Raw genomic sequence first — 288358 nt, forward strand, 5'->3', positions numbered from 1 at the left:
TCACAAGATCACAAGATGAATTCAGAGGTGTCGTTTGTAAAATGGGGTTGCTAATGGGATGTTCAGCTGAGCTGGCACCTCAGTGACACTACCAATTTGACATGACACCCTCAAACCAGTCCAGCAAAATCTGAACTGCAATATGGCGCTTCTTCCCTTCTGACATTTGCACCGTATCTCAAAAGTAGTTTTCGACCACATATGGAGAAATTGCACAACAAATTTTGGAATCAATTTCTCCTGCTATCCTTGTAAAAATGAAAAGATTTGGGGCTAAAACATTTTTGTGGAAAATTTTTATATTTTTTCATTTTCACAGATCAACGTTGTAAAATTCTGTGAAGCACCTAGGGGTTTAAGGTGCTCAGCACATGTCTAGATAAATTCCTAGGGATCTAGTTTCAAAAATGGGGTCACTTGTGGGTGGTTTCCACTGTTTAGACATCAGGGGCTCTCCATATGCGACATGACACCCGCAGACCATTCCATCAAAATCTGCATTCCAAAACATCACTCCTTCCTTTCTGAGCCCTGCCGTGCGCCCAAACAGTTGTTTACCTCCACATATGGGGTATCAGTGTACTTGTGAGAAATTGCACAACAAATTGTATGGTACATATTCTCCTGTAACCCTTGTGAATATAAAAAAATTGTGGCTAAAAGAACATTTTTGTCAGAAAAATTAGATTTTTTTATTTTCACAGCTCAACATTATAAACTTCTGTGAAGCACCTGGGGGTTCAAGGTGCTCACCACACATTTTGATAAGTTCCTCGAGGGGTCTAGTTTCCAAAATAAGGTCACTTGTGGGGGGTTTCTACTCTTTAGGGACATCAAGGATTCTCCAGACGTGACATGACATCCGCTAATGATTTCAGCAAATTTTGCATTCAAAAAGTCAAATGGCGCTCCCTCCTTTCCGAGCCCTGCCGTGCACCCAAACAATAGTTTTCCTCCATGTATTGTGTATCAACGGACTCAGGAGAAATTGTATGACAAATTGTATGGTGCATTTTCTCCTGTTACCTTTGGGTCTAAAGTTAAATTTTTGCGAAAAAAAGTTAATTGTTAATTTTTTACTTCCACATTCAATTAGTTCCTGTGTAGCACCTGAAGTGTTAATAAACTTCTTGAATATGATTTTGAGCACCTTGAGTTTTTAGAATGATGACACTTTTGGGTATTTTCTGTCATATATACCTCTCAAAATCACTTCAAATGTGATGCGTTCCCTAAACAAAATTGTTTTGTAAATTTTGTTGGAAAAATAAAAAATTGCTGGTCAACTTTTAACCCTTTTAACTTCCTAACAAAAAAAAAATATGTTTAAAAATTATGCTGATGTAAAGTAGACATGTGAGAAATGTTATTTATTAACTATTTTGTGTGACATAACTCTCTGATTTAAAGGGCATAAAAATTAAAATTTTGAAAATTTGAAAATTTTATTTTTTTTTGCCAAATTTCAGATTTTTTCACAAATAAACTCAAGTCATATTGAATACATTTTACCACTATCATAAAGTACCATATGTGGCAAAAAAAACAATCTCAGAATCGGCGGGATCCGTTGATGCGTTCCAGAGTTAAGTGACACTGGTCAGAATTGAAAAAATTGGCTGTCAAGAAGGTGAGAACAGGCTTGGGGGGTGAAAGGGTTAAAGAGTAAACGTTGTTTAAATTTTTATTTCATAAATCAATAGTACATATGAAAATAAGAAACTTTGTCATATATCGTATCAGAGAAATCTGCTTCTTTCTCTTCCTGGACTGATGTTTCACTCTCATTTCTGAGGTAAAATATGTATTCAGTCATTGGAAATGTTGAAATCATCTCACTCCACTCGATGACATCTGACTGCTGTCCAATTTCCATGGACTCACAGAATGGAGAAGAAGGAGAAATTTTGTTCTCCATCTTCTCCTTACATGTGCTACGATTCTCCTCATCCGAGAGAATTGGATTACACTAAACTGACACTCTGATCAATCTCTGACAGAGGTTGATCGGAGTGTCATTAACATAATCTATCCGATTCTCTCACATGAGATACTCTATGGTCATAAGACTGTAGCCTTACTGTGGTTTCAGGAGAACTTGCAGCAGAATGTCTGTCTGCTACTAGCTCCTCTCTCCTCCCCTCTTCTTAGAATCTTATGCGGAGTAGCTGCCATCTCCTTTCACAATTATGGGAAAATCTGTCTTCACTGAATACAGATTTTACTGCTTTTACACTTGAATTGATATTGAAAGATCATTCCAGTAGGAGTAAGATTTCTATGATAATGTGCCTTAAAGTACTGCACTTACCACTGTTGACTGTAGACTACATCTATAATATAACCGGGGATGCGTGTCTCTGTCTGAAGCCTTTATAGACTGCGCAAGCGCGACATGCCTGCACAGTCTGGCTCCAGACAGAAGCACGCATGGAGCCGTTACAGGTAAGAGGAGTGTATGGCGCCGGAGATCGGAGTATGCGTAGGCACTGAACGCATACCGCGATCTCCGGCGCCATACTTACATACTTACCTGACCGGGAGGAGCGTTGCCACGGCGCCTCTCTCCTCCCCGGAGTCCGGGGGCGCAGTGAAAGCATCGGAATTGACGCATGCGCATAGCGCTATCCCGCACCATTTTACTGAAGACACATTTGCAGTGTGTCTTCAGCAAAATGGCGCCGGACAGCACGGTATGGGCATGCGCGCACTCCGGCGCCACACTCCTCCCCCGGCCTCATACCAGGATGAGGGATTGGGGGATGGGGGGTGCCATGCATACCAGGATTGGTGGATGAGGGGTGCCATACATACCAGGATTGGGATGAGGGGTGCCATGTATATCAAATTTGGGATGAGGGGTGCCATGCATACCAGGATGAGAGATGGGGTGCCATGCATACCAGGATTGGGATGAGGGGTGCCATGCATTCCAGGATTGGGGATGGGGGTGCCATGCATATCAGGATTGGGGATGAGGGGTGCCATGCATGCCAGGATTGGGGATGAGGGGTGCCATGCTTACCAGGATTGGGGGATGAGGGGTACCATGCATACCAGGATAGGGATCTGGGGGGGATGTGCATACCAGGATTCGGATGAGGGGCCATGCATACCAGGATAGGGATGAGGGGTACCATGTATACCAGGACAGGGATGAGGGGTACCATGCATACCAGGATGAGGGATGGGGTGCCATGTATATCAAATTTGGGATGAGGGGTGCCATGCATACTAGGATGAGAGATGGGGTGCCATGCATACCAGGATTGGGATGAGGGGTGCCATGCATTCCAGAATTGGGGATAGGGGGTGCCATGCATATCAGGATTGGGGATGAGGGGTGCCATGCACGCCAGGATTGGGGATGAGGGGTGCCATGCATACCAGGATTGGGGGATGAGGGGCACCATGCATACCAGGATAGGGATCTGGGGGGGATGTGCATACCAGGATTCGGATGAGGGGCCATGCATACCAGGATAGGGATGAGGGGTACCATGTATACCAGGACAGGGATGAGGGGTACCATGCATACCAGGATGAGGGATGGGGTGCCATGCATACCAGGATAGGGATGAGGGGTACCATACATACCAGGATAGGGGTGAGGGATGGGGTACCATGCATACTAGGATTGGGTATGAGGGAGCCATGAATACCAGGATGAGGGGTGCCATGCATGCCAGGATTGGGGGTGAGGGGTGCCATGCGTACCAATATTGGGGGTGAGGAGTGCCACGCATACCAGGATTGGGGGATGAGGGTGCCATGCATACCGGGATAGAGATGAGGCGTGCCACGCATACCAGGATAGGGATGAGGGGTGCCATGCATACCAGGAATCGGATGAGGGGCCATGCATACCAGGATAGGGATGAAGGGTACCATGTATACCGGGATAGGGATGAGGGGTACCATGTATACCAGGATAGGGATGAGGGGTACCATGCATACCAGGATGAGGGATTGGGTGCCATGCATACCAGGATAGGGATGAGGGGTACCATGCATACCAGGATGAGGGGTACCATACATACCAGGATAGGGATGAGGGGTGCCATGCATACCAGGATTGGGGATGAGGGGTGCCATGCATATCAGGATAGGGATGAGGGGTACCATGTATACCAGGATAGGGATGAGGGGTACCATACATACCAGGATGAGGGATGGGGTGCTATGCATACCAAGATAGGGATGAGGGAGCCATGCATACCAGGATGAGGAGCGTTATGCATGCCAGGATTGGATGAGGGGTGCCATGCATGCCAGGATTGGGATGAAGGGTGCCATGCATGCCAGGATTGGGAGTGAGGGGTGCCATGCATACCAGAATAGGGATGAGGCGTGCCATGCATACCAGGATTAGTGGTGAGAGATGCCATGCATACCAGTATTGGGGGTGAGGGGTACCATGCATACCAGGATTGGGAGTGAGGGGTGCCATGCATACCAGAATAGGGATGAGGCGTGCCATGCATACCAGGATAGGGATGAGGGCAGCACATAACAGGATGGGGGAACAGGATGGGGGCAGCACAAATATCAGGATGGGGGCAGCACAAATACCAGCATGGGAGACCATATACCAATAAAAATGCTCGCCACCCGGGCGGAGAACGGGCTCAATAGCTAGTTGTTTCTATCAATGTTTACGATGCCTAATCCTGTATATGTTGGTGATCCAACTTTCAGCTATTTTCTTTTACTGTATGTTACGCCTGAAAGGTTTAAAATCCTGCAGTGCCCGCAAGGTCCCCCTGCTAAGAAGGCTCATGTGCAGGCTGTCTGAAGTTTGCCAATTTATCACTGCAAAATGCAAAAAAAAAATATCAAATTTATACAATGTGATTTTCTTGATTTTTTTTTTATATTCTATTTCTCAATGTTAAAATTAACCTACCCTTAAAATTATAGACTGTTCATGTCTTTGTCAGTGAGCAAACTTACAAAAACTGCAAGGGATCAAATACTTATTTCCCCCCACTGTATATAACTATAACGTGTCTCATGAAGAAGACAACATTGTTAATGCTAACAATACACAAACTGTCCAGAGAAAGCTGCCAAGCTGGCATCACCTGGCATACACCCATCTGCTTTCTGCTACCTGATTCCACACATTCCATTTCTCAACAACGCAGGTGACTTCTCAGGTCTCACACGTTTATCAAGGAATGCTGAACTGTAGAGGATATGAAGGACTTATCTGTGTCCTGACTAGGTTTTGGAAAGTAAATCAGGAGCAGGTTATACATTGGTAAGGTAAGGGGAGGGAGGACCAATGTGGGATGAGTTTATTATTAACCCCACATCTGAGTCACACACCTAAAGGAAGAATAGGGCACCTGCTGGCAGAGTGCACTGAGACAGTGTCTCTTAGACTGAGACAGGCAACATGTCATCTACCCCAAGTGCCACCACTGGTGGTCCAGCCAAAGACAACACCATCCCCATTAACAACCCAGCGGATATCTCTGTAATTGTGGTATATTTTGTGGTGGTGCTGGCTGTTGGAATATGGGTGAGTATTTTATTTATTTGGAAACTGTATTTTAAGATGATCATAGTAATTGAGGATTTGTGTCTTGGGAAGAACAGTGTAATGAGCTAAATTCTAACCAATGTATTCTATATACGTTTTGGGACCACATGCAATTATTTAGCCTATGTGATGTAGTGGTGCAGGATCTGAACCCCTTGGACTCGTAGAATGGGAATGAAAGCCTTTTGTTATTTTTACATTATGCAAGAAACCAGTGAAGAGTTGTTATCATAGAGTCAAATTAAACATCCTATAAGTATATATCAAGCTTTCCTCCATGGTAGCAAAAATATAGAGCTATGACGCTGACTCTCATATTGGACAAGTCTTGGAGTAGTTGGGCCATTGTCTATCTATTGTGCTCTTACCTATTGTTGATATTCAGTACTTCAAGACTGGTTATTAGAATCAATGCAGATAAAAATCTAATTAATCTTATAAGTAAATGATGATAAGCTATGCAGTTCTACAACTTGTAAAGAACTACATAGTGCAGCATTTCTTTACTTTGTGTCTGTAAATCATTCTGGCAAAATCCAAAGTGTACTTTTCTGTAATATGCATTAGGTTAATTTAAAGTTCTAATCATCTAATAGCTTGAGAAATGGATTTTAGAGCTGTGCATTGAAACGCTTTAAATAACTAAATATATCACAAATTACTCCCCCAAAAGAGCACCTCTCATTTAAAAAGTGTCTTTACTGTAAATGGAACCTTTCAGCATTCCCAAGCCCCCGTAAACGACCCAAGATCCTTTTTTTGACTTATTGCTTTGTCTGTGACAATAAAATCTTTTTTTATTACTTGGCCTGTGATATGCTAATTAGAAAGTGACTACTGGTGGGGCAATATTTTCCCTAGACTAATCACCCCTCTAAACATGTTATCATGGCCCTGTGGGCATGAGTGATATGATTTGCAAGAGCAGTGTCACCACCGACTCTTTGCAAGTTTCTGCCTCCCTACAATGTGCATTGAAGCCAGGTGTACGCTCCCCATCTTCATCCCAGGGAGGCAGCGGTGACGCAGGACTCAGCCATCCTTCACCACCGACTCTGCAAATCACACAGATGAATGTCTTAATACTGCCGCCTCCCTGGGCATGCTCAGTGCACCAATATAACCATTGTACCAATTTTTTTAAAATACATATTCCATTATGTAATGCAAAATATTGCTATATATGTATGCCAGTCATTAAAGGGATGGTCCAAAACTAATATTGTTCAATATTGATTTTTATCCTAAATGTCTATTTAGTTTAATAATATAATAGTTTTTCTAATATGGTCTAGTTAAAATGTCCCTACCCTTCTCTCTCTAATTCACACATGTCAAACTCTGGCCTGACGGCCAAATCTGGCCCCAGGGGGGTTTTATTTGGCCTGCGCCACCAGAACCACTACCTCTATGTGGGGCTATTATTCTGTATGGAGGACTATGTGGGGCCAATTATTCTGTATGGAGGACTATGTGTGACCATTATACTGTTTGGAGCACTATGTGAGGCCCATTATACTGTATACTGGTTGGCCCGTGATTTTGTCCAAGTTTTTTATTTTGACCCTCTGTGTGTTTGAGTTTGACATCACTGCTCTAATTTAACTGCTTAATTTATTCTTTGTTTTTACCTATTTCTGTTTTGATGACACTCCATTTGAGAATCCCAAGTGCATGCTAGGATACTCAAACAGGACGTCATCAGGGGGTAGGGGCTGTGGTCGCTGCCAAAATTTTTGTCCCCACCCTGAAACAAAGCATCATCAGTGAGGTCCGTTTCAGGGGCTGGGCTAGTCCCTGCTGTGCTGAGCATGTGCTGGTTGTCAATTACGATATATGCTCAATACGAGTTCACTGCTCATTGTGCAATATTCTTCTCAGTGCACAGTGACAGTTAGCTTCCACGCCAACTGTTATTAGAAGTGACAAGCCAGCAACAGAGTACACAGTCAGTGCACATTGTAAGAAAGTTATCTGGCAAGCAGGGAGAACAGAGACCAGCCCTGCCCCTGAAAGCTAGGACGGGGCTGGTTTCTGCTCGCCAGGTAATCTCCTTACAATGTGCACTGACAGTGGGCTCTGTTGCCTGCTGGTCACTTCTCATCAGAGCCAGCAAGGGAGCAAATTTTTACTGTTCACTGAGCAGAATATTGTAAAGTTAGCAGTGAGCTTGAACTGAGCATATGTCATAATTGACAACTGACGTATGCTCAGTACAACAGGAACTAGCCCAGCTTCTGAAGCAGACCTCACTGATGACGCTTTGTTTTAGGGTGGGGACAGAGGCTGTGTCAGCACCCTGATGACATCCCGTTTGAGTATCCCAGCATGTACTGGAGATTCTCAAATAATGTTTTATCAAAAAGGAAATAGGTAAAAAAATAAAATAAAGCAATTAGATTAGAGAAGGGTAGATGCTTTTTAATTAAACCAGGTTAGGCAAAGTATTATATTATTAAAATACAGTGCTGTGCAAATTAATTGGGACAAAGCATTTTTTAAGTAAAATCGTAAGCTGGTTACCAGTCAGTGATTCAAACCAGTTTTAACTTTTTTGAACAGGTATGAGTGTACAACCATGAGTAACAAAATGTGATTTGACTGGTTTTAGTCAGAAAATAACAACTAGCTGCCCCCTCAGCTTCAGTTGAGAGCTTGTTTCTGTGAGGAGTGGTTTAGTGTACTTTTTCTCCATGCCACAATTCCTAGTGTGTGAAGAAATTCCTGGAAGAAAATAAAGTAAAAGTGCTGGACTGGCCTGGCAATTCACCAGACTTAAATCCTATAGAAAATTTGTGGAGCATTGTGAAGAGACGTCTTGGCAAAATGGACTGTACAACCAAAGAACGCATGATAAACAGTGCTATACAAGTGTGGTTCCTTGATGAAGAATTGAAGAATTTATGCAAAAACTTGGTAGAATCAATGCCAAAACGCATTGAAAATCTCATATCTGCTAAAGGAGGACATATTTCTTACTAAAATTAGTATGTAACAGTGCATTATAACATTTTATTATTAAATATTCAAAAATATTTTTTTTTGGCTTTGTCCCAATTAATTTGCACAGCACTGTAAACAGATAGACATTTAGGATGAAAATCAATATTAGTTTTGGACTACCCATAAAAGTGTCTAATGTGTCTATGATGAATTTGGAACACTTTCTGCCATTTTATCCTCATTTTCCTCTTGTAAATTAATGCACCCTATGAATAACATTAGTAATAAATGTTGTCAAGATATTATAATGTAGCCGGAATTTATTAGTAGAAGCCTATGTAAGTGAAACATGTCAGAGAAGTGAAAGTTTATATGGCAGATGTTATTAGAACTATAGTATATAGATTATAACCCTGCATCATCATTACTGGTACATTTCTGATACATGGATTAATAACCACTGTTCTACATATTTTCGAAAGTTGTCAGGTTCAGTTATGCAATGAGCCATTTCTTAAGAATTTTCACCTCCTGAATTCAAATCTGACAATGAAAATGAAAATATTTATTTGGCTCTTGTTTCTATGATATCAAAGAGTTTTCCTTTAATGGATCTTCCCATGAACAAAAGTTAATTTTAATCAATGCTTGTGTCTGACCCTGTACGGAACATAGTCTGATCATACCACAGCTCCTGGGAAGGGGAGGAAACAAATGAGTATACAGACATTTCAGCAGGGGATTGAAGCTGATTCTTTCTTCGAAGTGCAGTTGTTTAAAAATAGTGACATTTTTACCTCACAAAATGAATCCTCTGCGATCCCCTGCTGTAATGTCTGTATACTCTTTTGCTTCCTCCCCTGCCCATGAGATGTGGTATGATCAGACCTTGTTCTTGCATAGTCGGACACAGCTATTAATTAAAATGAACTTTTGTTTGTAGAAAAACCCCTTTAATTGCTACATATAATTAATGCATAAAAGCTTCAGTACTTTGAAACATTATTTTTGTAAATATAAAGATGCAGAATATTTTGTTATGCCAATTTTCTGATATTTATTTAGAAGAAACTTAGGAGCAACTCAAATGACTAAAACATGTCTACACACTATTGCGAATTATAAACAGCTACAGAAATTGCACTACAAAATTTGGTCCTCATTCAGTGACATCTCTTTTTTGCTTGTCTCTTGTACTCTTGCATCTGATCATCTCTTACAGTTGTCCAATAGTAATCTACAAGCATTGATTTAGTCCATTTTCCTTGATATCTTTTCTCTTATCTTGGTGAAATCTCTCACCGTTCTCATTGCTCTCTGACCCGCACTTTTGTTGAAAAAAGTCTGCATGCAAATGTAAGAAATTTATCTTTAAGGACATGTCACTGCCAAAGTCTTTGTACGTTTGGAGGAGATTTTCCACCAACTCTTCGGCTACGTGCCCACGTTGCGTATTACAAGCGTATCTGCTGCGGAATTTCCGCAGCGTAAACGCTTGTAAAACGCATGTATTTCCGCACCTCATGGTCCCCAATGGCATTCCGCAATGTCAATGCCCATGCTGCGGATTTTTCCGCAGCGTATATGCTGCGGTCAAAAATCCGCAGCATGTTCATTAATTTTGCGTTTCCGCAAGCGGAATCAATGTGCGGATGGTACCCAAGTCTGGAGGAGAGGAGACTCTCATCCAGACCTGGGTACCAAAGAACCTGTAAAAAAAAGAATAAAATAAAGTTTATACTTATCTTCTGGTGTTTTCCCTCCGTCACGCTTGTTTGTGAAGGACCTGCCACGTCATTGAGTCATGTGACCCATCACATGACTCAATGACGTCACCGCAGGTCCTGCACACAACAGCGTGAGCAGCTCAAGACTCCGGACGGGGCAGATAATGCATCGGAAGGTGAGTATAAACTTTATTTTTTTATTTTTTACCATTCTGATTCTTTTTTTTTAACTATTACTTGGTCACACTATATAAATCCATGCCGGTTGCATGGATTTATATAGTGTGAACAAGTTGTCAAGCACTTTCCAAGTGATGCTAAAATCACTTGGAGAAGTGCTTGATAACCCGCATGCGGAAATGCATGCAAAGACGCCTCACAAACTCTTCTACCTGGCGGGAAAACCGCATGTAAAATCCGCATGCGATTTTCCCGCCAGGGAGAAGCGTAAAAATATGCTTCAGTTCCGCAACGTGGGCACTTACCCTTCATAGTTATCTGCTCTTGAGTATGTGACAGAGTCACTGGTATGAAATATGAGGGGAGGTATGTGTCGCACAGGTTGCTAGCCTGTGTGAACTGAAACCAATGGACTTTCTGCCAGCATGTTATATGTTGGTGGGTTAACTCAATGTTCAGGCCTGTTTTTTTTCTTTGAGTTGTGTTTAGAGAGGCAAGGCCTCCAGACTGGACAGCCATAGCTCAGGAGGGAGCTGAAGGCTGGACATAACCTGTGTGGACGCCCCGCACACACGTATATGGACTGTGCTACAGTTTATCTTTTGTTTTGTTGTTTTGCCAAGTAAGGCTGTATTTATTTTGCTGGAGTGCAGAGCTTTATGCTGTTAATAAAGCCTGCAAAGAAAACCCGGGTTCCTGAGTCTACTTTCGGAAGTGGCCGAGCGAGTCGTCCTACCACAAGTTTAAAAAAAAATTAGTTACCACTAATGCGAATGCTACCCATGTAGCCTTTTCCTTGCCCTGCAACAAACGGAGAAACTCCTCATCTTGAAGAAGCTTACGAATCTGAGGTCTTTGCTTCACTCATTCACTCAATCACTCAACCATGGAAATGTATAAATGAGATACTTGAATGCTTTCGCATTTTTATCCATTTCTTTCGCAAAGTTCTTCATTAAGCCCAACTTGATATGCAATGGTGGTAACAAAATCTTTTGTGGGTAAACAAGTACTGGATGCAGAACATTTTTACTCCCTGGCTGAAGTGAGTGTCGGAGAGGCCAGTGTCTTTTATTGTAGTGATATTCTCTTGCACGACTATCCCATTCACACAGAAAGCAGCAGTACTTTGTGTATCCACCCTGGAGACCAAGTAAGAGAGCAACCACCTTTAAGCCACCACAGAAGGGCTACAAATGTTGGTCATAGTTCAGGCACCTCAACAGCTGTTTCATGTTGTTATAGGTTTCTTTCATGTGGACTGCATAATCAACTGGTATTGAAGGTAGCGCATTGCCTTTATGCTGCAAGACTGTCACGTAAGGTGAGGGAAAGACTAAGTGCACATCGACGGGAGGGGGAGGAAGCCCAAACACTAGGGAAAGGGGGAGTGGAGACCCCTAGGCAGATCTGACAACACCCTGACCCCCCTAACGTCACTAAATAGGTTAAGCACCTATCGCTGAGCAGAAAACCTAATCCCTGACTGCCCCTTGTGATAGGCCCTAGATAGGGAGGGGACGGGGGGAGCACTAGTCAGTCCCCACTGCAACTAAAGATGAACAGGTAAACAGACAAGGGAATACACTTAGCTTGAGAAGACACCAGAGAGATCACGCCAACTATCCTCCTAGGGAACTCCAAGAAGACACTAGCTGACTACTAGTACTTCAAGCCTGGACAGAGGAAAATAGAGCTATCACCGGCGACTCTCTGGAGAGACAGAAGGTATTTAAACATCCAGCAAGGGTGTGTCAATTAGCAGCAGAATGTAGAGGTAACGGCTAGGTTCTAGAGGGTGAAGGATATCACTACACTACAGAGGCGAAAAGATCAAGAAGGTGCCTGCAGAGCCAAGCGCAAAGACCTTCTAAAGCTGGATCCAGAATGACTGTCTGTCACACCTGACACACCCGTGACAAAGACAGCTTTTAGGTTTGTTTTGCACAAATCGATGAAGAGCCTCTATTCCTTTGGATTATGACTTATCTTCAGAACTTCCATTAAGCTGCTGATGTTCCTGCATGCCACAAGATTGCCCTTCATGAAGAAGTATTGGACAAGATCTTTATCATAGTTGCGGAACAAAGAAATCATCACCCGCTAGGAGATTCTACTGCTGTAGCCTGGAACCTAAGAGTTCAGCCTTACTTTTGGGCAGGTCAAAATCTCTAACAAGATCGTTCAGTTCACTTTGTGTTATAAGGTGTGGTTCAGTTGAGGTTGCTGACAGAAAAACTGGATCATGAGAGAAAGATGCTTCATGACACCAAGCGCCCTCTTCTTCACTTGACGCAACTGAAAATGTTTCTGGTGCTTTTGGAACCGGCAGTTCTCCTGTATGTGGTATTGGGCATATTGCCGATGAAATGTTTGGATACTGTAAGGTCCATTTCTTTAAAATGTTTATGTTTCTCCTCTTCTTCGTCTTCCTTTTTGTCTTCTTCCCTTCTCAACCCCCTCCCTTTCCTTTACTTTTTTTCTTTTGAATTGTTTCATCTATTCCTCATTCAGTTACTCCACATCTAGTGGCGCACACGACTAAAACACACTCCTAGTACACTAACCGCAACAGCTAGTTCGATCCTCTCCCTCTCTTTTTGTTATTCTTAACAAAACACCCATATTCACCTCTATTACTGGTCCTTTTTATTTCTAAACACTAGTATTCTTATTCTTCACATATATCATTTGCTTATTTCAAATTTATTTTTCTATTAAATTTCTAAGTTTGTGCAAAGGTGTTATCGTGTATTATGTCGAAAAGATAACGTGATGTGCTGGTTATATTACCATGGAGGACCGTTTTTGTGTGCCTCTTTTTTGAATGTATTGTCTATTTATTCCCCCATTCTTGCAAGTTGTATCCTATCATTGTGGTTTGTCCTGATGAAGAGGTATGATCACCTCGAAACGCGTTGACAAAACCACATCCATACCACATCTGGTCTCCTATTGTATATTGGATCCTCGGCAGTGTGGGTTTTATATCCACTTCCATCTCCAAGTTTGCTTACAATCAGTAAATTAAAGCATCATATTCGTTTTCAGCATCACAAAATGAGTTAAGCTCAACTGTTTTTGTCTCTGAACCAATCTGGCTGTAGAACAGTGTAATTAGAATTTGTCATGTCTTTTGACCTTTTACCCTGTCTCCTGTTTCAGGCTATGGTAAGGACAAGCCGTGGTACAGTAGGAGGTTTTTTCCTGGCAGGACGTAGCATGGTGTGGTGGCCGGTAAGTGTCATTAAGAATAGGGGACTTAATTAAAATTGTTGTCCACTACTTTGATACTGATCCTTAGGATGTCATCAATATCAGATCAATGCTGGTCCAACACCTGGAAACATTTTTGTGCATAGCAGCAAATATCCAACTGGGCATAGCATCAGATTGTTTATCCATATTCCAGATAGCCTCATGAATCACCGTGTTGCAAATTTATCCCATGTAGCAGTCAGTCACTTGTACACATAAAGGTTACAGTAAAACATTTCATGGGTGGGGGAACAGTAATACAAATCAAACGCAATTTGATTCATACTATGGCCCTGATTCATCAAAGAAATTATGTCAGAAATCTGGTGTAAACTGATTTGAAAAGTCGCCAAACTTTTGCTCAGCAAAATGGACTGAGTTGGGGCAGAAGGGGGGTGCGACGCCCGCTCGTCTAATTCCTGACGAGCTATGGAGTACTTTGTCGCTGACTGGAGTAAGATTTGTGGCGAGGTGCTCGCCGTTTTTAAGACCCACCTATTTCATTAAGAGGCATTCACCTCTTAATGAATCGGTACGTCTCATTCCAATATGCCCCTTAATCACGACTGTGTGAACAATGCCGGTCTGCATGAATGTGTCTCGGGTGACTGCTCCAAAAGGCAGGTCTCCAGCGGCTTCTACATGCCTGATCCACATGACTGACAGGTCCCTTCCTATACACACCCATGGGAAGAGAGCTGTCATAGAAACTAGGCGGAAAAAGCTGCAAGGGACCTATTTTGGACTAATCAACCCAGACACAGAATCCCTGACTGGTTTTACAAAATATGTTTTCTCTGAAATGCCGCAGTGATTTAGAGAGAACGTACATAGCTGCAGTAATACAGCCAGTGTCCTTATTCATGCTGCTGGTGGTTTGAGCAACATGAACCAGCTGACAGGTTCCCTTTAAAGTATCTGCTCCGCTTTGCCTAGCATTTATATAAAATGATAAACACGCATCAATAGGTTGCTCTTTTATTTGACAAGTATGAGGATATAGGTAAGTACTGTATGTGCCCATGGATGCATTCAGGAATGACTATGGTATTATGACTAATGCTGGCCTTTACATGAATGTTATATTACAAGTTAGCTCCTCACAACTTTATATAACTAAATGTAAAGTTATTTTAGAAAGGAACCCAGTAAATAACTTGAGCTTAAATCAATAGTAAGAGTGGCGTGGTTATGAATGGTACAAGCAGGCGCAGTGCCAGTTCTCTGTGTGTCGCAATAGCATGCAGAATGAACAACTTGCAAAATCGAGACGTGTTAATGAGCCGGATAAGAATGTTCATTCTTTGGGAGGATTAAATACAACTTCCTTGTGCCCCTGGAAAATCTATGTCTCTGCCATTATGCAAATCCAGTGGTGAGTTCATCACTGAGAATATCCAAAATTACAGGTTATGGTTATACTCAATTATTTTCCTCTAAACTTTCAGATACAATGATGGGTGGAGGTCACAATGTTTCACAAAATCTTTTATTTAAGTAAAGAATTCTCATTCTCCATCTTGTCCATGTATAGCCAAAGTCTTCTCACTCCTCGAGAAATTTTATCTGGGGGGTCCGATTTATCCAAGCTGGCATTGTTCACGCCAGTCTTGATGAGGGGGCGTGCTGGAGTAAGATGCTCCTGATTCATGAAGAGTTGCATTAGTGAGCTTGTTCATAAAAGTTGTAACCGTTATCTGTCTTTTTCTGACCTCCTGGCAGCTGATTTATGACCACAGATCACATCAAACTTGAATGTGCAGAAAACAAAGAGCATATAAAAGCCAAACAATGCAAAATTTGTAATGAAACCCAATTGGAAAAATTATTTTTAGCCCAAAATACATGTAATGTAAGTAAAAAGGTGCCTTTTAATGCTCATCCCCTTTAATTGTTTCTCTAATTTCCTAGCATAGTAATCTATTAAATCATAACATGAGTGTGAGTAAATATCGAATATCATCTGTAAAGGCAGATGAGCACAGTACCCAAAGAGATAGGCAAGGGATTATGAAGTAGTAAGTGATCATTTATGGGTGCCTGCTGTGCTAAAGGTGGGTCATAATAAAGTCAAATATTGGTACAGAATTAGGGGCCAGCTTCCTTGGAAGACCTCCACACACAAGAGGGTGAGCCTCCATCCAACCAGATATATATTTACTAGAAGTAGCAGAATATGGTCCAAGGAAACCAAAGAGAACAGAAATCTGAGTACGTGGTGATTTCTGATGCTATCATATTTTCCTTACACAGGATTCAGTTACTAGAAATGGCGTTCTCATCTTGTACATATTGCATTCACATGATATGTCTTAAACGTATCCTACATGCGGGTTCCACCAATGGGACCTGTATTTATTTTAAGAATGTGACCTTGATGTGCAGCTATCAGAGGAGAGATGGAGGAATTCATTTGAATATGAATTTCAACCATCTTTCCACTGACAGTAGGACATGAAGCGGGCTCTATTCTCAAGACAAAGATAGGTCCCATTGGTGGAACCCGTAAATACTATACATTTATGTCATATCCTGTGACTATGACATAAATGTAAGAGATGGGAATGCCCATTTAACTTTTTAAAAGCATCCCTCTAGCTCTCCCCCTCTTCCTCTCGCTCTTTCTTAGTTTAGCACCGGACCCTACGAACCCCGTACTTTACAGTTCGGGTTCGCTCATCTCTACTGGCCACCAGTCCCCTTCTTGTACACTTTCTAATTTATTTCAAATAAACCTTTATATTTAAAGGGGTTGTCCCATGACAGCAATAGAAAAATAGTTCCCCTCTTAACAAATAGTATATTTACAAGATATATCTACAAATAATCTATTTACAAGACGGTAAACCTTTATTACATTATACCATTAAAACCACTGTGATTTGTCATTGGAAAATTCCTACTTTCTCAGCTACTTCTTCCTTCAATGTGCAATGGCAAACAGGAGACATAGTGGTAGGAATCCAGAGGTGTACGTGATGGCATGAGACCCTGCTGCTTATTACAAGCCCCATAGTGCCTAGCCTGTCCCTGATCCTGAATGGCTCTTCTTGATTGGTTTCATAGTAGCTGATTGAGCTGCCTGATGCATTAGCTGTGCTGTTTTAAAATTAAACATAAATTATCTCCTGGCTACTTCACACAGTGGTAGCTGAGCTCGCACTGCACTCTGGGGCGAGTCTGCTGAAAACACACCACTGCCCACGACTGTGCTTTAAGGACCCCATACACATTAGACTAACATAGGCCAGATATCGATGGGTTCGGCCAACAATGTCATGTGTATAGAGACCACCCCAACAGATAACTGGAGATAAGGATCCAGGGTGTCTAATTTTGGATTGCCAATCTTTTTGTTCTTTTAGAGATAAGCAGTAGCCAAATTAGTCTGCCAGAGGCTCTCTCATAGAAACACAAGAGAGCGCTTGTAACAGCCCACTTTGTGAGATTGCTTTGTACCAGCAATAGACTGACTCTACCCATGATGTCTATTGCTGCTGACAAGCAGACTCCCTGCCCCTGTGTGGGCTGTTACTAGCACTCACTTGAAAAGCAGTAGAACACAGTACATATTTTCACAACAATGGACCTTCCCCATTACTAGAGAAAGACAATTGTTTATGCCCGCTCTCAAAGTGCATGTACTGCAGTGCTTAGACCCTGAGTTGTGTTCAGAGGGGGAAAGCTAATGAATTTATGGCTCCTTCTCTCACTTAGATAGGCAGAGCATGTGGCTACTAAGACATGCTGAAGTGCATCCAACCCCCTTATGGCAGAAGTAAGATAGAATGAATGAAGCGACAAGATTCCCATGATGAGCTTTTGGTCTGTGTTCTAAGGAGCAACGTTTCTCCTTGCTTATAAGCCATGGAATGCTCCTCTGGGGAATTAAATATTGCCTCTTTAGAGAGGAAGAGGACTTGAACTATAGCCCCAGCTATTAAAAGTAGCAATCTCAAAATTCAATATCGACCCTTTAAGGTGCTTTGCCATATGACTTACGATAAAAGTCAAATTAGTCTGTGTGTCACTTCTGTATGAGAATGTAATTAGTCACGGAGGTGATTTTGATACGGTGCAGTATAGTCTATACAGAAACACAGCCCACTTGTTGAATCTTGCACTTTAGGAAAGTTTTATTTATAATTTATATATAAGTTAACCCCTTCACGATATCTGGCGTACATGTACAGCACTGCGGGAAGTGCATTCCCGCAACCACCGTACATTTACGGAATGACAGTCGCGCGGGCTCGCTCCGTACGCGGGCGCAATCAAAAGCGGGTGCTATATGAGAGTTAACACCCTGCAGCAACACCCACAATCAGTGCTGGCGCCGATCGTGGGCGTTTTTAACCCCTCTGACTATAGTGACAGCGACATCGATTGGCATAGCAGAAGGAAGGAGCTCCCTCTTTACTCTGATCGGCACAACGCGATTGCAATCACGTTGTTCCGATGATCTCCATGGTGACCTCGAACCGAAAGAAGGCTGTGGGGTCATCCAGGTACGGTGGCCTGTAAGCTGCTAATCAGAGCAGGAGCTGATAAACCTCCTCTCTGTCTGCGATGCACTGAGCTAATGCTCTTCAATGCAAAAGCATTGCAGAGTATTAGATCAGTGTCCAGGGCAGGTAAAGTTGATGTCCCATCCTGGGAAAAGGTAAAAAAAGTAAAAAAAAAGTTTTAAAAATGTAAAAATCTTTAAAAAAAAATCCCAAATTAAAGAACAAAACAAAAAAATTAATTCAATAAATAAATATTGTGGTAAAGCGCCTTGCTCAGCTCTCACAGAGGCAGACACAGGAAAACAAGTCTTGGGTTAACTTCCTGTGAGGTTTATTGGGATATGGCATAAACCTCAGCAGAGTTCCACAACATAAACGCATCCTCTCCGGAATAACGGAAAACAAAAAGATAAAGTATAGAATAGTCCATAGGTGAGAGTGGTTTCGTCTGCTCCGGGTAGCACAATGAAGTTCCACCAAACACAAGTCCTTCTGTGGAGCTCTCTTTCTTCCACACACACCGCCTGGAGACTTCTTTTTCCAGACCACAACAGAGAAATAAAAACAGTGACTGAGTATTTAACTGCTCCCTGCCACACCCTCGAGGTGGAGATATGGTCAGTAGGCGACCCACCCGTCTCTCACATGCTAAAGAAACCTCTAGGTTCAGTTCACTGAGGCCAGCAGCCTCAGTGAGACATATCTCCCCTCACATACTTCACCAGTGACTCTGTCACAATATATTTATGTATAAACAAAAATAAACAAATAACGTACACATATTTGGTATCACCACATCCTGAAGTACCTGACCTACAAAACTGTTCCACTAGTTAACCCTGTCACTGAACACCGTAAAAAAACAAACAAACTGGCAAGAAACTATACTTTTCCTCATACCGCTGATAAAAAAGTGCAATAAAACGCGATCAAAAAGTCAAATGTAAATAAAAATGTCATATTCTTCTGCAGAAAACAAGCTGCCATACAGCTCCATCAGTAGAAGAATAAAAAAGCTATAGGTCTCAGAATAGAGCAATTCAAAACCAATTATTTTTTCTATAAAATAGTTTTTATTGTGTAAAAGCGCCAAAACATAAAAAAATTATATAAATGTGGTGTCACTGTAATCATACTGACCTAAAGAATAAAGTTGTATTACCACCTTTACAACTCTTCTTGGACCTAGGGGCTCCGTATATGGAGTCCGCAAACTATTCTGCGATAATTTGTTCTCCAAGAGTCTAATAGTGCTCTCTCCTTTCAGAGTCTTGCCATGTATGGGGCATTGTCACGTTCCGCAGAAATGGTGTGACAAATTTTGGTGCCATTTTTACCCATTTCCCAGTGTGACAATGTAAAATCTGGTGCTAAAATTAAGTTTTTGTGGTAAAAATGTAACCACTTTTCCTTCACTGCCCAATGGCATAAAATTGTGTGGACATACCGTGGTGCCAATGTGATCACTGCACCATTAAATTAATTAATTGAGAGGTGTCATTTGTAAAATGAGGTCACTTATGGAGAAGGGGGTTCTGCTGTTCTGGCACCTCAGGGGCTCTGCCATTGTGACATGGCACCTTCAAACCATTCCGAAAAAATGTGCACTACAATATGACGCTCCTTCCCTTTTGAGCTTCGTACTGTGGCAACAAAAGTAGTTTTCGACTACATATGAGGTATTGGTGTACTCAGGAGAAATTGCGTAACATATTTTTATTTTCTCCTGTTATCCCTTTTGAAAATTGAACAATCAGCGCCAAAGTAACACTTTAGTGGAAAAAATGGTAATTTTCCATTGACTCAGCCCAATGTTATACAATTTTGTGAATCATCTGAGGGTTAAAAATGCTCACTACACCACAATCCGAATTCCACAAGAGGTGTAGCTTCTAAAATGGGTCACTTGTCGGAGTTTCTGCTGTTTTCACATCTCAAGGGCTTTTCAAATGTGACATGGCATCCGCAATCTATTCCAGCCAAAATTGTGCTCCAGAATTCAATTGGCGCTCCTTCCATTCTGAGCCCTGCCGTATGCCCAAACAGTAGTTTTCCACCACGTATGGGGCATTAGCATACTCATTTGCATACTCAGGAGAAATTGCACAACAAATTGAATGGTCCATTTTCTTCTGTTACCCTTGTGAAATTGAAAAATTTGGGGCTGAAGCAACATTTTTTCACGAAAAAATTATTTTTTCATTTTCAAGGCTCAAGATTATAAATTTCTGTGAATCACCTGTGAGTTCAAGGCGTTCATTACACCACGAGATAAGTTCCTTGAGGGGTGCAGTTTCCAAAATGGGGTCACTTGTGGGGGTTTCCACTGTATATACACATCAGGGGCTCTACAAACACAACATGGCGTCCGCTATCTATTCTAGCCAATTTTGTGCTCCAAAAGTCAACTGGCGCTCTTTCCTTTCTGAGTTCTGCAGTGCGCCCAACAGTAATTTTGCACCACACAGAAGAAATTGCACAACAAATTTTATGATCCATTTTCTCCTGAAACCCTTGTGAAAATGAAAAATTTGGGGCAAAAGGAACATGTTTGTGGGAAAAAAAAATTTCATTTTCATGGCTCAACTTTGTAAAATTTTGTGAAGAACCTGTAGGTTCAAGGTGCTCACCACACCTCTAGATAAATTCCTTGAGGGATGTAGTTTCCAAAATGGGGTCGCTTGTGGGGGATTTCCACTGTTTAGGAACATCAGTGGCTCTGCAAATGCGACATGGCTTCCGTTGTCCCAGCCAATTTTGCGCTCTAAAAGTCAGCTGGCGCTCCTTATTCCATTCCGAGCCTTGCAGTGTGCCTAAAGAGCTGTTTTCCACCACATATGGGATATCGGCATACTCAGGAGAAATTGCAAAACAAATTGTACGGTCTATTTTCTCCTGTTACCCTTGTGAAAGTGAAAATTTCCGGGCAAAAGGAACATGTTTGTGGGAAAAAAACGTTCCCTCAACGTAATAAAATTCTGTGAAACACCTGTGGGTTTAAGGAGCTCACCACACCTCTAGGTAAATTCCTTGAGAGGTGTCGATTCCAAACTGAGGTCACCTGTGTAGGGGTTTCTACTGTTTACGCACATCAGGGGCTCAGCAAAAGCGACATGGTGACTGCTATCTACTCCAGCTAATTTTGCGCTACAAAAGTAAAAAAAATAGCGATCCTTCTGAGTTCAAACAGTAGTTTTCCTGCACATATCGGTTATCGTCGTACTCAGGAGAAATTGCTCAACAAAATGTATGGTTCATTTTCTCCTGTTATCCTCGTGAAAATGCAAAATTCTGGGGCTAATTGAACATTTTTGTGGTTTTATAAATTTTGTTGGAAAAATGAGAAATTGCTGATAAACGTTTAACCCTTCCTAACAAAAAAATCATTTTGTTTAAAAAAAATATGTTGATGTAAAGTAGACATGTGGAAAATGTTATCTATAAATTATTTTGTACAGCATGACTAACTGGTTTAACCCCTTAATGACCGGAGCATTTTCTGTTTTTGCGTTTTAGTTTTTTGTTCCCCTGGTTCCCAGAGCATTAACTTTTTTATTTTTCAGTCAATATGGCCATGTGAGGGCTTATTTTTTGCAGAACAAGTTGTACTTTTGAATGACATCACTGGTTTTACCATATCGTGTACTGGAAAAATGGAAAAAAAATCCAAGTGCAGTGAAATTGTAAAAAAAGTGCAATTCCACAGTTGATTTTTGGTTTTTATTTTAACCAAGCTAACTGAATGCTAAAACTGACCTGCCATTATTATTCTCCAGGTCATTACGATTTCATAGACACCAAACATGTATAGGTTCTTTTTTATTTAAGTGGTGGGAAAAAAAATCCAAAGTTTGCTAAAAGAAGAAAATAAATGGTGCCATTTTCCAAGACCCGTAACTTCTCAATTTTTCATGATCTGGGGCTGGGTGAGAGCTTAATTTTTGCCTGCCGAGCTGACGTTTTTATTGATACCATTTTGGAGTAGATCCGATGTTTTGATCGTCCGTTATTGCATTTTATTGCAGTGTTGCGGTGACCAGAAAAAAAAAATTCTGGCGTTTAGAATTTTTTTCTCGTTACGCCGTTTACCGATCGGATTAATTATTTTTTTATATTGATAGATCGGGCGATTCAGAACACGGTGATACAAAATATGTGTTTTTTTTATTGTTTTATTTTGAATGGGGCGAAAGGGGAGTGATTTAAACTTTTTTTTAATTTTTTTAATATTTTTAAATATTTTTTTTACACTTTCTGCTTGCTTCAATAGTTTCCATTGGAGACTAGAAGCTGCAGTTACCTGATTGGCTCTGCTACATCGAGGTCGCAGATCTCCTGTATGTAGCAGAATTGCTCACTTGCTATGAGCGCCAACCACTGGGCGGCGTTCATAGCAATCTCGACATGACAACCACAGGGGTCTCCTGCAGACCCCGGGTTGTCATGCCAACTCATCGGTGACCCGTGATCATGTGACGCGGTCACCAATGGGCGGGATAAGTGACGCGCTTCCGGCGCTGTTAAATGCTGCTGTCAGAGATTGACAGCAGCATTTAACTAGTTAACAGCCGTGGGCAGATCGCGATTCCACCTGCGGCTGTTGCAGGTATAAATATAAATCAGCTGACATGTGCCCGGTTCAGAGCGGGCTCAGTGCCAGAGCCCGCGCTGAACCGGGGCTTACGACGTGATGCGTACTATTACGTACCACGTCGTAAAGGGGTTAAGGATATAAAAACTGAAAGTGTGAAAATTGTGAAATTTTCCAAAATGTTTTCTTAAATTATGATATTTTCACAAAGAAACGCAAAAAAAGTAAATTTACCACTAACAGAAAGTATAATGTGTCTTGAAAAAATATTCTCAGAATCATTGAGACTCATTGAAGCGTTCCAGACGTTCCAGAGTTATTACCACATAAAGTGTCAGAATTGTAAAATATGGCCTGGTCAGGAAGGTGAAAATAGGCTTTGGGATGAAGGGGTTAAATGTAGTCAATACATTACTGCAGGGTGTGATTATACTATGGAGTTAAGGCCCCCTCACACTTAGCGACGCTGCAACAATCCCGACAACGATATGACTTGTCAGGGATCGTTGCTGCGTCGTTATGTGGTCGCTGGTGAGCTGTCAAACAGGCAGGCTCACCAACGATCAGGGGAGCAGCGACATCGTGGAAAGAATCTTTCCACGATGTCCTGCTCCTGGTTACCAGCCTGCTGCTGAAGCAGGAGCAGGCTGGTAACCATGGTAAACATTGGGTTACTAGGGGCACACGCGCACCTAGTAACCCGTTGTTTACCATGGTTACCACTCTGCTACAGTGAGCGGGAGGTTACCGCTCACTTTAGCAGGTTCGTAACCATGATAAACAACGGGTTACTAGGTGCGCGTGTGCCCCTAGTAACCCGATGTTTACCATGGTTACCAGCCTGATCGCTGCTCCCGCTGGTCACACACAGCAATGTGTGCTGACCAGCGGCAGGGCAACGACCAAAAAATGGTCCAGGACACTTTGCAGCGATCAGCGACCTCACAGCAGGGGCCTGATCGCTGCAAAGTGTCACACATAGCGACATCGCTGGTGAGGTCGCTGTTGCGTCACCAAAACCGTGACACAGCAGCGATCTCGCTAGCGATCTCGCTTTGTGAGACGGGGGCTTTAGGGGCAATACAATACAAGCGGTTTATGTGCTCATTTGCTAGTGAAGTGGGTGATCCACCATTCTGCTGGGGGCGTACGAGTGACATGTCTCTCCCTGCGTGCATGTATAGAGAGAGATTCGTCAAACATACATCACTGAAATCATGCAGCCAGTGTCTGATGTATGCTGCCCATGGATCGGGCAGCAAGTATCAGCTGTCAGATTCCCTTTAAAATATAATGATCTATACATCTCATTGTCTTGGATGAGAGACATTGATATATCTAATGATTGGAATCCACACTTAAGTGTTTATAACAATGTTATATCAGGCATAAATCAGAAAGATGTCTTCTTCTGATTTTTATTGTCCCTAAGAATTCTAGATAGTAAAGTCACAGCCTTTAGACCTGTGTCTTCAAGTGATCATATGTCATCCTAGAAGTAAGATTAGGAAACATTTTTCACATTCTTGAAGATGAAAGACCAAACACAACCCCAGCAAGCGTGCCATTCATTCTGGAAAAAAAAAACAGCAACTTGTGGCTGTGTGACTTTTTGATTGCAAAATGTCGCCCAGCCAATCACAACTAATGAAAGTGAATGTGGTCATGCAGATATCTAGCAGGGTTAGATTTCTCATATTAGCTGCATTAGATATTACCTAATATTACATATTAGCTGTGACATGACAGCATCAGATTGTCACAAACATCAGTCTTGATCTGAGCCAGCTATAAGGCATTATTCCCCGATGAATGGAATAGATGCAGAGAGGTGTTTGTAATGACACACAGCTCTGACATCTTCTCCCCTCCCCTCCTTACAGTATATTCCGGAAATGAGATTTGTGTGACCTGGAGAGGAGGTTGTACCATTTCACACAGAGAAAAAAGAGAAGTCTAACCTTCTTTGTGGGCGTTTCTTTTTTTTTTCATGCATGATGCTTCCTGCTAATGATTGGTCAACGTCACACAGGGAAAAAAGATTGTCAGGGACGTCAACAGCAGGACCATACAATATCCCAGCGCTGCCACCAATTTGTCAGGGACGACACCGGCAAGATCATACAATATCCCACCGCTACCGTCACTTTGTCAAGATTGTCAGGGATTCGGCACATGCACGATCCCGATTACTCACTACGCAGCTATCGGCAAGCGAGCAGTGAGTGTATGGCGTACACACCTCCGAATTCCAGCGCATGGAATATGTGTATATACGATCACTGCCACCTTCACGATAGCCCAATTACGATTATTCGCTGCCACCACCAATTAGTTTTAAAATATAATACAGGCCTGATCGGGTGCCTGCTTAGCCTGGTAGCGTATGGCTTCAGGGGAGGGACGATTACAGAGCACAAGAAACAGAACTATTAAATTTTATATTTAATCCAAAAGGGAGACAGTGTTTATGAAAAATATACAAATATTTTACAAAGGGGGACAATACAATACAGAATATACAGTTACACAAAATAAATGGGATTAATAGAAGAACTTACTAGACAGATTGCAGTGACGATTTAGTTCAGCTGGAGGGGAGGCGCTCCAATGGACCATTATCGAACGGGACCCCTGCTTATAGATTATATAACTCACGGCATGAGTATAGATCAATCTTCAACTGGATCTTTTATGCTGAAGGGGGGACTTGCCCACACACTCCCCTGTGATGACCTCACGTGGGTTGGTCTCCACCCTTCATGGTTTTATTAAAGTCTCTAATTTCTGCGATAACTTCTCGCTGGTTGATCGCAGAAGTTCGCAAGTGGCACCATATTTTTTATTACGAATTTACTTTTCTTTAGAGACTAGACATGACATAACTGCCGTTGGTTATCTCTGCCCTATGGTGTTACAGCTCACCCGTAGGGCTCTCAGATAAGGAAAAATATGAGTATCGTTCCTTAGCTACCCTTTCTGCTAAAAATGTGGGTCCCATCGTTATCGGAATTATAGAACTTCCAATATTCCATATTTCGTGTCGGTGCCTACGAGACTGGTGAGCAAAAGCAGTTTGCAAATGAGGATGATCCTGCTACTGTAGGGAGTGTGGCAGATCCCCTTTGAAGTTTAATGAGCGGTTTCCTCTTTAGCCAGGTGTCTACTCATCACAGGCCTGTTCTACTAGGGTCTACATTCGTATGGTAATGAGCTTGCCATCTCTGGCCTGTACTGCTATTTGCATAGCAACAGCTCCTTAGATTGTGATCTCTTCTACTCTGACAGATGGTAGATAGGAGAGGGGGGGGGGATGAGAGGGATTCCAGAAGGGGAGAGAAATTCTTAATATTTTACACATATTCTATGACAACCTACATGGAAGAATCTTTGCTAACAGTTCCTTGGTTATAGTGAAAATTAGCTTATTAGGCACCACAAACTTTACTAGCTAATATATCCACAAAGGAGATGAGAAATTAAGAAAAACAATCAACGTTTTATTCAGCTCTTCAGCCTCTATTCCATGTTGTGACCAGTTTAACATAGTAAAATTGGTAAAAGGTCATTTTTAAAGGGTTATTCTCAAGTTGCCTCTTGAGCATCACTGAGCTTTTTAGTCTCTTTCGCTTACTGATTTTTGGTGGGGCGGGCTTTCCTACGTAAGTGACAGTTCTGGTGAGTAGCAGAGCTATAATATTATTGGAACTATTAAGCTCAAACTAAAAACAGCCAAGAGTAAGGTGCATAATTGACTAACTTCTATGAAAATATATATATGTGGAAAAAAATGTGAGAAGTTAAAACTTAACTTTTAACAGTATCAATTAAAATATTAGTCACTAACATATCACTGTGTTAGCAAGCTGATAACACGGCAGCATATCCTTATAGCAGGGACATAGGCAGCAGGGACGTCACCTTATATAAGAACTGAAATTTTCGCTAGTGAACTCCCTTGATCATTTTTAACCGTGGAAACACGTAGGGAGACAAACAGTTACTAAGGGGACACCTAAAATAATACTGTAGATGTCTGACTGATACCTACCTGATATCTACGGCACCTGAATGGAATGACCAGGATTACTATTGATGCCCACAGACTCTTCATGCATCTAATGGGTGACATTGTTCCTTTACCCTTTACTTTCTGTGGTGACAAGTATACATGAGATTACCTTCTCTTTGAGTCATGTAGGATACACAAGTGATATCCAGTGTCTGTGAAATTTACTTCTGTACAATATTTTCAAACTGTGGGACACAATAGAGGTTATGTCTATTTTGCATTAGTGACTAATTGTTCAATTGAACTATAAAGCTCAGGACTAGTTCTGCTATAACACATTAAGTTAACAGTGGTTTGTTCAGGAGTCTACACTATATTTACACACAGAGGTAACAGTGCATTTGAACAAGCACACAGCTAATTAAGAACTGTGATTAGGAGAACTGCACTGAAACCAGTCAATGGTAGGGGCTGATGATTTTGCATGATTTATTAAATGAGCTTGTTAGGAGCTGAGCGGTAGGGAAGTGAGCAGATAAGTACCGTAAAGAAATCAATAGTCTTGAGAAAGGTGGCTGGTATGTTAGGAGTTAACCCCTCTCCTGGTATGTAACCACTTCACACACTCGGTGGTCGAGCTCCATCGAAACCAGCTCTATATTATATTAGATAAAAACTCTCACAGCAGGAGAATGACAGTAGATAGAAATAGCAAGTCAATTGGAAATGTGTTTATTGTCATGCTGTCTAACTAAAGCAATTTAATAAGATGAGACTACTCCTTTAAGTTCTTTATAATATTCTCATTGTTAAGTCTGTTTGACACCAACGTGAAAGAAAGAGCTTTTGTTGTTTTACTTCTGGTTACAAAATAATAAAATTGTCTTAAACATTACAATGTATCTTTCGCAACACATGCACCTGATGAGCAACTGTCTCATTAACCAAACAAAATCATATTCTATTCCTGCAAGCAATGAATGAGATATTATTTAAATTATTGCCTAATAAGTAGTTGAAGTCATAGTTTTCACACACAATGACTTTTATGTTTATTCAAGCATCAGTTTCCTTAATTTAAAAGCATAATCTGTTACTATTTACTTTATTTATAATCCAGAGCTGACACTCTAGAAACACAGCAGTTGATTTGGACCTTGTGGGGGTTCAGTCCAAGACTGCACAGAGTGGCCTTTGGTGCCTGAGAAACATCCAATGGACTCTGTAAAATAGACATGCATGCTAGACTGAGCATAGAATACATGTTTATGGGGGAATTTGTAAAAATTGTTGTCAGCCAACAGCTATTGCATGTGTTTGGTGGTCTATCATTTGTGTTGTGACCTAAAATCCATCCCACACAGAGTACTTGGGTTCTTTATGCAGCATATAAATGGCTTTCTGAAAGCCCCACTCAGATAGAGTAAAACCTCCCAAAAAGTCCACCCCCTTCAAGAATACCCTCTCTATCCAGACTAGATTTTCTGTGACAGATTTTCATTGCCATATATATTAAGCATACTAGACATCTTTTTTAAAAGAATCACATGTAAGGAGATAGGCAAGAGAGAAGATGCATATAGTTAACGCCTAACAGAGTAACTGCAAGTGAACACCCCCATCTGCTGGTCAAAGACTATAAAGAAAGTGAAAGCAGAAAGAATTACAGTAGTAGGAACCCAAGAGTGAAGTGCATGTTCCCTCTGGGAAGAGATTGGAGAAGACACCAGGTCAGGTGATAGTTGTGGCTCAGTTAGTACTTATAAAAGGCCTAGGAGGCAGTGAAGGGAAGGAGTTTGTGCCTGAACCTGTAGCAGGACAGACGTGTGCAACAGCGAGCTGCCTTACAGCCGTGATATTGAGAGATGAGATGCAAGTGAAGAGCTGACCCGAGTAGTCAGATGCGAGTGAAGAACTGAAAGATCAGAACCGGAAGATCCGAGTCAGGGCCAGAGACAAGAGGCCAAATCCAGGAGATCCGAGATGAGTGAGTCAAGCCAAGGCCAAAGCCGAGAGACCAGATTTGGGAGATCCGAGCCAAGTGAGCAGAGCAAGGGTTGAGAAAGAGACTTGGGCGCAGAGGAAGGACGTTCGAGTGAGCCGTTACTATCAGCATAGACATACAGTACAGAGTGGGGACCTGGGCCATGCTTCATGGAACGAAGGCGGCCAGTGTCACGAGCGTACCGTTTACCAAATAACTCACCTATCTGTGACTTGCTACCTAGCAGTATCGTCGATCCCCGTAAGAGCCTGTGTGACAATTTGAGCCACCTTGAGGAAAGACAACAGTGACGGGCCCAGTAGTGAGAGTGACGCCCGTTAGGTTGGGGCTTTAGGGCTAGACAAGACTCACGATACTGTAACCTTTAAGAACAGTGTGCATATATACAGCTCTGGCAAAAATTAAGAGACCACTGCACAGTTTTCTAAAAATCACCATCTCTACATGTCTGACAGCCATTCCATTCCAGTGTCAGTTGAATTCCAACCAAAGTACACCTCATTCTACTTAATGTGCTTCTGATTAGGTGATCACCTGAACCAAATCTTATGTAACGAGGGAAAGTATAAAAAACACTGCTGTGGTCTTCACAATCTTCTTGCAATAGGGCAAGCTGGATGGCAAAACAAGTGCTAGGAATAGCTCAAAAGTAATTTGAATGAAAAAATAACTTTTAGCCATGCCAAAGGAGTTGAAAAGAAAAACCTTGAGTGAGGAAAAGAAGGGCTCAATTCTGACTTTACTAGCAGAGGGATACAGTGAGCATCATGTTGCCTCCATCCTTAAAATTTCGAAGACGACAGTCCATTACAACAAGGTCAAGCAGCAGACATTGGGGACAACAAAGCTACAGACCAGCAGAGGGTGAAAGCGACTCTCCACTGACCGGGATGACCGTCATCTTATTCGAATGTCACTCAGCAACCGCAGGATGACATCAAGTGACCTACAAAAGGAATGGCAAATGGCAGCTGGGGTGAAGTGCATGGCAAGAACAGTTCGTAACAGGCTCGTAGAGGCAGGCCTCAAGTCATGTAAAGCTAGAAAAAAGCCTTTCATCAATGAGAAGCAAAGGAGAGTCAGGCTGAAGTTTGCCAACGACCATAAGGACTGGACCATAGAGGACTGGAGTAAGGTAATCTTCTCTGATGAGTCTAATTTTCAGCTTTGCCCAACACCTGGTCATCTAATGGTTAGACGGAGACCTGGAGAGGCATACAAGTCACAGTGTCTTGCACCCACTGTAAAATTTGGTGGAGGATCGGTGATGATCTGAAGATGCTGCAGCAAGGCTGGAATTGGGCAGGTTAATCTTTGCTAAGGACATATGAATCAAGTCGCATACAAGGTTATCCTTAAAAAACCCTTGCTTCCTTCTGCTCAGGCAATGTTCCCCAACTCTGAGGACTGGTTTTTCCAGCAGGACAATGCCCCATGCCACACAGCTAGGTCAATCAATGTGTGGATGAAGGAGCACTACATCAAGACCCTGTCATGGCCAGCCCAATCTCCCGACCTGAACCCCATTGAAAACTTCTGGAATGTAATCAAGAGGAAGATGGATAGTCACAAGTCATCAAACAAAGAAGAACTGCTTAAATTTTTGTGCCAGGAGTGGAATAAGGTCAAGCAGTGTGAAAGACTGATGAAAAGCATGCCAAGACGCATGAAAGCTGTGATTAAAAATCATGGTTATTCCACCAAATATTAATTTCTGAACTCTTCCTGAGTTAAAACATGAGTATTGTTGTTTCTAAATGAATAAGAACTTGTTTTCTTTGCATTATTTGAGGTCTGAAAGCACTGTTTCTTTTTTATTATTTTGACGATTTCTCATTAGCTTCAAATAAATACAAAATTTTTAGCTTTGAATTTCGGAGACATGTTGTCAGTAGATTATAGAATAAAACAACAATGTACATTTTACTCAAAAATATACCTATAAAGAGAAAATGAAAATTTTGCAGTGGTCTCTTAATTTTTGCCTGAGCTGTATATCGCTGTATAAATATTCTGTTTAATCACCGGCAGACACAGTCAAAAAAGTGCTCCCGGGCAAGAACAATATACGGACCCTTAGCAGACCAAGAGCTCCTAAAAATGCAAAATTGCACCTGCTTTGGAGGTAGAAATAGGCCCCCTTATCTCTTGAGCCCCTGTGCGGCCTCACAGGTTGCACCAATGATATGTCCGCCCCATGTTTAATTGTATTACTGTGTCCTAATTGTGCCATATTTTACTGTACTGTCGTTGTTCACTTTTATCCTTGACACTGAGCCTGTATATTTATTGTGTTAGCTAAATAAATAGTTTTTGTTAAGTACCACTGTCTCCTCATTGTCTGCGCTGTTGCATCCACGTACCAGCTAACACATACCAAAGTGATATTCTAGGGAGCTCAAACTTCAAATTAAAATCAATAGGATTTACTGTCAGGAGCCTGCAACTTGCTCATGAAATGTTTAAAGTCCACGCTGTAGTTGCTATTGTGGATAACAGAGGTGCAATGTACATAGTTAATGATTTTAGATGATAGTGTTTTTAATACCTGTTATTAAGATTAATTATTTATCTAGCCAAAGATGAAATCAGTGCATATCTTCAGTGCCTTTTCTTATTCACATTTCTGGAAATTCTGAACCATTTATTTTGGTGACTGAATGGCAGGAACAAAGGTGACTGATGTGATAATTTACATGCAGTATTAGATGCTGTTCCTTGCACCTATACACCTCAACATTGAAACTGCAACATCAAGAAGGAAAAGTTGAATTATGAAAATCGCTGGATCAATAGACATGTTAATGAATGCAAATGATGACAAATTGTAAACAAAATTTTTAATTAATGCTTGCATTGGGAATGTCCTGCCACACTGGGGCACTTAACTCTTCCACTGCTGGAAGCTCCTTTTGCAGATGCTAATGTAGCACCCTGAGGATTCGGCTGCTACAGGGGTATTGCACCTCAACCCAGAGGTGTGATATTCCACTCCCGGGTAAGGATGGAGTGTGGAACTGAGCTCAGATAGACTGCATGCACTACATACATCCCATTCCAGAGGAGCAGGCCGACGGTACTCCCACTTAGAAATGTGCAGGTACAACCGAGCCTGTTCCTGGCTGGAGTGGGAGGGGGGTGGAACATCCCATGTAGTGTAGGGGCAGATAGGGGGAGCAGTCTGGGTAGTGATAGGAGCTCATTGGGTGCTGGTCACCTGAGCTCACACATAGAGGGTGTATATAAGGTGGGCACCATCAGAGATCAGGGTCAGACGCAGAGAGTCAGTCAGCTGCAGAGGACAAGTCTGATGCAGAGAGCAGGAAACAGCAGCCCTGGAGAGAGAGAGAGTGGAGCAGAGAAAGACCCAGAGGGGGAAGACTGAAGGGACCCAAGAACCCAAATTAGAGCACCGGGTGAGGAGTCAGCATCAGGGTACCGGAACCCAAGCTGGTGGGGGCAAAAACAATCCCCAGCCAGAGACCGGAGACCGTGGGCAGTGTCTGTCACGGTCACCCACCACATTCACCCCGAAGGCACACCACATGCAGGGTCAGGGAACCCAGGGCCAAGGGTGTCCCAAAAGAAGGCCCGAGGGAGCTGGACCTAGGTGAATCACTGGTGGGGACGGCTGAAGAAAGAACAGAGGGAGAGCTCAGGGCCACGCTCCGGACTTGTTTGGGGGTTGGCTGGATCCAGGACCTGGTGGACGCAGCACGGCTCGGGTGGTCACTAGCAGCTGGAGTGACCAGTACAACATCTGCAGTAAGTAAACACCCTTAACTGCACAACCCGAGTCTGTCTTCATTGCCGGCTGCACCGCACCACCACAACCCCCATCCTCTGCGCCTGTCCCCTCTGAGGCTATACCCCTCCCGTTGGGGGTTATCCCACCAAGCTGCGCATCCACCATCAGCCTCAGCGGACCCTGCTGCAGCGGCGGCCACAGTGACCGCATCACAACGGGTGGCGTAGTCGACACAAAAGAACTTTAGTAACATCTGTAAAGCTGCCACATAACACTGAGCTTGACGCCCTGGGCACGGGGCCGGGTCACAGCCGCTCGGAGACTACAACCCCCCATCTGATCCGGTACCGGGTATTCCCCTCAAAAAGGAATATGTCCCAGGGGGCGCGTCAACTTTGGCGTAGTCGGCAGGATTACGTGCCCGCAACACCCGGGTACTGCGTGCCTGAAGAAAAGTGCAAGTTTACCTCAGAAAGAAGACTCCTGCCGGTTCCGGAGGGTCCACGCCATCGGACTCCATCACCAGTCGTTTCCCGCCGATTGTCCGCCATTTCCAACTTGTTCCCGCCATCTGCAGAGTTTCCCGCCACTGGGCGAAGCTTCCCGCCAAAACCGCAGATTTCCCGCCTTGGAAGAGCAGCGGACGCCATTATGGGCGTGCCAAAGGAGGGCAAGAGGCCGCCTCCCATCGTGGGCCGGGACAGAAAATGGCGCCAAAAGTGGAAACCGCCCCCACCAACAGAGACTGTGATGCTGGAGGTGTCTGTCAGCGTGAAAGAACTACCCCTGGAGCTGACAGTCACCGAGTTGTCCCGGGACCGCCCTCGAAGTGGGAGGAGACGAAAGAGAAGAACAAAGATGGGTGTCGCTTGGAGCAGTCTGGAGCGAGCGCACCCGGAGGCAAGAGGTCTAACAAGGAGTAGCGGAGGAGCTCACCCGGAGATGGAGAGAAAGCAGAACAGCACCGGCCCGCTGGCCAGGAGTCTGCTAGAGACCGAGGAAGGAGGGCAGAGCAGCACCGGCCCGCTGGCCAGGAGCCTGCCGGAAGCCGAGCAGAGCAGCACCGACCCGATGGTCAGGAGCCTGCTAGAGTCCACAACCCCGCTAGGTCTAGCGGAGATCCTAGCGCAGCTCCCCCGAGACCGGGAGTGTGCACAAACTGCCCTGGAGGGCCTCGCAAGGAGGATGGCCCGGGTACAGCGCGAGATACTGGCGGAGTGGAGCCGGGAGATGACCCAGCAAGCTGAGACCAGTCAACGGAGCACGCTACCCTGGAAGAGGAAGCAGACCGCCTCTGAGGATGGCGCGGGAGGACCCAAGGCCGGAGACGGCGCCGAGAAGGGAGCCGAACGCATGGAGGCAGGTAAAGGGGACGCCTATACCCCAAGCCGTGACACCGCTTACCTGCCCCAGCTCCCCGTCGCAGAGCCCGAAAGTCCCCCTGCTGTGCCCGTAGCCGCCATGTCACCGCTATGGACTAGGCCCCGACCGGAAGCCGCCGCAGCGACCCCTGTGACGTCACGCGCCTCAACCCGGAGCGTGACAAAGCAGGAAACACCACCAGCCTGGTCGCAAGGCCTAGTACCCCCGGGCGCCGCATCACCAACAGCGCCCCCTACCTCCGCGGAGCCTCCGGCCTGGCCGCAAGGCCAGGTAGCCCAGGGCGCCGCCGTCCTAACGGTGCCCTTCACCTTCCAGGTGCCCCAGGCCTGGCCGCAAGGCCTGGGCAACCCGGGCGCCATCACCACCGCGCCCGCAATACCAAGGGTGCCACACCTGGGGGAGGACCTCTTCAGCCAGCTCACATGGCCGGACGGTCAGCCCTTCATCTGGCCCGAAGGATACCATGAGCTGGGGCGGCAACAGAGACGAGGGCCCTTGTGTGAGCCCCTGATCCCGGCTCCGAAGCCCGTGACTCGGGTCTCGCCTCCTTTGGAAGACGCACAGTTTGAGTGGGACCCCACCGGAGAAGATCTAATGGGGTTCACTCAGGAAACTCGGGCAGTCGCCGCTGAGCGGACTGAGTGTTGTCGTCAGCAGCTAGCAGAGTTTACGAGAGAACGGGAGGAGAGGCGGGCCAGAGAACAACAGGCCCAAATCCGGAGCGCGGAGCAGAAGAGCCGGACTAGGAGGAACCCCCGTGCAGCGCATTGTCCCCGCACCATCGGGACAGTGATAAAGTTCAACCCGCAGCATGGGTGGGGCTTTATTCGGGACCGTAACAACCGCGGTGACGTTTTTGTGACTCGCAGAGACGTCGAGTCCCACCTGCCGGAAGGTCACAAAGGCCGTGACCTCTACGTCGGAGACGAGGTCACTTTCACCCGGCACAAGTGTGCCAAAGGACCTTACGCCCTCCACGTACACCGCTTGACGGAGGAGGAGTTGCGGTACGGAGAGGAGGAGCCAGAGGACCCGGACGGGTCTGAAGCAACACCATATCAAGAAAGAGCAGGAGGAAGACGCCGTTGAGTGTGGCCGAGAAGTGATGTAAATAGTTACCCAATCGGGGTATAAAGGAACTGAAACTGAAACTGGAACTGTTGCTGCTGCTAAAATAGTCCCCGTTGGGACCAGTGAACTGTTTACCCGTTAACCCCTTCATCCTACAGGCTGAGGACTGTGAGCAGCCATTCCCTTTCCTCTAACTGGCCGAGGACTGAGAGCGGCCAACTTCCAACTTCCCTGTATATAGTTGCGCGTCCTAAAGCGCCCCCTACCGGTTTTATAGAAAACCAGATTTTCTAAGAGACTGTCGCACTTTTCCCGGACACACGTTGCACAGTGTCCGGAGGAGGAACCAGAGACAAGAGAAGTCTACGAGAAAGTTTTATCTGATAAGATATGTTATATATATAATGTTTTATATGTTTTATATGTTTATATGAAAAATTTGTATGTTTTGGTGTTTTATGTCTTTACAGCCCGAGGACGTGCTGTGATTTACCAGGGGGGAATGTAGCACCCTGAGGATTCGGCTGCTACAGGGGTATTGCACCTCAACCCAGAGGTGTGATATTCCACTCCCGGGTAAGGATGGAGTGTGGAACTGAGCTCAGATAGACTGCATGCACTACATACATCCCATTCCAGAGGAGCAGGCCGACGGTACTCCCACTTAGAAATGTGCAGGTACAACCGAGCCTGTTCCTGGCTGGAGTGGGAGGGGGGTGGAACATCCCATGTAGTGTAGGGGCAGATAGGGGGAGCAGTCTGGGTAGTGATAGGAGCTCATTGGGTGCTGGTCACCTGAGCTCACACATAGAGGGTGTATATAAGGTGGGCACCATCAGAGATCAGGGTCAGACGCAGAGAGTCAGTCAGCTGCAGAGGACAAGTCTGATGCAGAGAGCAGGAAACAGCAGCCCTGGAGAGAGAGAGAGTGGAGCAGAGAAAGACCCAGAGGGGGAAGACTGAAGGGACCCAAGAACCCAAATTAGAGCACCGGGTGAGGAGTCAGCATCAGGGTACCGGAACCCAAGCTGATGGGGGCAAAAACAATCCCCAGCCAGAGACCGGAGACCGTGGGCAGTGTCTGTCACGGTCACCCACCACATTCACCCCGAAGGCACACCACATGCAGGGTCAGGGAACCCAGGGCCAAGGGTGTCCCAAAAGAAGGCCCGAGGGAGCTGGACCTAGGTGAATCACTGGTGGGGACGGCTGAAGAAAGAACAGAGGGAGAGCTCAGGGCCACGCTCCGGACTTGTTTGGGGGTTGGCTGGATCCAGGACCTGGTGGACGCAGCACGGCTCGGGTGGTCACTAGCAGCTGGAGTGACCAGTACAACATCTGCAGTAAGTAAACACCCTTAACTGCACAACCCGAGTCTGTCTTCATTGCCGGCTGCACCGCACCACCACAACCCCCATCCTCTGCGCCTGTCCCCTCTGAGGCTATACCCCTCCCGTTGGGGGTTATCCCACCAAGCTGCGCATCCACCATCAGCCTCAGCGGACCCTGCTGCAGCGGCGGCCACAGTGACCGCATCACAACGGGTGGCGTAGTCGACACAAAAGAACTTTAGTAACATCTGTAAAGCTGCCACATAACACTGAGCTTGACGCCCTGGGCACGGGGCCGGGTCACAGCCGCTCGGAGACTACAACCCCCCATCTGATCCGGTACCGGGTATTCCCCTCAAAAAGGAATATGTCCCAGGGGGCGCGTCACTAACCAATAACAACCCAGATGTCCACATGTTGCTGGTGCTACTGTGAGCAGCCTGAGTGGCATAAATGTGCTTCCATGGCCTGCTGCGTTTCCGAACTTGTCTTCCATTAAGCACACTGGGATGTCATTGGTCGTCCATTGCAGAGTGAGCTGCCAGCAGTGGATCTGGATGATTGGTGTGCCAAGGTGAACTCAGCATAGCAGATTAATCCTGAAACACCTATTAATAGCCTCACTAATAGCAGCCAAGATGTGTAAGTGTGTGTATTTCTGCGTATTTATTTTGTAAGTAAATAGAGAAGTTTTGAACATTTTATTTCCATTTTTTCATTTGCACATCATTAACTTGTCTATCGATCCTGAGATTTTCATAATTCCACAACTTTTCATTCTTGGTATTGCAATTTCAGTGCTGAGGTGGTATATTACTGTTCTTATTACCATATTTTTTGGACTGTAAGACACACCCAAAATTTAGAGGAGGAAAATAGGAAAAAAATGTAATGTGAAAGTGGAGATCAATCTTATAGTCTGAATTTAGCTTACCTGGAGGGCGGCGGCAATGGTGAAGCGGTGTCACAGGAGGCAGGGTCGCAGATGCAGTAAGCTGGCGGCTGCAGGAAGCCGGCGGCAGCAGGAGCGGGTCAATGCTGTGGGTCCTGGGCTTGGAGTAGAGGGTATCCTGACAGTGTGAGGCAGGAGCCATTGATCTCCTGGTGGTGGGCTTCATGAAAATTTTGGCGGTGCGAGGCAGGAGCGGAGTCCACGGTGCGCAAGTTGAACCCCTAGTGGCGGGCTTTAGGGAAATGGCTGCCGGAGGTGGCGCATGCTTAGATTGAAATCATTGAGCTGAGATCTAAATCTGAGCATGCGCCAACATCTGCGGCCTTTTTCCTGAAGCCCACCGCCGGGGGATCAATGTGCTCAATGGGGAGTCCGCTCCTGCCTTGCACCACTGACATTTTACTTAAGCCCACCGCCAGGAGATCAATGGCTCCTGCCTTGCACCGCCATGATACCCCCTCCTCCCAGCCCAGCGACAGCAGCATCGCCCCACTCCTGCCGCCACCGGCTTCCTACAGCTGCGACACTGCCTCCTGTGACCCCTGCTCCACCACCACTCCCCGTAAGCTACATTGGTATTATAGGACGCATCCCCATTTTCCGCCCATATTTGGGGGGAGAAAAGTGGATCTTATAGTCCGAAAAATACGGTATGTTGTTCAAAGAACAGTCTGTTAGGAGTAGTACAGGGTGATTCACTCACTGCTTTACCAAGAAAAATTGCTGTAACTTCTAAAAGAGACGATCGATCGTACTGAAATTTGGACTGTTCATACCTTGGTTAATAACAAACTGATGTTTTAAAGCAGGTTTTGAAAATGTCCACCATTTGCATCCAAGGACGCCTGTGTAGCACCCTGAGGATTCGGCTGCTACAGGGGTATTACACCTCAAGCCAGAGGTGTGGTATTCCACTCCCGGGTAAGGATGGAGTGTGGAACTGAGCTAGTAGGCTGCATGCACTACACACATCCCATTTCCGGGGGACAGATCGACGGTACTCCCACCAGTTTATGTGCAGGTACGATAGTGTCTGTCCCTGGCTGGAGTGGGAGGGGGGTGGAACATCCCAGTAGTGTAGGGGCAGATAGGGGGAGCAGTCTGGGTAATGCTAGGAGCTCATTGGGTGCTGGTCACCTGAGCTCACACATAGAGGGAGTATATAAGGTGGGCACCATCTTAGATCAGGGTCAGTCTGTCAGAGTTTAGTCAGAGAAGCAGAGCAGAGGAGCTCAGCCAGAAGGGCTGACAGGGAGTTGTGGTTCCGGCTGGGCCCAGCTCCAAGGCCAAGAGAGAGAGAGGAGTCAGAAGGACCCAGAGAAAACAAGCAGGAACCCCAAGACCCCAGAATACAAACAACAGGGTGAAGGGTTGGCACCTAGGGTACCGGATCCCAAGCTGGCAGAGAGAAAAGCACACCTTAGCCAGAGACCGGAGGTCGTGGGCAGGATCTGCCACGACCCTCACCAAATCCACCAGGAAGGCAGACCAAGTATAGGGTCAGGGAACCCAGAGGAGGTGTACCCACCAAGAGACCCGAGGGAGCCGGACATAGGTGGATCCCTGGTGAGAACGGCCAGAAGAGAGGGAAAGTCAGACAGGAGCTCAGGACCACGCTCCAGAACTGCCTGGGGGTTAGCCGAGTCCAGTACCTGGTGGACGCAGCACGGCTCGGGTGGTCGCTTCAGGCCAGAGTGACCATAAGAACACCCGTAAGTAAAAACCCCTGAACTGCACAGCCCGGCTCTGAGTCTTCTTGCTGATTCATCCTGCACCTTCACAACCACCATCCTCTACATCTGACCCCCCTGAGGCTATACCCCTCCCGTTGGGGGTTATACTACCAAAGCTGCACACATACCAACAGCCTCAGCGGACCCTGCTGCAGCGGCGGCCTTTTGACCGCAAATCAACGGGTGGCGTAGTCGACACAAAGAACTCTAATAACATCTGTAGGACTGCCACACACTGAGCTTGACACCCTGGGCACGGACCGGGTCACAGCCACTCGGAGACTACAACCCCCATCTGATCCGGCTCCGGGTATCCCCCAAACAACACTGGCCCAGGGGGCGCGTCACCTGCACGCGCCTTTCCATATTGTTGATTGTATTCCTCAGCATGTCTGGGGTCATAGCCTGAATTTCTCTCTCTATGTTCTCTCAGAGTGCCTGTAATGTTTGTGGCATGTTACTGTACAACTGACCCCAAAGGAAAAAATCTGGCAATAACAAATTATTTTCTCTTGATCGGGCCCTTTCAACTCCTGAACGACAGTGACTGTAAACACGAACACGACTTTTCTTGGCTGCTCGTTGAATACAACATCCCTGTCTCCTGGGAAAGACTGTGCAACGATTTACGTGGAGATGATAGAAGTTGCTGTTTCACATCTTGAATTGTTTCCTCAGACATTTTTGGACGTCCTCCATCATGCCTATCCAGTAATGTTCCTGTACTTTCCGGCTTATTCACCAATGACAGAATACACGGTTTGAACTGTGGATATGAACCTCCAAACTTCTTTAGGAACTCACTTTGGCATCACTTTAAGGACTCAGTTTCACAATAGGTTTTCACAATGAAAACGCGCTCCTCCAAACAGTATCTGTACATTGTTAACAAATGAACAAGGAATTTGGCAGGAGTGAAATGCAAGCACCACACATAAATTCCTGATGCGCAGAAAGGCGTACAGCAAGTCTATCTCGTAGTGGAAAGGAACGGAGTTGCGATAAGTGGGGGGACCACTTGGCGCGAGAATGTTTCTCGACACTGTTTCTGGGACTCATTGTGCGCTCACTTCTCATGAACCAAAGTACGTACAGTCCAAATTTCAGTACAGTCGACCAGCTGTTTTAGAATTTAAAGCAATTATTCCTGATGAAGTAGAGCGTGAATCACCCCATACTATTTCTATTAAAATTAGCCTAAAATAAAATAAAACGACGTGGACTGAACTACCCTAATTAAAGACGGTTATCTTTTTGTCTTTATATTAACTAATATATTGTGGCCATGATTTTGTCGCACTTACTAATATAAAAGTATTACAGGTTCTCATCCTTTGTGACATTGATTGCTTATAGTGAAGGCTTCCTCACAAACTGAACAGCTTTCCTGTTTTCAAAATGGCTGCTGGTGGAGGAGCATGTGACCAGACCTGTCTACCTGCCTCCTCTAATTGAAGTACTCTGCAACATGGGAGAGATGTTTTTTAATTGGAGTAGATAGCTAGACTGGTTTGGTCACATGCCCCTCAATCTAGTAGCATTTGGAGAACAGCAGAACTGGGCAGTGTGTGAAGCCCAATGAAGCGGCATTTCTCAAAGGAGAAAAATCTTAAATGCAGATATTTTTCAGTGCCACAATGTCATGTCTCCAACACATGTGTTGAAATAAACATGAAGTGGGCAACTCTTTAACTTATACAAACCGTTGGGAAAATTCAGCCCCAAAAAGTGATCTTTTAGATTCTGTCATCTAAAGGGCCAATGCTTGTTTACAATTTGCATGTCACTGCAGGTATATGTTCTGTTGGTAAAAGCCCTCCTGTTACTTAGGGCAGAATGCACCCAAACTTCCCATCTCCAAGGTCCTATCCTAATTTTTAGTGGGTGTAATAATAATAATAATATTATTATTATTAATATTAGCAAATCCCTCCAATTAGAAATGTAGTATAGTTTTTCTGAATCTCTATGTCTCTTTCCTCATGTGTAGGCATTGCAGGTGTTAGAACCTTGCTCTTAGGTTTTTTCTATTGCTGGTCACATGACCTTGTTGGCCTATTTAATCCTGCTCCGCCCTTCTGGCTTTGCTGGACTTCATTGTATAACTACTTTCTAGCTAGCCTGTGATCTGTATCTAACTCTGTTAGTTTGCTTGGTCTACGGACCTCAGTGTTCTATATATTTTGTTTGTTTGTCTGTCTGCTACTATTTCTGTTAGGAGGTGTCCCATTTTCCTCCCAGTCCTTAGTACTTGTAGGGATTCCTTCCCGACATCTATAGGTCTCCGTACAGACTAGCTTAGGATTTTAGCAGGTCTGATCGCAGGATCAGGTCCCCTGTTACATCGTAGGGATAAAGCTGAGTTCTATCGTAGGGACAGATCTCCTCTCTTTCCTTAGCTCTGGTAGCAGAACTTAACAGTAAGTCCAGCCTGCAAATCCTCTAAGGAAAGATTTTTCTGTTCCATCATGGTGTCGGTTCAGGATTTGGCTCATCGCCTGCAGGGACTCTCTCTGGAGGTGGCCGAGCTCCGTCAGCACGTGAGTAACTGTCCTGGAGCACATTTCTTGGAGCCTAAGGTATGTTTGCCGGATTTATTTTTTGGTGAACACCGAGAATTTTTTTCATTTAAAAATGCTTGCTTATTGTATTTTCGTTTGAGACCCAAGTCCTCTGGGGATGAATCCCAGCGCATAGGGTTCATAATGTCACTTTTGCGCAAAGAGCCTCAGGAGTGGGCCTTTTCTTTGCAACCTAGTGATACATGCTTCAGATCAGTGGATAGTTTTTTTTTCTGCTTTGGGACTATTATATGATGATCCTGACCGTGTCGCATCAGCTGAGACTGAGTTGAGACGTTTGAAACAGGGATCAGGTAATGTGGAAAAATATTGTACTCATTTCCGTCGTTGGTCTACTCAAACAGGGTGGAACGATTCTGCTCTGAAAAGTCTATTTCTTGCTGGGCTCAATGAAAGGGTTAAAGACCTGCTAATTGCTTATCCTACACCTGAAGATTTGCAACAGGCTATGCAATTAGCTATACGGGTGGATAGGAGACTGCGTGCAAGGGTTAATGAGAGCAAATCCTCTGCTATGTCAGTTTCTGGTTATGAGAATGTGTGTACTAACAGTGGTGAACCGATGGAGATTGGATCGGTGGCACCTCGCTCTCAAGAAAAAGGCCGTAGATTTTTTGAAGGCTTGTGTTTCTATTGCGGAAAATCTGGTCATTTGATTAAAGGCTGTGAGCTTCGTATGAAGAAAGAAAAAAAAATGGTCAGTCATGCCCGTATTGCCTGTTTAAATTCCAAGGGTGTATTTTTAGCTGCTTCCACGATTGCTCAGGAAAAATTAATGGAATTTCGGGTGTTTGTTGATTGTGGGTCTACTCTGAATGTAATTGATGGGGGATTCTTGGAAAGACTCAATTTAAAACCCGAACCTTTATCATCCCCCATTGCTGTGGTTTCTGTGGATAGTTCCCCTTTGAAGAATATTACTCTCAAGGTCTGTGAATTTCCTCTCACTATTAATGGTGTTCACCATGAGAAATTGGATTTGGTAGTTTTGAATAACTTGCCTTCTCCAGTAATATTGGGATTGCCCTGGTTAAAATTTCACAATCCTGTACTGGATTGGTCTACCAGTGAAATTAAATCCTGGAGCCATAAATGTTATGACAAGTGTTGTAACGGGCGTATTGCAGCTTTGGATAGGGGAGAATTGCCTGTTCCTATTCAGGATTTTTGGAGAGTTTTTTCTGAGAAGGAATCGCAGGTTTTGCCTCCCCATAGAGACTATGATTGTTCTATTGAATTTGTCCCTGGAGCGACTCTTCCTAAAAGTCGTTTATTTAACCTTACTATTCCTGAGAGGAAGGCTTTGGAGGAATACATACAGACAAGTTTGGCCGCCGGTCACATTAGGCCCTCTAAGTCTCCAGTGGCGGTTGGATTTTTTTTTTGTAAAAAAAAAGGACGGCGGTTTACGTCCTTGTCTGGATTTTCGTGAGATTAACAAAATTACTGTACGCAATCCTTACCCACTGCCATTGATTCCTGATCTGTTTAACCAGTTAATGGGGGCCAAGTGGTTCTCTAAAATTGACCTTAAGGGGGCATACAATCTGTTGCGCATGAAGGAGGGTGACGAATGGAAGACTGCTTTTAACACTCCTGTGGGTCATTTTGAGAATCTGGTGATGCCTTTTGGTCTTACTAATGCTCCTGCATTTTTTCAGAATCTTATTAATGACATCCTTAGACCTTTGATCGGCAAAAATGTGGTTGTGTATTTGGACGACATTTTGATTTATTCGCCGGATCTGGAGTCTCATTGGCGGAGCGTACGTGAGGTATTACAGTTGTTAATGGACAATTCGCTTTTTGCTAAGCTGGAGAAATGTGAGTTCGCTGTACAGAGAATTAGTTTTTTGGGTTACATTATCTCCAGCGAAGGTTTTGAGATGGACCCGGTTAAAGTTCAAGCTGTACAGGAATGGCCTAGGCCTATTGGTTTGAAATCGATACAGAGGTTTTTAGGTTTCGCCAATTATTACAGAAAATTCATAAAAATTTTTTCTAGTATTGTCAGACCTCTGACCGATCTCACCAGGAAAGGTGCTGATGCGGTTCAGTGGTCTTCTGAGGCTATTGAAGCTTTTGTGTATCTCAAGGAGAGGTTCACCTCTGCTCCCATCCTTATGCAGCCTGATGTGACTAAGCCGTTTTTGGTTGAGGTTGATGCTTCCTCTGTGGGGGTTGGCGCAGTATTGTCTCAGGATAACGGGGATGGATTACATCCCTGTGCCTTTTTTTCAAAAAAATTTTCGGAGACTGAACTGAATTACGATATTGGTAATCGGGAATTATTGGCTATTAAACTCGCATTTGAACACTGGCGCCACTTCTTGGAAGGTGCGGAATTTCCCGTTCAGGTTCTTACGGATCATAAAAATCTGATATATCTTGATGCTGCCAAGCGCCTGAATGCCCGTCAGGCTAGGTGGGCACTGTTTTTCTCGCGGTTTAATTTTTCCGTTACTTACATCCCTGGTACTAAGAATGTTAAGGCGGATGCCTTGTCTCGCAGTTTTTCTCCCATAGTCGGTGCTGAGAAAGAGGAGAACATTTTACAAGAAGGTGTTGTGATAGCTGCTTTGGACTCCGTTTTGGAAGATGAGATTCTTAAAGCACAGGAGAATGCCCCATCTAACACTCCTCATGGGAGGTTGTTTGTGCCTGGGACCTTTAGGAGAGATTTGTTTGTTGAGTGTCACGAATCTCGGTTGGCAGGTCATCCCGGAATCTCTGAGACCAAGAGACTGGTGGGTCGCAGTTTTTGGTGGCCTGGATGGCAGAAGGAAGTCATTAAGTGGGTGCGTCAATGTACTATATGTGCTAGATCTAAGTCCTCACATACTCCTGCTGCGGGGTTGCTTTGTCCTTTGGAGGTTCCCAGTGCTCCTTGGACACATTTGGCTATGGACTTTATAACTGACCTTCCCCCCTCTGAGGGTTTTACTGTCATCTGGGTGGTCGTGGACCGTTTTAGCAAGATGTGTCACTTGGTTCCCTTCGTCAAACTGCCCTGCGCTAAAACTCTCGCTAAGGCCTTTGTCAAGGAAATTGTCAGACTTCATGGCGTTCCTACTGACATTGTTTCTGATAGGGGTCCTCAGTTCGTGGCTCGTTTTTGGCGTGCCTTTTGTGACAGGTTGGGAGTTCATTTGTCGTTCTTGTCCGGATATCATCCTGAATCTAATGGCCAGACAGAAAGGAAAAACCAGGATGTTGAGCAGTTCTTGCGTTGTTTTGTGGCAGACAATCAAGAGGGGTGGTCTGAGTTTCTGCCACTTGCTGAATTTGCTCTGAACAATCATACATCTTCTTCTGCTGGTTGTTCGCCTTTTTTTTGTTGTTCTGGGAGACATCCGTCGTTTGGGTCGTTCTCCAAGTTGGGATCTGCCGTGCCTGAGGAGGAGAATTTTTCCGGTGATTTGGAGAGAGTTTGGACGGATGTGCGTGGTAATCTTCAGGAGGCCAACAGAAAATCTAAAGACTACTTTGATAGGAAACGACAGGAGGTTTTGTTCGCTGTTGGTGACATGGTTTGGTTGTCCTCTAGGAATCTGCGGTTGAGGATTCCTTCTAAGAAATTGGGTCCCAAGTTTGTAGGGCCCTTTAAGGTGCTTCAGGTTGTCAACCAATCTGCTGTTAGGTTGGAGGTTCCTACCTCCTGGAGAATTAATCCGGTATTTCATGTCTCTCTGTTAAAAAAAGCTGTTGTGTCGGATGGTGACGCCTCTGCCTCTGTTCCTCCGGTGGTGGAGGACGGGGAATATGAAATTTCTCGCATCCTTAACTCTAGACGGTATAGAGGTAGTTTGCAGTATCTTGTGGCCTGGAAAGGTTTCGGACCCGAGGATAACTCTTGGGTGAGGTCAGATGATGTTTCCGCGTCCAGACTTATCAGAGCGTTTCACAGGAGATTTCCTGATAAGCCTGGTCCTAGGGGATCCGGAGGATCCTCTTAGAAGGGGGAGTACTGTTAGAACCTTGCTCTTAGGTTTTTTCCTTTGCTGGTCACATGACCTTGTTGGCCTATTTAATCCTGCTCCGCCCTTCTGGCTTTGCTGGACTTCATTGTATAACTACTTTCTAGCTAGCCTGTGCTCTGTATCTAACTCTGTTAGTTTGCTTGGTCTACGGACCTCAGTGTTCTATATATTTTGTTTGTTTGTCTGTCTGCTACTATTTCTGTTAGGAGGTGTCCCATTTTCCTCCCAGTCCTTAGTACTTGTAGGGATTCCTTCCCCACATCTATAGGTCTCCGTACAGACTAGCTTAGGACTTTAGCAGGTCTGATCGCAGGATCAGGTCCCCTGTTACATCGTAGGGATAAAGCTGAGTTCTATCGTAGGGACAGATCTCCTCTCTTTCCTTAGCTCTGGTAGCAGAACTTAACAGCAGGACCTTAGGTATCCATGGTTACGACCACTAGCAACTAGCTAACTGTCACTATATCAGTGGTTGTAACTAGTGATGAGCGAGCATGCTCGTTACTCGAGATTTTCAAGTATCTTCAGCGTGCTCGGGTGTTATGTTTGAGTCACTCCGTGTACATGATTTGCGACTGTTTGACAGCTTTAATACATGTGAGGAATGTCTGTTTCTTAGGCATTCTTCACATGTATGAAAGCTGTCAAACAGTCGCAAATCTTGAGCACGGAGTGACTCAAACATAACACCCGAGCACGCTGAAGATACTCGGCGAGCACCCGATCATGCTCGAAGAAAGGTTTAACAGAACATACTCGCTCATCACTAGTTGTAACCATGGATACCAAAGGTCCTGCAATGCCTGCACAGAAGAACTATACTACATTTCTAATTGGAGGTATTTGCTAATATTATTATTATTATTATTATTATTATTATTATTACACCTACTACATATTGGGATAGGATCTTGGAGATGGGAATACCCCTTTAAGTTTAGCATCAGCCGTTGGATGTTCAGTTGTTCAGCCTACAGCTATCAGTCATGACTTAACAAGTATGATATGGTCCAGAGGCAAACGTGAAGGTTCAGCACAGCGGGAAGAAACACAAGTAGACCCCCAAACCAGGTATTGAATATTTACAATGACGGAGGAACACCCTAATTATAGTGGTCACCTCAGCAGACAACAATACTGATACTGAAAAAAAAAATATTTATTATTATAGCGGCATTTCTTCCATAGTGCTTTAGATATGATAGGGGTATACATAATAAAAAACATGTACAATAATCTTAAACAATACAAGTCACCGACTGGTACAGGAGGAGAGAGAACCCTGCCCATGAAGGCTCACAGTCTACAAGTCTGAGAGGAGAGCTGGTCGTGCAGCGGTATGGTTTGGTGTGAAATTTCTCCCCTTATTAGCTGCATTCTGGAAGCAAAGTTGTTGGCTACATTGGAACTAGCAACCACTGTAACCTACACAATAATCTATAAGACTGCTGCCTACCCTGTTCTTGATTTGATGAAGCTCACTGACTTTTCTCCTTCTCTTATATTCCAAGTGCAAGCGGAGAAAAGCAGTAACATCATTGTTCAGTTTGGGCTGGGATGCTGATGTCCTTTGCTTGTCCTCCCCCTTAATCCAAAAGGCTGAAGACCTAAAGCAATCTGTGGCCTAAAGAGACCTGCAATTGGCTACAGAAAAGAAAATCTAAATGGTGCCCTGACAACAATGGTGCTTTAGGTGGCCAAGTACTCTATCTACCCGTCGTCCAAGCCCTGTCTGTATGGGACAGTGATGTCAAACTCAAACACACAGAGGGCCAAAATGAAAAACTTGGACAAAGTTGCGGGCCAACTAGTATACAGAATAATGGGCCCCACATAGTCCTCCACACAGTATAATAGGCCCCACATAGTCCTCCATACAGAATAATGGCCCCACATAGTCCTCCATGCAGAATAATGGCCCCACATAGTCCTCTATTATTATTATTATTATTATTATTTATTTATTGTTATAGCGCCATTTATTCCATGGCGCTTTACATGTGAAAAGGGGTATTCATAGCAAAAACAAGTACAATAATCTTGAACACAATGTGACAGCGACTGGTACAGGAGGAGCGAGGACCCTGCCCGTGAGGGCTCACAATCTATTAGGGATGGGTGAGGATACATTAGGTGAGGGTAGAGCTGGTCATGCAGCGGTGGTTACTGCAGGTTGTAGGCTTGTCGGAAGAGGTGGGTCTTCAGGCTCCTTTTGAAGGTTTCCATGGTCGACGAGAGTCTGATGTGTTGGGGTAGAGAGTTCCAGAGTAGGGGGGAAGCACGGGAGAAATCTTGTATGCGATTGTGGGAGGAGGAGATAAGTGGGGAGTAGAGAAGGAGATCGTGTGAGGATCGGAGGTTGCGTGCGGGTATGTAACGGGAGACTAGGTCAGAGATATATGGAGGAGACAGGTTGTGAATGGCTTTGTATGCCATGGTTAGGGTTTTGTACTGGAGTCTTTGAGCAATGGGGAGCCAGTGAAGAGATTGACAGAGAGGAGAGGCCGGGGAATAGCGGGGGGACAGGTGGATTAGTCGGGCAGCAGAGTTTAGGATAGATTGGAGGGGTGCAAGAGTGGTAGAAGGGAGGCCACAGAGCAGGAGGTTGCAGTAGTCGAGGCGGGAGATGATGAGGGCATGCACTAGTGTTTTTGCAGATTCATGGTTGAGGAATGTGCGGATCCGGGAGATATTTTTGAGTTGGAGTCGGCAGGAAGTGGAAAGGGCTTGGATATGTGGTTTGAAGGAGAGTCCAGGGTTATCCCAAGGCAGCGAGCTTGGGGGACTGGGGAGAGTGGACAGCCATCGACATTGATAGATAGGTCAGTTGGGGGGGGGGGTGAATGGGATGGCGGAAAGATGATGAATTCTGTTTTGTCCATGTTAAGTTTTAGAAATCTATCAGAGAAGAAGGATGAAATGGCGGACAGACATTGTGGGATATTGGTTAGTAGGGAGGAGATATCGGGTCCAGAGAGGTAGATCTGTGTGTCATCAGCATAGTGGTGATAATGAAAGCGATGGGACTCTATGAGCTGCCCCACGCCTAAGGTGTAGATGGAGAAGAGCAGAGGTCCTAGGGCTGAACCTTGGGGGACACCGACACATAGGGGGCGAGATGAGGAGGTGGTGCGTGAGTGGGAGACACTGAATGTCCTGTCTGTTAGGTATGAGGAGATCCAGGATAGGGCCAAGTCTGTGATGCCGAGAGATGTGAGAGTTTGTAGTAAGAGGGAATGGTCCACTGTGTCGAAGGCAGATGACAGGTCTAGGAGGAGGAGGACAGAGTAGTGTCGCTTGGATTTGGCGGTTAGTAGGTCGTTGGTGACTTTAGTCAGGGCAGTTTCAGTAAAATTGTGCAGTCGGAAACCAGATTGTAGGCGGTCGAAGAGGGAGCAGGAGGAGAGGTGGGAGGACAGTTCAGAATGGACGTGTTGTTCCAGTAGTTTTGAGGCATAGGGGAGAAGTGATATGGGGCGATAGCTAGTCAGAGAGGATGGGTCAAGGGAGGGCTTTTTGAGGATGGGTGTGATTGAGACATGTTTGAAGCATGAGGGGAAGACACCAGTTGTTAGTGACAGGTTGAAGAGGTGGGCTAGGGCTGGGATGAAGATAGTGCTAAGGTTTGGGATGAGGTGGGACGGGATTGGGTCAAGTTTACAGGTCGTGAGGTGTGATTTGGAGAGTAAAGAGGAAAGTTGATCTTCAGAAATGGTGGAGAAAGTGGTTTTGGAGGAAGAGGGTTGAGTAGGTGTGGGGTGGGGCTGTGGGGGCTTTAGCCAAAAGCTTTGTCTGATGGTGTCAATCTTCTGCTTGAAGAATGAAACAAAGTCTTTGGCTGAAATAAGAGGAGAGGGAGGAGGCACTGGGGGACGGAGGAGAGAATTGAAGGTGTTGAATAGTTGTTTGGGGTTGTGAGACAGGGAGGATATGAGGGATGCGAAGTATGTTTGTTTTCCTGCAGTGAGTGTGGACTTACTGCAGGACTATACAGAATAATGGGCCCCACGTAGTCCTCCATACAGTATAATGGGCCCCACATAGTCCTCCATACAGTATAATGGGCCCCACAAAGTCCTCCATACAGAATAATGGGCCCCGCATAGTCCTCCATACAGAATAATGGACCCCACATAGTCCTCCATACAGTATAATGGGCCTCCCATAGTCCTCCATTCAGAATAATGGGCTCACATAGTCCTCCATACAGTATAAAAGGCACCACATAGTCTTCCATATAGAATAATGGGCCCCACATAGTCTTCAATGCTGAATAATGGGCCCCACATAGTCATCCATACAGTATAATGGCCCCACATAGTCCTCTATACAGTATAATGGCCCCACATAGTCCTCCATACAGAATAAAGGGCCTCACATAGTTCTCCATACAGAATAATGGGCCCCACATAGTCTTCAATACAGAATAATAGGCCTCACATAGTTCTCCATACAGAATAATGGCTCCACATAGGGGTGGTGGTTCTGGTGTCGAAGGCCAAATAAAACCACCCTGTGGGCCAGATTTGGCCCACGGGCCGCAGTTTGACACGTGTGGTATAGAGGCACTATTGACTGTACATGAGTGAGGTTCTAACAAAACCCCATTAACAACACATAAAACATCTGCAATAGCTCCTAGACATGCGTCAGATTTCCATATTCGGAGTACACTCTTATCAATTATGAATTTACCTGCGTATTTCACAATTACAATGCGCTTAGTAGGTGAAATCCTTAGTCAAATTTACATCAAAATCAGAATGTGTAGGTAACATGAGTGAATTCTGCCTTATAGTTTGTAATGTGCATGCATAAGCAGTGAGGCCCTATTACATTTATATTTGTTAGAAATAATTTCTATACAAGTAATAAAACAAGTAATAAAACAGGGTTTAATAACAGGTCACTTGTGTAACATGGGCTGTAAAATTGCATAAAAGCTTGTCCTATGACCTCAACTTTTGTTTAAAGTGTCAAGTCAATGCTAAAAGTACAGAAGGAGCAATATCGGACATTCCTGGGGTTACAAGTCTCCTAGGATCTTCTCAGATCCCTCCATCAGTCTGTTTAAAGAGGATTTGTCAACTCTCCTGACATGTAGTAAATTCCTGTGTTCACCATAATATAAAAATTCTGATTTCTGTAAGTTGCAGTCACATGAGACTTGCTTTTAAGTCTATGGCAATTAAGTTGTGTCCAAATGTGTGAAAATTCAACACATTTGGAAATGTCTTCGTTACTGTGTTGCAGTAGGTCGCAATTCTCAATGTGACATTGTAGGAAGTTATTACATAAAGTTGACGCGCCCCCTGGGGCCGCGGGGTACTCGGTAGCCGGGCTGGTCGGTTCTATTTGGGATAGTCACGGCGGCAGTGACCCGGTCCGTGGCCCAGGGCGGTCAATAAAGAACGGTCAATTGGGGGAATAAAGAAAAGAGGAATAAAGTTTGTGACGCCACCCATGGTATGCGGCTATATGTGGCCGCCGCTGCTATTCAGATCCACTGGGGCTGTTGGTGACGCAGCAAAGATGGTTCATTTCTCCACCGGCAGAGCTAAGCCCCAGGGCAGTATATAGGGCTGATTTGAAGAGGTAGATGTTGTTGGCAGGGACAGTGTATTACAGGGCCGGTGACGCAGTAATAATTCAAGGACACAGTAGGGTGCAGTCTTCGGGTTTTACTCACAGTTCTTAAGCAGTTCCAGGTTATCGCTGCAGCTGGTTATAACTGCCCACGTCATCCTGTGTCCTCCGGTGAAGTGATCCAGCCAACTCTCAGATAACTTGGGTGCACTTGAACGGGACCCCTTTCTGTGTACCTCTCCAGGTAGTCTCTCTCTCTGCGCTGGCTCTCACCCTCCTGCCCTGCGCCTCACACACAGTGTCCCGAGCCAGTGGCCACGGGCCTTGTTGGGCGACGTCCGGTGTGTCCCCTTTGTCCTATATGGCCACCTTTTCAGCAATTGTGTGTGGACTGTGGCTACGGCACATGAAGATACCGCAACCTCCGGTTTTCTAGCTGAGCCTTAAAGTACTCCACTAGTCTGGGGCCGGTCCCCTATTGCGGCCTTGATCCCTCCACGGTCAGCGTGAACTCGGGCACACGGGTGGCATCCCTCACTCGCCGTGCCCCTAGGATCCCGTCTCTCTCTGGAGCCCTCCTCACTGCTCCGGTCTTCTCCCCTCACTCTCTAACTCCTCCACGGTCCTCACTCACTGAACCAAACTGAACTCCTGCTCCAAGCACTGGAAAAGAAGAATGGGCCATTCTAGATGTTTCTACCCTTCTTTTATACTCTTCCTTCAGTGCTCCCCTAAACTACTTCCTCCACCCACCTCCTCTATTTAGTTCCACCTCTAAACAGGGACCAGGCCTGTGCTCTCCCTTAGGAGCTATCTGGACCTTCCCTTATGAGTGGTGTAGTGTTGGATGTGAGTATTTGGGTCCCGAGTAGTGCTCTCTCCTTACCTGAGAGTGGGGTACCACACCTCTGGCTGAGATGCAGTTCCTCTGTGGCAACTGGACCCGCAGGGGCGCCACACAATCTAGAAATGAGACAAAATGATCTCAATGTCGCACAACACTTCGCCATGTAGTCTGTATTTGAGGTCTAACTTAGTGTTTGTGTGTGTATTTGGATGCTGCAAAAGAACTGGAAAAAAGCTCACTGTACAGTAGCCAAGCATGTATCTACCACTGTACTGAATACAAATGCAAAATGTATTTATTTTATCATTATTTTATTTTTTATTTATTTTTTATCATACTATTCTCTTCACCAAGGCTTCATTTCCCAGACAAGTGGTAATAGGACATTATTCCATATGCAGTTCTGTTTATAGAATAAATTTATCATATCATTTCTCAAGATGAGTAAACTGGCAAATGCTTATAAGACAATGGAATGATACAAAATGTTCGTGTACCCAGATTTATTCTCCAAAAAAGTATTGACAAATTAATTAAGGCTCTGTGCACACAGCAGTGCCATACTCCTAGAGCTTGGAGTTCCGAAATAATATGCTTAATATCTAAATCTTTCCTGTTTTTAGTGTTGTATTTGGCTACTTGATATTACCAAACACTCTATTTTTCAATATAAGGGTATGTGCATTTTTTGAGTATTTGCAGCACATTTTTCCATTTTTCTGTGCGTTTTTGACATACTGCAGATTTGAAAAAATGCTTTGATGGTTCAATTCTTGAAGGAAAAAAAAGCTGCATGTGCATGAGATTTCAGAACTCTCATGCACTTTGCTTATACTGTAAAAATCTGCATTTTTCCTCAGTAAAAACGTGCGGAAAAAGCGTGGCAAAAACAATGTGTGTGAACAAGCCCCAACTGAGGGGATGTTGGCTGATACACCAATTTGGAATTTCAATGTCAGTTTGTGTTGAAACGCAGTGCCTAGGGCACTATCACCTGTATGTTTTGCCAAGCATTGAAAATAATTCCCAATTCTTATCTGTCAGTCAGTGCCTGGGGTGCGGTTAAAGACTCCGCTCACTATAATCAGTCACTGAAGCAGCAGCGGCCCACCCCTATGTCTGAAAGCCTGAGGCTGACAGGAGGAATAAAGTTAATTTCCTCCTGGCAGCAGGGCTCTCAGTGCGGGCGCCGGGCAGCTTCAGAACGCTATAAACCTGCAGATTAACCCCATATCTTCTGGTTAATAGCATTTTATTACATAACAGGCTCCCTTTTAAGCATTTACATGTATTAAACGTTAGTGTTATCAGGCATAATGTTAGAGCTTTGTGTTTTCTATCAGGCTCTAGCTATTGTTCTTCATAACTTTTCATCAGCGTGCTGTATCTGATTCTTATATATTTTTGGTACATACATGGATGACATCTGAGTGCCTTGGGCAGTTTTAATCCACAAATCCAATGAAAAATGGACATTTCTTTTTTTTTTGAGGACGCATCATGAGAATATGCCCATTAATAGTTAAATGTGGTATACGTGAGAATCACAGATACAACATATACATGTACAGCAGACATATGACTGAGGCCTTATTTGCACACTGATGTTTTAGGAGGTTTTGGAGCAGAAACTGTCAAAATCCTCCTCAAAAATTCAAAACACCTCAAACATGGGAGTTTATGCTTAGTTTTCAACTCCAAAACTCAGCGAAAAGACTCAGTGTGCACATACCCTTAGTCTGAAGCTTTGCCTGTATAAGAAGGTGTAGGCGTTGCCCCATTCCCCCTTGAAGACATGTTTGCAATGTGTTATGACGTTTGAATGCTTAATAAGCTGTATTGGTAGTGATAGGTTGTGTTCTGCCCAGCACTAGGTAGCCTACAGGGTTAATAGGTGGGTCTAGCCCAGGGGAAGGAGCTTAGGGTGGGCACAATGGCGAATTTCCGGGTAGAATAGTAAATAGGGCCTAGCTTGCGGCGAGAGCAGACCTTTGGCCTGATAAGTCAGCAGAGCCGCATAAATTGGGTGTCCCTAAAGTGAGCGGAGACCGAGGCAACGGATAGCGTGATCCAGAATGGAGACAAGGAAAAGTGTTAGGCCACAGCCTTACTATCAGTATTTTGTCAGTATTCGGTCAGTAATTTTTCTCAGGAGTGGAAGCCAAAACCAGGTGAGGAACAATCAGAGAAAAGGTATAATAGAAACAAGTCACCAATTCTGCATTTATCACCCACTCCTGGTTTTTGCTCCCACTCCTGATAAAAATACTGACCAAATACTGATAGTATGGCCGTGGCCTTAGAAGGAGTGATTAAATCTCCAGAGACTAGGTCTGGGGAAGGGAGCCTAGCGGGAAGGTACTGAGTTATCTGACAGTCAAATGACAGAGCAGCGCTGAGAAGGAATGTGGGACAAAGAGAGAGTCCACCGTGCGGTAGCTCCAATGCGTCGGCAGGCAGAGAAGTTTCGCAGTGGCCATAGTGGCACAATTAGCTCCCCTAAGGAGAAAAGGACTCGGAACTGCGGGTTCAAGAATAGGACTCTCGCTTATTGGTTAGTGGTACTGCTGTTGGAGACTAGGGAAGCTCCCGAAGTGTTGTGATGGGTGGTGGTGAAGCTAGAGAGAGAGGCTAATAGACAGAGATAGAGGAGCAAGCTCAGGAAGGTATTGAATGTGTATAAAAATGTCATATGTTAGAAGAGAAACGTCCTTGAAGTTTTGCACTCTCTATCCACTGAACATACTTCCACATATAATATTGTTCTGTAGAAGACAGTTTATTTTTGAGTGGTGGTCTCCCACATTAAACTCTACAATATTTGGTCCTGGCCAACCGAAGTCACCGGCATCATGCGGTCTGCAAGGGCGTAGTGTCCCTATAGCTAAAGTCCACATACTCATCCAGGACCCCCATTCATTGTCACATAGCATGCCGGGGCATGGAAGACGAGTACCCTGCCCGCGGCTACTGCCCCGTGCCATATTACACCTGCATGATCCTAAAAAGATTCTTGTACAAATCCTTCAAAATGGTTAATTTCCTGCTAAACAGTTCCATCTGTGGCTGGTGGCAGACTGAAGCTCTGCCCCTTTAGCCAGAGGGATGGGGCCTAACAATATTGCATCCTGCTATTGACAGGGCATAACAAGGAGGCTTCCGCTGCAGCCAGTTGTTCCACAGTCATACACAATTCAGTGAGAAGCAGGATGGAGACATGGCTAGACTCCTGAGCCACACAGAGATTTCTTTATAGCTTTCTTAGTTTTATTTGTAGTAAGAGGTACAATAGAATCAAAGAAAAGAAGACAATTAAGAGAAGAAGGCTTGGATTTTTTTTAGTTTTATGTGCCTAGTGTTCTGGTAATCCTACCAGAATTGTAGTATTCATCGGGTTCCCCACTGAAGGAGGCCCTCGGGTATAAACAAGCACACCCCTCAACCTATAGCTATGTCCTTAATTCTTTAACAGTGAATCAACTAACCCTCCTTATTTTTGCCTTTTAGATTGGAGCCTCTCTTTTTGCCAGCAACATTGGAAGTGGTCACTTTGTTGGCCTGGCAGGCACAGCATCTGCTGGTGGGATTGTCATTGGGGGCTTCGAATGGAATGTAAGAATTTGCAACACAGTTGTGATACTATTGCCTGTCACATCACACTGTATGGTCATTCATAGAAGCAAATAACAACAAAACCTTGCTGCTGCAACCAGTAAAATACTTTCTTTTTCTAATGAAGCAGAACGGCAATATTTTTCATGTTGATCTTTTGTTACAAAGAATATAATGAATAATTCCACTGTTACTTGTAAACTACTTTACATATATACTTATATATTTTATTATGTAGATTATGCTTATGACTTGTAGGTATTGTGTAGAAATTAGGAACTAGCTATACAGATCTACTGAAACCAGCGCACTAAGTTTTTCTAAATCTTCTCTCCAACACATGACAAGAACATAGGCAGGCCACAGTCTTTATCATATTAATTTTCTCACTCTGATTTAAAGGGGCTGGCTACTTTTTCTTTTTTTTTAAATGCCTACTTAGCGCCGGCCTACTCACATTGGTCACTGCACAGCGTCTCTTCGCATCAGGTCGGTTCGCTGAGGTTTGTTTCCTGCTGCACTACTTTGCACTGCTACTAAAGCATGGTGGTTCCATCTGGCCTTAGGAGGGCGTGGCCGGTATCTGAAGGAATATAACCCTGCTGTGTCCTGCAGAGATTTTTGTCTCCTCGGGCTATCCCATGCGAGCAGGCTCTATTTGAAGCAGCTCCTCTCACCACCCCTCGCTCGAACGTTGTTTCTTCTCTGCTAGTCTATGTGCATGCAACCGCCTGTATCCAGCTTCCCGTTAACGACTCAACCTGTTTACCCGTCCTGCCTGACATCTCCGCACCTGACCTCCGTTACATTTTCCGATCCTGTGCTGCCTGGATGGAACTAAGATCCGGACAGAAAAAAATCATATTCGAGAACGGTAGGCTGAGCACTTCAACACTGTCCTTAATCGCCCTGCTGATTTTAACGATGAGGCCATTGCTCGCCTGCCCCAGATAGAGATCAAGAAGGACCATGATGTTCTTCCCACTGAAGATGAAGTCAGGAAGGCAGTAAAACAACTCTCCTGTGGAAAGCGCCAGGGAACTATGCTATACCTGCTGAGGTACAGTACAGACCAAAAGTTTGGACACACCTTCTCTTTTAAAGATTTTTCTGTATTTTCATGACTATGAAAATTGTACATTCACACTGAAGGCATCAAAACTATGAATTAACACATGTGGAGTTATATACTTAACAAAAAAGTGTGAAACCATTGAAAATATGTCTTATATTCTAGGTTCTTCAAAGTAGCCACCTTTTGCTTTGATGACTGCTTTGCACACTCTTGGCATTCTCTTGATGAGCTTCAAGAGGTAGTCACCGGAAATGGTTTTCACTTCACAGGTGTGTCCCGTCAGGTTTAATAAGAGGGATTTCTTGCCTTATAAATGGGGTTGGGACCATCAGTTGTGTTGTGCAGAAGTCTGGTAGAAACACAGCTGATAGTCCTACTGAATAGACTGCTAGAATTTGTATTATGGCAAGAAAAAAGCAGCTAAGTAATGAAAAACGAGTGGCCATCATTACTTTAAGAAATGAAGGTCAGTAAGTGCGAAAAATTGGGAAAACTTTGAATGTATCCCCAAGTGCAGTTGCAAAAACCATCAAGCGCTACAAAAAACGGGCTCACATGAGGACCACCCCAGGAAAGGAAGACCAAGAGTCACCTCTGCTTCAGAGGATAAGTTTATCCGAGTCACCAGCCTCAGAAATCGCAGGTTAACAGCAGCTCAGATTAGAGACCAGGTCAATGCCACACAGAGTTCTAGCAGCAGACACATCTCTTCAACAACTGTTAAGAGGAGACGTTGTGCAGCAGGCCTTCATGGTAAAATAGCTGCTAGGAAACCACTGCTAAGGACAGGCAAAAAGCAGAAGAGACCTGTTTGGGCTAAAGAACACAAGGAATGGACATTAGACCAGTGGAAATCTGTGCTTTGGTCTGATGAGTCCAAATTTGAGATCTTTGGTTCCAACCACCGTGTCTTTGTGCGACGCAGAAAAGGTGAACGGATGGACTCTACATGCCTGGTTCCCACCGTGAAGCATGGAGGAGGAGGTGTGATGGTGTGGGGGTGCTTTGCTGGTGACGCTGTTGGGGATTTATTCAAAATTGAAGGCATACTGAACCAGCATGGCTACCACAGCATCTTGCAGCGGCATGCTCTTCCATCCGGTTTGCGTTTAGTTGGACCATCATTTATTTCTCAACAGGACAATGACCCCAAACACACCTCCAGGCTGTGTAAGGGCTATTTGACCAAGAAGGAGAGTGATGGGGTGCTACGCCAGATGACCTGGCCTCCACAGTCACCAGACCTGAACCCAATCGAGATGGTTTGGGGTGAGCTGGACCCAGGCTCGGTCTGGCCTGGCGGGGCGCCGGGAAATCTCCCGGTGGGCCCCGGGCCCCTTGCAGAGGGAACAGGAGAATAAAAAAAAATAAAAAAAAAAAGTGGTCGTGGGCCCTTTAAGGGCGCATGCAAGCACTTTCACCGACGCGATGCCCAGGACAGTAGCGGGAAGGGCCTGGGAGCAGGAGAGCAGGGGCTGCACTTCAGCGTCACATTCAGCAGACAGGGCCGTACGTCTGCTAAAAGTGACGTCACAGCGCGCCCTGCACTGCAGTCTCCCGCATTAGGGGCGCGTCTGTACACTGTATGGGCTGGAAACAAGCCAAGGTACTGTAATATTTGTGTGTTTGTATGGATTTTTATGTATATGCTGCCTGCATGTGTGTGTACAGTGTGTGTATATGCCTGTGTGTGTATATGCCTGTGTGTGTACAGTGTGTGTATATGCCTGTGTGTATATGCCTGTGTGTGTACAGTGTGTGTATATGCCTGTGTGTATATGCCTGTGTGTGTACAGTGTGTGTGTACAGTGTGTGTATATGCCTGTGTGTATATGCCTGTGTGTATATGACGCGCCCCTGGGCCTGTGTCGCGCTGCGTTGCGCACGCGGGAGCTTACCCGGAGCCGGATCTGTTGAGGGTTGTAGTCTCGTGGCGGTGATCCGGTCCGTGCCCAGGGAGTCAGACTAAGTGGCGCTGTTTTAGCGGTAGATGTTGGACGACTACGCCACCCGTTGAGTGCAGCCAGGGAGCTGCTGCTGCAGGCCAGACCGCTGAGGCCGGTGGTAGGATTGTGCAGCGTGATAGTATAACCCCCAACGGGAGGGGTATGGCCTCAGGGCAGCCGACGTGGATGATGGGGGTAGCAGGAACCACTCGGAGACGGTACTGTGTAGTTCAGGGTCTTTACTGGTCACAAAGATAGACCCTCCCGGAGTACTGGCTAGCGATTGGGGCCTGGTCAGTCTTTGAGCAGATGGGATCTCCCCTGGCCAGGCGGAGTTGTAGGCCTCCCAAACTAACGATACTCTTCTGGCTACCTTGCTAGAGGCAGGTATAAGTAGCCCATGTCCCTGAGTGTACCGTGTGTTGCTCACCCGTATGGCCGGTGACTCGGGGCCTTCGGGTTTCTGGGCCAGAGGACCTGCAATCCCCTGCCGGTCGGTTTCTGCTGCTGGATAGGAGTTAGTCCCCACAGCCTCGGACTCCGGGTCCGGTGATCACTTCTCAGTCAGGGCGAGCTCTGCAGCTGCCAGCCCCTGACTCCTTGTAACACTGCTCCCACAGAGCTCCTGTTGTTTTGTTCCTATATTTGCTTCTTTCCTTTGCTTCTTCTCTACTCACTCACCCTGCCTCAGCCCTAGGTTTTTATAGGGGAAGTCCTTCCCCTCCCAGGACTGGGCAGGAGGTGTGGCATGCATAGGATCCCTGACCAAGAGACCTCCCACCTGCTCTCAGACTTAATATCTCTATCACTGTGGCAACCAGACCCCTGGGGTGTCACATTCCCCCCTAGTGAAATTTAGTACTCCGGGACTAAACATATTTTTAGAAAAACATAACAAGGTAAAAACAATAATAATACAATAAGAAAAACACATAAAGATGGTTACGGCGTGTCCGCAACCGGGTGCAGTCTTTGAAGAAAAGCAAGGTGTCCATTTCACCAAAACAGGGAGACGTAACCAGGTAGGGGTCTGTCCTGCCCCGAGTCCTTAACAGTCTTTTAGTCCATCCTGGGTTACGCTCCAACTAATTGTACAAGGATTCCCGGTAAATCCACCAAGGACTCCTAAAAATAACTAGAAACACATAATTATTTACAAGTAACAAGAAAAACAGGTAACCACAAATAAAACAATTTATACATTTCAAATCCTCCAACGTGCGGGTAACTGGCCTCTAGTGGCCCTACGGAGCTGACTGTCTAGCCCTGAACTACAGGGTGTAGGAGCTGTCAAGGGTAAACTGGGCAGCTGTCTACCGGCTCTTTGGCTCACTAGGGGTACGGCAGGCTCACTATAAGCAGAGGGTTGATCCTCCTGTTCTGCTTGTGTGGAGTCTTCTGCCTCCTGGACCGGCTGCTCTTCCAGCTCTACCTGTCGCTCCGTAGGTGCTTGGGATGCTGGTTGGAGGAAGGTGAGTACGGGTACCACAACTGCGCCATTGACTTGAGTCCAAGACCGAGGGAAGTCTCCGAGCACAGTACTAACCATGTCTTCCCTTTCCTCTACGGGTCGAGGGTCTTCTTGTTCCTCTTCAGGGTTCCGTAGCTGTTCGGGACACTTCTTCAAGTGATCCCGGGATACAATGGTTGTGGTTTCCCCTCCGTCTTTACTGATGGTACAGACCTTTGGGTTGTCGTGGCTTGAGGGCAGTACGGTGTACGGGTCCTTCTCCCACTGGTCGTCCAACTTGTGGAGCCGTCTTTTTCTCTTCAAGACCTGCTCTCCGGGTACCAGGGGAACAGCGGGAGCATACTGGTTGTAAGTTTTCTCTTGTCTTTCCCTAGCCTGACAGAGACTTCGCTCCACGCTCTCCTGTACTCTCCGGTACTGCTGCTGCCTCTCTGTGTCCCAGTCTGCTTCTGGTGAAGTGTCCTCGGGTGTCAGGACTCCCATTTCCAGGTCAACAGGTAACTTACCAGGTCTCGCCCTCATTAGGTAAGCCGGGGTACAGTTGGTGGAACCTACCGGGATGTGGTTGTATAGGTCCACCAGATCGGGCAGCTTCTCAGGCCACAGACCGCGTTCTTCCAGGGGCAACGTTTTCAGAAGATCCATTACCACCTGGTTCATTTTCTCACAAAGTCCATTAGTTTGCGGATGATAGGGTGTCGTCCTTATCTTCCGGCAGCCATACAGAGTGCAGAATTCTTGGAAGACCTCCGCTTCAAAGGCAGGTCCCTGGTCTGTCAACACTTGGTCCGGGTACCCGTGTGGACGGCAGAAATGCTGCTGGAAGGCTCTCCCTGCTGTTCGAGCTGTTAAGTCCTTGACGGGGACGACAACCAAGAACCGGAGTAGTGATCCACGATGGTTAGTGCGTAGACGTAGCCACTTCTGCTTGGGGTCAGTTTTACATGATCCAAGGCTACCAGTTCCAACGGCTGCCGGGTGACGATGGACTGCAGGGGAGTCTTCTGGCTGGCACGGTCCTTCCTTCTTAGGTTGCACGGGCCACAGTCTCTGCACCACCTCTCGATGGTTCCCCTCATGCCTACCCAGTGGAACCGCTCGCGCAGCAGGAACTCCAGCTTCTTCCATCCGAAGTGTCCAGCCCCGTCGTGGTATGCCTCCATCACCATGGCTGCGTCTCTTCGTGGCACCACTACTTGCCAGATTAGTTCATGCGTCCGGGAGTTAACCATTCTGCGGCACAACTTCCCCTTGTAAAGGAACAGTCGACTCTTCTCAGCCCACAGTTGCTTGGCTTCCTTCGGAGCGTCTGGGTCAAGGCGAGCCTCTGGCCGAGTCAGCATCTCCTTCACCAGCCGGACGGCAGGGTCACTGTCTTGCGTTTCCGCCCAGTTGTAGTGAGGTAAGGGGTTAAGCGTAGCGCCTTGCTTACTCCTTACCCGATGGGAATACCGGATAGTCCCATGACGGTGAAACGCGGGGAGTTCGACTTCTTCCAGTCCCTCTGGATCTTCTCCTACGTCCGGTAGGTTTGGCATCCTGGACAGGGCGTCCGCGTTGGTATTGCAGCGTCCTGCCCGGTATTTGATGGTGAACTCGTAGTTGGACAGGCGGGCCATCCATCTCTGCTCTAGGGCACCGAGTCTTGCCGTGTCCAGGTGTGTCAACGGGTTGTTATCCGTGTACACGACGAACCGGGAAGAAGCGAGGTAGTGCTTAAAGCGTTCGGTGACTGCCCACACCACTGCCAGGAACTCTAGCTTAAATGAGCTGTAATTCTCAGGGTTTCTCTCGGTGGGTCGCAGTTTTCGGCTGGCGTAAGCGATTACTCGTTCTTTCCCCTGCTGGATCTGGGACAGCACGGCTCCTAGCCCGATGTTACTTGCGTCAGTGTAGAGGATAAAGGGCTGGTTGTAATCCGGGTACGCCAGGATTTCATCCCCCGTGAGGGCCATCTTCAGCTGGCGGAAGGACTCTTCTTCCAACTTCTCCCATCTGAAGGGCGGCTTCTGGTTCTTGGCCTTCCGGGACTGGCCTATCAGGAGGTCCTGCATAGGAGCTGCCTTTTTGGTGAAACCGGGGATGAACCTGCGGTAGTAGCCTATCAACCCGAGGAACTGCCGCACTTCCTTTACACTGGAGGGACTTGGCCATTCCTTAATTGCGGTGATCTTATCAGGGTCGGGAGCCACTCCGTCAGCGCTCACCACGTGTCCCAGGTACTGCACCTTTGGTTTCAGGAGGTGACACTTGGAGGGTTTCACCTTTAGGCCGTAGCTTGCCAGAGCTTCGAACACTTCCGCCAGGTGTTTCAGGTGGTCCTCATAAGTCTTAGAATATACGATGACATCGTCCAGGTACAACAGGACCGTTTCGAAGTTTCTGTGGCCCAGACAGCACTCCATTAATCGTTGGAAGGTTCCTGGTGCGTTGCAGAGTCCGAACGGCATGCAGGTAAACTCGCTAAGTCCCATCGGGGTGGTGAATGCGGTCTTCTCCCGGTCCGCCTCTGCTACAGGAACCTGCCAGTACCCACTAGTGAGATCCAAGGTAGAGAAGAAGTTAGCAGATCTTAAAGCAGCCAAAGACTCCTCTATCCTTGGTAAGGGGTACGCATCCTTGTGTGTGATACGGTTGATTTTCCGGTAATCTACACACATCCTCATGGTGTTGTCTTTCTTTTTGACTAAGACTAGTGGAGCTGCCCAGGGGCTACAGCTATCCCTGATCACCCCAGCCTCCTTCATGTCTCTAAGCATCCCCTTGGCGTCTTGGTAGTGTGCAGGGGGTACGGGTCGATACCTCTCTTTTATGGGAGGATGGTCTCCCGTGGGGATGTGGTGTTCTACCCCCTTGACTCGCCCGAAGTCTAACGGGTGTTTACTAAACACTCTCTCGTACTCTTGAACCACCCGATAGACTCCCTGTTTCTGGTGTGAGGGAGTGGAGTCAGTACCCAAATGTAGTTGCTGACACCAGTCCTCCATTGTCTTCTTAGAGCCGTTACCTTCCTCCGGGTGAGATGGAGGCAAGGGTTCCACAGATTGTATAGCATTTTGGTTAATGGTATATAATTTGGCTAGCGTGGCATACCGGGGCAGGTACACTTCCCTCTTCCCGATATTGATTATGCGAACGGGCACCCTCCCATGGCGTACATTAACCACCCCCCGTGCTGTCAAGATGGTGGGCCTACTGTCTGAGTAAACTGGTTCTACCATTGCCTGGTAATCTCTACCTCTCAGACCAATAGCTGCCCGGCACCAAATCATCATTTCACTTTTTGGGGGCATGGCAAAAGGGAAAGGGTCACACATTCTCACGCTACCAATCTCACCGCCGGAGAGTTCCACCTGTTGCCGTCGCATCAGTGCCCGGATCTCTTTTTGGAGCACTCGCTGCTCGCCGGAGCTGGCGTTCTTGGCAACCTGCTGTAAAAGGAAAATCACCTCTGCAAGACAATTTTCAATTACATTAGTTCCTAGAGTTATCTTTGGGTGACTCTCGTGTTTGTCAATGTCTACAATGATCAGTCCCTGTGCTGCCAGTTCAACTCTACCAATTTTAATGGTCACCTCTTTAAATCCGATCTGTGGCATGGGCTGACCATTGCTGGCGATGATACTCAAGTCGTCGTCAGGGTAGCGGGTAATATCCGAGTCATTCCAGTACTGCTTGAAGAGCACGTACGGGATGGTGGTGACCTGTGACCCGGTGTCCAGTAGGGCACTCATAGAAATGCCATCCAGTACCACTGGTAAGACTGGACGTCCTCCCACATATTTGTCGCGCCAGTTCGATGGGCCTGATGATCTTTTTCCTAGGGGTTGGCCCTCTACCCTAGGTTGTGCCAGTTTAAAGGACAGTACCTTGCCATATGTCCGGGTTGATTGCAGCGGCGGCAGATGGGTTGTCCGTCCTCGTTGTATCGGTCGCTGGGTCTTCCTCTGGCCGGTGGGGTCCTCCTTGGTCGACGCCACGGGATGTCCTCCGGTCCGGATGCCAGCTGGATCTTCCCTGGAGTGGAAACCTGTAAAGACTGCACAGTTCGGGTTAGCGCAGCAACGCTTTTAGCTAGCTCTTGGACCTGATGGTGCAGGTCTGGAGCCGAGTCATTGTTCAAAGCCTGCGCATCAGCTCCCACAGGCCCTGCCGACAAGGGCGCCGCCTCCTGGTGGTAGTGGGGTGTCTGTGGGTCACAACGCCACCTGGTGCCGGTTCTCGGAGCACCCGGATGGCTCTGTCCTTGAACTGTGCAAATCCCAGATGAGGGTCCTGTAAGGCCATTGCCCGCAACTGGGTTCGGTGGGCATTGCAATATAAACCCTCTATAAATTGTTCAGTTAACAGCCTGTCCTCGTCTCCCACGCCGTCAGGGTCGGTCTGCTTAATGGCTCTCAGGGCCTCTTGTAGGTTCAGGGCATAGTCCCTTATACTCTCATGTGCCCGCTGTTTGCACCCGTAGAATCTAAGCTTGATCTCGGCTGAGGTGCGGGTATCAAAGGTGTCCCTCAGCCGGGTTAGTATCCCTGCGACAGTTCTCCCCCCAGGTGGCCAGGACTTTACCTCCCTTTGGGCTGCCCCGGTTAATTGGGCCACCAGGATGCTTACTTTTTGCTCTTCTGTGAGGGGGTACACCTGGAAGAGGCTATCCAGTTTTTCTCTAAAGTCATGCAGGGTATGTGACTCCCCTGAGTACTGGGGTAGCCAGGCTGCTCCCGGGATATAGGGCATGGTGAAAGGCATGACCGCAACAGCGGTGGCGCTGGCGGGGGTTGGAGCGGTGAAGCTCTCCTCCGTATCCGACATCCTTCTCCCCCCTAGTGGACCGTGGCCTACCTTGCGATGATCCTCTTCCGTAGGCCGCGGCTCCGCAGTGGATCGTCAGGGTTGAGGACCTTCCGTCGCGCTCCTGTGACGTCGGCGTCTGCTGGGCTCCTTCCAGGACCTTACGCAACGTCCGGACGTGAGGCGGGGCTTCAGTTCTCGCGAGTTTTCGGAGTCCACGCCCCTCTTCTTCCCGCGCGGCGTCCCCAAGATGGCGTCCAACGCGGGAAAACTCCACGGATGGCGGGAAGAAGGCTGAAGATGGCGCCGGATGGCGGGAATCTTCACCGATGGCGGGAAGAAGGCTGAAGATGGCGCCGGATGGCGGAAATCTTCACCACAGGTAAGTTTTAAAAGTCTCTTTTTCAGGCACGCAGTACCCGGTGGTTGCGGGCACGAAATCCTGCCGACTACGCCAAAAGTTGACGCGCCCCTGGGCCTGTGTCGCGCTGCGTTGCGCACGCGGGAGCTTTCCCGGAGCCGGATCTGTTGAGGGTTGTAGTCTCGTGGCGGTGATCCGGTCCGTGCCCAGGGAGTCAGACTAAGTGGCGCTGTTTTAGCGGTAGATGTTGGACGACTACGCCACCCGTTGAGTGCAGCCAGGGAGCTGCTGCTGCAGGGCAGACCGCTGAGGCCGGTGGTAGGATTGTGCAGCGTGATAGTATAACCCCCAACGGGAGGGGTATGGCCTCAGGGCAGCCGACGTGGATGATGGGGGTAGCAGGAACCACTCGGAGACGGTACTGTGTAGTTCAGGGTCTTTACTGGTCACAAAGATAGACCCTCCCGGAGTACTGGCTAGCGATTGGGGCCTGGTCAGTCTTTGAGCAGATGGGATCTCCCCTGGCCAGGCGGAGTTGTAGGCCTCCCAAACTAACGATACTCTTCTGGCTACCTTGCTAGAGGCAGGTATAAGTAGCCCACGTCCCTGAGTGTACCGTGTGTTGCTCACCCGTATGGCCGGTGACTCGGGGCCTTCGGGTTTCTGGGCCAGAGGACCTGCAATCCCCTGCCGGTCGGTTTCTGCTGCTGGATAGGAGTTAGTCCCCACAGCCTCGGACTCCGGGTCCGGTGATCACTTCTCAGTCAGGGCGAGCTCTGCAGCTGCCAGCCCCTGACTCCTTGTAACACTGCTCCCACAGAGCTCCTGTTGTTTCTTCCTATATTTGCTTCTTTTCTCTGCTTCTTCTCTACTCACTCACCCTGCCTCAGCCCTAGGTTTTTATAGGGGAAGTCCTTCCCCTCCCAGGACTGGGCAGGAGGTGTGGCATGCATAGGATCCCTGACCAAGAGACCTCCCACCTGCTCTCAGACGTAATATCTCTATCACTGTGGCAACCAGACCCCTGGGGTGTCACATATATGCCTGTGTGTGTACAGTGTGTGTGTACAGTGTGTGTATATGCCTGTGTGTACAGTGTGTGTATATGCCTGTGTGTGTATATGCCTGCATGTGTGTGTATATGCCTGTGTGTGTACAGTGTGTGTATATGCCTGTGTGTATATGCCTGTGTGTGTACAGTGTGTGTGTACAGTGTGTGTATATGCCTGTGTGTGTACAGTGTGTGTGTACAGTGTGTGTATATGCCTGTGTGTACAGTGTGTGTATATGCCTGTGTGTGTATATGCCTGCATGTGTGTGTATATGCCTGTGTGTGTACAGTGTGTGTATATGCCTGTGTGTGTACAGTGTGTGTATATGCCTGTGTGTGTACAGTGTGTGTATATGCCTGTGTGTGTATATGCCTGCATGTGTGTGTATATGCCTGTGTGTGTACAGTGTGTGTATATGCCTGTTTGTATATGCCTGTGTGTGTACAGTGTGTGTATATGCCTGTGTGTGTACAGTATGTATACAGTGTGTGTATATGCCTGTGTGTGTATATGCCTGTGTGTGTATATGCCTGTGTGTATATGCCTGTGTGTGTACAGTATGTGTACAGTGTGTGTATATGCCTGTGTGTGTATATGCCTGTGTGTACAGTGTGTGTATATGCCTGTGTGTGTACAGTATGTGTACAGTGTGTGTATATGCCTGTGTGTGTACAGTATGTGTACAGTGTGTGTATATGCCTGTGTGTGTATATGCCTGTGTGTATATGCCTGTGTGTGTACAGTGTGTGTATATGCCTGTGTGTACAGTGTGTGTATATGCCTGTGTGTATATGCCTGTGTGTGTACAGTATGTGCCTGTGTGTGTACAGTGTGCATATGCCTGTGTGTGTGTATATGCCTGTGTGTATATGCCTGTGTGTGTACAGTGTGTGTATATGCCTGTGTGTGTACAGTGTGTGTATATGCATGTGTGTGTATATGCCTGTGTGTGTACAGTGTGTGTATATGCTTGTGTGTATATGCCTGTGTGTGTACAGTGTGTGTATATGCCTGTGTGTGTACAGTGTGTGTATATGCCTGTGTGTATATGCCAGTGTGTGTACAGTGTGTGTATATGCCTGTGTGTGTGCCTGTGTGTGTACAGTGTGTATGTGCCTGTGTGTGTGTATATGCCTGTGTGTGTGTACAGTGTGTGTTTATATGCCTGTGTGTGTGTGTTTATATTCCTGTGTGTGTGTATATGCCTGTGTGTGTGTGTGTATATGCCTGTGCGTTTGTGTATATGCCTGTGCGTGCGTGTGTGTGTGTATATGCCTGTGTGTGTGTGTATATGCCTGTGTGTGTATATATGCCTGTATGTGTGTGTGTGTGTGTATATGCCTGTATGTGTGCGTGTGCGTATGTGTGTATATGCCTGTGTGTGTCTATATGCCTGTGTGTGTACATTGTGTATGCCTGTGTGCTTATGTGTCTTCACACGTGTGTGTGTGTGCTTCCCTGCGTGTCTGCATTTTTGTGTGTGTGATTGTCTGAGTGTGTCTGTGCATTTCTGTGTGTGCTTGCCTGCGTGTGTACGTGTCCCCATTTCTGTGAGTATGTGTATCTGTGTGTATATTAGGGCTCTTTCACATGTCCTGATATTTACGGGACTGGAGATATCCTTGTCCACCTGTGTGTCATCCAAGTGACACATACTGGCGCTTGGGAATCAGTATACAGTTAGCGCTGTTCCCAAGAGCCAGGTGCTGAGCGCTGCCCTCATCATAGATCCCTGCAGGCGCTGTGATCAGCAGCAGCGGGGTCAATGATGAGAGTAGTAGTCTACTCCCACTGTGTCCGTGTCCAACTATAAAAATAAGAATAAAATAAAAAAATCCTTATACTCACCTATCCTAAGTGTCACCTGCTGTAATCCGTGTGAGCGCTCACGCCAAGGAGAATGACTCCTGCAGCGAGCTTGCTCCAGAGCTGCGCTTAGTGAATGACAGGGCACCGCTTGTTGAGCGCAGCTTCGGAGCCCACTCGCTGCAGGAGACATTCTCCTCGGCGTGAGCGCTCACACGGATTACAGCGGGTGACACTTAGTAGAAGTTAGTATAAGGATTTTTTTATTTTGTTCTTTTTACAGTTGGACACAGCGGGTATAGATTATTACTCTCATCATTGACCCTGCTGGTGCTGAACGCAGCGCCTGCAGGGATCTATGATGAGGGCAGCGCTCTTCCCAAGCACCGGGTGCTGTCATCAGTGTGTGGGACATTTTGCGGTCTGGACATCAGGTAAAAAACAGACATGTCAGCGTGTTTTGCCCACGGACACCACATGGTCTGTGTAAAGTGGAAACACACTGACATGTGCACATACGCATTCATGTGAATGGGTCTACGTGTGTCAGTGTCTCTGGTACGTGTGGAAACGGTCACCGCATGTACTGACGTGTGAAAGAGCCCTTAGTATGTGTCCGTGTGCGCTTGTTTTCATGTGTGTAAGCGCGCTTCTGCATGTCTGTGTGGTCTTCCGAAGATTTATTATATTTGGAGAGAGATGGGAGAGAAATTCTAGGAGACAGAATGGGGAGATGTGTGAAGAAACAGTATGGTGAACTAGGGGAGGGGTGGGAATGGGTGCGGGAACAGAATGGGGAAGGGATGTATAAGACAGTATGGAGAGTGGGGGAATAGTGTGAGGAGACAGTATGGAGGGAGAAAAGTGTGAGGTGACACAGCACAGATACTAGGTAGTGTGGGGGAAGGTATAGTGATGCGGCAGTATGGGGGGAACAGTGTGAGGGCACAGAAAGGAGGGAACAGTATGCTGAGGAGGGGGAGTGTGATGAAGGGGCACAGTATAGAGACTGGGCAGTATAGGGGGGACACAGTGTGAGAGGACAATGTGAACAGGGGGCCCAGTATGGTAAGGAGAGGACAGTGTGGAGAGCAGGTACCATAAGAGGGGTAGAGTGTATGTCATGTTTTGTGCAGGGAGCATTGTAAGAGTTAGGTTTATTCAGGGGCTCAGTGTAGATATTTTTATTCAGAAGCATTATAATGACACTGCTATCTTTAAGGGCATCGTGTCGGGATGTGCTGCAGAAGACCGGAGAAGATGGAAGTCTGCAGAGACGAGCTGTGGATGAGAAAAGTCATCATGGAGACTGGACAAGAGGAAGAAAAGAAAGAGAACAACTCTAATCAGAGAAACCGTCTCAGGTAAGATACCTGGATGTAAATGTTCATTTGTGATCCTGCCTGCGTCTCATCAGTACTGTGGTTCCTGTATGGTCCGCAGTTTGATGATGACTGATAACAACTCCCAGTATCTCTATTGTTAATTACATACTGGGAGTTGTAGGTTTATGCGATACAAAGATATATGGGGCTGACCTGACATTACAAATGATGGTGGTTCAGATGATGTATTCTTGTACTGATGTGTTTGTGCGCTTCTGTGTGTTTGTATGTGTCTGCGTATCTGGAATAATATGTATTTTTGTAAGATGCGTGTATGTAAGAGTCCATTGTGGTGTGTAATAACATTCATAAGCTTGAGGCACCTTTACTAAATCTATTAGGACTTGCTCACATGTGTTAGGGAATTCCATTTGTCTTTCCACATTTAGGAACAGACAAGTGAAATTTGCTAACCTTGTCATAACCATAGGGTTGTACTTGTATGGAGCGGGTTCAGGAGCTGAGCCTGCTCCATACCGGGCAGATGTCGGCTGTGTTACATAGCCGGCGTCTGCCTGTAACAGCAGTGATCAGAGCTCCCCTTGATTGCTGCTGTTTTGAGTATTTAAGTGCCCTTGTCAATCACTGACAGCGGCATTTAGATAGCACGATGGCCGGGGCATGCAGTCACCTGCTCCCTTCAGCCCCCTGTGACGCAGTTGCAGGTTGCTGATGGGTTGCCAGTAGTGCTGAGTGAGCGTGGTCGGACAAGGTGTTATCTCAGCATGTTCGGGTGTTATCCAGGTATCTTGTAGTGCTCTGCTAATATGCTCGAGTCCCTGCGGTAACATGTTTTGCGGCGGTAGACAGAAGCAACACATGCAGTGATTACCTAACAAACAGGCAATTCTTGCATGTGTTGCGTCTGCCTGCAAAACATGCTACCCTGGGGACTCGAGCATATTAGCAGAACATTACAAGATACCTGGATAACACCTGAGCATGCTGGGATCACACCTTATCCGACCACGCTCTCTCAGCACTAGTTGCCAGATGCTGCTGCCATGTTAGTCGTTCAATGAAGCTCAGCCTGAGGCTGGGCTCCATGGAAGTGTCACAATCAAGGTGCCGGACGTTATTGCAGCACCCTCACTTTGTAGTTCGCGGTGACTGTAATGTCTCCCTCCTTGCACCGACCTTATAACAGGAAGCGAGTTGCGGCAGGGAGAATAAAACGTAATTTTCTCTGTGTAGCCAACGCTTTTCCATTAAGCCATCTAACCAGGTTTTAAACCCTATTTACCTGCAGATTACCCCTATATCTGCAGATAAATAGCGTTTTTCAAGGTGACAAGTTACCATTAAAGGGACTCTGGCAGTACGGAATGACTGTTCGAACAAAGTCCTGCCGCTCAGTGCTTCACAGCGCGGCCAATCATGTAACTATAGTGCATTATAGAAAAACATAACAAGTAGTGTGGGCCCCTAGAGTCAGTTCCCCTGGTGGGCCCTAGGCACCCCAGTCCGACCCTGGCTGGACCGCAGAGTGAAGGCAAAAGGGCCAACAAGTGCTAAGCATCTCTGGGAACTCCTTCAAGATTGTTGGAAGACCATTTCCGGTGACTACCTCTTGAAGCTCATCAAGAGAATGCCAAGAGTGTGCAAAGCAGTCATCAAAGCAAAAGGTGGCTACTTTGAAGAACCTAGAATATAAGACATATTTTCAGTTGTTTCACACTTTTTTGTTAAGTATATAATTCCACATGTGTTAATTCATAGTTTTGATGCCTTCAGTGTGAATGTACAAATTTCATAGTCATGAAAATACAGAAAAATCTTTAAATGTGAAGGTGTGTCCAAACTTTTGGTCTGTACTGTATACAAAGCAGGCGGAACTGTCCCAATGCAAATGATGTCTAAACTATTCCAGTCCATGTGGAAAAAGGAACAGGTTTTGTAAGTGAAATGGCAACTGTCAATCTTGCGACAACCATCGAGGCTTCTCCTTTTTGTCCACTGCTGGGACTTCAGGCTTGCCTCTTGCTCAACCGCCTCCTCCAGCACCTTGAGCAAGATCTATTACCCGATAGCAAGTGCGGCTTCTGTGCTGAACATGGGACGGCAGATATGGTCTTTGTGGCGCGTCAACTCCAGGAATAGTGCCAGCAGCAACGCAGCGACTTTTTCATGACCTTCTTAACTTGACCAAGGCATTCTACACAGTCAGCAGAGACAGCCTGTGGAAAATCATGGGAAAGTTTGGCTGCCCGAGCAACTTTATCACAATTTTCTGGCAGCTCCATGATGGTATAATGATGAAGGTCCTGAAAGATGGAGATGATGGAGATGAATCGGAAGCCTTCCCAGGAACAAATGGCGTAAATCAAGGCTGTGTACTCGTCCTGACGCTGTTCAGTATGCTATTTTCTGCCATGTTGACAGATGCCTATAGCTAGTGTGATGACGGAATCCATGTCAGGTACAGAAATGATGGCAAGCTATTAAACCCCAGATGCCCGGAGACTGTAACAAAGATGCATGAGTCTGTAATCCATGACTTTTTGTTTGCAGATGACTGCACACTCAACGCCAGCACAGAACAGCAGATGCAGCGTGAAATAGACTGTTTATCACAGAACTGCGCCAACTTCAGTCTTTTTATCAATACTAGAAAGACCGAAGTTATGAACCAACCTGCCCCAGGTAAATCATACCACAAGCAATGCATTACGGTGATGGGAGCATAGCCTCAAAGCAGTCGACAACTTCACCTACTTTGGTAGCACACTTTCCCGCATAGTGACCATAGACACTGAGGTCAACAACAGAATTGCCAAAGACGTCGTCACCGTTGGGAGATGCAAGAATGTCTGGGAACGAAGGGGACTCGGCCTTACCACCAAGCTAAAGGTCTAAAGTGCGGTAATCCTTGCCATACTTCTCTATGACAGTGAGACCTGGACTGTCTACAGCCAGAATGCCAAGCAGATCAATCACTTTCACCTGAGTTGCCACAAAATTCTCTACATCAGGTGGCAAGACAATGTCCTCTGCTCGGCAATTCAAAGAAGCTTGGCTCTGCATTGTTTACACTCTCCTGCTGAAAGCCTAAGCCAGGTGGGCTGGACATGTGGTCAGGATGACAGACAGCCGATTGCTTAAACAACTGCTGTACAGAGAACTGTGTCAGGGAAAGGGAACAGTCGGGGGGGCAGAAGAAATGTTACAAAGAAATGTTACAATTCCTGAATTGCTGGTTTTTTTTTTTTCTGCCTCCCAAAAATCGGAATAGAAAGCGATCAAAAAGTGTCACGTACCCCAAAATGGTACCCATAAAAACATCAACTTGTCCCGCAAAAAACAAGCCCTTACATGACTCTTTCAAACGAAATATGGAAAAATTATAGCTCTCAAAATATGGCAATGCAAAAATTTGTTTTTGCAAAAAAAAAGCGTTTTTAATGTGTAACAGCTGTCAATCATAGAAACCCGATATGAATCTGGTATCGCTGTAATCGCACTGACCCGAAGAATAAAGTCGCCTAATCACTTATACTGCACGAGGAACAGCGTAAAAGATAAATAAAACCAATTCTTCACCTGCTGTTGATTTGTTCATTCTGCCTCCTTAAGATCGCAGTAAGGCTCGGCTCACATTTATCTTACGCTCTGCTCTGAGCGCATACACCAGGGTTTCCGTGTAAATCTCTGAAATAAGTGATTCAAACGGAATCCCTGGTGGAAGATACCCTGTAATGAAGCATATGGAGGCACTGTAGACGCCGTCTGACCTATGATCCGGCGGTGTCCATCTTTTTAGGTGTAGATAAAAGCACTGTCAGACACCTCTGAAAAGGACAACGCTGAACAGAGGCCAGACAAAGTCCAGAGTAACTCTGCGGCCTCATCTCATTATAGTGAATGGATCCCTTGGGAGTTTCATCTAAATCACGTCATTCGTAGATTTAGATGGAAACCCCAAAGTAATTGCTCATCGTAGAGCACTGGATAAATGTGATCCAAAATGTTATGTAAAATGTTCCTAATAAAAGCTTGACTTATAAAGCCCCCACTCAGATCTGTCATGTGTTAATGGAAATATAGGGGCATCCATCCACGTTATTGGTAGTATAAAGGCTTTGGAAAAGAGAAATGGCTCCTCGCCCCCCCAAAAGAAATTCAGCAAATTCTGCACTCCCAAATTCAAATCCCACCTCCCTTCTGAGCCCCACAATGTGTCTAAACCACATTTAGCATCCACATGTTTGGCAGGGGTATGATTTCCAAAATGGGGTCACTTAAGGAGGAGGGGGGGTTCTGCTCTTCTAGCACTTGGGGGCTCTGTATATGGAGTCTGCAAACTATTCTAGGAAAATCTGCGCTCCAGCAGGCAAATAGCGCTCCTTCCCTCCCGAGTCTCACCGTGTGGCTAAGCAGTACTGTACAACCACATGTGAGGTATTGCCATGTTCAGCAGAAATTGGGTGACACAATTTGGTGCCATTTCTTTTTACCAATTTACCCATGTGAAAATGTAAAATATGGGGCTAAAACAAAATATTTGTGGTAAAAAATTAATTCTTTTTTCTTCACTGCCCAATGGTATAAAATTCTGTGACACATCTGTGGTGTCAATATAATCACTTCACCCTTAGATGAATTCATTGAGAGGTGTAGTTTGTAAAATGGGGTAATTTATGGGGGATTCTGCTGTTTTGGCACCTCAGTGGGTCTGCCAATGTGACATGGCACACTCAAACCATTCCAGCTAAATTTGAACTCCAATATGGCATTTCTTCCCTTCTGAGCTTTGCACTGTTCCTCAAAAGTAGTTTTCGACCACACATTGTGTATTGGCGTACTCAGGAAAAATTGCACAACAACTTTTGAGATCCATTTTCTCTTGAGGGGTCTAGTTTCCAAAATGGGATCACTTGTGGTATGTTTCCACTGTTTCGGCACATGAGGGGCACTCCAAACGCAACATGGCGTCCGCTCTCGATTCTAGCCAATTCTGCATTCAAAAAGTCAAACAGCGCTCCTTGCCATCCGAGCCCTGCCGTGCGCTCAAACAGTGATTTTCCCTCACATATGGGGTATTGGCATACTCAGGATAAATTGTGCAACAAATTTGGGGGTCCATTTTCTCCTGTTACACTTGTGAAAATAAAAAATTTGGAACTAAAAGATCATTTTTGTGGAAAAAAATAGATTTTTTATTTTCACAGCTCTACGTTATAAACTTCTGTGAAGCACCTGGGGATCAAGGTGTTCACCACACATCTAAATATGTTTCTTGAGGGGTCTAGTTTCCAAAATGAGGTCACTTGTGGTATGTTTCTACTCTTTAGGCACATCAGGGGCACTCCAAACGCAACATGGCATCCCCTCTTGATTCCAGCCAATTTTGCATTCAAAAAGTCAAATGGTGCTCCTTGCCATCCGAGCCCTGCTGTGCGCCCAAACAATGGCTTTCCCTCACATTTGGGGTATTGGCGTACTCAGGATAAATTGCACAACAAATTTTGACATCCATTTTCTCCTGTTACCCTTGTGAAAATAAAAAAATTGGATCATTTTTGTGGAAAAAAAAAAAGATTTTTTATTTTCACAGCTCTACGTTATAAACTTCTGTGAAGCACCTGGGGGTTTGAGATGTTCATGACACATCTAAATATGTTCCTTGAGGGGTCTAGTTTCGAAAATGGGGTCACTTGTGGTATGTTTCCACTGTTTAGGCCAAAAGTAGCAAATGTTTTGTGCAACTTTGTATTACAATAAAATTTTGCAATTTGTCAAAATGTTTTACAACGGTTTCTGGGACTATAGGGACTCTGCATGCATTAGGGTTTAATAAGAAAGATTGTGGAAGATATCACAATAGTGCCTATATAAATATGAAATATATACATTCATAAACGCTTAATGATTAAGGGTAGATCTTCATTACCCTCATTTTTCAAGTAAAGTTGAACCTAGAAATCAATTTTGTATTTGAAACTTGCTATTTTCTAGTGTGGTCTGGACTAATGAGTCATGCTAAATTGCAGTGTTTCCGATTATAGCCATAGTTTCCACCTGGGTAAATAAGAGTCCACTTTTAGAGAGGATTATGTGCATAATGCTTTAAGTATATGATATGGAGTAGGTTATGTGTTTACTGTTTAATTCAGTCTATAAAACCCATTATTTATGCACAGGAAAAAGCAGACGATAATTGGAATTTAATTGACAAGAAAATTACAGTCACGGCTCTCTATAAGTTATGGAAGAAGACAAGACAAATGTAATCAAATTTCTAATAGAAATTATATATGCAATTAAAATGTTTCAAAAAAGTTTATTAGCTAAATGTACAAACTTTCTGCTGTTTCCAATAAACTAATCAAACAAAAACAATGTAAATACCTCAACGCAACTAATATAATAAGTGGCTTGTAAAAAAAAAAATTCAACAAAAAATGCAACATTTAATTAGTACAGTACCATAGTCTCACAAAATTGAACCCCTTCATGACAGGCTTCTTTAGTACTTAGTAGTGCACCCTTTAGCTGACTCACCGCTAGAAACGTGATGCATGGCCAGTCACCAGCTTCTGGCAGCAAATCTTAGTTCATTCCTCATAGACAATTGCCTCCAGTTCACTAATATTCTTGTTTTTCTACGCTGCAACCGCCTCCTTCAAATCCCTCTAAAGATAGTCAAGACCTTGTGTGCTTAACACTTGCCTCAAGCGTCCGATGTGGCAAGGGGCCTGTGGCCCCTTACACTTTGGGGTTTGAATGCAAATGCGACTGCTGTGTTCCCCTCTGGACACTAGCCAATTCCTGTGTAAATTTCCACACCCTTTGGGTGACAAATCTGAAGGCATTACGTAACTATCAAACAACCTCTTATTGTTATTATTTAATGTGATGTTATTGATTTGATGGAGATTAATCACTTGAGAGGTCACTTCTTCAAAGAATTAAAAAGGACCAGTAGCCAAACATTATTGTATGCAAACTGAATAAATGTTGTAAAACTTTTGGAGTTCAAACAGTCTGAACACCAAACTGATTAGTATTATCTAATACTGGAAAGTATTAAAGGGGTTGTCTGGCTTTTCGGTACAAGTCTGCAGTCACTCTATGTGACGGCAGACTTGTGAATCCTCACATCACACGCACTGTGTGCTGTGAGGATTCTCTGTGTTACTCTCACGCCCGGACTGACTGGCGTGAGCGTGATTAGTGATCCCACTGTACCATGAACTGAGGAGTGCCTGGAGGGGCGTAACTAAGTATCAAGCCTCTTGAGGTTGGGAAGAGAAGTATTCCGTGGAGCATAGTCATCCTGTGTGGATTCTGGGTGGGCAGCAGTCTCTTCGGGCTGGAGGACTGGTAGGCTACCTACACACATTACCCATCTGGGCTGCTCCGGGATATTGGGAAGGGAAGCTTTAGCAGAGGCTTCAGGATTAGGGTCATCGAAGACCATTAGAAAGGCCACCAGGAAGGCCTGCAGGTCATAGATGATAGGATCCCATGCTTCCCATAGGGGGGTGATCCATTTCAAGGCATCACCCTCTAGGTAGGACATCATGAATGCTACTTTAACCCGATCAGTAGGCAAATAGTGAGCATAGAACTTGAAATGCAGCATGCATTGCTCCACAAATGCACAGCTTCGTTTTGGATCCCCATAGTACCGTGGTGGATCCGCAGGAACGAGTGCTGATAGATCCATTTAGGCTGGTGCATAAATCGCCTGGGCCATAGCTTGAGAAAAAATTTTTTTCTTCTTGGTGCACGTATATGTGGCACCCCAGGGGTCTGGTTTCCACAGTAACAGCAATGTTATGTCTGAGAGCAGGTGGGAGGTCTCTTGGTCAGAGATCCTGTGCATGCCACACCTCCTGCCCAGTCCTGGGAGGGGAAGAACTTCCCCTATATAAACCTAGGGCTGAGGCAGGGTTAGTGAGTAGAGAAGAAGTAGAGACAGAGAAGAGAAGCAGATCTAGGAAAAGAACATCAGGAGCTCTGTGGGAGCAGTGCTATAAGGAGTCAGGGGCTGGCAGCTGCAGAGCTCGCCCTGACTGAGAAGCTATCACCGGACCCGGAGTCCGAGGCTGTGGGGACTAATCTTTACCCAGCAGCAGAAACCGCCCGGCAGGGGATTTCAGGTCCTCTGGCCAAGAAACCCGAAGGCACGGTCACACGCGTGGGACCAGCACCGCCGTCGTGGAGCGGACGCCACTAGAAGGCCCCGAGTCACCGGCCATACGGGTGAGCACCACACGGTACACTCAGGGACGTGGGCTACTTATACCCGCCTCTAGCAAGGTAGCCAGAAGAGTACAGTCAGTTTGGGAGGCCTACAACTCCGCCTGGCCAGGGGAGATCCCATCTGCTCAAGGACTGACCAGGCCCCGATCGCTAGCCAGTACTCCGGGAGGGTCTATCTTTATCACCAGTAAAGACCCTGAATTACACCGCATCGTCTCTGAGTGATTCCTGCTACCCCCATCATCCACGTCGGCTGCCCTGAGGCCATACCCCTCCCGTTGGGGGTGATACTATCACGCTGCACAATCCTACCACCGGCCTCAGCGGTCTGCCCTGCAGCGGCAGCTCCTTCGCTGCATTCAACGGGTGGCGTAGTCGTCCAACATCTACCGCTAATACATCGCCGCTCAGTTTGACTACCTGGGCACGGACCGGGTCACCGCCACGAGACTACAACCCTCAACAGATCCGGCTCCGGGTAAGCTCCCGTGCGCGCGATGCCGCGCGACGAAGGCCCAGGGGTGCGTCAACTTTTTTTGCGTAGTCGGCAGGATCTCGTGCCCACAACCACCGGGTACTGCGTGCCTGAAAAAGACTGTTCAAACTTACCAGTGGTGAAGATTCCCGCCATCCGGCGCCATCTTCTGTCTTCTTCCTGCCATCCGCGAAGTTTTCCCGCCATCCGGCGCCATCTTCTGCCTTCTTCCCGCCATCCGTGGAGTTTTCCCGCCGTTGGACGCCATCTTGAAGACGCCGCGCGGGAAGAAGAGGGGCGTGGACTCCGAAAGCGCGCGAGAACTGAAGCCCCGCCTCACGTCCGGACGTTGCGTAAGGTCCTGGAAGGAGCCCAGCAGACGCCGACGTCACAGGAGCGCGACGGAAGGTCCTCAACCCTGACGATCCACTGCGGAGCCGCGGCCTACGGAAGAGGATCATCGCAAGGTAGGCCACGGTCCACTAGGGGGGAGGAAGATGTCGGATACGGAGGAGAGCTTCACTGCCTCAACCCCCGCCAGCGCCACCGCTGCTGCAGTCATGCCTTTCACCATGCCCTATATCCCGGGAGCGGCCTGGCTACCCCAGTACTCAGGGGAGTCACATACCCTGCATGACTTTAGAGAAAAGCTGGATAGCCTCTTCCAGGTGTATCCCCTCACAGAAGAGCAAAAAGTGAGCATCCTGGTGGCCCAATTAACCGGGGCAGCCCAAAGGGAGGTAAAGTCCTGGCTACCTGGGGGAAGGACTGTTGCAGGGATACTAACCCGGCTGAGGGACACCTTTGATACCCGCACCTCAGCCGAGATCAAGCTTAGATTCTACGGGTGCAAGCAGCGAGCACACGAGAGTATAAGGGACTATGCCCTGAACCTACAAGAGGCCCTGAGAGCCATTAAGCAGACCGACCCTGACGGCGTGGGAGACGAGGACAGGCTGTTGACTGAACAATTTATAGAGGGTTTATATTGCAATGCCCACTGAACCCAGGACCCTCATCTGGGATTTGCACAGTTCAAGGACAGAGCCATCCGGGTGCTCCGAGAACCGGCACCAGGTGGCGTTGTGACCCACAGACGCCCCACTACCACTTACCACCAGGAGGCGGCACCCTTGTCGGCAGGGCCTGTGGGAGCTGATTTGCAGGCTTTGAACAATGACCCGGCTCCAGACCTGCACCATCAGGTCCAAGAGCTAGCTAAAAGCGTTGCCGCGCTAACCCGAACTGTGCAGTCTTTACAGGTTTCCACTCCAGGGAAGATCCAGCTGGCATCCGGACCGGAGGACATCCCGTGGCGTCGACCAAGGAGGACCCCACCGGCCAGAGGAAGACCCAGCGACCGATACAACGAGGACGGACAACCCATCTGCCGCCGCTGCAATCAACCCGGACATATGGCAAGGTACTGTCCTTTAAACTGGCACAACCTGGGGTAGAGGGCCAAACCCCAGGAAAAAGATCATCAGGCCCATCGAACTGGCGCGACAAATATGTGGGAGGACGTCCAGTCTTGCCCGTGGTACTGGATGGCATCCCCATGAGTGCCCTACTGGACACCGGGTCACAGGTTACCACTATCCCGTACGTGCTCTTCAAGCAGTACTGGAATGACTCGGATATCACCCGCTACCCTGACGACGACTTGAGTATCATCGCCAGCAATGGTCAGCCCGTGCCACAGATTGGATTTAAAGAGGTGACCATTAAAATCGGTAGAGTCGAATTGGCGGCACAGGGACTGATCATTGTAGACATTGACAAGCGCGAGAGCCACCCAAAGATAACTCTAGGAACTAATGTAATTGAAAATTGTCTTGCAGAGGTGATTTTCCTTTTACAGCAGGTTGCCAAGAACGCCAGCTCCGGCCAGCAGCGAGTGCTCCAGAAAGAGATCCGGGCACTGATGCGACGGCAACAGATAGAACTCTCCGGTGGTGAGATTGGTAGCGTAAGAATGTGTGACCCTTTTCCTATTGCCATGCCCCCAAAAAGTGAAATGATGATTTGGTGCCGGGCAGCTATTGGTCTGAGAGGTAGAGATTACCAGGCAATGGTAGAACCAGTTTACTCAGACAGTAGGCCCACCATTTTGACAGCACGGGGGGTGGTCAATGTACGCCATGGGAGGGTGCCCGTTCGCATAATAAATATCGGGAAGAGGGAAGTGTACCTGCCCCGGTATGCCACGCTAGCCAAATTGTATACCATCAATCAAAATTCCATACAGTCCGTAGAACCCTTGCCTCCATCTTCCCCGGAGGAAAGTAACGGCTCTAAGGAAACAATGGAGGACTGGTGTCAGCAACTACATTTGGGTACTGACTCCACTCCCTCACACCAGAGACAGGGAGTCTATCGGGTGGTTCAAGAGTACGAGAGAGTGTTTAGTAAACACCCGTTAGACTTCGGGCGAGTCAAGGGGGTAGAACACCACATCCCCACGGGAGACCATCTTCCCATAAAAGAGAGGTATCGACCCGTACCCCCTGCACACTACCAACACGCCAAGGGGATGCTTAGGGACATGAAGGAGGCTGGGGTGATCAGGGATAGCTGTAGCCCCTGGGCAGCTCCACTAGTCTTAGTCAAAAAGAAAGACAACACCATGAGGATGTGTGTAGATTACCGGAAAATCAACCGTATCACACACAAGGATGCGTACCCCTTACCAAGGATAGAGGAGTCTTTGGCTGCTTTAAGATCTGCTAACTTCTTCTCTACCTTGGATCTCACTAGTGGGTACTGGCAGGTTCCTGTAGCAGAGGCGGACCGGGAGAAGACCGCATTCACCACCCCGATGGGACTTAGCGAGTTTACCTGCATGCCGTTCGGACTCTGTAACGCACCAGGAACCTTTCAACGATTAATGGAGTGCTGTCTGGGCCACAGAAACTTCGAGACGGTCCTGTTGTACCTGGACGATGTCATCGTATATTCCAAGACTTATGAGGACCACCTGAAACACCTGGCGGAAGTGTTCGAAGCTCTGGCAAACTACGGCCTAAAGGTAAAACCCTCCAAGTGTCACCTCCTAAAACCAAAGGTGCAGTACCTGGGACACGTGGTGAGCGCTGACGGAGTGGCTCCCGACCCTGATAAGATCACCGCAATTAAGGAATGGCCAAGTCCCTCCAGTGTAAAGGAAGTGCGGCAGTTCCTCGGGTTGGTAGGCTATTACCGCAGATTCATCCCCGGTTTCACCAAAAAGGCAGCTCCTATGCAGGACCTCCTGATAGGCCAGTCCCGGAAGGCCAAGAACCAGAAGCCGCCCTTCAAATGGGAGAAGTTAGAAGAAGAGTCCTTCCGCCAGCTGAAGATGGCCCTCACGGGGGATGAAATCCTGGCGTACCCTGATTACAGCCAGCCCTTTATCCTCTACACCGACGCAAGTAACATCGGGCTAGGAGCCGTACTGTCCCAGATCCAGCAGGGGAAAGAACGAGTAATCGCTTACGCCAGTCGAAAACTGCGACCCACCGAAAGAAACCCTGAGAATTACAGCTCATTTAAGCTAGAGTTCCTGGCAGTGGTGTGGGCAGTCACCGAACGCTTTAAGCACTACCTCGCTTCTTCCCGGTTCACCGTGTACACGGATAACAACCGGTTGACACACCTGGACACGGCAAGACTCGGTGCCCTAGAGCAGAGATGGATGGCCCGTCTGTCCAACTACGAGTTCACAATCAAATACCGGGCAGGACGCTCCAATACCAACGCGGACGCCCTGTCCAGGATGCCAAACCTACCGGACGTAGGAGAAGATCCAGAGGGATTGGAAGAAGTCGAACTCCCCGCGTTCCACCGTCATGGGACTATCCAGTATTCCCATCGGGTAAGGAGTAAGCAAGCCGCTACGTTTAACCCCTTGCCTCACTACAACTGGGAGGAAACGCAAGACAGTGACCCTGCCGTCCGACTGGTGAAGGAGATGCTCACTCAGCCAGATGCCCGCCTTGACCCAGTGGGCTGAGAAGAGTCGACTGTTCCTTTACAAGGGGAAGTTGTGCCGCAGAATGGTTAACTCCCGGACGCATGAACTAATCTGGCAAGTAGTGGTGCCACGAAGAGACGCAGCCATGGTGATGGAGGCATACCACGACGGGGCTGGACACTTCGGATGGAAGAAGCTGGAGTTCCTGCTGCGCGGGCGGTTCCACTGGGTAGGCATGAGGGGAACCATCGAGAGGTGGTGCAGAGACTGTGGCCCGTGCAACCTAAGAAGGAAGGACCGTGCCAGCCAGAGGACCCCCCTTCAGTCCATTGTCACCAAGCAGCCGTTGGAACTGGTAGCCTTGGATCATGTAAAACTGACCCCAAGCAGAAGTGGCTACGTCTACGCGTTAACCATTGTGGATCATTACTCCCGGTTCTTGGTTGTCGTCCCCGTTAAGGACTTAACAGCTCAAACAGCACCTAGAGCCTTCCAGCAGCACTTCTGCCGTCCACACGGGTACCCGGACCAAGTGCTGACGGACCAGGGACCTGCCTTTGAAGCGGAGGTCTTCCAGGAATTCTGCAATCTGTATGGCTGCCGGAAGATAAGGACGACACCCTATCATCCGCAAACTAATGGACTTTGTGAGAAAATGAACCAGGTGGTAATGGATCTTCTGAAAACGTTGCCCCTGGAAGAACGCAGTCTGTGGCCTGAGAAGCTGCCCGACCTGGTGGACCTATATAACTACATCCCTGTAGGTTCCACCAACTGTACCCCGGCTTACCTAATGAGGGCAAGGCCTGGTAAGCTACCTGTTGACCTGGAGATGGGAGTCCTGACACCCGAGGACACTTCACCGGAAGCAGACTGGGACACAGAGAGGCAGCAGCAGTACCGGAAAGTACAGGAGAGCGTGGAGCGAAGTCTCTGTCTCGCTAGGGAAAGACAAGAGAAAAATTACAACCAGTATGCTCCCGCTGTTCCCCTGGTACCCGGAGAGCAGGTCTTGAAGAGGAAGAGACGGCTCCACAAGTTGGACAACCAGTGGGAGAAGGACCCGTACACCGTACTGCCCTCAAGCCACGACAACCCAAAGGTTTGTACCATCAGTAAAGACGGAGGGGAAACCACAGCCATTGTATCCCGGGATCACCTGAAGAAGTGTCCCGAACAGCTACGGAACCCAGAAGGAGAGCAAGAAGACCCTCGACCCGTAGAGGAAAGGGAAGATATGGTTAGTACTGTGCTCGGAGACTTCCCTCGATCCTGGACTCAAGTCAATGGTGCAGTTGTGGTACCCGTCCTCACGTTCCTCCAACCAGCATCCCAAGTGCCTACGGAGCAACAGGTAGAGCTGGAAGAGCAGCCGGTCCAGGAGGCAGCAGACTCCACACAAGCAGAACAGGAGGATCAACCCTCTGCTCATAGTGAGCCTGCCGTACCCCTAGTGAGCCAAAGAGCCCGTAGACAGCTGCCCAGTTTACCCTTGACAGCTCCTACACCCTGTAGTTCAGGGCCAGACAGTCAACTCCGTAGGTCCACTAGGGCCACTAGAGGCCAGTTACCCGCACGTTGGAGGATTTGAAGTGTTTAAATTGTTTTATTTGTGGTCACCTGTCTGTTACTTGTAAATAATTATGTGTTTCTAGTTATTTTTAGGAGTCCTTGGTGGATTTACCGGGAATCCTTGTACAATTGGTTGGAGCGTAACCCAGGAATGGACTAAAAGACTGTTAAGGACTCGGGGCAGGACAGACCCCTACCTGGTTACGTCTCCCTGTTTTGGTGAAATGGACACCTTTGTTTTCTTCAAAGACTGCACCCGGTTGCGGACACGCCGTAACCATCTTTATGTGTTTTTCTTATTGTATTATTATTGTTTATACCTTGTTATGTTTTTCTAAAAATATGTTTAGTCCCGGAGTACTAAATTTCACTAGGGGGGAATGTGGCACCCCAGGGGTCTGGTTTCCACAGTAACAGCAATGTTATGTCTGAGAGCAGGTGGGAGGTCCCTTGGTCAGGGATCCTGTGCATGCCACACCTCCTGCCCAGTCCTGGGAGGGGAAGAACTTCCCCTATATAAACCTAGGGCTGAGGCAGGGTTAGTGAGTAGAGAAGAAGTAGAGACAGAGAAGAGAAGCAGATCTAGGAAAAGAACATCAGGAGCTCTGTGGGAGCAGTGCTATAAGGAGTCAGGGGCTGGCAGCTGCAGAGCTCGCCCTGACTGAGAAGCTATCACCGGACCCGGAGTCCGAGGCTGTGGGGACTAATCTTTACCCAGCAGCAGAAACCGCCCGGCAGGGGATTTCAGGTCCTCTGGCCAAGAAACCCGAAGGCACGGTCACACGCGTGGGACCAGCACCGCCGTCGTGGAGCGGACGCCACTAGAAGGCCCCGAGTCACCGGCCATACGGGTGAGCACCACACGGTACACTCAGGGACGTGGGCTACTTATACCCGCCTCTAGCAAGGTAGCCAGAAGAGTACAGTCAGTTTGGGAGGCCTACAACTCCGCCTGGCCAGGGGAGATCCCATCTGCTCAAGGACTGACCAGGCCCCGATCGCTAGCCAGTACTCCGGGAGGGTCTATCTTTATCACCAGTAAAGACCCTGAATTACACCGCATCGTCTCTGAGTGATTCCTGCTACCCCCATCATCCACGTCGGCTGCCCTGAGGCCATACCCCTCCCGTTGGGGGTGATACTATCACGCTGCACAATCCTACCACCGGCCTCAGCGGTCTGCCCTGCAGCGGCAGCTCCTTCGCTGCATTCAACGGGTGGCGTAGTTGTCCAACATCTACCGCTAATACATCGCCGCTCAGTTTGACTACCTGGGCACGGACCGGGTCACCGCCACGAGACTACAACCCTCAACAGATCCGGCTCCGGGTAAGCTCCCGTGCGCGCGATGCCGCGCGACGAAGGCCCAGGGGTGCGTCATATACGCCAGACAAGGATTCAAAATGTCTCTCAGAGCGAAAGGCCGTTGGGCTCAGCGGGAACCATGGCCTGAGCAAACTGTTACGCTCATGCCCGGACTGACTGGCGTGAGCGTGATTAGTGATCCCACTGTACCATGAACCGAGGAGTGCCTGGACTGGCGTAACTAAGTATCAACCCGATCCGAATAAAGGTCGCATGGCGGCTTAGTCGACTCCGTGGAACAAGGAGGAACCGAGCAGAGGGACCAGGTGCGACTCCAGGTCAGACCCCGGTCACAGTTGTTGACCCACACCGGGGAATGCAGGAACAGGCAGGTTAGACTGGCATATAGGCAGGTGGGTATTGGCAAGTACGGCTGGTATGCAGACAGGTGGGTACTGGCTAGTACGGCTGGTATGCAGACAGGTGGGCTCTGGCAAGCACGGCTGGTATGCAGACAGGTGGGCACTGGCAAGCATGGCTGGTATGCAGACAGGTGGGCACTGGCAAGCACGGCTGGTATGCGGACAGGTGGGCACTGGCAAGCACGGCTGGTATGCAGACAGGGAGATACTGGCTAGCACGGCTGGAGTGCAGACCGGGAGGTACTAGCAGGTGGGAACACAGGCTGGATAGGGTCCAGTACAGACTGGGAGACAGATACAGAGCCGCAGATGCGGTAGACAAGCAGAGTAAAGCGAAACCGCCGGAGTGGAGGACAAGGCAGAGTAGAGAGGAACTGCTGGTGCGGTGAGCAAGCAGAGCGGAGCGAAAACCGCAGGTGCGGTGGGCAAGGCAGAGCAGAGCGGAACTGCCGGAGCAGTAGACAAGGCAAAGCAGAGAGAAACCGCCGGAGCGGTGGGCAAGTCAGAGCAGAGAGAAACCGCCGGAGTGGTGGGTAAGGCAGAGCAGAGGGAAGCCGCCGGAGCGGTGGGCAAGTCAGAGCAGAGAGAAACCGCTGGAGCGGTGGGTAAGTCAGAGCAGAGAGAAACCGCCTAAACGGTGGGTAAGGCAGAGCAGAGGGAAGCCGCCGGAGCGGTGGGCAAGTCAGAGCAGAGAGAAACCGCCGGAGCGGTGGGTAAGGCAGAGCAGAGGGAAACCGCCGGAGCGGTGGGCAAGTCAGAGCAGAGAGAAACCGCCGGAGCGGTGGGCAAGGCAGAGAGGACAGGGCTCTGTTCACATGGAACAGACTGGAAAATACAGGAAGATACGGAGGAAGGGAAAAAAGACAAGCAGAACCAGATACACACAAGGTACTTACTATGAAGTAGCGAGTGGACACAAAACTCACAAACACAAGAACAGAGCCAACGAGTTGGAGTTAGGTGCAGATTCAGATACTGCAGGAAAAGGGAAGGTACGGACATAGAGATAAACAGGTAACAGGCTAGGATACAGTTCAGACAGAAACTGCTACTGAAATGAGATACAAAAACGAGCCTGGTAATACAGCCCCCAGAGTGGCGGAAACAGACTAGAAGTCACAGGTAACAGGCCTGGGAATACAGCCCCCAGAGTAGCGGAAACAGACTAGAAGTCAGAGATAACAGGTCTGGGAATGCAGCCCCCAGAGTGGCAGAAACAGACAAGAAGTCAGAGATAACAGGACAGGACCTGGCAATACAGTTGCAAAGACAAACTGAGTGAAGGTGTTGCTCAGGCACCTCCTACTGGGTAGAGGGGGTTTAAATATCCAGTGACTCACAGCAATAGGCTGGAGACGCATTAGTGGTGCGCCCACAGCAGCTATTAAATCAGGAAGTAACCGGGCCGCCGCCCTAAGCAGTCAGTCAAGAGGCATGCACACAGCATGAACTGGAGCAAGATTAGCAGGCTGGACTGACAGGTAAGATTGCGGTCTTGCATAGTGGGAGGTGGTGCACTATGCAAGCACGCCGCCAGGGATGTTACACTATGGTCCGGGGAGCGGCGGGCATGCGACTGCAAGTATCTGATTTGCATACATGCTGTCACGTTCTGCATAGATGCAAGCAGCCTCGCTCAATGCAAGTGTATAGAGCAAGGCTGGAAAAGTCTAGTCGAAATGTGGCCGGAAGCATGCAAGTCGCATGCTTGCAGTTACATGACCGGCCACTCCCGCCGCCGCAGTACATGCTCCCATCGCTGCAGTCACATAGAGTGACTCCTAACTTGAAGCCTAAGGTCAGACAACCCCTTTAAGGACTTTAAGGACTCCATACACATTAGACTAATGTCAGCCAAACCCTCCATTATGGTATTGTGTCTCAGGGTTCTTTGGATCACTGAAATCAATCTCAAACAGCTGTGATAATTAGTTTGCCAGCTGAGCCCAATTAAAGGAACACTACTAAGAAGGATGTTCCACATTATTAACCAGGCCACAGGTTTTAAGTGTAATGTCATAAATAACATCACACTTTCCCCTGTACCAGCAATCTGCTGCCTTGGAGTAACCCTTGACTCTGCCATATCCTTCAAACCACACATCCAAGCTCTCACCACCTCCTGTCGCCTCCGACTCAAAAATATTTCAAGAATCCGTCCTTTCTTCAACTCTCAATCTACTAAAATGCTTCTGCATGCCCTCATCATCTCCCTCCTTGACTACGGCAACATCATCCTCTGTGGCCTACCTGCTAACACTCTCTCACCTCTCCGGTCCATCCTTTACTCTCCTGCCTGACTAATTCATCTCTCTCCTCATTACTCCTCCTCTTCCTCTCTTTGCAAATCCCTTCATTAATTCCCAATTCCCCAGCATATCCAGTTCAAACTACTAACACTGACCTACCAAGCCATCCATAACCTTTCTCCTCCGTACATCTCCGAACTAATCTTCCGATATCTTCCCTCACGTAATCTCCGGTCCTCCCAAGACCTCCTTCTCTCTTCCACACTTATTCATTCCATACCCAATCGCCTCCAAGACTTCTCCCAAATATCCCCCATCGGCTGGAATTCCATGTCTCAACACGTCCGATTATCCACCACATTCGGATCCTTCAGACAGAGACTGACAACTCATCTCTTCAAGAAACGTGCAATGACCATATCAACACTTTCAGAGCTACTGCAACCACCCAACCTACTGTCTCCTTCCCCATTCCTGTAGAATGTAAGCCCGCAAGGGCAGGGTCCTCTTCCCTCTGTACCAGTCTATCATTGTTAGTTTGTTTACTGTAAGTGATATCTGTATTTTGTATGTAACCCTTTCTCATGTACAGCACCATGGAATCAATGGTGCTATATAAATTAATAATAATAATAATAGGAAAGAAAAAGGATCTGTCTGCTGCTGAAAAGCAGCAAATAGTGCAACTGCTTGGACAAGGTATGAAAACATTAGTTATTTCATAAAAACTCTGATATGACTGAGCCCTAACATTCGCATGGAGATGAACAAACTAGGGGAGATGTTAAACCTGCACACCACAGGTTAATATACAGACTAGGCAAATCCCTAACCGGCCCCTGATTTGTCCCTGCATGACCTCGGAGGTTGGCACCCTAAAATTATGCAAAGGTAACCCCACTGAATGTCAGCTAACCCTGAGTGTCCTTAACTTCACCCTCAATTATATAGAGAGTGTAACCCAAAACAACAACAACAGAATATAGTGTACACAGACAGTGGGTGGGACACAGGGCTAAAGATGTGTTCACATAGTCATACATGAAAGACGGAAGAATAAGAAAGTAACCCAAAAAGACTTCGGTATACGAGAATACCCCTACACACTGAATGTAACAAAATGAGAAAAGTGCTGAGAGGGGGAAAACGCAAATAAACCGCAGGAGAAGCAACAGAGAAAACCTGAGCAAGATAATCCTTCACTGGGGAGCTGCGACTCCAAACATCCATCTAACTTGGAATATAGCCAGAAAAGGCTGCATGTGCCAGGAGAGTATAAATAGCCCCTCCCAATATGTGATAGGTCAAACAAACGAGGAAATGAAAACACCTGCATAGAAGCAACACAGCAAAGCAAAGACTAGAGCATTATGTGGTTCTGTGCTCCCACCTGAGAATAGAGCAGGTCTGGTGCTGCGCTACTCCGGTCGCAGGCACCGCCACTGTCCTGATCCTGGAGGCAGAGCTACTACGCGCGTATGGAGACTGTCCCAATATTTTCGAGCATCGATTTCTGGTGATGTAGGATGTGTGAGGACGCGGGATGCCGAGTCTGTCACTGATTTCCCCAGTTGCCAGGCAATGCAGGACGCTTCTTTGTCTGGTACTAGGCAATGTTGGAATTGTGTTCATTCTGCTGTGCAGGCTAGCAGGGAGTGGCTGTCTGGGGATGATTGGGAGGTATTCAACACCTGATAATTAGGCGGGCTATATAATCTTGCTCTCTGCTCAGTCAGTGCCTTGCTGTTTATTGCAATTCCATGTGCTGTAGTGGAGAGTGCTGCTAGCATTAGGTTTGCTATCTTTTCAGGGGTTTTCTCATTTTCTCTTCTGGTTTCACTCCCTGGGGTTCTTGTAGAGGTATTCACCAGGTTCTTGACTAGGCATCAGCCACGTCACCAGACCCCAGCTGTCCGGTGACAGTGGTCCTGGGAAGAGCTCTGCCAAAGTCCCCCTTCCATTTACTGGGAGTTGGGTGAAGAGTATTCCCGGCCCTCAAGGGCTCGCCAAGCTGGGCAACTTGCACTAAGTGCGTCTTTGGCTGCGCCTTTGCTGGTTTGGCGCCAGACTTGCTGGGTCCCTCTGCAAAGCGCATAGCACATTATCAGCAGTTGGACAAAAAGAACACAGGCTGCAGTCCAACAGAGAGGGAAACTCATGCACAGCCAGAGGTCACCGGATTGAGCCCAAGAATCGAGCCATGACCACTTAAGTGGTCATCGTACTGTGAAGAGATTTGTGGCTGATACGGAGCACTGTCGGGTTCGTGCAGACAAAGGTATCATGAGGAGGTTTCTGCCAGACAAATTCATCAGATTAAGAGAGAAGCTGCTAAAATACCATTACAAAGCAACAAATAGGTAATTGAATCTCCTAGCGCTTCTGGAGTCCAGAGAACGTCAAGGTGTAAGATCCACCAGCGTCTTGCAGTTGTGCATAAACCTACTATTCAAACAATCCTAAACAGTGCCCACAAGCAGAAATGGTTGTAGTGTGCCCAGACATACTTAAAGACAAATTTTAAAACAGTCTTGTTTACTGGTGAATGCCATGCAACCCTGGATGGTTCAGGTGGGTGGTTGATGGATGGCCTCCATTTCCCAACAAGGCTGCAACGTCAGTAAGGATGTGGTGGAGTCATGTCTTGGGCAATAATCATGGGGAGAGAGTTGGTAGGCCCCTTTAAGGTCCCTAAAGGTGTGAAAATGACATTGTTTAAGTGCAAAGAGTTTCTGACTGACCACTTTCTTCCATGGTACAAAAATAAGAATCGTGCCATCAGTAGCAAAATCATCTTCATGCATGACAATGCACCATCTCATGCTGCAAAGAATACCGCTGAATCATTGGCATCTGTGGGCATAAAAGGAGAGAAACTCATGGTGTGGCCACCATCCTCCCCTCTCCTCAACCCTATTGAGAATTTTTGGAGTATCCTCAAGCAAAAGATCTATGAGGGTGGGAGGAAGTTCACAAAACAGCAGCTCTAGGAGGCTACCCTGACATCCTGCAAAGAAATTCAATAAGAAATTATCCAAAAACTCCAAGTTCGATGGATGCAAGTATTGTGAAGGTCCTATGTTAACATGTAACTTGGCCTATTAAGATGTTTTTGATTGAAAAAGCTTTTGATTTCAGTAATGTGAACCCTTAATGCTGTACATTCAACAAATAACTATTTTCAATTTTTTACAACCTAGAAAATGTTTGAAATCTCTGCTGTGCATCATAATTTTGAACAGAGCATTTTGAGTTTTTTTTAGTTTTGATAAAAACACTGTTATTGGGAGGTTTGTAAAATAAAATGTGATTTATATTCTAACGGTTGATAATTTGAACATTATACTGACTCATTTGCATCGACCATTTAGGAAGATCAGAGAAAAATAGTATGTGTATAATTATTTGGAACGTGGTGCAGTAGTGACTCTCTCATAGAAAACACATGCATGGGAGAATCGGGTGAGGCAGCTGCCAACCGAACCATCAATCGGTCAACAGTTGTCTAAGGTATATTGGAGGCTTTAGGTCTTTACAGGTTTTCAATCCTTAAGTAGAAACAATATTTCCATTTACTGACAGCAAGTAAAAATCATGAAATATTTGGAATTACAAGTGTTACACGCACGCTGCTAGGCTCAGATAGGGGCGAGACAGGTTACATGAATTCTTTGGAATCCTGGGGGAACCGTTACACAGGGCGACCATAGACCATGTGCTGCAGCTTCTCTCAGGCACACAGGGGTATTGACCCTCAGGCACAGACACGTAGGTTGTTTCACTTGCTGACCAGACACACTTGACAAGGGTCCTCATAAATGGTAGAACAGTAGCATTTAATAAGAAGCCGCACAGCCAGTGCAAGTTAAGTCTTATGAGCAACAGGCTTCAGTGACAAACAGTAGAGTTTCCTTAGCAGCACAGCAGTTCACAGTCTTCCCAGTAGTACAGGACAGCACAGTTCTAATGCAAAGGCACATTAATGAACACAGCATTCTTTACAGCACAGTGAGGTGAAGGAGGGGGGGGAATTTTCTGAGGGAGAATGATCCATGTGACCATTTCTTACAGTCCTTATCTTTCTGCTTGACAATACTCTGCACTGCTAGTTCAGGAACTCTACCTGACCTGTGCTTAGCTTCGCTCCTGACTTGAATCCATTTCACTTGCAGGAGCGCTTCTGACAGATGCAGAACACACACCACCTTTCTCTTCGGCTCCAGCCAAACAGTAAACAACTTCCCCACAATCCCCCTGGGGCTCTGCTAAAACACTCCCCTTCTCCTGTGACTGTGTTAACCCCTCTAGTTGCTGGATGCTTCTGGAGCACAACACTTCCAGTCTCATGTGCTTGTGTTACTGGTAATAGTTGCTGAATGCTTTTAAAGCAACAGCACTACTTCTGCATGTCACACAAGGGAAATAATCACTGAGCATTTTTTTCATATTTATGAGACTTTTTTTGTTTGTGTTTTCAGGCTCTGGTCATGGTGGTCATTCTAGGATGGATCTTTGTGCCAATCTACGTGAAAGCAGGGGTGAGTCTTCTTAGTAAACATTTTTCCAAAATGTAAATGGTTGTTCTCATTGTTCTTAAGGAGTGCAACATTCCTCTGTTTCCCAGCTTCCTGCTTGTCCGGGGTGCAGTGCACTCCTGATTTAGGCTGTGTGCCCACTAAGCGTTTTTTAAGCGTTTCTGCAGCGGCAATTCTGCTGCAGAAACGCTTAAAAAATGCTTGGTAGAAGGTCTGCAATGTTCCCCAATAATAATCCGCATGTGCTGTGCACATGCTGCGCAAATTTCTGCTGCGGACTATAATTGCGGAAAAATCCGCAGCACTACCAATTATTTTGCGCAATTGCGGCATTTTCGCCGCCATTGACTTGCATTGAATCACTTAATATTAAGCGATTCAATGTGCGGATGGTACCCGGGTCTGGAGAAGAGGAGACTCTCATCCAGACACGGGTACCATAGTACCTGTAAAAAAAAAAGAATTAAAATAAAAAATATACATTATACTCACCTTCTGATGGCCCCCGGTCTCCATAGCGATGCGTCCTGCCTCCCCGGCAGCTCGCGATGGTCTAAAAGGACCTGCCATGACATCATTTAGTCATGTGACGGGTCGCGCAACCGCTGACGTCGGCGGTCGCGTGACCTGTCACATGACTAAATGACGTCATGGAAGGTCCTTTTACACAACCGCGAAACACCAGGAAGACTGGACGCATCGGATAAGGAGAACGGGGGCCATCGGAAGGTGAGTATATGTTTTTTTTTTTTTTTTTTACCATTTATTTATTTTTTTTAACTAACTTGGTCACACTATATCAAATCCATGCCAGTTGCATGGATTTATATAGTGTGACCAAGTTGTCAAGCACTTTCCAAGTGATGCTAAAATCGCTTGGAAAGCACTTGACAACCCGCATGCGAAATCGCATGATCAAAACGCTTCACTTCCGCTTGTCCCTGGCAGGAAAAATGCATGTAAAATCCGCATGCGTTTTTTCTGCCAGGGAGATACAGAAACGCTTAGGAAAAATCCGGAGCATTTCTGCATCGTGGGCACTTAGCCTTACTGTTCAGACCAGCAGCAGTCATGTCACTGATCTGAACTGTGCACCCTCTGATCCGGCATGCAGAAGCAGCTTAACCTCTGCAGCACCAGAGGAGTGCAAGGACACTGAAGCTGGCCCGACCCAGTGATCAGAACAGCTTTAAAACAGCTCTTTTAAAGGGGTTGTCTGGTACAAACCGATAAGTCTGCAGTCACTCTTGTGGGTCCTGCAGCGATTATACATTTATCACCTGTCATAGGTGATAAATGTTATTCATGTGACAACTCCATACCTACAGACTGGTAACTGTGATGCATGATTATATTAAATAATTATTTTTTCATAGGTAGTCACAATGCCAGAGTACCTGCGGAAACGTTTTGGAGGGGATCGAATTCGAATTTACCTCTCCGTTCTATCTCTACTTCTTTACGTGTTTACCAAGATCTCAGTGAGTTCATTTTACGCTTATTCCCATTAAACATTTGCCCTGCAATTTTTTAAAATTGGCCACCCAACCAGTTTTCATTAAAATTACACTGATATTATGAGAAAGTTTCGGCTTTTCTGGCCCAAGATATTCACATATATACTTCTAATATCTTGTGAATTATATATAAACCTTGTAGTCTCCATGTACAATCAGAAGAGTTTAATTTTGTTGAATGTGATGAGTTCAGTAGGATACTGGTTGTCTACAAAGTAGAGAAGTGGGCATTCACAGTTTTCAGACCCTAGACCACTTTTTTCTGTGAGGTTTTGAATTGTAATGTAATGATATACCTTCACTGACTTTGAGACTTCTTGTAAATAATGCAGGGCAAAAGCACCATGTTAAGCCCCAATATAAACTAGAATGTATGGGGACTTCCTGCCTCTCCACAAAAAAGACTATGGATGAGGCAGTTTCAACTCAAAAGGCATCTCTTTTGCTCTCCTGGATGTTAAGAGATAACTGGCATCCTCCTTCCCCTTTGCGAATTCATGATCACTCAGCCAAGCCCCGTGTTCATATGTAGGGGAGTCAGGGGAAATAGATGTAAGCAAACTCTACTGTTTAAGGGTGCATGTAGACCCAGGGGTGCACTACATTTTTTGGTACAAGGGCCACATTGTCATACTGAACCAATCCCAATTTTTTTAAAAGGGGTACATACATAAATACATCACCAGAACCACTGTCCGTATATTAATATATCTGTGACATGCAGAAGTAGAGCTGTTGCTCCAAAAGCATCCAGCAACTATTTGAGTTAACACAGTCACAAGAGACAGGAAGTGTTGTGCTTCAGAAGCATCCAGCAACTAGAGGGGTTAACACAGTCACAGGAGACAGGGAGTGTTTAGCAGAGCCCCAGGGGGGTTGTGGGGAACTTGTTTTTTAGTCTGGCTGGACCTTAAGAGAAAGGTGGTGTGTGATCTGTATCTCACAGAAGGCAAGTGAACAGAATTCAGATCAGGAGGGAAGCTAAACATGGGTCAGATAGACTCCCTGAACTAACAGTTCAGAGTATTATCGGGCAGAAAGATAAGGACTGGAAGGAATCATCTTCACACAGGGATCCCAGGGATCATCTCCCTCATCAAACCCTCCCCTCTCCGTCTCCATGCAGGATAAAGAATGCTGTGCACTATTGTGTCCTTGTGAAGGAAAAACCTGTGGTTGAGTATGCATAGAAGTGTGCTGCAAAGAGATCTAATCTGTGCTGAATTATGCTACTGAAAAGACTGACGTTACTGTGCCTGGTTTAATAGACTGTATTGTGGTGAAGCCTGTTGCTTCAAAGAGTTAAATGGTTCTGACCGTACTTGATTAAACTGCACTGTTCAACTATTTATGAAGACTTGTCAGATGTGTCAGCAATTGAATCTATCGTGTGCCTGAGAGAAGCTGCAGCCTATGGTCGCTCTGGGTAACGGTTCCCCCAGGATTCCAACGAATTCATGAAACCCGTCTCGCCCTATCTGAACCTAGCGGCATGCGTGTAACACATCACCAGAACCAAGTTTTTAGTATTTGAAAAGGATTTGGAGAGTTTCTGCTCCAAAACTTAGTGTGAACACACTCTACCTTACACTGAGTTTTTGGAGCAGAAATTGATTAGAAACTCGCCAAATCCTCCTCATAATCTCAAAACTCTAAGTTTTGAGGATTTTTCAGTTTTAACATAGCCTTGAAGCATATTATGGATTGCTAAATGTGTACAAGATCAGAACCACCATCACTAGATGATTGCAGTGCCAGAACCACCATTAGTAGATGAATGCAGTGCCAGAATGACTCTCAGTAGATGAATGCAGCACCAGAACCACAATCAGTACATGAATGCAGCGCCAGAACAACTAACAGTACATAAACAGAGAGCCAGAACCACCGGCAATGCATGAATGCAGCACAGAACTACCGTCAATACATGAATGCAGCACCAGAACCACTGTCAGTACATTGATTCAGCACCAGAACCACTGTCAGTACATGAATGCAGAGCCTAAACCACTGTCAGTAAATGAATGCAGCCCAGAACCACTGTCAGCACATTGATGCAGCACCAGAACCACTGTCAGTACATGAATGCAGCACCAAGCTTAGTACAATGATCAATTGCAGTGTCAGGTCAGCTTCATATACATTTGTATCACATGAACATACAATTCCCAATATGTCTTTAACAATGATAAGGAGATGCTGGGAGTTGTTGTTACTAGCCATCATCAAACTGCGGACAATACAGGAACCACAGGACTGATGAGACGCAGGCAGTGTCACAAATATACATTTACATCCAGGTACCGTACAGGTAACATCTTCTTTGATTAGAGTCATTCCCATCTCTTTTATCTCCACATAGTACAGATGCCATGATGAGATTTCATGCCCAGAGCTCATCTCTCCAGATTTCCCTCTTCTCCGTCGTCTGCAGCAAATCCCGACACGGTGCCATGAAAAAACAAAAATATCTCCCATGCTTGCCACTGAATAAATAATTGCCCCTCACTGTGCTTCCTACACAAAATATCCTCCCACAGTGCACCTCCTCATAATATTCCCCCACAGTACCCCTGTCCATAATATCTCCCACACTGCCCCTTTTCTTAATATTACTCCCACAGTACCCCTCTTCATAATATTCCCCACATACTGCCCCTCTCCATGATATCCCACCACAGTGCCCGTCTCCATAATAACCCCCCAGAGTGACCCTCTTCTTAATATTCCCCCCACACTGCCCCTCTTCATTATATTCCCCCCCACATCACGCTGCTGCACTTCGTGGCCAAGGCTGACGGGCGCTCATGTACTCAAATGTATTTGCATCTGAAAGACACAAATACATTTGGATATAACAAGAACCAGAGTATCCTTTCTCTCTGCAGACCACAAGGGAACCTTCAGCTGGGCCCGCATGCGGTCCGTGGGTCATGTGTTGTGCAGCCCTGATGTAGACTATGCACATAGATCGATTGGTAATACTCTCGTTCTGTGCACATAAACTGTGATGGTGATCTGCAGCCTGTTTACACTGGCCGATCGGTAAATAAACTTTCCTAGGAAGACTTAAATAATCTGCTGGTGTAAATGCCCACTCAGGTGTATGACAATCATTACACTTGATTCATGAACATATCCTTTGCGTACTTCAATCTCTGACAACATTATGTAAATCTCTTTTCCCCTTTGAAAATATCCCCTGATATTGTTAGTTTGTTACATTGGATAGATTCAGATCTTTAAAAGGCTTTGTAACTCATTCTAGAATTAAAGGGGTATTCCCATCTCCAAGATCCTATCCCAATATGTAGAATGTGTAATAATAATAATATTAGCAAATATCTCCAATTAGAAATGTAGTGTAGTTTTTCTGATTCGCTATGTCTCTTTCCCCAATGTGCAGGCATTGCAGGACCTTAGATATCCATGGTTATGACCACTAGCAACTAGCTAACTAACTGCCCTATATCAGTGGACGTAATCATGTATACCTAAGGTCCTGCAATGCCTGCACATGAGGAAAGAAACATAGCGAATCAGAAAAACTATACTACAGTCATGGCCAAAAGTATTGAGAATAAGACAAATAGTATTTTTTCCAAAGTTTACTGCTTCATTTTTTGTAATGGCAATTTGCATATACTCCTGAATGTCGAAGAGTGATCAGCTTAACAGCAATTACTGTACTTGCAAAGTCAATATTTGCCCAGAAAATGAACTTTAACCCCCAAAACGCATTTCAACATCATTGCAGTCCTGCCTTAAAAGGAGCAGCTAACATCGTTTTAGTGATTGATCCATTAACACAGGTGTGGGTGTTGATGAGGACAGGGCTGGCGATCAATCAGTCGTGATTAAGTAAGAATGACATCACTGGACACTTTAAAAGGAGGCTGGTTCTTGGTATCATTGTTTCTCTTCAGTTAACCATGGTTATCTCTAAAGAAACACGTGCAGCCATCATTGCACTGCACAAAAATGGCCTAACAGGGAAGAGTATCGCAGCTACAAAGATTGCAACTCAGTCAACAATCTATCGCATCATCAAGAACTTCAAGGAGAGAGCTTCCATTGTTGTCAAAAAGGCTCCAGGGCACCCAAGAAAGACAAGCAAGCGCCAGGACCGTATCTTAAAACTGTTTCAGCGGTGGGATCGGACTATCAGCAGTGCCGAGCTTGCTCAGGAATGGCAGCAGGCTGGTGTGAGTGCTTCTGCACGCACTGTGAGGCGGAGACTCTTTGAGCCAGGGCTGGTTTCAAGGAGGGCAGCAAAGAAGCCACTTCTCTCCAGAAAAAACATCAGGGACCGACTGATATTCTGCAAAAGGTACAGGGAGTGGACTGCTGAGGACTGGGGCAAAGTCATTTTCTCTGATGAATCCCCTTTTTGATTGTTTGGGACATCTGGAAAACAGCTTATTCGGAGAAGAAGAGGTGAGCGTTACCACCAGTCTTGTCTCATGCCAACTGTAAAGCATCCTGAAAGCATTCATGTGTGGGGTTGCTTCTCAGCCAAGGGAATCGGCTCACTCACAGTCTTGCCTAAAAACACAGCCATGAATAAAGAATGGTACCAGAATGTCCTCCAAGAGCAACTGCTCCCAACCGTCCAAGAGCAGTTTGGCGCCCCAACAATGCCTTTTCCAGCATGATGGAGCACCTTGCCATAAAGCAAAGGTGATAACTAAATGGCTCATGGAACAAAACATAGAGATTTTGGGTCCATGGCCTGGAAACTCCCCAGATCTTAATCCCATTGAGAACTTGTGGTCAATCATCAAGAGACGGGTGGACAAACAAAAACCAACAAATTCTGGCAAAATGCAAGCATTGATTATGCAAGAATGGATTGCTATCAGTCAGGATTTGGTCCAAAAGTTGATTGAGAGCATGCCAGGGAGAATTACAGAGGTCTTGAAGAAGAAGGGGCAACACTGCAAATATTGACTTGCTGCATTAACTCATTCTAACTGTCAATATAACCTATTGGTACTCATAATATGATTGCAATTATATTTCTGTATGTGATATAAACATCAGACAAACACTAATAAAAACCAGAGGCCAGCAGATCATGTGAAAATATAATTTTGGTGTCATTCTCAAAACTTTTGGCCATGACTGTACATATCTAATTAAATGTATTTTCTAATATTATTATTATTACACCTGTCACATATTGGGATAGGATCTTGGAGATGGGGATACCCCTTTAAGCATTACAATATCGGTTTTTACAATGTGATACAGGTTACAAGCCTTGCCTGAAAAATGCAATAATATATCAAAAGATGAGCTGTATCTAATATCACCATATAGCACCATTATAAACTGAGCTTGATGGTATAATATTACAAAATTATCTGGATAAGATGTCTGCATGGGCAAACACATATCAGATGAGATCTAATGGTGATAAAAAAAAGAGTAATGCATTTAGGCCAGAGTAATCATACTGCTGTACATACAGTACATTAAATGGAAATAAACTAGGGATTGCAGATCAGGAAAAGGATTTGGGTATTCTGGTTACAAGTAAACTGAGCAGCAGTACTCAATGTCAGGCAGCAGCAGCAAAAGCAAATAAGATGTTAGGGTGATAAAAATAGCAATAAAATCCTGTGATCCCAACGTATTATTACCCCTTTAAAAATTACTCGTAAGGCCTGTGAGGCAGTGACCGGGATCGTATACGAGGGACGTTATATATCCCCCAGAATGTGTACAGAGACCTATTAAATCCATTGGAGTACATTGCAGTCACAGACACAGCTGCGGCTGCAATGCAGGAATGAAGGTGAGCTATGACCTGGTCAGACTACTGGGCTAAGGCAGATTAAGTAAAACCTGGCAGGGCCTTCATTTCTTGGAGGAGGTCACAGGAGGCAGTGGGGCGGCCTCCTCCCTCCAACCCGGGTTTTCCAGTACCTCTTGCCACAGGTCCTTTAAAATCTCTGCACTAAGGATTAGTGGTGTTCTATGTTGCAACCTGTTAGGAGCACAGCATGAAAGCTCAGCAGGATTGAGTGTGGCTGAACCACCGCCTAGGAAGGCTCTGCACCTGTCAGGCTCTGAGCGGCCCGGCGTGGCCATTGTCCCCGGCAACCGTTGTTTATGGACTCATGTTAACCCGGCTGCGAACCGGAGGACTTTCTGTTTACCCGTGAGTTGCTGAATAAAAGGTGTTTATGTTGGACTTGCTTGGGTCACTGCCTCAGTTACTGCACGGTGTGAACACCGCCGCCTTACAGTTTGGTGGAGAATGCGGGCATTGTGACTGAGGCATACCCCCACCGGCAGCTGCATGACCACAATTCGGCCTGCCACCTTTCAGTTCCACGCCATGGACAAAATGGAGGAGCTGTTAAAGCAGCTGGTACTCACCCAGCAGCAGCAGATACAGTCTCAGCGGCAACAGCAGGAGCAGCACCAGAGTCTCCAACGGCAACAGCAGGAGCAATACCTGAGTCTCCAACGGCAACAGCAGGAGCAGCACCAGGATCTCCAACGGCAACAGCAGGAGCGGGAACAGCAGCACAATCAGCAGTAGCAGCTACTGTACCAGCAGCAGCAAAAAACAAATGAACTGATGCTGCAACAGATTGCTGCCCTGCGGGAAACGGCCACAACACCGATTCCGGAACGTCGAGAGGCCCGGGACAAGGTTCGCTCAGCGTTGAGGAACATGGGTCCGGAGGACGACGTGGAAGCCTTTCTGACCATCTACGAACGCACAACAGAGCGGGAAAAGCTACCAGCCAGCCAGTGGGCGGAAGTGGTGGCTCCGTTTTTGGTTGGCGATGCCCAGATAGCCTACTTCGACCTCAGTCGGGGGGACGCCCAGGACTACCAGAGGCTCAAAGGTGAGATCCTTGCCCGACTGGGGGTTAATACATACGTGAGGGCTCAGTGTGTGTTTTCGTGGGCCTATGTGGAGGCCCGACCCGCCCGGTCTCAGGCTTATGACCTCCTGCAGCTGGTAAAGAGGTGGCTCCAGCCTGAGACTTTGTCTCCAGCCCAGATGGTGGAGAGGGTGGTGGTTGACCGGCTGGTGAGGACTCTGCCAGCCGCTATCCAACGTTGGGTGGGGCAAGGGGACCCCGGCACACTCGACCAGGTGGTCAGCCTGATCGAGCGCTACTCGGCCACTCAGGACTTTATCCGGGACTCTGCCCCCTCGCGGCTGTCACGCTGATCCCTGCCAACCCAGGAGTCGGGAAAGGGGTCACATCCCTCTGCTGGGGACAGTCAGCACCGTACCCGTGCTGAAGGGGAACCTCGGAGTGAGAGTGGCAGGAGACCGATTCTCTCCCAAACTGTCATAAGACCTAACAGTACCTCCACCCTTAGGTGCTGGTGGTGTCAGGGGTCGGGACATGTGGTTGCTAATTGTCCCCTGACTACGGAACCCATGGACTGCGGATATAGCCGCCGGGTTTCAATGTATGCCCAGACCGTCTGCACAGCGAACGCCGACCCCCGGGACAGTGAACTCCAACTATGCCAAGTACTGGTTAATGGGTACCCCACGGAGGCCCTCCTGGACTCAGGGAGCCTCGTGACTCTGGTACATGGGTCGCTGGTGGCAGGAGACAACCCCATTGGACGGCCAGTCGGGGTTGTGTGTATCCATAGGGACCTCCGAGAGTACCCAACTGCGGAGGTAGTTTTGTCCACGCCATGTAGAGATATAAAACATGTGGTAGGGGTGGTAAAAACTTTTCCCTATGGGACTGTGTTGGGAAGAGACTTGCCCCTGTTCTGGACTCTGTGGAAAAACAAAATCCACTCTCGCCCAGTAAAATGTATTACAGACGCTGTACCCGACGAACCTGCCGTAGGGGTGTCCAACCTAGGGACAGAGTGTGACCCCGATAGGTTTCCCTTAGAGGTTCTGGCAGGAGAGGTCGAGGAGACCCCATCGATCCCCGAGCTGGAAGTGTCCCGGGACACGTTTGGGACGGCTCAGCTACAGGATCCCACCCTGACTCAGGCACGGGAAAGGGTGGTAGAGGTAAACGGCGTAGCCCAACAGCCAAATGCAGATACTGTATTTCCACGCATGGTAGTCATCGGTGAGTTGCTTTATAGGATATATAAGATCAGGGACGAGGTCGTGGAACAGTTGGTAGTACCTCAGTCGTACCGTCAGGTGGTTCTAGGTTTGGCACACACACACTGCTGGGTGGACACTTAGGGGTAAAAAAGACGCAAGAACGTATCTTGCAACGGTTCTTTTGGCCTGGGGTTTATGCGGAGGTCAAAAGGCACTGCGAATCATGCCCCGAATGTCAGTTGACCTCACCCACCGCAAGTTTCCGTAGCCCATTGGTACCCCTGCCAGTGATAGAGGTACATTTTGAACGGATTGCAATGGATTTGGTAGGGCCCATTGTAAAATACGCCCGTGACCACCAACATATACTGGTGGTCGTCGACTATGCCACCCGGTACCCGGAGGCTATACCACTATGCCACACCTCAGCAAAACTGATTGCACGAGAGCTGTTTGCCATGTTCTGTCGCCTTGGACTACCTAAGGAGATCCTGACGGATCAGGAGACCCCCTTTATGTCCAAAGTGACAAGGGAACTGTGCAAATTGCTAAAAATTAAACAATTGCGCACCTCGGTGTACCACCCTCAAACCGACGGGCTAGTAGAACGGTTCAATAAAACCCTCAAGTCCATGTTAAAAAAGGTGGTTTCTAAGGACGGAAGGGATTGGGACATGTTGCTACCCTATTTGATGTTCGCCGTCCGTGAGGTACCCCAGGCTTCCACAGGGTTCTCTCCCTTTGAGTTATTGTATGGCAGACACCCTAGGGGTCTGTTAGACGTAGCCAAAGAGACATGGGAACAAGAGCCAACTCCACATAGGAGTATAATTCAACACGTGTCTAGTATGCAGGATCGGATCGCGGCGGTCATGCCCATCGTAAAAGAACATCTGTTAGATGCCCAGGCAGCCCAGAGGCGCACATATCATAAAAGAGCCAGAGTCAGGTCTTTCAACAAGGGCGATCGGGTGTTAGTACTGGTACCCACAGCCTAGAGTAAGCTCATGGCCAAGTGGCAAGGGCCATATGAGATTCGAGAAAAAGTGGGGGAGGTAAATTACTGGGTGTATCAGCCCGGAAGGAGGAAACCTGAGCAGCTTTACCATGTAAACCTGCTAAAGCCTTGGAAAGATCGAGAGTGTTTAGTTACAGACGTCACTTCGGGCATATCACCAGAGAGTTCTCTACCATCAGCCAGGGAAGCGTCCAAGGGGGAGGTCAGGATAAGTGATGCCCTCACTAAACGGCAGCGACGGGAGGCTCGCTCGCTGGTGCAGCACAATACCGACGTGTTCTCAGAGCTACCAGTTAGGACTACGGTTATCCAACATGACATTGTCACCGAACCTGGGGTAAGGGTGCGTTTAAGACCGTACCGGGTACCCGAAAGCCCGGAGGCAAGCCATCACGGCTGAGGTAAAACAAATGCTTCAGTTAGGCGTCATAGAGGAATCACGGAGTGAGTGGGCTAGCCCCATCGTACTGATTCCAAAACCAGACGGATCGTTACGCTTCTGTAACGATTTCTGGAAATTGAATGAAGTGTCAAAGTTTGACCTTTATCCAATGCCCAGGGTGGACGAGCTGATTGAGAGCAGGCCCAGTACTTTACCACGCTCGATCTCACCAAGGGTTACTGGCAGGTACCTCTCACAGATTCGGCGAAGGAAAAGACTGCCTTCGTAACTCCGGAGGGTCTATATCACTATGTGGTCTTACCTTTTGGGTTACATGGGGCCCTGGCTACATTCCAGAGGTTTATGGACATAGTGCTCAAGCCTCATCAGGAGTACGCGTCTGCGTATCTAGATGATATTATCATCTTTAGCACCGACTGGCATACGCACCTATCACAGGTACAAGCGGTGCTGGATTCTCTCAGAGCCGCGGGGTTAACGGCAAACCTAAAAAAAATGTGCGATAGGGCTAGAGTAAGTCCGATATTTGGGGTATGTGATAGGCCGAGGAGCTATCAGGCCCCAAATCGATAAAGTTGAGGCCATAAAAAACTGGCCTAAACCGTCAAGTACAAAACAGGTGAGGGCGTTCCTTGGCATCTTGGCATCCTTGGGTATTACCGCCGGTTTATACCTAATTTTGCTGGGCGAACGACGGCCCTGACCGATCTCTTGAAAGGAAAAAAATCGGTAATGGTTCGGTGGAACCCTCAGGCAGAAGAAGCTTTTCAGTCCATGAAGTTAGCTCTGTGTGGACAGCCGGTCCTCATCAGCCCCAACTTCAAGGAAACCTTCATTGTACAGACAAATGCCTCGGAGGTAGGCCTAGGAGCGGTATTGTCACAAAAAGTGAATGGTGAAGAGCACCCGGTCACCTACTTCAGTAGAAAACTTGTCCCGGCAGAGAAAAACTATAGCGTGGTAGAGAAGGAGTGTTTGGCTATTAAGTGGGCCTTGGAATCACTACGTTATTATTTACTCGGGCGTCAGTTCCGCTTGGTGACGGACCACTCACCCTTGGTATGGATGAGGAATGCCAAGGAGAGGAATGCGCGAGTCACCAGGTGGTTCCTGTCACTGCAAAATTTCAGTTTCTCTGTAGAACATCGCCCTGGGAAGTTGCAAGCAAGCGCGGATGCCCTGTCGCGGGCACCCTGTATGGTGGCAAATGTTCAACCCCACAAGTTTGAACAGAGGGGGGGGGATATGTGAGGCAGTGACCGGGATCGTATACGAGGGACGTTATATATCCCCCAGAATGTGTACAGAGACCTATTAAATCCATTGGAGTGCATTGCAGTCACAGACACAGCTGCGGCTGCAATGCAGGAATAAAGGTGAGCAATGACCTGGTCAGACTACCTGGCTAAGGCAGATTAAGTAAAACCTGGCAGGGCCTTCATTTCTTGGAGGAGGTCACAGGAGGCAGTGGGGCGGCCTCCTCCCTCCAACCCGGGTTTTCCAGTGGCTCTTGCCACAGGTCCTTTAAAATCCCTACACTAAGGATTAGTGGTGTTCTATGTTGGAACCTGCTAGGAGCATAGCAGGAAAGCTCAGCAGGATTGAGTGTGGCTGAACCACCGCCTAGGAAGGCTCTGCACCTGTCAGGCTCTGAGCGGCCTGGCGTGGCCGTTGTCCCTGGCAACCATTGTTTATGGACTCATGTTAACCCGGCTGCGAACCGGAGGACTTTCTGTTTACCCGTGAGTTGCTGAATAAAAGCTGTTTATGTTGGACTTGCTTGGGTCACTGCCTCAGTTACTGCACGGTGTGAACACCGCCGCCTTACAGGCCATATCTACAATATGGTATTCAGTTTTGGCACCACATTTTTAAAAGAATATTGGGAAGTTAGAGTCAGTTCACAGGGGGTCAACTAGATCATTACATGGAATAAAAGGCCTCTCATATGATGAGAGGTTGTAAGAGTTGGGCTTGTTTAGCTTAGAAAAAACATGAGAGGAGATCTAATTTATAAGTATAAATACATGTGTGGTCAATACTAAGGACTCGCACATGATTTTTTTCCTTCCATATGACCTTACAAAGGACCAGGGGACATGTGGCAGAATGGTGATTCCAGCAGCTACAGTAAATAGGAAAGGGTTCTTTACAGTTAGAGCAGTCAGACTGTGGAATGCCGGCCACAAGAGGTAGTAATACTATAACAGCATTTAAAAAATTGGCTGGATTCTTTTCTCACAACAAATGGCATTGTGGGTTATAAATAATCTAGCGAAAGATAATGTATAACTGGTGAAGAAAGGTTGAACTTGATGAACCTATGTATTTTTTCAACCTAAATAACTATGTAACTATATAACCATTTGTGTCAATTTCAAACCATTCAGGCTGAAAATAAATAACAATAGAAGACTGGAGCTTTCTCATACATTACCTCCAGCCAGAATATCTCATAAATATTGTACCCACACTGATAGAATAATTGCTTATTCGTGTTAAAAACTCTTTGGTACTTTCCACTCTTACAACATTTATAAAAATTCTCCCATACTACTATCTTCTTTTTTTAGGCGGACATGTTCTCTGGAGCCATTTTCATCCAACAAGCTATGAGGATCAATATCTATATAGCTATCGTGATGCTGCTGCTGATCACTGCATTGTACACTGTTACTGGTAGGTAAGCTGTAGTTGGCATTGCAGGTGGAGAATTCACACCTCTGCTCCATTTAACATGGGCCTGTTTTCCCAGTGATCAAACCCCCCATTGATCAGTAAGTTATTCCTAATCAATATGACAACTTTCAGCTCTGAGAAAACCCTATCAAATACATGAGACATTCCCTTCAATATCCAGTGTGGGTCAATAACATCTGTTGAAACTAACTAAAATATTGGAAATTGTTGTTTTCATATAAGTATATGAATCTACACCTGTTATAAGTAGTGTTGAGCATTCCAATACTGTAATATCGGGTATCGGCCGATATTCGCGGTATCGGAATTCCGATACTTAATTCCGATACTTTTACAATATCGGATACCGGAATCGGAAGTTCCCATAATGCCTGCGCTCTGCAGTGTCTGTGAAGGATGACAAGTTGGATGGCAGCGCGATCCAGCCTGTCATCAGAATGCCATCCCAGCGGGGGAGAATTCTCCTGATTGTTTAAAAGCCGGCGCGCGGTATAAAGCCGCCGGCTTTTAAACAATCACACAGCCCCATACTGCTTCCCCGCAGCCTCCCACCCCGATCCTCCGCTCCCCTCGCCACCTCCCATCCCGATCGTAAGTTAGGACCGGGCGGGGAGCGCAGCTCCAAGGAGCGGGGAGTGAAGGACCCGGGCGGGGAAGCCGGCAGTGAAAAGACTTCACCGCCGGCTTTCCCGTTCTGTGCTGCGCTTTCCCGCCGGTTATTTCAAATGAACAGCTGAGGTATCAGGTGATGCCGATCAGCTGTTCATTTGAAGTCGCCGCGTTGCCCTCAGAGGGTTCATGTGAGTTCATGCTTGACTGCATGAACTCACATGAACTTTCCCACGGCCGCACAGGTCAGCCTCACCTCCCAGACCCGTCATGATTAGTGTGTGTGCGGGGTGTGTGCGCGATGTTTGTGCGGGTGTGCGCGGTGTCTGTGCGATGTGTGCGGGTGTGTGCGGGTGTGTGCGGTGTGTGTGCGTGCAGGCAGACATAGGCCGATGTGACACTACTACTCCCATCGGCCTATGTCTGTCCCCCGTCCACTCCTGCCAGCAGGATCAGCTCGATGGGAGCAGTAGTTCCCATCAGACTGATCCTGCTATATAAATTGCCCTACTGTGTCCCCAATAAATGTTAAATACATGTCATTGGTGGCCAGTGGTTACCTAAAAGAAATTAGTTCATACATTACCTGTCCCCGCCGATCGCCACCTAAAATAAAGTAAAAAATAAAAAACTACACCTATACTCACCAAGACACCTAATTCCCCGAAGCCATCGATCTCCTGTAATAAAATATAAAATAATAAACCACAACCTTATCCTTACCCCTCCGTAGCAGTCCACGAGTGTCCCACGAAGATCTCCAGTTCAGAGCAGCCACATAGAATGTGACCGCTCTGAACCGCTGCCGCCGCTAGAATGACGGGGCCGTAAGGGTTCACCAGAGTTAAGGCAGCGGTGCTCCGGTTAGCTGCTTTACGGCCCTGCTGTATCGTGAGAAATTCCCACGGTACAGCACTGCCGTAAACGAGGTCTCCGGAGCTGCGCTGACTGAATGCACTCCGGTGACCTCAGTCAGGGGCTCCCGCTGCCGGGAGCGGACGTGTTCCCGGCAGCGTGAGCTTACAGCAGCCATGCACAGCTGTCACCATCTCCAGATGTGACAGCTGTGCATGGGAGATCAGCGCAGGAACGTGGACAGGTAACTATTATTTTTAGTAAACTAAGAATTAAATAAAATTGTGTGTTTTATTTCAAATAAATTATTTTTTTCTGGGTGTAGTGTGTTTTTTCTTTTTAACACTTTGTAGGTTAGGAATGGGGGTGTCTTATAGACGCCCATCATTACTAACCTGGGCTTCATGGCAGCTGGCGCTGACATGAACCCCACCACTATTACCCCCTGCCACCGCACCAGGGCAGCGTGGAAGAGCGAGGCTAAGTGCCAGAGTTGGCGCATCCTATGGATGCGCCATTTCTGGGGCGGCTGACGACTGGTGTTTCTAGCCTGGGAGGGGGCCAATATTCATGGCACCCTTCCTGGGCTATTAATATCAGCCCCCAGCTGTCTGCCTAGCCTTTGCTAGCTATTAAAATAGGGGGGACCCCACGTCATTTTTTTGGGGGGGGTCCCCCATTTTAATAGCTAGTAAAGGCTAGGTATTCAGCTGGGGGCTGATATTAGTAGCCTGGGAAGCTCCGTGGGTTTTACCCCCTTCCCAGGCTTCAAACATCTGCCCCAGCCGTCTGCTTAACCTCCGCTAGAGACTAAAATTATGGGGGATCCAACGCTATTTTTTTTTAAAATAAATCCATTATTTTAACACTAAATGACATTTGAGGAGTTAATAAAGATGCAGTCCCTAAATTATTATTTATTTTTTAATTAATTTTTCCCAAAACTTTTGACGTGGGCTTCGCCATATTTTTGTATGCCAGCCAGGTACAGCATCCAGCTTCTATGAACGCGCCATTTTCCGGGGCGGCTGCGGACTGCAATTTTCAGCGGGGGGCAGAAAGCTTGGGCCTCCCTGCGCTGCAGATTCCATCCCCCAGCTGCCTAGTTGTACCTGGCTGGACACAAAAATAGGGAGAAGCTCCACGTTTTTTTTTTTTAATTATTTCATGAAATTCATGGAATAATTAAGAAAAAAAGGGCTTCCCTATATTGTTGTGTCCGGCCAGGTACAAATAGGCAGCTGGTGGTTGGGGGCAGCCCGTTCCTGCCTGCTGTACCTGGCTGGACCCAAATATAGTGCAAAGCCCCACGTCAATTTTTTTTTAATTATTTCAGGAAATTCATGAAATAATTAAAAAAAAATTATGTGGGGCTTCGCCCTATATTTGTGTCCAGTCAGGTACAGCAGGCAGGAACGGGCTGCCCCCAACCACCAGCTGCCTATTTGTACCTAGCCGGACACAATATAGGGAAGCCCTTTTTTTCTTAATTATTCCATGAATTTCATGAAATAATTTTAAAAAAAAATACGTGGGGCTTCGCCCTATTTTTGTGTCCAGCCAGGTACAACAAGGCAGCTGGGGGCTGGAATCCGCAGCGCAGGGAGGCCCAAGCTTTCTGGGCCCCACCCGCTGCAAATTGCAGTCCGCAGCCGCCCCGGAAAATGGCGCGTTCATAGAAGCGCCATCTTCTGGCGCTGTACCCAACTCATCCAGGGCCCTGGTGCGGTGGCTCACTGGGTAATAAAGGGGTTAAGGCCAGCTTGGCATTATCAGCTGGCCCTAAGCCCGAAATTTATGGGGTCACGCCAATATTAGACATGACCACCATGAATTTCTAGTAAAGTATTTAAAAAAAACACAAACACCCAGAAAAAAGTCCTTTAATTGAAATAAAGACACAATTCTTTATTGTTCTAAATTAAACCATACTTACAGTCACGCCCATTCCAGCTGAAGCCAACGATCTCCTGCAATAAAAGTAAAATAATAAAGCAACCTCATCCTTACCTTTCCATGGTTCCCAGGACAGCTTCAGCTCTGCTACATCGAGATGACAGGCTGGACCGCAGCAGAACGCTGCCATCCAGCCTGTCATCCCGCAGACACTGAGAAGCGCAGGCATACTTCCACTCCTCAGTGTCTGGCTGTGACGTCATCCAGATGAGCCGAGGTCATGTCCAATGAACTCAGCTCACCTCATGCACGTCACTGACAGCATGGGAAAATTCTCCTGCACTCAGCGCTTCAGCGTGAGAATTTTCCCACGCTGTCAGTGACGTGCATGAGGTGCGCCGAGTTCATTGGACATGACCTCACCTCATGCACGTCACTGACAGCGTGGGAAAATTCTCACGCTGAAGCGCTGAGTGCAGGAGAATTCTCCCACGCTGTCAGTGACGTACATGAGGTGAGCCGAGTTCATTGTCGGCTCATCTGGATGCCGTCACAGCCAGACACTGAGGAGTGGAAGTATGCCTGCGCTTCTCAGTGTCTGCGGGATGACAGGCTGGATGGCAGCGTTCTGCTGCGGTCCAGCCTGTCATCTCGATGTAGCAGAGCTGGAGCCGTCGTGGGAGCCATGGAAAGGTAAGGATGAGGTTGCTTTATTATTTTTCTTTTATTGCAGGAGATCGTTGGCTTCAGCTGGAATGGGCGTGATGGTAAGTATGGTTTAATTTAGAACAATAAAGAATTGTGTGTTTATTTCAATTAAAGGACTTTTTTCTGGGTGTTTGTGTTTTTTTTAAATACTTTACTAGAAATTCATGGTGGTCATGTCTAATATTGGCGTGACCCCATGAATTTCGGGCTTAGGGCCAGCTGATAATGCCAAGCTGGCCTTAACCCCTTTATTACCCAGTGAGCCACCGCACCAGGGCCCTGGATGAGTTGGGTACAGCGCCAGAAAATGGCGCTTCTATGAACGCGCCATTTTCCGGGGCGGCTGCGGACTGCAATTTGCAGCGGGTGGGGCCCAGAAAGCTTGGGCCTCCCTGCGCTGCAGATTCCAGCCCCCAGCTGCCTAGTTGTACCTGGCTGGACACAAAAATAGGGCGAAGCTCCACGTTTTTTTTTTTTAAATTCATGAAATTCATGGAATAATTAAGAAAAAAAGGGCTTCCCTATATTGTTGTGTCCGGCTAGGTACAAATAGGCAGCTGGTGGTTGGGGGCAGCCCGTTCCTGCCTGCTGTACCTGACTGGACACAAATATAGGGCGAAGCCCCACATCAATTTTTTTTAATTATTTCATGAATTTCCTGAAATGATTTAAAAAAAATTGACGTGGGGCTTCGCACTATATTTGTGTCCAGCCAGGTACAGCAGGCAGGAACGGGCTGCCCCCAACCACCAGCTGCCTATTTGTACCTGGTTGGACACAACAATATAGGGAAGCCCTTTTTTTCTTAATTATTTCATGAATTTCATGAAATAATTAAAAAAAAAAAATACGTGAAGCTTCTCCCTATTTTTGTGTCCAGCCAGGTACAACTAGGCAGCTGGGGGATGGAATCTGCAGCGCAGGGAGGCCCAAGCTTTCTGCCCCCCCCCCCCCCGCTGAAAATTGCAGTCCTCAGCCACCCCGGAAAATGGCGCGTTCATAGAAGCTGGATGCTGTACCTGGCTGGCATACAAAAATATGGCGAAGCCCACGTCAAAAGTTTTGGGAAAAATTAATTAAAAAATAAATAATAATTTAGGGACTGCATCTTTATTAACTCCTCAAATGTCATTTAGTGTTAAAATAAAGGATTTATTTTAAAAAAAATTGACGTGGGGCTTCGCCCTATATTTGTGTCCAGCCAGGTACAGCAGGCAGGAACAGGCTGCCCCCAACCACCAGCTGCCTATTTGTACCTGGCCGGACACCACAATATAGGGAAGCCCTTTTTTAAAAAAATTATTTCATGAAATAATTAAAAAAAAATTGACGTGGGGCTTCGCACTATATTTGTGTCCAGCCAGGTACAGCAGGCAGGAATGGGCTGCCCCCAACCACCAGCTGCCTATTTGTACCTGGTTGGACACAACAATATAGGGAAGCCCTTTTTTTCTTAATTATTCCATGAATTTCATGAAATAATTTAAAAAAAAAATGCGTGGGGCTTCGCCCTATTTTTGTGCCCAGCCAGATACAACTAGGCAACTGGGGGCTGGAATCCGCAGCGCAGGGAGACCCAAGCTTTCTGGGCCACCCCCGCTGCAAATTGCAGTCCGCAGCCGCCCCAGAAAATGGCGCGTTCATAGAAGCGCCATCTTCTGGCGCTGTACCCAACTCATCCAGGGCCCTGATGCGGTGGCTCACTGGGTAATAAAGGGGTTAAGGCCAGCTTGGCATTATCAGCTGGCCCTAAGCCCGAAATTCATGGGGTCACGCCAATATTAGACATGACCACCATGAATTTCTAGTAAAATATTTAAAAAAGCACAACACCCAGAATAAAGTCCTTTAATTGAAATAAACACACAATTCTTTATTGTTCTACATTAAACCATACTTACCATCACGCCCATTCCAGCTGAAGCCAACGATCTCCTGCAATAAAAGTAAAATAATAAAGCAACATCATCCTTACCTTTCCATGGCTCCCACGACAGCTTCAGCTCTGCTACATCGAGATGACAGGCTGGACAGCAGCAGAACGCTGCCATCCATCCTGTCATCCCGCAGACACTGAGAAGCGCAGGCATACTTCCACTCCTCAGTGTCTGGCTGTGACGGCATCCAGATGAGCCGAGGTCATGTCCAATGAACTCAACTCACCTCATGTACGTCACTGACAGCGTGGGAAAATTCTCCTGCACTCAGCACTTCAGCGTGAGAATTTTCCCACGCTGTCAGTGACGTGCATGAGGTGAGCTGAGTTCATTGGACATGACCTCACCTCATGTATGTCACTGACAGCGTGGGAGAATTCTCACGCTGAAGCGCTGAGTGCAGGAGAATTTTCCCACGCTGTCAGTGACGTGCATGAGGTGAGCTGAGTTCATTGGACATGAACTCGGCTCATCTGGATGACGTCACAGAGAGACACTGAGGAGCGCAAGCATGCCTGCGCTTCTCAGTGTCTGCGGGATGACAGGCTGGATGGCAGCGTTCTGCTGCGGTCCAGCCTGTCATCTCGATGTAGCAGAGCTGAAGCTGTCGTGGGAACCATGGAAAGGTAAGGATGAGGTTGCTTTATTATTTTACTTTTATTGCAGGAGATCGTTGGCTTCAGCTGGAATGGGCGTGATGGTAAGTATGGTTTAATTTAGAACAATAAAGAATTGTGTCTTTATTTCAATTAAAGGACTTTATTCTGGGTGTTTGTGTTTTCTTTTAACTTTGACTATGGGGTTAGTAATGGGGGTGTCTTATAGACGCCTCTCCATTACTAACCTGGGCTTGATGTCAGCTGGCATTATAAGCTGACATCAACCCCAACCCTATTACCCCCTGCCACCGCACCAGGGCAGCGTGGAAGAGCGAGGCTAAGTGCCAGAATTGGCGCATCCTATGGATGCGCCATTTCTGGGGCGGCTGATGGCTGGTGTTTCTAGCCTGGGAGGGGGCCAATATTCATGGCTCCCTTCCTGGGCTATTAATATCAGCCCCCAGCTGTCTGCCTAGCCTTTGCTAGCTATTAAATTAGGGGGGACCCCACGTCATTTTTTTGGGGGGGGTTCCCCCATTTTAATAGCTAGTAAAGGCTAGGTATTCAGCTGGGGGCTGATATTAGTAGCCTGGGAAGCTCCGTGGGTATTACCCCCTTCCCAGGCTTCAAACATTTGCCCCAGCTGTCTGCTTAACCTCCGCTAGAGCCTAAAATTAAGGGGAACCCCACGCCAATTTTTTTTAAATAAATCCTTTATTTTAACACTAAATGACAAGTACAGTAAGCAACACTGTCACTGTACTTCATATATATGTGACTGACATGTTTCTATCTATCTAATCTATGTGTGATTCTCTATTCTTTCTATTCTAAATTGTCGGGTACAGATGCTGAATTGCCGGCCGGCTTTCTTAAAGAGACAGTGCATGAAAACACTATTATTTTTTTAAATAAATCCTTTACACTAAATGACAAGTACAGTAAGCAACACTGTCACTGTACTTCTTATATATGTGGCTGACATGTTTCTATCTATCTAATCTATGTGTGAAGCTCTATTCTGTCTGTTATAAATTGTCGGGTACCGCTGCTGAATTGCCGGCCGGCTTTTTTAAAGAGACGGTGCACGAAAACACTAATATTTTTTTTAATAAATCCTTTACACTAAATGACAAGTACAGTAAGCAACACTGTCACAGTACTTCATATATATGTGACTGACATGTTTCTATCTATCTAATCTATGTGTGAAGCTCTATTCTTTCTGCTGTAAATTGTCGGGTACCGGTGAATGCCGCTGATGAATTGCCGGCTTTTCATGTCATTCTACATTATTCTTAGTTGTTTTACTTCATGTAGATTTAACCTACAAGGAAAGAAAGGGTTTATTTTCATTCCGATATTTGTGTCCCATTGACTTGCATTGGTTTCCGGTATCGGAATCGGCGATATCCGATACTTTTTGGGTATCGGCCCGATCCAATCCGATACGATATTTCCTGATATCGGAAGGTATCGCTCAACACTAGTTATAAGTATTAGAACTGATAAGAGAAGAGTACTAAACTATTCCACCGAAAGTTATTCAGACATCAGTGATTTTCTCGTATGAGAATATTAATCCTAGCCGCATTAGGGCTTCTTTTCCCTATCAGAGTTTCCACAGTTTAGTTGTGTGTCAGCTTTTGCCATGAAAGTTTGGTCGGAGTTTCATCAGTTTTTCTCAGATGAAAAAGCTGATGGGGGTTTCTCAACATTTTCATGTTAACGAGTTCATGAAAAACAGACAGCATACAAATGGCATCCGAGTTCTGTCCAATTTTTTTTTCATGGTCCTATAGGCTTGCCTTGATGAGCTTGATCTAAGACTCGGATCAAAGTTTGACAAGTCTCCATAATTTTGTTCAGACCACTCAGTCAGCAAAAACAGCTGTACATGTGAACAGCTCTATAGACTGTAATACGTATGAGTTAAAACCATGAAAAACATGGATCGGAAAAACTAATGTCTGAATGAGACCTAAGGCTGAGTTCACATTGTTCATTTGTTATGTTTCAGCATAAGAGCAGAAAAGATAAATTGATGGTGTTCTCTTCATTTCCATCTGCCCCATTAAATTCGATAAAACCATTGCATAATGGACACCAGCAGTGCTCAACAAAACCTACTGACTTATAATTGGGTCGGTCGAGTTCCGTCATGATGCCTTTAACAGAAACAATAGCCCTCCATGATGTGTTATTCTTACCTTGAAATCAGACAAAACCTGCGACTGAGAATCCTGACAGATCCTTCAACGCAGATGTGAACAGAGCCTTAGCTGCATATTTTTGTTGATTTGCTGACTGTTCCTATTTGTTGTCTAGGTGGCCTGGCTGCTGTCATTTACACAGATACTCTGCAAACCATCATCATGCTCGTAGGATCATTCATACTTTTGGGCTTTGGTGAGTGAGCTAAAATCACCTTACTTAACAAGTACAGCTACTAATATGTTAAAAGGGTGTTTTTGCCTTCCTCGTTTCCATCTACCCCATTAGATTAGCTTTTTTTAACCGTAAAAAATTTCTTTCAGCTTTCAACAAAGTTGGAGGATACGAATCATTCGTGGATAAATATATGGCAGCCATTCCTACTGAAGTAGATGATAATGGCACTTTGATTAACCCAAAATGTTACACCCCGCGAGCTGACGCATTTCACATTTTCCGAGATCCTATAAATGGAGATATGCCATGGCCTGGCCTTATCTTCGGTCTCTCCATCCTGGCTCTTTGGTACTGGTGTACAGATCAGGTAACGTAGAGATGTCGTGAGTCCAGATTGAATTATTATGTGAAGAATGTAGATGAGGAAAAGCTTTGTCATTTGTGTTTTGGTGCTAGGTAATCGTTCAGCGATGTCTCTCTGCCAAGAACATGTCACATGTGAAGGCTGGCTGTATCCTGTGCGGATATCTTAAACTGTTGCCCATGTTTTTGATGGTGTTTCCCGGAATGATCAGCCGCATTTTATACACAAGTAAATGCCCAAGAGCTTTGTAAAATACTTACTATTATGCTGTCATTCATTTATAATATATTAGCTTCTTTTTTTTAGATGAAGTTGCTTGTGTGGTACCATCTAAGTGTAAAGAATATTGTGACACAGAAGTTGGATGTACCAATATCGCTTACCCTAAATTGGTGATTGATTTGATGCCAGATGGTAAGGTGCCCTCAGATATACCACTTATGATATGTAATATATAGGCAAGTGCAAGACAACTGCAGAGTACTTTGTATTAATGAAAAACATACATGTTTTGGGAGCATTTTAATCCTTGGGCCATTCAACAATATTGTCTGCTTTTTCTGCATATGCTTTAATAAATTACCCTTGAATCTGTACTTTTTTTTTCTCCAAAATCATTTAACATTTCAAATATTGGATATTATTTTACTTCATTAGTAAGTGAATCTAGTATGTCAATACTTTTGACTTGCTGTGAATGTTAAAATTCTGATCTTTAGAATTTCTGCACTTCTGTTCACTATTACTAGACATGTTATTATTATTATTATTATTTATTGTTATAGCGCCATTTATTCCATGGCTCTTTACATGTGATAGGGATATACATAACAAAAGCATTTACATAATCTTAACAAAACGAGTCAGCGACTGGTACAGGAGGAGCGAGGACCCTGCCCGCGAGGGCTCACAGTCTACATGTTAAATGGTTAATAAGCTTGACAGCTTGACCTGTGTAATGTTTTACACCCCTTGTTACTATTATGCCAGAAAATTATTTTAAAACACAGGATTAAGAGTATTAATGTAAAATGCTGATCTGGGAATCCAGTATAATTACTGGTAGTGAGTAAGAAATATTTAGAACCTATAGCAAATCGATCCACGCAATTCAAGGATGGGTTGTTTTTTTTTGGCAGGTTGAAAAAAAGATCCAGCTCCCGCATGGTAAATTTAAAAATATATCTTTATTAGAAAAATCCAATAAAATATGGGCAATTGTTCAGACCAATTAATTTAGTCAAAGTGGAGTAAAAAAGTGGCAGTGAAAGATAACTGTACGCGTTTCGAGCGCCCTGGGTGCTCTTAAACTTAGTTTGACACAGGGCGCTCGAAACGCGTACAGTTATCTTTTACTGTCACTTTTTTACTCCACTTTGACTAAATTAATTGGTCTGAACAATTGCCCATATTTTAATGGATTTTTCTAATAAAAAGATATTTTTAATTTTACCTTGCTGGAGCTGGATCTTTTTTCAACCTGCAAGCTGCTACTCAAGTCTGACAGGAATGTTTTTCCGTGCTCCAAGGACTGAATGGACTCAGACACAAGGGTAAGCTGAAAATATTTTTTGTTTCCTGCATGTTGTTTTTTTTTTACTTCCTATACGTCAACTTGGGTTTTTTAAATATAAGGCCGGGAAAACGGTGATCAAAAACATTTAGGCAACTTGTGTGCAATTTGCTGTTATGAGACATTTTAGAGCTGTAATTTTGTTGTAAAAAATGGTTAAATTGCAGAGAAGTTGCACGCTAATGGGAGTCACATGTGACTTACATTTAAGTCTTTGGAGAGAAAGTCACGTGCGACCAGCGACAGAAATTCCAAACATTTAGAAACATTGGCGACTCACTGTCAGAGTCTCAGGAAGTCGCAAAGCAACACCATAAAAATCATTAAATGCAATGTTGAAATACAGCCCCAAGCATAATGCTGTATCCACCATGATTCACTATGGGTATTGTGTTCTTTTGTTGATGCTCAGAGTTCACTTTGTACCAAATATATCTTTTGGAATTAAGGACAAAAAGTTAAACTTTGGTCTCCTCAGACCATAACACAATGTCACTCATGCTTTAAGCAAACTTGTCTTGCAGGTTTTGGCAAAACATTGTAAGAAAAGGCTTCCATCTTGCCACACTACCCCACAGGCCAGATATATGATGAATAAGGGAAATGGTTGTCACATGCAGTACACAGCCAGTACTTGCCAGAATGCTAGAATTTCCTGCAGTTCCTTTAATACTGCTGTAGGCCTTTTAACGGCCTCGCGGACCAATTTTCTTCTTTTCATCAATTTTTGAGGGACGTCCAGTTCTAGGCATTACTGCAATGACAAATTTAAGCCACTTCTTGATGACAGTCTTCACAGTGTTCCATGGTAAATCTAATGCCTTGGAAATGCTCTTTCTACCCTTCTCCTGACTGATCACTTTCAACAATGAGATCCCTTTGCTGTGTTGTAAGCTGTTTATGGACCATAGCTTTTGCTGTAAAATACATCTAAGAAAATATCAGGAAAATCCTACTAGAACAGCAAAACTTTATATGGGGTTAATCAGAATCACTAGCAGCTGTGTATTGACTTCTATTTAACATGAGTTTAAATGTGGTTGGTTCATACTGATCACAACCATGTTCCCAATTATAAAAGGGTGTCCACAATTATGCTACCACATTATTTTAGTTTTTTTATTTAAATTTTCCAGCTCAAAACAATTTCAGTTTATATCTCAATGGATTTGTACAGAGTATGGGTGACATTAAAGGTGGAAAACATTATGAAATGATTCTTTTTGGTATGATTTTTTTTACATGGCAAAAACCTGGCATTTTAACCCCATCACGACATACGATGTAAATCTAAGTCATATGTCGTGTCTCTGACTTTGATGCGGGCTCGCACGCCTAGCCCGCATCTTTCCGGGCAGATGATGGCTGATTTTTAACATGCCTTTAACAAGATGGCTTTAACATGATGGCTCCATCCACGGCTGTTAACTGATTAATTGTTATTGTCAATATCTGACAACGATATTTAACATGCACCGGCAGGGGGACGCGTCATTCCACGTGCCCATTGCTGTGCCTGTGACGTGATTGCAGAGCGCCGATGGGTTACCATAACAGCCAGAGGCCTGTCCTAAATTTAAATAAAAACTATACATGTTTAGTATCTACGTAATCATAACCTGGAGAGTCATATTGACAGGTCAGTTTTACTGTATAGTGAATGGTAAATAAAAAAAAAATTGTGAAATTACACTTTTTTGCAATTTCAACGCACTTGGAATTTTTTTTCCGCATTCCAGTGCATCACATGATAAAATGAATGATGTCATTCAAAGGTATAACTCGTCCTGCAAAAAATAAGCCCTGATACGGCTGTGTGGACAAAAAAATAAAAAGTTATGGCTCTTAGAAGAAGGGGAGGAGAAAACGAAAAGGAAAAAAATGGAAAATTGCCCAGGGGTGATGGGATTAATAGGAGTGTGTAGACTTTTTATATCCACTGTATATAGGATTGGCAACAACTGTGAACATAATAACTGCAAACTTTTTTCTTGGAACTGTCACTTAGGTACTGCTCATGGTCTATTAAACTATCACGAGTAATCTCTCATTTGCGGCAGCATTGAACCTATTTTCCTATTTTTTATTTTGTTTTAGTCAGTTTACTAAAGTAGCATCACAATTTATCCTTGTTAATCTTTCTCTGATTTTCCAGGACTTCGCGGTTTGATGTTGTCAGTAATGTTGGCATCTCTCATGAGTTCCTTAACATCCATCTTCAATAGTGCCAGTACCCTGTTTACCATGGACATTTACACCAAGATCCGTAAGAAGGCTTCAGAGAAAGAGCTGATGATAGCTGGGAGGTAATATAAACTGCTACAGTGGCTCACCTGACTGTTCTCCCATATTTAGGATGGCATATGTTGGCTGAAAGAGCACTAGTGTGGTGTATTTCTGTTTGTTTGCCGTTTTATTACTCTAAAAGCTTTTTGAGTAGCCATTAAATGCTTGACTGGCCCTTCAGCAGCTATCATCTGTGATGGTTGTTGAAGTACTCCTGTAGTTATCCATTAACCATTGTAAATGAATCAATATTTAAAAACAATATCCCTATTCTAATACTTTATAATGTGCCCATCATGCATAGCCTGAAGTGAAGCGTAATTCCTATTCAATTACAATATGTCATATTTGAGTAGGCCATGCTAGATCCAGAAGACATATTTCTTATATTAGTGTGGAATAATTAAATATATCAAAATATTTACAGTAATTAGTTTCCTGAGCAAGAAGTTATTAATCCATTACATGTCAACAAATGGACAATGGCAAAAACAAATGCGGCCATATTACCAGTTGACAGTTGTCCTGGGTTGAATAGTACTATATCAAAACTAAAGAACAGAGGGATAGTAGTGGATATAGTGGTTTTGAGCTTTACAAAGGCATTTGACACTATACCACATACACGCCTAATGTGTAAATTAAGATCAGTAGGCTTAGGAAGTAGTGTTTGTAATTTAATCAAAAACTATCTCAAAGAGACTAATGGTCTCTGGTTGTAAGTGATCTACCCCAAAGGTTCTGTGCTCGGTATGCTATTATTCAACTTATTTTCTGAGATAGAAGACAGGATTAATGGTGTTGTTACCATTTTTGCAGATGTCATCAAGCTATATAGTATAATGTAGTCTGTGGAAGATGTTCATAATTTACAAGCTGACTTGGACAAAATTAGTGTTTGGGCATTAATGTGGCAGATGAGGTTCAATGTACAGAAATGTAAAGTTATTCTCCTGGGTACCAATATGTGGGCATCATATGTTCTTAAAAAACATAAGTGCGACATCTTCTAGAACATGCAGTTCAGTACTGGGCACCAGTCCATAGAAACTCTCACATCTCCACCAGGACCCGCTACTTTGATATCTGCTTCTGTTGCCAGATGCTGCCGTATTCATTCTGCGGGAGGCGTTGGTGATAGAAGAGACACTGGAGCCAGAAGTTCTGGACAGCAGAAGCTCTGTACAGCCACTTAGATTTGGGTGGCTGGGAACTGTTGTGCCATCCAGACTGGCAGTATGGGTGTGTGTTGTCCAGCTGGAGTTATCAGCACCCTGCTCCAGCCAATTGGAGAGCACCACACCCTACTAAAGCTTCCAGCTTACTGCTGGAAGCTGCCAGATATAGTCTTGAGCTCCTCTGGTTCAGTCCTGCCTGTTAGTTCCTTGTTGTTTCATTGCTCCTTGTTTTGACCTTGGCTTATGTTTTCTGAATATTCTTACGGATCCTGATTTTGTCCTTTACGCGACTTCTCGGCTTTGACCCTACATGGCGACCATTCCTGTGCACCTCCAGACAGCAGCCCTTTTGTAAGTAGCAATCCACTGGATCCTGTTGTAAGTCCAGATCCCTGTATAGGGGTTAAAGGGTGTCAGGTTTTCTCTGGAGTCTTCCAGTTGCAGTGGCTTGTGCCAAGTCTGTCCGTGGTAGCCTTTGTGAGCCTGTGGTCTCAGACAGACGTTACAGAAATGGTGCTTTGACATTCTGACCATTTGTTGCCGGACCCTGGATTTGTCTATTGACTACCCGTTTGTATTACCCCTTTTGTCTTGTTGCACTCTGACCTTGGAATTCTGACTCTGGACTGTGACCTGACTATGCCTTCTGTCATAGGTTCCCTTTACACGTCTGTTTTTCATGTCCATATGCGGTCCGTTTTTTAAGGACCACAATTACGGACACACATACACCCATTGTATTTAATGGTGATGCGCACATGGAGCGGCGTCTATAAGACATCCCCGTTACTAACCCCATAATCAAATGTAATAAACACACAGAGTAAAGTCCTTTATTTGAAATAAACACTTCACACCCCCTTTTATCCATTTATTAATGTTTAAATTACAAATAATAACACCATATTCCTCACCTGTCTGCCGCATTTGTCCCATGAAGAGCCGAACTCAGCTACATTTGGATGCATAGCTGAGTGGTGGCATTATGCGACTGCTCAGCCGAGCATCCAGGAGACACTGAACTGACCGTGGGAACCGCAGCCTGTGACCGGCGGTAACCTCAATGACATCACCGCAGGTCACTGAAGCTGCGCTCTCACGTTCAGCTCAGTGTCTCCTGGATGCACAGCTGAGATCCGTAAAGTCCAGTCATTGGCTCCTTCCACTACTTCAGGGTCCAAATTATTTGTACCTGTGTACTTAAGATTGTGTCTGCTACAGGAGTTTCATGATTCTGTCTTGAGTGGTCATCCTGGAGTCACAGCTACACGGAAAGCCATTGCTAGACTTTTTTGGTGGTCGTCCATGCATAATGATATTAAAGATTTTGTATTCGCTTGTGTAGCCTGCGCACACGCTAAAGTCTGTAATAACCGGCTGGCTGGCAAATTGGCTCCATTGCCAATTCCATAAAGACCATGGATGCATCTGTCCATGGATTTCATTACGGATTTGCCTCTGTCTGATGAGAAAACTGATATTTGGGTGGTGGTTGACACAAGCTCATTTTGTTCCTTTATCAGGATTACTTAATGCTGAGACACTCTCCAGGTTGTTTATTTCTCATATTGGTTGCATGGGATCCCTCTTAACATTGTGTCTTGATAGGGTAGTGCAATTTGTCTCCAAATTCTGTAGTGCCTTTTGAAGTAAACTGGTCTTCATTTTTACCTCTCGCTGAGTTCACCTTTAACAGTTGGGTCAATCATTCCACTGGAACCTCGCCATTTTTCTGCAATTATGGTTTTCATCCCCATTTTGGACAATTTTCTAGGATTAGTTCTGAATGTCCTGGGGTGGAGTTCACTGTACAGAGACTTGAGGATGTCTGGAGGGAGGTTCAAAAGAATATTGTGGCCGCTCAGATTCACCAGAAACGGAAGGCGAATAGAAAGCGTTTGGTGGGTCCTGTCTTTAAAATTGGTGATAGGGTTTGTTTTTTATCTAGAAGTATTAAACTTAAAGTGCTGTTGGCAAAGTTGGGAAGTTGCACCACAAAAACCCTCTCAAAAGACAAAAGATCATTCCCTTCGTCTGGAGAAAGGAAGATTAATTCTACATTGCATACAGGACTTCTTTAACATAGACTATTCCACAGATTAATAGTTCTTATCTCAAGAGCTGTTTAAATAAGGAACCATTGATGGTTTCAAAAGATTTCTCAGATGCTTTTTCAGAGGAAAATGATATGCATGCTTATGTAAATATATAAAGTTGTTTTCTGAAAGCTTGTTTCAGTAGATCAACAATAGTGATCAGGAGGGAAAATTTGCTCTTTTAGGGCAGACTGGATCATGCATTGTGGTTGTACATATACTCCTTTTCTTTATCTTTTCTCATCTCTTGGTTGAACATGATGGACATGTGTCTGGACCATATTAACTATATGACTATGTAACTTCTTGCACAGTGTAAAACCTTAATTATTGATAAACTTTAAAAACACATACAGAAACTGCTTGAATATTTCTGACTTCCAAAGCCCTTACTCAAAGCAAATCCAATCACAGGTTTACAAGTTATGACAGTAACAAGCCAAGCAACTTAAAAAAAAATGATAACTCTCTGAAGTATTGCATTTCATCCTGAGCTACATATAGGTTGAGGTTATACCTAAGATATGAACACAGCCATAGACATCCTGTAGAAGATACTAGATGCTACTTTCATCAGATGTTATTTTCACCAGATGGATAACTTTTTGATTAGTGGGCTCTAACTGCTAAAATGCCCACTGATCACAAAAACTGGGCTCTAAAAAATGCTGGAATGGTGTTGACCACACATATTGCTCCATTCTTTCTGTATAGGTGTAACACCATTGCTTGCGTCCCTGCATGGCTTCCCATCCCCCACCATGCAGGGACACCAACGTACTCACCACTCCAGGACGTGCAGTGAGCTCCTTGACCTCTGTTTGCTGTGTGCAGTGAGCGCCAGGTTCTTAGCTTGCTGTGCATGTTTCCTGGCTGCATGCTTAGGGCGGCCGCATCTGCGCTTCCTGATTCTTAAAGACACAGTGTGAGCATTCCTAATGTGTCCCCAGCCTATTGCTGCGAGGCAAATGGTACTTAAGGCACCTCCACCTGTGGGGAGGTGCCTGAGCAACACTCTTTTCATTTGTTTGTTCAACTATTGAGTTGCCAGGTCCTGTCCTGGTTCTTTTTCTGAACCTGTTTCCCGCCACCCTGGGGGCTGAATACCCAGGCCTGAATCCTGAACCTGTATGTGTGTCTGTTCTTGTCTGAATTAGGACCTATTTCTGAACCCGCTTGTATTTGTGTCTGGATCTTTCCCTTAACTTCCTGTGTCTATACCAGCACCTATCTCTAAAACCTGCAGTTCCTGAACCAGTACCTATCTCTAATTTATTGTCTGTGTGCAACATTACTGATTTCTGTGTATACTTGCTACTTCATAGTAAGTACCCTATGTGAATCTGACCCTGTGTGTACCTGTCCTTGTACTGGTCTTGTGTGAACTTGGTCCAGTCTGTACGTATCTTTGTATGTGTCCTGTGTGAACCTTACCTTGTCTGTCTGCACCTGCGGTTCCCTGCTTATCTGCATCTGCAGTTCTGTACCTGCCCGCACCTGGCAGTGCTAACCTGTACACCAGCCAGACCTGCCTGCACCTGCCTGTGCGAATCTGTATACTAGCCGAACCTGACAGTACTTGCATACCTCTTGAGGGTCAGCTGCCGTGTGTACGGGGTCTGCCCTGGTGTAGCACCTGGTTTCGCCCCGCCCGAGCTGTCCTCGGATTGGGGCACCATCAGTTGCCGTGCATCCCAGGTCAGTCTTGGAATGGCACTTATTCACACCCCTCCAGGTGCTCCTCGGTCCACGGCACAGTGGGATCATAATCCAAGCTCACGCTAAACGGTCTGAGCGTAACAATGAGATTGCCGGAAGAAGCCGAGGGCTGTAGTCAGCTATCTCCCTTAGAAAATGAATGCATCGATGACCACCACTCCATTCTAGCATGGCATTTCACAGACTGATTCTCGGGATCATTGAGGGTGCCACTCGTAGCACCCATCAATGAGTAAGTTATCATCAAACCTCTGGATGAAACCTGAGCTGTAAGTGCAATAAATAGAGCGTGTCTGTGTATAGTTAGCTACCAATATCACATAGTCGTATATAGTTTTCTTATATTTTAATCATTGTCTGTAGAACTCAATAAGCATAATGATGGAAAAAAAGGTAATTATATTTAAAGTCGTCCTCCACCTAAAGTTTCCTTTACAAAAACTGGACTGACATTGCAGTTTGAGATTGGGAATAAAATGTCTGGACAAGTGCCAAGCTTTTTTTACCATTCTTTATTGTCAGCATAGAAAAAATACATAATGTCTGACAGTCTAGTTACTAAAAGCTCCCATACACGACCGTTTGGCTACAACTATCTCTCCCAATTCCCCCATACACAGGAATGGTTGGCTAAGTTTTCCTGTGTTTGATATGACAGTGTTGCTGTCAGACTCTTCGGGGAATGACTTATTTTTTTGGAGAACAAAATAAATGATTATTGAAATTCAAAGTGCCGGACACTCCTTTCCTCTTAAATTATCTGTCAAGGACGAAGTCAAGAGACCCCCATACGCATTAGACTGTTGGCCGACCCACATCGATATCTGTGAGTTCAGTCAGCTTTAGTATAATGTGTATGGGGGGTATTAAGGATGAACTGCATAACAAATAAGTTTGGTTGCTAGGAACATCCTATCTGACTGTCTGCCTCAAATAATTCAGATTTTAGCTCCAAATATAATTGTTATTTAACTTTGGGAAAATAACTGGAAAGAAGGCTTTGGAGGGCTTAAATATTTTTACCTCTTGCTTCCAAATTAAACAATTTTTAAGGAGTTAGGCCTCTGTAAAATTAGTTCTGTGTATTGCAAAATCTAAGAATGCAATACAAGAATAATCTGTAATATCTGCAGGGTATTGTTTAATAATGATAGATGAATGTGAAACAAGTATTTATGAAAAGTTTAGAAAACGACTTTGATCTCATTGCAGGGTCTTTATTTTGTTCCTGATTGGAGTCAGCATAGCCTGGGTTCCTATCCTACAGTCTGCACAAAGTGGGCAATTGTTTGACTATATGCAGTCCATCACCAGTTACTTAGGACCACCCATTGCCTCGGTCTTCCTTCTGGCTATCTTTGTAAAGAGAGTTAATGAGCCGGTCAGTAAAAGTTATCCATCAGTTTTCTGACTACACTTGTCCAATTACCGTCTTAAAATGCACCTGATTTATACTAGAGGGACATGCTGTTTGATAAAATTCAGGCATTTCTACTATCTAGTCTAAGTTTACACCACCAATTAGCTGGTTTACATTGTGTGAGACTTTTGGAACAAAGTTCTGGTGCATTTCTGCTCCATTTTCAGTAAGCCATGGCCCTTTTAAGTGAAGTCATCCCACCCTTGTCATGCAATGCGCAGAAAGTGTGGAAAACACATAATCAATATAGTATAAGTCATGACAGGCAATTTTTAATTCTGACACATTTATCTTGATAAATCTTCCGTAATGAGTAAAATTTACTAACCTAAATGCACCGGATTTTATGGCGCAATTTGTTCTAAAGACATTCATGGCTTGCACCACATTTATTAAGTGTTTTGATCACATTTTAGGCTTCACTTTATAAGAGGGTAGGCCTTAGAGGGAAGAGATGCATAGGTTAAAATGTTACAACATATGCCAATGATTGGCACATAGTAAGATAACTAATAGATGGTGAAAAATTAGACAAAAGTATCTAAAGATGCACCAAACTTATTAACCAGCATGAGACAAAGTGATAAATTTGGGGGATTTCAGACTTAGTTAAAGTTAAAGGGGTTGTCCAGTCCAAATCGATAAGTCTGCAGTTTGTGACTGCAGACTTATGAATCCCCCCAGTGCATGCACTGTGCCCTGCGAGGATTCGCCGGTTTCTGAGCTGGGACTGGAGGATATGTATGAATTATACACACACCTGGGCAGTGGGCGCAGCCTCTCTCCCATACACTGGTATTGAACGAGGCCCCGCGCTGACTAGTGACATGGCCGTCCAGTGGGCGTAGCCGACTAGAGGGTGCGGCCTCACTCCATACAAGTGTTTGGGAGCAAAGCCGTGCCCCCTCGCCGGGAATATGTAAAACTCATACATTCCATCCGGTCCCGGCTCAGAAACCGACGAATCCCCGCAGTGCACAGTGCCTGCGCTGGGGGGGATTCATAATTCTGCAGTCACAAAGAGTCAAATATAAGTCCAGCTCACCATAGAAGACATCCTTTGGTGTTTGGAGCACATGAAACCCTGCGTCATAGGAGAAAATCCAGCTCAACCGACTTGTGAACAAACTTTTTCTTTATTCACCAAAAGTGCTTAGTACAGGATAAAACAGAATCGGCAATGCAAGTTACATGAAATGCGACATTGATGCGTTTCAGGTGGCTGGTCACCCTTAATCATGAACATGATTTAGGCTGAGCTGGATTTTCTCCTGTTTATGTAGTCACATAGTGACTGCAGACTTATTGATTTGGACCGGACAACCCCTTTAACATTTTTTATTACACAGTATTAGTAAATCTGCCCTATTATGTTTTAAGCACTAATTTCATTGTCAAGCTTGTGTACCTTTTGGGGTCATTATGGTAGTATTGAGCCATTTAAAAGTTAAAGACATGAATTAACTTTCTTACTGACATCCTATAGCTTTCTAATGAAACAGAGTAGAACCGAAAGTTCTGAGGATTATACATTATAGCAAGTGATTAAAGGGAATCTGGCAGCAGGTTTTGCTATGTAATCTGATGCAGCATGTGGTAGGAATGTAGTGCCCCGAGGGTTCGGTCGCTACAGGGGTATTGCACCTCAATCAGAGGTGTGATATCCCACTCCCGGGTAAGGATGGTGTGTGGACCTGGACTCAGTTAGCTGCATACACCACACACACCCCATTTCCGAGGGACAGCTCAACGGTGCTCCCATTAGTACAGTAATGCAGGCACGACAGAACATGTCCCTGGCTGGAGGGGGGGAGGAAAACCCAGTGATGTAGGAGCAGAAGGGGACGGTTTCTGGGCATAGGTAGGAGCCCATTGGTTGCAAGTCACCTGGGCTCATACACAGAGAGGGAGGTATATAAGGGGGGCACCATCTTAGAACAGTGTTCAGTCTGAGAGAGGAAGTGACAGAGCAGGGCCTCTGTGGAGCTCTGCTCTGGAGGCGGGCCTAGCCTGTGAGGCCCAGCCAGCACTGAAAGAGAAGAAGTCAGTGCAGAGAGTTGGAGAAGAGAAGGAGAGTTGGAGAGTTCAGCCAGAGAGGGCTGACAAGGAGCTGTGGCTCAGTCTGGGCCCAGCTCCACGAGGCAGGCCTGGAGTGGAGGCCAGAGCCAGAGGAGAGGAACGGAAACAGAAAGGAACAGAAAGGAAAGTAAGAAGGAACAGAACACCAAGAGAGGCCCAGGGACACGAGGGCAGAAGGAACCCTAAGGACCCAGGAGATTGCGGGTGACGGGTTGGCAGAACAGGGTACCGGATCCCAAGTTGGTGAAGGCGACTAATCCTTAACCACGGACCGGCGGTCGTGACCATTTACTGGTGCGACCCCTCACTACACCTACCAGAAAGGCACACCACATAGGGTCAGGGAAGTGGACACCCAGTCCTCCCAGGAGAAGACCCAAGGCAGCTGGACAGAGGTAGTGTCACTGGTGGGGCACGGCTGACGAAAGGATAGAAGGGAGTCCTGTGACACACTTCGGAATTACCTGGGGGTTGACCGAGCCCCCTGCCTGGTGGACGCAGCACGGCTCGGGCGGTCCTATCTGTGCACAAGTGACCTGGATGAGAACTGTGAGTAAAGAAGCTGAACTGCAACACCTTGTCTCTGTACTTTCTCACCGCGTCAGCACTACTAGTACTGGGACGCCCGTGCACCATCACCCCCACCATCTACTATGCTGCCCTGGGGCTGCACTCTTCCCGTGGGGAGTCACACTACCTCAGCTGCATACACCATCAGCCCCAGCGGTCGGCCTTGTAGCGGCGGTCCGCACTGACCGCAATCCACGGGTGGCGTAGTCGGACATAAAACCATAAAAACCCCTATAAAGACTGCCACTGGTTTGACCACCCTGAGCCACGGGACCAGGTCGCCGCCACGGTGACTACAGCCCACAGCATCCCACAAAAGGCCCGGTTCCGGGTTCCCCACGCGGCCCAGGGGGCGAGTCAGGAAAGAGACGCTGATTCCAGCTCTGTATCACTCAGTTTACTGGGTGCTGCAGTTGTGATACAATCACATTTTTCTCTGCTGCAGATGTAGCAGAGCTCAGTTGTTGAGCTGTGTATAACCCCGCACACAACACTGATTAGCAGATTTCTGTGTAAATAGTATAGTGACAGAGAGCTGCTAATCAATGCTGGTGGTGGGGTTGGACTAGGTGGCAGGACGCCAGTTGTCACAAGTGATAATCTCCTGATGACAAAACACTGATTGTATTGAAACAGCAAAATACAGCCTAGTAATTGACATATCGCTATTATCAGGGTCTCTTCCGCTACATCATGGTGCTCTCAGAAAACATAGCAAAAACCTACTGACAGATTACCTTTAAAGGGAATGTGTCACCCCCCTGGGCGATATCAGACCTCTACTATGTCCATACATGGTATAGAAAAGTAAATCTATACTTACCTGTATGGCCCATAGTAGAGGTCTGAATGCAGAGAAAAGCACTTTAATCAGTTCTTTTTTCCACAGTCTTGGCGTCCAGGGGAAGCCAAGCAATCCCCGCCTGTGTGCTTATTATTCCCCCCAGTCCCCGCCTATCTGCTTACTGTTCCTCTAAATCTCCGCCTCTCTGCTTAATTATCATCTCCCCCCTCCCCTGCACATCACAGGCCCTGTGACGTGCACTGTGCTCCCTGACTTCCCGGGCATGCGCAAAGCGCCGCTCACATAGAGCTCACATAGCGCACTTTGCTTCATCCCGGCCCCTTTGCCTGTGCACTGCGTCGCAGGTTTCTATTGTGCAGGCGCTGGGGAGTCACTGTCACTTTCCGCCGCTTGCGCAATAGAAACCTGCGGCGCAGTGCACAGGCAAAGGGGCTGGGATGAAGCAAAGTGCGCTCTATGTGAGCTCTATGTGAGCGGCGCTTTGCGCATGCCCGGGAAGTCAGGGAGCACAGTGCACGTCATAGGGCCTGTCACAGGGCCCTGTGACGTGCAGGGGAGGGGGGAGATGATAATTAAGCAGGGATTTAGGGGAATAGTAAGCAGACAGGAGGGGTTTGCTTGACTTCCCCCGGATGCCAAGCCTGCGGAAAAAAAATTGATTAAAGTGCTTTTCTGTGCAATCAAACCTCTACTATGGGCCATACAGGTAGGTATAGATTTACTTTTCTATACCCTGTATGGCCATAGTAGAGGTCTGATATCTCCCATTGGGTGACAGATTCCCTTTAACTAAACGTAGATTTCAGGGGGGAGGGGTGGGTCAAAAGCTTTCACAGCCACAAAAAAAACAGGCTAAATAAATCAGAGATCACCCTTTTAGTTTTGAATCATAGATCCAGGATTGCTAGATTTTGCTACAGATAAACCACAGCCAGCCTTACATTCCCCATTCCTTTATATTGAGGTCATGCAGATGAATGGCCATCTGTGTATTACATTGGCATCTCAAGTGTACCTGTTCTGCTCTGCTCTTTGATTAATAGGGCATATGGAGAGGAATTGTCTTCATGAGCAGAGCCATATCTAGACTTTCATCTGAAGCAAACATTTAGTTTATTACTTTCGTCTTGTATTTTGGACTAAGTCAGTATTTAGTATTTTCCTTTCCACCCGACACTCTGTAACCTGGGCACATGCGCCGGCCCCCCACCTCACCTACACAGCTGGCACAAGACAACCCGTTTAACCGGTCTGAAGCTAGATGCAATAAGACGCATGTTCAGCGTTCATGTTCTAACCCATTTTCTACATGATTGCAGTGTGTGAAAATGTAACAAATGTAAAATAACACAAAAGTATTACTTCTGAATAACTTATTTTCTATTTTTGTTCAGGGAGCATTCTGGGGATTAGTAATTGGACTATTTATTGGTTTGTCACGGATGATCACAGAATTTGCTTATGGCACTGGAAGTTGTGTGAAGCCCAGCAATTGCCCAGATATCATTTGCAAGGTGCACTATCTATATTTTGCAATGATCCTGTTTGCATCAAGTAGCTTCATTGTATTAGGAGTGTCCTTCATGACTAAGCCCATCGCTGACAAACATGTGAGTAAAACGTATTTAATATATTGGTCATTCATATTCATTAAAAGTATACCATTCATTGGCATCAATAGACAAAAAATATTTTTGACAACACTTCACAGTTAAAATCTATGTAAAAAGATCTCAGTTGTTTGTTTTAGCAAATAATTGCATTGCTCATAAATAACAAAGCTAAATAATCATTCTAATCTCTGTGTTGTGACACTCCCCAGTCTTTCCCCTGGAAAAATATTAATAATTTTACAAGATAGTGCTACCATTCTTCCCTTAAAGGGGTATTCCCATCTCCAAGATCATAACCCAATATGTAGTAGGTGTAATAATATTAATATTAGCAAATTCCTCCATTTAGAAATGTACTATGTTTTTTCTGATTCTCTGTGTCACTTATCTCATGTGCAGGCATTGCAGGACCTTAGGTATCCATGGTTACGACCATTGATATAGTGAGTTAGCTCATTGCTGATGGCTGTAACCATGGATACCTAAGGTCCTGCAATGCCCTGCACATGAGGAAAGAGACAATGAAAAACCGGAAAACTATACTACATTTCTAATTTAAGGTATTTGCTAATATTAATATTATTACACCTACTACATATTGGGATAGGATCTTGGAGATGGGAATACCCCTTTAATTCATTGCCCTCTATTACTGAATAAGCTTACCGTCTGAATGGATTACAAATCATAAAATGGAAACAAAGGAAAAAAAAAATTAAATATTTACATAGATATTCATCAAATTGATATAGAGTAAAAGTGTAGAAATTATGGCGTACAATAGTGAAGTTATAAAGGATGGCCACATGCCCATGAACCTTCTCTTCTCCTACCATCCATCATCTCTTTTGATTTGTTGGCCCGATTCCGCTTCATTCTTGCAGCGTGACACACACATGATATCAAACTGGGCTCACTGATCAGAAGAGGAGCAAGGGATGACATTTGGTAGGAGGCTACAATTTGATTGTCATGGAATACTGACATGGCTGCTGAACCAGGGTGGTACGAATCGATTTGCTCAATTTTGTTACAATGGCAGGTGTAGTTCTTTTATACTCAAGAAATCACTTGAAATGCCAAACTATTGTGTGTGTGTTCTCAAGTAGCGTGAAGTACAATAAAATTATATTGTGGTATCATATTAGCCAGAAAAATCGATATAAATACTTTTATGCCCAAAAAAGACAAAAGCATTCTAGGAGTGATACCTTTATTGGCTAACTAATTTGTAAACCTGCCTGAAGGAGCCTCTGAGCTCTGAAAGCTTGCAAATATAATTCTTCTAGTTAGCCGATAAAGGTATCACTCCTAGAATACTTTTGTCTTTTTTGGGCATAAAGTATTTACATCTAGTAGAGTGAAAAAATTGTGTAGTTGCATTTTAATTTTAAAATTATACAGGCAAATAAAAATGTCTATTATAATCACCTGATTGAATAGGTAGAGTCAGCTCTCCTGACTTGTCTGTATTAATTAAAGGGAATCTGTCAGTAGGATCAACCCTCGTAAGCCATCTATATAGGAATCTAGGTCATAGCAAGCTGGATAAAATGATACCTTGATATTTGTGATCCGATGTCTTATTTCAGAGAAGTACGCTTTTTTTTTATATGCAAGTGAGCTGCTAAAATTTGTAATATACAGGTGCATCTCAGAAAATTATAATATCATCAAAACGTTAATTTATTTCAGTTCTTCAACACAAAAAGTGAAACTCATATATTATATAGAGTCATTACAAACAGTGATCTATTTCAAGTGTTTATTTCTGTTAATATTGATGATTAAGGCTTACAGCCAATGAAAACACAAAAGTCATTATCTCAGTAAATTAGAATATTTTATAACAGCTTGAAAAATGTTTTTAAAATCCGAAATGTTGGCCTACTGAAATGTATGTTCAGTAAATGCACTCAATACTTGGTCGGGGCTCCTTTTGCATTAATTACTGCATCAATGCGGCGTGGCATGGAAGCGATCAGCCTGTGGCACTGCTGAGGTGTTATGGAGGCCCAGGTTGCTTTGATGGCAGCCTTCAGCTCGTCTGCATTGTTGGGTCTGGTGTCTCTCATCTTCCTCTTGACAATACCCCATAGATTCTCTATGGGGTTAAGGTCAGGCGAGTTTGCGGCCAATCAAGCACAGTGATACTGTTGTTTTTAAACTAGGTATTGGTACTTTTGTCAGTGTGGACAGGTGCCAAGTCCTGCTGGAGAATGAAATTTCCATCTCCAAAAAGCTTGTCGGCAGAGGGAAGCATCAAGTGCTCTAAAATTTCCTGGTAGACGGCTGCGCTGACTTTGGTCTTGATAAAGCACAGTGGACCTACACCAGCAGATGACATGGCTCCCCAAACCATCACTGATTGTGGAAACTTCACACTAGACCTCAAGCAGCTTGGATTGTGTGCCTCTCCACTCTTCCTCCAGACTCTGGGACCTTGATTTCCAAATGAAATGCAAAATTTACTTTGCATTTACTTAGTGTCAATGACTTCCTTCTGGACATCTGTCAAGTCAGCAGTCTTCCTCTTTATTGTGGAGCCTACTGAAACTGACTAAGCGACCTTTCTAAACACTTAGGAAGCCTTTGCAGGTGTTTTTTGTTAATTATTCTAATTTACTGAGATAATGACTTTTGTGTTTTCATTGGCTGTAAGCCATAATCATCAACATTAACAGAAATAAACACTTGAAATAGATCACTCTGTTTGTAATGACTCTATATAATATATGAGTTTTACTTTTTGTATTGAAGATCTGAAATAAATTAACTTTTTGATGATATTCTAATTTTGTGAGATGCACCTGTACCTTGCCAGATTAATCTGATTCCTTCTCAATCTATCAGCAATTTCTGCTTGCTTTCCACCTCTGCGCTCCCCTCTCCATAGACTTCAATAGGAAACTGTAACCTGATCCCTCAGGGAACTGGCAGTCTGTCTTCCCTTGAGGAACATACATTTCAGCTGTATTTCTGAGTGAGTTATCAGTTCAGGAAAAAGGGGGAAGGGAATGAAGTAGGTCATAACTCATAAATGGAGAAAGAATACTATTTCTCTGATAAGATAAATTACAGAGCTTTTTACCATTGATCAGAGCAAGAAAAGTTAAAGTCCCATAGAAGGACTAAGTAAAAATTGAAAAAAAAGTAAAAAAATCCTAAAATAAACAAACAAAATGAAAAAAAATATTAAACCAATAAATAGGTATATTCATGTAAAAAGAATAAGCAATAACTACACTATGTTTTGCGTATGAAGGAAGTTCATATATCGGTACCTACTTGAGGAATGTTGTGTATACACATGAATACCGATTTTAAGCATATGTAAATGTCTTGTGGAAATGTATGTAAAATTACTGTGTTTCAGTTTTCAATAAAATGAATTAAAATAAGCAAAAGTACACATATTTGGGATTGCCGCGTCTGGAACGATCCGACCTATAAAACTGCCACATTAGTTAACCCCTTCAGTGGACTCTGTAAAAAAAGACGCATCCAAAAAATATGCATTTGCATCATACCGCCAAAAAGGTGGAATAAAACGCGATCAAAAAGCCAAATGTAAATAAAAATGGTATCACTGAAAACGTCATCTTGTCCCACAAAAAAACAAGCTGACATACAGCTACATCAGCAGAGAAATAAAAAAAATATATAGCTCTCAAAATATAGCATGCAAAAACAATTATTTTTTCTATAAAATAGTTTTTAATGTGTAATAGTGCCAAAACTGTATGAAAAAATAATAGAATAAATATATAATTGTGGTATTGCTGTAATCGCACTGACACAAAGAATAAAAGTCTTAGCACTTTTACTATAGGTGAATGGCATAATAAAAACCCCCAAAAAACAATTCCTGAATTGCTGTTTTTTGTTCTTTCTGCTTCCCAAAAATCAGAATAGAAAGAGATCAAAAAATGTTATGTGCCCGAAAATAGTACCAATAAAAACAGCAACTCATCCTGCAAAAAAAAGCCCTCAGCAGAAATATAGAAAAATATAGCTCTCAAAATATGGCAATGCAAAAACTTTTTTTTTTGCAACAAAAAGCATCTTTTAGTGTGCAATAGCTGTCAAACAGAAAAAATATAAATCTGGTATCATTATAATCGCACCGACCCAAAGAATAAAGTCGTCTAACCATTTATGCACGAGAAACAGGGTAAAAAAAAAAATTCAAAGCAATTCTTGACCTGCTGTTGATTTGTTCATACTGCGATCTTTTGGAGGCAGAAAGTCTCAGCTCACCTTGCGCTCTGCACTGAGCGCTTACATCAGGTTTTCAGACAGCCCCCCAGGGGAAAGTTCCCTATGATGAGGCAGATGGAGTCACTTTGTACTCTGTTTTGCCTATGTGCCTATGATCCAGCTTGTCTGCCTTGTTAAGAGTGCATAAAAGCACAGTCGGTCACAGTTTTGTGCACCTCTGAAAAGAAGGATTCCGCTGAACAGAGGCCATATGGACTGCCTCACTATAGTGAATGAACCCGTTTGGGGTTTCATCTGAATCAAGTCATTTGGAGATTTAGATGGAAACCCCGATGTAAGTGCTCAGTGTAGAGCACAGGATAAATGTGATCCAAAATGTAATGTAAAGTGTTCCCAATAAAAGCTTCAACTTAATCGACAAAAAAAGCAAGTCCCCAATCAGGTCCGTCATCTGTCAATGGAAATATAAGGGGCTTCTATGTTGCTGGTAGCACAAAGGCTCTGGAAAAGCTCTATTTTTCCTCGTCCCCCAAAAGAAATTCAGCCAATTCTGTGCTCCCAAATCCAAATGCCCATCTCCCTTCTGAGCCCCACAATTTCCAAATTTCCAAAAAGGGGTAGAGCTGGTCATGCAGCGGTATGGTGGAATGAGGGTTACTGTAGATGTAGGCTTGGCAGAAGAGGTGGGTCTTCGGGTTCCTTTTGAAGGTTTCCACTGTAGACGAGAGTCTGATATGTTGGGCTAGAGAGTTCCAGAGTAGAAGGGATGCACAGGAAAAATCTTGTATGCGATTATGGGAAGAGGAGATAAGAGGGGAGTAGAGAAGGAGATCTTGTGAGGATCGGAGACTGCGTGCAGGTAAGTACCGGGAGACTAGGTCACAGATGTATGGAGCAGACAGGATGTGGATGGCTTTGTATGCCATGGTAAGGGTTTTGAACTGGAGTCTCTGGGCAATGGGGAGCCAGTGAAGGGATTGACAGAGGAGAGAGGCCAGGCAATAGCGGGGGACAGGTGGATTAGTCAGGCAGGAGAGGTTAAGATAGATTAGAGTGGTGCAACAATGTTAGAAGGGAGGCCACAGAGTAGGAGGTTGCAGTAGCTGAGGTGAGAGATGATGAGGGCATGCACTAGTGTTTTTGTAGATTCTTGATTAAGAAATGTGCGAATCCAGGAAATATTTTTGAATTGGAGTCGACAGAAAGTGGAAGGGGCTTGGATGTGGTTTAAAGGAGAGATCAGAGTCAAGGGTTACCCCAAGGCAGTGAGCTTGCAGGACTGGGGAGAGTGAGCAGCCAATGACCTTGATGGATTGGTCAGTTGGGGGGTTTGAGTGAAATGGGGAAAGATGATGCATTCTGTTTTGTCCATGTTCAGTTTTAGAAATCTAGCAGAGAAGGAGGATGAAATGGTAGACAGACATTGTGGGATTCTGGTTAGTAAGGAGGTGAATAGTGTCCAGAGAGGTAGATCTGTGTGTCATCAGCATAGAGATGATACTGAAAGCCGTGGGACTCTATCAGCTGTCCCAGGCTTAAGATGTAGATGGTGAAGAGCAGGGGTCCTAAAACTGAACCTTGGGGAACACCAATGGAGAGGGGGTGATATGAGGAGTTGGTTTGCTAGTTGGAGACGCTGAATGTCTGGTCTGTTAGGTATGAACAGATCCAAGATAAGGCCAAGTCTTTGATGCCAAGATATGAGAGAATCTGTAGTAAGAGGGAATGGTCCACTGTGTCAAAGGCAGAGGACAGATCCAAGAGGAGGACCGAGTAGTGTCGCTTGTATTTGGCAGTTAGTAGGTCAGTGGTGACTTTAGTCAGGGAAGTTTCAGTGGAATGATGCGGTCGAAAGCCAGATTGTAAGCGGTCAAAGAGGGAGCAGGAGGAGAAGTGGGAGAACAGTTCAAGATGGACATGTTGTTCCAGTAGTTTTGATGCATAGGGGAGAAGTGATATGGGGCGATAGCTAGACACAGAGGATGGGTCAATGTAGGGCTTTTTGAGGATGGGTGTGATCGAGGCATGTTTGAAGCATAAGGGGAAGACACCAGTTGTTAGTGATATGTTGGGGCTAAAACAACATTTTTGTGGTAAAAATGTAATTACTAATTACAAATACTAATATATTGTTAACACTATTGGTTGAGCACACAGATGTGCCTGATATGAATAAATAGACAATGTTTTTATTGGCAGCTTTACCGTTTATGCTGGGTCCTAAGAAACAGCAAAGAAGAGAGGGAAGACCTGGATGCAAGTGACTGGGTTAATGAAGAGGTTGAAGATGATGATGATGATGATGAAGAAGGTTAGACATATAGGACTAAATAATCAATCTAAATTGAAAAATAATGTATTTCCTTCTAAATATGTTTGTATTTAGTTGTATTTTATTTGCATTTTTTCTACATTTTTATTTATTTTTTTCAATAAAAACTAGCTGAACATTTCCATTAATGCTCCTAATGTTCATATCAATGGGTTTGCTTCTATCATCATTTAGTTTCCATTCCACCAAGTTCCATTGTTTTTATCAGTATTCTATCCAGTAAGGCTCTGTTCACATCTGAATGATGATACTTCCAATGTGAGACTGAAATATATTCCAATGCATACAGTTGTTTTTGTCACTGATCAGCTGTCCATTGTAAGAAAAAAAACAACATTTTGTTACCATATACCTTGGTAAGGTATAGCCTACTATGTTATGCTATATCACAAAGTTGGTATGTCGAGCCTGGTTTATCTTAAAGAACACTCTGATGGCATACTTTGAGTAAATGGAGCACCAAAAGTAACATAATATTAAACAGTGAGACATAATCTCTTTACAAACCATATAACAATTGTCTAGTTTGAACTTTACAATTCCCTTTAACACTTATTTTTATATTTGATGTAGTGAAGAAAAAGAGTTGCTTTCGAAAGGCATACAACTGGTTCTGTGGTTTCGAGGACAAAAAGGCTCCAAAGCTTACTGAAGAAGAGAAGAAAGCCCTGGAATCAAAGTTGACAGACACCTCAGAATCTCCTCTCTGGAAGAATGTAGTCAATATCAATGGTATCATCTTGCTCGCTGTGGCTGTTTTCTGCCATGCCTACTTTGCATAGATCTGATGTGGTATTAATAGACTTTATTCATTCCACCCACTTCCACATCAGATCAAACATTAAATGGTTGGTTTGGTGACATCTTGTTCATTTGAAAATCCCTTGGTCTTGTGGTAAAAGGGAAAATTGGATGTTAACGTGATTTCACAGTAGAATCTACCCTGTGGGTAATGTTTACCCATGCAGCCCTACAAACATGATACATCAGACATCAGGGTGCTAGGGTAAATGTCCTAGACATGTGCAGGTATTGAACTACATAAACTGCATTGGCCTGCAATGCATGAGTAATGCTGAATGACTGCAATATTTTGCTCATTGAGCTCTACATATTGTCAGGTGCTAGAAATAATGGATATAATTATGCCCCCTACTTTTTGGGTAGAAGATTTATTGTTTTTAATAAAAAATTAATAAATATTTTAAGACAAAATTATACATTTTTGCTTTGTTGTAAACTAATTTCCAAACAAGGATATAATTATGGTCAAATTATAAATATTAATTCAGAAATTTTGCCTTGGAAAGACCTTAAATTATTTAAGCTCTTTATGTAAACAATACGGTAAAGGATAAAAGCGAGGACTCCTGAAACACACCAATAAATGTCAAAATTTGAAACAATTTCACCAGCCTTTTGTGTCCTTCAGAATTATCCCCAGCATACATGTAACTTGGGTACATTACTGATACTTGTAGAACTGATGTGTAGGATATCACCTATTACTATTTCTACATCTGTAGGATAGACTTCCATCACCTGTAGGAAAAAGCCCTACAGACAACCACCTTCTTACTTCTAGAGATCGAAGGGACTCATCCTTCAGAAATTAGTATTTTTTTAAAAATGTAATACTGTACGGGAACCTGTCACTTACTGTATAAAAACACAATTTACCTGCAGATGTAGTGATAATTTGCAGGTAAATAGTGTTTTAATAATGTTTGGAAATTTGACTGGACCAATGGCTACAGGGAGATAATGAAGTTATATTCTTTCACTTGCTTCCAATCATCAAGGCGGTGCAGGGGACTGTAACCGTCACTGCTCACTATACAGTGAGAGCAGGCTGTCAGTCAATGTGCAGGGGGAGTGACCTCAGCACATTCACTGTGTAGTGAGCGGTGAATATAACAGCCCCTTGCACCGCTACAGTCACTGGACATGAACAGCTGCAGGGAGGATATAACTTCATTTTTTCCCTATAGCTGCTGTTCCAGTGAAACATGATTAAAATGCTATCTACCTGCATATTAGAAGGTAATTAGCATTTTTGTGTTTGAGAGGTTCCCGTTAAAAATTAGGATTGAAAAAAATAATTTTTTTCAGAAGGAAGTTTCCCTTTGATTTCTAAGAGTGTGTGGTTATCTGTTGGGCTTTTCTGCTGTTCCAGTTACACTACCGAACATGATTATAACACTATTTACCTGCAGATTACCACTATATCTGCAGGTACATAATGTTTTTGTTAGTTCAATGTAAGAAAAACATTTTTCTTTTATAATGTTTGCCAGTGTTTTATTGTTCTTTTCTAGCAGTGATCAAAGAGAGATAAATGCCCGGAAATAAACAGAAGTTTACTGCTGCTGTAAATAATCTACACTGAACAAAAAAATAAATGCAACACTTTTGTTTTTGCTCCCATTTTTCATGAGCTGAACTCAAAGATCCAATACTTTTTCTATGTACACAAAAGGCCTTTTTCTCTCAAATATTGTTCACAAATTTGTCTAAATCTGTGCTAGTGAGTGCTTGAGTTCAGCTCTTGAAAAATGGAAGCAGAAATAGAAATGTTGCATTTATATTTTTGTTCAGTGTAGTTATAATAGTAGGTGGAGGATTGGAATGATTGGCAGAATGATAGCTGTAATGTTAGTTTAATGATACTAGGAAAAACCTGATGTGAACAGACAGGAAAACACAAGCGTAAAGAGCAAAAGTATCCATTCAACAAAATCTAAGGGTGTTTAAGACAAATCTACGTGTTTATCCCAAAATCTTGTAGAATTGAAATTTTAAGTAGTGCAGTGCTGGTCTCAGGGAAGGTGGGTGACAACCAACTACCATATGCGTTTTCATATGCAAAAGTGGTCACCATCGATGAGCAGTGGCTGAAGCCGTGCCGGCCGCGTGACTGAAAGTTCGAGGCAGCCGGGAGGAATAAAGTCCATTTACTCCTCGCTGTGGGGTTCTCGGTGCTTTGACCGTATGGATTCACAACATTATTAACCTTTTTACTTAGAGAGACAGAGTAATTACACATGCAGCAATTTTTATGAAAAAGTATAAATCCATTTATTTTACATATATGCTGACAAACAATTAAAAACAATTATTTAGCAGACAGTGAGCCATAGTAAATAATGAACCGATCAATTGGGGTGGTTTGCAGGTTTACAAATATATATCCTGAGTGGTATTAACATCAGTTAAATCACATTGCAGTAAACAGTTTAACACCAGTCTTTTTAGTAATCAGAAGGGCTTTATCTTCCCCTCTCCACGGGAGGTAGCAAACAGAGCAGAGAAAACACAAGTCACAGTTTAACAGCACACCATTATGTGTATATATATCTCAGTCTATGCCTCAAGTGCAATCATAAATGCAGGCTGCAGACTATCAATGCTCATGTGCCCAGTGCACAGTTACCCTGTGCTGAAATCTCAGACCCCAGTTAGTGTCACCTCACTGAATCAAGCAAGAATATCTCATTTTGTGGTGTTAGCAGTGTTGAATCATGCTATTACCAGTCAGGAAGGCTGTTAGGACCCACTTACCACATGACCCCTGGCCCCAATGCGCATTTCGCACTAGCTTCCTCAAGGGGGCGTGGCTACAGGCTCAGCCAATCACTCTTTTATGTCGGGCTAAGAGATCACGTGCTTCAATCTGTCCAATGCCGACTAGAAGGCGGCGCATGCATTCAGCCCCTCCTACCCTCCCCCCACCGTCCCTCGCTCCTCAACCACGCATATCTGGACATCAGGATTAAGTCACCTGAGTCCAGCATGGATACTGACAGTGATGGACTGTGGAGAGGGAGGGGGGCGCAAGGCACGCGCACCTAATCAGGAACAGGAGAGAGAGAGCACTGTAAACAAAGGTTAACCCTGTAGAGTCTGTTTTGAGGCCGAGTGCCAGAGAATCAGATCTTAAAGGAGAACACACAGAGAATCTCTATAAAACATTCCTCAATCTGCTTATTACATTTTCAAATGTCAATGTGCAGACCGGCATGACATGAGTCTTGCAGAACCCAAAACCTTATAAATTAACCACTTTTTTAGTAAACTTCATTATTACATTACCTACTGGGCTTCTGCAAAACAATGTCTGCCAGTCTGCACTCACATAGTTCCTTCAGATAGGAGTCATGCAGACTTTATATGGGATTTCAGTTTCTTTAGTGTTCTGTCTTTCATATTCAACATGTGGAATCATCAGAATGAATTGACATTCGGCCTGAAAATAATAAGGGCAATTTGATTAGAGCCCGAATATACATAAAATGAGAGAATGTGCTCAGAGAAGACAAACAGGTTAAAAAATATTTTTTTAAAATAAAATGGTTTTGTTAAAAACCAAGGCAATTTTCATAAGTTTCAATTGACCAAAGGGTGCTGCTGATGTGGAGTATTTTAGTAGAACATGGGCCCTAGAGGAAACTATTATAGAAAGGGAGAAAAGCTAAAAGCTTCATTCAAACCCATGGGGGCTCTAGTTCCCAGAACGTAGATCCATTTACATTCCCGTTGTGCTAAGATTTTTCTAATATCGCCCCCTCTAATACCCAACTGGACATGTTCTATACCTCTTACTTTCAAACTTTTGGGATTACTCCCATGTTCCAGTTTGAAGTGTGGTGGGATAGTTTTTAATTCTTCAATGTTATCCTGTGTCTTGGAGGCTATTATATCAAGCACGTGTTCACGGGTTCTGATTTTAAGTTGGCGTGTTGTTAAGCCTATATAAATTTTGTTGCAGTTACAGGTGGCGTAGTATATCACTTGTGACGTATTGCAGGTTATCCTCTGTCTAATAAAAAATTCCCTACTGCCATCAGATGTTGAGAAAGTCTTTGTTCTTACGATGTTGCAACAGGCCACGCAGGCGCCGCATGGGTAACAGCCATTACTCGGTGGTCCTAAGTTAAACAGACTGCATTTTGCCGGAGTATAGTGACTCTTTACCAGGATATCTCTCAAATTTTTACTCCTCCTGGAGGTCATCTGTGGATTTTTAGACAACACTCCGGAAAAAGATGGTTCAGTCTGTAGAACTGGCCAATGTTTTTCCAGAACAGATCTCATGGTCTGCCATTCTGAGTTATACGTTGAAATAAATCTTATGGTGCCTCCCCTACCGGCGCCTACTTGGGTCGGCCGCAACAACGCATCACGTGACACCCCTTTTGCTCTATTATAGCCGTGTTTTATTGTTCTTTTACTATACCCACGTTCTGAGAATCTCACCCTCAGATCCTCAGCCTGCCTCTCAAATCCCTCTTTAGTTGAGCAGATCCGCTTAATTCTCAGAAATTGACCAACTGGGATGGCTTTAACTGTTGAATATTGGTGACCTGACCCTGCATGCAGCAGGGAGTTGACCGCAGTCTCTTTTCTATAGACATCTGTTTGTATTTGTAATTTCTCATCCACTTCTATCAAAATGTCCAAGAATTCGATCTTCTCCCTGCTGCATTTATAGGTCAGTTTAATGTTGAATTCATTCATGTTGAGAGAGGTCATGAACTGCCGGAGCACATCCCCATCACCCTGCCAAATAAACAAAATGTCGTCTATATAACGAAGCCACATGGGGATGGATGACATCATCTGCGCGTCCTCGTCGCCAAAAATTGTTCTTTCCCAATAACCCATAAAAAGGTTTGCGTACGAGGGCGCGCAGGCCGCCCCCATTGCTGTGCCTCGCTTCTGCACATAGAACTGATCTTTAAAAACAAAAAAATTATGTGTGAGGATGTACTCCAGCAGCTCGACCACCAACTCGCATGTTCGACCATCCCAGTTGCTCATTCCGAGAAAAAAGCGGACCGCTTCTATTCCCTGCCCATGATCTATACAGGTGTAAAGAGCCTCTACATCTGAGGTTACGAGTATCATATCTGTTTCTAGGGTAATGTTATTAATCCGGGTGAGGACCTCAGTTGAGTCCCTCACATATGAGGGTAAGGTCTGAGCTAAAGGTTTTAAATAGTAATCTATGAAGATACAAATGGGTTGACAAAGACCCTCCAGGCCCGACACAATAGGGCGTCCTGGGGGCTCCAGAGGGTTCTTATGTACTTTTGGAACGAAGTATATTGTAGGGATTTTGGGAAATTTCACCAATAATCCCTCATATACTTTCTTCGGTATTATACCTTGTGAAAAGGCTTCATAGAGGATCATTTCCAGTTCCGCTGAGAAACTAGGGAGTGGGTTATTTTGAACTTTTAAATATGTATCCCTGTCTTTTAGTTGTTTATATGCTTCTCTTTCATACTTTTCTTTTGGCCACAGTACCACATTTCCCCCCTTGTCCGCCGGTTTGATCACAATGTCATCATATGATTTTAAATCGTCCAGAGCTTGACGTTCTGCTCTGGACAGGTTGTCTAATCGTTTTCTTGTGGTGATCTTTTGGAAATCATTGGTGACCAAGTTCACAAAGATCTCCACTGCCGGACAGGCGGACAAGGGGGGAAATGCTGCGGATCTAGGCATAATATTTTTAGGGAACTTACTTGGTCCTACCTCTGTTTGTTCTTCACTCAGCCTTTCTAAAGACATCAGGGCATCATCTTCTATTTGGTTGGGGGTCCTGTCTTCCAGATTGTTACTATCCATCCCTCGATTATGTACTTTGTGAAGAACCAATTTTCTCGCAAACAAATTTAGATCTTTTACAACTGAAAATAAATCAAAAGTATTAGTGGGTGAGAACGTCAGTCCCTTCTCCAACACCTGAATTTGTGCCGGGGAGAGAACATGGGTAGACAGGTTTATTACCTCCATCCTACTTTTATTTTTGTTGCTCGATTGGGAGGGGTTATTCTTTCCTTTTGGTACTTTTACTGCAGATCTTAGTACCCTCTGACCTGATGTTTCGCCTTCATCTTCTGTTTGGTCTTCCCCTGAGGTCTGTGATATTATAGAATTTGACCTGGGTTTTAGATCAGAGTATTTAGTTTTTTTGCCACCTCGAGATCTTCTTCGCCACCTATATATGTTATTCTGGCTGAGATCCCTGATGTCCCTCTGAAATTTGTTGGTCTTACTCTCATAGATTTCTGTCTCCCATTTTGTGAAACTAGTCTCCAATTCTTGATTTAGCTTGCTTAAGGCTTCCTTATCAAGAGTTTCCTGCAGATTTTTCTGTAGTTCCTCAATTTCCCCATCCATCTCTGTAATACACTCTGAGTTGAGCTGAGATAGTAAGCCTAAGAAGGTCAAGGAGCAAGATGTAGCTGCTTCCTCCCATTTTTGCCTAAAGCATTCATCTCGTATTTCAAAAGATGGGAACACCTGGACTCTGAGTCCTCTTGGAATTAGATTTTTCTCCCGGTATTTACCCAAAAACGCTCTATTCCACCAGATACGTGTCCGCTTCAGCAGCAACCCCTTTAATCTCTCAATCATTTCCTGTGTGTCTTTATTGCCTTTATTTAAAACCAATGTCGGTTCATCACAGATGATTCCATTGACTTTAGATAGCCATGTCACTTCACGTGCCTTATAATCCATATTAGGAATGCTGGTTGCTGTGAAAAACACAGAAAAAGTTATAATGTACCAAAAAAAAACCAAAAACCTGTAGATTAACCCTGTGTCTACATTCTGATCGTGTATTTTGACATAATAGGTTCTCTTCAATAGTGAAACATTCTAAGAGAGAAGTATACGTCTTAGAGACCATTTGCCAACTTTGATTGGGAATCTGAAGGGGAAAACTGGATTTATTGTTACTGAGGAGAGAAATTCAATGAATCTTTCACATGAATTTGGTAAATCCCAGTGAATTTAATGAAAACTTCAACTGTGGATGCTTTTTTAACCAAGTGTTGGACAATCACATTCCACATAAGAAAATTCCTAACTAGTTCTTGGATACTGCTTTTATAATCTGCAAGAAATGTACAGTACTGTCCATAAGTTTTAGGCAGGTGTGGAAAATATGTTGCAAGGTACAAATGCTTTCAAAAATAGAAATGCTAATATTTTATTTTTGACAATTAGCAAAATGCAAAGTGAAAGAAGAAAAAAATCAAAATCAAATGAATATTTGGTTTTATCAAGTAGATTGATCCTCGGAGATTGACTTCAAGTTGAATTACCTGAAATTTTCAGTTCTGGGCGAATCTAAACACTTTGAGATTTGATTCCCTGGAATCGTAAAAAGGAAAAAAACATGCCTGGCACCATTTCCCGCACTGCTGAAGCATCAGAGAGCTGGCTAACGATGCTTTGCATGGCCATGCGGGCTTCACCATAATGCACTGCAGCTATAACATCACATATATATCTGGGTATATCCCAGTTTATTGAGCAGATTATCATATCTTGTACGTTAGTCTCCAGTACCTGGGTTATCAGAGATCTCTCTTGCTCTCTCTTTTCTCTCTCTCTCACTTTTTCGGTCTCTCGCAGTATTTCCCCCTATCTTTCTTTCTCCCTCTCTTTCCAAACCTCTCGCTCTCTCTCCATCAGTCTGTCTCTTCATCTCTATGATTTGCAGTGAATACATTCACCACAAATCTATTTTTTGGGGAAAATTCTGTGACGTTGACGAACTTGAATTTAAAACGATCCGCTTATATCTAGTAACTACCCTTTACTTTTAAAACTATTTCAGTTCTTCTAGGTACACTTATAGGTACACTTAGGGACTTTGTGGGATTATAGTCCGGTGTATGAGTAATCATTTATACCAAACAGGTAGGTGACTGTGATCATCATTTTCATACGTAGGTTGAAACACAGTCATTAACTCAAACAAGAACAGCTGTGTAGAAGGCTTAAAACTGTGAGGAACAGGCAAACTCTGCTACGGAGGTGAGGTTGTGGAAGACAGTTTCATTTCAGAGGTCATACACCATGGCAATAAGATACAAGGTAGTTATAATGCATTAGCCAGGTCTCTCTTAGGGAAAGATTTCAAAGCAGACTTTGATTTCAATATGCCGTTCAAGCTGTTTTAAAAAAGCACAAAGAAGTGGGCAACGCGAAAGACAATGCACACAGAGGTCAACCGAGGAAACTTAAAGGAGCAGATGAGAAATACATCATGCTTACAGCCCTTCAAAATTAGAAGATGTCCAGCAGTTCTACTCCCATATACTGTTTGGAAAAGTCTGGCCAGAAGTAGTCTTCATGGAAGAATTGAGGCCAAGAAGCCATACTTTCATCATGGAAACAAGGTCAAGCAACTCAACTGTGCACACAAAAGGAACTGGGGTGCAGAAACATGGCAGCAGGTGCTCTGGACTGATGAGTCAAAATTTTAAATATTTGACTGTAACAGAAAGCAATTTCTTCGTCAAAGGGTAGGAATGTGTTACAATGATTAATAATAATTAGTGTCTGCAGGCAACAATGAACCATGGTGGAGATTCCTTGTAAGTTTGGGGCTGCATTTCAGCAAATAGAGTTGGGGATTGGGTGAGGATTAATGGTGTCCACAATACTGAGAAATACAGGCAGATACTTATCCATTATAAAGGGTGGGCCATTTATATGGATACAACAAAATAAAATTGGAATGGTTGGTGATATCAACTTCCTGTTTGTGGCACATTAGTATATGGGAGGGGGAAAAACTTTTCCAGATGGGTGGTGACCATGATGGCCATTTTGAAGTCGGCCATTTCGGATCCAACTTTATTTTTTTCAATGGGAAGAGGGTCATGTGACACATCAAACTTATTGAGAATTTAATAAGAAAAACAATGGTGTGCTTGGTTTTAACATAACTTTATTCTTTCATGAGTTATTTACAAGTTTCTCTTTGTTTACAGCCATTGACATGTCGCAGAGGTTAACACGTGAGGAGCGGATATAAATTGTGTTGATGTCTGGTGAACGCAGTACCCAGGTCACTGCAGCAGATTTCAATGCAAGACACCCTACGAGACCACCCATCTCCCATGCTACAGTTAGCAAACTGCTTGCCAAATTTTGTGAAACAGGTTCAGTGTGAGATTTGCCAAAATGTGGATACAAGAAAACTGTCACGAATGAAGAAACATCAGTGGCTGTCCTAGCTTCATTCAGCAAGAGCCCACAGCGCAGCACTCGCCGCATGTCACTGGAGAGTGGCATCAGTTGAACATCCTTTTGGCGGATATTGGCTACTCACAAATGGCACCCTTAAAAAATCCAGCTGCTGCAGCATCTCAACGAGGATGACCCAGATGGGGGCATTGAATTTGCAGAATGGGCAAAACAAAAATTGGAACAGGACCCTGGGTTTACACAGAACATTATGTTCAGTGATGAGGCAAACTTTTTTGTGAATGGTGAAGTTAACAAACAAAACCACCGCTATTGGTCTGACACTAACCCACAGTGGATAGATCTCTCCAATACTGTTGGAAAACAAAAATTGATGGTATGGTGTGGTATATGGGGTACAAAGATAGTGGAGCCATTCTTCATCAATGGAAACCTCAATGCCACTGGATATCTGAAATTGCTACATGATGATGTGTTGCCCTCTTTACGCACTGAAGATGGCACGTTCCCTGAGTTTTCCCAACAAGATGGTGCACCACCACATTATGGGTGTCAGGTACGACCATTCCTACATGAACAGTTTCCTGGAAGTGGATTGGTCGTTGTGGGCCAGTTGAGTAGCCACCAAGGTCTCCCAATCTGACATCCTTAGACTTTTATCTTTGGGGTCTTTGGGGTCATCTGAAGGCAATTGTCTATGCTGTGAAGATATGAGATGTGCAGCATCTGAAACAACGGATACTGGAAGCCTGTGCTAGCATTTCTTCTGCGGTGTTGCTATCAGTGTGTCAAGAATGGGAGAAGAGGGTTGCATTGACAATCCAACACAATGGGCAGCACTTTGAACACATTTTATAAGTGGTCATAAACTTGTAAATAACTCATAAAAGAATAAAGTTACGTTAAAACCAAGCACACCATTGTTTTTCTTATGAAATTCTCAATAAGTTTGATGTGTCACATGACCCTCTTCCCATTGAAAAAAATAAAGTTGGATCCAAAATGGCCAACTTCAAAATGGCCGCCATGGTCACAACCCATCTGGAAAAGTTTTCCCCCTCTCATATACTAATGTGCCACAAACAGGAAGTTGATATCACCAACCATTCCAATTTTATTTAGGTGTATCCATGTAAATGGCCCACCCTGTACAATACCATCGGGGAGACATTTGACTGGCTCCAAATTTATTCTGTAGCAGGACAACTACCCAAAACGCACAGCCAATGTCATTCCAGCGTAAATAACAGTACTGGAAGTGATGATATGGCCGCACAGTACCTTGATTTCAACCTCTTTGAGTTTGTCTGAGATTACATGAAGAAACGGAAGAATTTGTGCAAACTTACATCCACAGAATCAGTATTCCAAAATGCCTGTCACTTTGCTGTTCAGTTGGTGCAGGTGGAAGCAATTGAGTAGTGAAGCTAAAATTAAGTCCTGGCACTCACAACTTCATTGGACTTCCTTTGATTTCCACTAGATGCATAGAAGATCTGTGGTTAGTTCTCCAAGATATTTAGAACAACCTCCCTGCCAAGTTCCTTCAAAAACCATGTGCAAGTGTAACTAAAAGAATTCATGCAGCTTTGAAAGAAAAGGGTGATCACACCAAATATTGATTTTAGATTCCTCTTTTGTTTACTCACTTTGCATTTTGTTGATTGATAAAAATACATTCTTGAAGGCATTCTTACTTTGCAGATATTTTTGGCCTAACATTAGCATGCGATTATAGATTATTTATTGGTTGCTTAAATGTCAGCCTCCGACACTAGAAGAAGTCATATGCACAGCGAAACGCACTGTGGGCACTTCACATTCCCCATACCTCCAATCTATACGAGTTTAAATAGGCAGGAGTGAGTAAAGTCGTAAAACAATAAATGGAACAGCATTACTGTAGGAGGCACACAGCAACCAGGCACTTAATACAGTGTCACGATTCATCAAGCATAATATGTGACTTAAAGAACACTATGTGAAATATATATTGCTCCATAAAAATAGCAAGTGATTGCTTTATCCTACTTCAACTATCAGTGTTTCTGGAATCAACATGGTTGGATGAGCATGGCTTGCTGGTCCTTGCTAGCAGCATAGTTTGAATAAACAATGTTGTGTTGTACATGTGTTTGAAGGATACAAGGGTAGCTATACAGTACTGGGCATATGGGGTAAAGTTCATCTTAGAGAAAAGCAAATTGGCAGAAGAAGACTTCCAGGCCATGCAATTCTCCTCTTGGAAAATAAATAAGTAAACAGCCTCTTCGGAAAGGACGCTAATGCCACCCATTGAAAGTAACAATCCAAAAAGTCAAAATTGACTCTTTAAAGAGGCTTGTAATAAAACTTAGATTATACAGCCAAACCTGAACCTCCATTTGCAGACATGTTTCGGTGGGAGTTTTTGTTCTGCGTCTCATCAGTGCAAAGCAGGAAAACTGGTTGGCTGTGCGAGAGATCTTTGATCAGAGATGTAAGGAGTAAAGTCTCCAATTCTGGAGAGCGCCAAGTTGACTTAAAAGTCATTCAATGCTTGTTTGGAAAATTAAATATGGGGCGTGGCCTGAAGGTGCACAAGAATGGTCGCATCTTTCTGTGTCTCTGATGCCTGAGCTCTTGAAATGTAAATTTAAGGACTAAATTGAAGACTGGGAACCTAGCTTACTTGACTACAACCTCCCTGGATATTCCTGGATCATTTTGAGACCTCCCCGGAATCTACAGACCTTACAATGTGTAGCGCCGGTGTCTCTGCCTCGTAGCGCCGGTGTCTCTGCCTCCTGCCCCTCTCCCCTTGAAGAGACGCCGACCCCCTTAATGCCACGGCCCCGGTTGGGGGTGCTCGCTCCTTCATCCTCCCTCCACGCCGACTCTGCCCGGGGTACACGCACTGCACGCAGATCCCTGGACACTGTGCTTAGGGCGCACGTGCTTCCTGCCCTGCCTCTTAAAGGGACCGCGCGTCATCTTAAAGTGTCCCCAGCCAATGGTCGGAGGACACTAACTACTTAAGACACCTCCTCCAACATGGAGGTGCTTGTGCAATGTTGAAAGTTTGTTGCTTAAACACTCTTGTCAGTTCTTAGGTCCCAGTGCATGTATCACCATTTACCTGCCAGTCTACCAGCCCTGCCCGCCTGCCTGTCTACCAGCCAGGAAACTGAGCTTACAGTATTTTTCAGACTATAAGATGCATTTTTTTAACAAGAAAAACTCTTGTTAAAAAGTGTGTGCATCTTATAGTCCAGAGGCAGCTTCCTGTGATGGAGCAGAGCGCTGATACCGCGTCCTCCCCGATCACAGAGAGCTGCTGTCTCCCCTCCTGCTCTGCACTAATCTATGTGACTGGTGCAGAGCAGGAGAGAAAGCTTACCTACAGGAATGGGGGCTGCAGGAGCTGAGCATCATAAGGACCTTCTGCAACAGTAATTGCAGGACCTTTCAGGTCATGTGACTGATCACATGACCTGAAAGGTGCTTGACTTAATCAAGTGGAAGTTCCTGCAGATGCTCTTCTGTTGCAGCCTGATCAGGAACTGCAGGAATGTGGTAATGTATAGTGTGTGTGTGTGTGTGTGTGTGTGTGTGTGTGTATATATACACACGTGGTCAAAATTGTTGGTACCCCTCGTTTAATGAAAGAAAAGCCCACAATGGTCACAGAAATAACTTGAATTTGACAAAAGTAATAATTAATTAAAAATCTATGAAAATGAACAAATTAAAGTCAGTCATTGCTTTTCAACCCTGCTTCCACAGAATTAAAAAAAAAATAAACTCATGAAATAGGCCTGGACAGAAATGATGGTACCCCTGAAAATAATGTGACAAAAGGGACATGTTAAATCAAGTTGTGTCCACTAATTAGCATCACAGGTGTCTACAATCTTGTAATCAGTCAGTGGGCCTGTATATAGTGCTACAGATACTCACTGTGCTGTTTGGTGACATGGTGTGTACCACACTCAACATGGACCAGAGGAAGCAAAGGAAAGAGTTGTCTCAGGAGATTAGAAATAAAATTATAGACAAGCATGTTAAAGGTAAAGGTTATAAGACCATCTCCAAGCAGCTTGATGTTCCTGTGACTACAGTTGCACATATTATTCAGAAATTTAAGATCCATGGGACTGTAGCCAACCTCCCTGGAAGTGGCCGCAGGAGGAAAATTGATGACAAATCAAAGAGACGGATAATACAAATGGTAACAAAAGAGCCCAGGAAAACTTCTAAAGAGATTAAAGGGGAACTTCAAGCTCAAGGAACATCAGTGTCAGATCGCACCATCCGTTGTTGTTTGATCCAAAGTGGACTTCATGGGAGACGACCAAGGAGAACACCATTGTTGAAAAAAAAACATAAAAAAGCCAGACTGGAATTTGCCAAACTACATGTTGACAAGCCACAAAGCTTCTGGGAGAATGTTCTTTGGACAGATGAGACAAAATGGAAGTTTTTGGCAAGGCACAGACGGAAAAATGATGCAAATCAAGAAAAGAACACTGTCCCTACTATGAAACATGGAGGAGGCTCCGTTATGTTCTGGGGCTGCTTTGCCGCATCTGGTACAGGGTGTCTTGAATCTGTGCAGGGTACAATGAAATCTGAAGACTTTCAAGGGATTCTAGAGAGAAATGTGCTGCCCAGTGTCAGAAAGCTTGGTCTCATTCGCAGGTCATGGGTCTTGCAACAGGATAATGACCCAAAACACACAGCTGAAAACACCCAAGAATGGCTAAGAGGAAAATATTGGACTATTGTGAAGAGGCCTTCTATGAGTCCTGACCTAAATCCTATTGAGCATCCTATTGAGCATCTTTGGAAAGAGCTGAAACATGCCGTCTGGAAAAGGCAACCTTCAAACACGAGACAATTGGAGCAGTTTGCTCATGAGGAGTGGGCCAAAATACCTGTCGAGAGGTGCAAAAGTCTCATTGAGAGTTACAGGAATCGTTTGATTGTAGTGATTGCCTCAAAAGGTTGTTCAACAAAATATTAAGTTAAGAAGAACCATCATTTCTGTCCAGGCCTAATTCATGAGTTTATTTTAAAAAAAAATTCTGTGGAAGCAGGGTTGAAAAGCAATGTCTGATGTTCATTTGTTCATTTTCAAAGATTTTTCTTTTATTATTACTTTTGTCAGATTCAAGCTATTTCTTTGACCATCGTGGTTTTCTCTTTCATTAAACGAGGGGTACCAACAATTTTGACCACTTGTATATATATATGCATATGTCTGTATGGGTATGTAGCAGAGTTGTTTGTGTGTCATTATGTGCATATAGCAGAGCTGTTTGTGGGTCATTATGCATGTAGCAGAGCTGTTTGTGTGTCTGTATGTGCATGTAGCAGAGCTGTTTGTGTGTCTGTATGTGCATGTAGCAGAGCTGTTTGTGTGTCTGTATGGGCATGTAGCAGAGCTGTTTGTGTGTCTGTATGGGCATGTCACAGAGCTGTTTATGTGTCATTATGTGCAAGTAGCAGAGCTGTTTGTGTGTCATTATGTGCATGTGACACGCCCCCTGGGCCTGTGTTGTGCAGGGGAACCCGGAACCGGGCCTGTTGTAGAATGCTGGGGGTTGTAGTCTACGTGTGGCGGTGACCCGGTCCGTGCCCAGGGTGGTCAAACCAGTGGCAGTCTTAATGTATAGCAAATGTCCGACTACGCCACCCGTGGATTGCGGTCAGTGGGGACCGCCGCTGCGCTGCCGACCGCTGAGGCTGATGTTGTTTGCGCAGCCGAGTATGGGATAACTCCCCACGGGAGAAGTATTGCCTCAGGGCAGCTAATGTGAGAGATGATGGGAGTGATGGTGTGATGGTCCCAGTGCTAATGGTGCTGGTGCGGCAAGGAATCACAGAGACGTGAGGTGCAGTTCAGGGTCTTTACTGATGGTACAAGGCAGACCCTCCCGGGAGTACTGGCTAGTATAAGGGGCCTGGTCAGTCTGCGAGCAAGCAGGAGTTCCCCTGGCCAGGTGGAGTTGTAGGCCTCCCCGTTTATCTGCACTCTTCCTGGCTACCTTGCTGTCAGCGGTTACAAGTAGCCCACGTCCCTGAGTATACCGTGTGGTGCTCACCCGTATGGCTGGTGACTTGGGGCCTTCTGTTAGCCTCCGCTCCTGGATGGCGGCGCTGGTCCCTTCTTTGTGACTGAGCCTCCGGGCTTCTATGGCCAGAGGACCTGGAATCCCCTGCCGGCTGGTTTCTGCTGCTGGGTATATATCAGTCCCCACAGCCTCGGACTCCTGTGTCCGGTTTTAGTAACTTCAGCCAGGGCGAGCTATATCTCTGCTCACAGCCCCTGGCCTTCTGCTTCTGCTCCTACAGAGCTCCTGATGTATCTTTTCCTGTGTCTGGAACTTTACTCCAGGCTCTGACTGACTTAATCCCGCCCCAGACCCAGTTTATAAGGGCAGATTCCTCCCCTCCCAGGTCTGGGCGGGCAGTGTTGCATGCTTAGGGCTCCTGACCAGAGAAACCTCCCACTTGCTCTCAGACATAATATCTCTATTACTGTGGCAACCAGACCCCTGGGGTGTCACATTCCCCCCTAGTAAATTTTAGTACTCCGGGACTAAACACATTTTTAAAACATAATAACAGGGTATAAACAATAATACGATAACATATTTACAAGAAGCTTTAGTTCTTTAAAGGTCACGGCGTGTCCGCAACCGGGTGTCCATATCACCCAAGGTGAAGCTTTAAGCGAAGTAGGGGACCTGTCCAAAGCAAACCCCTTGCGTTGGCCTTGGGCGTGGCTGCAAGGGTAGACTAACTACTTTGGGCCGCAAGGAGGCCACGCCAGACAGGTTTTCTCTTCCGCGGCCGTCTTCGCAAGAGGCACCAAGGTGCAACTATCTACAAAACTGTTCCGGTTATCCAGCGTCCATAACCTGTTAGTCCATAAAAATCTGCAGGGTAACTGAGAAACATAATTAATAACAGGCAACAAACATAAACCATAAACAGTTAACAGATAAATTCACAGTGCATTAGTTTAGATTCTCCAACGAGCGGGCATTTGACCTCTAGTGACTCTAGTGGACCTACGGAGCTCACTAACTGGTTCTGCACTACAGGGTGTAGGAGGTGTTATGGGTAAGCTGGGCAGCTGTCTGCGCACTCTTTGGCTCACTAGGGGCACGGCAGGCTCACTACTAGCAGAGGGTTGATCCTCCTGTACTGCTGATGTGGACTCTTCTGCCTCTTGGGCCGGCTGCTCTTCCAGCTCTACCGGTTCCTCTGTAGGCACTTGCGGGGCTGGCTGGAGAAAGGTGAGGACGGGTACCACGACAGCGCCGTTTACTTGTGTCCAAGACCGGGGGAAGTCTCCGAGTACGGTACTGATCATTTCTTCCCTTTCCTCTGCGGGTTGAGGGTTTCCTTGATCTTCTTCAGGGCTTTGCAGCTGCTCGGGACACTTCTTCAGGTGGTCTCTGGAGACAATGGCTGTGGTTTCTCCTCCATCCTTACTGATTACGCAGATTTTTGGGTTCTCATGGCTTGATGGCAGTACGGTGTACGGGTCCTTCTCCCACTGGTCGTCCAACTTGTGGAGCCGCCTCTTCCTCTTCAAGACCTGCTCTCCAGGTACCAGGGGAACAGCGGGAGCATACTGGTTATAAGCCTTCTCTTGCCTTTCTCTAGCTTGAGACAGACTTCGCTCGACGCTCTCCTGTACTTTCCGATACTGCTGCTGCCGTTCTGTATCCCAGTCTGCCTCTGGCGAGGTGTCCTCAGGCGTCAGGACTCCCATATCCAGGTCAATAGGCAGCTTACCAGGTCTTGCTCTCATTAGGTAAGCCGGGGTACAGTTGGTGGAACCTACAGGGATGTGGTTATACAGGTCCACCAGATCGGGCAGTTTCTCAGGCCACAGACTGCGTTCTTCCAGGGGCAATGTTTTTAGCAGATCTATCACCACCTGGTTCATCTTCTCGCAGAGTCCATTGGTTTGAGGGTGATAGGGCGTTGTTCTTATCTTCTTGCAGCCATACAGGTTGCAGAACTCCTGGAAGACCTCCGCTTCGAAGGCTGGTCCTTGGTCTGTCAACACTTGGTCCGGGTACCCGTGTGGACGGCAGAAGTGCTGCTGGAAGGCTCTAGCTGCTGTTTGAGCCGTTAAGTCCTTGACCGGGACCACCACCAGGAACCGGGAGTAATGATCTACGATTGTGAGGGCGTAGACATACCCAGATCTGCTTGGAGCCAGTTTCACATGGTCCAGGGCTACCAGTTCCAGTGGCTGTCTGGTGATGATGGGCTGCAGGGGAGTCTTCTGGCTGGCTCGGTCTTTTCTTCTCAGGTGGCACGGGCCACAGTCTCTGCACCACCTCTCGATGGCTCCTCTCATGCCTACCCAGTAGAACCGTTCACGCAACAAGAACTCCAGCTTCTTCCATCCGAAATGCCCTGCTCCGTTGTCGTATGCCTCCAGAACCATAGCCGCGTCTCGTCTTGGGACCACTACCTGCCAGGTCAACTCATGTGTTCGAGAGTTAACCATTCTCCGGCACAGCTTCTCCCTGTAGAGGAACAGCTTACTTTTCTCCTTCCACAGTTGCTTGGTCTCCTCCGGAGCATCTGGGTCAAGACGGGCATCGGCCTGGGTCAGCATTTCCTTCACCAAATGGACTGCGGGATCACTGTCTTGCGTCTCCGCCCAGTTGTAGTGGGCCAAGGGATTGAACGTCACGGAGCGCCTGTCCTTCACACGGTGGGAATACAGGGTAATCCCATGACGGTGGAACGCAGGGAGCTCAACTTCTTCCAGATCTTCTGGATCTTCCCCTACGTCCGGTAAGTTCGGCATTCTAGACAGGGCATCCGCGTTGGCATTTGAGCGTCCTGCCCGGTATTTGATGGTGAATTCAAAGTTGGACAGGCGGGCCATCCATCTCTGTTCCAGGGCACCGAGCCTTGCAGTGTCCAGGTGTGTCAACGGGTTGTTATCCGTGTACACAGTGAATTTGGAGGAGGCAAGGTAATGCTTGAAACGTTCGGTCACTGCCCACACTACTGCCAGGAACTCCAGCTTGAATGAGCTATAATTCTCAGGGTTCCTCTCCGTGGGCCGTAGCTTTCGGCTGGCGTAAGCGATTACCCGTTCTTTCTCTTGCTGGATCTGGGACAGTACGGCTCCTAGCTCGATGTTGCTTGCGTCCTTGTGGAGGATAAAGGGCTGGCTGTAGTCTGGATATGCCAGGATTTCATCCCCCGTGAGGGCCATCTTCAGCTGGCAGAAGGACCCCTCTTCCAGCTTTTCCCACCTAAAGGGCGGCTTCTGGTTTTTGGCTTTTCGAGATTGACCTATCAGGAGGTCCTACATAGGGGCTGCCATTTTGGTGAAACCGGGAATGAATCTTCGGTAGTAGCCTACCAACCCGAGGAACTGCCGCACTTCCTTTATGCTGGAGGGTCTTGGCCAGTCCTTAATCACGGTGATCTTATCAGGGTCAGGAGCCATTCCGTCAGCACTCACCACGTGTCCCAGGTATTGCACCTTTGGTTTCAGGAGGTGACACTTGGAGGGTTTCACCTTTAGGCCGTAGTTTGCCAGAGCTTCGAACACTTCTGCCAGGTGTTTCAGGTGGTCCTCGTAGGTCTTGGAATAGACGATGACATCGTCCAGGTATAACAGGACCGTCTCGAAGTTCCGGTGTCCCAGACAGCATTCCATCAACCGTTGGAAGGTTCCTGGTGCGTTGCAGAGCCCGAACGGCATACAGTTAAATTCGCTGAGACCCATCGGGGTGGTGAATGCGGTCTTCTCCCGGTCCGCCTCTGCTACAGGAACCTGCCAGTACCCGCTAGTGAGATCCAAAGTAGAGAAGAAGTTAGCAGATTTTAATGCAGCTAAGGACTCTTCTATCCTTGGTAACGGGTACGCATCTTTGTGTGTGATACGGTTGACCTTCCTGTAGTCTACACACATTCTCATGGTGTTGTCTTTCTTTTTCACTAAGACTAGTGGAGCTGCCCAGGGGCTACAGCTGTCCCTGATTACCCCAGCCTCCTTCATGTCTCTAAGCATCCCCTTGGCGTGTTGGTAGTGTGCCGGGGGTACGGGTCGGTATCTCTCCTTTATGGGAGGATGGTCTCCCGTGGGGATGTGGTGTTTTACCCCCTTTACTCGCCCGAAGTCTAGCGGGTGTTTACTAAACACTCTCTCGTACTCTCGAACCACCCGATAGACTCCCTGTTTCTGGTGTGAGGGAGTGGAGTCAGTATCCAATTGCAGTTGCTGACACCAGTCCTCCATTGGTTTCTTAGAGCCGTTACCTTCCTCTGGTTGAGATGGAGGCAAGGGTTCCACGGCCTGTACAGAGTTCTGGTTGATGGTGAACAATTTGGCTAGCGTGGCATACCGGGGCAGGTGTACTTCTCTCTCCCCGATATTTATGATGCGAACGGGCACCCTCCCATGGCGTACATCGACCACCCCCCGTGCTGTCAAAATGGTGGGCCTACTGTCTGAGTAGACGGGTTCTGCCATTGCTTGGTAGTCTCTACCTCTTAGACCAATAGCTGCCCGGCACCAAATCATCATCTCACTTTTTGGGGGCATGGCAATAGGGAACGGGTCACACATTCTCACGCTACCTATCTCACCACCAGATAGTTCCACCTGTTGCCGCTTCATCAGTGCCCGGATCTCTTTTTGGAGCACACGCTGCTGGCCGGAACTGGCGTTCTTGGCAACCTGCTGTAAAATGAGAATCACCTCTGCAAGACAATTTTCAATCACATTAGTTCCCAAGGTTATTCTAGGGTGACTCTCATGACGGTCTATGTCCACTATAATCAGTCCTTGTGCCGCCAGTTCGACTTTACCGATCTTAATGGTCACCTTTTTGAATCCCACCTGCGGCACGGGCTGACCATTGCTGGCGATGATACTCAGGTCGTCATCTGGGTAGCGGGTTATGTCCAAGTCATTCCAGTACTGTTTAAAGAGCACGTACGGGATGGTGGTCACCTGTGACCCAGTGTCTAGTAGGGCACTCATAGGAATGCCATCCAGTACCACAGGCAAGATTGGACGTCCCCCTACGTATTTATCACGCCAGTTTGATGGGCCTGATGGTCTTATGCCTGGGGGTTGGCCCTCTACCCCAGGTTGTGCCCGTTTAAATGACAGTACCTTGCCACATGTCCGGGTTGATTGCAGTGGCGGCAGATGGGTCGTCCGTCCTCGTTGTATCTGTCGCTGGGTCTTCCTCTGGCCGGTGGGGTCCTCCTCAGTCGGCGCCACGGGACGTCCTCCGGTCCGGATGCCAGCTGGATCTTTCCTGGAGAAGAGACCTGTAAAGACTGCACAGTTCTGGCTAACGCGGCAACGCTCTTAGTCAGCTCTTGGACCTGATGGTGCAGGTCTGTAGCCGGGTCACTGTTTAAAGCCTGCGCATCAGCTCCCACAGGCCCTGCAGACAAGGGCGCCGTCTCCTGGTGATAAGTGATAGCAGGGCGCCTGTGGGTCACAGCGCCACCTGGTGCCGGTTCTCGGAGCACCCGGATGGCTCTGTCCTTGAACTGTGCAAAGTTCAGGTCAGGGTCCTGTAAGGCCATTGCCCGCAACTGGGTTCGGTGGGCATTGCACAGTAGACCCTCAATAAATTGTTCAGTCAACAGCTTATCTTCATTTCCCACGCTGTCAGGGTCTGCCTGCTTAATGGCTTTCAGGGCCTCTTGTAGGTTTAGAGCATAGTCTCTTATACTCTCATGTGCCCGCTGTTTACACCCGTAAAATCTGTGCTTTATTTCGGCTGAGGTGCGGGTATCAAATGTGTCTTTCAGCCGGGCTAGTATTTCTCTGACAGTCCTCTTCCTCCCAGGTGGCCAGGACTTTACCTCCCTTTGGGCTGCCCCGATTAATTGGGCCACCAGGATGCTCACTTTTTGCTCTTCTGTGAGGGGGTACACCTGGAAGAGGCTATCCAGTCTTTCTCTAAAGTCATTTAGAGTATTGCCCCCGGGATATAGGGGATGGTGAATGGCATGACTGCTGCAGCGGTTGCGCTGGCGGTGGCTGTGGCAGTGGAGCTCCCCTCGGTATCCGGCATCCTCCTCCCCCCTAGTGGACCGTGGCCTACCTTGCGATGCTCTTCTTCCGTAGGCCGCGGCTCCGCAGTCGATCGTCGGGGTTGAGGACCTGGCGTCGCGCTCCGATGACGTCAGCGTCGCTCTTCCTCCCTTCCAGGACCTTGCGCAGCGTCAGAGCGTGGGGCGGAGCGTGGGGCGGAGCTTCGGATCTCGCGCGCTTTCGGCGTCCATGCCCCTCTTCTTCCCGTGCGGCGTCCCGAAGATGGCGTCCGAAGGCGGGAAGCAGCTGCGGATGGCAGGAAGAAGGCAGAAGACGGCGGGAAACGGTCCAAGATGGCGTCTGATGGCGGGAATCGGCTCCGGATGGCGGGAAACGACTCTGGACAGCGGGAAACTTCACCACAGGTAAGTATAAAAGTCTCTTTTTCAGGCACGCAGTATCCGGTGGTTGCGGGCACGAAATCCTGCCGACTACGCCAAAGTTGACGCGCCCCCTGGGCCTGTGTTGTGCAGGGGAACCCGGAACCGGGCCTGTTGTAGAATGCTGGGGGTTGTAGTCTCCGTGTGGCGGTGACCCGGTCCGTGCCCAGGGTGGTCAAACCAGTGGCAGTCTTAATGTATAGCAAATGTCCGACTACGCCACCCGTGGATTGCGGTCAGTGGGGACCGCCGCTGCGCTGCCGACCACTGAGGCTGATGTTGTTTGCGCAGCCGAGTATGGGATAACTCCCCACGGGAGAAGTATTGCCTCAGGGCAGCTAATGTGAGAGATGATGGGAGTGATGGTGTGAGGGTCCCAGTGCTAATGGTGCTGGTGCGGCAAGGACCCAGTTTATAAGGGCAGATTCCTCCCCTCCCAGGTCTGGGTGGACCGTGTTGCATGCTTAGGGCTCCTGACCAGAGAAACCTCCCACTTGCTCTCAGACATAATATCTCTATTACTGTGGCAACCAGACCCCTGGGGTGTCACACATGTAGCAGAGCTGTTTGTGTGTCATTATGTGCATGTAGCAGAGCTGTTTGTGTGTCATTATGTTCATGTAGCAGAGCTGTTTGTGTGTCTGTATGGGCATGTCACAGAGCTGTTTATGTGTCATTATGTGCAAGTAGCAGAGCTGTTTGTGTGTCATTATGTGCATGTAGCAGAGCTGTTTGTGTGTCATTATGTGCATGTAGCAGAGCTGTTTGTGTGTCATTATGGGCATGTAGCAGAGCTGTTTGTGTGTCATTATGTGCATGTAGCAGAGCTGTTTGTGTGTCTGTATGTGCATGTAGCAGAGCTGTTTGTGTGTCTGTATGGGCATGTCGCAGAGCTCTGTGTATGTGTCATTATGTGCAAGTAGCAGAGCTGTTTGTGTGTCATTATGTGCATGTAGCAGAGCTGCTTGTGTGTCATTATGTGCATGTAGCAGAGCTGTTTGTGTGTCATTATGTGCATGTAATAGAGCTGTTTGTGTGTATAACACTGCAGAGAGACACTAACAATAGATTTATTACCTCTCTATTCTACCCTAGTACATTAAAATTAGTGATAATGACCCCTCCACTTTATACCGCTAGGGAAGTTTTAATTAAGAGGAAAAAATTTTTTCCTATTTTCTGCTGTCTAAACTTGGGGTTCGTCTTATGGTGAGGTGCGTCTTATAGTCCGAAAAATACGGTAATCTGAGAGATTTCTATCTGAACTATTTAAGTCCACAATCCAAGAGCTGGACAGTAACATGCATAAAATATTTGATTATATTCAAAATTCATTACAAGAAATCAATCAGAAGCTTAAAGTTACTGATGAGAAAGTGGAATTTGTTTCCATTAAGCAAAATGTACTTGAAAAGATCACACATTACTAAAAAAGGAAGTAAAAATGCTAAATGAAGTAAAAATGCTTAAAGCAAAACTCACGGATCTTGAAGATCACAACAGGCGAAACAACCTCAAATTTAGAGGGATCCCGGAGAGCATCCTACCCGGAAATCCTGCCTTCTATATAAGGGACTTATTACACAAAACCCTACCTGTGTCTTCAAGCATAGATCTGTCAATTGATAGAGCACATAGACTACCGGAGCCAAAGTTCCTACCTAGAGAAGTACCCAGGGAAGTCATCACAAGGCTTCATTTTTTCCAAACAAAGGATCGGCTCTTGGGATATTTAAGGAAATATAAGAACTTACCCTCTCATTTTGAATCAATCAAGGTCTTCCCCGACTTTTCTAAATAGACATTACATGCTAGGTAGTGATGAGCGAGCATGCTCGTTACTCGAGATTTACGAGCACGCTCGGATGTTTCCCGAGTATTTTCAGTGTGCTCGGGTGTTATGTTTTAGTCGCGCTGTGTGCATGATTTGCGACTGTTTGACAGCTTTAATACATGTGAGAAATGCCTGTTTCTTAGGCATTCCTCACATGTATTAAAGCTGTCAAACAGTTGCAAATCATGCACACAGCGTGACTAAAACATAACACTAGAGCACACTGAAAATACTCGCTGAGCACCCGAGCATGGTCACCGAAAGGGTTAACAGAACATACTCACTCATCACTAGTGCCAGGAAATCATTCACTGACACTACTTCTATCCTCAGGTTTAATAATATCCCCTATAAATGGGGTTTTCCAACAAAATTAATAATTTTTTTCAATGGAAAAACGTCCATCATACAAGATCCAGAAACAGGAAGGAACTTTCTAAGCTTGCACAACAACTCCAGGAATCTAAACCATTCTTCATGAGAAAGAAGAGAAGCACCCCCGGAGTGAGATTATAGATATCCTGTCTTTCTCTTTTTTCAGTTGGTTCCAGATGCTGTTAGTGTGGTCTTCTAATGTTTGTCTATGCATCATTTTAAGCTAATTTCAGGACTTATGGGCAGAGCCTGCCAAACTTTCTTTTCTCCCCTACTCAGAAGCCTCGGATGAGGCTTCAGAGAAATTGCTTTACTCTGTTCTTCTCGACCTCTATCTCCAGGTCATCTGAGAGGTATCAGACCCTAGAGGTTTTTTTATTTTTGCTTTGTTGTATAACTATTTTTTTTCTTTTAGATTTGTATATTATGATATTTGTTTTACTATAGGTTGATCTTCACGAATTCTTGGGAAATGGGTATTGGAAAGTTTTTTGGCTATTTGCCAGAACTACTTCATAATTACATATGGCGTTAGAAATACTCTCACAAAATGTCAAAGGACTAAATAGTCCTTTTAAGAGGTATGCTGCTTGGAGGGAAGCCAAAAGTGCCAATATAGATATCGTGGCTTTTCAGGAAACTAAACTTTCGCAAAACAATCCTCCAAATTTTTCCCATAAGAATTTTCCCCATACTTACAGATCTTCTTCGGAAAAGAAGACGGCCGGTGTATTTACAGCTATACGTGACACTGTATCTTTCCAATCCTTAAGGAAATGGGCGTTTCCATTTCCTTATATGCTTTTTAGATAATTTTACCTATACTTTAGTAAATATTTATGCCCCTAATAGAGAACAAATTTCCTTTCTTAATAAATTGATTAAAAAGTTATCCAAACACTAAAAAAGAAATCTAATTTTATTTGCGACTTCAATATAATCACTGATCAAAGTATGGACACGACGTCTTCTTCCAGGAATCTAATGTTTACCTTGAAAAATTGGACAATCAAGGAACAACTATTTGATGTGTTCAGATGCTTGAATTACTCATCAAGAGAATATACTTATTATTCTGACAAGCATAAATCTTACTCAAGAGTCAACTTGGTCTTGACTAATATCAATACTTTACAAAAATGTAAGGATATATAAATTGATAACATTACATGGTCGGACCATGCTCCAACTATTTTTTCCCTCAAATCTACACCCCAGGGATATAACAATAGAATATGGAGATGTAATTCCTTCTTAATCCACCACACAGCTTATAAAAAAGAAATTGATAATGCCATAAAATTATATTTCCAAGAAAATTCCTCCCAAGAAATTTCTACATTTTCAGTTTGGAATGCCCATAAGGTCGTAATTAGAGGGGTTCTCATTCAACTAAATGAACAACATGGAAAGAAATCTAAGGAAAGTATCCAATCCATTGCTCAAAAATTTAATGATGAGGAGATAAAACAGCAAAACAAATCGACAAATTAAAATCATCTCACAATTTTTAGATTGAGAGCTGAACTAAAATCGTTGCTTATGGATGACTATGAGAAATGAATTTTGTTAAACTTAATCACTATTATTCTTATAATAGAATGAGTAAACTCATGGCCAACAAAGTTAAACTACAGAAAATAAAGTCAAGAGTAATCTCTCTTAAAAAATCTGAAATTAAGTATGCTTACCCTCAAGATATAGCAGATCAATTCGCGACATTTTACTTTTCCCTATACAATTTTAAAGAGGACACGGACATCCCTCAACTGAATATCCAAAAAATAAACAAGTTTCTTTCCAATATTGACCTTCCTCATTTAAGTTCTGACCAAATTAATTCACTAAACTCCCCCTTCTCCACTGACGAAACTGAGGCAGCAATTCATAAGTTAAAAGAGAACAAATCTCCAGGTCCTGAAGGTCTTCCTAATGAGTACTACAAGCTATTTGGGAATCACCTTTCTCTCCCCTTCATATTTATGTTTAAGCAAGCCTGCACCGAAGGCTGATTTCCGAAAGGATCCTTACATGCAACCATAGTTGTTATACCTAAGCAAAACAGTGACCCTGAATTGGTCTGGAATTATAGACCTATATCACTTTTGAATACAGATATAAAAATCTATTCCAAATTGATCTCTGAAAGGCTACTAAAAATCATTCCTAAATTAGAACATTCAGACTGTAACATCCCTGGCGGTGTGCTGGCATGGCTTACCATCTCCCACCATGCAAGACCGCCAACTTACCTATCAGTCCAGGCTGCACACTTTGCTCCAGTACTTGCTGTGTGCATGTCTCTTGTCTGATTGCTTAGGGCCTCCGTATCTACCTCCTGTGTTCTAACTACCTGCCTGTGTTTCCCAGTCTGTTCCATGTGAACAGAGCCCTGTCCTGTCTGCCTGCACCTTCTGCTCTGCTTGTCCACCACACCTGCGGTTTCGCTCTGCTCTGCTTGTCCACCGCACCTGCGGTTTCGCTCTGCTCTGCTTGTCCACCGCACCTGCGGTTTCGCTCTGCTCTGCTTGTCCACCGCACCTGCGGTTTCGCTCTGCTCTGCTTGTCCACCGCACCTGCGGTTTCTCTCTGCTCTGCTTGTCCACCGCACCTGCGGTTTCGCTCTGCTCTGCTTGTCCACCGCACCTGCGGTTTCGCTCTGCACTGCTCCGCTTGTCCTCCACCCTGCGGTTCTGCTCTGCTTGTCCACCGCACCTGCGGCTCTGTTCCTGTATCCCAGTCTGTACTGGTCCCTGTCCAGCCTGCGTTCCTATCTGCCAGTATCTGCCTGTCTGCATACCAGCCGTGCCTGCCAGTACCCGCCTGTCTGCATACCAGCCGTGCCTGCCAGTACCCGCCTGTCTGCATACCAGCCGTGCCTGCCAGTACCCGCCTGTCTGCATACCAGCCGTGCCTGCCAGTACCCGCCTGTCTGCATACCAGCCATGCCTGCCAGTACCCGCCTGTCTGCATACCAGCCGTGCCTGCCCGTTCCTGCATTCCATGGTGTGGGTCAATAGCTGTGACCGGGGTCTGACTTGGAGTAGCACCTGGGCCACCTCTCACGTCCCTCCTCAGACCACGGAGTCAATTAAGCCGCCGTGTGTTTGTGGACGGATCTGGCGAGGCCCCTAGTCACGCCCCTCCAGGCACTCCTCGCTTCATGGCCCAGTAGGACCACTAACCACGCTCATGCCAGTCAGTCAGGGCGTGAGCGTAACAGTTTTCTCAGGCCATGGTCCCCGTTGAGCCCCACGGCCCTTCGCTCTCGGAGACATTTGAATCCTTGTCTGGCGAATACGTGCACCAAGGAAAAATTTTTTCTCAAGCTGAGGTCCAGGCGATTTACGCACCAGCCCAAATGGAGCTATCAGCACTCGTTCCTGCGGATCCACCACGGTACTAAGGGGATCCAAAACAAAGCCGTGCATTTGTGGAGCAATGCATGCTGCATTTCAAATTCTATGCTCACTATTTTCCCACTGATCGGGTTAAAGTAGCATTTCTGATGTCCTACCTAGCGGGTGATGCCTTGAATTGGATCACCCCCCTATGGGAAGCATGGGATCCTATCGTCTCTGACCTGCAGGCCTTCCTGGTGGCCTTTCTAATGGTCTTCAATGACCCTAACCCTGAAGCTTCTGCTAAAGCTCCCCTTCCCAATATCCTGGAGCAATCCCGATGGGTGATGCGTGTAGGTCACCCACCAGTTCCCCAGCCTGAAGAGGCTGCTGCCCACACAGAATCCATACAGGATGACAATGCTCCGCAGAATTCTTCTCTTCCCAACCTCAAGAGGCAGTCCAGACGTGCAAGGCGTAGAGGTAAACCGTCACGCCAGGTTCTGTCCTACCAAAGACCTCCTGTTCCCCAGCCTGTAGAGGCAGCTATCTGCACAGAATCCATGAAGGTTGACCATGTTCGTCAGGCAAAGCAGAGGCCGGAACTCAGTCACAAAATCGGATTGCGGTCCCGCTGCGGTTGTTTGGGACACCCTGACGGTCTTTGTCCAGTGAAGGTTGGAGAATCCCAAGACATTAGGCCTGTAGGAGAGGCTGCCCTTGGCGTTAGTGTTTCCTCTCCACAGATGACCATGACTGTCTCCGTGGCAAGTGAAGGCCTTGGATTAACCGGAAGTTTCGGGCTTAAAGCCTTGAAGAGTCGGTGTCTGATTCCCGTCCGACAACTCCAGAATCCGGCTTGGGCATTGTCAGCGGAAGGACGAGCCCTACTCAGAAACAGTCAAAATATGTCTGTACAATTTAAGCTCCAGATTGGAGCATTACACATGAAGAAGTTCACATTCCAGGTGCTGTCTGGTTTACCCACAGGTCGTCCAGAGCTGAGAGATCTAGTGCCCGCTCTGGTCTGGAGATCCTGCATGGTGTTTCCTGGTGGACTGCTGAGGTACAAGGGCTGTCCAGTCCCCATATCTTCAGGACAGTCAGCAATGTCTTCTTCTTCTTCACCAGATCTGCTAGTCGCTGACTCGCTGTGCGCTGAAGTCTCCGAAGGAAGGGAAGCGAAGGCAATGTCCCCACACAGTCTCGACGATTGTACCAATGATCTGGCTTCTGGTACCGCCCCACCTCGCAGATGTGTCATCTCAGAAACCAGACTGAAGATGGTCCCAAAGAAAGGATCCTCCATCTCTAATAAATCTGGCAATAAGTCCATCAAGGCGGTGGCTACATCCAAGTCTCTGCACCCCTCCAACCAGGCGGAGGACCACCAGTTGTCTTCTGAATCCTCCGGGGTGCTACCTGATAACAAATGGAGAGAGACTTTCCTACACCCTGTACCTGATACTTCACCCACTTCATCCAGTAAGCTTGGCAAAGTGTACGTCAAGGCGGTGGTTACCCCCGAGTCTCTGCACCCCTCCAACCCGGTGGAGGATTTCCAGTTGTCCCGTGAATCCTTTGGGGTTCTACCCGATAATAACAAATGGAGAGAGACTTTCCTGTGTCCTGTTCCTGGTACTTCGCCCACTTCATCTGATACTGAGGATGGCTCAATGGGAGGAAGCATCCTAGTCACCAAGATCGTGAGACCAGTCTCGTTCCCTCTAGTGGACAGAAGAGGTAATCTTCTTGAAGAGAAGGATCGGCCTCCAAATTCACTGCAGAAAATCCTTGCAGGCTTGAAGAAGAGGGGGCGTAAAGGGGGGGTACTGTAACATCCCTGGTGGCGTGCTGGCATGGGTTACCATCTCCCACCATGCAACACCGCCAACTTACCTATCAGTCCAGGCTGCACACTTTGCTACAGTACTTGCTGTGTGCATGTCTCTTGTCTGATTGCTTAGGGCGGTGGCGCGGTTACTGCCTGATTTTTAAAGTTACAGTGTGCGCACTCCTAATGCGTCCCCAGCCTATTGCTGTGAGTCACTGGATACTTAAACCCCCTCCACCTAGTAGGAGGTGCCCGAGCAACACTTTCTTTCAGTGTGTTCTGTGCAACTGAGTTGCCAAGTCCTGTCCTGTATCTTGTCTGTTTCTGCCACCCTGGGGGCTGTATACCCAGGCCTGTTACCTGTATGTGTGACTTCTAGTCTGTTCCGCTACCCTGGGGGCTGTATACCCAGGTCTGTTACCAGTATCTGTGACTTCTAGTCTGTTCCGCCACCCTGGGGGCTGTATACCCAGGCCCGTTACCTGTATCTGTGACTTCTAGTCTGTTTCCGCCACCCTGGGGGCTGAGTTCCCAGGCTCGTTCCTGTATTTTGTTCCGGGTTCAGTTCCTGTCTGAACTGTGTCCTAGCCCGTTACCTGTTTGTCTCTATGTCTGTACCTTCCCTTTTCCTGCAGTGTCTGAACCTGCACCTAACTCCAACTCGTTGTCTCTGTACTTCTGTTTGTGAGTTTTGTGTCCACTCGCTACTTCATTGTAAGTATCTTGTGTGTATCTGATTCTGCTTGTCCCATTTCCCTGTCTCCGTATCTACCTCCTGTGTTCTTACTATCTTCCTGTGTTTCCCAGTCTGTTCCATGTGAACAGAGCCCTGTCCTGTCTGCCTGCACCTTCTGCTCTGCTTGTCCACTGCACCTGCAGTTTCGCTCTGCTCTGCTTGTCCACTGCACCTGCGGTTTTGCTCTGCTCTGCTTGTCCACAGCACCTGCGGTTTCGCTCTGCTCTGCTTTTTCTCCGCACCTGCGGTTGCGCTCTGCTCTGCTCCGCTTGTCCTCCGCACCTGCAGTTCTGCTCTGCTTGTCCACCGCACCTGCGGCTCTGTTCCTGTATCCCAGTCTGTACTGGTCCCTATCCAGGCTGCGTTCCTACCTGCCAGTATCTGCCTGTCTGCATACCAGCCGTGCCTGCCAGTACCCGCCTGTCTGCATACCAGCCGTGCCTGCCAGTACCCACCTGTCTGCATACCAGCCGTGCCTGCCAGTACCCACCTGTCTGCATACCAGCTGTGCCTGCCCGTTCCTGCATTCCCCGGTGTGGGTCAACAGCTGTGACTGGGGTCTGACCTGGAGTAGCACCTGGGCCACCTCCCAAGTCCCTCCTCAGACCACGGAGTCGATTAAGCCACCTTGTGTTCATGGTTGGATCTGGCGAGGCCCCTAGTCACGCCCCTCCAGGCACTCCTCGGTTCGTGCCCAGTGGGACCACTAACCACGCTCACGCCAGTCAGTCCGGGCGTGAGCGTAACACAGACCAAGTTGTTTTTGTCAAGGGGAGACAAGCCTCGGATGGCACAAGGAGAATTTTTAACCTATTATTGTCAATGGAAAAGAAGAAATCCCCAGCTATTTTACTATCTTTAGACGCCGAAAAGACGTTCGATCAGATTAACTGGGAATTTAAGTTTGCGACACTAAATAAACTCGGTTTTCAAGGTCATATTCTTAAGTCAATTTCAGCTTTGTACTCTCACCCATCAGCAAAGGTTTATGCCAATAATCAGCTATATAATAATGTCTTTATATCTAATGGTACTGGTCAAGGTTGCCCACTTTCCCCTCTCCTCTTCGCTCTTACTATGGAACCTTTCGCGGAATCTTTCAGAACTAATCAGCATATAATGGGCATCCCCCTTAACCATAGGCAATATAAAATTGGGGGTTTTACGGACAATGCCCTATTTACCATTACTGACCCAATTAATTCCTTTAGAGCTGTCTCCTTAGTAATTAAAGAATTTGCTTTGGTTTCTTACTATAAAATTAATGTTAAAAAGTCAAAAATCCTAGTTTTTTCTTGGACTCCCACTTAAGATACTCAATCTAGAATGAGTTCTTTACTCTAGGGAAAAATCTAATATTCCTTATTTAGGAATAAAAATAACAAAACCACTATATAATACTCTGCATGAGAACCTATCTAATATGTTAAAACTGATCCAAAATTCCCTTGACAAATTTGATAAAGTTAATTCCTCGTGGTTAGGAAGGATTGTCTTTTATAGAATAATTATTTTACCTAAGTTACAATATATTTTTAAGGACAATTCCTATGCTGATTCAAGATCGTTGGATTAAAAAGCTTAATAAGCAACTATCTAATTATACATGGCAAGCTAAACCAGCAAGAATTGCAAAAACACTATTATTTAAGTGCAAAGGGAAAGTTGGTATTGGGTTACCTAATATCCAAGCCTATAGTGATACTAATATTATTTTGCAAAGTAGAAATTGGTTTATAGATGGAGTGAGGCCTTGTTGGGCAAATATGTAGAAATCCTTTAACAAGAGTTCTCCTTTGCCATCCCTCATTTTCTCTCATTTGCTAGATCATTCTTTACCAATCCCAGATCACCCATTATTAGAATCGACTATTCTTTTATGGAAAAAGTTGCAAAAACGTACAAATAATAATCTAAGCTATTATCCTTTGGAAAAACTTCTTTCAACTATATTTCAATCTGCACTCCCTAATTTTCCATTCGACAAGTGGGAAACATTTGGAATATCAAAGTACTCTGCAGTTATAACAGGCCCCAATTTGAATACAATTATAAATTTTCATTCTTTAAAAGTGTCTTACAATCTTCCGGATGAGGAACTTTATAACTTTTTGAACTTGAGAAAATACATCAGAAATAAGCTTTCTCTTCCCATTTCCCTTCACCGGGCCATAATTATCTATTGAGAAATGCATCATCTGATGCTAAGAATATTTATGCTTTATTCAATACTGATGTATGTTTTGAAAAGTCCAATTGCATGCTAAAATGGGAAAATGATTTGAATCCACACTTTTCTTCTGAGAATTGGAGGAAAGCAATATACAGTTGAAACTAGAGGTTTACATACACTATATAAAAAGACACATGAGATGCATGTTTTCCTCAATATCTCAGATGAAATCAGAATAAACCTTTCCCGTTTTAGGTCAGTTAGGATTACCATAATTTTTAATATTTGCCAAATGCCAGAATAATGAGAGAGAGAGAATGTTTAGGGCATTTTTATTACTTACTGCAAAGTCAAAGATTTACATAAACTAAGATTACTATGCCTTTTAACAATTCTGGACTGCCCAAAAGATAATGTCATGCGTTTGTAAGATTCTGTTAGTTTTTTTTGGCAACACCTGAGTTAATTAGAGACATACTTGTGGATGTATTTTAATGCACACCTGAAACACACTGCTTCTTTGTGTAGCATCATGGGAAAGTCTAAAGAAATAAGCCAAGATATCAGGAAGATAATTGTGAACTTGCACAAATCTGGCTCATCCTTGGGTACAATCTCAAGATACCTGAAGGTGCCTCGTTCATCTGTGCAAACAATTATACGCAAGTACAAACAAGATGGGATTGTCCAGCCATCATACCGCTCAGGAAGGAGACGGGTTCTGTGTCCCAGAGATGAACGTGCTTTGGTCCGACATGTGTATATCAACCCAAGGACAAAAGCAAAAGACCTTGTGAAGATGATGGCGGAAGCTCTTAAGAGTGTGTCAATAACCACAGTGAAACGATTACTGAATCACCACGGGCTGAAAGGCCATTCTGACAGGAAGAAGCCATTACTCCAAAGGAAACATAAAAAAGCCAGATTAATGTTTGCAAATGCACACAGGAATAAAAACGTTAATTTTTGGAGACATGTCCTGTGGTCTGATGAAGCTAAAATTGAACTTTTTGGGCATAATAACCATCGTTACGTTTGGAGGAAAAAGGGAGAAGCTTGGAAGCCTAAGAACACCATCCAAACTGTGAAACACGGGGGTGGCAGCATCATGTTGTGGGGTAGTTTTGCTGCAGGAGGGACTGGTGCACTTCACAAAATAGATGGCATCTGTCACGGTCTCCACACTTTCCTTGTCTGCTAGGTTACTATTGTGTGGAGGCTGTCAGTCTGTTTTGGGTTTGCTGGGTTGTTTCTGCAATCATCTGTGTTCACTTCCCTTGATTAGTCATCTACTTAAGCATGCTAGCTCCTTCACCCAGTGTCAATTGTACACTTGGTATTACCTGTGTAGGACTGATCTCTCTGTGCTCTGTGCCTGACCCAGCCTGACTATTTTCCCTTACCTGGATTTTGACCATTTACTTGTTATCTGACTACTCTTTTGTCTGCTCCCTTTGTACTGCGCCATCTTCCTGGACTTGACTTTGGATTGTTTGACCTCCCTATTTTTATCTAGTAAGTAGCTCTAATATTATATTTCTTTCAGTAATATTAGTCTTTTCTCTCCTCTTCTGAGACTGTTATTTCTGTAGTGACTTGCGTCACAGCATCATGAGAAAAGAAGATTATGTGGCAATACTGAAGCAACATCTCAAGACATCAGCCAGGAAGTTAAAGCTTAGGCGGAAATGGGTCTTCCAAATGGACAATGACCAGAAGCATACTGCCAAAATGGTAACAAAGTGGCCAAGGATAACAAAGTCAATGTTTTGGAGTGGCCATCACAAAGCCCTGATCTCAAACCTATTGAAAATTTATGGGCAGAGCTGAAAAGGCAGGTGCGAGCAAGGCGACCTACAAACCTGGATCAGTTACACCAGTTTTGTCAAGATGAATGGGCCCAAATTCTGACCAACTATTGTGAGAAGCTTGTGGAAGGATATCGCAAACATTTGACCAAAGTAATTCAGTTTAAGGGCAATGGTAAAAAATACTAATGAAATGTTTGTAAACTTTTGACTTTGCGGTAAGTAATAAAATTGCCTTAAAACATTCTCTCTCTCTCATTATTCTGGCATTCGGCAAATATTAAAAATTATGGTAATCCTAAGAAAGATTTATTCTGATTTTATGTCAGGTATTGAGAAAAACATGCATGCATGTCTTTTTACATAGTGTATGTAAACTTCTGGTTTCAACTATATATAACGTATAAATGTAATATTAATACCAGTTTACATGAAAACTACTATAAGACTCTTCCTCGTTGGTTCTTCACTCCAGTTAGACTCAAAAATAGCTTTTATTGATTACTTGGACTTGTGGTGGAGAAAGTGCGACAAAGAGACAATCTTATTGCTATTCTTTGGGAGTCTACAAAAATTGAAACACTATGGATAGAAATAGCCTCATTGCTCTCAAAAATTAATAAATCTACAATGAATCTCTCTCCTGAATTAGCGCTCTTATCTCTAGATGCAGACACACTCCCTTAGAAAATCAGATATATTTCCATTCATATTTTTTCAGTAATTAAATCTCTTATAACATCTAGATCAGGAATGACAAACTCAAACACACAGAGGGCCAAAATTAAAAACTAGGACAAAGTCGCGGCCAACCAGTATACAGTATAATGGGCCCCATATAGGCCTCTACACAGTTTTATGGGCACCACATAGTCCTCCATACAAATTAATGGCCCCACATAGTCCTCTACACAGAACAATGGGCTCCACATAGTCCTTCATACAGAATAATGGCCCCACATAATGGTGGTGGTTCTGAGGTCATGGGCCAACTAAAACCACCCTGTGGGCCAAATTTTGGCATGTACAGTTAGGTCCATATATATTTGGACAGAGACAACATTTTTCTAATTTTGGTTCTAGACATTACCACAATGAATTTTAAACAAAACAATTCAGATGCAGTTGAAGTTCAGACTTTCAGCTTTCATTTGAGGGTATCCACATTAAAATTGGATGAAGGGTTTAGGAGTTTCAGCTCCTTAACATGTGCCACCCTGTTTTTAAAGGGACCAAAAGTAATTGGACAATTGACTCCAAGGCTATTTCATGGACAGGTGTGGGCAATCCCTTCGTTATGTCATTCTCAATTAAGCAGATAAAAGACCTGGAGTTGATTTGAGGTGTGGTGCTTGCATTTGGAAGGTTTTGCTGTGAAGTAAACATGCGGTCAAAGGAGTTCTCCATGCAGGTGAAACAAGCCATCCTTAAGCTGCAAAAACAGAAAAAACCCATCCGAGAAATTGCTACAATATTAGGAGTGGCAAAATCTACAGTTTGGTACATCATGAGAAAGAAAGAAAGCACTGGTGAACTCATCAATGCAAAAAGACCTAGGCGCCCACGGAAGACAACAGTGGTGGATGATCGCAGAATAATCTCCACGGTGAAGAGAAACCCCTTCACAACAGCCAACCAAGTGAACAACACTCTCCAGGAGGTAGGCGTATCAATATCCAAATCTACCATAAAGAGAATACTGCATGAAAGTAAATACAGAGGGTTCACTGCACGGTGCAAGCCACTCATAAGCATCAAGAGGAAAAAGGCTAGACTGGACTTTGCTAAAAAACATCTAAAAAAGCCAGCACAGTTCTGGAAGAACATTCTTTGAACAGATGAAACCAAGATCAACCTCTACCAGAATGATGGAAAGAGAAAAGCATGGCGAAGGCGTGGTACAGCTCATGATCCAAAGCATACCACATCATCTGTAAAATACGGCGGAGGCAGTGTGATGGCTTGGGCATGCATGGCTGCCAGTGGCACTGGGTCACTAGTGTTTATTGATGATGTGACACAGGACAGAAGCAGCCGAATTAATTCTGATGTATTCAGAGCCATACTGTGTGCTCAGATCCAGCCAAATGCAGCCAAACTGATTGGTCGTCGTTTCATACTACAGATGGACAATGACCCAAAACATAAAGCCAAAGCAAAACAGGAGTTTATTAAAGCAAAGAAGTGGAATATTCTTGAATGGCCAAGTCAGTCACCTGATCTCAACCCAATTGAGCATGCATTTCACTTGTTAAAGACTAAACTTCAGACAGAAATGCCCACAAACAGCAACTGAAAACCACCGCAGTGAAGGCCTGGCAGAGCATCAAAAAGGAGGAAACTCAGCGTCTGGTGATGTCCATGAGTTCAAGACTTCAGGCAGTCATTGCCAACAAAGGGTTTTCAACCAAGTGCTAGAAATGAACATTTTATTTATAATTATTTAATCTGTCCAATTACTTTTGGTCCCTTTAAAAACAGGGTGGCACAGGTTAAGGAGCTGAAACTCCTAAACCCTTCATCCAATTTCAATGTGGATACCCTCAAATGAAAGCTGAAAGTCTGAACTTCAACTGCATCTGAATTGTTTTATGTAAAATTCATTTTGGTAATGTCTAGAACCAAAATTAGAAAAATGTTGTCTATGTCCAAATATATATGGACCTAACTGTATGATCTGGATGGAAATTTATGGATAGTCAAACCTTATTAGAAATTACTGACAAAATGTTAACTCATAATTCCTTTGAATTATTGTATATGTGGGGGAGATTTATTGTATGGATGGGGAAATGTATTGTATGGCTGGGGGAGATTTATTGTATGGCAGGGGGAGATTTATTGTGGGGAGAGATTTATTGTATGGCTGGGAGAGATTTATTGTATGGCTGAGGGAAGATTTAGTGTGGGGGAAGATTTATTGTATGGCTGGGTAGATTTATTGTATGGCTGGGGGAAGATTTAGTGTGGGGGGGGGGATTTATTGTATGGCTGGGGGAAGATTTAGTGTGGGGAGAGGGGTGGGAGAAATTTTGTGTGTGGGGAATTGGTGCGGACACATAATGGGGAGGATGGGTGCATATGCAATATGTGGAGCGAAGGAGGGGAATGTGTGCGGGCACAGTATGGTGAGTGGGGAAGGAATGTATGCGGACACAGTATGGGGAGCGAGGGTGATGTAATGTGTGCAGACACAGTATGGGGAATTGAGAGGGATGTGTGAGGGGGAAAATATATGAAGAGACAGTACGGTTAGCAGGGGGATGTGAGAGAAAACAGTATGAGGAGGGAAGGGGCAAATGTGTGAGGAGACAGTATGGGGGGAGAAAAGTGTGAGTGGGCACAGAATTAAGACTGAGTAGTGTTGGGGGTGTAGTATGGGGGACAGTGTAAGGATATGTTCACACTAGGCACTTTTTTTTCTGCAGTAAAACCTGATCTCTTGGCAGGAAAGAACCTGCATCAAAAACTCAAGCTTTGGTGTGTTTTTTGGTGCGTTTTTTGTGCGTTTCTCAGGATCCCAAAGTTCAGCCTTGCTTCCACCACAGAAGCCTGAACACAGATCACCAATGCAAGACATATGTGAAACCATATTAACCAGAATTTCAAATGTAACAGTAGGGGGAGGTGAATTGTTCAGGAATAGTTTACCTAAGACACTGGCTGTGCATTGAGTGTGTAGGACACTACTTATTGTCACACTATGGTCTGCCATTGAGTTGATCGGGGACTGTTCAATTTCACACATCCTGGGACGACAGGTATTGTTCATTCTCATACTGTAACGGGTCTGGGAAGTGGAACCTCTGAGCAACTATACAAAGGGGCAGTCCTTGTAAGGAAGCGGGTGGCTCCCAGGGAAGGCGGGCAGGTAGTCACGGCAAGTGACAGGGACAGTCTCTGGGTAGAAGGGCAGGAAGTCACGGCAAGTGACGGGGACAGTCTCTTGACAGGCGGATGGTCACGGCAAGTGACAGCAGGGTAAGAGTCTCTAGACGGGCAGGTGGTCACGGCAAGTGACAGCAGGGAAAGAGTCTCTAGACGGGCAGGTGGTCACGGCAAGTGACAGCAGGGAAAGAGTCTCTAGATAGGCTAGCAGGCAGGTAGCAGGTGAGCGCTCCCAGGTGAGCGGGCAAGAGTCTCTGGACAGGCAGGTGGTCACGGCAAGTGACGGCAGAGCCTCCAGGTAGGCTAGCAGGCAGGTAGCAGGTGAGCGCTCCCAGGTGAGCGTGCAAGAGTCTCTGGACAGGCAGGTGGTCACGGCAAGTGACGGCAGAGCCTACAGGTAGGCTAGCAGGCAGGTAGCAGGTAAGCGCTCCCAGGTGAGCGAGTAAGAGTCTCTGGACAGGCAGGCAGGTATCTGGCAGGTACTTCCTGGTCCGCAGGCGGACTGATCCATAGACAGACTGGCAGGTGCTGGTAGGCAGACTGTCAGACCACAGGATAGCAAGCAGGTAAGCAGATATCAGGCCGGTATCAAGCAGGATTCTGGCAGGTGACTGGCAGGTAACTGGTAACGGGACCTGAGGGCTGAAGCAGAGTTGAAAGGCTTTGCAACAACATTGCTCGGGCACCTCCATTTTGGAGGAGGTGCCTTATATATGGTGAGGTCCTCCGGCTATTGGCCGGGGACTCTTTAGGACGGCGCGCACGGCCTCTTTAAGAGAGGGGGAGTGCGCGCGCCCTAAGCACAGAGGCCGAGAAGCAGCGCGCGCTGCCAGCAGAGCGGGAGGAAGACGCCGGGCACGGAGCGGAGAGGTGAGGGGAACGGCGTCCCTGCCTAGCAGGAGGCAGGGACGCCGACGCTACAGTACCCCCCCCCTTTAGGCCCCCCCTTTTTTAGGCCAGACAGAAATTTATCAAGGATGAGCGGGGCATGGATGTTCTCCCTGGGCTCCCATGTTCTCTCCTCAGGACCAAACCCCTTCCAATCCACTAAAAAAAAGGTCCTTCCTCTTACCCTTTTGGTGGCCAGAATGTTCTCTACCTCAAACTCGTTTTCAGCGGAAGCCGGAGCAGGAGGCATACCTGTAGACTTGGAAAAAGAGTTAAGTATCACTGGTTTGAGTAGAGATACATGGAAGGAGTTAGGAATCCGCAAATTGGCCGGGAGTTTCAATTTATAGGCCACCGGGTTGATTTGTTTGATAACTTCCAGTGGGCCGATGAACCGAGGCCCTAACTTGTAGGAAGGAATCTTGAGCCGGACATATTTGGACGAGAGCCAGACCTTATCTCCAGGACGGAATTGTGGTGGATCCAGACGTCTCTTGTCAGCCTGTTTTTTCATCCGCTCGGATGACTGAAGAAGTGTGGATCTGGTACTTTCCCAAATGGAGGAAAATTCCTTAACGAGAGATTCCGCAGCCGGATTGTCCACCGAGGCGGAGACGGGAAACGGGATCCGAGGATGCTGACTAGAAAAAACGGGGATTTGGAGGAAGATTCGCTCTCGTGATTATTGTAAGAAAATTCGGCCCACGGTAAAAGATCCACCCAGTCGGAATGGTGAGCATTAACAAAGTGCCGGAGGTAACTGGTTAAAATTTGGTTGATCCGTTCTACTTGGCCATTGGACTGTGGGTGATAAGCAGAAGAAAAGTCCAAGGTGACCTCCAGCAGTTTACACATGGCTTGCCAAAAACGAGAGGTGAACTGAACCCCTCGGTCGGATACGATGTGGAGAGGAAGACCATGAAGACGGAAGACATGATGGATAAAGTCTTTAGCTAACTCTGATGCAGATGGGAGACCCGGCAGGGGAATAAAGTGAGCCACAACTGGCAGAGACAGGGAGGTCCGTTATAGAGTCCATAGCTATATGCTGCCACGGGGCAGCCGGTACAGGAAGAGGAAGGAGACGGCCGGCTGGCAGATGTCTCGGAACCTTGTTGCGGGCGCAGGACACACAGGCTGAAACAAAGTCTATTACGTCCTTGTGCAGGGGAGGCCACCAGTAATGCCGGGTAATAAGCTGGAGGGTCTTTTTCTGACCAGCGTGGCCAGCAAGCTTGGACGAGTGTCCCCAGTGTAGAACCTTCTCACGATCAGGAACAGTTACGAACGTCTTACCGGGTGGAAGACGATTTAGATTCACGGGGGCCACCTGCATTACTTTGGCGGGGTCGATGATGTGTTTAGGCTCCTCCTCAAGATCAGAGAACAAAAAGGATCGGGATAAGGCATCAGCTTTGATGTTTTTGTCAGCCGGGCGAAAATGAAGAATGAAATTAAAGCGGGCGAAGAACAAGGACCACCGGGCTTGGCGCGGGTTAAGTCTCTGGGCACTCTGGAGGTAAGCCAAGTTCTTGTGGTCCGTGTAAATTATTACCGGGTGAAGAGCCCCCTCGAGCAGGTAACGCCACTCCTCCAGTGCCAGCTTAATGGCCAACAATTCTCGGTCTCCTATAGAATAATTGCGCTCAGAAGAGGAGAAGAGTTTGGAGAACAAGCCGCAAGTTACCATTCTTCCGGAAGATGACTTTTGGGTAAGTACTGCTCCGGCTCTGGAGGAGGAAGCGTCGACTTCTAGAAGAATTATTTGTTGCCGTCCGGACGATGCAGCACAGGGGCGGAGGAAAAAGCTCGTTTTAAGGAAAGGAAGGCCTCCTCTGCTTCGGGCGGCCATTCTCTGGGATTAGCGCCCTTACGGGTGAGCGCCGAGATAGGGGCAGTCGGGAAGAGAAGTGCGGAATGAAGAGGCGGTAGTAGTTGGCGAAGCCCAGAAACCGCTGAATAGCCTTCAACCCCTCTGGTCGGGGCCACTTCTGGATGGCAGACAGTTTCTCAGGGTCCATTTGTAGGCCGGTCTGAGAGATTATGTAGCCCAGAAACGGAAGCGAGGTCTGCTCAAAGAGGCACTTCTCATATTTAGCGTAGAGGTGGTTCTGCCTGAGCCTGAGCAGGACCTGACGAACGTCCCTCCGGTGAGTGAGAAGATCCGGAGAGAAGACCAAGATGTCGTCCAGGTACACCACCACGCAGGAGTAGAGAAGGTCACGGAAGATGTCATTGACCAACTCTTGAAAGACGGCGGGAGCGTTACAGAGACCGAAGGGCATTACAAGATATTCATAGTGGCCGTCCCGGGTGTTGAATGCCGTCTTCCATTCATCCCCCTGACGGATACGGACCAGATTATACCCCCCACGGAGGTCCAGCTTGGTGAAGATTCTAACCCCCCTCAGACGGTCAAATAATTCAGGAATGAGCGGAAGGGGGTATTTATTCTTCACTGTGATTTGGTTAAGGCCTCTATAGTCTATACAGGGACGGAGTGAGCCGTCCTTCTTTTTGACGAAGAAGAAGCCTGCTCCCGCCGGGGAGGTAGATTTCCGGATAAATCCCCGGGCCAGATTCTCCTCAATATATTCAGACATGGACCGGGTCTCAGCAGCGGACAAAGGGTAAATACGCCCACGGGGAGGAGTAGCGCCGGGCATCAGGTCAATTGGGCAGTCGTATGGTCTATGAGGGGGTAATGTCTCTGCTTCTCTTTTATTAAAGACGTCCGCGAAAGACCAATAGGGAACCGGTAGGCCGGGTAGATTGGCTGGGGTAGGAGAAGGACGAGCAGGATGAACGGGAACTAAACAAGTCTTATGGCAGTCCTGTCCCCAGCGAAGAACTTCTCCGGTCTGCCAATCAAGCACGGGTGCGTGTCTCTGGAGCCAAGGTAGGCCTAGCAAGAGGGCGTGAGAGAGTCCAGGCAGAACATGGAAGAAGATGCTCTCAGAGTGCAGCATTCCCACCTGCAGAGTTATGGATTCGGTGATGAGTTGGATGGGATGTGGTAAGAGGCCCCCATCCACGGCGGCGACAGATAAGGGTACAGCCAGAGGTTTGGTGGGAATGCGGTATTTCTCTACCAGGGACTGAGAAATGAGATTTCCGGCAGCTCCAGAGTCAAGTTGAGCCAGTTCAAAATAACGGTTCTCCCCGCAGATGATAGAGACCGACAGCATTAGAGATGGAGAGGGTTTATTTCTGTCTAGGGTGACCTCTCTGAGCGATCCTAGACACAGGCGTTTCCCGACCTCTCCGGGCAGGAACGGATCCGGTGCTCCTTACTGCCACAGTAGAAGCAGCTCCCCTCGGCACGGCGTAATTCTTGACGGGTCTTGACCATCTTGGTCTGGTCGACCTGCATAAGCTCGGGTGAGTGCGCCGGAGGAGTAACGGAGGAAGTGACGGGTCTCTGGAAGGTAGGGGCAAGGCGTGGAAACCTCCTCTCACGAGTGACCTCTTTGGTGCGCTCCTGGAACCGGATGTCAATCCGGGTGGCAAGTGTAATTAAGTCGTCGAGAGTGGTAGGAATGTCCCGACCGGCGAGTTCATCTTTAATACGGCCGGACAGACCCTCCCAGAAGACGCACACCAGGGCGTCGTTGTCCCAGGCAAGCTCCGAAGCAAGGGTACGGAACCGTATGGCATATTGGCCCACGGTGAGACTTCCTTGGCGGAGGCGTAGCAGAGATGAGGCGGATGAGGTCCTCCGTCCTGGTTCATCGAAGACGTTCCGGAAAGCCGAGAGAAAGGCTGGCAGATTGAACACCAGGGGGTCTCCTCTCTCCCATAGAGGATTTAGCCAAGCCAGCACCTCCCCCGTGAGATGGGACATGATGAAGGCTACTTTGGCTCGATCGGTGGAAAACTGATGTGCCAACAGTTCGAAGTGCAGAGTGCACAGGTTAATGAAGCCCCGTGCCTGACTGGGATCTCCGCCAAAACGAGGCGGGGCGGAGAGGCGGGGACCGGGAAGAGATGCCATGGAATTGATGGGCAGCGACGCTGCTGGAGTAGGAGTCGTGCGACTGGAAGCCGGTCCCGAAGATGTAGTCAGTGTGTCCAGGCGGGAGTTAACACTACGCAGGTGACTCAGGATGGACTCCTGTTGGGACCTCTGACGGGACAGTTCATGGCATAGGTCCAAGAGCGAGGGAGCTTGGGTGCCACCGGGTTCCATGGCCCGAGCAAACTGTAACGGGTCTGGGAGGTGGAACCTCTGAGCAACTATAAAAAGGGGCAGTCCTTGTAAGGAAGCGGGTGGCTCCCAGGGAAGGCGGGCAGGTAGTCACGGCAAGTGACAGGGACAGTCTCTGGGTAGAAGGGCAGGAAGTCACGGCAAGTGACGGGGACAGTCTCTTGACAGGCGGATGGTCACGGCAAGTGACAGCAGGGTAAGAGTCTCTAGACGGGCAGGTGGTCACGGAAAGTGACAGCAGGGAAAGAGTCTCTAGACGGGCAGGTGGTCACGGCAAGTGACAGCAGGGAAAGAGTCTCTAGATAGGCTAGGAAGCAGGTAGCAGGTGAGCGCTCCCAGGTGAGCGGGCAAGAGTCTCTGGACAGGCAGGTGGTCACGGCAAGTGACAGCAGAGCCTCCAGGTAGGCTAGCAGGCAGGTAGCAGGTAAGCGCTCCCAGGTGAGCGAATAAGAGTCTCTGGACAGGCAGGTGGTCACAGCAAGTGATGGCTAAGCCTCCAGGTAGGCTAGCAGGCAGGTAGCAGGTGAGCGCTCCCAGGTGAGCGAGTAAGAGTCTCTGGACAGGCAGGCGGACTGATCCATAGACAGACTGGCAGGTGCTGGTAGGCAGACTGTCGGACCACAGGCTAGCAAGCAGGTAAGCAGATATCAGGCAGGTATCAGGCAGGTATCAAGCAGGATTCTGGCAGGTGACTGGCAGGTAACTGGTAACGGGACCTGAGGGTTGAAGCAGAGTTGAAAGGCTTTGCAACAACATTGCTCGGGCACCTCCATTTTGGAAGAGGTGCCTTATATATGGTGAGGTCCTCCGGCCATTGGCCGGGGACTCCTTAGTACGGCGCGCGCGGCCTCTTTAAGAGAGGGGAAGCGCGCTCGCGCCCTAAGCACAGAGGCCGGGAAGCAGCGCGCGCTGCCAGCAGAGCGGGAGGAAGACGCCGGGCACGGAGCGGAGAGGTGAGGGGAACGGCGTCCCTGCCTAGCAGAAGGCAGGGACGCCGATGCTACACATACCTAGCTCAGCCAATATTTACATTGTACACATCATTAATTTAATTAAACTGTCCAAATCCAAACTGCCATCTCAGGTGACCAAAACAAGATGGTAAAATCACAAAAATAAATGAGTTTCATATACTGCTGTAGTACTTGCTTTTTTTCACTAAAAAAGCAGCAAAACCTGATAGCTATTTCACACTAGGCGTTTTTGCAGCATTTTTTTCTTCACCCACTGATTGTATGGTATTTTGTCCAAACTTGGTACATGTATTGTGACATATGAGGTACTAGTTATTAAGACATTTTTAATTTATGTGCAATTCCTTCTTTATGGGTTTAGCTGGGAGGTCGATGCTTGATACCAACATATGTTTTGTCCTCCATGAGTTGTACTTTTGTTTTTAGTCAATTTACATATTGCTGATGCTATGTGATTTTGATCTACATGAGTTATGCTTAGAGAGAATTTAATCCGCGAACAGTGTATGTGGGTTGCTGCGTGTTTAGAGTCTGTCTAACTTTGATTTGAATGAGCATATGTATATGTATGAGTTACGCTCATGTTCTTGTACTCTATGACGCTCTTTATGTTTACATATATGCACATACGTACACCTTATTGTTGTGTTAATATTTAATTTTATATTCCTTTCGACATATGACATATGCCACAGATTCATGTATATATTTATTGCTTGCACTTTATTATTGGATCCTATTCCACATATACTGTATGCATTTAGGTGTTTATTTGGTTTCATATTGTATCATGTTTTTTTTCTGTTTCTTTTCTTCTTTTCTCCTGCAGTCTGATATTAGCATCATAGATGGGTACATACGTGATGAGCAACTATTTACTGTTCCCACACATAACATGTTTTCCTGGTTTCCTCCCATTTGATATACTTACCTGGTTGATGCACTGTCAGCCCATCGTGCACGTGCACTACCGATGGGGATGTGTGCATCTCCCGGGTCGGCACTCCGGTCATATGACCTGACTCGCGATGACATGATGCATGTGGGCAGCGACTCGGGTCTTGTGGCCGGACCGCCCTCCTTGATGCGCCTTTGGAATGTGCCTTCCCGCGTTCATTGATGTGACGTGCACCGATTTGAATGGGCGTTTCAACTACATACCCAGTGAGCACCATTGGGGGAACCTATGGTGCGGATGGCTGGATCTGGTATTTTATAGGTGGGGATGTCCTAAACAGCAGAGTACCTAAGTTAGATTGGCTGATGATTCTGTCAGCAACGTGTAAGAGTATGTCCAGGACAAGCATGCTCTTCTTCCCTCCTTACTAAATCGGGTACTCTTTTCGGGTGTTTTAAGTGTATTGAACGGTTTATGAATAATAATGTAAATAACGTAGTATGTACAGTTTTATAGATATTTTATATTTGGATGATTTTAATGTATTATGACAATGTTGTAATGTGGTATTGCATTAAGATAGGGAGAGCATAGAAATAGGACCAGGGAATAGTTAATATAGAAAAAACCTGAAGGTCTGAACTGAAACGTAAGTTGATGTGCATGCAAAATGTAAATGCATGTTCACACAAGGCCATTAAACAGAGAGAAAACAAGAACAAGAAAAATACCCAAATAACTGAAAGTAGATGTATAAATCGCACAGTGCAAAAATAATAATAAATAATAAAGGGTATTTAGTTAACATAATTTTGATCAAAATTATGTTAACTAAATACCCTTTATTATTTATTATTATTTTTGCACTGTGCGATTTATACATCTACTTTCAGTTATTTGGGTATTTTTCTTATTCTTGTTTTCTCAATAGTTAATATAGATAGAAGCAACCCCAGTTTGGGAAGGGCAAGGGCAGTAATAAGGGGAAGCATTTCCTGGTTGAGATAGATACAGAGATAGTGACAGTGGTGATTAGTTCAGATAAGATTGTTTAAAGCAGAAGTTCAGGGCCAGAGGGCTGAAGAGAACATGAGATACAGACTGAGAGAGCAACATGAGAATGGCTGCGACAAATTTTTGTGTTCCATCCCAGGACGTCCAGGGCCTATGACCCGAATTAGGTATGGGGGAGCCTGCCTTATTCCCTTCCCCAGGTGGAAGTCGGACTAGAATCCACTAAAGGAAATTGGGATATTATTTACTTGCGGGGTGCCAGGGTATGGGAGAACAACAGCCCCTCGCCCATGACTACCGCCCTGCGCACCTTGCAAAGGCACACATTCAGCCTGGTCCTCCCAAATAATTGGATTCCTCGTAGGTCATTTAAATATCAAGATCTGTCGGATCCCACCCATCTTTAGTCACATCTGTGATGATTGCTAATGAAATTATATGCATATTCCTTGTACTGATTGGTATCACGTTGGTATAAGAACTTGATCCTGCTGGTGTGATACCACCCCCAGAAGAAGATGACAAGCCAAAACGCACGTCAGGGCAGGCACTACAACCAATAGGAGGTAAGGACTTTTATAACACTTTAAGTCCATGTGGCTTATGCAGTGTCAGACTGGGGTGTCTGGGGCTCACAGGGGGAATTGACCCTAGGGGCCCACCTACAGCCATATGCAAATACCCGTTAGCCGTTATCCCTGTTATAGTGGAGCGTCAACTGTAAATCACAGGCGGCTCCTGCACATCTACTGTGCACACTATAACTGGAATGTACAATTACGGTAATTTGCATTAAAGGGGTTCTTTGGTTAAAACAAGTTATCACCGATCCATGGGTGATAACATTGATTGTTTGGATCCGAACATTGGAAAAGGCACTGAACGGAAGAATGTGGAAGTTTTATCCCTGACAGGACACTTATCCCCATTTTAAAATACAGCAGCAGGTGGGACGTCTGACCGCAGCACCATTCATTCTCTTGGGGCTTCCAAAAAAAAAAAGAGCAGTGCTCGCAGCCAATGAGGGAGTGAATGGATCAGTGGTCGAGTCTCACATGCTGCTCCAGTCTAATAGCAACAAAAGCTCCACATTCTGCTGATTGGGTCCCAGCCGTCAGACCCCCACTAATCAATAAGTTATCATTAATCCTGTGGAGAAGTGATAATTGGTTTTCACCGGAGAACCCCTGTAAGTGCATCTCTGCCGCTGTTTCAAGTATTTAATCTCTAACAGTATTTTTTCTCAGGAGTGGGAGCCAAAACCAGGTGAGGAACAATCAGAGAAAAGGTATAATAGAAACAAGTCACCAATTCTGCATTCATCACCCACTCCTGGATTTGGCTCCCACGCCTGAGAAAAAATACTGACCGAATACTGATAGTGGGGCTGTGGGCTAAAGGAAATAATCTTCTCCTAGTTAATATCAGAGAGACCAAATGACCGCCATACACAACACAATCCACTATATTTACACCAATAATACCACATACAAAAAGGGACTAATACTGCCACACCATGACCAGATCACATATTACCACCATATAGTGACAGAATAATACCACATTCAAGGGACAAATACTGTTACACCATGACCAGACCACATATTACCACCACATGGTGACAGAATAATAGCATATTCAAGGGACAAATACTGTCACACCATGACCAGACCACATATTACCACCACATAGTGACAGAATAATACCACATTCAAGGGAGAAATACCACCACACCATGACCAGATTACATATTACCACCACATAGTGACAAAATACTACAATACTGATCATGAATACAAACCACAATACTAACAACACTGTTATTACCATCAGTGACATTATACACCGAAGCTCTGTATATAGTGTCAGTGTACAGGTAATACAGGGATCACCAGGGACATTATAAACAGGAGCTCTGTATATAGTGTACAGGTAATACAGTGGTCACCAGTGACATACACAGGAGCTCTGTATATACTATATAGTGTATAGCGCAAGTGTACATGTAATACACTGACTCACCAGTGACGTCTCTAGGTGAAGTCCTTCATCTTCGCTTTTCTTCTTCATCTGGTACAGACTGCCATCACTTCTTCCAGCCAGGACTCATCTTTGCAGAAAATAACACACAGTTATCAAAAACTGATCTCTTCTAGATCACATTCCACACTTTTTCCCAGACTTCTACAATATGCCAGATGAAGGAAAAACAAGACATAATGCTGCCCTGCACAGTAACAGGACCCCCCTTTTGTCCCCTCCCATGGAAAACAGTTTCCTAAAAAGTAAATTATAGTACAAAACTAATAATGTCCCTAATTGGACCCTAAAGTGATAATGTTCCCACTTGCCACCATGAACTAATAATGTATGTTCCTCAATCTGGCCCCTAAACAGTAATTAAGTTCCTAGTCAAGCCTGGTCCACCATGTGTCCAGCCTGCTCCCCCACCCCATATATCCATCCTGGCCCCAAGTGTCCAGCCTGCTCCCCCATCATATATCCGCGCCTGCTCCCCCCATCATATGTCCAGCCCTCCCATCATATGTCCAGCCTGCTACCCCCCCATATATCCATTCAGGCCCCCAAGTGCCCAGCCTGCTCCCCCCATCATATGTCTAGCCTGCTCCCACCATCATATGTCCAGCCTGCTCCCCCATCATATATTTTTCCAGGCCCCCAAGGGTCTAGCCTGCTCCCTCCTAACATATGACCAGCCTGTCCCCCCATCATATGTCCAGCCTGCTCCCCCCATCATATGTCCAGCCTGCTCCCGCCATCATATGTCCAGCCTGCTCCCACCATCATATATCCTTCCAGGCCCCCAAGTGTCCATCCTGCTCCCACCTATCATATGACCAGCCTGCCCCCCATCATATGTCCAGCCTGCTCCCCCATCATATGTCCAGCCTGCTCCCCCATCATATGTCCAGCCAGCTCCCCCATCATATGTCCAGCCTGCTCAACCCCATGATATGTCCATACTGCTCCCCCCTATATATCCATCCAGGCCCCCAAGTGTCCAGCCTGCTCCCCTCCATCATATGTCCAGCCTTCTCCCCCATCATATGTCCATCATGCTCCCCCCATCATATGTCCAGCCTGCTCCCCTCCAACATATATATATCCATTCAGGCCAAGTGTCCAGCCTGCTCCCCCCATCATATGACCAGCCTGCTCCCCCCATCATATGTCCAGCCTGCTCCCCCCATCATATGCCCATCCTGCTCCCCCCATCATCTGGCCAGCCTGCTTCCCCCCATCATATGTCCAGCCTGCTCCTCCATCATATGTCCAGCCTGCTCCCCCCATCATGTCCAGCCTGCTCCCCCCCATATATCCATCCAGGTCCCCAAGTATCCAGCCTACTCCCCCATCATATGGCCAGCCTGCCCCCCCCCATCATATGTCCAGCCTGCTCCCCCATCATATGTCCAGCCTACTCCCCCTATCATATGGCCAGCCTGCTTCCCCCCATCATATGTCCAGCCTGCTCCCCCCATATGTCCAGACTGCTCCCGTCATCATATGTCCAGCCTGCTCCCGCCAACATATATCCTTCCAGGTCCCCAAGTGTCCAGCCTGCTCCCCTTCATCATATGTCCAGCCTTCTCCCCATCATATGTCCAGCATGCTCCCCCCATCATATGTCCAGCCTGCTCCCCTCCAACATATATATATCCATTCAGGCCAAGTGTCCAGCCTGCTCCCCCCATCATATAACCAGCCTGCTCCCCCCATCATATGTCCAGCCTGCTCCCCCCATCATATGTCCATCCTGCTCCCCCCATCATCTGGCCAGCCTGCTTCCCCCATCATATGTCCAGCCTGCTCCTCCATCATATGTCCAGCCTGCTCCCCCCATCATATGTCCAGCCTGCTCCCCCATCATATGTCCAGCCTGCTATCCCCATCATATGTCCAGCCTGTTCCCCCCCATATATCCATCCAGGCCCCCAAGTATCCAGCCTACTCCCCCATCATATGCCCATCCTGCTCCCCCCATCATCTGGCCAGCCTGCTTCCCCCATCATATGTCCAGCCTGCTCCTCCATCATATGTCCAGCCTGCTCCCCCCATCATGTCCAGCCTGCTCCCCCCCATATATCCATCCAGGTCCCCAAGTATCCAGCCTACTCCCCCATCATATGGCCAGCCTGCCCCCCCCCATCATATGTCCAGCCTGCTCCCCCATCATATGTCCAGCCTACTCCCCCTATCATATGGCCAGCCTGCTTCCCCCCATCATATGTCCAGCCTGCTCCCCCCATATGTCCAGACTGCTCCCGTCATCATATGTCCAGCCTGCTCCCGCCAACATATATCCTTCCAGGTCCCCAAGTGTCCAGCCTGCTCCCCTCCATCATATGTCCAGCATGCTCCCCCCATCATATGTCCAGCCTGCTCCCCTCCAACATATATATATCCATTCAGGCCAAGTGTCCAGCCTGCTCCCCCCATCATATAACCAGCCTGCTCCCCCCATCATATGTCCAGCCTGCTCCCCCCATCATATGTCCATCCTGCTCCCCCCATCATCTGGCCAGCCTGCTTCCCCCATCATATGTCCAGCCTGCTCCTCCATCATATGTCCAGCCTGCTCCCCCCATCATGTCCAGCCTGCTCCCCCATCATATGTCCAGCCTGCTCCCCAATCATATGTCCAGCCTACTCCCCCCATCATATGGCCAGCCTGCTTCCCCCCATCATATGTCCAGCCTGCTCCCCCCATCATATGTCCAGCCTGCTCCCACCATCATATGTCCAGCCTGCTCCCGCCATCATATATCCTTCCAGGCCCCCAAGTGTCCAGCCTGCTCCCACCTATCATATGACCAGCCTGCCCCCCCATCATATGCCCAGCCTGCTCCCCCCATCATATGTCCAGCCTGCTCCCCCATCATATGTCCACCCTGCTCCCCCATCATATGTCCAGCCTGCTCAACCCCATCATATGTCCATACTGCTCCCCCCTATATATCCATCCAGGCCCCCAAGTGTCCAGCCTGCTCCCCTCCATCATATGTCCAGCATGCTCCCCCCATCATATGTCCAGCCTGCTCCCCTCCAACATATATATATCCATTCAGGCCAAGTGTCCAGCCTGCTCCCCCCATCATATGACCAGCCTGCTCCCACCATCATATGTCCAGCCTGCTCCCCCCATCATTTGTCCATCCTGCTCCCCCCATCATCTGGCCAGCCTGCTTCCCGCCATCATATGTCCAGCCTGCTCCCCCATCATATGTCCAGCCTGCTCCCCCCATCATGTCCAGCCTGCTCCCCCATCATATGTCCAGCCTGCTCTCCCCATCATATGTCCAGCCTGCTCCCCCCAATATCCATCCAGGCCCCCAAGTATCCAGCCTACTCCCCCCTCATATGGCCAGCCTGCTCCCCCCCATCATATGTCCAGCCTGCTCCCCATCATATGTTCAGCCTACTCCCCCCATCATATGGCCAGCCTGCTTCCCCCATCATATGTCCAGCCTGCTCCCCCATCATATGTCCAGTCTGCTCCCCCCCATCATTTGTCCAGCCTGCTCCCCATCACATGTGGTCTACTCCCCCCATCATATGTCCAGCCTGCTCCTCCTTCATTATTTGTCCAGCCTAATCCCCCCCATCATATGGCCAGCCTGCTTCCCTCCATCATATGTCCAGCCTGCTCCCGCATCATATGTCCAGGCTGCTCCCCCATGATATGTCCAGCCTGCTCCCCATCATATGTCCAGCCTGCTCCCCCCATCATATGTCCAGCCTGACCCCCCCATATATCCATCCAGGCTCCCAAGTGACCAGCCTGCTCCCCTCCATCATATGTCGTCTGTTCCCCCCATCATATGTCCAGCCTGCTCCTCCATCCTATGTCCAGCCTACTCCCCCCATCATATGGCCAGCCTGTTTCCCCATCATATGTCCAGCCTGCTCCCCCATCATATGTACAGCCTGCTCCCCCATCATACGTCCAGCCTGCTCCCCCATCATATGTCCAGCCTGCTCCCCCCATAATATGTCCAGCCTGCTCCCCCCTCATATGCCCAGCCTGCTTCCCCATCATATGTCCATCCTGCTCCCCCCCTCATATGCCCAGCCTGCTTCCCCCTCATATGTCCAGCCTGCTCCCCCCATCATATGTCCAGGCTGCTCCCCCCATCATATGTCCAGCCTGTTCCCCCATCATATGTCCAGCTTGCTCCCCCCATCATATGTCCAGCCTGCTCCTCCCCCCATATATTCATCCAGGCCCCTAAGGGTACAGCCTGCTCCCCCCATCATATGTCCAGCCTGCTCCCCGCCATCATATGTCCAGCCTGCTCCTCTCCCCATATATCCATCCAGGCCCCCCAAGTGTCCAGCCTGTTCGCCCCATCATATGCCCAGCCTGCTCCCCCCCATCATATGTCCAGCCTGCATCCCCCCATCATATGTCCAGCTTGCTTCCCCACCTCATATATCCATCCAGGTTCCCAAGTGTCCAGCCTGCTCCCCCCATCATATGATCAGCCTGCTCCCCCCATCATATGTCCGGCCTGCTCCCCCATCATATGGCCAGCCTGCTCCCTCCCATCATATGTCCATCTTGCTCCCCCCATCATATGTCCAGCCTGCTCCCACCATCATATGTATAACCTGCTCCCCCCCATATATCCATCCAGGCCCCCAAGTGTCCATCCTGCTCCCCCCATCATATGTCCAGCCTGCACCCCCCCATCATATGTTCAGCCTGCTTCCCCCATCATATTTCCAAGATGCTCCCCCATCATATGTCCAGCCTGCTCCCCCCATCATATGTCCAGCCTGCTCCCCCATGGTTCCAGCCAGGTCCCCCATGGGTCTAGCCATGCCCCCCATGTGTCCAGCCAGCCAGGCCCCTCATGTGTCCAGCCAGCCAGGCCCCCACATGTGTCCAGCCAGCCAGGCCCGCCATGTGTCCAGCCAGCCAGGCCCCCCATGTGTCCAGCCTGCCAAGCCCCCCATGTGTCCAGCCAGCCAGGCCCCCCTTGAGTCCAGCCAATCAGGCCCCCCATACTATTCTGCATCCACACAGAAAAAAAAATTCCTCTTACCTTCCTGCGCTCACAGCGCCGTTGCGGTGTCCTCCTCTGCTGAGATCCGGCACGCTTGTGGAGGAGGCGTGTGCCCGTCCCAGCAGGAGCATGGCAATGACGTCATACTCTAGCGACTTCAGATGCACAGCTTCAGCTGCTTGCTGCTTCATCGAGACGTGCGCTGCCGTGGTTCAGGTAATGAACGCCGCATGCGCGCGCCCCTGCACATACTCTGCCTGCGCTTTTAAAGGACCCGTGCCCCTCAAAACCGCAGGCTTTTTTTTATAAAAAAAATCCCCTTCTTCCTCTCCTCCTCTCCTCTGCAGGAAGGGGCAGGGCCCACCAAGAAAATCCACGGTATCCCGCCAGGCCGGTCCGACCCTGGGCTTATGTGTTCTCACTGACAATTAGGCTGTTTGATTCATAAGTTTGAACTTTATTTAGTGCAACAACTGTCTACTAGTATTAGAGAACATTTATTTGATTATACGTAATACATGTAGCAAGTTTGTGACTATCGCTGTAAAAAGATGTAATATGGGATTGTGGCGCCACCTTGTGGTTTCCCACTATTTTATCAACTTCTTAATGAATCATCATTTTTTGTATTGTAATAAATAAAATTTATATTTTTTTGCTATACAATTCTTTATATATGATTTGATTTACACACATGTATACATAGAACACGTACAGACACATGCATACTCAGAGCACATACATACAGACATATGTATACACAGAGTATATACACAGAGAAAATACATACATAAATACATAAATTCAAACTAATATTCAAAAGACATAAATATTTAATATTGGCTGGAGATATGGCATGGTTTAATCTCCCCATAAATAATATCTCAAGATATAGTAGAGTGGATTATACATAACTGTGATCCACAGGGATTCAAAATTAGGGGAATTGACAGAATCCACTGTGGGATCAGGGGTGGAGACATGAAAAAAGCCTTAGCGCAACTTGAGTTGTGATGGATTGTGGATTTGGGGATGATGTCCCCAAATGGACTTAATGAGAAGCTGAGCTTCTCGCCATTCTTGTGAGCTCTACTGCTTTGATATTTTAATTGTATATAGTGTGTTTTTTAATTTCCTGATCTGTTTGGATTACAGTAAGAAAATATTCCTATGACTGTTCCTGTGTTGCCATAAGTGTCCTATATACATACCTGTGAGGATGGATGTGGATTGGAGAAATGTGGTCTGATGTACGTCGCTGGTCTCTGCGCCTGGGAGAAGAAGAGGATCTGGAACAGAAGAATTAGTAAGATCTATAATGGGATTTTTTCTGAATACATTACAGCCGCAAGCGAGAAGTTATTTTTGCAACACATATGTATATCCTTCTTCCCATTTTTGGAATTTTAGTTTAAAAAGGTTGCATGCTTTTTGTTGTTGGAGATTTATCAATAATTCCAATAGATTTGAGACATGGTTATTCTGTCACTAATATACCCTGTGATGAGCAGTTGCTCTTCCATGAATGATGGGTATTTTCTGGCCCATTAATTGATGAGCATTCTTGGCACAGGAAAGCTATTCTATATGATATCCCCTCTCAGGAGAATGATGATCTTTTATTGTATATCCTGTGACCTGGAATGTGTTTGCCATATTTGACCATGATTCTATAATTATTAAGGGAAGGTTTATGGTGGAGTATGTGAGCCTTCGGATAATTACATATTGCCTTTGAATTAAGTTTTTTTGTGTGTGTTTTTTGCTTGATTTTGTTTTGATTGTGGGTACTTTTGAATATAGATCGTAAACCCCTTTATATCAATATGGCTCTGAATTATGGAATTGGTATCCACCGTAATAGGATTAAATACAATCCCTATTCCTGGTAAAATGGAAAAATGATAACACTTGCGCTATCCATGCAGGTGATATATCTATACGGGCCTTGGATGTCATTCTGCAAGTATGTGTCCTTTTGCTTGATTAGAATATGTGTGACCTACGTGTGGTTTGATGGGAGACTGCTTGCGAGGTGCACCTCTCCTGTGTGATTGGATTTAGTGCCATGTATTGCGTGGCTGGATGTGATACAATTTGCACTAGGCAAAATGGCCACGTACACTGGACTTCACGGAGATGGTGGCAATATGCGCAGGGATCCCTGCAGTGATGAGGGCCTCTAACTCTTCCGCTACGTGTCAATGACGTCAGCAGGGGATTTCCCATGACATGTTCCGGAAATGAGTGCCGGAATCACATGCAGCTGGAGACCGGCTGCGGCCCAGATATGCGCATTTGCTATTGGACCACAGGTGACTACGGGGCATTTATTAGCGGCACGGGCACAGTCTACTAACACACTCCCCTTGAAAAAGCTATATGTGTGCGAAACACGCGTCGGGGTGAATGGTGGTGGCCTGCAATACTTCACGCTGACATGGGTAAGTGCAATTCTAAAGTTGGTGCGTGGTTCTAATTGCAGGACTAGGATGCGGGGGTAGCACTGAGCTATATATATTATTTGTAACGTCGGCGTCTCTGCCTCCTGCCGGGCAGAGACGGCGTTCCCCTCACCGCAGCGGTCCTGGTCTGGCATCCTTCAGCTCCCCTGCTCCTGTTGCTGCTGTTGCGCACACCGCGCGCAGCTTCCCGGGTACTGTGCCTAGGGCACGCGAGCTCCCTTCCTCTTAAAGGGGCTGCGCGCGCCATCCTAAAGAGTCCCCGGCCAATGGCTGGAGAACCACTCCTATATAAAGCACCTCTTCCAAAATGGAGGTGCCTGTGCAAGATTGCTGTTTGTGTGCTAGCACCCTCCTCAGCCCTCAGGTTCCAGTGCCCGCCAGCCTATCAGTCGTGCCCGCCAGCCTGTCTATCAGCCGTGCCCGCCAGCCTGTCTGTCAGCCGTGCCTGCCAGCCTGTCTCTCAGCCGTGCCCGCCTGACTGTCTGCCCGGATCACCTGTCGAGCCACCTGCCATGCCCGCCTGCTTGCCAACCCGGATCACCCGTCTGGCTACCTGCCGTGCCCGCCTGCTTGCCAACCCGGATCACCCGTCAGGCTACCTGCCGTGCTCTCCCACTGTACCTGTCAGATTCAGCCATCTGACCCATGGGAGTCGCCTGCTCTCACACAAGGTGGGTCCCAGAGTGGCACCTGGTCCACCTGCCCGGTCCCTCCTTGGTTCACAGAGTCGACTAAGCCGCCGTGCGACCAGAGTCAGTCCGAGTAGGCACTTTGTTACGCCCCTCTGGTCCCTCCTTGCATCCCAGCACAGAGGTTCCACCACCCGGATCCATAACAGTTTGCACAGGCCATGAAACCCGGTGGCTCCCAGGCTCCTTCGCTCTCTGACCTGTATCAAGAGGTCTCTCGCCAGAGATCCCAACAGGATGCTATCCTGTCCTATCTGTGGACAGTCAACTCCCGCCTGGACGCGCTGTCCACCCCGACTGTGTCCGCCTCTAACCGAGTGGCACCCGCTCCGGAGGCACATCAACCCAGTGGCGCTGTGGCACCTGGGTTTGGACCCTGGCTCTCTGCGCCTCCACGTTTTGGTGGTGACCCCGTCCTATGTCAGGGCTTCATAAATCAGTGCACACTGCACTTTGAACTCCTGGCACACCAGTTCACCTCCGACCGGGCCAAGGTGGCATTCATCATGTTTCACCTCACCGGAGAGGCGTTGGCGTGGCTTGACCCTCTGTGGGAGAGAGGGGATCCTCTGGTGTCCGATCTGCAGGCTTTCCTCGCGGCTTTCTGGAAGGTGTTCGATGAGCCCGGACGAAAATCTTCTACTGCCTCCTCACTTCTCCAACTCCGCCAAGAGAGTCTCACTGTGGGCCAGTATGCCGTACGTTTCCGAACCTTCGCATCTGAACTTGCCTGGAACCATGAGGCCCTGGTGTCCACCTTTTGGGAGGGCCTTTCCGGACGGATCAAGGATGAGCTAGCCGGTCGTGACATACCTCCCTCCCTGGACGACCTGGTGTCTTTAGCTACCCGGATTTACATCCGTTTCCTGGAACGCGCTAAGGAGATGACCTGTGAGAGGAAACCTCAGCGCCTCGCTCCCGTCCTCCAAAGTCCAGTCTCGCAACCTGTACTCCCCCGGGTGTCTTCTCCCGGGGGAACTGATGCAAATTGACCAAGTCAATATGGTCAAGTCTCGGCAGGAGACCCGTCGTGCCGAGGGGAGTTGCTTCTATTGTGGCAATATTGAGCATCAGATCCGCTCTTGCCCGGTGAGACCGGGAAACTCCAGTGTCTAGGACCGCTCGGAGAGGTCGTCCTAGGCAAGAGTTCTTTCTCTCCGCCCTTGACTCTGTCTGTTTCTGTTACCAGTGGTGAGACCCGCTTCTTCGAGACTGCCCATCTGGATTCAGGAGCGGCTGGGAATCTCATCCAACAGGCCGTTGTGGAGCGTTTTCAGATTCCTACCATACGTCTGGTGGACCCTTTAGCAGTTTCCTCTGTGGATGGAAAGCTTCTCCCTGAAACCATCTTGTTGGTCACTGAGCCGGTAACTCTTCAGGTGGGAATGCTGCACTCGGAGAAGATCTCCTTTTACGTACTGTCCGGTCTCTCTCATCCCATCTTTGCTTGGCCTGCCTTGGTTACAGAGACATGAGCCCGTCCTGAATTGGAGCTCGGGAGAGGTGCTCCGTTGGGGTCAGGAATGCCATAAGACCTGTCTGGTTCCAGTTCGTCCTGCTCGACCCCTGTCTACTCCGGCTAACCAACCTGGCCTGCCAGCACCCTACTGGTCCTATGAGGATGTTTTTGATAGAAAGGAAGCAGAGACACTACCACCTCATAGACCGTATGATTGCCCCATCGACCTAATACCTGGTGCTTCACCTCCTCGCGGGCGAATCTACCCCTTGTCGCTGTCCGAGACCCGTGCCATGTCTGAATATATTGAAGAAAATCTTGCTAGGGGATTTATCCAGAAATCCACCTCTCTGGCTGGAGCAGGATTCTTCTTCGTCAAGAAGAAGGACGGCTCTCTTCGTCCTTGCATCGACTATAGGGGCTTAAACCACATTACCATCAAGAATAAGTACCCCCCGCCTCTCATCTCGGAGCTCTTTGACCGCCTAAAGGGCGCAAAGGTCTTCACTAAGCTCGACCTGCGTGGGGCGTACAATCTGGTGCGGATCCGCCTGGGAGACGAGTGGAAGACGGCATTCAACACCCGGAATGGTCACTACGAGTACCGCATGATACCCTTCGGTCTCTGTAATGCTCCAGCCGTCTTCCAGGAATTGGGAAACAATATATTTTGAGATCTCCTGTATTCCTGCGTGGTATATAAGAAAAAAAAGGGAAAATTTCAGCCTACCATGCATATGCCATAAGGGTCCACTGGTGCACAGAAATCCTTGGTAGCAAATTCAGGGATGAGAAGCAGTAGGAAGTAGATGAGAAAAACTCAAACTCCAGCACCTTCTCCGTATCCATCACAAGAAATGTAAAGTTAAAACGTCCATATTATTAGTTCCATTAAAAAAGCGCCATATGTAAGGCAGACCTTACGAGTTTCGAACCAAACAGGGGTTCTTAATCATAGGTTACATTGCTATGGTTAAAAGACATATATATACATATGGACTGAAAACAAAAGAGAAAATAGGGTGGAGACAACAAAGAACAGGAAGTTCATTAGTGAATGAAAATCCTCCTGAGGATAATTGCTCAGTAATATGCATAAGGCTGTGTGCCCACGTAGCGTTTTTCAAGCGTTTATGCTGCGGAATTTCCGCAGCGTAAACGCTTGTGAAACGCTAGGTAATCCGCACCCCATGGTCCCCAAGGGGATTCCGCATGTTCTATGCACATGCTGCGGATTTTTCCGCAGCGTTTATGCTGCGTACAAAAATCCGCAGCGTGTCATTTAATTTTGCGGAAGCGCAGCGGAACTCCCGCCATTGACTTGCATTGAGACGCATAGAAACAGCGACTGTACATTTGTACAAGCGGCTTCTATGCGTCTCTATGTAGCGGATGGTACCCAGTTCTGGAGGAGAGAAGACTCTCATCCAGACCTGGGTACCATTGTACCTGTAAAAAAAAGAATAAAATAATAAATAAAGTTTATACTCACCTGTCCGGCGGCTTCTCTCCATGCCGGCATCGCTGAAGGACCTTCGGTGACGTCACAGTCATGTGACCGCAGGCCCTTCACCGCTCTGTCTCGCGATATATGCCGGCAGCCGGGAACCAGACAGGAAGCAGCGCTGCAGCCACGCCGGGACATCGGGGGTGAGTATAGCTTTATTTGTTTTCATTTTTACGGTTCACACTGTATAAATCCATGCTGTTTGCATGGATTTATATAGTGTGACCTAGTTGTCAAGCACTTTCCAAGTGATGCTATCGCCTGGAAAGCTCTTGTCAATCTGCATGCGGAAACGCATGTGAATCCGCATGTGGATCCGCATGTATTCTGCAGGAAAAACGCATGCACAATCTGCTTGCATTTTTTCTGCCAGGGAGATGCAGAAATGCTGCAGAAATTTTCTGCTTCATTTCTGCATCGTGGGCACATAGCCTCAATTAAACTTATGTGCATGGTATGCTGGCAAAACAAGTACACCATTAGAAAAAAATATCAAAAAATGTATATTAGATCATTGCGAAAATTTAGACCATTGGGAATGCGAGAGTTAAGTTTAAGAATCCATGAGGCTTCTCTGGCTAAGAGAAGCTTGTCTATCTCCTCCACGTATTTGTCTTTGCACCTTGTCTATACCAATAACCTTAAGTGTGGAAAGATCACCACAGTGAAAATCAGCAAAATGTTTGCTGAGCCCTGACATGGAGGACTCACTGCATTAGGATTCGGAGTCGCTCCAGTAACATGCTTTGCGATGCGTCTTTTGAGCATGCAGCTAGTGCAACCCACATAAAAAAAATTTGCAAGATGTGCACAGTGCTTGATAAATGACATATGTACTAGAGCAATTAATAAAGTGTTTAATATTATATATTTTGCCTGCACTGTCAGTAAATGTCTGGGTCTTATACATAAATTTGCAAATATTACACTTGGTGCCTCCACATTTATAGGATCCATTAATATGAAGCCATGTGTCTGACCTTGGGCTTTTGGTGGACAAAAAACTTGGAGATAATAAATTTCCTATATTGGGAGATTTTTTAGCAACAAAATTAATTCCTTCCTTAAGGATGCTCTGAAGTGCTTTGTCCTGATGTAATATACAAGCATATTTTTGAATTAAATCTGTAATAGCCTGATAGTCTGTACTATAAGCTGTGGAGAAAGTAACTTGTTGTTTATTTCTCTTACATACCATGTTATTCTCCAGTAAAGATGTCTGTGTTTTGTGAAAGGCTATATTACGGGCTCTGCAAATATGTGTATTTGAATAACCTCTATGTTTAAACCTGCGCTTCAGTATGTCACATTCATGACTATAGCACTCATCCGTAGAGCATAGACGTCTGGCTCTAATGTGTTCACCTAGTGGTAGGTTTTTAATAGTATGTTCTGGATGACAGCTGTTTGCCATCAACGTCGCATTGCCACTGGTTGGTTTTCTGTACAGACATGTGTGGATGCAGTTATTGCTGCTGTCTCCAGTTAAATATACATCCAAAAAGGGGGTCTCATTTTGACAGATGTTAATGGTAAATTGTAAATTAAATGTATTGTCATTTAAAAACTGTAGAAACGTGGATAGCATATAAAGTGCCTCATCATCAGGGGTACGCCAGATCATGATGACATCATCAGGGGTACGCCAGATCATGATGACATCATCAGGGGTACGCCAGATCATGATGACATCATCAATATATCTGGCGTACCATCTGATGTGAGGCAAAAAAGGATTGTCAAGAGGGTGAATATGAAATAATTCCCACCAAGCTACATATAAATTAGCTAATGATGGGGAAAAAGACGTACCCATGGGACAACCGCAGATTTTCAGAAAAAAATCTCCATTAAAGTAAAAAAATTATTTTCAAGTAAGAATTGTATCAAATTTAGTATAAACTCATTTAATTCTTTTGTATAGAGATTGGTATTGTTAAGGTGATAGGAGATCGATTGTAATGAGAGATGGTGTGGGATGCTAGTGTATAATGACACAATATCTGTGGTAACCCATCTATCATTACATTCCCACTCAAAAGATTTCAAAGCAGATAATAAATGCTTGCTATCCCTGATATATCCTGTAGTGGCCAAAACTATAGGCTGCAGTAACTGATCAATCCATGCTGCTGTTCTTTCAGTAAGTGAACCAATTCCAGCCACAATGGGGGCGGAATGGGGGTGGAAATGTTTCTTTGTGCAGTTTAGGAAGGGCGTGCAGTATTGGGCACACTGGTGACTCAGTTAATAGATATTCATACAATTTTTGATTAATGAGTCCCTTTTACAAGCCTCCTTTTAGGATAAAATCCAATTTTTCTTTTACGTGATTAGTTGGATTTTCTACTGGTTTACTATAGGTTTATATATCCGATAGCATAGAGTTAATTTCTCTGATGTATAGTGCCTTATCAAGGATTACAAGAGAGCCACCTTTGTCGGACGCTCTAATGATAATATTGTCTTTGTTTTTTAACAATTTCAGTGCTTGTCGTTCTTTGGTGGTCAGATTATCCGTTGTGACTGATTCACTATCCAGTATTTTTATGAGTTCTCTTTCAATTATATTTTGAAAACTCTCCATCCCAGGTGTTCTAGAGGCTAATGGATAGAATAGTGGATTTGGAAACAATATTGTGAATGAGTCTTTTGGTATATCTGTTGCAAAATCAGCATCCAAAGATTCCAAGGTTTTTACTGATATTTGTGCAAGTAAATTCTTAGAAAGGTCAATGGGAGGTGCTGTGGGGAAAGATTGATCCACAATATGTTGTTCTCTATCCCTGTTCTCTGCAAAGAAGTGTCTCTTGACTGTCAAAGATCTTACAAATCTGTTGACATCCTTGAAAGTTTCAAATCGATTTGCTCTAGTTGTAGGAATAAATTTACTTCCTTTGCTTAATAACCGTAATTGAGACAGAGAAATAATATTTGCAGAGAGATTAACTACAGCAACCTCCTCATTATTGATTTTCATTTTAATTTTCTGGTTGGATACCTCCGATTTTTTAGCAGATTTGTGTTTCCTTCCCGCTCTATGAAGCCCCCATTTTTTGACAGGTTTCTTTTGGAAATATCATGATTTTCAGCAGGAGACTGATCAGGTGATGATAAGGAGTAATCTGTAAATTCTCCTGTTGTATCCAAATCAGCCTGTGGAAATCCAACCTGTTTTTTCTTATTAGGAGTTTTCAATTTTGGTGCTGGAGTTTTTTTAAGGATTGACTTCAGTTTGTGCAATTTCCAGGTGTATATCTTGTTAGGCTGTGTGCCCACTATGCGTTTTTAATGCGTTTCTGCAGCGTTTTTTGGTAGAAGGGCAGCAATGCTCCCCAATGATAATCCGCATGTGCTGTGCACATGCTGCGGAAATTTCTGGTGTGGATTATCATTGCGGAAAAAAACGAAGCACTACCAATTATTTTGCGGAAGTGCTGTGTTTTCGCCGCCATTGACTTGCATTAGAACGCGCCAATTCTGCAAGACTGCATCTGCACTTGCGTAATTGGCGCGTTCTAATGTGCGGATGGTACCCGGGTGTAGAGGAGAGGAGAGTCTCCTCCACACCCAGGTACCATTAAAAAATCTGTAAAAAAAGAATAAAAAAAAAAATGTATATTTACCTTCCGGCGGCCCGCGCTGCGCTCCTCCTTGCTTCCCGGCACTTCGCGGTGGATTGAAGGACCTGCGCTGACGTCAGAGTCATGTGACGGGTCACACGACGCTGACGTCGGCAGGTCTTTCAATCCACCGCTGCTGGCAGCCGGGACCGAGCGAAGCAAGACAGCGCAGGCCATCGGAGGGTAAGTATATATTTATTTTTTTATTTTTAACCACTCTCTCGGGTCACACTATATAAATCCATGCCGTTTGCATGGATTTCTATAGTGTGACCTAGTTGTCACAAGCACTTTCCAAGTGATGCTAATCGCTTGGAAAGCGCTTGCCAACCCGCATGCGGAAATGTCAGTGAATAACGCTCCATTTCCGCATGTCCCTGGCAGGAAAGCGCATGTACAATCCGCATGCGTTTTTTCCTGCCAGGGAGATGCAGAAACGCTCAGGAAAAAATCCTGAGCATTTCTGCATCGTGGGCACATAGCCTTAGACTCATAATCTGCACAATCACAAGCACATTTTTTCCTCTTCACATCAGTAATAGTTTCCTCCACAGAATTAAGAAGGTGCTGGAGTTTTTCTCATCTACTTCCTACTATTCCTGCATGGTGGTGTACCTGGACGATATCTTGGTGTTCTCCCCTGACCTGCCCTCTCACCGGAGGGATGTTCGTCAGGTACTGCTGAGGCTCCGGAAGAATCGCCTGTATGCTAAGTACGAGAAATGCCTGTTTGAGAAGACCTCCCTGCCATTTCTGGGGTATATCATCTCGGAGACGGGACTGCAGATGGATCCCGAGAAGGTGTCCACGTCTTAAAGTGGCCCTGACCTGAGGGGTTGAAGGCTATTCAGTGGTTTCTGGGATTCGCTAACTATTACCGCCTCTTCATTCCTCATTTCTCCTCCCGGACAGCTCCCATCTCAGCTCTTATCCATAAGGGAGCAAATCCCAGGGAGTGGTCTCCCGAGGCAGAGAATGCCTTTATCTCTCTTAAACAAGCCTTCTCCTCTGCTCCTGTGCTACACCGTCCGCATGGCAATAAACAGTCTTTCTGGAGGTTGATGCCTCTTCCTCCAGAGCAGGAGCAGTGCTCACCCAGAAATCCTCGTCCGGGCGAATGGTGACCTGCGGCTCCTTCTCCAAACTCTTCTCTCCGGCCGAGTGTAATTACTCCATAGGAGATGGAGAACTGCTGGCCATCAAATTAGCGCTGGAGGAGTGGCGCTACTTGCTTGTGGGGGCACTGCACCCGGTGGTCATCTACACTGACCATAAAAACCTTGTGTATTTGCAGACCGCCCAGAGACTAAACCCGCGTCAGGTCAGATGGTCTTTGTTCTTTGCTCGATTCTGCTTCAATCTCCATTACCGCCCGGCAGACAAGAACATTAAAGCCGACGCTCTAGCCCACTCTTTTCTGTCTTCCGACCTGGAGGAGGAGCCTCTACACATCATTGATCCCTCCAGAATAATGACTGTTGCTCCGTTTGACCTGTCTCATCTACCTCCTGGTAGGACCTTTGTAGCGGCTCAGGATCGGAAGAGGGTCTTACTCTGGGGCCATTCGTCCAAACTGGCAGGCCATGCCGGCCAGAGGAAGACACTTCTGCTCATTGCCCGGCACTATTGGTGGCCCACCCTGCGCAAGGATGTTGCGGATTTTGTCACGGCTTGTTCCTCTTGTGCCCGTAACAAGATACCTAGGCACCTTCCAGCTGGTCGTCTCCTTCCTCTTCCCGTGCCTTCTGCTCCGTGGCAACATATTGCAATGGATTTCATCACGGATCTTCCAGTATCGGCCGGTTGTACTGTCATTTGGATGGTCGCCGACCGCTTCTCCAAGATGGCTCACTTCATTCCTCCGCCTGGACTTCCGTCTGCACCTGTGCTAGCTAAGGACTTTATCTGTCACATCTTTCGTCTCCACGGCTCACCCCTCCTCATTGTCTCGGACTGAGGAGTTCAGTTCACTTCTCGCTTTTGGAGAGTCACGTGCAAGCTGCTGGATGTCTCTTTGGATTTCTCTTCTGCCTATCATCCTCAGTCCAATGGTCAAGTGGAACGCGTCAATCAGATCCTTATCAGCTTTCTTCGGTACTTTGTCAACGCTCACCATAGCGATTGGGTTGAGCTCCTGCCCCGGGCCGAGTTTTCCTATAACAACCATGTGAGTGAGTCCTCTGCTAAGTCTCCATTTTTTGTGGTCTATGGTCAACACCCCCGGATTCCGTTTCCTGTCTCCACTTCAGTGGACAATCCTGCCGCGGAGTCTCTCATCAGTGAATTTTCTGCAATTTGGGAGGACACTAGATCTGCGCTTCTTCAGTCCTCCGAATGGATGAAGAAGCATGCTGATAAGAGACGTTTGGATCCGCCTCAATTCCGTCCGGGAGACAAGGTCTGGCTTTCCTCCAAATACGTCCGTCTCAAGATACCATCATATAAGCTGGGTCTGCGGTTCATCGGTCCGTTCAAGATTCTGAACCAAATAAATCCAGTGGCTTACAAGTTGAAACTCCAGGCCTCCTTACGGCTTCCCAACTCCTTTCACGTGTCTCTCCTCAAACCTGTTGTCCTTAATTCTTTCTCTGACGATCCAGGTACCGCTCCAGCTCCAGTCTCCGCTGAGGACGTCTTTGAGGTAGAGAACATTTTGGTCATCAAGAGGGTAAGAGGAAAGACTTTCTTTCTTGTGGGTTGGAAGGGGTTTGGTCCTGAGGAGAGATCTTGGGAGCCCAGGGAGAACATTCATGCCCCTCGTCTTCTTGAAAAATTTCTTGCGGGCCTAAAGAAGAGGGGGCGTAAAGGGTAAGGGAGTACTGCAGCATCGGCGTCTCTGCCTACTGCCGGGCAGAGACACCGTTCGCCTCACCGGCGTCCTCCAGCTCCCCTGCTCCTGCTGCTGCGCATGCAGCTTCCCAGGCACTATGCTTAGGGCGCGCGTGCTCCCTCCCTCTTAAAGGGGCCGTGCGCGCCGTCCTAAAGAGTCCCCGGCCAATGACTGGAGGACCACTCCTATATAAAGCACCTCCTCCAAAATGGAGGTGCCTGTGCAAGGTTGTTGCTTGTGTGCTAACACTCTCCTCCGCCCTCAGGTTACAGTGCCCGCCAGCCTGTCTATCAGCCGTGCCCGCCAGCCTATCTATCAGCCGTGCCCACCAGCCTGTCTATCAGCCGTGCCCCCACCCTATCTGTCAGCCGTGCCCGCCTGCCTGTCTACCCGGATCACCTGTCAGGCCACCTGCCATGCCCGCCTGCTTGCCAACCCGGATCACCCGTCTGGCTACCTGCCGTGCCCGCCTGCTTGCCAAACCAGATCACCCGTCAGACTACCTGCCGTGCTCTCCCGCTGTACCTGTCAGCTTCAGCCATCTGACCCGTGGGAGTCGCCTGCTCTCACACAAGGTCGGTCCCAGAGTGGAACATGGTCCATCTGCCCGAACCCTCCTTGGTTCACGGAGTCGACTAAACCGCCGTGCGACCAGGGTCGGTCCGAGTAGGCACTTAGTTACACCCCTCTGGTCCCTCCTTGCATCCCAGCACAGAGGTTCCACCACCCGGATCCGTAACATTATTCTAATTACTGGGGCACCCTGAGAACCTGATCCGCATATTGATGCACTGTTACACTTTGGCTCTGAATCTGATATATTGGCAGAGGCTAGAGGATATACTAATATCTCTGACTAGGCTTTAGAGATAAGATTGGGATAGGAATATGTAGCACCCCGAGGGCTCGGCTGCTACAGGGGTATTGCACCTCAAACCAGAGGTGTGATATTCCACTCCCGGGTAAGGATGGATTGTGGACCAGGACTCAGTAAGCTGCATGCACCACACACACCCCATTTCCGAGGGATAGCTCAACGGTGCTCCCACAGAAGTGCAGGCACGACAGCTTCTGTTCCTGGCTGGAGTGGGGAGGGAGAGGAAAACCCAGTGGTGTAGGAGCAGATAGGGGTGGGTCTCTGGGCATAGGTAGGAGCCCATTGGTTGCTAGTCACCTGGGCTCGGGTGCTAGAGGGAGGTATATAAGGTGGGCACCATCTTAGAGTAGGAAGTTCAGTTCAGTTCAGTCCAGTCAGTAGAAAGAAGAAGAAGTTGAGTCTGAGAGAAGTGACAGGGAGCAGAGCTGCTGCATGGGCTCTGCTCCACGGGCAGGCCTTGTCAGGAGGCCGGGGCCTGAGAGAGAGAGAGAGGAGAAGGAACAGCAAAGGAAGTAAGAAAGGAAACAAGGAACTGGAACACAGAGAAAGGCCCAGAGACACGAAGGCAGAAGGAACCCCAAAGGCCCAGGAGATTGCGGGTGACGGGTTGGCAGAACAGGGTACCGGGACCCAAATTGGTGGAGGCAACAGATTCCTCAGCCAAGGACCGGAGGTTGTGACCACATCTTGGTGCGACCCCTCACTACATCCACCAGGAAAGCATACCACGTAGGGTCAGGGAAACCGGAGATAGGTTTCGCCAAGAGAAGGCCCGAGGAAGCTGGACAAAGGTGGGTCACTGGTGAGGACGGCCAGAGAAGGGAAGAGAAGGGAGCCCTGTGCCACGCTCTGGAATTGCCTGGGAGTTGGTGAAGCCCCTTGCCTGGTGAACGCAGCACGGCTCAGGCGGTCCTTCATGTGCACAAGTGACCTGGATGAGAACTGTGAGTAAAGCATTGGAAACTGCACCACACGTCTCTGTGTTTCATCGCCGCACCAGTACCATTAGTACTGGGACGCTCACACCATCACTCCCATCATCCACACTAGCTGCCCTGAGGCAACACTTCTCCCGTGGGGAGTTATCCCATACTCGGCTGCGCAAACAACATCAGCCTCAGCGGTCTGCAGTGCAGCGGCGGTCCCCACTGACCGCAATCCACGGGTGGCGTAGTCGGACAATTATCATAATACTAAGACTGCCACTGAATTGACCACCCTGGGCACGGACCGGGTCAGCGCCACGGAGACTACAACCCCCAGCGATCCGGCTCCGGGTATTCCCTGCACAACACAGGCCCAGGGGGCGCGTCAACTTCCTTACCCAGCACTGGGCTTACTGCCATGTTTGGCTTGTTAATCCCTCTTTGTCATATATTTCTGTGCAGTTTTTTCTATATTGCTGCATTTTATTGTATTTTTGTCTACATTGTTTAATAAAGATTATTAGCTTTTTATCTAAATTGTCGGTGGCATTATTTGGATGCTTTGGCATTCAAATATAGGTTCATAAATACATAAATGTATACACAGAACACATACAGTACATACAAAAACATGTATACACAAAACACATACATACAGACAGGCATACACAGAGCACATACATACAGACAGGCATATACAGAGCACATACTGTACATAAAGACACATGCATACACAGAGCACATACATACAGGCAGATATGTATACACAAAGCACATATATACAGACACATGCATACAGTACACAGGGCACATAAAGATATATATATATGTATAAATAGAGTGTCACGATTCCATCTTTCTGTGTGTCTGGATTCAGTGAATTACTGTCGGCCGTTCAATCTAGAACAGGGGCATGCTGAGCTGTCAGTCAGTATTTGATCGACAGCTTAGATTCAAAATCAGAAGCTGGGGCATGCTGAGCTGTCAGTGTCTTGAATGACATTTTAGCCGTCCAATCGAAGTTAGGGTGTTGCTTGAGCTTCATTCACGTGTCTCCTGTTCAGATAATTATCTGGCTATTTAGCCAGCTCTCTGCCTCAGACTAGTGCTTATTGTAGCCTCTTGCTCACTGGTGTATGTTTGCCCTTTGCTTGATCAGCTGTCTTCCTGGTATTTTGACCCCTGGATCGTGACCTGACTATTCTTTTGTCTCAACCCTTTATGACGTACCCTCCTGGCTTTTGACCCCTGGACCGTGACCTGATTATTCTTTTGTATCACCCCTCTGTCTTTGACGTACCCTCCTGGCTTCTGATCTCGGACCTTTTGATTGCCCAGCCTCCCAGTTTGTCCATGAGTAGTGACAAGCATCACATTACAATTGGCCATATACCTTTTTTTTCTCTCTCTCTTCTCCCGTCAGTATGGAACCAACTCGTACACTTTGCGATCAAGTAACTTATCTGACTCAGGTGGTTCAGAATCTGGCCAGGGAGCACCAGAGATTAGAAGCGTCAGAGTCTCAGCTGCAGGGCCAGTTTACTAGCGCAATGGATGCTACCCAAACCCTCCACTGCCAGCAGTAACTATGACAGCTGTACCTTCGGATGTACAGTTGGTCTCTCCCGAACAAGTATTAGCTTTCCCTGATATATTTTCAGGGGAGAAAGATCAGTTCAGGGTGGTTAGGGAGAACTGCAGGATATTTTTTACACTACGACTCCGGTCTTCAGGCGATGAGTCCCAGCGAGTGGAAATAATCATGTTCCTACTGAGAGCAGGCATTCTCTTTGTCCCCACTAGCTCCAGAACGGTCTTCGGTTAATACCTTTTTTAGGGTTAATCTATGACAAACCGGACAGGGTCCAGGTCGCAGAGGCAAAGATCATGACATTGACAAGGGAGCCGCACTGCTGAGGATTTCTGTACTGAGTTCAGGCAATAGTCCACAGAGGTGCTGTGGAATGATGCAGCCATCAGGTGCCAGTTCTGCAGAGACCTCTCAGATACACTCAAGGACACTCTGGCTCTACATACTCCACCTTGTTCCTTGGAGGAAGCCATGTCCCAGGCTATTCATTTGGATCGCCAACTTCAGGTGTGATGAGCGACAGGGGGTTCCTCTGAATCTGTCCACTTCTCTAAGGAGGAACCAATGGAGGTTAATTTCAGTAGGATCTTACTTTCCCACACATAAGCAGACAGATGTCCCTTAGAGAGGTATTCACATTGGTAGGGTCCTGACATTGAGAAACGCCTTATCGCGGCTGTCAGGTACACATGAATTGGTCAATTTATGCGCTAAGATTTCTCATTTATTTCTATATTCCACAGGAGTAATGCTATTCATATTTCATACTTCATAATTATATACTAAGCGTTACAGAGTGCTACTTTGTTTGTTAATTGTATATGGAGGTAGCTCCACATAGTAAGCATCTGATCACACCTATTTCTTGTATTGGAAGTGCCGTCAGTTTTTTCTATTTCCAATGGAGGTTGGAGCTGCCAGCTCTCGGGCCGTTAAAAGGAGACATCGGCCCAATCTCGGACTCTGTTTTTACTGTGGTCGCGCTGGGCATTTTCTCCGGGACTTTATGATACGCCCTCAAGTAAGCAAGCTGGCGGGAAACGTCTAAGTCTGGGTGATTGGCTTTCAGGTACCTTTTTACTCCTCTGATAAAGTACTGTGTTACGGATCCGGGTGGTGGAACCTCATTGCTGTGATACAAGGAGGGACCAGAGGGGTGTAACTAAGTGCCTACCCGGACCAACCTTGGCCACAAGGCGGCTTAGTCGACTCCGTGAACAAGGAGGGACTGGGAAGGTGAACCAGGTGCCATTCTGGGACCGACCTTGTGTGAGAGCAGGTGACGCCCACGGGACTGATGGCCGAGGCCGACTGGCACAGCAGATGAGCACGGCTGATAGACAGGCTGGCGATGCGGGTAGACAAGCAGGCAGGCACGGCCGATAGGCAGGCAGGCGGGCACGGCTGATATACAGGCTGGCGGGCACGGCTGATAGACAGGCTGGAGGGCACGGCTGATAGACAGGCTGGTGGGCACGGCTGATAGACAGACTGGCGGGCACGACTGATAGACAGGCAGGCGGGCACGACTGATAGGCAGGCGGGCACGGATGATAGACAGGCTGGCGGGCACTGGAACCTGAGGACTGAGGAGAGTGTTAGCACACAAACAACAATCTTGCACAGGCACCTCCATTTTGGAGGAGGTGCCTCATATAAGAGCAGTCCTCCGGCCATTGGCCAGGGACTCTTTAGGACGGTGGGCGTGGCCTCTGTAAGAGAGAGGGAGCGCGCGCGCCCTAAGTACAGTGCCCAGAGAACTGCGCGCGGTGCGTGCACCCCGGGCAGACGCAGGAGGGGAGCCGGAGGATGCCGCACCAGGACCGCGGCCGTGAGGGGATCGGCGCCTCTGCCCGGCAGGAGGCAGAGACGCCGATGCTACATACTGCTTAATGTGGAACTATGTTTTCAGAATCTGTGGTAATCTACACATGCTTTCATTGACTGTGTGTCTGCTGCCAACTTCAATAATTCAGGACTGGTTCTTAAATTAGGATTAGGGACAGTTAGATTAGAAAGACCCATTCAAATTGTCGCCATTGACAAGACACCAATGCTTCAGAACTTTGTCCAGCTGGCAACAGTGGATTTTATGATGACGTCATCAAGCAGCGCGAGCCTGTGTCAGGGAAGAAGCACCGGGCAGGAAGCAGAGGACGGATCCTCCAGCTCCGCTGCCATTTTGCTCCTGTCGGCAGCGGAGCTGGAGGGATCGCTCCCAGCCCGCCGCACAGGATGGGGGCAATCTGGCTATGGCCCCCCTGGAGCCTGGGGCTCCAAGAAGAAGGCCAGATTGCCCTCATCAGCCGCACTGCAAGGGCCCTCCTGACCCTTCGGGTCCTGGCAGTGCGGAGCACTGACGGCCATGTTAACCAGGGGCCCCCGTGCGTCCTGCTCGGGGGCCTGCTGAGGACCCGGGCCCACCGGAGAATTCTCCGATGTCCCGGTGCCCCAGTCCGACCCTGCTAGTAATTATGTCTGCACCGGACATCCCATAGAAAATTGTGCACAGAAAACACCTATCTAAAGCTGTAGTTCTAAAGATCATCAAATTATAAGTAGAATGCTGAAAAGTCACAGAACAGGTGAGTAACACCTGAGCCAGGATTTGCTCCTTTTTACAATTGTCAGCTTCATCTGTGCTAGTCTGTGCCGTGTAACCCAGCAAGCGCCTCTATTGTCACCATCCAAGTCCTTTTAGGGTCGCCTCAGGTGACTATGCACTGCCGGAGTAGTGAAATAGTATAGCACTCTGTTACCACGTTTGTTTGGAGTTAAAGGGATATTCCCATCTCTAAGATCCTATCCCAATATGTAGTAGGTATAATAATAATAATAACATTAGCAAATATCTCCAATTAGAAATGTAGTATAGTTTTTCTGAATCGTTATGTCTCTTTCCTCATGTGCAGGGCATTGCAGGACCTTAGGTATCCATGGTTACAATCACTAGCGACTAGCTAACTGTCACTATATCAGTGGTCGTAACCATGGATACCTAAGGTCCTGCGATGACTGCACATAAGGAAAGAGGCATAGCAAATCTGAAAAACTATACTACATATCTAATTGGAGGTATTTTCTAATATTATTATTATTACACCTACTACATATTGGGATAGGATCTTGGAGATGGGAATACCCCTTTAAGCCACACTTCCAACTTGGTACAGACCAGCCAGGAGTCTGAATATCGGTTCAGCTGCTTCAGATTACTGTCTTCCAACCAACTATTATTGCCAAACTCAGTCCGATAAGTCTGTATTGTTGACACCTGCAACTTTGCTACAAAAAGGTGCTTGATATCATCTCGTCTCTGCTACTTTTGGTGTTCTTCAGAACTTGAACTCTGCTGTAACAAGATAGCTCATATCAAACTCGCCTCTTATTCTCCTATTGCTCTTCACATTTTCAACTCTGCTGCAACAAGGCACCTGATAATGAACTCATCTCTACATTCCTGGTGCTGCAACATGTACAATTCTGCTGAGTCTAGTTACCTAATAACGAACTCATCTGAGGTATCCTAGTGCTGCAACATCTATAACTGAAGTTCTTGATAACCAACCTCAAAATGTTAATATTCTAATGAAAAAAATATATACATATATTAAAATCTAACATTCTTAGGGTCCAAGCAAATACTTTTTGTTTTAGTGAGTTATTCTGAGAATCTTGGCAGAGACATCTGTTCTGTTTGTCAGAACAATAGGACTGAAATGTGAAAATAGCTGTTTGGGGATAGCAAGTACAGTACATAAAGACAACCCCCGGAGACAACCCCTTCTTGAACTAAATGTTTGACCCCGATAAAATAGAAAACCTATACTCACCTCCCGTGCTGGCGCCATTCCAGCGGTGTCGGCACTCGCGGTTCATGGGCTCTGCCGCGGTGGAATGACACATGGTGGCCAGCGCCCAATCAGTGCTGGCGTCACTGTCCTCACCTTCATACGAAATTGAGCATGAAGAGGAAGTCAGATCAGCTGCAGTCCTTCCTCTTCATGTTCAAAACATCTAAAAGTGGGGCCAGTGATGCCAGCGCTGATTGGGTGCCAGGTGCCACGTTTCATTCCACTGCATCACAGCCCCAGGACCACAAGTGCCGACAACGCTGGAACGGCGCCAGCATGAGAGGTGAGTATAGGTTTTTTTATTTTATCAGGGCCAAACATTTAGTTCAAGAGAGTGTTCTAGTAGTGGACAATCCCTTTAAATGTCATAACTATAGGTTTTAAGTGTCCCCAAATGAAGAAATATTCAAATAACTAATATGCATATTCTACAAGTCAGTGGCGTTTTTCTAATAGGGTTGAAGATACCAGGACAAAAGCATACCACCACCACATATGAGGCAACAAAACAGGAAAAATAGTAACTAATGTGAATATATGGGAGGAAATGATATTTAAACCGGCCTAAAAATTGTTGGAGGTCAGATCTCTAATTCTTTGGGAATCTCAACCACAGACCACATCAAGCTTCAAGCCTCATAGACCACATGTAAGAACCAATGAATGTTTTGTTTTCTCTTTTGTAACCTAATACTTATTTTAGAGTGCTATGAACTGATTTTTCTTCATTTTTGTAACCACTTTTGAATGAAAATTAAACAGATTTGTTTTATCCACAAAATTCTATACTGAATGTCCGTTCAACCCTCACCGTGCTCTTACTTGAAGTAAGAAAGGGTTATTTTTACTAACATCAACTCATCTCAACTATCCTGGTGCTACTGTATGTACTGCTTTGCTGTTCCAGTGCCATCCACACATTTGGTTCTGCTGTATCTAGTGCTTTCTGCTTTGCTTATTTATCTGTTGTGTGGAATATCCAGATGTTCTATGAGCCATCCAGCAAGCCGAGCTCCGCTGTATTGTAGTGAGCTGGCCGGCTCTGGCTGTTCTGTGATAATTGATATAGAGCCTGTTACAGAAGTGATTACACAGGATGATGTTGCCACCTTGTGGCCAGACGTTGCACCTGCGCATGGTGTGATGACAGAGAAAAAGACTGAGCCTCCTGTGTCCCGCCCTAGAGAGTCATGTGACCAAAGTGGGAAGCAGGAAAAAGCGCGCGAGGAGTCTGCTGTGGTCTGTGAAAAGAGCCAGGACGGTGTGCAGGCCCTCGTGTGTGGCGCAGGAGAGACTCTCAACGTGATTTCTTCTATCTAACACCATATCCTCGGAGCCTTCCCCAGCTTCTGCACTGCTGAAGGATACAGCTATTACACTCCCTGCTACTGGAGTGTGGACTACATAAGGGGACCCACCAGAGCTTCTATCCGGATCAGAGAGACTGTAAGCGGGACCTCTGGCGAGAGGCCAAAGTATCCCTTCCTTTCTTTCAGCGAAGTCTGCTGTTCCTGTTTTTTTTTTTCCGTCTGGGACGCCCTCCTGCAAAGACAGACAGGCCTGCGACGGGGGACACATCCTTCTGGAGTAAAGGACTGGTAACGTGTGAGTAGGGACAGTGAGTGTCAGCTTATAAGTACACGTTATTACTGTGCATATTTACGGTTGTCATTTATTGTTTTTCTTTGCTGTGTTAAAAACGTATACAAGTAAAGATACGGTTATCAAGATAGAGTCTGTGTGTGGGGATCTTGCTGGGCCAGATCATAGATACCAATGCGCGGCCTTGCCCGCGGTCACTTCAGTATCATCGCCACTAGGCAGTACTCCTCACCATGACTTATGGGTTAGAGAATCTGCCTCATCACATAAGCCCATAACAACAGGTCTATGGAGAAACCGCAGATTGTGCATTGTGCAGCAGCATACCCGTCACAGGCAAATTGCAAACTCCAGCCCGCTACAATGAAAGGGAAAGACATGAATCATTTGGATGCAGGCAGGAGGAAATTCAGCAATCCTAGAAAAGAAAGCATTGACGTCACACATCGTAATGACTGATGAGACTTTACATGGGCAACACATTTATGATAGGGATATTGATCTCCTTTCCCTTATCATAGAAAAGAATAAAGTTGCAAGACTCAATTAAGGTCTGGAAGTGATAAGGGAGAAATTGAACTTACGATTACTGGAGAAAGGTGACTGTAAAATGACTCAGAATTTCGATTGGATTATCAAGAACGTAGAAGATGTCAGTTATGATCAGACTGAAGGAAATCATAAGATTTATTATTGAGCTCTACGTGACTTATAAGCTGCTTGTACACCTTGACCTCATATTACTACTTATCAGGACATAAACTAATGGCGTAAAAGCAATACACATTGTATCCAGAACTGGTGGATGGATTATTAAAGTAGTTTATTCTTGTTAATGTATACAAGTTTTTTTTTAATTCATGACTACAGACGCCCAGTCCTTCCAGTGAAGTCAGGTTTATTAGAGATAAAAAGATGAATCCTACGGCTCGATCTACACAAGGAACAGATAATGAAGGTGATCTGTGATGTGGATAATTCGGCTCATGGTTTCCATTGGATGACTCTCACAGCTATAGAGGCCGCTCTGCTGACTGCTTCACTGGAGTCCTCCGTGCATGCTTGGATTAAACTCACATCCTGTAGAAGAAGTTTCCGTCCCTCAGGAGTCTCGGATAGAGTTGTTAATGCTTTGAGGCAGTTTAGTCGGACCTTGCTGTCGTTATCTTTAACAAGAGCCAGCAGCTTAGGGATGGCACCAGAATGAAGGGCAGCGTATTTACCTGGTGAAAGAACAGGGTTGTGAGGGGGCTAGAATGATAATTAGGATTATCCCATTGATATTAAGCCAGGATTTACCTTGTGTGGTGATGGTAATATACATCAAAGCCCCTGCAACATTAGCTCGGACCTCAGCATCACTATCATCCAGTAGTTGCACCAGCAAAGGAATCACTTCAGCTTTGCACACACTTCCCTTTCCTTCTAGCGGCACGCTGTGTGAAGCAGGAGAGGGGAAGGTTACTTCAGAGTATGTGCACACGTTGAGTATTTGTAGCAGATTCTTTAGCACCAAAAACCAGAATGTTGGCAGGAAAAACGCTGCGTAAAATACACACTTTTTTTTTTTACACTTTTTTAAGTGCATTTTTTGCAGTGTTTTTACTTGAGGTTTTTTTTCCCATTAATTTGAATAAGTGAAAAACTGCAAAAACGCTTAAATAATTGACATGCTGCAGATCTGAAATTACACTCTGAGGCTACTTTCCGAAGATGAGTTTTTAGTGAGTTTTTATGCTGCATATTTTCGAAAGCATGCAAGTGACCTATTTTACTTAATGGGTGCAGAAAGTCTGCAACATCAAAAACTCACCAAAAGCTCATCGTGGGCACACAGCCTAAGGCCACGTCCACACATTGAGTATTTGGTGAGTTTTTTACCTCAGTGTCAAAACCAGGAGCGGAACAATAAGAGGAAAAGTATAATATAAACACCCACTCTTGATTTTGGCTTACAAATACTGAGGTAGAAAACTCACCAAATACTCCATGTGTGCACGTGGCCTAAGGGTTCAAATCAAAAGGTGAAAATAAGCAGCATGGTAATGAGATTTCAGAAAAAACGCAGCGTGTAAACAAGCCTTAACCCCTTTCCGGCCCAAGGCGTACTAATACGTATCTGTGCCCTGGGCCTTATGGGCCTGATATGTATTAGTACACCCTGGCGATTTCGCCCACACACAAGCGGTGCGGGCGAGATCGCCGCCTGGTGTCAGCTGATTGTTACAGCTGACACCCAGTGCTATGTGCAGGGAGCGGTCCCGCACCACTCCCGGCACATTAACTCCCGAAATGCTGTGATCGAAATCGATCGGAGCATTCCGGTGGCAAGAAGAGGTAAGCGCAGTACTTACCTTCTTTGCCGGCGTCCCGCGGCATCTGAGTCCGGTCCCGTATGTTGCCATGGTGACCCGACGTCATCATGACAACATCTGGGTCACCAGGAGGCAGGAAGTTGCTTTGGTCATGCGCAGTGCACGACCAAAGTAACTTCTCCCTGTGCAGCGCTGACAGGCTGCATGGCATAGGGAGCTGCTGCTCTCTATGCCATGCAGGCGATCAGGTTACAAAAAGTGAAAGTCCCATAGTGGGACAATGTGAAAAAGTAATAAAAATGTCAGAAAGTGAAAAAATTATTTAAAAAAAAAATTGCAAAAATATATTAAAAAAAGGAAAATAATAATAAAAAAAAATAAAAATATATTGTACCCATAAATAAATAATCTTATGAAAAAAAACAAAACAATAAAAGTACACATATTTGGTATCATCGCGTCCGGAACGACCTGACCTATAAAACTGTCCCGCTAGTTAACCCCTTTAGTGAACACGGTGAAAAAAATAAAAAAAAAAAACGAAACATAAAACAATGTTTTATCATCATACGGCCAAACAAAAAACGGAATAAAACGCGATCAAAAAGACGAATGTAAATAAAAAAGGCCAAAAAATAAAAAAGTTATAGCTCTCAGAATAAACAGATGCAAAAGTAATTCTTTTTTCTACAAAAATAGGTTTTATTGTGTAAAAGCGCCAAAATATAAAAAAAATATATATAAATGTAGTACCTCTGTAAACGTACTGACCCGAAGAATAAAGCTACCTTATAAATTTTACCACATGCAGAACGGCATAAAAAAAAAAATTCCTGAATTGTTGTTTTTTTTTTATTCTGCCTTCTAAAAATCAGAATAGAAAGCAATCAAAAAATGTCACGTGCCCGAAAATGATACCAATAAAAACGTCAACTTGTCCCGGAAAAAACAAGCCGTCACATGACTCAATCGGCCGAAATATGGAAAAATTATAAAAACCCGATATGAATCTGGTATTGCTGTAATTGCACCGACCTGAAGAATAAAGACATCTAATCACTTATACCGCACGAGGAACGGCGTAAAAAATAAACTTTAGGGTTAGGGTTGTGCTAGGGTTAGGGTTGTGCTAGGATTAGGGTTGGGGTTGGGCTAGGGTTGGGTTGGGCTAGGGTTAGGGTTGGGCTAGGGTTAGGGTAAGGTTGGGCTAGGGTTAGGGTTGGGCTAGGTTTAGGGTTGTGCTATTGGTTAGGGTTGTGCTAGGGTTAGGCTAGGGTTAGGGTTAGGCTAGGGTTAGGGTTAGGCTAGGGTTAGGCTAAGGTTAGGGTTAGGCTAGGGTTAGAGTCGGGCAAGGGTTGGTCTAGGGTTAGGGTTGGGCTAAGGTTAGGGTTGGGATTTTTTCAGAAGTAAAGAAAAAAAATGACGACGATATGGCAACTAATGTTGAGCGCAAGTGCTCGCTACTTGAGTTTGCATCGGGTGCTCGGGTATGCACTTAGTATAGCGGGTGCTCGAGTGACATGCTCAAGTCTCCGCCCCAAATGTTTTGCAGCTGTTATACAACCAAAAAAACCTTGCGGGGATTCCTTGCCATGCACGAGCGATCCCCGCATGTTTTTATTGGGTGTCTAAAAACCGTGAAACATGCAGGGCAGGGACTCGAGCATGTCACTTGAGCACCCGTGATACTTGGTGCATACCCCAGCACCCGATGCAAACTCAAATAGCGAGCACTTGCACTCAAGACTAATGACAACTTATTCAATATGATGACCTAATGGTATCAAATTCTGTGTCGTACCTCTGGGTTCAAAATGTTCACTATACCCCTTAATAAAATCCTTGAGGGGTGTAGTTTCCAAAGTGGAGTCACTGGGGGGAGGGGGGTGGTTTCCACTATTTAGGCACATCGTGGACTCCCAAAACACAACATGGCGTCCGCTAATTAGTCAAGCAAATTTTACATTCAAAAAGTCAAATAGCGCTCCTTCCCTTCTGTACCCTGCCGTGCACCCAAACAGTGGTTTTCCCCCACATATGGGGTATCGGCTTACTCGGGAGAAATTGAACAACAAATTGCATGGTGGAATTTCTCCTGTTAACCTTATGAAAATGCAAAATTGGGGGCTGAAAAACATTTTTGTTGAAAAAATGTGAACATTTTATTTTTACGGTTCAATGTTATAAACTTCTGTGAAGCACCTTGGGGTTCAGGGTGCTCACCACACATCTAGATAAGTTCCCTAAGGGGTCTAGTTTCCAAAATGGGGTCACTTGTGGGGTGTTTCCACTGTTTAGGTACATCAGGGGCTCTCCAAACGCAACACGGCGTCCGCTAATTATTCAAGCAAATTTTACATTCAAAAAGTCAAATGGCGCTCCTTCCCTTCCGAGCCCTGCCGTGCGCCCAAACAGTGGTTTTTCCTCACATATGGGGTATCTGCGTGCTCAGGGGAAATTGCACAACAAATTTTGGGGTCCATTTTTTCCTGTTACCCCTGAGAAAATAAAAAAATTTGGGTCTAAAGTAACATTTTTGTGAAAAAAGTTAAATGTTCATTTTTTTCTTCCACATTCCAAAAATTCCTGTGAAGAACCTGAAGGGTTAATAAAGTTCTTGATTGTGGTTTTGAGCACCTTGAGGGGTGCAGTTTTTAGAATGGTGTCACTTTTGGGTATTTTCTGTCATAAAGACCCCTCAAAGTCACTTCAAATGTGATGTGGTCTCTAAAAAAATGGTTTTGTAAATTTTGTTGTAAAAATGAGAAATCGCTGGTCAACTTTTAACCCTTATAGCTCCCTACTAAAAAAAAATTTTGGTTCCAAAATTGTGCTGATGTAAAGTAGACATGTGGGAAATGTTATTTATTAACTATTTTGTGTAACATATCTTTCTGATTTAAGGGCATAAAAATTAAAATTTTGAAAATTGCAAAATTTTCTAAATTTTCGCCAAATTTCCGATTTTTTCACAAATAAATGCAAGTGATATCGAAGAAATTTTACCACTATCATGAAGTCACGAAATATGTCACGAAAAAACAATCTCAGAATCAGCGGGATCCGTTGAAGCGTTCCAGGGTAATTACCTCATAAAGTGACAGTGGTCAGAATTGTAAAAATTGGCCTGGTCATTAACGTGCAAACCACCCTCGGGGGTAAAGGGGTTAAACATTGCTATTTAAAGAGGACCTGTCACCTGATAAATAGTAGCAAAAACTATGGCCACAAAAACAATGGTGACAGGTCTTTAAGAATTTTAAAGAATATGAATTTCTTTTCTATTTAACTCACATCACAGACAAAAAGAAAGGGATACAATCCAGAAAAAAAGACCAGCAAAGACAAGAGTAGGAGACCTTACAATGATTGGCCCACAATACACTACTATATATGCTCCCCTATATAGTGTATAAATAACTACACCATCGTGTGTCTAATCATAAGCACTGTACAGTATAGTGCCCAAATAATTGTGCCATACATTGGCCAAATAACATTTCTATACAGTAATAATAATATACGGTGTTGCCCCCGCCATATATTACAAATATAATATACTGTACAGTTTCTAAATAGCAGTACCAGCTGATAAGTAAATACAAGTATATAATGCTCCAATAACCCAACATACAATAACCAACATAATAACATAATCTAATAGCAGTATGTACAGTCAGTGTCTAAATAAAGCTAATATACTAATAATATTCATGGTGGTCACAAGCCATCTATAGCCTCTCCATAAGGAGGGGTAACTGATGTACCTGATGCAATTGCAAAAGTCGCACACCCCTAAGACCTTACAAGAACAATAGTAAATAGTTTCATCACCTACATTTATTTTTAGCAAAAATCTGATTATTACCGCAACGTGACAAAGGCAATAGCATGGCTAGACCATTTTCAGACCGGTTAACATAAAGAAAAAGGCTAGGTATCCCTAGACTAGTTACTAGGTGTACATTGCCTAACAGTCTTGTAAATCTTAATGTATCATTGCACCCACAGGCTGGAGGATTTTGTTATTTGTAAAAGATTACACATTAGAATTTCATGTCAATAGCACTTTTAGAAATATATTTACTTACAAAATTGGTGACGTGTTCAATACTTATTTCACCCGCTGTATGTAAAATAGACTTTACAAAAGTGCAAATTAAAAGAATAAGGTGAAAATGAAAAACACCAAAAATTGGGCAAATAAGAAAAAGGTGGAATAATGAAAAGGACCCTCATTTTTTCCTTTATTGTCCGCTTCATCTTTTTGTCTGCTTTTGAAACTAATCAACCCTGCTCCCTCTCGTCTTACCAGAAGAAACCCTTATCCAACCCTGTTAATGAATCTCGTATGTAGGCCTTTTCTGTTTGATCTTATGGTTTCGCACTGTGTATAACATGTACCTTACTGGTATTACATAAAGCCCTTATATATTAGCACTATCAAGTGTATTGTAAGTTTTGAGTAGAGATTAATCGTAGTGTTGTTAGGAACATGACTACACTGTCATTAACCTTTAGTTGTTTTTTCTGCTTACTTCCCGCAAGCAATAACACTCAAGGTTACTAAACTTTAATACTCTTATAATGGCTTTGATAAAACAATATGGTCAAACCTCAAAGCTTCTACCACTTGTCCGAAAAGTAATTATCAAGTAATTATTTGCTAAACTGAATATACTGATATCCCGAATCCAGAGTTCCTGCAATTAATAGCAAGTGTTCAACTCACTGAATACATCAATTAGTTACTTGGTAACTTTTATGGCGGTGGGTCTCATAGGGATAAAGCACGCTGGATGTGGCTGCAATATACCCAGTGTACAAACAGCCGGGCTTACATATTTATGTGGGGTATGAAATGTTATATCAGGCTCCTCTTACTCCAGGGTTCTTTTTGCACATGGAGCTTATACAGGAAATAAGAAAGGATTATTACATTTCCCACCACAGACTCTGTTCATACATAAGCTGATTGATTTTCTTATATTCTGCACATGGCCCTGACAACATTTTTGTGATCTCACTCTCCAATGGGATATCTGCACTAATCCCTTGCCGTACATAACGCACTATGACATCATGTAGCGTGTGCAGGTGTATCAGGAGCTGAGTCAAATTCCCACAAGGCTGGTGGCGGCTGTGTTATACAGCCAGCACCTGCTTATAACTGCAGCAATCTGAGCTAGCTCTCTGGCAGCGGCATTTTAGTGGCACGATATTGTCTGTCACTCCCTTCCTTCCCCACGACATGATCATGGGGTGCTGATGGGTTACCATGGAAGCTATGGGACTGCTGAATGCCCCATGTCATCGCCATCTTGGTACCTCTGAGAAGCCCAGCCCCAAGCTGGGCTTAATAAGAGACCATGATTTGTACCATATACTGCAATAGTAGAGTATTGCGGTATATAGTACAAGCGATAAAATGATCCCATATAGCAGGGGTGGGGAACCTCTGGCCCGGAAGTGTCCCTTTCTCCGGCCCCAGGGCAGATTTCTGGGGACTGCAGTGTTTCACCGGCCGTGGGCCCTTTAATTGCTCCTGAGACTGCAAGCACGCGCACACAGCGTTCAGTGTTTATATGCCTCCAGCGCTTCGGTGATGTCTATATGCCCCCAGCCACTCCTGTGATGTCTATATGTCCCCAGCGTCTTCTGTGATGTATCTATGCCCCCCAACGTCTCCTGTGATGTCTACAGACCCCCAGCGTTTCCTGTGATATATATGCCCCAAGCGTCTCCTGTGATGTATATATGCCCCCAGCGTCTCCTGTGATATATATATGCCCCCAGCGTCTCCTGTGATATATATATATATGCCCCTAGCGTCTCCTGTGATATATATGCCCCAAGCGTCTCCTGTGATGTATATATGCCCCCAGCGGCTCCTGTGATGTACCGTATTTTTCGATTTGGGGGGAAAATAGGGGTGCGTCTTACAAAGGGAAATCACCTTACCGGCTGTGGTGGAATGGAACGGGGTCTTGGATATGTTGCAGAGGCAGGAGATGCTACGGGGTCTCGGAGATGCTGCGGAGACAGGATGGGGTGTTCGGAGGCGGCTGCGGGGTCCATGCTGTCTGCTGGAGGTGTTCGGTGGTGCGGGAGCTCCGCCGACATTTTCTGGCAGCCGGAGCCCCGCACCTTCCATACTGTCCTATGCGGTGGACTCCGGAAAAATGGCCGCCGGAGGCGTCGCATGCCCAGATTGAGATCTCGGCACCGAGACAGTATGGAAGGACAGTATGGAAGGTGCAGGGCTCCGGCTGCCAGAAAATGTCAGCGGACCCTCCGCACCACCGAACACCTCCAGAAGAACCTGGCAGACAGCATGGAGCCTGCAGCCGCCTCAGAACACCCCGTCCTGCCTCCGCACCATCTTCGGGACCCCGCAGCATCTCCTGCCTCCACAGCATCTCCGGGACCATGCAGCATCTCCTGCCTCTGCAGCATCTCCGGGACCCTGCAGCATCTCAGGGAATCCGCAGTATCTGCTGCCTCCGAAGCATCTCCTGCCTCAGCCAGCGGCAACCCTGGGACCCCACTCTACCAACACCGCCCCCCCCAGGTAAGCTGATTATAGTACGCACTGGTTTATTAAAAAACATTTTTTCCTATTTTCCTCCCCAAAATTTGGGGTGCATCTTATAAACTGGTGCGTTTTATAATCCGCAAAATACGGTATGTATGCCCCCGGCGTCTCCTGTAATGTATATATTTACCCAGCCCCTCCTGTGATGTATATAAGCCACCAGCATTTCCTGTGATCAGAACTTACTGCTGGGAGTTCTTTTCAAAATTCATCACAAAGAGTTGATTCCAGACCAATGCAAATCTGGAAAAGCAGTTGCGAGTAGTAACATCATCACTACCACCTAACATGACATGTCTCAGCAAAGAGAAGCAGCTCCAGCTATCACATTAGCTGTGAGTTAATTAATTGTTTGACCAAATATGGCGGGATAAATTTAAAATAGATCATTTTTTTACGGCCCATGAATGATGGTATAAATATCCAAATGGCCCCCAGCAGAAAAAGGTTCCCCACCCCTGCCCTACAATATAAATGTCAAACTCTGGCCCGTGGGCCAAATCTGGCCCGCAGGGTGGATTTATTTGGCCCACAACACCAGAACCACCACCCCTATGTGTGGCCATTATTCCGTATTGAGGACTACATGGTGCCCATAATACTATATGGAGGACTATGTGGGGCCCATTATTCTGTATGGAGGACTATGTGGGGCCCATTATTCTGTATGGAGGACTTTGTGGGGCCCATTATTCTGTATACTAGCTGGCCTGTCACTTTGTCCAAGTTTTCCATTTTGGCCCTCAGTGTGTTTGAGTTTGACATCCCAGCCCTAGAGTAACTAAAAAGAGTAAAGTAAAAAAAAAAAAAAAATAGTAACAGAAAAAAAAGAAAATTTGAATCACCACTTTTCCACAGTTAAAAACACCAAAATGAAAAAAAAAATGAAAAGAAAAAGCTTATTTGATATTGCCAACTCCATTAAAGTCCTATCTATGAAAATATAAAATCACTTATAAGTTAAGTAAAATTGAGTTGCCTTTTTCCACAATGTGGAATGAATGAAGCATTGGTTGGGCATGCGCAACGCTGCTCCATTCTAACAGGGTTAAAAGTGCTCCATAGGAGATAAAAATTCCCCATTCAGTGATCAGACCCCCACCAATCAATAAGTTATCATTATTCCTGTAGATAGATGATAACTTGTTTTCAACTAAGAACTCCTTTAGGATCTTTTTAAAATAGAAAATAGTTACATATCTTATATCTATCATATATACAGTAGAAAAAAATTAAGACAATAACAGGTGAGAAAAACTTGTAATACTTACAGAGGGTGAAATAAGTATTGAATACGTCACCAATTTTTCAAGTAAATATATTTCTAAAGGTGCCATTGACATGAAATTCTCACCAGATGTCGGTAACAACCCATCCAATTCACTCAGGCAAAGAAATCAAACCATAGATGTCCATAAATTAAGTTATGTGTAATAATAAGAACTAACACAGGGAAAAGGTATTTAACACATGAAGAAAGAGAGGTGGAAAAAGCCATGGAAAGCCATGACACCAGCTGAAATCCATCAGTAATTAGAAAGCAATCCTGCCACTTAGTGAAAAATAATATCAGCTGGTTCAACAGATGGCTTATAAAAAGTCTCCTTACCAGGGTGCCACACAAGAAACATCTCATGATGGTTAAAACCAATGAGCTTTCTCAAGACCTTCACAACCTTACTGCTGCAAAATATACTGATGACATTGGTTATAGAAGAATTTCTAAACTACTGAAGGATCCAGTGAGCACTGTTCGGGCCATAATCTGGAAATAGAACGAACATCATTTCATCACAAACCGGCCACAATCATGTGCTTCCCGCAAGATTTCAGACAGAGGAGTGAAAAGAATTATCAGAACAGTTGTCCAAGAGCCAAGGCCAACCTGTGGAGAGCTACAGAACGACCTGGAATCAGCACATATAATTGTTTCAAAGAAAACTATAAGTATTGCACTCAACCTCCATGGTCTGTATGCACGTTCACCACGCAAGACTCCATTGCTGAACAAAAAGCATGTTCAAGAGCGTATAAAGTTTGCTCAACAACATTTAGACAAGGTTGTTAAATACTGGGAGAATATTGTCCGGTCAGATGAAACCAAAATTGAACTGTTTGGATGCCTTAATACACACTATGTATGTTTGGGGGCCAAAATACACTGCATATCATCCCCAAAAAACATACCAACAGTGAAGTTTGGAGATGGGAACATCATGGTGTGGGGCTGTTTTTCAGCATAAGGCACTCGGAAACTTCACATACCGTAATTGAAGGAAGGATAAATGGACAAATGTAATGATACATTCTTGATAAATCTGCTGCCATCTACCAGGATGATGAAGATGAAAAGAGGGTGGACATTTCAGCAAGACAAGATCCCAAACACACAACCAAGGAAAATCTCTGGTTTAAGAGAAAGAAAATAAAGCTGCTGGAATGGCCCAGTCAATCCCCTGACCTGAATTCCAATTTATGGAAGGAACTAAAGCTCAGAGGTCATAGAAGGAGCCCACATAACATTCAGGATCTGAAGAGTGTTTGTGTGGAAGAATGGGCCAAAATTACACCCAAGCAATGCATGCGACTAGTTTCTCCATACAGGAGACGTCTTGAAGCTGTCATCGCCAATGAAGGCTTTTGTGCGAAGTATTAAATAAATTTCAGTAAGTGTGTCCAATACTTTTTCCCTGTGTCATTTCTCATTATTACACAAAAATTTATGGACACCTATGGTTTGACTTCTTTGGCTGTATGGATTGGATGGGTTGTTACCAACATCTAGTGAAAATTTCATATCAATAGCACCTTTAGAAATATATTGACTTAGAAAATTGGTGATGTGTTCAATACTTAATTCACCCATTGTGTATATACATATATATATATATATATACACAGTACAGACCAAAAGTTTGGACACACCTTCTCATGTAAAGATTTTTCTGTATTTTCATGACTATGAAAATTGTACATTCACACTGAAGGCATCAAAACTATGAATTAACACATGTGGAATTCTATATTTAACAAAAAAGTGTGAAACAACTGAAAATATGTCTTATATTCTAGGTTCTTCAAAGTAGCCACCTTTTGCACACTCTTGGCATTCTCTTGATGAGCTTCAAGAGGTAGTCACCGGAAATGGTCTTCCAACAATCTTGAAGGAGTTCCCAGAGATGCTTAGCACTTGTTGGCCCTTTTGCCATCACTCTGCGGTCCAGCTCACCCCAAACCATCTCGATTTGGTTCAGGTCTGGTGACTGTGGAGGCCAGGTCATCTGGCGTAGCACCCCATCACTCACCTTCTTGGTCAAATAGCCCTTACACAGCCTGGAGGTGTGTTTGGGGTCATTGTCCTGTTGAAAAATAAATGATGGTCCAACTAAACGCAAACGGCATGAAATAGCATGCCGCTACAAGATGCTGTGGTAGCCATGCTGGTTCAGTATGCCTTCAATTTTGAATAAATCCCCATCAGTGTCACCAGCAAAGCACCCCCATACCATCACACCTCCTCCTCCATGGTTCACGGTGGGAACCAGGCATGTAGAGTCCATCCGTTCACCTTTTCTGCGTCGCACAAAGACACGGTGGTTGGAACCAAAGATCTCAAATTTGGACTCATCAGACCAAATCACAGATTTCCACTGGTCTAATGTCCATTCCTTGTGTTCTTTAGCCCAAACAAGTCTCTTCTGCGTGTTGCCTGTCCTTAGCAGTGGTTTCCTAGCAGCTATTTTACCATGAAGGCCTGCTGCACAAAGTCTCCTCTTAACAGTTGTTGCAGAGATGTGTCTGCTGCTAGAACTCTGTGTGGCATTGACCTGGTCTCTAATCTGAGCTGCGGTTAACCTGGGATTTCTGAGGCTGGTGACTCAGATAAACTTATCCTCAGAAGCAGAGGTGACTCTTGGTCTTCCTTTCCTGGGGCGGTCCTCAAGTGAGCCAGTTTCTTTGTAGCGCTTGATGGTTTTTGCAACCGCACTTGGGGACACTTTCAAAGTTTTCCCAATTTTTTGGACTGACTGACCTTCATTTCTTAAAGTAATGATGGTCACTCGTATTTCTTTACTCAGCCGCTTTTTTCTTTCCATAATACAAATTCTAACAGTCTATTCAGTTGGACTATCAGCTGTGTATACACCAGACTTCTGCACAACACAACTGATGGTCCCAACCCCATTTATAAGGCAAGAAATCCCACTTATTAAACCCGACAGGGCACACCTGTGAAGTGAAAACCATTTCCGGTGACTACCTCTTGAAGCTCATCAAGAGAATGCCAAGAGTGTGCAAAGCAGTCATCAAAGGAAAAGGTGGCTACTGTGAAGAACCTAGAATATAAGACATATTTTCAGTTGTTTCACACTTTTTTGTTAAGTATATAATTCCACATGTGTTAATTCATAGTTTTGATGCCTTCAGTGTGAATGTACAATTTTTATAGTCAGGAAAATACAGAAAAATCTTTAAATGAGAAGGTGTGTCCAAACTTTTGGTCTGTACTGTATGGATAGATAGGTAGATATTCTTTTTTATTAGATTCGGTCACATAAATAGAGCAATGATACTGTACTTGTCATCTTTCTGGGTGTTGATAAGAGTGACAATGACATTCATGTAGAAATGTTGCCCTCTAGTGGCATTACAGGAATATTGACAGATCTCCAATCCTCACCATATTTCCATGAGGACACAGGCAGCCTTCCTTCTAACGCTTACTAAAGGGTGGCTGAGCTTTTCTTTGAGAACCATCACAGCTCCTGCTCCAAGAGCCTGGGAAGCGTCTGCTTGTAAGCAGAAATGTAATGTTTCCAAGATGACCTCCTGAATTTCATCCAGCTCGGACTCCAACTTCCTCACCAGCTGTGAGACTAGGCCTGCGTCAACCAGAGCGGCTGCACCTGCAATACAAGCATGACACAATATGTGATGTGGCAGTAACCATATTGGGCTCACACTTTGTCCACTCAGCATTTTTTTTTGTAAACCTGGCAGATTAAAGTCTGCCCGCTTTAACTCTATGAATGTCCTGTAGATTCATGTCATACAATAAAATACACAGTGAGACTGGCAGCGCAGCTCTGCTGTTCTAATGAGGTCACACATCCCTATTAGAGATATACCGTTCTGTGGTATTTTTAACACACTCATTTCCAGAGCGCATAGCATAGAGGGAACAGCCACTGTCACTGCACAATGTCAAAATTATACTATATAAAAACAATACATTTCATAACTAACAGTCAATGAACCCCAAAACCTTATTATGACACCTCAAAAGCTGACCATATATATTAGATAGCTGTTGCCCAAATGATGCTCCGGTCGATCATTCGGCCGACAGCGATCTCAGCTGACTTTCCCATACACAGAAGCAATTGTTTGGCCTACTGCTCCAATGTCCAATATAAGAAAGCCGCCGACTGGCACGTAATCCGGCAACTTATCTCTGGGAGAACAACGTGATCGGTAACCCAAAATCGGACATGCACGATCAACAACTCTCCAGGACATCAATTGGCTGGTGTCGCCATACACATTAGACCGTTGGCCAAACCTGTCGATATCAGTGTGTTCGGTCCATATTAGTCTAAACTGCATGTGACTGCAGACTTGTGAATCTTCACATCGCGCACACTGCGTGCTGTGAGGATTCTCCGGTACCGGGCGGTTATGTGACGGCAAGTATGTGATTTGCATACTTCCGCCCACATTCTGACTAGACTGTTTCTGGACCTTCCTCAATGCACTAGCATTGAGCGAGGCCATGCCTATTTAGTCAGCAAGTGACTGCATGTATGCAAATCACATACTGCTGCTGCCAGTCACTCAGGAGTCTGAGTGACGGTGGAGATGCAGCGCTGGAGCAGCAGGAGGTAAGTAGGGCCTCATTCAGACGTCAGTGATTTTTCTTGTACGCATAAAACCATCCGAGTTTCATTAGTGTGTTAGATCAGACTGTCATTAGAATTTGGTTAGGGTGTCAGCTTTTACCATCAGAGGGTGGACAGAGTTTCAACAGTTTTTGCTGGATGAAAAAAAAAAAGATGAAGGTTTCTCAACCTTCTAAAACATCCTGTGAAAACGGACAGGACAAGGATGGCATCTGAGTGCTGTTTGACTTTTTCACGGACCCATAGACTTGCATGGATTGAACCAAGACTCAAATCAAAATCAGACATGTCTCCGTGTTTTTTGTGCGGACCACTCAGTCGGTGAAAATACATGGACAAGAGAGCAGCCCCATAAACTTTCACGGGTACGAGTTCTATCTGCAAAAACCACGGTTAGAACTTGTATGTGAAAAACTGACGTTTGAATGAGACTTAAGACTGATTTTCTCATCTTCAAGAGGATCAAGTCTTTGGGCCTGGATTGATGTTTGGACTGCAGTACAGAGTGAGAGAAAGCCTGACAAATGTGGGTACAGCTGGCTTTGGCATTGTACCCATGTCTCCCTCTCCATATCTAATGAGAAGTAGGAGGTTTGAAAGTGGCTAGCTTCTATAGCTGCCAAGTTGGCCAGAGAAAGATTACCGAGTAGAAGGCCAGCAGCAGTGGGTAGCTTAATCAGCCCCCCAAATAACATTCTGAGTGCACCAAGCTGCACACAAGCCTAAGATCACCAATGGCAATGTCAGCTGGAGTGATGTAAATCCCCCATCACTGGACTCTGGAACAATAGATTTGTGGACATTTTGCTACCAACTATCTGCTTGCTGACTGTGTCAAGGTTTTTCACAATTCAGTCACAAAAGGCGCTCTCATACGGCGATGGAGGTCACACAACACCACGGTAATCCGAATTGTTTGCGAAAGGTCTCTAGTTCAGACCATGACATCACATACTCATAGGCCTCATTCAGATGTCCATGGATCACATACGGTACATGTTCTATCAGCATTCACTCTCTCTCTGTCTCATGCCAAGTGTATTGGTAGACATTTTGAGCTGTCTAGTTCTTCTAGAGTGACATCTCTGTATATCACAGACACAAATTGACCATGTTTCTGAATATATTACTATGCTGTACACATCCATAGAAAGGAATTGATGGAGACGAGCTTTCTTGATCTCATTAGCTATAGTTACAGATGTATGTTCATCATTGCTGGATTACAAGCCTACTGTGCTTGAAGCCACAAATCCTGATTAGTCTATTCTATTGACCTTTAGAAAGAACATACAAAAACCTCAAGCATTATAATGAAAAGGAAAAGACATCGAAAGCAATTTTTTTTCTACATTTTATCTAAATTATTTTGCTCATTACGATCCAGGGTTATTGTTTGGGCACAAAATAAGTTTCTGATTCACTGACAGAATAATAGGGGCTCGAGAGCTACAACGTCATCTCTATTCTCTCCACAGATGACCAAGCTGTGTACTCCTAACTCATGCTATATTTTTGTATGCATAGGATGGGTTATTTTTTACACTGAAAGGGAATGTATGACCTCAGTTTTTTTGTTTTTTATTAACTAATCAAAGCTAGATAGTAAAAGTATGTTTGCACTGAGTTTTTAAGTTGTTTTTGGAGCAGAAACTGAACGGAAACTCTTCAAATCCTCATCAAAAAACTTGGAGATTCCACTCCAAAAACTCAGCAAAAAAACCCTGAGGCTATGTGCATCTGAAAAACCTAAGAGAAAATGCTCAAAAGAATGAACATGTGAAAGATGTAAATACGACTTGCTGTGAAAGTATTCAGTCTTCTGAACTACTTAACTTCTTCAGGTCTCTAAAACCACTAAGTGGTTAAAATAAATCACTTGTCCATTCTTCTGGCGTTTTTTGCTCAGAAGACGCATTGTACTTACAATACAAGTCAATGGGAAAGCTGAAAAGACGTCCAGATGCCGAAAGCGGTTTCTTTATTATTCAATGGAGTGAAAAAAACAACAGCAAAAAAAACATAAAGGAATACCCTCCAAAAAACTGCCAGTGGTGAAAACCCTCATAAAGATGCTGATGATAATGTAGTGGCTGCTGAGAAGTGATCTCTTCCGAACTGGAAGTATCAGTCTATTATAAGGCTCAATGGCCCTGAGTGGAAACTACAACATTTCAGTAATTTTTTTTCATATGGATAATAAAATTAAAAATTAGAAAAATAATCAGAAAAACATGTTTAATAAATATGTTTAATGTAAAAACTTCATTTAAACAATAAGTCAATTTCTGACACTACTTTACTATTCAGTATAAAAGCATTGTCTTCAATTTCTCTGCCAGCTACCCTATTTTCATCAAAGAAAAGGAAAAAGTACTGGATAAAATTAAAAATTACAAATGTATTGTATGAAGTATGCCATACATCAGTGGATATAAACAGGTTTCTAGAAACAAAAAAATATACTCAAATATTCTTAAAATAGTAAATGATACAATTTCTAATATAGCTCAAATATAATAGGTGCATTGATCTGTAAATATTCTCTCCAGTCTCGATATTTCCACTTCCAGACTTATGCTGGACACAGGGTGTGTTTCCCTGTGTCAGCACCTAATAAGGGGTTTGTGTGAAGGGGGGTAGCTCTCTGGCTTCTTTCAATAGCTAAGCCAGCCCCCTTCTCTGTCATTGACGGTTCATGGACTGAGAAGGGTGCTGTACCTAACTATTGAAATAAACCCACACACACTGCACTGATAACATAGCGATACAGGAAGCGTTATCCTGTGTTGTCTACCAGCCAGAAGGACACCTGCCAGGACCATTTGTATGCATGTACTATTCAAGAAAGTCCATGATCATGGTTGCTGTGGAATCACAGTCTGCAAACCAGCTGTATACCCAATATGCAGGGGTGAAACAATCATGGTTGCAAAGGGTGCACCCACGACCGTGCCCAAGTAGAAAGGGGTCTTGCTGATCCCAGTGCTGTTTTCAGTTGGTTGTGTGTCTTCAGACGTGCATTTAGTTGAAATGTATTGCGGCACAGAGAGCCACCAGCTCCCAGAAGCGCAACAGCTATACACACCACTGGCCAATCAGAAGTCTGCAGCTGATGTCGGTTTGCCCGTCATGCGCAGCGCATGATGTCAATGCCATGAACCACACCATCCCTCAGCGCCAATTATGGAGAAGGAAGAGGACTCTGCACTCCGTTGGAGCGGGGATAGATGAGAATAAACGTTTGAACACCAGGATAGGTGACATTATTAATGAGCGGGGTCAGGATAGGGGACGCTATTAAAGAAAGGGGCATGGACGGAGGACATTATGACAGGAGGGGGGCAAGGATGGGGGCCAGGATGTAGGACACTGCTAAAGAAAGTTGGCCATGACAAGGGACATTATTACAGGATGGGGACATTATTACAGGATAGGGGACAGGATGAGGGGCATTATCACAAGACAGTGAACACTATTACAGGTTAGAGGTCAGAATGGAAGACATTATTGCAGGATTGGGGCTATTATCAAATAAAGAGGCCAGGATGGGGAACATTATTACAGGATGCTGGGCCAGGAGGGAGGACATTATAAAAGGATGGGGTCTAGGACTGGGGACATTATTATTACAGGAAAGAGAACATTATCAAATAAAGGGGCAATGATGGGGGACATTGAATGGGGGCATAGAGAGGAATTATAGTAATGTAGGAGGCCACAAAAAGGTATCTATTAGTACTGCATGGGGGCCACAGCGGGGGGCATTTCTACTGTGAGGGAGTCTCAAAAGAATACATCACTACTGTAATATATGTAATTTTTGCAAATACTTCTACTATAGTGAAAATGGAGGGCTCCAGGGCAGTACTATGGCATTTTTCTTCTTCATCTGTCGCAGTGTAGAAGTGGAGAAAAAGTGTGTTAGGTGCTGTAGCATTGATCAATCATAGATTTTTGTGTGTTACTGTTTGCAGAGACGAGTCCTAGATGGAAGAAGTCATAGTGGTCTGCGTCGGATGAAGAAGAAAAGCAAAAATGAATTACTTCATTTGGAGGTCACTGGATACTGATCACAGTTTCTGGAAAGTCACTGGATTTACCAGTACTATATACACTTAACCTAAAAAGCTACAGTGTATAGTGTCACTGCTGTTAATATTTGTGTTTGTACTGTGGTTTTTGATAATGATCAGTATTGTGCTATTATTCAGATACTATCTGAAGGTAATATGAGGTCCAGTCATTGTGTGTTGTTATTTATCCACTTTATATGGTTTATTATTGGTATATTAGTTTTACTATAGTGAATTTGTTCAATAACAGTATGGTGATATTTATTATTCTGTAACTGTATAACTACTATTTAGAACTACTTAGAAAATTATCTTATTGTCGTGTTTTCTATGAGATTTATATATACACTGCTCAAAAAAATAAAGGGAACACTCCAATAACCCATCCTAGATCTGAATGAATGAAATATTCTCATTGAATACTTTGTTCTGTACAAAGTTGAATGTGCTGACAACAAAATCACACAAAAATCATCAATGGAAATCAAATTTATTAACCAATGGAGGCCTGGATTTGGAGTCACCCCCAAAATTAAAGTGGAAAAACACACTACAGGCTGATCCAACTTTGATGTAATGTCCTTAAAACAAGTCAAAATGAGGCTCAGTATTGTGTGTGGCCTCCACGTGCCTGTATGACCTCCCTACAACGCTTGGGCATGCTCCTGATGAGGTTGCGGATGGTCTCCTGTGGGATCTCCTCCCAGACCTGGACTAAAGCATCCGCCAACTCCTGGACAGTCTGTGGTGCAACGTGACGGTGGATGGAGCAAGACATGATGTCCCAGATGTGCTCAATCGGATTCAGGTCTGGGGAACGGGCGGGCCAGTCCATAGCTTCAATGCCTTCATCTTGCAGGAACTGCTGACACACTCCAGCCACATGAGGTCTGGCATTGTCCTGCATTAGGAGGAACCCAGGGCCAACCGCACTAGCATATGGTCTCACAAGGGGTCTGAGGATCTCATCTCGGTACCTAATGGCAGTCAGGCTACATCTGGCGAGCACATGGAGGGTTGTGCAGCCCTCCAAAGAAATGCCACCCCACACCATTACTGACCCACTGCCAAACCGGTCATGCTGAAGGATGTTGCAGGCAGCAGATCGCTCTCCACGGTGTCTCCAGATTCTGTCACGTCTGTCACATGTGCTCAGTGTGAACCTGCTTTCATCTGTGAAGAGCACAGGGCGCCGGTGGCGACTTTGCCAATCCTGGTGTTCTGTGGCAAATGCCAAGCGTCCTGCACGGTGTTAGGCTGTGAGCACAACCCCCATCTGTGGACGTCGGGCCCTCATACCACCCTCACGGAGTCGGTTTCTAACCGTTTGTGCAGACACATGCACATTTGTGGCCTGCTGGAGGTCATTTTGCAGGGCTCTGGCAGTGCTCCTCCTGTTCCTCCTTGCACAAAGACGGAGGTCCTGCTGCTGGATTGTTGCCCTCCTACGGCCCCCCTCCACGTCTCCAGGTGTACTGGCCTGTCTCCTGGTAGCGCCTCCAGCCTCTGGACACTACGCTGACAGACACAGCAAACCTTCTTGCCACAGCTCACATTGATGTGCTATCCTGGATGAGCTGCACTACCTGAGCAACTTCTGTGGGTTGTAGAGTCTGTCTCATGCTATCACAAGTGTGAGAGCACAACCAACATTCAAAAGTGACCAAAACATCAGCTAGAAAGCATTGGTACTGAGATGTGGTCTGGGGTCCCCACCTGCAGAACCACTCCTTTATTGAGGGTGTCTTGATAATTGCCAATAATTTCCATCTATTGTCTATTCCATTTGCACAACAGCAAATCAGTGTTGCTTCCTAAGTGGACAGTTTGATTTCACAAAAGATTGATTTACTTGGAGTTATATTCTGTTGTTTAAGTGTTCCCTTTATTTTTTTGAGCATTGTATTAAGGTACACACTCCCCTTGAGAAAGCACTGAGTGTGCAAAACGTGCTTCGGGGCGTTACCTGTGGTGCGGGACGGGCACATTTACATTCCTGATGGGTAAGTTCGTTAGCTCAAACTGGTGCTCTTATTTGGGAGGGCATTAATTCATAACTCTTCCGCATAGACTTATATTATTTTAGGAGTTATATTGGTATATTCAACATTAAAGTCTACATTGAGCTGAGCCCTATTATGGGCTTTTTCTTGTATGTGTACACCCTATGTTCCTTACTGGGTGGAGAGGTGGGGCTTTTTTCAAAAAAGACCCCCCCTCTTATGATTGCTAATTTATATGCATGAGAGGGGATGTATCCTGGTCTATGTGTGCCCACAATTTTTTGACTCATCTTTTCCTCTTGAATTTTTTAATCATTTGTGGTTTTGTAAAATGAATTTTTTTAAAAATATTTTTCAATAAAGAATGTTATTATAAATATTTGCAAGTGGTATTTGGATGTATTCTCTACGAGGCTCCTGGAAAAAGCTGTGCACAGAGCTCTGGAGTCCCCAAGGGAATGAATTGAACATCAGTTGCATATGCACTGCTGATCCATTCTAACAGGGGTAAAAGTTCCCCATCCTGAAGATCGGTGCAGGTCCAAGCGGTGTGTGAATAGATGATTATCTATTTTCATCGGACAACACTATTAAAATGGCTGTCCACTACTCGGACAACCCCTTCTCAATCACTAAGCTCCCACCTTATAAAATAATAACACCTATACTCTGGTTCTTGCTCTCCCTGGGCACTAGCTCTCCCTGGGCTCGCGTGACATTATGTCATGTGATCCCTGCAGCCAGTCAGCAGCCACTTCATGGTCCCCTCCTTCGGACCTAACTCACATCTGAAGGAAGTGAGAGCTGCGGCTCTGAATACATATACAGCGGGTGAAAAAAGTATTGAACACGTCACCAATTTTCTAAGTAAATATATTTCTAAAGGTGCTATTGACATGAAATTCTCACCAGATGTTGCTAACAACCCATCCATTCAACATAGGCAAATAAATTAAACTGTAGATGTCCATAAATTAAGGTATGTGTAATAATGAGAAATGACACAGGGAAAAAGTATTGAACACGCTTACTGAAATGTATTTAATATTTCACACAAAAGCCTTTGTTGGTGATGACGTCTACTGTTCTCCTGTATGGAGAAACTAGACGCATGCATTGCCCAGGTGTGATTTTGGCCCATTCTTCCACACAACCACTCTTCAAATCCTGAAGGTTACGTTAGTTCCTTCTATGAACTCTGAGGTTTAGTTTCTTCCATACATTTTCTATTGGATTCAGGTCAGGTGATTGGCTGGGCCATTATAGCAGCTTTGTTTTCTTTCTCTGAAACTAATTGAGAGTTTCCTTGGCTGTGTGTTTGGGGATCATTGTTTTGCTGAAATGTCCACCCTCACTTCATCTTCATAATCCTGGTAGATGGCAGCAGATTTTTATCAAAAATGTTTTGGTACATTTGTCCATTCATCCTTCCTGCAATCAGATGAAGTTTGCCAGTGCCGTATGCTGAAAAACAGTCACATACCATGATGTTCCCACCTCCAAACTTCACTGTTGTTATGGTGTTTTTGGTGTTATATGCAGTGCCTTTTTTGCCTCCAAACATGGCATCCAAAGAGTTCAATTTTGGTCTCATTTGACCAGAATCTATTCTCCCAGTATTTCACAAGCTTGTCTGAATGTTGTTGAGTAAACTTTAAACGTCCTTGAACATACTTTGTGTTCAGCAATGGAGTCTTGCAGGGTGAGAATGCATACAGGCCATGGAGGTTGAGTGCATTACTTAAAGTGCCCTGTGACTTGCAGGGGCGGGCAGGGGATGGGGAATATTTAAATTAAGCATATAGACGGGCATTTCTTGGCATCCCCTGGACGCCAAGCCTAGGAAAAAGGATTTTATAAAAAGCTATTTCACAGCCACAAGACCGCTAATATGGGACATACAGGTATGTATAGATTTACATTTCTATCACCTGTATGCCCATATAAGAGGTCTGATAGGTCCTAGGGGGGTGACAGATTCCGTTTAAATACTCACTTGTCTAATAATTCTGACAACACTGTGTATATATGGAACTTGAATAACTTTAAGAGGATCGACCACTAGTTTTCACAATAGAAATGGAACACTTTGTTAAATAAATCTCTTAGATCTCATTTAAAATCCATAGCAGTCCTAGAGTTAATGGAGTGAAGATCGAGTATAAACAGTTTCTCTTCATTCAAGAAAGAGGATCTGAGGAGCCCAGTTCATGGGTTCCAGAGCAGGCAACTATTAGGCTGTGTTCACACGATGCGTATTTCATGCGTTTCCGCGGCGTTTTTGCAGTTGCGGAAACGCCGCGGAAACGCATGAAAAACGCATGGTAGAAGGGAAGCAATGTTCCCCAATGGAAATCCGCATGTGCTGTGCCCATGATGCGGATTTTTCCGCAGCGTTAACGCTGCGGTCAAAAATCCGCAGCATGTCAATTAATTTTGCGGAAACGCGGCGATTTCGCCGCCATTGACTTGCATTAGAACGCGCCAATTCCGCAAGACTACATTTGTACTTGCGTAATTGGTGCGTTCTAATGTGCGGATGGTACCCGGGTGTGGAGGAGAGGAGAGTCTCATCCACACCCAGGTATCATTAAAAAAGCTGTAAAAAGAAGAATAAAATAAAAAATAAATGTATTCTTACCTTCTGTCGGCCCGCGCAGCGCTCCCGCTTGGTTCCCGGCACTTGCAGTGAGTTGTAGGACCTGCGGTGACGTCAGAATCATGTGACGGGTCACGTGACGCTGACGTCGGCAGGTCTTTCAATTCAAAGTTGCCGGCAGCCGGGAGAACGGAGTGAGCAGGACAGCACGGGCCATCGGAGGTAAGTATATACACTCTCTCGGTTCACACTGTATAAATCCATGCTGTTTGCATGGATTTATATAGTGTGACCTAGTTATCAAGCACTTTCCAGGTGATGCTAACATCGCCTGGAAAGCGCTTGTCAATCTGCATGCGGAAACGCATGTGAATCTGCATGTGGATCCGCATGTATTCTGCAGGAAAAACGCATGCACAATCTGCATGCGTTTTTTCTGCCAGGGAGATGCAGAAATGATGCAGAAATTTTCTGCTTCATTTCTGCATCGTGTGCACATACCCTTACTTCCAAATTCCTCATACACATGCACTCTCACCTTGGTTGAGCAGGCATATATTCTCAAATAAAGGTGGGGAATACAAATTAAGAATAATTTGCGCTGGACTAAAAGACAGAATCATTAAGAAAATAGGGTGGGATAAAAATATATAATTTTATTAGAGCTAAAATACAGGGTAAAAACACAGTGACACTAAAATGATCCTAATGGTGGAAATAAAAAAAAAATATAGTCCTGATATTAGGGGTCAGGGTCCTGCTTGAGGATTGTGTCACCCATATGACCCTGTAGAGTGTCACAGTATGAATTGGGGTAACGGTCATCCCCTGAGGAGGAAAGAGAGAAGGAAATCGATTACTAGATTTGAATATTGATTAGAATGATAGCAGATGGTAGCTAATTTCCAATACCTTGATTGTATCTGCCATTAGGATCATTTTAGTGTCACTGTGTTTTTACCTTTTATTTTAGCTCTAATAAAATTATATATTTTTATCCCACCCTATTTTCTTAATGATTCTGTCTTTTAGTCCAGCGCAAATTATTCTTAATTTGTATTTTATATGATATCTTTGGACAATTAGTGATTATTGTCCAAATTTGCTGCAGGCCTACTGGACCACCGACCAGCGCCACTGTTCTTCTCCGTAAAGGTGGGGAATAAGTCACTGCCAGTCACCCTTTTGAAACCCGACAACCCGACATCTGCTTCATGTGAAAGTCTGATGCAATAGATGTGGAATACGGTGGTTCAGAGTCAGCGCTGCCCAAGGTTCAAAAGTACGATCGCACGCAAAAGGTGAAGCATGAATGCGATATTTTACATCGACGTGTTTCAACGTTTTCATTGATTATTGTGGTTTGGTCCTGATGAAGAGGTTTGAAAACCTCTTTCATGCTTCACCTCTTTATGTGATCGTACTTTTGCATTGTATCCCATTAGTGGTCTTGCAGCAGCCCTTACATGCTTCTATAGGAGTTGTGACTGTAACAACCAGGGCCGGCGTCAGCACCCGGGCAAGTGCCGGGGCCCTGAGCAGGCAGAGGGGCCCACTGGCGGTCGCGCACCCCGCCGGGCTGTGTGCGGAGGAGAGCGTTGCCAGCGCCCGCCCTTCCCCCAGCTTGCTCAGGGCCCCGGCAGCCGGATACTTACCTCTCCCCGTGCCTCCGCAGATCCGCTGTCTTCCTGCTCTGCGCTCCCTGTGACGTCTTAGGTCAGAGGGCGCGGTGACGTCTTTCCACCGCATGCTCCCCTGAGCCGTCACAGGGAGCGCAGAGCGGGACGACGCCGGCAACGCTGGAGTCCGGACCCGAGCAGCGGGCAGCAGGTGAGGAGAAGGGAGGTGAGTATTTGATTTTTTTATTTCTTTTTTAATGTATGGAGGCATGGGACATAATATGGGGGGGGGGGGGTGACATCCTGCATGGGGCATAATATGGGGGGGTGACATCTTGCATGGGGCATTATAAAGAGAGGGGGGGTGACATCCTGCATGGGGCATTATAAAGAGAGGGGGGGTGACATACTGCATGGGGCATTATAAAGAGAGGGGGGGTGACATCCTGCATGGGGCATTATAGAGAGAGGGGGTGACATCCTGCATGGGGCATTATAGAGAGAGGGGGTGACAGCCTGCATGGGGCATTATAGAGAGAGGGGGTGACAGCCTGCATGGAACCTTATAAAGAGGGGGGGTGACATCCTGCATGGGGCATTATAAAGAGAGGGGGGTGTGACATCCTGCATGGGGCATTATAAAGAGAGGGGGGGGTGACATCCTGCATGGGGCATTATAAAGAGAGGGGGGTGACATCCTGCATGGGGCATTATAGAGAGAGGGGGTGACATCCTGCATGAGGCCTTATAAAGAGGGGGGGTACATCCTGCATGGGGCATTATAAATAGAGGGGGTGACATCCTGCTTGTGGCATTATAAAGAGAGGGGGTGACAGCCTGCATGGGGCATTATAAAGAGAGGGGGTGACATCCTGCATGGGGCATTATAAAGAGGGGGGTGACATCCTGCATGGGGCATTATAAAGAGGGGGGGTACATCCTGCATGGGGCATTATAAAGAGAGGGGGGTGTGACATCCTGCATGGGGCATTATAAAGAGAAGGGGGGTGACATCCTGCATGGGGCATTATAAAGAGAGGGGGGGTGACATCCTGCATGGGGCATTATAGAGAGAGGGGGTGACATCCTGCATGAGGCCTTATAAAGAAGTGGGGTACATCCTGCATGGGGCATTATAAATAGAGGGGGTGACATCCTGCTTGGGGCATTACAAAGAGAGGGGGTGACATCCTGCATGGGGCATTATAAAGAGAGGGGGTGACATCCTGCATGGGGCATTATAAAGAGGGGGGTGACATCCTGCATGGGGCCTTATAAAGAGGGGTGGGTACATCCTGCATGGGGCATTATAAAGAGGAGGGATGACAGCCTGCATGGGGCATTATAAGGTGGGGAACAGCCTGCATGGGGCATTATAAGGGGGGGGAACAGCCTGCATAGTGCATTATGTGGGGGGAACAGCCTGCATGGAGCATTATAAGGGGGGCAGCCTGTATGGGGCATTATGTGGGGGGTAACAGTCTGCATGCAGCATTATATGGGGGCCAGTATCCTGTATGGAGTGTTATAAGGGGACCAGTATCCTGTATGGAGCGTTATATGGGGGCCAGTATCCTGTATGGAGCTTTATAAGGGGACCAGTATCCTGTATGGAGCGTTATATGGGGGCCAGTATCCTGTATGGAGCTTTATAAGGGGACCAGTATCCTGTATGGAGCCTTATATGGGGGCCAGTATCCTGTATGGAGCTTTATAAGGGGACCAGTATCCTGTATGGAGCGTTATATGGGGGCCAGTATTCTGTATGGAGCCTTATATGGGGGCCTGTATTCCGTATGGAGCCTTATATGGAGGCCAGTATTCTGTATGGAGCCTTATATGTGGGCCAAGTATTCCGTATGGGGCCTTATATGGGGGCCAGTATTCCGTATGGGGCCTTATATGGGGGCCAGTATTCTGTATGGGGCCTTATATGGGGGCCAGTATTCCGTATGGGGCCTTATATGGGGGCCAGTATTCCGTATGGGGCCTTATATGGGGGCCAGTATTCCGTATGGGGCCTTATATGGGTGCCAATTGCGTATGGGGCCTTATATGGGGGCCAGTATTCCGTATGGGGCCTTATATGGGGGCCAGTATTCCGTATGGGGCCTTATATGGGGGCCAGTATTCCTTATGGAGCCTTATATGGGGGCCAGTATTCTGTGTGGAGCGATTCGCCGGCTTCTGAGCTATTGTGGAATTTACAATAGATATCGCTCATGTAATGTAAGAAGTGAAATCTTTGCATTGTACTATATATATATATATATATATATATATATATATATATATATATATATATATATATATTTCTCTGCGGTATCTGTGCATCATGAATCGTGGTATGTATTAAAGGGGCCCACTGAGACTCTTTCGCCCGGGGCCCAGAAAAACCTGGAGCCGGCCCTGGTAACAACCCTATCAGGTGAGAAGACCTTTAATATTTATACCGCTTAGTTACCAGATAAGACCCTATTTGTGCTTTTTTGTCTCTCCAGTTTTTTTCCCATTTGATTTTCATGGGACGGTCTTGGCACTCGTGTATACATTAGATGATGTCAAGTCCCAGGTTTTATCAGCTTTTCTGTAAAGTGTATGGGTAATTTAAACACAGTGTCTGCAAATTGAGTTTCTGGTATTGGCTTTTATCCTAAGTCATGTGATAAGGCTCGTTAAAGGGTCACTATTGACTTTTAGGTGGCACTAGAGTTCTAGTCCTCTTCCTCTTTGAAGAAACAATTTGGGTAATTTAAAGGATTCCCATAGGATAGGAATCACTTATTGATTGAAGCGGGTCTGACTGCTGGGACCATCAACATGCTTGAAAATGTGGATCTGAAACTTGGACTATGCAGAGCCCTCTCCTAAATGTAGGGGAGGTACATATACCTGATCTTCGCTCCATTCATTGTCTATGGGATTGCTCATCAGTCACCCATTTTATGGGAAAATATCCATCCCAGTAGATCTATTTTTCAGTACACTTTACAGTATGGCCCCGTGAAAACTTGTGCTGCCCAATAGGGACTCCAACATCTGCATTAGACTCTATTGAATAGGTTGGCGGAGTGTGTGGCACAGCACCATATAAGTACTAACACACTAGGCTGTTCTGCTGCAAACACTGACAGCTCTAGCAGTGTTGTGTATATATACGCTATACTCTTTAGACTTGCTTGTTAGGTTATGTACAGTGGTGTGAAAAAAGTGTTTCCCCCGATTTCTTATTCTTTTGCATGTTTATCACACTTAAATGTTTCAGATCACAAAACAAATTTAAATATTAGACAAAGATAACACAAGTAAACACAAAATGCAGTTCTTAAAGGAAGGTCTTTATTATTAAGGGGAAAAAAAATCTAAACCTACAGGACCCTGTGTGAAAAATTGATTGCCCCCTAAACCTAACAACTGGTTTGGACACCCTTATCAGCAACAACTGCAATCAAGTGTTTGCGATAACTGGTAATGAGTCTTTTACAACGCTCTGGAGGAATTTTGGCCCACTCATCTTTGCAAAATTGTTGTAATTCAGCCACATTGGAGGGTTTCCGAGCATGAACTGCCTTTTTAAGGTCATGCCACAGCATTTCAATCGGATTAAGGTCAGGACTTTGACTAGGCCACTCCAAAGTCTTGATTCTATTTTTCTTAAGCCATTCAGAGGTGAACTTGTTGGTGTGTTTTGGATCATTGTCCTGCTGCATAACCCAAGTGCGCTTCAGCTTGAGGTCAAGAACAGATGGCCGGACATTCTCCTTTGGGATTTTTTGGTAGACAGCAGAATTCATGGTTCCATTTACCACAGAAAGTCTTCCAAGTCTTGAAGCAGCAAAACAGCCCCAGATCATCACACTACCACCACAACATTTTACTGTTGGTATGATGTTCCTTTTCTGATATGCTGTGTTACTTCTACCAAAGAAATTTTTTTGCATGCACATCAATTTACGTTTCAGTTCAGACTCCCAGGTTTTTTCTTTGTAGTTTAGTGTGCTTCAGTGCATAAAAGGGTGTGGCCGCCCTTTGTCTGAGCTGAAAGGTTCATTCTGCCTCTCAGGTCTATGCTTCTACTAGGGGTTCAGTCTCTCTGCCCTTATCAATATGTATGTCACTTGACAAATGGTAAGGTTTTAATATTAGAGTTAGGACTGTCCCATAAGGGTTGCCGTGAAGTGGCGGGGTGGCTTTTACATTATTTTGATCAAAATTATGTTAACTAAATACCCTTTATTATTTATAATTATTTTTATGCACTGAGTGATTTATCCATTTACTTCCAGTTATTTGGGTATTTTGTTGTCTTTGGTTTTTCTGTGTTACTTCTACTCCAGATGTAATGGGACATACAACTTCCAAAAAGATCAACTTTTGAAAAACTATACTACATATCTAATTGGAGGTATTTTCTAATATTATTATTATTACACCTACTACATATTGGGATAGGATCTTGGAGATGGGAATACCCCTTTAAGCCACACTTCCAACTTGGTACAGACCAGCCAGGAGTCTGAATATCGGTTCAGCTGCTTCAGATTACTGTCTTCCAACCAACTATTATTGCCAAACTCAGTCCGATAAGTCTGTATTGTTGACACCTGCAACTTTGCTACAAAAAGGTGCTTGATATCATCTCGTCTCTGCTACTTTTGGTGTTCTTCAGAACTTGAACTCTGCTGTAACAAGATAGCTCATATCAAACTCGCCTCTTATTCTCCTATTGCTCTTCACATTTTCAACTCTGCTGCAACAAGGCACCTGATAATGAACTCATCTCTACATTCCTGGTGCTGCAACATGTACAATTCTGCTGCGTCTAGTTACCTAATAACGAACTCATCTGAGGTATCCTAGTGCTGCAACATCTATAACTGAAGTTCTTGATAACCAACCTCAAAATGTTAATATTCTAATGAAAAAAATATATACATATATTAAAATCTAACATTCTTAGGGTCCAAGCAAATACTTTTTGTTTTAGTGAGTTATTCTGAGAATCTTGGCAGAGACATCTGTTCTGTTTGTCAGAACAATAGGACTGAAATGTGAAAATAGCTGTTTGGGGATAGCAAGTACAGTACATAAAGACAACCCCCGGAGACAACCCCTTCTTGAACTAAATGTTTGACCCCGATAAAATAGAAAACCTATACTCACCTCCCGTGCTGGCGCCATTCCAGCGGTGTCGGCACTCGCGGTTCATGGGCTCTGCCGCGGTGGAATCACACATGGTGGCCAGCGCCCAATCAGTGCTGGCGTCACTGTCCTCACCTTCATACGAAATTGAGCATGAAGAGGAAGTCAGATCAGCTGCAGTCCTTCCTCTTCATGTTCAAAACATCTAAAAGTGGGGCCAGTGATGCCAGCGCTGATTGGGTGCCAGGTGCCACGTTTCATTCCACTGCATCACAGCCCCAGGACCACAAGTGCCGACAACGCTGGAACGGCGCCAGCATGAGAGGTGAGTATAGGTTTTTTTATTTTATCAGGGCCAAACATTTAGTTCAAGAGAGTGTTCTAGTAGTGGACAATCCCTTTAAATGTCATAACTATAGGTTTTAAGTGTCCCCAAATGAAGAAATATTCAAATAACTAATATGCATATTCTACAAGTCAGTGGCGTTTTTCTAATAGGGTTGAAGATACCAGGACAAAAGCATACCACCACCACATATGAGGCAACAAAACAGGAAAAATAGTAACTAATGTGAATATATGGGAGGAAATGATATTTAAACCGGCCTAAAAATTGTTGGAGGTCAGATCTCTAATTCTTTGGGAATCTCAACCACAGACCACATCAAGCTTCAAGCCTCATAGACCACATGTAAGAACCAATGAATGTTTTGTTTTCTCTTTTGTAACCTAATACTTATTTTAGAGTGCTATGAACTGATTTTTCTTCATTTTTGTAACCACTTTTGAATGAAAATTAAACAGATTTGTTTTATCCACAAAATTCTATACTGAATGTCCGTTCAACCCTCACCGTGCTCTTACTTGAAGTAAGAAAGGGTTATTTTTACTAACATCAACTCATCTCAACTATCCTGGTGCTACTGTATGTACTGCTTTGCTGTTCCAGTGCCATCCACACATTTGGTTCTGCTGTATCTAGTGCTTTCTGCTTTGCTTATTTATCTGTTGTGTGGAATATCCAGATGTTCTATGAGCCATCCAGCAAGCCCAGCTCCGCTGTATTGTAGTGAGCTGGCCGGCTCTGGCTGTTCTGTGATAATTGATATAGAGCCTGTTACAGAAGTGATTACACAGGATGATGTTGCCACCTTGTGGCCAGACGTTGCACCTGCGCATGGTGTGATGACAGAGAAAAAGACTGAGCCTCCTGTGTCCCGCCCTAGAGAGTCATGTGACCAAAGTGGGAAGCAGGAAAAAGCGCGCGAGGAGTCTGCTGTGGTCTGTGAAAAGAGCCAGGACGGTGTGCAGGCCCTCGTGTGTGGCGCAGGAGAGACTCTCAACGTGATTTCTTCTATCTAACACCATATCCTCGGAGCCTTCCCCAGCTTCTGCACTGCTGAAGGATACAGCTATTACACTCCCTGCTACTGGAGTGTGGACTACATAAGGGGACCCACCAGAGCTTCTATCCGGATCAGAGAGACTGTAAGCGGGACCTCTGGCGAGAGGCCAAAGTATCCCTTCCTTTCTTTCAGCGAAGTCTGCTGTTCCTGTTTTTTTTTTTCCGTCTGGGACGCCCTCCTGCAAAGACAGACAGGCCTGCGACGGGGGACACATCCTTCTGGAGTAAAGGACTGGTAACGTGTGAGTAGGGACAGTGAGTGTCAGCTTATAAGTACACGTTATTACTGTGCATATTTACGGTTGTCATTTATTGTTTTTCTTTGCTGTGTTAAAAACGTATACAAGTAAAGATACGGTTATCAAGATAGAGTCTGTGTGTGGGGATCTTGCTGGGCCAGATCATAGATACCAATGCGCGGCCTTGCCCGCGGTCACTTCAGTATCATCGCCACTAGGCAGTACTCCTCACCATGACTTATGGGTTAGAGAATCTGCCTCATCACATAAGCCCATAACAACAGGTCTATGGAGAAACCGCAGATTGTGCATTGTGCAGCAGCATACCCGTCACAGGCAAATTGCAAACTCCAGCCCGCTACAATGAAAGGGAAAGACATGAATCATTTGGATGCAGGCAGGAGGAAATTCAGCAATCCTAGAAAAGAAAGCATTGACGTCACACATCGTAATGACTGATGAGACTTTACATGGGCAACACATTTATGATAGGGATATTGATCTCCTTTCCCTTATCATAGAAAAGAATAAAGTTGCAAGACTCAATTAAGGTCTGGAAGTGATAAGGGAGAAATTGAACTTACGATTACTGGAGAAAGGTGACTGTAAAATGACTCAGAATTTCGATTGGATTATCAAGAACGTAGAAGATGTCAGTTATGATCAGACTGAAGGAAATCATAAGATTTATTATTGAGCTCTACGTGACTTATAAGCTGCTTGTACACCTTGACCTCATATTACTACTTATCAGGACATAAACTAATGGCGTAAAAGCAATACACATTGTATCCAGAACTGGTGGATGGATTATTAAAGTAGTTTATTCTTGTTAATGTATACAAGTTTTTTTTTAATTCATGACTACAGACGCCCAGTCCTTCCAGTGAAGTCAGGTTTATTAGAGATAAAAAGATGAATCCTACGGCTCGATCTACACAAGGAACAGATAATGAAGGTGATCTGTGATGTGGATAATTCGGCTCATGGTTTCCATTGGATGACTCTCACAGCTATAGAGGCCGCTCTGCTGACTGCTTCACTGGAGTCCTCCGTGCATGCTTGGATTAAACTCACATCCTGTAGAAGAAGTTTCCGTCCCTCAGGAGTCTCGGATAGAGTTGTTAATGCTTTGAGGCAGTTTAGTCGGACCTTGCTGTCGTTATCTTTAACAAGAGCCAGCAGCTTAGGGATGGCACCAGAATGAAGGGCAGCGTATTTACCTGGTGAAAGAACAGGGTTGTGAGGGGGCTAGAATGATAATTAGGATTATCCCATTGATATTAAGCCAGGATTTACCTTGTGTGGTGATGGTAATATACATCAAAGCCCCTGCAACATTAGCTCGGACCTCAGCATCACTATCATCCAGTAGTTGCACCAGCAAAGGAATCACTTCAGCTTTGCACACACTTCCCTTTCCTTCTAGCGGCACGCTGTGTGAAGCAGGAGAGGGGAAGGTTACTTCAGAGTATGTGCACACGTTGAGTATTTGTAGCAGATTCTTTAGCACCAAAAACCAGAATGTTGGCAGGAAAAACGCTGCGTAAAATACACACTTTTTTTTTTTACACTTTTTTAAGTGCATTTTTTGCAGTGTTTTTACTTGAGGTTTTTTTTCCCATTAATTTGAATAAGTGAAAAACTGCAAAAACGCTTAAATAATTGACATGCTGCAGATCTGAAATTACACTCTGAGGCTACTTTCCGAAGATGAGTTTTTAGTGAGTTTTTATGCTGCATATTTTCGAAAGCATGCAAGTGACCTATTTTACTTAATGGGTGCAGAAAGTCTGCAACATCAAAAACTCACCAAAAGCTCATCGTGGGCACACAGCCTAAGGCCACGTCCACACATTGAGTATTTGGTGAGTTTTTTACCTCAGTGTCAAAACCAGGAGCGGAACAATAAGAGGAAAAGTATAATATAAACACCCACTCTTGATTTTGGCTTACAAATACTGAGGTAGAAAACTCACCAAATACTCCATGTGTGCACGTGGCCTAAGGGTTCAAATCAAAAGGTGAAAATAAGCAGCATGGTAATGAGATTTCAGAAAAAACGCAGCGTGTAAACAAGCCTTAACCCCTTTCCGGCCCAAGGCGTACTAATACGTATCTGTGCCCTGGGCCTTATGGGCCTGATATGTATTAGTACACCCTGGCGATTTCGCCCACACACAAGCGGTGCGGGCGAGATCGCCGCCTGGTGTCAGCTGATTGTTACAGCTGACACCCAGTGCTATGTGCAGGGAGCGGTCCCGCACCACTCCCGGCACATTAACTCCCGAAATGCTGTGATCGAAATCGATCGGAGCATTCCGGTGGCAAGAAGAGGTAAGCGCAGTACTTACCTTCTTTGCCGGCGTCCCGCGGCATCTGAGTCCGGTCCCGTATGTTGCCATGGTGACCCGACGTCATCATGACAACATCTGGGTCACCAGGAGGCAGGAAGTTGCTTTGGTCATGCGCAGTGCACGACCAAAGTAACTTCTCCCTGTGCAGCGCTGACAGGCTGCATGGCATAGGGAGCTGCTGCTCTCTATGCCATGCAGGCGATCAGGTTACAAAAAGTGAAAGTCCCATAGTGGGACAATGTGAAAAAGTAATAAAAATGTCAGAAAGTGAAAAAATTATTTAAAAAAAAAATTGCAAAAATATATTAAAAAAAGGAAAATAATAATAAAAAAAAATAAAAATATATTGTACCCATAAATAAATAATCTTATGAAAAAAAACAAAACAATAAAAGTACACATATTTGGTATCATCGCGTCCGGAACGACCTGACCTATAAAACTGTCCCGCTAGTTAACCCCTTTAGTGAACACGGTGAAAAAAATAAAAAAAAAAAACGAAACATAAAACAATGTTTTATCATCATACGGCCAAACAAAAAACGGAATAAAACGCGATCAAAAAGACGAATGTAAATAAAAAAGGCCAAAAAATAAAAAAGTTATAGCTCTCAGAATAAACAGATGCAAAAGTAATTCTTTTTTCTACAAAAATAGGTTTTATTGTGTAAAAGCGCCAAAATATAAAAAAAATATATATAAATGTAGTACCTCTGTAAACGTACTGACCCAAAGAATAAAGCTACCTTATAAATTTTACCACATGCAGAACGGCATAAAAAAAAAAATTCCTGAATTGTTGTTTTTTTTTTATTCTGCCTTCTAAAAATCAGAATAGAAAGCAATCAAAAAATGTCACGTGCCCGAAAATGATACCAATAAAAACGTCAACTTGTCCCGGAAAAAACAAGCCGTCACATGACTCAATCGGCCGAAATATGGAAAAATTATAAAAACCCGATATGAATCTGGTATTGCTGTAATTGCACCGACCTGAAGAATAAAGACATCTAATCACTTATACCGCACGAGGAACGGCGTAAAAAATAAACTTTAGGGTTAGGGTTGTGCTAGGGTTAGGGTTGTGCTAGGATTAGGGTTGGGGTTGGGCTAGGGTTGGGTTGGGCTAGGGTTAGGGTTGGGCTAGGGTTAGGGTAAGGTTGGGCTAGGGTTAGGGTTGGGCTAGGTTTAGGGTTGTGCTATTGGTTAGGGTTGTGCTAGGGTTAGGCTAGGGTTAGGGTTAGGCTAGGGTTAGGGTTAGGCTAGGGTTAGGCTAAGGTTAGGGTTAGGCTAGGGTTAGAGTTGGGCAAGGGTTGGTCTAGGGTTAGGGTTGGGCTAAGGTTAGGGTTGGGATTTTTTCAGAAGTAAAGAAAAAAAATGACGACGATATGGCAACTAATGTTGAGCGCAAGTGCTCGCTACTTGAGTTTGCATCGGGTGCTCGGGTATGCACTTAGTATAGCGGGTGCTCGAGTGACATGCTCAAGTCTCCGCCCCAAATGTTTTGCAGCTGTTATACAACCAAAAAAACCTTGCGGGGATTCCTTGCCATGCACGAGCGATCCCCGCATGTTTTTATTGGGTGTCTAAAAACCGTGAAACATGCAGGGCAGGGACTCGAGCATGTCACTTGAGCACCCGTGATACTTGGTGCATACCCCAGCACCCGATGCAAACTCAAATAGCGAGCACTTGCACTCAAGACTAATGACAACTTATTCAATATGATGACCTAATGGTATCAAATTCTGTGTCGTACCTCTGGGTTCAAAATGTTCACTATACCCCTTAATAAAATCCTTGAGGGGTGTAGTTTCCAAAGTGGAGTCACTGGGGGGAGGGGGGTGGTTTCCACTATTTAGGCACATCGTGGACTCCCAAAACACAACATGGCGTCCGCTAATTAGTCAAGCAAATTTTACATTCAAAAAGTCAAATAGCGCTCCTTCCCTTCTGTACCCTGCCGTGCACCCAAACAGTGGTTTTCCCCCACATATGGGGTATCGGCTTACTCGGGAGAAATTGAACAACAAATTGCATGGTGGAATTTCTCCTGTTAACCTTATGAAAATGCAAAATTGGGGGCTGAAAAACATTTTTGTTGAAAAAATGTGAACATTTTATTTTTACGGTTCAATGTTATAAACTTCTGTGAAGCACCTTGGGGTTCAGGGTGCTCACCACACATCTAGATAAGTTCCCTAAGGGGTCTAGTTTCCAAAATGGGGTCACTTGTGGGGTGTTTCCACTGTTTAGGTACATCAGGGGCTCTCCAAACGCAACACGGCGTCCGCTAATTATTCAAGCAAATTTTACATTCAAAAAGTCAAATGGCGCTCCTTCCCTTCCGAGCCCTGCCGTGCGCCCAAACAGTGGTTTTTCCTCACATATGGGGTATCTGCGTGCTCAGGGGAAATTGCACAACAAATTTTGGGGTCCATTTTTTCCTGTTACCCCTGAGAAAATAAAAAAATTTGGGTCTAAAGTAACATTTTTGTGAAAAAAGTTAAATGTTCATTTTTTTCTTCCACATTCCAAAAATTCCTGTGAAGAACCTGAAGGGTTAATAAAGTTCTTGATTGTGGTTTTGAGCACCTTGAGGGGTGCAGTTTTTAGAATGGTGTCACTTTTGGGTATTTTCTGTCATAAAGACCCCTCAAAGTCACTTCAAATGTGATGTGGTCTCTAAAAAAATGGTTTTGTAAATTTTGTTGTAAAAATGAGAAATCGCTGGTCAACTTTTAACCCTTATAGCTCCCTACTAAAAAAAAATTTTGGTTCCAAAATTGTGCTGATGTAAAGTAGACATGTGGGAAATGTTATTTATTAACTATTTTGTGTAACATATCTTTCTGATTTAAGGGCATAAAAATTAAAATTTTGAAAATTGCAAAATTTTCTAAATTTTCGCCAAATTTCCGATTTTTTCACAAATAAATGCAAGTGATATCGAAGAAATTTTACCACTATCATGAAGTCACGAAATATGTCACGAAAAAACAATCTCAGAATCAGCGGGATCCGTTGAAGCGTTCCAGGGTAATTACCTCATAAAGTGACAGTGGTCAGAATTGTAAAAATTGGCCTGGTCATTAACGTGCAAACCACCCTCGGGGGTAAAGGGGTTAAACATTGCTATTTAAAGAGGACCTGTCACCTGATAAATAGTAGCAAAAACTATGGCCACAAAAACAATGGTGACAGGTCTTTAAGAATTTTAAAGAATATGAATTTCTTTTCTATTTAACTCACATCACAGACAAAAAGAAAGGGATACAATCCAGAAAAAAAGACCAGCAAAGACAAGAGTAGGAGACCTTACAATGATTGGCCCACAATACACTACTATATATGCTCCCCTATATAGTGTATAAATAACTACACCATCGTGTGTCTAATCATAAGCACTGTACAGTATAGTGCCCAAATAATTGTGCCATACATTGGCCAAATAACATTTCTATACAGTAATAATAATATACGGTGTTGCCCCCGCCATATATTACAAATATAATATACTGTACAGTTTCTAAATAGCAGTACCAGCTGATAAGTAAATACAAGTATATAATGCTCCAATAACCCAACATACAATAACCAACATAATAACATAATCTAATAGCAGTATGTACAGTCAGTGTCTAAATAAAGCTAATATACTAATAATATTCATGGTGGTCACAAGCCATCTATAGCCTCTCCATAAGGAGGGGTAACTGATGTACCTGATGCAATTGCAAAAGTCGCACACCCCTAAGACCTTACAAGAACAATAGTAAATAGTTTCATCACCTACATTTATTTTTAGCAAAAATCTGATTATTACCGCAACGTGACAAAGGCAATAGCATGGCTAGACCATTTTCAGACCGGTTAACATAAAGAAAAAGGCTAGGTATCCCTAGACTAGTTACTAGGTGTACATTGCCTAACAGTCTTGTAAATCTTAATGTATCATTGCACCCACAGGCTGGAGGATTTTGTTATTTGTAAAAGATTACACATTAGAATTTCATGTCAATAGCACTTTTAGAAATATATTTACTTACAAAATTGGTGACGTGTTCAATACTTATTTCACCCGCTGTATGTAAAATAGACTTTACAAAAGTGCAAATTAAAAGAATAAGGTGAAAATGAAAAACACCAAAAATTGGGCAAATAAGAAAAAGGTGGAATAATGAAAAGGACCCTCATTTTTTCCTTTATTGTCCGCTTCATCTTTTTGTCTGCTTTTGAAACTAATCAACCCTGCTCCCTCTCGTCTTACCAGAAGAAACCCTTATCCAACCCTGTTAATGAATCTCGTATGTAGGCCTTTTCTGTTTGATCTTATGGTTTCGCACTGTGTATAACATGTACCTTACTGGTATTACATAAAGCCCTTATATATTAGCACTATCAAGTGTATTGTAAGTTTTGAGTAGAGATTAATCGTAGTGTTGTTAGGAACATGACTACACTGTCATTAACCTTTAGTTGTTTTTTCTGCTTACTTCCCGCAAGCAATAACACTCAAGGTTACTAAACTTTAATACTCTTATAATGGCTTTGATAAAACAATATGGTCAAACCTCAAAGCTTCTACCACTTGTCCGAAAAGTAATTATCAAGTAATTATTTGCTAAACTGAATATACTGATATCCCGAATCCAGAGTTCCTGCAATTAATAGCAAGTGTTCAACTCACTGAATACATCAATTAGTTACTTGGTAACTTTTATGGCGGTGGGTCTCATAGGGATAAAGCACGCTGGATGTGGCTGCAATATACCCAGTGTACAAACAGCCGGGCTTACATATTTATGTGGGGTATGAAATGTTATATCAGGCTCCTCTTACTCCAGGGTTCTTTTTGCACATGGAGCTTATACAGGAAATAAGAAAGGATTATTACATTTCCCACCACAGACTCTGTTCATACATAAGCTGATTGATTTTCTTATATTCTGCACATGGCCCTGACAACATTTTTGTGATCTCACTCTCCAATGGGATATCTGCACTAATCCCTTGCCGTACATAACGCACTATGACATCATGTAGCGTGTGCAGGTGTATCAGGAGCTGAGTCAAATTCCCACAAGGCTGGTGGCGGCTGTGTTATACAGCCAGCACCTGCTTATAACTGCAGCAATCTGAGCTAGCTCTCTGGCAGCGGCATTTTAGTGGCACGATATTGTCTGTCACTCCCTTCCTTCCCCACGACATGATCATGGGGTGCTGATGGGTTACCATGGAAGCTATGGGACTGCTGAATGCCCCATGTCATCGCCATCTTGGTACCTCTGAGAAGCCCAGCCCCAAGCTGGGCTTAATAAGAGACCATGATTTGTACCATATACTGCAATAGTAGAGTATTGCGGTATATAGTACAAGCGATAAAATGATCCCATATAGCAGGGGTGGGGAACCTCTGGCCCGGAAGTGTCCCTTTCTCCGGCCCCAGGGCAGATTTCTGGGGACTGCAGTGTTTCACCGGCCGTGGGCCCTTTAATTGCTCCTGAGACTGCAAGCACGCGCACACAGCGTTCAGTGTTTATATGCCTCCAGCGCTTCGGTGATGTCTATATGCCCCCAGCCACTCCTGTGATGTCTATATGTCCCCAGCGTCTTCTGTGATGTATCTATGCCCCCCAACGTCTCCTGTGATGTCTACAGACCCCCAGCGTTTCCTGTGATATATATGCCCCAAGCGTCTCCTGTGATGTATATATGCCCCCAGCGTCTCCTGTGATATATATATGCCCCCAGCGTCTCCTGTGATATATATATATATGCCCCTAGCGTCTCCTGTGATATATATGCCCCAAGCGTCTCCTGTGATGTATATATGCCCCCAGCGGCTCCTGTGATGTACCGTATTTTTCGATTTGGGGGGAAAATAGGGGTGCGTCTTACAAAGGGAAATCACCTTACCGGCTGTGGTGGAATGGAACGGGGTCTTGGATATGTTGCAGAGGCAGGAGATGCTACGGGGTCTCGGAGATGCTGCGGAGACAGGATGGGGTGTTCGGAGGCGGCTGCGGGGTCCATGCTGTCTGCTGGAGGTGTTCGGTGGTGCGGGAGCTCCGCCGACATTTTCTGGCAGCCGGAGCCCCGCACCTTCCATACTGTCCTATGCGGTGGACTCCGGAAAAATGGCCGCCGGAGGCGTCGCATGCCCAGATTGAGATCTCGGCACCGAGACAGTATGGAAGGACAGTATGGAAGGTGCAGGGCTCCGGCTGCCAGAAAATGTCAGCGGACCCTCCGCACCACCGAACACCTCCAGAAGAACCTGGCAGACAGCATGGAGCCTGCAGCCGCCTCAGAACACCCCGTCCTGCCTCCGCACCATCTTCGGGACCCCGCAGCATCTCCTGCCTCCACAGCATCTCCGGGACCATGCAGCATCTCCTGCCTCTGCAGCATCTCCGGGACCCTGCAGCATCTCAGGGAATCCGCAGTATCTGCTGCCTCCGAAGCATCTCCTGCCTCAGCCAGCGGCAACCCTGGGACCCCACTCTACCAACACCGCCCCCCCCAGGTAAGCTGATTATAGTACGCACTGGTTTATTAAAAAACATTTTTTCCTATTTTCCTCCCCAAAATTTGGGGTGCATCTTATAAACTGGTGCGTTTTATAATCCGCAAAATACGGTATGTATGCCCCCGGCGTCTCCTGTAATGTATATATTTACCCAGCCCCTCCTGTGATGTATATAAGCCACCAGCATTTCCTGTGATCAGAACTTACTGCTGGGAGTTCTTTTCAAAATTCATCACAAAGAGTTGATTCCAGACCAATGCAAATCTGGAAAAGCAGTTGCGAGTAGTAACATCATCACTACCACCTAACATGACATGTCTCAGCAAAGAGAAGCAGCTCCAGCTATCACATTAGCTGTGAGTTAATTAATTGTTTGACCAAATATGGCGGGATAAATTTAAAATAGATCATTTTTTTACGGCCCATGAATGATGGTATAAATATCCAAATGGCCCCCAGCAGAAAAAGGTTCCCCACCCCTGCCCTACAATATAAATGTCAAACTCTGGCCCGTGGGCCAAATCTGGCCCGCAGGGTGGATTTATTTGGCCCACAACACCAGAACCACCACCCCTATGTGTGGCCATTATTCCGTATTGAGGACTACATGGTGCCCATAATACTATATGGAGGACTATGTGGGGCCCATTATTCTGTATGGAGGACTATGTGGGGCCCATTATTCTGTATGGAGGACTTTGTGGGGCCCATTATTCTGTATACTAGCTGGCCTGTCACTTTGTCCAAGTTTTCCATTTTGGCCCTCAGTGTGTTTGAGTTTGACATCCCAGCCCTAGAGTAACTAAAAAGAGTAAAGTAAAAAAAAAAAAAAAATAGTAACAGAAAAAAAAGAAAATTTGAATCACCACTTTTCCACAGTTAAAAACACCAAAATGAAAAAAAAAATGAAAAGAAAAAGCTTATTTGATATTGCCAACTCCATTAAAGTCCTATCTATGAAAATATAAAATCACTTATAAGTTAAGTAAAATTGAGTTGCCTTTTTCCACAATGTGGAATGAATGAAGCATTGGTTGGGCATGCGCAACGCTGCTCCATTCTAACAGGGTTAAAAGTGCTCCATAGGAGATAAAAATTCCCCATTCAGTGATCAGACCCCCACCAATCAATAAGTTATCATTATTCCTGTAGATAGATGATAACTTGTTTTCAACTAAGAACTCCTTTAGGATCTTTTTAAAATAGAAAATAGTTACATATCTTATATCTATCATATATACAGTAGAAAAAAATTAAGACAATAACAGGTGAGAAAAACTTGTAATACTTACAGAGGGTGAAATAAGTATTGAATACGTCACCAATTTTTCAAGTAAATATATTTCTAAAGGTGCCATTGACATGAAATTCTCACCAGATGTCGGTAACAACCCATCCAATTCACTCAGGCAAAGAAATCAAACCATAGATGTCCATAAATTAAGTTATGTGTAATAATAAGAACTAACACAGGGAAAAGGTATTTAACACATGAAGAAAGAGAGGTGGAAAAAGCCATGGAAAGCCATGACACCAGCTGAAATCCATCAGTAATTAGAAAGCAATCCTGCCACTTAGTGAAAAATAATATCAGCTGGTTCAACAGATGGCTTATAAAAAGTCTCCTTACCAGGGTGCCACACAAGAAACATCTCATGATGGTTAAAACCAATGAGCTTTCTCAAGACCTTCACAACCTTACTGCTGCAAAATATACTGATGACATTGGTTATAGAAGAATTTCTAAACTACTGAAGGATCCAGTGAGCACTGTTCGGGCCATAATCTGGAAATAGAACGAACATCATTTCATCACAAACCGGCCACAATCATGTGCTTCCCGCAAGATTTCAGACAGAGGAGTGAAAAGAATTATCAGAACAGTTGTCCAAGAGCCAAGGCCAACCTGTGGAGAGCTACAGAACGACCTGGAATCAGCACATATAATTGTTTCAAAGAAAACTATAAGTATTGCACTCAACCTCCATGGTCTGTATGCACGTTCACCACGCAAGACTCCATTGCTGAACAAAAAGCATGTTCAAGAGCGTATAAAGTTTGCTCAACAACATTTAGACAAGGTTGTTAAATACTGGGAGAATATTGTCCGGTCAGATGAAACCAAAATTGAACTGTTTGGATGCCTTAATACACACTATGTATGTTTGGGGGCCAAAATACACTGCATATCATCCCCAAAAAACATACCAACAGTGAAGTTTGGAGATGGGAACATCATGGTGTGGGGCTGTTTTTCAGCATAAGGCACTCGGAAACTTCACATACCGTAATTGAAGGAAGGATAAATGGACAAATGTAATGATACATTCTTGATAAATCTGCTGCCATCTACCAGGATGATGAAGATGAAAAGAGGGTGGACATTTCAGCAAGACAAGATCCCAAACACACAACCAAGGAAAATCTCTGGTTTAAGAGAAAGAAAATAAAGCTGCTGGAATGGCCCAGTCAATCCCCTGACCTGAATTCCAATTTATGGAAGGAACTAAAGCTCAGAGGTCATAGAAGGAGCCCACATAACATTCAGGATCTGAAGAGTGTTTGTGTGGAAGAATGGGCCAAAATTACACCCAAGCAATGCATGCGACTAGTTTCTCCATACAGGAGACGTCTTGAAGCTGTCATCGCCAATGAAGGCTTTTGTGCGAAGTATTAAATAAATTTCAGTAAGTGTGTCCAATACTTTTTCCCTGTGTCATTTCTCATTATTACACAAAAATTTATGGACACCTATGGTTTGACTTCTTTGGCTGTATGGATTGGATGGGTTGTTACCAACATCTAGTGAAAATTTCATATCAATAGCACCTTTAGAAATATATTGACTTAGAAAATTGGTGATGTGTTCAATACTTAATTCACCCATTGTGTATATACATATATATATATATATATACACAGTACAGACCAAAAGTTTGGACACACCTTCTCATGTAAAGATTTTTCTGTATTTTCATGACTATGAAAATTGTACATTCACACTGAAGGCATCAAAACTATGAATTAACACATGTGGAATTCTATATTTAACAAAAAAGTGTGAAACAACTGAAAATATGTCTTATATTCTAGGTTCTTCAAAGTAGCCACCTTTTGCACACTCTTGGCATTCTCTTGATGAGCTTCAAGAGGTAGTCACCGGAAATGGTCTTCCAACAATCTTGAAGGAGTTCCCAGAGATGCTTAGCACTTGTTGGCCCTTTTGCCATCACTCTGCGGTCCAGCTCACCCCAAACCATCTCGATTTGGTTCAGGTCTGGTGACTGTGGAGGCCAGGTCATCTGGCGTAGCACCCCATCACTCACCTTCTTGGTCAAATAGCCCTTACACAGCCTGGAGGTGTGTTTGGGGTCATTGTCCTGTTGAAAAATAAATGATGGTCCAACTAAACGCAAACGGCATGAAATAGCATGCCGCTACAAGATGCTGTGGTAGCCATGCTGGTTCAGTATGCCTTCAATTTTGAATAAATCCCCATCAGTGTCACCAGCAAAGCACCCCCATACCATCACACCTCCTCCTCCATGGTTCACGGTGGGAACCAGGCATGTAGAGTCCATCCGTTCACCTTTTCTGCGTCGCACAAAGACACGGTGGTTGGAACCAAAGATCTCAAATTTGGACTCATCAGACCAAATCACAGATTTCCACTGGTCTAATGTCCATTCCTTGTGTTCTTTAGCCCAAACAAGTCTCTTCTGCGTGTTGCCTGTCCTTAGCAGTGGTTTCCTAGCAGCTATTTTACCATGAAGGCCTGCTGCACAAAGTCTCCTCTTAACAGTTGTTGCAGAGATGTGTCTGCTGCTAGAACTCTGTGTGGCATTGACCTGGTCTCTAATCTGAGCTGCGGTTAACCTGGGATTTCTGAGGCTGGTGACTCAGATAAACTTATCCTCAGAAGCAGAGGTGACTCTTGGTCTTCCTTTCCTGGGGCGGTCCTCAAGTGAGCCAGTTTCTTTGTAGCGCTTGATGGTTTTTGCAACCGCACTTGGGGACACTTTCAAAGTTTTCCCAATTTTTTGGACTGACTGACCTTCATTTCTTAAAGTAATGATGGTCACTCGTATTTCTTTACTCAGCCGCTTTTTTCTTTCCATAATACAAATTCTAACAGTCTATTCAGTTGGACTATCAGCTGTGTATACACCAGACTTCTGCACAACACAACTGATGGTCCCAACCCCATTTATAAGGCAAGAAATCCCACTTATTAAACCCGACAGGGCACACCTGTGAAGTGAAAACCATTTCCGGTGACTACCTCTTGAAGCTCATCAAGAGAATGCCAAGAGTGTGCAAAGCAGTCATCAAAGGAAAAGGTGGCTACTGTGAAGAACCTAGAATATAAGACATATTTTCAGTTGTTTCACACTTTTTTGTTAAGTATATAATTCCACATGTGTTAATTCATAGTTTTGATGCCTTCAGTGTGAATGTACAATTTTTATAGTCAGGAAAATACAGAAAAATCTTTAAATGAGAAGGTGTGTCCAAACTTTTGGTCTGTACTGTATGGATAGATAGGTAGATATTCTTTTTTATTAGATTCGGTCACATAAATAGAGCAATGATACTGTACTTGTCATCTTTCTGGGTGTTGATAAGAGTGACAATGACATTCATGTAGAAATGTTGCCCTCTAGTGGCATTACAGGAATATTGACAGATCTCCAATCCTCACCATATTTCCATGAGGACACAGGCAGCCTTCCTTCTAACGCTTACTAAAGGGTGGCTGAGCTTTTCTTTGAGAACCATCACAGCTCCTGCTCCAAGAGCCTGGGAAGCGTCTGCTTGTAAGCAGAAATGTAATGTTTCCAAGATGACCTCCTGAATTTCATCCAGCTCGGACTCCAACTTCCTCACCAGCTGTGAGACTAGGCCTGCGTCAACCAGAGCGGCTGCACCTGCAATACAAGCATGACACAATATGTGATGTGGCAGTAACCATATTGGGCTCACACTTTGTCCACTCAGCATTTTTTTTTGTAAACCTGGCAGATTAAAGTCTGCCCGCTTTAACTCTATGAATGTCCTGTAGATTCATGTCATACAATAAAATACACAGTGAGACTGGCAGCGCAGCTCTGCTGTTCTAATGAGGTCACACATCCCTATTAGAGATATACCGTTCTGTGGTATTTTTAACACACTCATTTCCAGAGCGCATAGCATAGAGGGAACAGCCACTGTCACTGCACAATGTCAAAATTATACTATATAAAAACAATACATTTCATAACTAACAGTCAATGAACCCCAAAACCTTATTATGACACCTCAAAAGCTGACCATATATATTAGATAGCTGTTGCCCAAATGATGCTCCGGTCGATCATTCGGCCGACAGCGATCTCAGCTGACTTTCCCATACACAGAAGCAATTGTTTGGCCTACTGCTCCAATGTCCAATATAAGAAAGCCGCCGACTGGCACGTAATCCGGCAACTTATCTCTGGGAGAACAACGTGATCGGTAACCCAAAATCGGACATGCACGATCAACAACTCTCCAGGACATCAATTGGCTGGTGTCGCCATACACATTAGACCGTTGGCCAAACCTGTCGATATCAGTGTGTTCGGTCCATATTAGTCTAAACTGCATGTGACTGCAGACTTGTGAATCTTCACATCGCGCACACTGCGTGCTGTGAGGATTCTCCGGTACCGGGCGGTTATGTGACGGCAAGTATGTGATTTGCATACTTCCGCCCACATTCTGACTAGACTGTTTCTGGACCTTCCTCAATGCACTAGCATTGAGCGAGGCCATGCCTATTTAGTCAGCAAGTGACTGCATGTATGCAAATCACATACTGCTGCTGCCAGTCACTCAGGAGTCTGAGTGACGGTGGAGATGCAGCGCTGGAGCAGCAGGAGGTAAGTAGGGCCTCATTCAGACGTCAGTGATTTTTCTTGTACGCATAAAACCATCCGAGTTTCATTAGTGTGTTAGATCAGACTGTCATTAGAATTTGGTTAGGGTGTCAGCTTTTACCATCAGAGGGTGGACAGAGTTTCAACAGTTTTTGCTGGATGAAAAAAAAAAAGATGAAGGTTTCTCAACCTTCTAAAACATCCTGTGAAAACGGACAGGACAAGGATGGCATCTGAGTGCTGTTTGACTTTTTCACGGACCCATAGACTTGCATGGATTGAACCAAGACTCAAATCAAAATCAGACATGTCTCCGTGTTTTTTGTGCGGACCACTCAGTCGGTGAAAATACATGGACAAGAGAGCAGCCCCATAAACTTTCACGGGTACGAGTTCTATCTGCAAAAACCACGGTTAGAACTTGTATGTGAAAAACTGACGTTTGAATGAGACTTAAGACTGATTTTCTCATCTTCAAGAGGATCAAGTCTTTGGGCCTGGATTGATGTTTGGACTGCAGTACAGAGTGAGAGAAAGCCTGACAAATGTGGGTACAGCTGGCTTTGGCATTGTACCCATGTTTCCCTCTCCATATCTAATGAGAAGTAGGAGGTTTGAAAGTGGCTAGCTTCTATAGCTGCCAAGTTGGCCAGAGAAAGATTACCGAGTAGAAGGCCAGCAGCAGTGGGTAGCTTAATCAGCCCCCCAAATAACATTCTGAGTGCACCAAGCTGCACACAAGCCTAAGATCACCAATGGCAATGTCAGCTGGAGTGATGTAAATCCCCCATCACTGGACTCTGGAACAATAGATTTGTGGACATTTTGCTACCAACTATCTGCTTGCTGACTGTGTCAAGGTTTTTCACAATTCAGTCACAAAAGGCGCTCTCATACGGCGATGGAGGTCACACAACACCACGGTAATCCGAATTGTTTGCGAAAGGTCTCTAGTTCAGACCATGACATCACATACTCATAGGCCTCATTCAGATGTCCATGGATCACATACGGTACATGTTCTATCAGCATTCACTCTCTCTCTGTCTCATGCCAAGTGTATTGGTAGACATTTTGAGCTGTCTAGTTCTTCTAGAGTGACATCTCTGTATATCACAGACACAAATTGACCATGTTTCTGAATATATTACTATGCTGTACACATCCATAGAAAGGAATTGATGGAGACGAGCTTTCTTGATCTCATTAGCTATAGTTACAGATGTATGTTCATCATTGCTGGATTACAAGCCTACTGTGCTTGAAGCCACAAATCCTGATTAGTCTATTCTATTGACCTTTAGAAAGAACATACAAAAACCTCAAGCATTATAATGAAAAGGAAAAGACATCGAAAGCAATTTTTTTTCTACATTTTATCTAAATTATTTTGCTCATTACGATCCAGGGTTATTGTTTGGGCACAAAATAAGTTTCTGATTCACTGACAGAATAATAGGGGCTCGAGAGCTACAACGTCATCTCTATTCTCTCCACAGATGACCAAGCTGTGTACTCCTAACTCATGCTATATTTTTGTATGCATAGGATGGGTTATTTTTTACACTGAAAGGGAATGTATGACCTCAGTTTTTTTGTTTTTTATTAACTAATCAAAGCTAGATAGTAAAAGTATGTTTGCACTGAGTTTTTAAGTTGTTTTTGGAGCAGAAACTGAACGGAAACTCTTCAAATCCTCATCAAAAAACTTGGAGATTCCACTCCAAAAACTCAGCAAAAAAACCCTGAGGCTATGTGCATCTGAAAAACCTAAGAGAAAATGCTCAAAAGAATGAACATGTGAAAGATGTAAATACGACTTGCTGTGAATGTATTCAGTCTTCTGAACTACTTAACTTCTTCAGGTCTCTAAAACCACTAAGTGGTTAAAATAAATCACTTGTCCATTCTTCTGGCGTTTTTTGCTCAGAAGACGCATTGTACTTACAATACAAGTCAATGGGAAAGCTGAAAAGACGTCCAGATGCCGAAAGCGGTTTCTTTATTATTCAATGGAGTGAAAAAAACAACAGCAAAAAAAACATAAAGGAATACCCTCCAAAAAACTGCCAGTGGTGAAAACCCTCATAAAGATGCTGATGATAATGTAGTGGCTGCTGAGAAGTGATCTCTTCCGAACTGGAAGTATCAGTCTATTATAAGGCTCAATGGCCCTGAGTGGAAACTACAACATTTCAGTAATTTTTTTTCATATGGATAATAAAATTAAAAATTAGAAAAATAATCAGAAAAACATGTTTAATAAATATGTTTAATGTAAAAACTTCATTTAAACAATAAGTCAATTTCTGACACTACTTTACTATTCAGTATAAAAGCATTGTCTTCAATTTCTCTGCCAGCTACCCTATTTTCATCAAAGAAAAGGAAAAAGTACTGGATAAAATTAAAAATTACAAATGTATTGTATGAAGTATGCCATACATCAGTGGATATAAACAGGTTTCTAGAAACAAAAAAATATACTCAAATATTCTTAAAATAGTAAATGATACAATTTCTAATATAGCTCAAATATAATAGGTGCATTGATCTGTAAATATTCTCTCCAGTCTCGATATTTCCACTTCCAGACTTATGCTGGACACAGGGTGTGTTTCCCTGTGTCAGCACCTAATAAGGGGTTTGTGTGAAGGGGGGTAGCTCTCTGGCTTCTTTCAATAGCTAAGCCAGCCCCCTTCTCTGTCATTGACGGTTCATGGACTGAGAAGGGTGCTGTACCTAACTATTGAAATAAACCCACACACACTGCACTGATAACATAGCGATACAGGAAGCGTTATCCTGTGTTGTCTACCAGCCAGAAGGACACCTGCCAGGACCATTTGTATGCATGTACTATTCAAGAAAGTCCATGATCATGGTTGCTGTGGAATCACAGTCTGCAAACCAGCTGTATACCCAATATGCAGGGGTGAAACAATCATGGTTGCAAAGGGTGCACCCACGACCGTGCCCAAGTAGAAAGGGGTCTTGCTGATCCCAGTGCTGTTTTCAGTTGGTTGTGTGTCTTCAGACGTGCATTTAGTTGAAATGTATTGCGGCACAGAGAGCCACCAGCTCCCAGAAGCGCAACAGCTATACACACCACTGGCCAATCAGAAGTCTGCAGCTGATGTCGGTTTGCCCGTCATGCGCAGCGCATGATGTCAATGCCATGAACCACACCATCCCTCAGCGCCAATTATGGAGAAGGAAGAGGACTCTGCACTCCGTTGGAGCGGGGATAGATGAGAATAAACGTTTGAACACCAGGATAGGTGACATTATTAATGAGCGGGGTCAGGATAGGGGACGCTATTAAAGAAAGGGGCATGGACGGAGGACATTATGACAGGAGGGGGGCAAGGATGGGGGCCAGGATGTAGGACACTGCTAAAGAAAGTTGGCCATGACAAGGGACATTATTACAGGATGGGGACATTATTACAGGATAGGGGACAGGATGAGGGGCATTATCACAAGACAGTGAACACTATTACAGGGTAGAGGTCAGAATGGAAGACATTATTGCAGGATTGGGGCTATTATCAAATAAAGAGGCCAGGATGGGGAACATTATTACAGGATGCTGGGCCAGGAGGGAGGACATTATAAAAGGATGGGGTCTAGGACTGGGGACATTATTATTACAGGAAAGAGAACATTATCAAATAAAGGGGCAATGATGGGGGACATTGAATGGGGGCATAGAGAGGAATTATAGTAATGTAGGAGGCCACAAAAAGGTATCTATTAGTACTGCATGGGGGCCACAGCGGGGGGCATTTCTACTGTGAGGGAGTCTCAAAAGAATACATCACTACTGTAATATATGTAATTTTTGCAAATACTTCTACTATAGTGAAAATGGAGGGCTCCAGGGCAGTACTATGGCATTTTTCTTCTTCATCTGTCGCAGTGTAGAAGTGGAGAAAAAGTGTGTTAGGTGCTGTAGCATTGATCAATCATAGATTTTTGTGTGTTACTGTTTGCAGAGACGAGTCCTAGATGGAAGAAGTCATAGTGGTCTGCGTCGGATGAAGAAGAAAAGCAAAAATGAATTACTTCATTTGGAGGTCACTGGATACTGATCACAGTTTCTGGAAAGTCACTGGATTTACCAGTACTATATACACTTAACCTAAAAAGCTACAGTGTATAGTGTCACTGCTGTTAATATTTGTGTTTGTACTGTGGTTTTTGATAATGATCAGTATTGTGCTATTATTCAGATACTATCTGAAGGTAATATGAGGTCCAGTCATTGTGTGTTGTTATTTATCCACTTTATATGGTTTATTATTGGTATATTAGTTTTACTATAGTGAATTTGTTCAATAACAGTATGGTGATATTTATTATTCTGTAACTGTATAACTACTATTTAGAACTACTTAGAAAATTATCTTATTGTCGTGTTTTCTATGAGATTTATATATACACTGCTCAAAAAAATAAAGGGAACACTCCAATAACCCATCCTAGATCTGAATGAATGAAATATTCTCATTGAATACTTTGTTCTGTACAAAGTTGAATGTGCTGACAACAAAATCACACAAAAATCATCAATGGAAATCAAATTTATTAACCAATGGAGGCCTGGATTTGGAGTCACCCCCAAAATTAAAGTGGAAAAACACACTACAGGCTGATCCAACTTTGATGTAATGTCCTTAAAACAAGTCAAAATGAGGCTCAGTATTGTGTGTGGCCTCCACGTGCCTGTATGACCTCCCTACAACGCTTGGGCATGCTCCTGATGAGGTTGCGGATGGTCTCCTGTGGGATCTCCTCCCAGACCTGGACTAAAGCATCCGCCAACTCCTGGACAGTCTGTGGTGCAACGTGACGGTGGATGGAGCAAGACATGATGTCCCAGATGTGCTCAATCGGATTCAGGTCTGGGGAACGGGCGGGCCAGTCCATAGCTTCAATGCCTTCATCTTGCAGGAACTGCTGACACACTCCAGCCACATGAGGTCTGGCATTGTCCTGCATTAGGAGGAACCCAGGGCCAACCGCACTAGCATATGGTCTCACAAGGGGTCTGAGGATCTCATCTCGGTACCTAATGGCAGTCAGGCTACATCTGGCGAGCACATGGAGGGTTGTGCAGCCCTCCAAAGAAATGCCACCCCACACCATTACTGACCCACTGCCAAACCGGTCATGCTGAAGGATGTTGCAGGCAGCAGATCGCTCTCCACGGTGTCTCCAGATTCTGTCACGTCTGTCACATGTGCTCAGTGTGAACCTGCTTTCATCTGTGAAGAGCACAGGGCGCCGGTGGCGACTTTGCCAATCCTGGTGTTCTGTGGCAAATGCCAAGCGTCCTGCACGGTGTTAGGCTGTGAGCACAACCCCCATCTGTGGACGTCGGGCCCTCATACCACCCTCACGGAGTCGGTTTCTAACCGTTTGTGCAGACACATGCACATTTGTGGCCTGCTGGAGGTCATTTTGCAGGGCTCTGGCAGTGCTCCTCCTGTTCCTCCTTGCACAAAGACGGAGGTCCTGCTGCTGGATTGTTGCCCTCCTACGGCCCCCCTCCACGTCTCCAGGTGTACTGGCCTGTCTCCTGGTAGCGCCTCCAGCCTCTGGACACTACGCTGACAGACACAGCAAACCTTCTTGCCACAGCTCACATTGATGTGCTATCCTGGATGAGCTGCACTACCTGAGCAACTTCTGTGGGTTGTAGAGTCTGTCTCATGCTACCACGAGGGTGAAAGCACAACCAACATTCAAAAGTGACCAAAACATCAGCCAGAAAGCATTGGTACTGAGATGTGGTCTGTGGTCCCCACCTGCAGAACCACTCCTTTATTGAGGGTGTCTTGATAATTGCCAATAATTTCCATCTATTGTCTATTCCATTTGCACAACAGCAAATCAGTGTTGCTTCCTAAGTGGACAGTTTGATTTCACAAAAGATTGATTTACTTGGAGTTATATTCTGTTGTTTAAGTGTTCCCTTTATTTTTTTGAGCATTGTATTAAGGTACACACTCCCCTTGAGAAAGCACTGAGTGTGCAAAACGTGCTTCGGGGCGTTACCTGTGGTGCGGGACGGGCACATTTACATTCCTGATGGGTAAGTTCGTTAGCTCAAACTGGTGCTCTTATTTGGGAGGGCATTAATTCATAACTCTTCCGCATAGACTTATATTATTTTAGGAGTTATATTGGTATATTCAACATTAAAGTCTACATTGAGCTGAGCCCTATTATGGGCTTTTTCTTGTATGTGTACACCCTATGTTCCTTACTGGGTGGAGAGGTGGGGCTTTTTTCAAAAAAGACCCCCCCTCTTATGATTGCTAATTTATATGCATGAGAGGGGATGTATCCTGGTCTATGTGTGCCCACAATTTTTTGACTCATCTTTTCCTCTTGAATTTTTTAATCATTTGTGGTTTTGTAAAATGAATTTTTTTAAAAATATTTTTCAATAAAGAATGTTATTATAAATATTTGCAAGTGGTATTTGGATGTATTCTCTACGAGGCTCCTGGAAAAAGCTGTGCACAGAGCTCTGGAGTCCCCAAGGGAATGAATTGAACATCAGTTGCATATGCACTGCTGATCCATTCTAACAGGGGTAAAAGTTCCCCATCCTGAAGATCGGTGCAGGTCCAAGCGGTGTGTGAATAGATGATTATCTATTTTCATCGGACAACACTATTAAAATGGCTGTCCACTACTCGGACAACCCCTTCTCAATCACTAAGCTCCCACCTTATAAAATAATAACACCTATACTCTGGTTCTTGCTCTCCCTGGGCACTAGCTCTCCCTGGGCTCGCGTGACATTATGTCATGTGATCCCTGCAGCCAGTCAGCAGCCACTTCATGGTCCCCTCCTTCGGACCTAACTCACATCTGAAGGAAGTGAGAGCTGCGGCTCTGAATACATATACAGCGGGTGAAAAAAGTATTGAACACGTCACCAATTTTCTAAGTAAATATATTTCTAAAGGTGCTATTGACATGAAATTCTCACCAGATGTTGCTAACAACCCATCCATTCAACATAGGCAAATAAATTAAACTGTAGATGTCCATAAATTAAGGTATGTGTAATAATGAGAAATGACACAGGGAAAAAGTATTGAACACGCTTACTGAAATGTATTTAATATTTCACACAAAAGCCTTTGTTGGTGATGACGTCTACTGTTCTCCTGTATGGAGAAACTAGACGCATGCATTGCCCAGGTGTGATTTTGGCCCATTCTTCCACACAACCACTCTTCAAATCCTGAAGGTTACGTTAGTTCCTTCTATGAACTCTGAGGTTTAGTTTCTTCCATACATTTTCTATTGGATTCAGGTCAGGTGATTGGCTGGGCCATTATAGCAGCTTTGTTTTCTTTCTCTGAAACTAATTGAGAGTTTCCTTGGCTGTGTGTTTGGGGATCATTGTTTTGCTGAAATGTCCACCCTCACTTCATCTTCATAATCCTGGTAGATGGCAGCAGATTTTTATCAAAAATGTTTTGGTACATTTGTCCATTCATCCTTCCTGCAATCAGATGAAGTTTGCCAGTGCCGTATGCTGAAAAACAGTCACATACCATGATGTTCCCACCTCCAAACTTCACTGTTGTTATGGTGTTTTTGGTGTTATATGCAGTGCCTTTTTTGCCTCCAAACATGGCATCCAAAGAGTTCAATTTTGGTCTCATTTGACCAGAATCTATTCTCCCAGTATTTCACAAGCTTGTCTGAATGTTGTTGAGTAAACTTTAAACGTCCTTGAACATACTTTGTGTTCAGCAATGGAGTCTTGCAGGGTGAGAATGCATACAGGCCATGGAGGTTGAGTGCATTACTTAAAGTGCCCTGTGACTTGCAGGGGCGGGCAGGGGATGGGGAATATTTAAATTAAGCATATAGACGGGCATTTCTTGGCATCCCCTGGACGCCAAGCCTAGGAAAAAGGATTTTATAAAAAGCTATTTCACAGCCACAAGACCGCTAATATGGGACATACAGGTATGTATAGATTTACATTTCTATCACCTGTATGCCCATATAAGAGGTCTGATAGGTCCTAGGGGGGTGACAGATTCCGTTTAAATACTCACTTGTCTAATAATTCTGACAACACTGTGTATATATGGAACTTGAATAACTTTAAGAGGATCGACCACTAGTTTTCACAATAGAAATGGAACACTTTGTTAAATAAATCTCTTAGATCTCATTTAAAATCCATAGCAGTCCTAGAGTTAATGGAGTGAAGATCGAGTATAAACAGTTTCTCTTCATTCAAGAAAGAGGATCTGAGGAGCCCAGTTCATGGGTTCCAGAGCAGGCAACTATTAGGCTGTGTTCACACGATGCGTATTTCATGCGTTTCCGCGGCGTTTTTGCAGTTGCGTAAACGCCGCGGAAACGCATGAAAAACGCATGGTAGAAGGGAAGCAATGTTCCCCAATGGAAATCCGCATGTGCTGTGCCCATGATGCGGATTTTTCCGCAGCGTTAACGCTGCGGTCAAAAATCCGCAGCATGTCAATTAATTTTGCGGAAACGCGGCGATTTCGCCGCCATTGACTTGCATTAGAACGCGCCAATTCCGCAAGACTACATTTGTACTTGCGTAATTGGTGCGTTCTAATGTGCGGATGGTACCCGGGTGTGGAGGAGAGGAGAGTCTCATCCACACCCAGGTATCATTAAAAAAGCTGTAAAAAGAAGAATAAAATAAAAAATAAATGTATTCTTACCTTCTGTCGGCCCGCGCAGCGCTCCCGCTTGGTTCCCGGCACTTGCAGTGAGTTGTAGGACCTGCGGTGACGTCAGAATCATGTGACGGGTCACGTGACGCTGACGTCGGCAGGTCTTTCAATTCAAAGTTGCCGGCAGCCGGGAGAACGGAGTGAGCAGGACAGCACGGGCCATCGGAGGTAAGTATATACACTCTCTCGGTTCACACTGTATAAATCCATGCTGTTTGCATGGATTTATATAGTGTGACCTAGTTATCAAGCACTTTCCAGGTGATGCTAACATCGCCTGGAAAGCGCTTGTCAATCTGCATGCGGAAACGCATGTGAATCTGCATGTGGATCCGCATGTATTCTGCAGGAAAAACGCATGCACAATCTGCATGCGTTTTTTCTGCCAGGGAGATGCAGAAATGATGCAGAAATTTTCTGCTTCATTTCTGCATCGTGTGCACATACCCTTACTTCCAAATTCCTCATACACATGCACTCTCACCTTGGTTGAGCAGGCATATATTCTCAAATAAAGGTGGGGAATACAAATTAAGAATAATTTGCGCTGGACTAAAAGACAGAATCATTAAGAAAATAGGGTGGGATAAAAATATATAATTTTATTAGAGCTAAAATACAGGGTAAAAACACAGTGACACTAAAATGATCCTAATGGTGGAAATAAAAAAAAAATATAGTCCTGATATTAGGGGTCAGGGTCCTGCTTGAGGATTGTGTCACCCATATGACCCTGTAGAGTGTCACAGTATGAATTGGGGTAACGGTCATCCCCTGAGGAGGAAAGAGAGAAGGAAATCGATTACTAGATTTGAATATTGATTAGAATGATAGCAGATGGTAGCTAATTTCCAATACCTTGATTGTATCTGCCATTAGGATCATTTTAGTGTCACTGTGTTTTTACCTTTTATTTTAGCTCTAATAAAATTATATATTTTTATCCCACCCTATTTTCTTAATGATTCTGTCTTTTAGTCCAGCGCAAATTATTCTTAATTTGTATTTTATATGATATCTTTGGACAATTAGTGATTATTGTCCAAATTTGCTGCAGGCCTACTGGACCACCGACCAGCGCCACTGTTCTTCTCCGTAAAGGTGGGGAATAAGTCACTGCCAGTCACCCTTTTGAAACCCGACAACCCGACATCTGCTTCATGTGAAAGTCTGATGCAATAGATGTGGAATACGGTGGTTCAGAGTCAGCGCTGCCCAAGGTTCAAAAGTACGATCGCACGCAAAAGGTGAAGCATGAATGCGATATTTTACATCGACGTGTTTCAACGTTTTCATTGATTATTGTGGTTTGGTCCTGATGAAGAGGTTTGAAAACCTCTTTCATGCTTCACCTCTTTATGTGATCGTACTTTTGCATTGTATCCCATTAGTGGTCTTGCAGCAGCCCTTACATGCTTCTATAGGAGTTGTGACTGTAACAACCAGGGCCGGCGTCAGCACCCGGGCAAGTGCCGGGGCCCTGAGCAGGCAGAGGGGCCCACTGGCGGTCGCGCACCCCGCCGGGCTGTGTGCGGAGGAGAGCGTTGCCAGCGCCCGCCCTTCCCCCAGCTTGCTCAGGGCCCCGGCAGCCGGATACTTACCTCTCCCCGTGCCTCCGCAGATCCGCTGTCTTCCTGCTCTGCGCTCCCTGTGACGTCTTAGGTCAGAGGGCGCGGTGACGTCTTTCCACCGCATGCTCCCCTGAGCCGTCACAGGGAGCGCAGAGCGGGACGACGCCGGCAACGCTGGAGTCCGGACCCGAGCAGCGGGCAGCAGGTGAGGAGAAGGGAGGTGAGTATTTGATTTTTTTATTTCTTTTTTAATGTATGGAGGCATGGGACATAATATGGGGGGGGGGGGGTGACATCCTGCATGGGGCATAATATGGGGGGGTGACATCTTGCATGGGGCATTATAAAGAGAGGGGGGGTGACATCCTGCATGGGGCATTATAAAGAGAGGGGGGGTGACATACTGCATGGGGCATTATAAAGAGAGGGGGGGTGACATCCTGCATGGGGCATTATAGAGAGAGGGGGTGACATCCTGCATGGGGCATTATAGAGAGAGGGGGTGACAGCCTGCATGGGGCATTATAGAGAGAGGGGGTGACAGCCTGCATGGAACCTTATAAAGAGGGGGGGTGACATCCTGCATGGGGCATTATAAAGAGAGGGGGGTGTGACATCCTGCATGGGGCATTATAAAGAGAGGGGGGGGTGACATCCTGCATGGGGCATTATAAAGAGAGGGGGGTGACATCCTGCATGGGGCATTATAGAGAGAGGGGGTGACATCCTGCATGAGGCCTTATAAAGAGGGGGGGTACATCCTGCATGGGGCATTATAAATAGAGGGGGTGACATCCTGCTTGTGGCATTATAAAGAGAGGGGGTGACAGCCTGCATGGGGCATTATAAAGAGAGGGGGTGACATCCTGCATGGGGCATTATAAAGAGGGGGGTGACATCCTGCATGGGGCATTATAAAGAGGGGGGGTACATCCTGCATGGGGCATTATAAAGAGAGGGGGGTGTGACATCCTGCATGGGGCATTATAAAGAGAAGGGGGGTGACATCCTGCATGGGGCATTATAAAGAGAGGGGGGGTGACATCCTGCATGGGGCATTATAGAGAGAGGGGGTGACATCCTGCATGAGGCCTTATAAAGAAGTGGGGTACATCCTGCATGGGGCATTATAAATAGAGGGGGTGACATCCTGCTTGGGGCATTACAAAGAGAGGGGGTGACATCCTGCATGGGGCATTATAAAGAGAGGGGGTGACATCCTGCATGGGGCATTATAAAGAGGGGGGTGACATCCTGCATGGGGCCTTATAAAGAGGGGTGGGTACATCCTGCATGGGGCATTATAAAGAGGAGGGATGACAGCCTGCATGGGGCATTATAAGGTGGGGAACAGCCTGCATGGGGCATTATAAGGGGGGGGAACAGCCTGCATAGTGCATTATGTGGGGGGAACAGCCTGCATGGAGCATTATAAGGGGGGCAGCCTGTATGGGGCATTATGTGGGGGGTAACAGTCTGCATGCAGCATTATATGGGGGCCAGTATCCTGTATGGAGTGTTATAAGGGGACCAGTATCCTGTATGGAGCGTTATATGGGGGCCAGTATCCTGTATGGAGCTTTATAAGGGGACCAGTATCCTGTATGGAGCGTTATATGGGGGCCAGTATCCTGTATGGAGCTTTATAAGGGGACCAGTATCCTGTATGGAGCCTTATATGGGGGCCAGTATCCTGTATGGAGCTTTATAAGGGGACCAGTATCCTGTATGGAGCGTTATATGGGGGCCAGTATTCTGTATGGAGCCTTATATGGGGGCCTGTATTCCGTATGGAGCCTTATATGGAGGCCAGTATTCTGTATGGAGCCTTATATGTGGGCCAAGTATTCCGTATGGGGCCTTATATGGGGGCCAGTATTCCGTATGGGGCCTTATATGGGGGCCAGTATTCTGTATGGGGCCTTATATGGGGGCCAGTATTCCGTATGGGGCCTTATATGGGGGCCAGTATTCCGTATGGGGCCTTATATGGGGGCCAGTATTCCGTATGGGGCCTTATATGGGTGCCAATTGCGTATGGGGCCTTATATGGGGGCCAGTATTCCGTATGGGGCCTTATATGGGGGCCAGTATTCCGTATGGGGCCTTATATGGGGGCCAGTATTCCTTATGGAGCCTTATATGGGGGCCAGTATTCTGTGTGGAGCGATTCGCCGGCTTCTGAGCTATTGTGGAATTTACAATAGATATCGCTCATGTAATGTAAGAAGTGAAATCTTTGCATTGTACTATATATATATATATATATATATATATATATATATATATATATATATATATATATTCTCTGCGGTATCTGTGCATCATGAATCGTGGTATGTATTAAAGGGGCCCACTGAGACTCTTTCGCCCGGGGCCCAGAAAAACCTGGAGCCGGCCCTGGTAACAACCCTATCAGGTGAGAAGACCTTTAATATTTATACCGCTTAGTTACCAGATAAGACCCTATTTGTGCTTTTTTGTCTCTCCAGTTTTTTTCCCATTTGATTTTCATGGGACGGTCTTGGCACTCGTGTATACATTAGATGATGTCAAGTCCCAGGTTTTATCAGCTTTTCTGTAAAGTGTATGGGTAATTTAAACACAGTGTCTGCAAATTGAGTTTCTGGTATTGGCTTTTATCCTAAGTCATGTGATAAGGCTCGTTAAAGGGTCACTATTGACTTTTAGGTGGCACTAGAGTTCTAGTCCTCTTCCTCTTTGAAGAAACAATTTGGGTAATTTAAAGGATTCCCATAGGATAGGAATCACTTATTGATTGAAGCGGGTCTGACTGCTGGGACCATCAACATGCTTGAAAATGTGGATCTGAAACTTGGACTATGCAGAGCCCTCTCCTAAATGTAGGGGAGGTACATATACCTGATCTTCGCTCCATTCATTGTCTATGGGATTGCTCATCAGTCACCCATTTTATGGGAAAATATCCATCCCAGTAGATCTATTTTTCAGTACACTTTACAGTATGGCCCCGTGAAAACTTGTGCTGCCCAATAGGGACTCCAACATCTGCATTAGACTCTATTGAATAGGTTGGCGGAGTGTGTGGCACAGCACCATATAAGTACTAACACACTAGGCTGTTCTGCTGCAAACACTGACAGCTCTAGCAGTGTTGTGTATATATACGCTATACTCTTTAGACTTGCTTGTTAGGTTATGTACAGTGGTGTGAAAAAAGTGTTTCCCCCGATTTCTTATTCTTTTGCATGTTTATCACACTTAAATGTTTCAGATCACAAAACAAATTTAAATATTAGACAAAGATAACACAAGTAAACACAAAATGCAGTTCTTAAAGGAAGGTCTTTATTATTAAGGGGAAAAAAAATCTAAACCTACAGGACCCTGTGTGAAAAATTGATTGCCCCCTAAACCTAACAACTGGTTTGGACACCCTTATCAGCAACAACTGCAATCAAGTGTTTGCGATAACTGGTAATGAGTCTTTTACAACGCTCTGGAGGAATTTTGGCCCACTCATCTTTGCAAAATTGTTGTAATTCAGCCACATTGGAGGGTTTCCGAGCATGAACTGCCTTTTTAAGGTCATGCCACAGCATTTCAATCGGATTAAGGTCAGGACTTTGACTAGGCCACTCCAAAGTCTTGATTCTATTTTTCTTAAGCCATTCAGAGGTGAACTTGTTGGTGTGTTTTGGATCATTGTCCTGCTGCATAACCCAAGTGCGCTTCAGCTTGAGGTCAAGAACAGATGGCCGGACATTCTCCTTTGGGATTTTTTGGTAGACAGCAGAATTCATGGTTCCATTTACCACAGAAAGTCTTCCAAGTCTTGAAGCAGCAAAACAGCCCCAGATCATCACACTACCACCACAACATTTTACTGTTGGTATGATGTTCCTTTTCTGATATGCTGTGTTACTTCTACCAAAGAAATTTTTTTGCATGCACATCAATTTACGTTTCAGTTCAGACTCCCAGGTTTTTTCTTTGTAGTTTAGTGTGCTTCAGTGCATAAAAGGGTGTGGCCGCCCTTTGTCTGAGCTGAAAGGTTCATTCTGCCTCTCAGGTCTATGCTTCTACTAGGGGTTCAGTCTCTCTGCCCTTATCAATATGTATGTCACTTGACAAATGGTAAGGTTTTAATATTAGAGTTAGGACTGTCCCATAAGGGTTGCCGTGACGTGGCGGGGTGGCTTTTACATTATTTTGATCAAAATTATGTTAACTAAATACCCTTTATTATTTATAATTATTTTTATGCACTGAGTGATTTATCCATTTACTTCCAGTTATTTGGGTATTTTGTTGTCTTTGGTTTTTCTGTGTTACTTCTACTCCAGATGTAATGGGACATACAACTTCCAAAAAGATCAACTTTTGTCTCGTCGGTCCACAGAGTATTCTCCCAAAAGTATTGACGATCATCAAGATGTTTTCTGGCAAAACTGAGACAAGCCTTTATGTTCTTTTTGCTCAGCACTGGTTTTCGTCTTGGAACTCTGCCATGCATGCCATTTTTGCCCAGTCTCTTTCTTATGGTGGAGTCAAGAACACTGAACTTAACTGTGGCAAGTGAGGCCTGCAGTTCTTTGGATGGTGTTGTGGGGTCTTTTGTGACCTCTTGGCTGAGTTGTCGCTGCGCTCTTGGGGTAATTTTGGTCAGCCGGCCACTCCTGGGAAGATTCACCACTGTTGCATGTTTTCGCCATTTGTGGCTAATGACTCTCACTGTGGATCGTTGGAGTCTCACAGATTTAGAATTGGCTTTATAATCTTTTCCAGACTGATAGATCTCAATTACTTTGTTTCTCATTTGTTCCTGAATTCCTTTGGATCGCAGCATGATGTCTAGCTTTTGAGGATATTTTGGTCTACTTAACCTTGTCAGGCAGGTCCTATTTAAGTGATTTCTTGATTGAGAACAGGTGTGGCAATAATCAGGCTTGTGTGTGATTGGGAAATTGAACTCAGCTTCCCAAAGATGTGATAAACCACAGTTAATTTATGTTTTAAGGGGGGGAGGTAATCACTTTTTCACACAAGGTCCTGTAGGTTTGGATTTCTTTTTCCCTTAATAGTAAAGACCTTCATTTAAAAAAACAGCATTTTGTGTTTACTTGTGTTATCTTTGTCTAATATTTAAATTTTTTTGTGGTTTGAAACATTAAAGAGTGAGAAACATGCAAAAGAATAAGAAATCAAGAAGGGGGCAAACACTTTTTCACACAACTATATGTGTCCCAGTAGCCACATGCTCCTGTGGTCATGTGATGTGCTGTAGTGGTTGCCATGGTAACTGTTATTCTTCTGTGTTACAGAGCAATATAGAGCCACGTCACATTTCACCTCACACTTGTGTCTGCCTGTAGGGCGCTGGGCGGGCTCAGCCAACGTGCTGCAGAGTCTGCACCGTGCAAGTTACCAACATCATGTGTACACAGGAATCTGAGCGCAGAACAAACACATGAAGCAACTCCATCAGGACAAGTGTATTATATGTGTGTATATATATAAAAGGTAATGTCAGTATACAGTGTCTGCATATATCTGATAGGAATACTAGGGAGAGGAGGATACAGAGATCTGCACTAGCAGCTGCTACAACGCTACAGTCCGCCAGATCTTGTTGAGAGCTTGACTTTATGTAAGATTGGTAAGGAGGACCCTTTCCTTAAGGCTGAGTTCACACGATGCGTTTTTCATGCGTTTCCGCGGCGTTTTTGCAGTTGCGTAAACGCCGCGGAAACGCATGAAAAACGCATGGTAGAAGGGCAGCAATGTTCCCCAATGGAAATCCGCATGTGCTGTGCCCATGATGCGGATTTTTCCGCAGCGCAAACGCTGCGGTCAAAAATCCGCAGCATGTCAATTAATTTTGCGGAAACGCTGCTCTTTTGCCGCCATTGACTTGCATTAGACCGCATGGAATCCGCATCACTGTATATGTTGATGCGCTTTTCATGCGGTCTAATGTGCGGATGGTACCCGGGTGTGGATGAGAGGACTCTCATCCAGACCCAGGTACCATTAAAAAAAAAAGAATAAAATAAAAAATATATATATTCTCACCTTCTGACGGCCCGCGCTGCGTCCTGCCGGCTTCCCGCGCACTTCGCGGTTGAATGAAGGACCTTCGCTGACGTCAGAGTCATGTGACGGGTCACGTGACGCTGACGTCGGAAGGTCCTACAGTCTTCACTGCCGGCAGCCGGGACCGATGAAGCCGGACACTGGGGGCCATCAGATGGTAACGTATAGATTTATTTTTTATTTTTTGACATCACACACTATATAAATCCATGCCGGCTGCATGGATTTATATAGTGTGAAGTTGACAAGCACTTTCCAAGTGATGCTAAAATCGCTTGGGAAGCGCTTGTCAACCCGCATGTGGAAATGAAAGTGAAGACCGCTTCATTTCCGCATGTCCCTGGCAGGAAACCGCATGTACAATCCGCATGCGTTTTTTCCTGCCAGAGAGATGCAGAAACGCTCAGGAAAAAATCCTGAGCATTTCTGCATCGTGTGCACATACCCTAAAGGGGTTGAGTCATCTTGATATATGGGTAGAAGTGCTTTACAAGCAATTATGCAATTTAACTCTTATTAAAAATCCTCTCAGCTCTCAAGAACGGAAGGATTTTTAATTCTATAGTTTACTGCTTGTTGTCTATGTTACCTGCAGCCTCTACAGTCTATCAGAGGTGGGCGGTTTCCTACACAAGGCATGCGCTTGCATAGTTCTTTGTTTTAGATCATACATGTCATACTCTGGCCCGTGAGCCAAATCTGGCCCGCAGGGTGATTATATTTGGCCCGCGACACCAGAACCATTACCCCTATTTGGGCGCATTATTGTGTATGGAGGACTTTGTGAGGCCCATTATTCTGTATGGAGGACTATGTGGGGCCCATTATTCTGTATGGAGGACTATGTGAGGCCCATTATTCTGTATGGAGGACTATGTGAGGCCCATTATACTGTATGGAGGACTATGTGAGGCCCATTATACTGTATGGAGGACTATGTGAGGCCAATTATACTGTATGGAGGACTATGTGGGGCCCATTATTCTGTATGGAGGACTATGTGAGGCTCATTATTCTGTATGGAGGACTATGTGGGGCCCATTATTCTGTATGGAGGACTGTGTGGAGCCCATTATACGGTATACTGGTTGGCCCGCGACTTTGTCCAAGTTTTTCATTTTGGCCCTCTGTGTGTTTGAGTTTGACATCCCTGTTTTAGAGCATGCAAGCGCTGCTATGATGCTGACCGGATCCAGTGCCCGATGCTCCTCCAGTGCTACAGAGGAGAAGCGGCATATACAATCAGCATGGCCGATCGCACAGAGCAGCGGTGTGACCATGCTCCTAGTCCGCACTGCCAATCTGCAGCCCGCTCCTTTTAGTTCCCAGGTTGAGGTAAATGAATGCTACAGTGAATTGTGAAAGTATTTGGCCCCCTTGAACTTTTCTACCTTTTTCCACATTTCTGGCTTCAAACATAAAGATATAAATTTCTAATTTTTTGGGGAACAATCAACAACAAGTGGGACACAATCGTGAAGTGGAACAAAATTTATTGGATATTTTAAACTTTTTAAAAAAATTAAAAACTGAAAAGTGGGGCGTGCAATATTATTCAGCCCCTTCACTTTCAGTGCTGCAAACTCACTCCAGAAGTTCAGTGAGGATCTCTGAATGATCCAATGTTGTCCTAAATGACTGGTAATGATAAATAGAATCCACCTGTGTGTAATCAAGTCTCCGTATAAATGCACCTGCTCTGTGATAGTCTCAGGGTTCTGTTTCAAGTGCAGAGAGCATCATGAAGACCAAGGAACACACCAGGCAGGTCCGAGATACTGTTGTGGCGAAGTTTAAAGCTGGATTTGGATACAAAAAGATTTCCCAAGTTTTAAACATCTCAAGGAGCACTGTGCAAGCGATCATATTGAAATGGAAGGAGTATCAGACCACTGCAAATCTACCAAGACCCGGCCTTCCTTCTAAACTTTCATCTCGAACAAGGAGAAGACTGATCAGAGATGCAGCCAAAAGGCCCATGATCACTCTGGATGAACTGCAGAGATCTACAGCTGAGGTGGGAGAGTCTGTCCATAGGACAACAATCAGTCGTACACTGCACAAATCTGGCCTTTATGGAAGAGTGGCAAGAAGAAAGCCATTTCTCAAAGATATCCATAAAAAGTCTTGTTTGAAGTTTGCCACAAGGCACCTGGGAGACACACCAAACATGTGGAATAAGGTGCTCTGGTCAGATGAAAGCAAAATCTAACTTTTTGGCCACAATGCAAAACGATATGTTTGGCGTAAAACCAACACAGCTCATCACCCTCAAAACACCATCCCCACTGTCAAACATGACCGGATCATGATTTGGGCCTGCTTTTCTTCAGCAGGGACAGGGAAGATGGTTAACCCTTTTAAAGCCCATGACGTACTAATACGCGTCTGTGCCCTGGGCTTTAAGAGCCTGACACGTATTAGTACGTCATGGCGATCGCGCGCGCACACAGGCTGTGCGGGCGCGATCGCCACCGGGTGTCAGCTGATTGTCACAGCTGACACCCGGTACTATGTGCAGGGAGCGGTCCCGCACCTCTCCCGGCACATTAACCCCCGCAATGCTGCGATTGAAGTCGATCGCAGCATTGCAGTGGCTAAGGGGAGGTGATCGATATACTCACCTCCTCTTCTGGCCTCCAGCGCTGTCTGCCGCGGCTTCCCGGATGTTGCCATGACGACCGGATGTCATCATGACAACATCCGGGTCACCAGACAGCAGTAAGATCGTTTGGTCATGCTCAGTACATGACCAAACGATCTTCTACCTGTGCAGCAGTGACAGCCTGCATGGCACAGGGATGGTGCTCCATCCCTATGCTATGCAGGCGATCAGAATAAAAAAAGTGAAAGTCCCATAGTGGGACAAAGTATACAAATAAAAAAACTTTCAGAAAGTGTAAAAAAAAAAAAAAAATTGTAAAAATATTAAAAAAAAACTAAAAAAAATAATGCACCAAAAATAAAAATATAATGTACCCATCAATAAATATTATTATGAAAAAAAAAACAACAAACAATAAAAGTACACATATTTGGCATCGCCGCGTCCGGAACGAGCTGACCTATAAAACTATCCCACTAGTTAACCCCTTCAGTGAACACGGTAAAAAAAAAAAGAAGCAAAAAACAATGCTTTATCATCATACCGCCAAACAAAAAATGGAATAACACGCGATCAAAAAGACGGATGTAAATAAATGGTACCGCTGAAAACGTCATCTCGTCCCGCAAAAAAAAAGCCGCCATACAGCTCCATCAGCCAAAAAATAAAAAAGTTATAGCTCTCAGAATAAAGCGATGCAAAAAAATTTTTTTTTCTATAAAATAGCTTTTATTGTGTAAAAGCGCCAAAACATAGAAAAACAATATAAATGTAGTACCGCTGTAAACGTACTGACCCGAAGAATAAAGCTGCCTTATCAATTTTACCACACGCGGAGCAGAATAATAAAAAAAAAAAAGCCAATTCCTGAATTGTTGTTTTTTGTTTATTCTGCCTCCCAAAAATCGGAATAGAAAGTGATCAAAAAATGTCACGTGCCCAAAAATGGTACCAATAAAAACGTCAACTTGTCCTGCAAAAAACAAGCCGTTACATGACTCTGTCGGCCAAAATATGGAAAAATTATAGCTCTCAAAATATGGCGATGCGAAAACTAGATTTTACAAAATATGTGTCTTTTACACTGTGTGCCGAAATATTAGGCAAATTAGTATTTTGATCACAAGATACTTTTTATACATGTTGTCCTACTCCAAGCTGCATAGGCTTGAGAGCCAACTACCAATTAAGTAAATCTGGTGATGTGCATCTCTGTAATGAGGAGGGGTGTTGACTAATGACATCAACACCCTATATAAGGTGTGCTTAATTATTAAGCAACTTCCTTTCCTTTGGCAAAATGGGTCAGAAGAGAGATTTGACGGGCTCTGAAAAGTCCAAAATTGTGAGATGTCTTGCAGAGGGATGCAGCAGTCTTGAAATTTTAAAACTTTTGAAGCGTGATCACTGAACAATCAAGCGTTTCATGGCAAATAGCCAACAGGGTCGCAAGAAGCGTGTTGGCCAAAAAAGGCGCAAAATAACTGCCCATGAATTGAGGAAAATCAAGAATGAAGCTGCCAAGATGCCATTCACCACCAGTTTTGCCATATTTCAGAGCTGCAATGTTACTGGAGTATCAAAAAGCACAAGGTGTGTGATACTCAGGGACATGGCCAAGGTAAGGAAGGCTGAAAAACGACCACCTTTGAACAAGAAACATAAGATAAAAAGTCAAGAATGGGCCAAGAAATACCTTAAGACTGATTTTTCAAAGGTTTTATGGACTGATGAAATGAGAGTGACTCTTGATGGGCCAGAGGCTGGATCAGTAAAGGACAGAGAGCTCCACTCCGACTCAGACGCCAGCAAGGTGGAGGTGGGGTACTGGTATGGGCTGGTATCATCAAAGATAAACTTGTGGGACCTTTTTGGGTTGAGGATGGAGTGAAGCTCAACTCCCAGACCTACTGCCAGTTTCTGGAAGACAACTTCTTCAAGCAGTGGTACAGGAAGAAGTCGGTATCGTTCAAGAAAAACATGATTTTCATGCAGGACAATGCTCCATCACATGCATCCAACTACTCTACAGCGTGGCTGGCCAGTAAAGGTCTAAAAGAAGAAAAAATAATGACATGGCCCCCTTGTTCACCTGATCTGAACCCCATAGAGAACCTGTGGTCCATCATAAAATGTGATATCTACAGGGAGGGAAAACAGTACACCTCTCGGAACAGTGTCTGGGAGGCTGTGGTGGCTGCTGCACGCAATGTTGATCGAAAACAGATCAAGCAACTGACAGAATCTATGGATGGAAGACAGTTGAGTGTCATCATAAAGAAAGGTGGCTATATTGATCACTAATTTTTTTTGTTTTTGCATGTCAAAAATTATTATTTCTAAATTTTGTGCATTGATATTGGTTTACCTGGTGAAAATAAACAAGTGAGATGGGATTATATTTGTTTTTTATTAAGTTGCCTAATAATTCAGCACAGTAATAGTTACCTGCACAAGCAGATATCCTCCTAAGATAGCCAAATCTAAAAAATAAACACTCCAACTTCCAAAAATATAAAGTTTGGATATTTATGAGTCATTTGGGTTGATTGAGAACATAGTTGTTGATCAATAATAAATATAATCCTCTAAAATACAACTTGCCTAATAATTCTGCACACAGTGTAGTGTTTGACAGCTGTCAATCATAAAAACCCGATATGATTCTGGTATTGCTGTAATCGCACCGACCCGAAGAATAAAGTAGTCTAATCACTTATACCGCACGAGGAACGGCGTAAAAAATAAACGCTAGGGCTGGGGTTAGGGTTGGGCTAGGGTTAGGGTTGGGGTTGGGGTTAGAGTTGTTTTTTTTCAAAAGTAAAAAAAAAAGAAAAAAAAAGACGATATGGCGACTAGTGTTGAGAGCAAGTGCTCGCTACTTGAGTTTGCATCGGGTGCTCGGGTATGCACTGAGTATCGCGGGTGCTCAAGTGACATGCTCGAGTCTCTGCCCCATATGCCTCGCGGCCAAAAAAATCTCGTGGGGATGGCCTGCCATGCACGAGCAATCCCCGCATGTTTTTTTTTTGAGTGTCTACAAACCGTAAATATGCGGGATGGGGACTCAAGCATGTTACTCGAGCACCCGCGATACATGGTGCATACCTGAGTACCCGATGCAAACTCAAGTAACGAGCACTTGCGTTCAAAACTAATGACAACATATTCAATATGATGACCTAATGTTATCAAAAAAGACCTGAGACTGGGACGGAGATTTATCTTCCAACAAGACAATGATCCCAAACATAAAGCAAAATCTACAATGTAATGGTTCAAAAATAAACGTATCCAGGTGTTAGAATGGCCAAGTAAATCCAATCGAGAATCTGTGGAAAGAGCTGAAAACTGCTGTTCACAAACGCCCTCCATCCAACCTCATTGAGCTCGAACTGTTTTGCAAGGAAAAATGGGCAAGAATTTCAGCCTCTCGATGTGCAAAACTGATAGGGACATACCCCAAGCGATTTGAATCTGTAATCGCAGCAAAAGGTGGCGCTACAAAGTATTAACTCAAGGGGGCCGAATAATATTGCACGCCCCACTTTTCAGTTTTTTGTTTTTTTTTAAAGTTTAAAATATCCAATAAATTTCGTTCCACTTCACGATTGTGTCCCACTTGTTGTTGATTCTTCCCCAAAAAATTAGAATTTTATATCTTTATGTTTGAAGCCAGAAATGTGGCAAAAGGTAGAAAAGTTCAAGGGGGCCAAATACTTTCACATTGCACTGTACATACCAGCATTGCAGTTGTGTACAATAATAAATGTTAGACACTTTTAAAACACCACTCCGGTGTTCTATCATTAATCTCTCCACTGTAGCAGTATTGATAATGCATGTTCCCTGCCCCTAGTATAATACTCAGCAGCCGCCGTCTTCTGCTCTGCTTGGCGCTGCTTCGGTCCTGCGCCGCCATCTTGTGACTGCAGCTTCTAACTGGCCGGAAGTCAGAGGTAACAGTCACAAGCTCTCAGTGTAGGTTTAGGAGACTCTTTCTGGCCCCGTCTGGCTCTCATAGACTTACACTCAGTAGTGACCTCCGTATTGTCCAGCAAACACTGGAGCCATCCGGCAGGTCACAACCTGCAGAAGACAACTGGAGCGGCGCCGATAACAGATGAAGATGGCGGCCGGTGAGTAGATGGCCGGGGGCAGGGAACTTACATTAGTGACACCACTTTGGCGGTGAAATAAAAAAGCGCTGGACTGGCGCGTTAAGGCTACGTTTCCATGATAAGGATTTGGTGAGTTTTTGATGTTGCGATTTTCTGCTCCTATTATGTAACTTAGGTTACTTTTATCTTGTTTTTGATGCTGCACTGCAGTTTTGTCTTCTTTTGGTATGTGGCATTTCAATAAAACTACTTTGTTTTTGATACTCCCTGGTATTTAGCTTTTACATTTAGCTTTATTGATACAGTCATGTGCGGATCACATGTGTTGTTAATGCGTTTCCACAGTGGAAATACACTAAAAATGCAGATTAATCTTTTACCACTAGATTTTCTACATCGAATGCAATTCTGGAGGAAAATCCACAGGTTGGACAAGCCGGGTAGAGATGCTCTGCAGTACACAAGTCAGGCAAGTGGGGTAGAGATGCTCTGCAGTACTCAAGTTAGGCAAGTGGGGTAGAGATGTTCTGCAGTACACAGGTAAGGAAAGTGAGTAGAGATGTTGTCCAGAACACAGGTCGGGCAGCCTGGTAGAGATGCTCTGCAGCGCACAGGTCAGGCTGGTAGGGATGCTCTGCAGCACACATCAGGCAGGCTGGTACAGATGTTCTGCAGCACACTGGTCAGGCTGGTATGGATGCTCTGCAGTGTACAGGTCAGGCTGGTACAGATGTTCTGCAGCACACTGGTCAGGCTGGTACAGATGTTCTGCAGCACACTGGTCAGGCTGGTATGGATGCTCTGCAGCGCACAGGTCAGGCTGGTAGGGATGCTCTGCAGCACACAGATCAGGCTGGTAGGGATGCTCTGCAGCGCACAGGTCAGGCTGGCAGGGATGCTCTGCAGCGCACAGGTCAGGCTGGCAGGGATGCTCTGCAGCGCACAGGTCAGGCTGGTAGGGATGCTATGCAGCGCACAGGTCAGGCTGGCAGGGATGCTCTGCAGCGCACAGGTCAGGCTGGTAGGGATGCTCTGCAGCGCACAGGTCTGGCTGGTAGGATGCTCTGCAGCGCACAGGTCAGACTGGTAGGGATGCTCTGCAGCGCACAGGTCAGGCTGGTAGGGATGCTCTGCAGCGCACAGATCAGGCTGGTAGGGATGCTCTGCAGCGCACAGGTCAGGCTGGCAGGGATGCTCTGCAGCGCAGGCTGGCAGGGATGCTCTGCAGCGCACAGGTCAGGCTGGTAGGGATGCTCTGCAGCGCACAGGTCTGGCTGGTAGGATGCTCTGCAGCGCACAGGTCAGGCTGGTAGGGATGCTCTGCAGCGCACAGGTCAGGCTGGTAGGATGCTCTGCAGCGCACAGGTCAGGCTGGTAGGGATGCTATGCAGCGCACAGGTCAGGCTGGTAGGGATGCTATGCAGCGCACAGGTCAGGCTGGTAGGGATGCTCTGCAGCGCACAGGTCAGGCTGGTAGGGATGCTATGCAGCGCACAGGTCTGGCTGGTAGGATGCTCTGCAGCGCACAGGTCAGGCTGGTAGGGATGCTATGCAGCGCACAGGTCTGGCTGGTAGGATGCTCTGCAGCGCACAGGTCAGGCTGGTAGGGATGCTATGCAGCGCACAGGTCTGGCTGGTAGGATGCTCTGCAGCGCACAGGTCAGGCTGGTAGGGATGCTCTGCAGCGCACAGGTCTGGCTGGTAGGATGCTCTGCAGCGCACAGGTCAGGCTGGTAGGGATGCTATGCAGCGCACAGGTCAGGCTGGTAGGGATGCTATGCAGCGCACAGGTCTGGCTGGTAGGATGCTCTGCAGCGCACAGGTCAGGCTGGTAGGGATGCTATGCAGCGCACAGGTCTGGCTGGTAGGATGCTCTGCAGCGCACAGGTCTGGCTGGTAGGATGCTCTGCAGCGCACAGGTCAGGCAGGCCAGTTCCGGCACGGATGCCCGGCAGGTGCAGTGACTACTAGTGCCGCCGCCTCCCTGCTCCCTCCTCCCGGCCCCTCCGTCCTCCTCCGTCCTCCCCTCTCTCCGCCCATCCCCGTATAGATCGGGCAGCTCGCTCGCTCCCTCCTCCCCGGCTCCTCCGTCCTCCCTCCTCCTGTGTCACAGGACGCACCGAGCGCCCCCCGTCTGCTCTGTACCATGAAGGGCTAATTACCAGGACGGGAGACTAGCCCAGCAGTGAGCGAGGTCGCCAGTCTGCACCTATGCGCGCCATGCTGGATGCCCCCCAGAGGAGGCGGCTGCAGTAGGTAAGAGGGATCCGCGGTACCCTTCACTCACCCTTCCCTCATCCCATCGGTATCGCAGCGCTCGGGCTGTGTGCATGGCAGCGAGGTGCAGGGTGCGGCTGTCACTGGCAGCTCTGCCGTGTGCAGGGTGGGTGCTGGCAGCAGAGGACATGTCTGAGCTGGGTGCAGGCTCCCATCACACTGATGACCTTCTCCCTGCCCAGCAGCTGCCATCCTCCCTTCCATGCAGTGGTCCTGAGCAGATGTGCCCGCAGCCTTCTCTCACCCATGTGCTCCTGCCGGGTAACAGCTGGGATCTGCAGCAGTCATGCCACCAAGTGACTGGCACTGATTTCTGTGTGCTCTGCAGTGGCTTACTACAGTGTGGCTGTAATGCCAGTCTTACAACAGAGGCTGCAGCACAGGCTGCTGCTTGCTTACATAGGACTTGCAGTGTGCTAGAGCTGCATGGCTGCTGCTATAGGCTATGTACTGTGCCTTTAATAAGCTACAATGCCCGTCACTAGTGCTGGGCACAGATAACTGGTGCATAGGACAGCAGCGTTACCAAGGCAAGGTCTGGGGGTGACAGCGTCCATGTTTCCCAGTCCTGAGCAGTAAATCGTGGGCTTTCCTAACTAGTCCCTGGGTAGTATGTATCTGTATATCCTGTGCTGGATCTGGTATATTCCGTGGAGGAGAGAAGGGAACAGACGATCCCGTATAGTGATCTACATGTTATTTCTTATCCTACACCGGTGGGCCCATGGATATTGCACATAGCGCCGTGAACGCTGCTGTCTCTGATAGGGCCAGAGTAGTACTCGTCATGTACACTAAACCTCAGAATCCAGGGTTATGGGCTATTTCCGAGATTTGATATATTCGTGTCCCATCAGGATCCTGTGTGTCCGTTGCATTACTTGAAACGCGTGGGCCCCAATGCAAAATCTCCAACAGGGCCCCCAACGCATCGCAGGTCATTTAAAATAGTGTTTTTATTTGGGTCAAATGGACCTTTTGGGCCCCCTATTCACCATGGCCCGAATGCAACTGCAACCCCCGCACCTATTATAGTTATGTCACAAAAGCTGTTATTGGGCCTGCGGGAGGGGCACTTAAAAAGGACGTATCTGCCCTCTAGCCATATGTTTTTCAGTAAATTATTCTATTCTTCATAAAAAAAAAAAAAAGTCTGAAGCTTATTTTTATATAGTGTGACAACCCTCTGTTCATAAAGTTCTTGGAAGAGTAAGACAGATTGTGTAGACACACTCATGTGACAAGGAGAATAGTAATGCCCAGTTGTCAAAGTATCCATACATTTCTTGGAGGAATTATAGAGGAACAGCACAATGCAAAGATGTAGATCAGGTACTTAAAGGGGTTGTCCACTGCTTGGACAACCCCTTTTCATTCCTCATGTTTGGCCCCATTAAAATAAAAAAAACATCTATACTCACATTCGGTGCTGGTGCCATTCCAGCAGTGTCGGCACTCACGTTCCAGTGGGCTCATGTGAGGTTGTTATGACACAAGAGCCCTGCACCCAATCAGCGCTGGCGTCACTGTCCCTGCCTTCAGACATATTGAACATCAACAGGATGTCAGGGCTGCAGCTGCTCTCTCACTTCCTCTTGATGTCTGATTTGTCCAGAGGTGGGGACAGTGTCACCAGCGCTCATGGGGCGCAGGGCTCATGTGAGCCCTGGGAATGCGGGTGACGACACTGCCGGAATGGCGCTGGCACGCGAGGTGCGTATAAGTGTTTTAACTTTAATGGGCCAAACATGGGATTATTTCTTGAATATTAAAGTATTTACTAAAACGGACATGTCGGGAGAAATCTCAGGTCCTGACATTGGTGTTTTTTTCCTATATATTGAAGGTTCCTATTAGCCAGACAACTTGGATGCAGAGTGACAACTACTAATGGTAGCCCTTAGGGCGCAGTCAGACTGCCGTATAAATCGGTCTGAGATCAGGCCACAAGGCACGGACTGGCCCGGTGGCTCTCCTGACCCGAGGGCGACACCTTCATATATTTCTATGCAGCTGTCACACTTGGGTCGGGAGAACTGCAGCCAGTCAGAACATTGCTGTCCGATCTCGGTCTGATTGATACGGCCATCTGACTGCATCCTGATGGTGTGCATAGCCTTGACCGAATATAATTCTGCATTGTTACACAGTGGCGTTTGATAACAGTGCCCGTTTTGAGGAAAGAAAGTGGGCTGACAACCCCTGTGGGCACTGTGATACCAATCCTCAGTGGTTGTCACTTATGACATCCACCATCAGCAGACTAGAATATAACACCATATAGTATTCGATTAGTATAGTGTTCACCTGATCTGACAAAATCCACATGTAATCCCCCCACAAACCACGTTATTGTTTTCAGCTACACTGTAGGGTACGCGTCCATATATACACATCGTCCGTCATCTTTGCCAGTATCACTTTATATTAGATACAGTGTGCCACTCCATGTGCCCAGACCGGTCCAGCAGCGGCCTGCATAAAAGTGCACCAGTCAGGGGAGACCAGCGCATGCACAACTCCCAGCTCAGTGTTATTCAATGGTAAATGGTTGAGTCCGGTCCATTAGGAGCCATATTTAGGAGCAGACTGTACTAATAAAGAGGTGGAACTGACATATACATCAGGGCTGAGCCGCTGACATTTCCTATGATACTTTTATCTACAGCAAAGCTGTAAAGGGAACGAGAAAATGATCATCCCCTTTAATTAAAAGTTCAATTTGTATTAAATTGAATCTGTTTTCTAATGAAAATTTGTTGACATAATGTGACTGCTCTCCGTGTTATTCTTATGTCACAAAGTGATGGCATATCACTGGAATAAGACATTAGCTTATGATCGGTGACGTCTAACTTCTGGGGCCCTTACGGATTCTGCAAATGAGGGGCCGCAGCACCGATTCAGCCAATTTGTCTCTTCACAGTTGTTCTCTGCACAACCAGATGGCCAGGGTCTTATAGATTGGACTACCAAGAATCAAAAAGTAATATGCCATAATGTTATTAGTAGGGGATACCTTTTGTTTTATAGCAGTTTAAAGGGAATCTGTCAGCAAATTTTGCGATGTAATCCGAGGACAGCAAGAGGTAGTGGTTAAAACACTGAATTCAATTCATAGTTTACTCATTATGAAGGTTTTATCGCTAGTACATTATCATTGCTGTGACTAGCTCGCACATGAGCAGTTGTCCGACTCCGCCCCCTTCTTTGATAAGCAGCTCACTGTCAATAGACAACGTACATACAGATTAATACCAAAGACGAAAATGTGCTAGGACCCATAGTGATTACACAGCAGAGATTAAAAATTAATTATCTTTATTAGACACAATGTGATTAAAAATACATAGACAACATTCCAAGATACAGACACATGAACATAGTGGTGGGTGAGTGTATGGGGAGCCCTGATAATTTGTATTCATGCATGTAAAGTGACAAGTTTATAGCGGTAATAAGGTAAATAATTATAAATAAATATTGATGCAAAAATTCCACAAGTCACTCAATGCATATGATCTTAAAGGTAAACTATAAATAGATACATAGGAGAATGATACAGCCCACAGCTAAACATAGGAAGTATTAACAAGTGTTATTGTGTGTAACCATACTCTGCCACCAACACCCAACGCACGTTTCACAGATGCTTCATCAGGGTGGTTGGTAGGTAAGTAGCACAGCTATTTAAAGAACAGGCAACCAATGAAAGGCAATAATAATTGAAGACAGGTGAACCCAAGGAATAATTAGAAGGATACCACCCATAATGTTTGCGCTGCAAACATTAAGTGAGAGAGGGCGGACATAGGTCTTTTTTATAGTTCATGTCCAACATCAGTACGCACTGACTCCCTATGCAGCGGTCTATATGTCCGATGCATTGGTTTGTCCCCCTGGACCTCTCCAATGATGAACTAGGCATACTTTCCGTTACTAGGATACGATGGTCATGTGACCTCTAGCACATGATCGCTCCCTCACATTATAGTCATTGGACGGTGTTTGCGCATGCGCAATGCATCGGGATGCGTCATGCCTATGACGCTGCGGCCATCTGACCTATACCCACGGGAAGCAGTTCTCCCACGCATGCCAGCAGGTCAGTGTTTCCAAAGGTGATTTACCTGTGTGTAAAGGAAATGGGCTATAATACGCACGTGTGGCACAAACATTGTGGGTTATTATTACTGCTATAAACTTTAC

General features: G+C 45.4%; 5 protein-coding genes across 10 annotated transcripts in view; 2 read left to right on the forward strand and 3 right to left on the reverse strand.

Annotated features, from left to right (window-relative positions):
• Positions 1 to 5314: 5314 nt before the first annotated feature.
• SLC5A1 (solute carrier family 5 member 1) lies at positions 5315 to 138367 on the forward strand. The gene is made up of 15 exons (XM_073673998.1): positions 5315 to 5527; positions 13564 to 13635; positions 55493 to 55597; positions 92143 to 92202; positions 93576 to 93680; positions 105770 to 105875; positions 114829 to 114909; positions 115038 to 115258; positions 115348 to 115483; positions 115562 to 115669; positions 118984 to 119134; positions 125320 to 125488; positions 130376 to 130591; positions 137015 to 137126; positions 137721 to 138367. Exons 1-15 carry the CDS (start codon positions 5402 to 5404, stop codon positions 137927 to 137929), a joined length of 1977 nt encoding a protein of 658 aa, XP_073530099.1. The 5' UTR covers positions 5315 to 5401; the 3' UTR covers positions 137930 to 138367.
• A 2683-nt stretch (positions 138368 to 141050) lies between these two features.
• On the reverse strand, positions 141051 to 144725 carry LOC141258840 (uncharacterized). 3 transcript variants are annotated; one of them, XM_073674009.1, is made up of 2 exons: positions 143688 to 144725; positions 141051 to 141393 (listed from the first exon to the last, which is right to left on the reverse strand). In XM_073674009.1, the coding sequence occupies exons 1-2, from the start codon at positions 144675 to 144677 to the stop codon at positions 141292 to 141294; spliced, it is 1092 nt and encodes a 363-aa protein (XP_073530110.1). In that variant the 5' UTR covers positions 144678 to 144725; the 3' UTR covers positions 141051 to 141291. The 3 variants fall into 3 exon arrangements, with proteins under 3 accessions (XP_073530110.1, XP_073530119.1, XP_073530128.1); XM_073674018.1 differs by having other exon boundaries at positions 143678 to 144725; XM_073674027.1 differs by lacking the exon at positions 141051 to 141393 and adding an exon at positions 141837 to 141895.
• A 68139-nt stretch (positions 144726 to 212864) lies between these two features.
• Positions 212865 to 226747, reverse strand: LOC141261317 (radial spoke head 14 homolog). Its single transcript, XM_073676212.1, has 4 exons — positions 226699 to 226747; positions 225654 to 225879; positions 213362 to 213498; positions 212865 to 213285 (listed from the first exon to the last, which is right to left on the reverse strand). Exons 1-4 carry the CDS (start codon positions 226745 to 226747, stop codon positions 213047 to 213049), a joined length of 651 nt encoding a protein of 216 aa, XP_073532313.1. The 3' UTR covers positions 212865 to 213046.
• Positions 226748 to 244757: 18010 nt separating this feature from the next.
• RSPH14 (radial spoke head 14 homolog) overlaps positions 244758 to 288358 on the reverse strand; it is a 263097-nt gene continuing 219496 nt past the window's right edge. For all 3 annotated transcript variants that reach the window (XM_073674086.1, XM_073674095.1, XM_073674078.1), the window contains 3 exons: positions 257547 to 257772; positions 245255 to 245391; positions 244758 to 245178 (listed from right to left, as the gene is read on the reverse strand). In XM_073674086.1, coding sequence (XP_073530187.1) covers positions 244940 to 245178; positions 245255 to 245391; positions 257547 to 257772 — 602 coding nt within the window. In that variant the 3' untranslated portion in view covers positions 244758 to 244939. The remainder of the gene's footprint in view (positions 245179 to 245254; positions 245392 to 257546; positions 257773 to 288358) is intronic.
• LOC141258852 (guanine nucleotide-binding protein G(z) subunit alpha) overlaps positions 283868 to 288358 on the forward strand; it is a 245866-nt gene continuing 241375 nt past the window's right edge. The window contains exon 1 of one of the 2 annotated variants that reach the window (XM_073674037.1): positions 283868 to 284128. The gene's annotated coding sequence lies outside the window, so the exon portion shown is untranslated. The remainder of the gene's footprint in view (positions 284129 to 288358) is intronic. The other variant, XM_073674054.1, reaches the window with a different exon arrangement.

The sequence above is a fragment of the Phyllobates terribilis genome, unplaced genomic scaffold, assembly GCF_046119375.1.
Source record: "Phyllobates terribilis strain yellow unplaced genomic scaffold, ASM4611937v1 Scaffold_1__5_contigs__length_1240528914, whole genome shotgun sequence".
Lineage (NCBI taxonomy): Eukaryota > Metazoa > Chordata > Amphibia > Anura > Dendrobatidae > Phyllobates > Phyllobates terribilis.

What these genes read in the sequence shown, in the direction of transcription:
- SLC5A1 (XM_073673998.1), top strand. Translation starts at nt 5,402, where the DNA reads ATGTCATCTACCCCAAGTGCCACCACTGGTGGTCCAGCCAAAGACAAC. An exon ending in ACGTGTTTACCAAGATCTCA is followed by an intron (nt 93,681 to 105,769) that starts GTGAGTTCATTT and finishes TTCTTTTTTTAG; the next exon opens with GCGGACATGTTCTCTGGAGC. An exon ending in ATTCATACTTTTGGGCTTTG is followed by an intron (nt 114,910 to 115,037) that starts GTGAGTGAGCTA and finishes AATTTCTTTCAG; the next exon opens with CTTTCAACAAAGTTGGAGGA.
- LOC141258840 (XM_073674009.1), bottom strand. Translation starts at nt 144,677, where the DNA reads ATGGATTATAAGGCACGTGAAGTGACATGGCTATCTAAAGTCAATGGA. An exon ending in TGAGTGAAGAACAAACAGAG is followed by an intron (nt 141,394 to 143,687) that starts GTAGGACCAAGT and finishes TATTATTTTCAG; the next exon opens with GCCGAATGTCAATTCATTCT.
- LOC141261317 (XM_073676212.1), bottom strand. Translation starts at nt 226,747, where the DNA reads ATGGCCTCGCTCAATGCTAGTGCATTGAGGAAGGTCCAGAAACAGTCT. An exon ending in TGTGTCCTCATGGAAATATG is followed by an intron (nt 213,499 to 225,653) that starts GTGAGGATTGGA and finishes TGCTTCACACAG; the next exon opens with CGTGCCGCTAGAAGGAAAGG. An exon ending in TATTACCATCACCACACAAG is followed by an intron (nt 213,286 to 213,361) that starts GTAAATCCTGGC and finishes TTCTTTCACCAG; the next exon opens with GTAAATACGCTGCCCTTCAT.